At 44.6% G+C, this 245,164-nt stretch overlaps 16 protein-coding genes and 2 non-coding genes across 32 annotated transcripts; 4 read left to right on the forward strand and 14 right to left on the reverse strand.

Annotated features, from left to right (window-relative positions):
* Window positions 1-14,807: 14,807 nt before the first annotated feature.
* LOC143000759 (GTPase IMAP family member 7) lies at window positions 14,808-17,249 on the forward strand. Its single transcript, XM_076150187.1, has 3 exons — window positions 14,808-14,908; window positions 15,468-15,610; window positions 16,042-17,249. The coding sequence occupies exons 1-3, from the start codon at window positions 14,884-14,886 to the stop codon at window positions 16,918-16,920; spliced, it is 1,047 nt and encodes a 348-aa protein (XP_076006302.1). The 5' UTR covers window positions 14,808-14,883; the 3' UTR covers window positions 16,921-17,249.
* An 18,442-nt stretch (window positions 17,250-35,691) lies between these two features.
* On the reverse strand, window positions 35,692-36,729 carry foxd7 (forkhead box D7). The gene has a single exon (XM_076150176.1). It carries the CDS (start codon window positions 36,727-36,729, stop codon window positions 35,692-35,694), a length of 1,038 nt encoding a protein of 345 aa, XP_076006291.1.
* A 31,715-nt stretch (window positions 36,730-68,444) lies between these two features.
* On the forward strand, window positions 68,445-71,565 carry s1pr5a (sphingosine-1-phosphate receptor 5a). Of its 2 annotated transcripts, none has more exons than XM_076150170.1 (2): window positions 68,445-68,742; window positions 69,333-71,565. In XM_076150170.1, exon 2 carries the CDS (start codon window positions 69,592-69,594, stop codon window positions 70,795-70,797), a length of 1,206 nt encoding a protein of 401 aa, XP_076006285.1. In that variant the 5' UTR covers window positions 68,445-68,742; window positions 69,333-69,591; the 3' UTR covers window positions 70,798-71,565. The 2 variants fall into 2 exon arrangements, with proteins under 2 accessions (XP_076006285.1, XP_076006284.1); XM_076150169.1 differs by having other exon boundaries at window positions 69,337-71,565.
* Window positions 71,566-73,569: 2,004 nt separating this feature from the next.
* On the reverse strand, window positions 73,570-75,651 carry spc24 (SPC24 component of NDC80 kinetochore complex). The gene is made up of 6 exons (XM_076150142.1): window positions 75,584-75,651; window positions 74,991-75,173; window positions 74,598-74,742; window positions 74,348-74,452; window positions 74,132-74,208; window positions 73,570-74,029 (listed from the first exon to the last, which is right to left on the reverse strand). Exons 2-6 carry the CDS (start codon window positions 75,154-75,156, stop codon window positions 73,923-73,925), a joined length of 600 nt encoding a protein of 199 aa, XP_076006257.1. The 5' UTR covers window positions 75,157-75,173; window positions 75,584-75,651; the 3' UTR covers window positions 73,570-73,922.
* Window positions 75,652-75,900: 249 nt separating this feature from the next.
* kri1 (KRI1 homolog) lies at window positions 75,901-82,575 on the reverse strand. Of its 2 annotated transcripts, none has more exons than XM_076150155.1 (18): window positions 82,183-82,575; window positions 80,881-80,954; window positions 80,678-80,780; window positions 80,476-80,572; window positions 80,248-80,305; window positions 80,093-80,142; window positions 79,889-79,985; window positions 79,695-79,772; window positions 79,458-79,570; window positions 79,062-79,290; window positions 78,756-78,926; window positions 78,472-78,544; window positions 78,258-78,391; window positions 78,011-78,170; window positions 77,791-77,921; window positions 77,417-77,481; window positions 77,234-77,329; window positions 75,901-77,151 (listed from the first exon to the last, which is right to left on the reverse strand). In XM_076150155.1, exons 1-18 carry the CDS (start codon window positions 82,235-82,237, stop codon window positions 76,644-76,646), a joined length of 2,292 nt encoding a protein of 763 aa, XP_076006270.1. In that variant the 5' UTR covers window positions 82,238-82,575; the 3' UTR covers window positions 75,901-76,643. The 2 variants fall into 2 exon arrangements, with proteins under 2 accessions (XP_076006270.1, XP_076006269.1); XM_076150154.1 differs by lacking the exon at window positions 82,183-82,575 and adding an exon at window positions 81,100-81,310 and having other exon boundaries at window positions 75,902-77,151.
* LOC143000760 (Z30 small nucleolar RNA) lies at window positions 77,601-77,684 on the reverse strand. The gene has a single exon (XR_012963649.1). It is a non-coding gene; the product is annotated as a Z30 small nucleolar RNA (small nucleolar RNA).
* A 1,034-nt stretch (window positions 82,576-83,609) lies between the features above and the next one.
* ldlra (low density lipoprotein receptor a) lies at window positions 83,610-93,080 on the reverse strand. Its single transcript, XM_076150129.1, has 18 exons — window positions 92,816-93,080; window positions 90,312-90,437; window positions 90,086-90,208; window positions 89,613-89,993; window positions 89,334-89,456; window positions 89,082-89,204; window positions 88,842-88,961; window positions 88,062-88,187; window positions 87,755-87,926; window positions 87,433-87,660; window positions 87,199-87,317; window positions 86,954-87,093; window positions 86,663-86,804; window positions 86,170-86,313; window positions 85,740-86,045; window positions 85,336-85,416; window positions 85,063-85,226; window positions 83,610-84,972 (listed from the first exon to the last, which is right to left on the reverse strand). Exons 1-18 carry the CDS (start codon window positions 92,871-92,873, stop codon window positions 84,916-84,918), a joined length of 2,733 nt encoding a protein of 910 aa, XP_076006244.1. The 5' UTR covers window positions 92,874-93,080; the 3' UTR covers window positions 83,610-84,915.
* Window positions 93,081-97,126: 4,046 nt separating this feature from the next.
* smarca4a (SWI/SNF related BAF chromatin remodeling complex subunit ATPase 4a) lies at window positions 97,127-110,772 on the reverse strand. 4 transcript variants are annotated; one of them, XM_076150128.1, is made up of 34 exons: window positions 110,658-110,772; window positions 108,707-108,972; window positions 108,202-108,334; window positions 106,914-107,366; window positions 106,578-106,676; window positions 106,245-106,500; window positions 106,006-106,132; window positions 105,693-105,866; window positions 105,302-105,475; window positions 104,963-105,133; window positions 104,825-104,869; window positions 104,596-104,726; window positions 104,407-104,467; window positions 104,202-104,314; window positions 103,690-103,837; window positions 103,429-103,592; window positions 103,078-103,144; window positions 102,877-102,987; window positions 102,529-102,771; window positions 102,248-102,361; window positions 102,004-102,111; window positions 101,823-101,909; window positions 101,646-101,692; window positions 101,368-101,534; window positions 100,629-100,792; window positions 100,205-100,432; window positions 99,654-99,731; window positions 99,336-99,554; window positions 98,940-99,202; window positions 98,718-98,823; window positions 98,456-98,557; window positions 98,227-98,359; window positions 97,975-98,114; window positions 97,127-97,795 (listed from the first exon to the last, which is right to left on the reverse strand). In XM_076150128.1, the coding sequence occupies exons 2-34, from the start codon at window positions 108,926-108,928 to the stop codon at window positions 97,763-97,765; spliced, it is 4,881 nt and encodes a 1,626-aa protein (XP_076006243.1). In that variant the 5' UTR covers window positions 108,929-108,972; window positions 110,658-110,772; the 3' UTR covers window positions 97,127-97,762. The 4 variants fall into 4 exon arrangements, with proteins under 4 accessions (XP_076006243.1, XP_076006242.1, XP_076006241.1 ...); XM_076150127.1 differs by having other exon boundaries at window positions 98,718-98,826; XM_076150126.1 differs by having other exon boundaries at window positions 100,166-100,432.
* An 873-nt stretch (window positions 110,773-111,645) lies between these two features.
* On the reverse strand, window positions 111,646-116,927 carry LOC143000753 (cysteine protease atg4da-like). The gene is made up of 11 exons (XM_076150180.1): window positions 116,767-116,927; window positions 115,518-115,769; window positions 115,319-115,402; window positions 114,957-115,130; window positions 114,480-114,783; window positions 114,313-114,377; window positions 113,660-113,808; window positions 113,285-113,363; window positions 113,109-113,185; window positions 112,762-112,881; window positions 111,646-112,590 (listed from the first exon to the last, which is right to left on the reverse strand). Exons 2-11 carry the CDS (start codon window positions 115,762-115,764, stop codon window positions 112,417-112,419), a joined length of 1,473 nt encoding a protein of 490 aa, XP_076006295.1. The 5' UTR covers window positions 115,765-115,769; window positions 116,767-116,927; the 3' UTR covers window positions 111,646-112,416.
* Window positions 116,179-116,251, forward strand: trnar-acg (transfer RNA arginine (anticodon ACG)). Its single transcript has one exon. It is a non-coding gene; the product is annotated as a tRNA-Arg (tRNA).
* Window positions 116,928-117,082: 155 nt separating the features above from the next.
* Window positions 117,083-148,597, reverse strand: LOC143000739 (microtubule-associated serine/threonine-protein kinase 1-like). 3 transcript variants are annotated; one of them, XM_076150158.1, is made up of 27 exons: window positions 148,402-148,597; window positions 142,930-142,958; window positions 135,137-135,231; window positions 134,521-134,596; window positions 133,085-133,157; window positions 131,412-131,572; window positions 131,091-131,166; window positions 130,287-130,496; window positions 129,583-129,684; window positions 128,369-128,501; window positions 128,211-128,278; window positions 127,570-127,646; window positions 127,265-127,473; window positions 125,910-126,048; window positions 125,651-125,783; window positions 124,468-124,633; window positions 124,279-124,380; window positions 123,798-123,920; window positions 123,437-123,546; window positions 123,182-123,342; window positions 122,545-122,804; window positions 122,310-122,453; window positions 121,902-122,131; window positions 121,627-121,749; window positions 121,380-121,513; window positions 121,050-121,237; window positions 117,083-120,740 (listed from the first exon to the last, which is right to left on the reverse strand). In XM_076150158.1, the coding sequence occupies exons 1-27, from the start codon at window positions 148,438-148,440 to the stop codon at window positions 119,080-119,082; spliced, it is 5,022 nt and encodes a 1,673-aa protein (XP_076006273.1). In that variant the 5' UTR covers window positions 148,441-148,597; the 3' UTR covers window positions 117,083-119,079. The 3 variants fall into 3 exon arrangements, with proteins under 3 accessions (XP_076006273.1, XP_076006272.1, XP_076006274.1); XM_076150157.1 differs by having other exon boundaries at window positions 122,229-122,453; XM_076150159.1 differs by lacking the exons at window positions 134,521-134,596; window positions 135,137-135,231; window positions 142,930-142,958; window positions 148,402-148,597 and adding an exon at window positions 133,435-133,492 and having other exon boundaries at window positions 122,229-122,453.
* A 4,158-nt stretch (window positions 148,598-152,755) lies between these two features.
* On the reverse strand, window positions 152,756-157,141 carry mcm5 (minichromosome maintenance complex component 5). The gene is made up of 16 exons (XM_076150109.1): window positions 156,853-157,141; window positions 156,358-156,484; window positions 156,126-156,254; window positions 155,848-156,020; window positions 155,588-155,743; window positions 155,248-155,417; window positions 154,981-155,152; window positions 154,775-154,886; window positions 154,537-154,680; window positions 154,385-154,450; window positions 154,116-154,292; window positions 153,913-154,025; window positions 153,659-153,787; window positions 153,425-153,567; window positions 153,193-153,320; window positions 152,756-153,102 (listed from the first exon to the last, which is right to left on the reverse strand). Exons 1-16 carry the CDS (start codon window positions 157,029-157,031, stop codon window positions 153,001-153,003), a joined length of 2,220 nt encoding a protein of 739 aa, XP_076006224.1. The 5' UTR covers window positions 157,032-157,141; the 3' UTR covers window positions 152,756-153,000.
* Window positions 157,142-157,789: 648 nt separating this feature from the next.
* gcat (glycine C-acetyltransferase) lies at window positions 157,790-162,004 on the reverse strand. The gene is made up of 9 exons (XM_076150163.1): window positions 161,730-162,004; window positions 160,896-161,026; window positions 160,702-160,803; window positions 160,334-160,480; window positions 160,094-160,248; window positions 159,922-160,004; window positions 159,625-159,796; window positions 158,423-158,544; window positions 157,790-158,292 (listed from the first exon to the last, which is right to left on the reverse strand). Exons 1-9 carry the CDS (start codon window positions 161,956-161,958, stop codon window positions 158,141-158,143), a joined length of 1,293 nt encoding a protein of 430 aa, XP_076006278.1. The 5' UTR covers window positions 161,959-162,004; the 3' UTR covers window positions 157,790-158,140.
* A 769-nt stretch (window positions 162,005-162,773) lies between these two features.
* Window positions 162,774-168,285, reverse strand: tom1 (target of myb1 membrane trafficking protein). Of its 4 annotated transcripts, none has more exons than XM_076150173.1 (16): window positions 168,121-168,285; window positions 167,456-167,540; window positions 167,251-167,329; window positions 166,960-167,109; window positions 166,717-166,851; window positions 166,473-166,592; window positions 166,149-166,265; window positions 165,723-165,853; window positions 165,592-165,634; window positions 165,374-165,512; window positions 165,057-165,111; window positions 164,864-164,915; window positions 164,436-164,501; window positions 164,016-164,078; window positions 163,711-163,750; window positions 162,774-163,482 (listed from the first exon to the last, which is right to left on the reverse strand). In XM_076150173.1, exons 1-16 carry the CDS (start codon window positions 168,170-168,172, stop codon window positions 163,391-163,393), a joined length of 1,419 nt encoding a protein of 472 aa, XP_076006288.1. In that variant the 5' UTR covers window positions 168,173-168,285; the 3' UTR covers window positions 162,774-163,390. The 4 variants fall into 4 exon arrangements, with proteins under 4 accessions (XP_076006288.1, XP_076006287.1, XP_076006290.1 ...); XM_076150172.1 differs by having other exon boundaries at window positions 165,723-165,856; XM_076150175.1 differs by lacking the exon at window positions 166,473-166,592 and having other exon boundaries at window positions 165,723-165,856.
* Window positions 168,286-172,698: 4,413 nt separating this feature from the next.
* Window positions 172,699-176,309, reverse strand: LOC143000755 (bMERB domain-containing protein 1). Its single transcript, XM_076150182.1, has 6 exons — window positions 176,246-176,309; window positions 174,864-174,984; window positions 173,949-174,022; window positions 173,374-173,488; window positions 173,032-173,102; window positions 172,699-172,802 (listed from the first exon to the last, which is right to left on the reverse strand). The coding sequence occupies exons 1-6, from the start codon at window positions 176,307-176,309 to the stop codon at window positions 172,699-172,701; spliced, it is 549 nt and encodes a 182-aa protein (XP_076006297.1).
* A 329-nt stretch (window positions 176,310-176,638) lies between these two features.
* On the reverse strand, window positions 176,639-180,649 carry mfsd6l (major facilitator superfamily domain containing 6-like). 2 transcript variants are annotated; one of them, XM_076150150.1, is made up of 2 exons: window positions 180,258-180,649; window positions 176,639-179,708 (listed from the first exon to the last, which is right to left on the reverse strand). In XM_076150150.1, exon 2 carries the CDS (start codon window positions 179,660-179,662, stop codon window positions 177,887-177,889), a length of 1,776 nt encoding a protein of 591 aa, XP_076006265.1. In that variant the 5' UTR covers window positions 179,663-179,708; window positions 180,258-180,649; the 3' UTR covers window positions 176,639-177,886. The 2 variants fall into 2 exon arrangements, with proteins under 2 accessions (XP_076006265.1, XP_076006264.1); XM_076150149.1 differs by having other exon boundaries at window positions 176,639-179,752.
* Window positions 180,650-180,769: 120 nt separating this feature from the next.
* LOC143000731 (phosphoinositide 3-kinase regulatory subunit 5-like) lies at window positions 180,770-187,579 on the reverse strand. Of its 2 annotated transcripts, XM_076150148.1 has the most exons (18): window positions 187,519-187,579; window positions 187,256-187,370; window positions 186,449-186,549; window positions 186,285-186,353; window positions 185,856-185,994; window positions 185,583-185,655; window positions 185,238-185,415; window positions 184,957-185,128; window positions 184,436-184,504; window positions 183,484-184,349; window positions 183,254-183,379; window positions 182,820-182,951; window positions 182,394-182,487; window positions 182,232-182,308; window positions 182,051-182,144; window positions 181,870-181,952; window positions 181,629-181,747; window positions 180,770-181,535 (listed from the first exon to the last, which is right to left on the reverse strand). In XM_076150148.1, the coding sequence occupies exons 2-18, from the start codon at window positions 187,365-187,367 to the stop codon at window positions 181,394-181,396; spliced, it is 2,646 nt and encodes an 881-aa protein (XP_076006263.1). In that variant the 5' UTR covers window positions 187,368-187,370; window positions 187,519-187,579; the 3' UTR covers window positions 180,770-181,393. The 2 variants fall into 2 exon arrangements, with proteins under 2 accessions (XP_076006263.1, XP_076006262.1); XM_076150147.1 differs by having other exon boundaries at window positions 187,256-187,570.
* A 1,342-nt stretch (window positions 187,580-188,921) lies between these two features.
* On the forward strand, window positions 188,922-225,171 carry ntn1b (netrin 1b). 3 transcript variants are annotated; one of them, XM_076150185.1, is made up of 7 exons: window positions 188,922-189,640; window positions 189,749-190,786; window positions 209,972-210,160; window positions 213,603-213,752; window positions 215,037-215,090; window positions 217,624-217,698; window positions 222,895-225,171. In XM_076150185.1, the coding sequence occupies exons 2-7, from the start codon at window positions 189,772-189,774 to the stop codon at window positions 223,212-223,214; spliced, it is 1,803 nt and encodes a 600-aa protein (XP_076006300.1). In that variant the 5' UTR covers window positions 188,922-189,640; window positions 189,749-189,771; the 3' UTR covers window positions 223,215-225,171. The 3 variants fall into 3 exon arrangements, with proteins under 3 accessions (XP_076006300.1, XP_076006299.1, XP_076006298.1); XM_076150184.1 differs by having other exon boundaries at window positions 188,922-189,576; XM_076150183.1 differs by having other exon boundaries at window positions 188,922-190,786.
* Window positions 225,172-245,164: the final 19,993 nt, after the last annotated feature.

Consider the following 245,164-nt stretch of genomic DNA (forward strand, 5'->3'; position numbering starts at 1 on the left):
ACAAAAAAGCAATTACCACAAAGTGTCCGTATTCCTTCAACCAAAACCGATTGAACACACAGCTGCAGCGTATGAGTTTAGAAGTCAGCGATTTGATGCAGCGTGTGTGAAGACGCGGTGCGACAATAAACCACAAAAACATCCAGGTGAGGGAAAAGTAGAGATCATCAAGGCGATTTCAAATATACCCAAAGAGATATCATTGATTGAGGAGATTGAGGTTGATTAAGTAAGCTTATTCTGACACTAAGCACATTCACAGGAACTAAATCAGTCAGATGTGGCAAAGACTGCGGAGGGGAGCACCTTGTTATCTGAGCCTATGCTAATGCTGCCAGTCATGCTTCTTGGCTCTTTCATTCATGCATTTTCCTGCTTCTGTCTATTATCTATTTGGAATTAAAGAGCTAACGACTTCACATGGTTCACTTCATCTAATCATGTAAGCCCCAAAGCTTCCACTTTTCTCACTTACCCGCACAGGAGGCAATCACAAATTATCTTCTTTATCAAGCCAATTAGCAGTACCTGTAGCATGCCGTCTGCTAAATCCGCCTTTCTTTGGCATTTCCTTAGACAATTTGCAACATGAGCACTGGTGTCTTATTCTCCCCCCATGTCAATTGACTTAACAAGCTGATGCAACATGGAAATTATAAAAAAAAAAACGTTGCAGATTGAGTAGCTGTCCTAGCGAGAAAGCTTGCATCAGAATTTCATGGGAAAAACAACAGATGACCTGGTGCTTGTCATGGGTTCCCTTCCTCAACAGGCCAAAGTCAAATGGACAATCTACAACTTTTCTTCCCTCCCCCACAGGAGCCGACTGTATCAGTTGCGGTATACTACAGTGGTCGGTTCCAAACGGATCCATGATTTTGGTGTGTTGTGATCTAACGTAGCACTGCCTCAAGAATTGTACCTCTGACCCCATCTGGCAGAAATCACTGGATCCTTTGTTTTTAGGGAAAAGCCCATTGATTTTAGGTGGGTTGTCAAGTGCCACTCAGTGAGTAGGGTGCTGTATGCGATAATGAAATAATGTTCAGCGGATGTTTCACCTCATCAGACCTGTGCTGTTTTGACAGTTTTTCTCTAGAGCCTTTTAAGAGTTTCTGGTTTAGCACCAGTTGGCAGGAAAGCAACACACTTGGCAGACCACTATCTGTTAACAAAATTCGCAAATGAATATACCGAAATACTTTGTGACTGCTGGGCAAAACACCAGGACGGTGGTGGTGCTTGTACGTCTGTGGAGAGGAGCTGACAACAGGGATTGGGGACAGGTACGAGAACAGAATAATGATGAGAATACAAGATGTCTGAAGCCAGCCGAAAAATAAAAGCATGAACCAACCTTTTAAGGATGCATCAAAGACTCTCATTTAATGCACATTAGCCTATTAATCCAAAAGGTCAGGAATGAACTTAGAACAGTGGAATAATTGCCTACATTTAAGGCTAGAGAAATCATGAAATATTAATTAATGCCTGTCAGGGAGCAAAGCACTCAACTGGATGTAAGCCAACGCCCTCCCCAAAAAAATGTTCAGAGTACCCATTGAAGTGGCTTTATACAGAGTACTGATCCAAGCGCACACAGCCTGTGCTGCACAAGAGGAAATGCAACAAGAAACAAGATAAAGCATAGAGTGAACTACAGCAACACCTTCAAATAAAGCCAAGTCCTTATGCAGACTTTAAAACAGATGTATAACACATTTCTTGACACTCTGCTATACAGGACTTTTCCCTTATAACAGAGGAAGTACCCAAAGCCGTCCTTGAACATGTCTATTGTGGCATTCCACAGTGCCTGTGATACACATCTCACATCGCTGTACACTCAACATGTTGAAATGAGCACTGTGTAAAGAACACCATTCTTAGTTAGTCAGTGCCAAGTAAAGAGAAGAGAATGAGAGAAAGATTGATGTGAAAAGATTATGAACTCTAAATTAATTGAGCCAAGGAGTCGTGCTCTGTGAAGATTATTAATTTCAGCTCAACTAATATAGCTTGGGGATAGGGAAGACAAATACAGTGGGCTGTAGGGAGCTATAGAACATCTGATGGTGTTAGCAGAGGTCATCAGAATGGATGTTAAATCGTGTCAAAACAAACATTATGAGCAAAAATACAAAGGTCTCTGTAGTAAAAAGCAAACCGTTTGTGTTGACACATAATCAGTACACATTACACTTGGGAAGCGTGTGTGCCACTGGGTCAAGGTATTCATCCTCAACACGCTAAGCCACTGCAACTATCACCTCCCCCAAGACACACACTTACGCACAAATGTACAAAATGCATGTTGCGGGGGAAAGAGATCAGTCAGGGACTCCCCCGAGCATGTCTGTGTTGTAATGAATGCAATGCGACAGGGAACCTGACTCACCACAGCACCGAAGGGGGCTCAGCCTCGGCAGCAAACCCGAGCGGCCGACCCCCTTGCAGCACCGAACCTCCTCTCAGAAGGGAGCCAACTCCCAATGCACATTCATCCTCTCACTGTCATCATCAACTAAAAGAGACTTCTTCAAATGACGCTCCTGCTTCAGTTCATCCAGCTATAATGAAGCTGAATTGTCATCATTTACGGTGTCTGGGGAAAATGCAACACAATCTGGCATAAGACGAAGCTACACGTTTGATTGATGAGACCAATTTGAAATCATTAGTTTTATTTGAGTAAGATCTACAAATTGTCAAATCGTCCCCCAGGCTGCACGCTGGCACCCCCACCTGTCAACTTGAAAAAAGACTTGACTGTCCCTGAAGCAGGGTCCTTAGGACAATGGGGGACATGAGAAGGTACCATCAGGGTATTGGTTCAGTGGCGTCTTCCCTGGTCTAACTGTTTTGCTTCACACCCATCTGTGCAGTCATCCAATTCAACACTTAGCCCGAAACTATCAGAGACGATGATGATGCGGTTTGTATTACATCTGTAATAAAAGTGTCTCTTGAATACGAGATGATATAGTGAACAAAATGAGCTCTCATATATGCAGTGATTGAACAGGTGCTCTCCTTAATGTCATAACATTTTCATTTTGTAGATTTCTACCATATTTCAGTGGATATCACAAAACAGATGTAATAAAAACCTATTGCAACACCTTTAGAATGCAAAGCAAAAGGTGAGTTGACCCTGAGGCTCTGAAATGAGGCCCACTCACACTAACTCATCTGGACCGTCTTCCTTTACAGTCTTTCCCTAATCCAATTTTTAAGGCTTTACTTCCCTTTGCATCTACACTTTATCCTCACCTCTCCAGTTCCACAGGCCAATGGAGAACAGGATTCAGATCCTTAATTGCTCCCCAGAGGAGCTTCCTCTTCTTCTTCCCTCTTATAATTCTGTTTGGTTTTGTTCTTCATCCCTGCTCTCTCCCCCAACTCAGGATGCTCCCATGTGCACACTTACACATATATTCAACTGGTTCAATCTCTCTCACTCTTTAGATAGAGAGAGAGAGTGTGTGTGTGTGTGTGTGTGTGTGTGTGTGTGTGTGTGTGTGTGTGTGTGTGTGTGTGTGTGTGTGTGTGTGTGTGTGTGTGTGTGTGTGTGTGTGTGTGTGTGTGTGTGTGTGTGTGTGTGTGTGTGTGTGTGTGTGTGTGTGTGTGTGTGTGTGTGTGTGTGTGTGTGTGTTCCTCTGCAGCTTCTGCTCTCTGCTCAGTCTTGATCAGCTTATTCTGCATCACCTCACTCTGTCCATCCCTTCCTTCCTCGTTTGTCATCAAGCTCTTCTTTTTAATCCATGTCCTCTTCTTCAAGCAGCATACAGACATTACAGTTAGTGTTTTCTAAACAAAAGAACACGTCTGCTTCTAGCTTTGTAAAAATCTATACACAGATTTAACAAATGAAAAATGCCTTTTTCTGATCGTGACAAGACAAGACAGCTTCTATCACAAATAAAGGATTCAATCACTTTAACAAAAGTGTCCTATTTCTAAAAAGGCAGTGAAAATGGAGAAAGATCCTCATTGGAAATTCTACTTCCTCCCTTCCACAGGGAGGTCAGAGGTCATACTAAGTTCAATTACACTTAGTAAGAGCAGATGCTGGCTGTGATGGGCAGTTGAACTGAAATGTGCTCCAATTTACTCAAGTGGACCTGCTCAATGGGGTCTGCAAGTAGATGAGCTGTTTAAAAGACTTCAAGCAAGTTCAGCAGCTCAAAACATGGTCACTCTAAGTGACCCTCATGGATACATCACCTTGAATACAGATACTTTACAACTTAGAAGGTTATATCTTTCTAAAATAAAACTCTGAGCATCTTGAACCAGTCGTCAAGCTGTGGACATTGAAGCAGTAAACAGTTAACAATGTGATGTGACACAAACACTACTCAGCAGCTGTACTTTTGGCACTTCTTTTCAATTTGATGGCAGGAGTCATCAATTATGCCAAGCTTACAAGTCATGTGTTTTTATTCATATTATTCATCAGCAATGTCTTTAGCTCTCTTTTCTCCCCAGGAACATCAATGTCAGGGTAACAGCATGAGTGGAGTGTGGATCTGATAATTGGGGACCACTGAGAATTGGGATTTTTTATTTCAATTTAATACTGTGTCAACTGTTGGCATCTTGTTCCATTCTAACACTTCTGTTGTGAGGCCGATGATTTTAATGACATTATTCTCATGTCAGTAAAACAATCTCATGTGATATGAGATGCTGGTGCTGTCCCAACTCTCTTCACACACCAGACAATCTAATCAATTAAGCCATCTAACCACTCAGACATCAAAACCTTGACCTCAAAATGACCAGCACCATACAAAAAACAACTTGCTCAACGACACTTCGACTGGAATCAAACCAGGAACTTTTCAATCCCTCGGCAACTACATCCTGAGCCATGCTGCCCGTCATATCAGTCTCCTCCCACTCATGCTCTCCCCAAGTAAAATCGACAGACGGCCAAAAGTGTCTAAAGAAATGTTTTTCAGGGAAAAAAGAAGCAAAACAAGCGAAGGGATATAAATAAGAACACTTAACTTTGCCACTGAGGTGAAAGAGGCCTCAAAATGAAAAAGAAAATTGTCCTCTTCTGGGAGGAAGAGGTCCTTATAAGTATGCACAACATGAGCAAGGAGGCCTTTGCCAGTCAGCTCAATATGGAGGTCCAGAAAAACGTGGCCCTTCTAGCAGAGCTCCACTTCAAAAAGGAGAATAAGGTGGTCCTTCAGGGAGAACTGGAAATGAGGAAGCTTGCGGAGTAGAGTCACCACAAGGCCACAGAGCTGCAGGCAGAGACGGGCGATCTGCAGAAGAATGTAGGAGACAGACAAAAGGGAAGATGCTGAGGAGGAGGAAGAGGCCGCCTCGGCTCTCCTGGACGTCAAGACAATGCTGTGGGCTGGATGTGATACCAACATAGACGAGAACAAAAGGAGACTCTCTAGTGATGGATGGAGCACACACACAACCACACAGTTCTGAGCCTACACATTACCGTGTCTGTGACAGCGCATGTATCTAAGCTTTCTGATGACCTGTATAGGTTTTATAAGTCCACATGCTTCCCAGGCTACCAGCGGGCGATAGCAACGCAAATGAGCAAGCTGCCGGCCAACTGAAATTGAGTTTTGCCCCTGCTGGCCCACAAGCTGGTTTTTACTCAGGCGCCAATCAGTTCTAGGTGCAGCAGTTTGACTGTGTGTCGTGGTTGGAGCAAAATCCCTCACGTGGACTCTCAGAATATTCATACTTTTTTAATTATTCCTCAATCTAGCTACATTCATAACAGCAGTGGAAGTTTATGTAAATTACTTTTCCTCCATATCTATTCAGTTCAGAATGTTCAGAAAACGGAAAAAAACAACCTGTATTCAGACACAAAACAATATCTTTACTACAACAGCACACTTGATCTATTTAAAAAAAGAGAAATCCCAGATCTAAACCCCGGCAAGCTCAGAGAATTGCTGGACTGGGAATGAAATGCGGCATTATTCATATCCATGTCTTGCTGCTTCAGCACTTCTATTGAAAGTGAAGCCAGCCATCAGCTTGTATAGCGGCTCTTATCATCTGCCATTTAATGGACAGAGAGACTAGCTGATATTTCATTACTTCATAGCCTGTCGTCATAGCCTCTCGCTTGCTGATGACTCATGCGGAAAAATATTTGCCAGGGTTATAGAAGGCTGTGTGTATGTGTGGGCGAGTCAGCAGGAACATATGTGTATGTGTCTGCATGATACATGTATGAGTATGTATGTGTTTCCTACAATTTATGGTGTGTTTCAACAACCAGCGTGGCTATGCTTAAGGATGGCATGTGTGTGTGGATGTGTGTGTGTGTGTGTGTCCTATTTCTCCATTCAGGTTCTTCATGCATCGAGGAGGGGAGGCAGTGAAGCGTGGCATTGCACAACCCAGCTTGTTATCAGGTGGAGAGGAGCAGGACAGAAGGAGGGCACACAGGGGTAGAGGGGGGGGGAGAGGTGAACAGAGGGATGAGCAGTGATTGAGAAAAATGAGGGAGAAGGACACGGATGAGCGGAGAGACAATAAAGAGAAACAGGCATTGACAAATGATTGCGAGAAGGAAAGGCGGAGGCAGGAAGAATGACACCTGAGTCTGTGCCGAGAGCGGGAACGTCAACGGCGAAGATGGAGAGGATTGAAGGGAAGAAGGGGGCACAAAGCAAGATAAGATTCAGGAGCTCTTCAAGTGAGTGAGAACAGTGACAGCAGTGTTATTAGCTTCCTGAAATATTGGCAACACCTCACCCACGTTCGGAAACACTGGGAGAAACCATACAAATACAACCGTTACTGAGGCTCCATGTCCTCAAGTCCACTAGATCTATTTACTGCAAACACAGAAACAATGTTTGCAAAATTTCATTATTGGAACCTCAACACTGCATAAAGTAGCAACAATATTGTGAGTTATGAACTACTGTGGTTGATATAAAAATGCATACTTCAAAGACAGAATCAAGGAAAGAAGTCGGATGTTAATAAAAGTGCCTTTGACTGAACTAAATCACTAGACAGGCATTCATCAGAGCACACTACTTTACAAAGGCCGAACAAGCACAAACCAAAATCATTTATATTGCTCCTATTCAAATTGTGGAAAGAGACTAATTGTACTAAAAATACCTGTCGAGTCTGAGCGGGTTATTGTCACATACAGAGAGAAAACACGAAACTGTGCAGCAACCTTGTGACTTTGAACGTCTGACTCCCTGAGCTTAAGGCTTGGAGGAGGTGAAAGGAGGATCTTAAATATTTCATCAGCGTCAGGTAGCACAGGCTGCATGCAGAAGTATGTTCTGGCTGCTAGGAAAAGGCCTTTACTGACCTATTTTACCAGTGAAACCTCTGCCAAGCTATAAATCTGTATTTATGAGTGGCCTTTTTGAGTGTCACGACCGCAAAACAAAGGGAATTTCCGTTTTAATATGAAAAAAAATAAGTGTGTGCCTCACATCTCTTCTATGTAGTTTTTTTTCTCTTCCACTGTTTTATAGAAGTCCTTTACTTATCTTTATCTGCTTCACTTAAACTTTATCTTTACTTATAAACATTTAAGTTCAGTGAACGTCTACTTACTACTCACACACCTTTACGCACATGAACTTGCAAGTTACCATTTACTTCAAACGAATACAGTAAACACACAACATATCCATTATCCCCAGTACGAACAAAGTTACAATTACCTTGCTGGAGTCATTTCTTGAAAAGTCTTTTGGAGCCTTTTGCTGAAGGTAGTAGTCCGTGTAGTCGTGGCTAACTAGCGAGCTAAAGGTGTCTTATCGCAGGTATGCTAACATGCGTACGTACACATTTGACGCAAGTGTCGTTGACGTAAATGTGCGCTTTTGATTCCGCGCATGCGTACATGCGTCTAAGAAACCCCAAATACGCGTCACAGAGTCTCTCATTCAACTGGACCGGAAGCAATATTGCTCGCGGCACCTCTAATGCAGAATTTAAATAAGACTGCTAGCTGTATGTTGTGTTTGTCCATGAGATAAAAAATGAGTTATTAATGTTAACGTTTCAACAAATTTGTGAATCATTTTTTTTGGAACACCCTTCAGGAAAATCCTCCCGTCATCACAGAAATAAAAGACTTAATTTGCAATTATCAATCACCGCATCATGACATTGATTTTATGCAGGTGTGATTTATCAAAGATGAAGATGAATATGCAGTGATTCCAATTTGGAAGGCACCTGTGCATGGTTGGAAATCCTCTCATACATAAAGTGGATAACGGTGTGCATTTGTGTGTAGTTTGGCGTTGGAGAACACGATTGAAGACATTCTTTCTACCCACAGATGGAGTGATTGGAATCTTGGAGGCCTTCGTGGTTGCTCATTTGGTTCAAACAGCCACTGGATGTGTTTGCTGGAAACACACAATCTGACACACACACGCAAACACACACACACATTCGTAAATCTTTAAAATTATACTCATCATCCCCCGAGCCACACGTGAGAGTGCCTCCATGTTCGTATCTTTTATACATCATAGACATTTTCCTTCTCTGTTCAAATATACAAAACCCTAACACCAATTATTGGATTTCTGATTCTGAATCAAAAATTTGAAAACTACAAACAAGGCCTGATTCATTCGATTTCATCAACCAAATTGAATCCTGTGTGTTTTCTCCTTTTTGAGTATTTTTATTTAGCTTGTCCAATTGAATTAGTACAAAACGCGGAATCTGTACTCCTTTAAAATATTTTTTCAAAAGGTTAACCAACGTGTCACATTGGGACATAGAAATCCAAGGCATATTTGTACAAACCTCATTCTGTGTCTTTCCCAGTGGGCAATTTTCCAAAACAGGTTGGGCATATTAATTTTAAAATTTTTGGGCAGGTTGGAGCAGGGGTCCAGCATTTATCCGGAACACGTTGAAAGAAAGTAAACAACACCGTTTCTATCACTGGACGTGTATCAGGGCCACAGAGACCCCATTCATCCCTGTTATCAGTGATTACTATTGCTGAGTGCTCTCTGCCCATGATCATTATCTGGTTAAGTGCTAGCGGGCCACGAAATCTCTATCATTCCCACTGCTTGATGTATGAACATTCAGACCAGGTGTGACAATCTATCAGTGTTCATTATTTACCTCCAACAAGGACGTCAGGGGTTCAACCATGTTTCATGTCAGAGTGTGAGAGAGCCCTGGTCCATTCTATGCAGAGGATGACTCTCCCAACAGATGAATGTTGATCAACCAAAGACAATTTTTGACGAAGAGTGCCAGCGGTGTTATAGTGATTCCTTTATAGGCCAAATATGGAAAACAGAGGTGGGGAGTAATATGAAGGGAGATTGACAAGTGAAAAATGATCATTATACATAATGTCCACATGGGACACTAAGCAAAGAACCCATCTATTACTTTTTTATAGGCCATCAGCAGCACTGACATAAGAGCATCTGTTGTTTATAGCTGCACACACAGACACACACACATCGGCACAAAGATAAGCATTTAGTAATTCAACTCGTCACAACTTTATTGACTAATGGCTATTCTCCAGGCTTTTCGTAATCTTTCTGCCTTTTACCCATCAGGCCTTTGTATCATGCTCTCTTTACAAAGTGAATGCATGATTATAACCATTATTGTCACCGTGTAAGGATTCTTTGCGCATCCATTATTATTAATCAGTCAGCAAACGGATCAAGGGCATGCTGTTCTTTTATCCTCTTAGCCAGCACTTAGTGGCAGATCCACAAACACACACACACACACACACACACACACACACACACACACACACACACACACACACACACAGAAGATGTTACAGATGTAGAGATATACAGGAAGTCATAACTTCTACAAGTCTCCTCTATTGCTTTAATCTTCAGCTCCCATCTTTCATTCTTCAACAAGGCATAAGCTGAGAGAATTAAAGATGAGCAGACAATGGAGGCTATCTTAATCCACCAGTAACAAAATTAGATTTGATTTTTTTCTGTGAACAGCTGGAAGTGCAGAGGCATCTTAAAAGTCAGCTGTGTTTCTCAAACTATAAGCAATGGGAGTATTGAATGATCCTCGTTGGTTTCTGAGCCAATTGAAACCGAAACTAAGAGTAGCTCCTCGTCCAACAGCTGTCTTCACCACACAACAGACATGTTTAGTCCCTAAAGATAACTGCTTGTTCAGTTTCATTGCTACTACGGTCACTATAATTCTAATTCAAAATTGATTGGAACTGAATATATAATAATTCTAGGTCACAGTCTTCACGATAATCTATTCCCCTTTCACATTGAAATTCTGTGCCTCAGATGCATCCAATTCTAACTTATTAATGTCCCTTGGCTGAGTTTGATCACCTGACTACCTCCCCTCCCCTCTGACCTCTGTGTGTGTGTGTTTTATTTTCTGAATGTCAGGCTCAGCTTTTCTAATTTTCCTTCCTGCTTGGTCTCTGGTGGTAAACCTGTCTCGCTGACCACTGCCTTTATGGGTCTTACCATTGGAAACAGCAGCTCTCACACCAACAGGCTGAGAGGCATGCATGCTAATCTGCTGCTTTACGGTAGATTACAATCCATGACGGTTCTGCTCGGTTCTGTCAACCGTGAATGAATCTCAACAGGCAGACACACACATGGACGCACAGCAGAGCAAGAGGTGAGAGGTTAACAGGCATTACCCACACAGCCATAAATATAAGATGGGAGGAGGAGGTTGGGATTTATGTACTGTAGCAACAACATCCATTCAACTGTGCCTATGACTGAGGCAAGGCAAATACAGTATCTGCAGCTGTTTGAATGAATGAATGAATGAGCATAATCAAGAATTCACTTATTTACTACTGTGATAATAGTATCTGATATACTTCTGTTGCTATGGCGTTGCAGTTGGATTTCACCAGGTGTCCCCTGCTTCTTTGGGAGTTGCATCATAATAAAACTACAGAGGTTTTTGTCGCAGCAGTGCATTAGTAAAGGTTTTATATGCTGCGGCGAAAGCTAAATCTACAACTTGCCTCTGCGTCTTTACTGATTACTGCCTCTCTACTTTAAATGTCACTTTATAAAACTACCTCCTCGTGCTTTCCTCTCCTTTATTCCACCATTAACTCTGCTGGAGCCTCTCGACCTTTGTGTCCATCATGCACATCTCTTTAACATCACTTCAATCTGCCATGTATGTATTTGTATGTGTGTGAATGTGTGTGTGTGTGTGTTTGTCTGTCTATGCTTACGGTAGCACAGTCCCATTTTCCGAATGGCTTGTCCGCTGTAAGTAAGAAAACAAGCTCACACAGGTAAAGCTGAGCCTGTCAGTGTATCAAAGATGCCATTATACCAACAAGACTTATCTTATCTTATCTTTTCTCCTTCACTCCTCCTGTCCTCCTTTCCCTCCCATGACCCATTTGACAAGAACCATTTTTCATTTCTGTTGTATCATTATCTCTCTATCCCCATGTAGGTCAAATAATTGTCCAAAGGGTTACACACACACACAAACACATTTCCCCCACCCCCGTATCACCTCACATAAATCTCGAGACAAGATCACCAGCTCCCACCCAAATACCCCAAGAGAGATCAATTGCTGCTCTACCTCATAGCTTTACAGCCCTTGCCCTTTCCATTCCCTGAGATGAGAGGAACAGCTGTGTGAAAGCCCCCTTCTCCAGCCCAAGAGACCCAATCTGACCTTATACGCAAAAGTTATGTAAATTAACCTAAATGTAGATATGACACCATGCGGGTTACGTAAAGCTGAGCACTCTTATGCTCTGTGCATACCTGATGACAGCATCGGCATGTGGTGAGAGCTCAACGGGGGCTCAGTGGTTTCAAGATGGATGAAGTTGTTGCTGTGGCAGAGACAACATGACAATGTGGACATGTGGAGCGGCTCAGCGGACCGTATGATTTTACTGTCCTTCCTAGATAAAGATGCACATGCTCACATACACACATGCATGCTTTACTCGCATGGATGCAGGAGCACGACCTCATGCCCATATGCATCTGTGCATGCAAAGACACACAGGAGGACACATACATGAACATCAAATGTGACCCACATAAACAATAAATTGTGTTATCTGATGTAACAGCGCTATCTTCTGTCCTGAAGAAACACTGCATGACTGCAGCAAATTGATTCAGCAACAGCCTTGTTTCTGTCTCTCTCTCTCTCTATCTCTCCCTTCCCTTCCTCTCTTCCTCTCTCTCTCTTTCTCTATCTCTCCCTTCCCATCCTTTCCAGTCTCATCTCCCTCCACTTCTTTTTGTCTCTCTCTTACGTCAACAGCTCAACAAGCTGCTGGCAAGGTTGTCTTTGGGAGGGGTACAGTGGCAGCATGTGTAATAATATGACTCACTGTGGCACGGTGCAGTGGACTGAGCGGGAGCATGCGATGGAAGAGGGTAACAAATATATGAGATGGCGCCCTAATGGTGTCGGGGGGCAGAGGCAGACCAAGAGCCAGATTGTATGAAGAGATATGTAGGGTCAGGGAAAATTTAAAATGGTGGCAAAAGAAGATAATATGGAAGAGGAAAAGATAGAGTGGAAGCATTAATTAGGAGTGGGGTATAATGTAATAGATTAAGATGGAGCTAGACGGGGTGATTAGCACTCTAAAAGATTGGCTGCTGAGTCAGGAGGCTAAGGGCAGCATACATTTTCAGGCACACACACACACACACACAGAGGGACAGAGAGTGAAAGTGAAAGAGAGAGAGAGAAAGAAGAGATACTCACATGACCTCTTTTCAGGAAGAAGTAAAATTAAAGTTCCTCACGGTGCAAATTTCTCCCCACTGAAATGAGAGCTGTTGCTTGTCTCACATTCATCTATAAAGGGTTAAAGAACAGCTGATCATTTGGTGTCTCTGCTCATTTAGGCTGAGATGACAAAGGATAGTTTGTTTTTCTATCACAGTGTGTGCGTGTATGCTCAATGGTTGAGCTGCAAAATACAGTATTTACTCAAGTGAAGAAGCCTCTGCTCTGCAAGATTCAATGCATTAGCGACATCATGTGGAACAAAAGTGTAATGCACCGTGTTGACATCAAAGAATGAATGAATATTAGTCATCAACCTCATCTTTTATTCAACTTTGCTTGATCTCAGTTCTATTGCTCTCAGCAATGCGGTTTAGAAGCAACATTGTTTCCATGGTTTGTTGATATGGATTGTTGGTCCATTCTCACACAAATGATCACAAATCTATGCAGACATTAAATTTAATGAGCTACGCATTTCATATTTTCCAATCACAGGCACAGTCGACCTTTGCCCTTGTAGAAAAATCTAATCTGTTGTGCCTCCTGTGTAGAGAGGAGTGGAGTGGAAAATAGTGGACAATCAGCAGTGCCAGGGGGAATATTGTGCTTTTACAACGCCTGTAGGTAGTTTGTGCTCAATACTTATCACAAAATGACGTGAAAATGTAAATACAGTGAGATAGAGACTGTTTCATCAGAGAAGCATGAGTCATTATTTGGAAAAATAAGCACAAGATCCCTGAAGCCAACATCAGCTGATCATGTCATCTGACTCTCATGGAGACAGTCACACAGTCACACTGTTTAAGTTGGATTAAAATAATGTGGCAGAGATAATAAACAGACACGCTGTCACACTCACTCATAGTAGAACAGTAGAGCAGAAACATGTTAACACATTCTACCGATGGTACAGTCGGGCAGTTTCACATCTTTGTCACAGCGCGTCGTAACTGTCGCCACCTTGCACCCTGAGATGTTTTATGACACGCCAGCTTTGGATGGACACACCTTTTATACCCTGAAGGTTAGAGCTGTATCCTTATGAAACTGGCTTCATACTATATCTCCCAGCAGCAGTTCACACAGATTTGTGATGGCATCTTTAACACTGGTCCCTGTTGGAGCTGAAAGCAGAAATTACAAAAGATAAGGGGGGGGAGAAGGATTATATGTGAATGTGCAGCATTTTATTTACTATTATTTGCATCAGGGTTGGATTTATTCCACTCCTGTCTGAAAGAGCCCCTACCTTCTGCTTTAAAGCACCAATATGAATCAGAGTTAGAGGGCAGAGAGCATCGGGAGTGTAATATACATCTATATTTTTACTGTTAGAGAGGCCACCCGTCTGCCTTCACTGCAGGCTTGTGTGAATTTAGTGTCCATACATACGGTACAGTGCAGCCCCTGACTGCTTCAGCTCAAACTGCATCCCAGAGGAGAGGAGAAGCCACATGTCCTCATTTACGGCCTGATCCAGCCAGAGGCGGGACCTCCTGCTGTGTGTCCCTGAACTGGGTCATACGTATCCACAGTGACAGCCGACCTGTCTGAACGGTATCACACATTTGAGTGAGAGGTGTGTGTGTGTGTGTGTGTGTGTGTGTGTGTGTGTGTGTTTGTGTTTATTATGTATTCCTGGTGGATATGCAGTACATTTTTGTTCACACACTCCCAATTGTGGGTTTGAACAGGATTAAAAGGTTGTCATGAAGGGTTACAGTTTGTTAACCATGTGGTTTACAAGGTTATAAAATGGCTGTTAAAGGTGTTAAAGAGGTATTAAATTGTTATAAGTTGTTATAAAGGCCTGCAAAATGTGACATTGCAATGGATTCTAAAGGGCTTTAAAAGGTTAAAATTGATACAAAATGTTAATGTTAAAGTTGTTTTTTAAGGAATTCTTCCGAAGTTACTAAAAGTATTGTCGACCAACCAAACCTCCACATCAGCTCTGCCCACAGATGGAGCTGTGGCCTCATCTCACCAGACAGGACGGGCTGAGTCAGGCTGCAGGAACTAGGAAGTGTGTGTCTATGTGGGTGTGTGTGACTGCGCACCGCATACGGCATCAGGCAGCGGCAAAGAGACGCCATGGCATCTGCTGATTCACACTCAGGTATGTTGGCGGAGTTATAAGAGTTGGATGTGCGGGGAGATGTACGGCAGAAGCGGCTCTAAGGTGCGGCGCTAGGTGCGGCGCAGGGCGGCTTCTCTCGCTGCCTCCCCCGGCAGCGGCGTGAGGCGGCGGAAAGGGCGCTGCCACCGCTCCGAAGTGTCCGATCGCAAAGCAACAGTAGCGTTCTCTGTAATCCATGTTGTATAAGTGGGCGTGATGTGAGACAGAACCGCTACGCACCAAAACAACAACAACAACAACAGCTGTTAACGTTAGCAGGAGGAGAAGAGACATACAAATACATGCAAAGAGCTTCAACTGTCTCCATTTCTGCCTGTGACTGTCTGTCTCTCTGCCTGTCTGTTTATCCGTCTGTCTGACTGTCTCTGTCTGTTTATCCGTCTGTCTCTCGCTCTGCCTGTCTGTCCGACTGTCTCTGTCTGCCTGTCTGCCTGTCTGTCTCTTTGCGTGTCTGTCTGCCTGTCTCTGTCTCTGCCTGTCTGTCTCTCTGTCTGCCTGTCTGTCTCCCGTCTCCCCGTCTGTCTGTCTGTCTGAGCAGACCTGAGACTGGTGGTCCTGGGTCGCACAGGGGCAGGAAAGAGCTCAGCAGTGGGCACCATCCTGGGCCTGCAGACCCTCCAGGCCCAGCAGGACTCACAGCAGCAGAGCCAGAAGAGCAGAGGAGAGGCTGCAGGCAGACAGGTACGCCACACGGGAACCCAGGGGCCAGTCTCTGGTCATAAAGAGAGGATTACATTAGGTTGTACAATGATATGGGATCTAGAGTGTAATAGAGAGTCTAAATCAGCCTGGAGCAACAACCATCAACAGGGACCACTTATTGGCTTTAAACTGCATTAATTCTTATTTCAGAGTTGATCGCTCAGAAGTCAACAGGAGGACTTACAATACAATAACTCAGTTCACTTTTAAAGATTTACAGTCATCTCATGTAATCTCACAAGGTTATCACATATATTTACTTTCAAATAGAGAATAAATGTGGTCTCACAGTAAAAGTGTGTTTCAGACCCATTCAAGTCAAGAATAACTAACAACAAAACGATGATGATGTTGAGTGATTGTTGTCAGACCTGGTGTGTATTCTGCACGCTTCTGCCCTCTGTTGGTAGGTGGTGGTAGTCTCCAGTCCCGACTGGTTCAGCTCAAGCTGCATCCCCGAGGAGAGGAGATGCCTCATTTCCTCCTTCGTGGCCTTATCCAGCCCAGGGCCGCATGCCTTCCTGCTGTGTGTCCCTGTCAACCAGCCATCTGACGGGGAGACCAAGGCACTGGATGCACTGGAGAGCCTCTTTGGCCCCTCTGCAGTCAGCACACACACCGTCGTGCTTTTTACACACACGGATGAGTTAGAGGAGGATGAGTCACTGGAGGAATACCTCCTCACGTGGCGCAAGGACCTCCTGGAGCTGGTGGAGCGATGCGGGGACCGTTACCACACCCTGGAACCCAGGAACACAGAAGCAGAGGAGGGGAAAGCTGTGGAGGAGCTGCTGGAAAAGGTTGAGCAGGCCATGAAGGAGAGCGACACACAGCACTTGAGCTGCAGTCTGTATCAGGAGGCTGAGGAAAGGGTGAGAGAGAGACAGGCAGAGATCGTGAGGCTGGACAGAGAGAGATCTGCAGGGGAGGAGATCGGTGAGGAGGCGCCTCCCTCAGACTCCCAGCCAGAGGGAACTGTGACAGAAGAGGAGATGGAGAGAGTGAGAGAGGAGGCAGAGAGGAGCGTGGGTGACCTGGATGTAGATGTAGATGATATTTTCCCCTGTGCCAGTGTCTCTCAGTCCTCCCGTCCTACCAATTTTCTGTGGGGCTTGTGGGAGAAGCTAAAGAGCTGGATAAGATGTTTGCCCAAACTTGTACGCAGGGAGGCCCTACTGGGAGCTCTGGTTGGCATGTTTGTGGGGGGGCCCGTTGGAGGTATGGTGGGTGCTTCTGTGGGGTCAGTGGCTACTGAAGTGGGAAGGAGAAAAACACAGAAAAATAAATGAAGTCATTAGAAAATTAAAGGATCTAATCTCCAATGATGTCGTACGTGTAAAGCTGCACCTTGAAGTCATTTCACTGCCTTGAACAAAACAATGTATTACTGAGCTTCTAGCTTTCCTGCTGGCACCTGATCAAGTATTTGTATGTGTTTGACTACTTACCAACACTATCTGTTTGCTATGTTTGCCACAGCACAAAATGACTCCTGAAGATGCAATACTAAGAAATGTCCACATGGGGGAGACATTGAGCTTTTTATTAAAAAGTTTCACGTTTGAGGGGAAATATAGTACAACAGCTTCAACAAATAAAAGCAAACAATTCAAAAAGTCACTCTTGTGGATCCTGTATGCTTCGATGTATCTCTTTTTGTGATTTGTTGATTTTGATGAGTTGAAACTGAACAAATTTCATATATCTTGAATTTCCAGCATACGTGAAAAGGAAACCTAAATCATTAATGCATAGAAGTAAGCAACATGAAATCAAATGAGTGGCTATAGATAGATAGCTGCGGTGGGCTGTGCAGGGAATAAGAACTCAGGATTGTGTGTTTAGGTTGTTGCATAAACTTGCAAGTGAGCAGTGGAGCAGCGCTGTCTCTCCCAGACTGTCCTCCTTACACAATGGCAGGTTAGGGTTTTGACATTGATGTAATTGATACTCTGCTAAAACCGTCAGTCATAACCCATCCTTACTGCTCTCTCTCCCTCCCTCCCTCCCTCTCACTCCTCTCCCTCTCTCTCTCTCTGCCGGAGGCGCTGCCTTAGGAACAGCTAGGCGTTTCCGAATGTGGGTGGTCCGGCTGAGGTGGGAGGGAGAGAGAGAGAATTAGCCCAGCTCTCATGTTTCCCAAAAAGAGAGGGAGGAAAGACACGAGAAAGAGAGAGTGGGGAGAGAGTGAGAGGCAGCAAATGTAAGGGAGAGGAGAGAGAGAGAGAGAGAGAGAGAGAGAGAGAGAGAGTCAAAGGCAGAGAACAAGCTTAGGGACTACATCTGTCCTCCAGATGTGGCCTCCACAGTTGTCTGAAACAGGAAAAAAGAAGGTTTTAAAAGTAATGGAAAATTGGTGCTAAACAGTTTTTTATTGTTAGGGATTACACATACAGTAAAGACTACAGTATACAGTACCGGCTTAAGAGTCTGCCAGCCAAGATATGTTGCCTTTTCTCCTTGAAACTGCAATGAAATTACACACTGGACCCCTTGAAGTTAATGTATATATAAAGAACACCTGTCCAAATATTATTCAGTCTCAGTGGATACACACTGAGGGTAAGACAGAGAGAGAAATAATATAGTCTGTATGATAGAGGACAATTATTTGGGAGAATTTTTGGAACACCATTGTACTTCTTCAGTAACTGAAGACTGTGCAACACAAATGTAAAAGCTGCACACAGAGAGAGACTCAGGAATCTGTGACAGAGCCTGAGGGTGCAGGAGGTGGTGGGCAAGATGAGACTCCAGCAGGACAGAGGGAGAGAAAAGGGGGGGATGGAGAGTTGATTTGTGCCTGTGTGCATAAGCAAAAGCAAAATCTGAACAAACATTTCTGGGATTCACCAGTGAGCCATCAGTAACACAGGCTGAAACGTCTGCTCCTCTCCCTCACAGCACATATGTTGTTGTAAGGACCTTGCGGTCCCTCAGTGAAGTGAGGGCAGTCCGCTGTGAGACACGTACGCCGCAATATTTTTTTGTTATCATCTAACCCTTTGGGCTGGAAAAGACAGCAAACCAAAGGAAAATAAACAAGATGACACACTTTTTCCTAAACCGCGTCAGGCCTTTCTCTCACTGCTGGTTTACACACAATTCACACTTTAGATACACACATTTGGTTTCCTTGGGTTGTTTTTGTACACATTAGACCAAGATTGCAAATGAGAAAGTGTTTCAACCTCAAATTGATTTATGTTTAAGTCTCAGCTTCATAAATCTGAATATTCGCCATTTGAATTTGACTCATTTGAGAAAACACATCAATAACTAATATGAATCACAGCTGAAAACTCAGGACAAGGAGACGGCAAGAGCAAATCAAACGTGCAATTTTAGCATTGTGGATGGTTTGTAAATTGCATGGTGCAGTACAGTATTTAAGGTTTTTGAATTAAAGAGAGATATATGCTTGAAACAAAACAAAAACTCAAATATAGAGTCAGTAACAGATAAAATCAGAGAACGTGACAGAATTTAACTGAGGTAAGAGATGTTAAACAAACAGAAATATCATAGATCATGAGCGAGACCTCACAGAGCAATGTTTCTATGTGTGTGTGTGTGTGTGTGTGTGTGTGTGTGTGTGTCTCTGGGTGTGCTCACTGTGAGCCTTCTCATCTTTTTCCCATTAGTGCTGTTTTCATGTTCCTTCCTAGCGAGAGCGTGTGTGGCTGCAATTGTTTATGAAGCAATACTTTCCCCATCCGACTGTATGTGTGTTTTCCAGCGTGTGTTTGCGCATGTCTACGTGCAGATTTATGTTTTATGTATGTATACACACACACTCAGTGATGTGTCATTGAGTGTGAGTGTGTGTGTGTGTGTGTGGATTTACCAGCGTAATAAATCCCCCCCCAAAAATATTCATATAAATCAACAAATTGCACAGAATTTAATTGAAAACAAATTGTAGTTATGATGCGTGATTGTATTAATCCTTCAAATAGTTCACGATGAATTTGCACAAAATGGAACTACTATGTGTGTGTATTTACTCATGTCAGTACAATTATGAAGTACATTTACTTTACTTCAAGATTTACATTTACATTTACAGCCTCCTTCTTTTATCTGACAGCTGTGGTTACGTGTTCATTTACAAATTAAACCTTTAAATAAAGAATGTTGTCAGTGCATTGGTTAGAGTTTCTTTTTGTCAGTGCTTTCAAGAATTACAGGTTTGAAGTTTGGTTCTCAACCTGTAAGAGTAGCACTGATACTGTGACACAAACACAACAAAGATCAAATAGTAACACTGCAAACAAATAGAAGAGAGAAAACCTCCAAAACTGCTCCCTAAACTCAACATTAGGCTGAATTTGTGTGGAATCGCCCTTAAAATAACAGATTATTTGTCAAGTATGAGGTGAAAATTCTCTCAGTAAATTGAAGGCAGACATAACGCAGCACACATTAATAATGTGAGCAGAACGTGTCTCCAGCACATAAAACAAGGTGTCAGCACAGACAGAAAATGAGACTACAGGAAAGAAGCCCTCAGATGACATGAATACACAATCACACACAGCTGTTGAGGTTAGAGGAGCGAGCACGTTCCGGTGGACAGGCACCCGTAGACGCACATGTGCCAGCAGCTGGACCGCCATGTGCGCACAGCGGAGGCACGACTTAAATGGAAGCGCGGCGGCCAGAGGAGAGAGTCACCTTTCATTCATCCCCTGGTGCCGGGTCGCCCCGACCTGAGCAGGGTACAGATGTGAAAGAGGAAGACCTTCTCGTGGACGGGGGACAAAGAGGAGGAGGAGGAGAAGGAGAAGGAGAAGGAGGAGTGGAAGGAAAAGAGACAAGGGCTCTAGATGATGTTTGTGTGGTCTGGTTCAGGTTTGCACGCTCGTCATTTGTCTGTCAGAGGAGGAATTCTAAATATGGTCACCACATTTGTGTCATTTGTGTTCACCCTCCCAACCTTAACATGAGTTCTGTCACTTGAATCCCAAAAAAGGCATTCGGCCTTAACTAATACCCCATGGCAACATCTCGGAATCAGATGTCATCAAATGAGTTCCAGTTCAACTCGTCAAAGGCGAAAACCGCCTCGACGATTGTTCGCCCGCCAAAGGGACAGCTAGACAGCGAGTAGGAGGGTAAGGTCATGGACTTGTGTGTGTGTCTTACGGGGGCCTGTTTTAGCCCACTGTGGGACGTTTCCTGTGGTTCTAAAGCGCGGGACGGGGATGAGTGTAGGGGTGTGGACGGACGAGGACGGCAATTTGATGATGAAGGGGAAGAAGTGAGCTGTTCGTTCAGCTTCAAGGCACAAAACGGGCCAGAAGTTACAGACAGGCCCAGGGAGGAAGGGGGCCGGGGGGGGCTTTCTGTGTTATCTGTGTTTGTGGTGAACGTCTGCGAAGGAACCACAAGAGTTGGAGCCCTGTGTGTATGTGTGTGCCTGTGTGTGTGTGTGACAGTTCTCAGGAGTTAAGAGGTCTTACACCGCACTTCCTTCAGTCGAGGGGCTTTGAGCGCTCTAGGGGGGCCGCCAGTCAGAACAGAGGACGGACGACTCCCCCCTGCTCGTTGGAGCTGTGCGGGTGCTGCGCGGCCCCCTGAGCTCACCATAATTGATGAATAGTGTGGTCCACATTAAGTGACATGCGCCGTTGGCTGTAAGTGGGTGCGATGATTGGGGGGCCTTTTGAAGCTGGGGCCATGGGCTGCGTTTGAACCGTTGGTGGAGGGCCCTCGTCCCTCGTCTCTCTGTAAAGGACACCAGCCTGCGGTTCGGTCGCAGGAATCGGCACAGGACAAGCTAGGGATACACACACGGACACGCACGCAGACTCACAAACATACAGACGTGTGCGACCGCTCAAAAGCGCACATACACACCAGTTTACCCTCCAGTTGCATTATAGGGCTTTGGGGGAGGTGATTGTATTATTCCTGCTGCAACACTGACTTAATTCAAGGCAGATCTGACCCAAGCTAGTTCCCCTCCACTTCTTGCTCTATTGGATCAAGTCTTAATCCTACCCTCACCACATGAATGGGAGACACAAAGAGGAGCTGCACTCACTCCTGCCACATACATCAAATGTCACTCAGGTCCATATGCTGTCACGCAGCTTATGATGGGTATCGCCGTGTCATATGAAAGCGAGGGAGCTTAAACGGAGGCCTAGAAAGAGCCGAGCTGGAGACAGACGAGCGGGAAGATTGGAGCCACGTCTCACACAGATATGCGTCGTCAACCTGGAATTAATCTTCTGTTTGCCTGTTGTTTTCACAGATCTACACACAATCCCACACATCCTCTGTTAGGAAAGCCAGAGGAGCTGACCCGTGACACCACTTTAGTGTCATAAATGCACAATAATGTCTCTAAATAGGAGCATGTTGTGAGACAGGAGCCTGTTGTGAGACACGTTATGACTAATAACCCCAAAGCAACAACACTGGGAATCATCCAACTGGCCGAACAAGCTCCTGCTCTCAGCCAAACACATAATAAGTCCTGTTCAAGGGCCCTATCTTGTCATAATTTTTCAAAGGACGCCAAAACCCAAAACACACACTCACACACGACCTTGAGCTAACAAGGGATGCAGGCGAGGCTTTCGGGGGCTTTTCCAGTGACTGCGCGTACCAGACAGCGCATTGCGGTGGGGCCTGACGTTTGGTGTGTGTCACAGTCCAGCTCCCAAGCGGTGGAAACACAGGGGGCACCGGGGGGGGGGGGGGGGGGGGGGGGTTGCTACCGAGGCCCCTGAGCCGGACACGCCCTTCAATCTCCATCTGAAATGAGAGACAGGCCATTGGTGCGCAGGGATGGGCCTCTGATTTGTTCTGTGGTCCCTTTGAAACCGTGCATCCTGCAAAACAGAGGAGAGAGGAAAACACGGAGTAAACGTGATAGGCAGGATGGAGGAGAAATGAGATGAAGATGTGCAGCTGCAGTGGCTTTACTTTGGCCCAGAGAGGGCAGTGGAATCAATGTGGGAATGATAAGGTGATGTCCAAAAGCCTTGATTTCTTTACATGCAAAGTCTGGAGCTATCTCATCTTAGATTCCCTTTTTTTTAGATAAAATTAATCTGTCAGTGGCAAAAAGCTAAACATGTTCATATCAAGGAGCGCAATGCCAAAAAAGAATCTCTAATGTTTTTTTATGATATTTCTCTGCACTATTTGGGTCTGGATCTGCAGCCGGATGATCAATGATCAAAGCACATGTTGAATCCCTCCTGAAGCGTATTCTTACACAAATGTGTTTTAGTTTGTGCATGGTTTGTGCATAAGCGTGGGCTGAAGAGAGGGAAGGAGTGTGTGAGAGACAAATCGTGAGAGAAACAGACAGATTGTGGTGGCTTTGATGTGCGCTCGGAGCTTAGCGCTTAGAATAGATACTAGGTGGAAAAAAAGCAATATCAGAGGACAAATGTCTCTGTGCAAACCACTACAGTAGAATAGTGTGTGAGTTTGCAGGGCTGTGTGTGCGTTTGTGTGTTGTGCCATAATTCGTAAATGACTTGCACACACTCATTCATGTGTGTAGACTATCGAGATGTCAATCACGGGAGTGATGAAGTCGAAAAAAAGGGCTTTTCTCTCAAATATGCTGAAGCGGGACAGACAACCGACACGCCTTTAAAAGGAAACAAAACAGCCACTACCACATCTAAATCTCGCCGTATTCTCGTGGAAAAAGCGCTCGTGTGATCAGAATCCTGCCACCAAATATGCTCCCCATATGTCTACGTCCAGCGTTTGTCTTTCAACTCCAGTCATGTTTTTGTTTTTAAGGAATTTGGGCTTTTCTGCACATCCCATATTTATTTATCTGATCCTCACTCCATACATCCAGTGTATTAAGGCCCCGGCTGTCTTTGCTTCAATGCTGACAGCCCATCACTTAGCATTGACGTGATGGTTTGCTTTATCAACGGCACGCACACCGGTACGAGGAAAATGGGCCTAAACGGTCCTAGACACTAAGTCTGACGGCTTAGCTGTGCAAACACAACCCGTCTCACTGCAGATATCCAGCACGTCCAGCAACATCAGTGTTTTTTCAATGTAGATTCTGAGATTACCTCATTATTTTAGCAATATGCCAGACTCCAGTCAAAAGCCCAACATGTGAAATCACCATCAGTCACTGAAATATCACAGACATGTAATAATTAACGAATGCTATGAGTCAGGGTGGTAATTATCTGAGGAGGCCGTAGTATTTATTTAACTAGAGAGCTAAAACCGCTGATGTCCCGCCAATGTCATTACATTGTTAGATTATGTCAGGACTGAGGCCGTGACACGTTGGGTCCAATTGTCTCCTGGCCTGTGTGTGTGGAGGCAGGGTGGTCCTCCGGCCCGCCCGTGTGGGACAGTCACAACAACTTGACCCCCAGAAAATGTCTAACACACAGAGCGGGACATTGAGACACCAGAGCCTCGCATGTCCGTGTAAACATAAGCACGCGCGCACATCTGCAAGGGTTAGAGAGTAACACTCCCCGAAATAACAAGGCCGCCATTGACACTGACCCTAACCTCCTTCCTCCATCCCTCCTTCCATCTCTCCATCCCCCCCCCCCCCCCCCCCCCCCCCCCGGCCCTCATCACCCTCCCACGTCGCCCGCAGTGCCGTCCGCAGGGCCGCGAATGTGCTTCAGGTGCAGGACTCTGCTGTTTCCAATTACTGGGGTATATATTAACATCGCTCTCTGCTGTCCTCTCTCCAAACATTGCTGTCTCTTCATCCTTGTCGACCCCTCCACACTTCACTCCGGCTTTGACCTCCCGCCTCTATCGCTCCGACACATAAATTTACCCCCTTTATGGCTCTTGTCAGCAACCTCTGCACTCCCCTAACTCATTCTCAGTGCTGTTGATGTGCAGTGCATTTGGTATAAAATCCTCCATTCTCAGTCAATGGGAGAATCTATCCAAGGCCGTTTATATCTGGCTTTGAAAGGAATATAGCTTCTGGTTTCGCTGTAAAGTCTGGTTACTGTAACTGAGATATTTCGCGGAGGACAAGGACAGAATATGACACACACACTTCAAATTGATGTGGAGTGTAAGTACGGTTTTCAACTTCAGCTTGGAGGTGCTTGGATTTTATCGGAGTATTTACATTTTGGGAGACTTTCCACATTTCTTTTTACATTTACACGATTTAGTTACAAGTTGCTTTACTTTGCAGTTTTCAGTGTTTTACTTTCAACATTAAAAAATATCCCTAATATTGATATTAAAATCAATTCTTCTTTTTCTTCGCTGCTCCTTCTTTCCCTTCATTCCTTGCTTGCTTCCTTTGACTGTGTGTTTACTCTTTTTCTTAAACGCTTGAGTACATTTTACTGCTTGTAGACTAAAGTTGTAGAAACCCATTTTTGTAATTGTGCTTTTCACGTTGTCACTTACACCTTTTCTTTTTATTACCTTCTTTTGATTTCAACAATATTGTCTAGCATGAGGTTAAAGAAAAATGTAACCTTCATAAACAAATTATTATTATTTTATAATATAAATATTTGTTATAATATAAATATTTTTTTAAATATAAATTATGATTTATTTATTTATCTTAGAATTTATTGTTATTTATTATTATTTATTAAGTTATCTTATGGCTTCCCCTCATAGATTAATATTTATAGATCAATATTTTTTTTATAAATCAATAAAATGTTGTATGTTTGGCAGAAAGGCTTTATAAAGGACAGATCAGCTTTCTGGGTAAAATAGTTTTAAAAAATCATGACGAATGCAGGACTTGCTGCACTAATACTGATTGAATGACTTCTTTCATAGTGACAGTAAGCCTGGTGTTGATAAAGATAAATGTGTGTGTGTGAGGAAATGTAACCTTCTCCTTAGGCTTATTACACACTGCATTTGCAGGCTCTTTTCCACAGGTCAGTCTGTTAAACTGTGTGTTATTTTTCCAGGGCGTAGAGATCAGCCACAGTGTAGCCAAGTAGGACCTGAGGTCACCCTGGCACTGAGAGTTCACATCTGTTCAAATAAATCCTCCACTGTGCCATCAGCAGTAAAAACACACACACATGTGTAATACCCCAATCCACACACACACATGCACACACACATGCACAGTTGAAAAGGGAGGGAAGTAGCAGTGTGATAATATTTCATCATTCATTTTTTTCACATTCCAGACTTTGGCACCTGTCATGTGTGAGCTTTTTCTTTTTTCTTTCCCTTTTACAAGCACAGGCTGCCGTTACAACAGAACACAGCACACGGGAGGGAAATTTACTGAGCGTGTCCTCCCCAGGCCGTGCAGCCTTCACAGGGATCAAATGCTCCCTAGGTGTAGTGTGTGTGTATAACTCTATGTTCCTCTGCACTGCTTCCAACACCAGAGCTGCTGCCACAGCCTTTTACTGAGGCTGAAACCTCAGCGTGCCCTCGCAGCTCTGGCTTTATGAGCTCCAGCTCATCCCCTGACTTGCAGAGAAAACAAGACCAGCACGGCTTTTATAGGACTCCTGGGGAAAACACAAAGAAGGAGGCAGGAAAAAATAGAGCAGAGTTTTGAGTAGTCGGTTTTTGGCTTCTGCTGTCTAAACATTTAGAAGAAATGAGGATGACTTAGAAAAGCAGACAGATGACAACAAAGTGAAGAGGACTAATGGAAAAGGTCAAGTGACCAGCATGAGCATCTGCCCTGGATTTGAGTGAAAGCCCAGTAAATGTAGTAAAGCCACAGTGTAGAAATAATATATTATCATGTAAGTGATGTTTTACAAAATTTCACTCAAGTATTGACAATTTCAAAAATTACTCAATGTAAAAAGAAAGTAGGAGAGAAGCCATAAATGTAAATGTAAAAATGTAAAAGTTGGAAGGACAACTAAAAGAAAAGAAAAGAAAGAAAGAAAGAAAGAAAGAAAGAAAGAAAGAAAGAAAGAAAGAAAGAAAGAAAGAAAGAAAGACAGCTTATCTTGGGCTCATCTAAATCTGTAATAATAACTTGTACCTGCCATCAGATTAATGCAGTGGAATAAAAGTCTCATATTTCCTTCTGTGAGGCATCAGTGTGAAGATGAAGAGTTTGCCAATTTTCCAAAGTGGAATTAATCCTATTAAATACAAAGAGTCAGAAATGAAATGGAGAAAGCTGAAGATGGAGAGAAATGGAGCACAGACGCGGGGAGGGTGTGAACTTTCCCCCATCGACACAGGCTCACTTATGTGGGCTCCCTCCTCCACAGGAGTCCCGTGCCTCGTAAGATAAACACGGCTTGTTCCTTTAACATCTCTCACCCCTCGCCTGACCTCCATTCATCCCTCGCTCCCTCCTTTCCTTCCCCTGTCCACGCATCTCTCTCAAGAACTTTCCCTCTCAAGCACTTTCCCTCTTCTGTGCTATGCAAGCCTCATCTCTCTCTATCTCCCTCCCTCTCTCTCTCTCTCTCTCTCTCTCTCTCTCTCTCTCTCTCTCTCGCCCTCTCTCTCCAGATGTTTGGCCCGGCAGCAGCAGCAGACAGAGTGAGAGAAGACCCCAGGCTAAGCAGCGGGGATCTCCAGCGTGGACTGGAATGCTGACCCTCTATCCATCTCCATCAGCGGGGACGCATTTGTTTGACTTGAGATGTGATGGTGTTTTCTCTTCCCCACACCTGCAGCTTCCTCTGAAGACACACACACACATGTGCACACACACACACACACACACACTTTGGATCCTGTCTGAACTCACACTAATCAATTGTTTCAACTTGGATAAATACTGATCCAGCTGCTACTGCTATTTCTCATGTTTTATACTCTCCGCTGGTGGTTCTGTTGGGCCGACAGAGCACAGGGAACACTCAAATCTGTGTGTGCGTGTGTGTGTGTGTGTGTGTTTTGATCTTTTAAAATCACATACAATCTCTCAAAAGGCTTTACAGGCCCACACAACAAACCCAGCCCAGTGGAAAAACTCCTTAAAAACCATTTGAGGTAAAAAAATGGAAGAAGATTTGGGAGAATCCATTCAGAGAGATGATGGGGGACAACAACATCATAATAAATGTTAGTATTGTTGTTTTTATCTACAAAGCAAGATCAGATGAATGACATGTACACTGATACAACACGCAAAGTAACAAGTAATGATAAACAGATAAATCAAAAAGAGTAAAAGTGATATTTGTCTGTAAGAAGTCTCAAACTAGAATCGTGTCTCTCAACAAACTGTGGTTTTCCCAGCGGATCAAGCGCTCCTCTTACTTTCACATTTACCAACATGCCCTCCCTCATTAGTCCATAGCACTCGGCAACTTGTAGCATCTAATTCTGTGCGGGCTGCCCCAACTTATCGCCCTGGGTTCCAGCATGGTGGGCCGCCTGACGCTCAAACCTCCTCTCAAGCCGTTCCAGACATCTGACAACAGTCACATTTATTTATTGACTTCATTTTACTCTCAGGACCGCCTCCTTCTACGGCTCCCCGGAGTGATACGGCGTTAACGTAGGACTGTACATTGCTCGTGAGTGTTTTTTTTTCGCTCCTCCAGCACCTCCTCGCCCTCCCGTTAAACTGATCTTAAGTGTTTAAACACTTGGGGTAATGATGTGCTGTTGTGGAAGTGAAAAACCATGTGGGATACGAAAGGGGGGGGGAGAAAAAACATCTATGTGGGCTTTCCCTCCCCCCGGGGGGAGAGTGAGCCACCGAGGATGGGATGAGAGTGAGGAAGGCCCTGTTAATCAAAATGAATGAGCGCCTCTCAGGGCCCGTGAGGACGAGGCCGCAGAGGAGCGCTCAAGAGTCACAGCCCCCCATTTTGCTCTGGGAACATCCAGTCACCCACCCTCCTCCAACCCCCATATTCCATCATTTACTTCCTGTTTCCTCATCATGTCGACAGCGGGTCACAATAACTTCCAGTGTCTCAAACCGTTGGGTGGCTTTTATGAATATTGGTCTGTTTTCTCTTAGGTTTTTTTAAGCCCTCAAGTCAAACTAAACACACATGAAATATGAGTTGTGCCAACAGAACACGAGCGTTTGCAGAAATCTCATTAACATGGAATGGAAGGACACACATTAACGCCATCATTTCATTAAAAGGGCCATAATTACGGCTGGATATGGTTTTATAGTGTAATTACATTACTGTCTTCTGAGGCTCATCACATTGTTGTTTTTCTTTTCCTTGTGCTGCATCCAGCTGATTGAATTTCTCTCTTTCTCTCTCTCTCTCTCTCTCGCTCGCTCTCTCTCCCTCTCTCTTTTTCTCCTTCCTACGCTTCGCAGAATGCCTTCAACTCCGCAGCTTTTTCAAATTTGGGGCTTGCGACACTCAGCCAAAAGCCGCAAATTACCCCCCTCTAGCAGCAGCGAATTAGGAACAATTTTGTGTTAGCTATAAAAAAAAAAAGAGGGAGAGGGAGAGAAGTGAGAGGAAAATATAGCTTACACCAGGGACCACCAACAGAGGCAACTCGTCCGCCCCCCACACCCCCACCGACAGTTTGGGTGACAGGGCGGTGCTAGAACGCAGCCCGAGTGATCTTCACAGCAATCAGCGGCATCATATCGCGTCTTCATCGTGCAGCACAACATCCATTACCCAACGCAAAGGCCTGAATTAGTGGATTTATGTTGGATGTCTGCAGGCCTGTGAAACGACTTCACAGTTCTTTCCAGAGACCTGCAGCATCGATAAAAAGGAAGCCGGTCCTCTGACACTGACAGCATTACAGCATTATTCGCTCTGGTGACACTGAGGGCAAACGGCGAGCCAACGATATGAGGTGACAATTCACCGCCTGGAATTTTCATTCTCTCTTTCAAAGAGGGTGGGATTCTTGATTTCCCCCACGCACACTATGCGGTTGGTCCTCAAATCCGAGCATTAATGTTAAAAAGACTATTTTTCTTGTTTCTTACAAAGCGTGAGGTTTGGCATGCCCACTTAATCTGCTCCGATCGAGCCAATCCATGTTTTTCCCATTCTGGCACCGCTTGCTATTCCCTTTTAAAACCCATTTCCAAGTTGTAATGTGCCACTGCAGACGTTATTGAAGGGCTGAAAACCAAATGTAATGGTGGGGAGAAGTGGAGAGAGAGAGTGCAGACAGAGAGAGAGAGAGTGATAGAGAGAGAACGGGAGGACGGAGAGAGAGAGAGAGTGAAGGGAGGTTTCCAGCGTTTAACTGCCTTCTTTCCAGACTCCTCTGTTCTTCGGGGCGATGCCTAATCTGGAAGGCAGACCACTTAGTCTTCCTCGGAGTTCAGTCAGACTGGGCGGGACACTGCCAGGTTGAGGTTACAGACTCTCATTAAGCCCAACACAGCCCGACCTCGGACTCTACAACTGTAATAAGAGCCCTGGCTGTTATGGCTTGACCCCTCACTGACACATCTTGGCCCGCATGTTAGTTGTACTTCCTGCTCCAATTTTGATTAAATGACGTCGCGTTTTTGAAAGTCTTTGTTTGTGTGGTTAATGGGTCTCATTTAGTGCAATAAGTGTTTCTTTTTTGGGGGGGGCGGGGGGCTGCATTGGGTGACATCAGGCTTCCACCGCCTTTGATTGCAAGTTTGAGAGTTTGAACTCGTTGGAACTGGCTGGACGCTGTGTACCTGCAGCGCCAACCGCACCCACCACACCATCACTCGGCCACATGCTGCTACGCTAAGAGCCAGAGAGGGAAGAGTCATCAGTCACCCATCCGCTAACCACAAAGGGACTCAATAGGATGTTATTTCTCACCTGCCAAGTCAGAAAAACAGGAAGTCCGTACATTTTTTACACTTCATTGATCCCCTTCCACTGCTTTGATCCTAACTTCCAACAAAGAACCCATATTTTCCCTCAAGATGCAACCTTGGCGAGCTAATAGCCTGCCAGCTGTTAGCTTACCTCAGAGAACACAAGTAGGCTTTCAGGGTTAAATCTCTCTGAAAGAAGACACAAAAAGAAGACGGTTGATAGTTTCCTCCCTGCTCATATCACGTTTCGCAAAATTGTTGCGGGCGTTTACTCTGAAATACCAATTACGCTCTGTGTGTCACCAGTGAGCTAACTTTAGAGCCGAGCGAATCACAGCTAAGAGTTTGCTTTTGAAGTTTGACTGTGATAATTTGGAAGAAACGGTGAAACCTGTTGCCTGGGAGACGATCACATGAGAAATGTTTGAATTGATTAGGATTCTTTTTATTGTTGTTGTTTGTATGTCAGAAACAGGAAACAGCGCCACCTACCAGAGATTCTCTGCAGCTACACCCGTCCACCAATCTGGGCTTTCAGGGTGAGAGCATGAGGTCGCCAGCTGAGGAACACGAGGGCATCCGAAGGGAAGAAGAACCAAGGGGGGAAACACGGCGGAGAAGGCCTAACAGGGAGCGTCTCTCCGCTGTAAGTGAGTCGCGTGTTTCCTCGGCAACTTGGCTCGCTGGAGTTAGAAGGAAGAAGTTTGAGGTTAAGAGAAAAATATCTTAAAGGTTTGACATACTTTAGTGCATCCAGCCGTTATTGAAACACAATGTTGAACCTTAACTTGCACTCTAAAATATTTAAAGATGTCACAGACGCATTTTTTATTCACTTCACCCTGTCAGTGATTCCTGCTGATATTAGTCAGGCGGGTGTTTTTACTTACTCTCTCTTCTTCATTCAACCTTTTCTTTTTCTCCATCTTTGCTTCTTTTCATCTTGATTTTATTGTCCCCTCCACCCCCCAGCTGCAGACCCCCCTCCTGGTCTCCCTCTCTCTCTCTCTCGCTCTCTCTCTCTCTCTCTCTACCTCTCTCTCTCTCTTTTCTCCGGCTCCCTCTGAGCGCGTGGCTGAGGTGTGAGATCATTCTCCTTCTGGGTGGCTTTCCTGCTATATGTCACTGTCATCTGTTGGCACCGAGGCTCGAGGGGGGGTCCCTTTTCCAAAAACACACCACACTCCGCTTCATCACCCCGAGCATAATAAATTCTTGGGCACGAGACTGGAGAGGGGGCGCACCGCCGTGTTTTACTAGACTTGGCAGGGTAACACATAGGCCGGTGAGAGAGGGAAAGCAGAGGGGGGGGGTGTGAGGGGGGTGAAGGGGGGCTTGCAGCAGGGAAGGGTGGAAGATTTATAATTGAATAACTCCCCAGAAAGCAGGGCAGCGGGGATTGGGCCTGCCAGGAAAAGCAAACGCCAAAGGAGCAAGCGAGGCCCGTGGAAGTCAGCCATTAAAGTGAGAGCAGAGAAAACCTCAACCGTGATCTGCCTGAGCAGAAAGGTGCTAGATTTACAAATGATAACTGAAAAACCGCAACACCTACACTGAGCGATCATTCATACCCAACCCCACGCCACTTTCCAGGTAACGGCACAAATTCCAAAACGCTAAATGTCTCTCTGGCTCTCATCTGGTTGAGCTGCTCGCGTCACAACTCGCATGCAAAACATACAAGGCGGCTATAGGGCAGGAAAAATATTTGAGGTGAATTTAGTCCAAATTATGCATCACAGACCCTCTGGAAAACACAGCAGCATTGTTTTTCCCTGTCCTGACTGAACTCGCAGGGGTTATCCCAGCATGCACCACCCGCTCCCAGCTTGGGATTCTGCATCCTGGCCTGTGGAAACATGAGGAGCTGCACCGATGAGTTTATCTTGCCTGTTTGACTTGGCGTGTTGAAGTGGGGAATGGAAGCGTGGTACAGCGGCTCTGTTCGGCATGAATGGAGCGCCGAGTGAATTAAGTCGCTTTTCCCCAAGACAGATATGATAACTCATAACTGATCATCCACATGGAACTGAGCAGAGCAGCGACACGGCTCGCACCATTGACAGGCCATCACATGAGCGCACATTCAAGACATCCATCAGGAATCAACCTAATGCGACATGATGAGAGTTGTCTGTGGTGACGTAGACGTTTGAATACACAACATCCTTATTTCCGAGGTATCAGCGATCTTGAGACTGCATGGTGAAGATGGCCAGAAGGAAATGGAAAGTTGACGGTCAAAAACAGGAAAAATAAGAAAAATCTTATATAAAAAAAGCCTTTTCTCTTTTAAATGAACATTTAATGAGCTGTGTCACTCTCAATGACGCACAAAGGAAAAAGGAGAGTAAAAACACTTTAGGAGGAGTATTGGCAACTTTTACCTCCGTCACCATGGAAAACTGATGTGCAATCATTTGCAAATAACACACACACACGCACACACACACACACACACACACACACACACACACACACACACACACACTTATATATATATATAAGCCTGGGGTGTATGCGACTTGCTTATTTGATCAGGTGCAGGGGCATTTCTCTCTCTCCCCCCCCTCCTCTCCCCTCCTCCCCTCTCCCCTCCCCTGGCTGCCAATCAGTTTCAGTGACAGTGTTTGTCTGCTTCAGTGTTTCTTCATCTCTCTTCTTCAGATCAGCCATGTTACGGCAGGACAACCAGCTCCTCTGCAGACGAGTCCTTTCAAGTCTCATTGATGTCAGTGCAGCGGTTTGTGCCTAACTCATACCTGACCAGAGCAGATGAGGCTCAACCATGGAGCTAACCCTACCAAACTTAAACATCCTGTGTGTGTGTGTGTGTGTGTGTGTGTGTATGTGTGTGTGTGTGGTGTGTGTGTGTGTGTGTGTGTGTGTGTGTGTGTGTGTGTGTGTGTGTGTGTGTGTGTGTGTGTGTGTGTGTGTATGTGTGTGTGTGTGTATGTGTGTGTGTGTGTGGTGTGTGTGTGTGTGTGTGTGTGTGTGTGTGTGTGATGCACCCTCATGCGTTAACAATGCAAGACTGTAACAGTAAAACATGTGCCTTAGTTTTTCTGTGCTACAACTTCATTTTTTTTTCCATTTTGACAGGCAAAATCTCTATGAATATTGAATTTAAATGGGGATAAATGTGTTCAATTATAAACATTCTTATAGCAGAACTGCGGCACTGTATGATATGAATCTTGCGGCGGATCAAATTTAACCACACTTTTTTTATAAATTAGCAGTAAAACTATTAGACGTTTGGTTATGACAGGGAAAAAAACAGCAACCTCATAAATGGTTTGAATTGAATACAGGCAACAAAATGGTTGAATTGAGCAAAGAGGAGGAGGAGGAGGAGGAGGAGGGGAAAGAGATGGAGCAGAAGTGAATGTGCTCTTCTTTCAGGAGTGGGCGACCTAACAGCTCGCCATCAGGTAACAATCTTTTTATTTGTTTCAGTCCTTTGCTGGGCGCCAAAGTCTGCGAGGGACCAGAGCTCCAGTGTGCAGTATGATCCATCAGCCCGTCCAAAAGCTTCAGCGTGGTAATCCATCTAAACCAGACTTAGAATAGAATTAAATAAATACTTCCATGCCCCGAAACCTAGAATTATTTTAGTGCTGTCATGCTCGCTGCAGAACAGTGCCGCATTGATGTAAATGAGGAAGAAAGGAAAAATAAATCTCATCATCCAAATTAGCAACATAGAAATTGGTTGTATAGATTTGTTTGGTGCTTAACATTCCCAATCGCACACGCACACACACACACACACACATTTACAGGAGGTCATGCGTGGCCTCAAACAAAATCAAACAATGGTAAAAAGATGGATTACTGCAGTAAGTTGAACATGTAAAGCTTGATTAAATCCTCAATGTGTAAACACGAGCGGAAAATTGGGAGAAAAGAAGAAGAAGAAATTTTTACTGCTTTGATTTTCATGATCAATACAACATTTTTAAAGGAACCAGCAATTATTGGAAAATTCCTAACAATTTAAAAACATTTGAGCCTTTATAAGACCGAATTATTGCCTCAATTCTTTTTGTCGTAAATTTGATGGCCCTCTATGTCATCATTTATAATCATTGGTAAAAAGTTAGAATGATCTCTAACTCATAAATCAGCGGGCAGCGTTTCTTTGAGGGGCCTGTAGATTTCTATTACACATGCACGTCCACCAAAAAGGCGTAATTAGAACAAACTGTCAGATCCTTTTGGTTTAAGTTTATGTTTCTTAAATAATAAAAACTTTCTTAGCTCAGTTATCCTGAAAAAAAACTCAACAACTCCTTTGAGGGAAAGATTTGGGGGGTGAACGACTCAAACCCCAAAGTGGCTTCATGATCATGCAGCACATAAGCCTGCATGAAGAGATGAAAACATGAAATGACAAGAAATGTGTTGGACAGATTTCCCCCATGTGTGTGTGTGTGTGGGTGTGTGTGTGTGGCCCTACATGCAGGCTAACAAGGCAATTACAGACATCTATATGTTCATCTATACGTGTGATGGACAGAAACAGACCATCAACAGGACACACACACGCGGACACACACACGCACACACACACACACTCAGTTATATGTCCAGCAGCTTGTGAAGGGTTTTGATCATGCAACCTTTCATTACCTGGGACCTTTTGCCCGCTGGGGTCAATCACCAAAAAGTTAAACGCTGCTTTGTTGCTTTGTTCCTTATAATAAAATCTATAATGAATACGTATATAGATATATTATTAAAACCTGTCTGGATTTAAACTTTATACTCCAGTGTTCTCCGTTGTTCTCTTGAATTAAATCCAAATCTGATTTTTACAGCAGTGGGGATATTTGGACGTTTTGATGTTTTCTTGTTTTTCCTCTTTGCTTGTTTGACTCAAATTGTCTTATAAATGTGAAGTATTTGAATAAATGTGACTTCTGGGCCGAGACTAACAAGCAAAGACAGACTCAAACCACAGAGTGAAGGAAAAAAAGGTCCAAAACAAAATAAGTTTCCAACTTATAAAAACAAAGGGATTCCACAATTACACACACTCATAAGATTGTATAGAGATGAATCTGAAAATGGTAAATCTACAAAAAATAAAATAAAAAAACAACTGAACGCATATTTTAAATATTCAGTTTTATTTATTTCCAAGTAAAGGAAAAAAGGAAACTCGTCAATTAAATATATAAACAAGAGATGATAGATATGATCAAATAAAACAAAATGCGCCTATTTAAAAGTTTTGCCGTGAAAGTTTGAAGGTGGGATGTTGTTGAAACGTATCTACATTCTTGAAACAGATCTGTCCTTTTCCTGTCATACCTGAGATCATGGAAACCGTCAATTCAGTTGATTAGTCAGTATTTACACCGTTCATGTGTTTGCTCAGATCAACGGTGCATCTCTGCTGAGTCTGTAGTTTCCGATACTCCTGGTGAAACGCGAGGAGATGCGGAGACGCAGTTGGGTGGAAAAGCGCAGGAGGAGAGGCGTAAACTGCGCCGGAGGTCAGAGGGGCCGAGTAAGCAGTACATTGTGCCGGGGAGAAGGCGTCGATCCCGGGCTGCGCCTGGAGGAAAGCTTTGGCCGTGAGAGCGCTGCGGGAGAAGAAGCTGGAGAGCGCCGGCAGGATGCTGCTGACAGGTGGGATGGCGGCGGCGGCGGCGCAGGGTGAGTGCGCATGGTGGTGGTGGATGTACGGGTAGAGCTCCAGGCTGGGCAGCTGCAACGCCGCTGCTGCCGCCGCCGCCGCCGCTGCAGCCGCGCCGAGCCCGTACGCGCCGTGCGGGAAGCCGTGCAACCCGCTGGGCTCCAGGTGTTGCTCCTTCAGCGGGTCGAAGCGGAAATGCTGCCGTTTGAAACGCTTCCTCCGACGCAGGAAACTTCCGTTCTCAAACATGTCCGAGGAGTTGGGATCCAGCGTCCAGTAGTTGCCTTTCCCGGGGTTTCCGGGTTCCCTGGGCATCTTTACGAAACAGTCATTGAGCGACAGGTTGTGTCTGATGGAGTTCTGCCAGGCGGGGAATTTCTCACGGTAATAAACGAAGCGGTGGCTGATGAAGTCGCAGATCTCGCTGAGTGTGAGTCGCTTCTTCGGGCTCTGAAGGATCGCCATGGTTATCAGCGCGATGTAGGAGTATGGAGGCTTCACCGACGCGGGACCTTTAGCTTTACCAGGAGCGGGACACGCCGGTGCTGGGCTGTAAGTGTCCCGGTCTCTCCTCTGACCGCCGGGGGACACCGTCAAAGTGTCCTCGTCCTCCTCCTCCTCCTCCTCTTCATCGTCCCGCGCCTCATCCAAAGGTAAGAGCTGCTCCTCTCCGCAATCTTTCACTCCTTCTCCTACAACGTCGATATCAATATCCTCCATGATCTCCAAGTCCAATGTCATAGTAGATGTCCGAGGGTCAAGCCAGAACAACCTGCCAACAGGTGTGTGTGGGGGGGACGGGGACGGGGGTGGGGGGGCTGCTCTCGTTCCAAAACGCGAGAGATAAAGGATTTGTTTTTACGCACGGTTCATCTCCATTCACAAAGAAGAAGAAGAAGAAGACGCGAAGAATCTCCAGCCTTCCTCTCCACTCTTCAGGATAACAAAAGCAAACTTCAGCAAGTTCTCGCGAGTCACCCGCGCCGATATTCTGCCCGTTAACGCGCGAGAAACAGAAGTCAACAGAGGGATGAACTTCGTGTGCGTAAAAGCGCAAAAAACGCGTGCGTCCTCGGAGGTGTCCAGCATCATCTGTGATCTCCGCCGCCTTCCTCGAGGCTCGGCTGGATGTGATGTCACGTCGAGGCACGAGGAACACGATCCTGACCAATGAGAGAGGAGCAAAGGGTGGCAGGAAGGCCGCCGGCAGCCAGCGGTTCATTCTCATCACCAGCGGCCCATCAGTGCCAAAGCCAGCGCGGACATCACAGGGCTGCGATAGAAAACATGTCAATATGCTCACGTTTCCACCCCCCTAGAGAGCAATCATTCATTTTACGTCACGTCATTGATCTAAATGATGACCATATACGAATAATGAGACACGAGCAGATTCAAATGGGAATAAGATGTGAAATTCATTATTTTTCTTACCCGCTTTTCATTGAAGTTGTTGTGTTTGAACCTCGAAACTATTCCAAATAAAATTACTCATTTGCAGATTTTTCTTCGCCCCGTGAAAGCAGTTGTACCGAAAATTGACGATAAACTTAATTTCACGTTTTGAGAAATCCAAACAACTTAATAAAAATAGTAATATTGATTTAAAAAATGTTTTAAAATAAATAAAAGGGGAAACTTGTGTGAAGTAACGATTCAAGTCCTATGACCATAATTTTCTTTTTCTTTTTTTAAATTTTAATTGAAGCTCATAGACACTTTGGTGACATCACATCTTTATCCTGAATTACATTTAAAGTCAGACGCCCCCATCACACACACACACACACACACACACACACACACACACACACACACACACACACACACACACACACTCCTCTACGTGCTGCGGGGTCTTAAAGCTTAATCTCTCTCCGAGGCTTCCGCCAGTGATACGCACACTTAACGCACAATTACATGTTTTGCGCACACCTAGCGGGGGGATAACGCTGGAATCTGGTGGTTTTGTGGTGCTGCAAAAATAATAATTTATTCCCTCAGGACTTCTTTGAATAAACTAAAGTAGACTTTGCCTTTATTGCCCTCAAAGACTCACAGTTTGTTTGGGTAAAGAGATCCCACACTCTCTGTTCTCCATTTAAACGTAAACCTATCAAAGTCCACCATCACCCCGTCAGATTATCTGCTTTAATAATGTCCAACCGAGAGCAGAATGGTAATATTGGGATGAAAGTAATAGATTTTCACTTGCCCAGACATAAAAGAGGAGTGAGGAGCGCAGGGCGCGTTTGGTATTGTTAGGAGGCCTCTGGTTGTTTGTGTTTAATGACGGAGCCCTTTGTTGGGGATTCCCACATTTCCTGCCTGTAATCGCATTGATACCTCGGGGGCAGTAGGGGGGAGAGGGGGGGACCGGGCTCCGGACCGGGTGGGCTGCACGGTACCAACCAAAGCTGCACATGATTTAGTCAAATTCATCACGCATGTCCCCGGATTGGAAACAGGCCCGAGTGCGCGCTGTGTGGTTCCAATAAGCGGGAGCGTCAAAGCGCCGAAGGTGGAAGAGAAGAAGAAGAAGAAGGCGACGGCGGCGGCATGAGTCTGACATCTGACACGGAACCAGAACAAAAGCTTGCTTGTCATTTATGGATCTTCTTACCAAAACTGTCCTGTAAAGTAACATTCAAGACGACTTCCATAAATGTTCCTAAAGCGGATGTCATTTTAACCTTCATGAATACGACACAACTGTGATTTAACTACAACCTTTATTGTTTCCTTCTTTATTCTTATTTTTCAGGTAGGTGGATTGTGGAAACGATCAAATTAAGCCATTTCTTCCCTTTTTTTTCTACTCGTTTTTCTAACAAACAAGCCCATTGTGATGATGGTATTTGTTTTGTATCGTATGAGAACACGTGGGAGAGTGAACGCTCACATCAGGCCTGTGGGAGCTCACTGGGTTAGTCCGGATAAATGGACTCTTGGACGGGCTTCTTCACTTGTAACCGTTTCTTATCTCGGGCGAAAACTCAGCTGATTGAGAGAAATGTGCTGATTTAGAAAGAAATAAGAGCTGAATGTGTTTTTCATTGAAGAAGGTTGAGAGGGCTTCAAAGAGCTGAGGTCGTTTTTAGCGTTTAATGCCCGAGCTCCTCATCTTGATCCCCTTAAAATCCTGGCAGAGGGCAATAACATAATATAACGTGTAATTGAAGGTATCATAACTGTGTGTGTGTGTGTCACAAGCTAAACCGGATACATAAAGTATCCAATTTATGTTCTAACATTAAACAACCTGCTGTGATCTGACTGCGTCCTCATCAGCAGCGTGATTCCCTGACACGGTAATGCAATGAGACACAACGACTATATGGCGCCCTCTTGTGGTTGGAAAGAGGAATGACACTTAAAATTACAAAATGTCGTCAAAACATTGTTGGAAGTTGAAATACTTTTGTTTGCGTTTCTGTTTGTCTCTCTCTCACACACACACACTCAAAGACACACATACGTTATAGTAGTAAGATTTAGAATGCACTCAAGCCAAAGATGAACTAGATTTAGTGATGTCAAAGTTGTTAATGTTACTTTGAGCAAAGCTTGGGTTAAAATGAAAAGATAAAACAACATTCAACAGAGTGGGGGAGAATATCACACAGAACTTTATGAGTGGAGAGACTTCAGTGAAACACAAGGACACAGTTGAGTAAATGATGAGCAGGAAATGTCACTAAACTGAACCAAAGGAACCCATCTGACCTCTGACCTTTGGTTACTTTTTTGATTTTAGCTATTTGTTGGCAAGTCTTTCTTATTTTCTTCAACAAAGATGTCTCTTCTTGGGTGAGCCTGCACGCCTCCCCTCCTCCTCTTCCTCGTCCTCCTCCTAGTCTCCATCAGCAGCGGCAGCAGCAGGTGGGGCTTGAGCTTCGCTCTTCATGATGGCCTGGTGGCGCTGGTAGTACCTGAAGATGGGGTTGAGGTCGCACAAGGGGTCGTCCATCACGCACTTAGTGATCCAGTCCCGAACAAAGCAGTTGAGCAAGGTGAGCTGCAGGTTGTACTCGTTACTGCTTGCGCTGCTGGAGGAGCCGGTGTTGCCAGTGGAGGTTGGGGCCAAGGCGGCGGGGAGTTTGCCGTATTGACCCGTGGGCGTGGGCGATGGAGTGATACTTCCAAAGGTCAAAGGTTGGATATTACAACCTGAGGATCCTGCTGTGGTTGCTCCTCCATTGGTGTGTGTGGGAGTGGTAGATAAAGCACAGTGTCTAAAGGGCCCACTGTAATAACTCTCTCCATTGTATCTTCTCTTGTGCCTCATTATCACACTTGGGACTTGAAATATTCCTTTCTCCTCTCCTATGTCTACCTCAATGTAGTTTCTCTCCATTAGTTCTTCGTCAGCCATCCTTTTGGCCATCACGATGGCTGCTTTCCTCGGGGGAATACTTCCACTTTGGCGTCGCAGGACGGTAATGACATCAGTTTGAACCTTTTAAGTACTGACAACGTGATGTCAACCAAACTAACAGTTACAACAATGATGTCATATCTATACATTACCAAATATGGTTCATCTTTGGCTCTTTATGTTTTGCTGTTATCTTATGAATATGGGATTACTAAATATACTGCAGAGTAACAAAGGCACGACACAACTTTAACATATTATAATACAAATATTATTTTTCAGGGAGGTGGATTGTGGAAACGGTCAAATTTTTTCTACCCTTTTTCTACTCGTATTTCTAACAAACAAGCCCATTGTGATGATGGTATTTGTTTTGTATCGTATGAGAACACGTGGGAGAGTGAACGCTCACATCAGGCCTGTGGGAGCTCACTGGGTTAGTCCGGATAAATGGACTCTTGGACGGGCTTCTTCACTTGTAACCGAAAACTCAGCTGATTTAGAGAAATATGAGGAGTTAGAAAGAAATAAGAGCTGAATGTGTTTTTCATTGAAGAAGGTTGAGAGGGCTTCAAAGAGCTGAGGTCGTTTTTAGCATTCATCTTCATTTTGATCCCCCAGTGCTGACGAGGACCAAAACTGTCATAACTGTGTGTGAGTGTGTGTTTGTGTGTCACAAGCTAAACCGGATACACAAAATATCCAATTTAAGTTCTAGCCTGCTGTGATCTGACTGCATCCTCATCTGCAGCGTGTGATTCCACTGACACGGTAAAGCAATGCGACACACCGAGTAGAATGGCGCCATCTTGTGGAAGGACACTATTACAGCTTCATACAGAGGAAGAGGAGCTTTACAAAATGTCGTCTAAATTAGAACATGGTTGGAAGTTGAAATCTTTTTGTAAAATCAAATCCAGTTATACTAGTTACAATAACAAGAAGTCCAATTCATTAATATCTTACTACTATAACACACAAACACACACACACTAGTGGGATTGTTTGTTGTACTCGGGCCAAAGATGAACTGGATTTAGTGATGTAGAAGTTGTAACTGTTGGTTTGAGCAAAGCTTGGGTTAAAATAAAATAGAAATTACTTCAGAATGCACAAATAAACCGAATTTAAGAATAACATACAACCGAGTGGGGGAGAATATCACACAGATCTTCAGACTTCAGGACACAGCTGAGTAAATGATGAGCAGGAAATGTCACTAAACTGAACCAAAGGAAACCATCTGACCTCTGACCTTTGGTTACAGTTTGACACAATTTTAGCTTTGTGTAGTGGCACTTCTTGCTTCTTCTTCAACATAAGACTTCTTGGGTGAGCCTGCACGTCTCTCCTCCTCCTCCTCTTCCTCGTCCTCCTCCTAGTCTCCACCAGCAGCAGCAGTAACAGCAGAAGCAGCAGCAGCAGGTGGGGCTTCAGCGTCGCTCTTCATGATGGCCTGGTGGCGCTGGTAGTACCTGAAGATGGGGTTGAGGTCGCACAAGGGGTCGTCCATCACGTACTTGGTGATCCAGTCCCGCGCAAAGCAGTTGAGCAAGGTGAGCTGCAGGTTGTACTCCTTACTGCTGGCGCTCATGGTGGAGCCCTGAGCGCCGTTGGTCTGCCTGCCGGTGTTGCCAGCGGAGGTTTGGGCCAAGGAGGCGAGGACGTTGGAGGATAGACTCGGTAAGGCCGTGGGCGTAGTCAATGGATTGATACTTCCAAAGGTCAAAGGTTGGATTTTAAAACCTGAGGATCCTGCTGTGGTTGCTCCTCCATTGGTGTGTGTGGGAGTGGTAGATAGAGCACAGTGTCTAAAGGGCCCACTGTAATAACTCTCTCCAACATATCTCTTGGCCATCCTTATCACCCTTGGGACTGGGAATATTCCTTCCTCCTCTCCATCATCTTCCTCATTGTAGCTTCTGTCCATCAGCTCTTCTTCAGCCATCCTTTTGGCCATCACGGCTGCTCTTCTAGGGGAAAACTAAATGATAATCCACTTTGGCGTCGCAGGACAGTACTTAAAAGGTTCAAACTGATGTCATCCAATGACATCCAAGGGACAAAGTGATGTCAACCAAACTAACAGAGACAACAATGACTTCAGAATAAGAATCAGAAAAAAGCTGTTATTGCCAAGTAAGGATTTTTTTCTGATTGTTGGCGCAATCAATATATAAAAAAAACAAAACATATAAAACAAACAACTGTGCAAAAAAATAAAATAAAAATAAAACACACGAAATTCAATAAATTAACTAAATTAAATTAAATGAAACGTGCAAGTTGCTGTGGAAATGAAGTGGTCAGTAGAAGACCCGGGCCTTGTTGATGAGGCTCACTGCAGAAAGGAAGAAGCTGGATTTGTGGCGTGGGGTTTTGGTCCTGAGGGTCAATTCAGGAATTCCTTAACACGTCCAGTAGAGGGCGCTGTTACTCCAACCAGGAGTGACAGATTGCGTGACCTCCAGAGCCGCATGTGAACCTTTCTCTTGTCACTGTATCTGTGTGTGTGTACCAGTTTGTTTTGTTCTGCTATCTCTCTCTCTCTCTCTGGTGTCACCTTCCTGTGAAAAGGAGGCATTTAAGACAAACTAACACCTGCGCTTTGGTCGCTGGTGTCAGAATGGTGTCGGTGCTCTTCTGACCTCAGTGTGCATTTTTCTCCGCATTGACACAGAACAACACCGTGCCAGGGCCGAATGCCTGTGGAAGCTACGGGTGAAATTTCCAAGGGTATTTTCAATTGGGACTGACGGCGGCGGTTTGTTTGCAGTGTGGTGTTTTCCCCCCTGAGTGGCTGTGGGAGCTCAGATGAGGATGGAAGGAATGCAGAGTTTGTGCCTTTACAGCCCAACATATAGGATTCTGCCCAAGAGAAGAAGACATTAGATCTGAATTTGGTAGACATTGCAAAAGAGAGAGATATTTTTTGTCAATGTCATTTAACCCATGATATCCCACAACTATCAACAGGTGCAGTTTTTCTGGATCTAGATATAATTTTAAATTTCATATAATAAGTCAAAAGCAATCAAACCCTTTTCCTCTATTCTTTGTCTCTCTTTTAGACAGGTTACCTTATCAGCAAGAAGGTTTCAAACAGAAGAAGAATTTCACCATATAAGTGTATAAGTGTGGGATAATAAAAAGCATTTTTGCCAAAACCTTTGTCTAGGCTTGTTCAGTATTTGGTTGGAGGTGATAGTGAACGTGGAGAGAGATAAGTGAACACATTGTACATCTACTGCTTCTATCTACTGTATCAGCCAATCAGAGCTCAGTTCGCCTCCTGTCAGCCTCAGATGGGGATCCTAATCTTTTATCCGTCGGGATACTAACTCAACCGGTTTTGACCGCAAGTTGCAGCTTGTCCCAAACTACTCAGAAAAGCATTTTGTGGGGATAACTCATCTGGTGTGACAAGGAATTGTTTAGACTAGGAAACGGTGAGACAAAAGGCCAGATCTCAAACGCGGTGTTCAGTGCTGTCAAGGGAGTGTGGGGGCGGTGCTACTTATGATTCCCGGGAATACACGCACTCAGCAGGTCTGCAGGATGGAAGCCGCACACTTTCTTTCATGAAGCTTTCCAAAGTTTGGATTTGTAGAAACCTCAGAGGTCAGTGGGGACGGACCACCTGGTTTTGCTAATCCCCAAAAAACACAACTGTGAGACGCTTTGCTTAGACTGGAGCTTTGCACCGCCAAATTTCTCCACTTACTCACTGGACACAATTTTCCCTAACAGCTGCAAGAGCACAGAAAGCAGCAGATCCACGTGCATGCTCTCAAAGTAGAGTGAAACATTACGTGTGCTTGTATTCATGAGGATTTAATTGAGATATAAAATTCATACACAGTGTCTCCCTCCTAATGGAAGTACAGCATATGTACATTTGTACATTTGTGCGTGTTGTGAGAGCTGTCACATTAAAGGGGCTGCAGTAAATTAGCATCTGACACCGGCAGCAAGTGGTTGGGTCACATGTTCTGACCCCCCCTGACCCACCCTCGTGTGAGGAGAGAGCACCCACACAGCAACTGGTCTCTGCACCCTGGGGTCAGGAGCTCAGGGTGCCCTGGTCTGTATTTAGAGGTCAGGGTGTCGTCTCCCACTACGGACCCTTTTAAAATCCATCACTTCCCCCTCATAGATGTGTGTGTGCATGGGTGCAGAGATACACAAATGATTTGATTTTATATATTCTTTTTGTTGTTGTGCTGATTGCCAAAATACCAGTTAGTGTGATTAATTGTAATATAAAATTGTTAAGTTGTTTGTTTTTTTGGGCTTTATAGGACTTTTAGTATTTGATCAGACAATTAACCCTATTATGCCTCCACACAGACTGTGAGTGAATTTTTTTCACACACACACACACACACACACACACACACACACACACACACACACAAAGCGAACACCTCTGCCAACTGATCTCTGCCCTCAGCTGTGACACTAAACACATTCCAGAGGCGATTCCCACTGGACAAGTGTACGGCTGACAGACACATTCCTCTGCTGCCAACCCATCAGCAAAGCCACCTGGGGCTCTCTTTCTCCTTCCCTCTAGGCTTTTTGGGCCCCTGCTGCTGCAGCGCCGCTGTTCTGTCCTCTGTCCTCTGTCCTCTGTCCTCTGTCCGTCCCTTGTGGCCTCCCTGACAGCCTCACACACAGCAGCAGCACAGACCAGTGAGTGTGAACTTAAATGCAGCTTACATGTGGACTGAAGTTTTGTGTGCAGCTGAAATGCTTTTGTCCGACTGGGCGACCCCCCCGCTTTTCCACAGTAATGGCTTGAACATGTATTTTTGTTGGAGTGAAATTGTTTACTCAGCGAATATGAAGCCAGTGCAGGATGACAGATGATAGTTTGTCATTCTCTCTCTCTCTCTCTCTCTCTCTCTCTCTCTCTCTCTCTCTCTCTCTCCCTCCCTCCCTCCCTCCCTCCCTCTCTCTCTTTCTGTCTCATTGACACTGCCCGGCAAATTCATTTATGCAGACTCAGCTGTATTGCACCAAAGCATCTTCCATGGCAGAGGTTGCACATTAACATGGGCCATAGAGTCTTGTTGAAAGACTGATGGAACTGGAAAGTGTTTGTACTGAGGTGAAAAAAGTATCTCTCTTTCTTTCTTCCTTTCTTGCTCTCTCTCTTTCTTTGATGTATGAGCCCCACGTCTTATTTTGAAAGGGATATTGGAGAGGTTTGTGGATTTTGAAGCCAATAACCAATGTTCCCTCTAAGCTGCGCGCGTGCGCAATTGCGCACTACTCGCACATTGTCAGCGCACAAGAAAATCTATGCTGCGCATAAAATAAAATTCAACATAAACTGTAAATGAATTAGACCAATAACCTATTTTTCTGTACCATTTTGCAATGTAACTCAGTGAGTGACAGGTGTCACATACGCTACGCGACAATCGCGGACAGCAAGCTAAAAATTCAACTTTATAAGCGCACATGACGAACAAAACTAATCTTCTTGTGAACATGTTTAAGGACTTAGTTACACAATGCTTCTTGTTGTCATAGTATCACTCCCTTATTGCACAATCCCACTCTGGTCCATTACACCTGATGTATTAAACGGACCATAAAGCGGTTGGTCTACATCTCAGCAACCTGTTTCAATGAACTCTGAACAAACATGGAGCTCTAATGGAAAAAGTGTTGAGATACATTCATGTTAGAAGGTTTGGGCCACCTGACTGACACAACATGTATCTTCTCTCCCTTACTGACAAACTACAAAGTTACACTTTCAGCACATATGAGGTCATCAGGTCATCTAACTTTCCATGCCATTGTTTTCATTCTGCTGTTACGTGAATTCCAGAAAATCTGAAGTCTACAAATAGCACATGGGTCCTTATCACAGGTGCCAGCAGCAGCAGTGAGATTTCCAACAAATCGTGTGTGTGTGTGTGTGTGTGTGTGTGTGTGTGTGTGTGTGTGTGTGGAGTGGTAACAGTGTCACCATACAGCAGCTTTCCTAATGTCCTTCCTGGGGATGAGTGTCCTATGATGGGAAATCCAGGTCACCTGCTCACTCAGCCCCCCACGCAGAAGTATACGTGAGCACCTAAACACTCACGTAGGGCGGGCGGGTGGGCGGTGACACACACACGCGCACACACACACACACACACATATGCGCTCCTGCTTCAATTGTTAGTTAATAAATCTAATTGATGGATTCATGCCAGTGTGTGCACCCACAGGCTGAGTGTTGCGATTCTCCCACTAAGCGTCCCCACCCACTATTATTACAGTATAATCTCAATAAGTAAATGTGACAAAACAAGTTTGGACAAGCCTAATACGCTGACACAATCACTTCACATTGTTTACAGGAAAGCGCAGGAACATTTCCAACTGTCATGACGAATTATGACAGCTCACGGTTTGTAGATTTTGGCATTGTAAAAGCTTTTTGGCGTGGGAAAATCTGCTGATCCGAGCCGTGCAAATGTACAAAGATGTGCCGATTCTGACAGCATTCGTCCTAAAATCTTGTGGGCCTTTGATGAGCCAACCAAAGTTGGAAAGAAACTCAACAACTCTCATTATTTGTGTCAAACCATCTGGCCGAAACACAAAATGCAGAATGTGATGAAGGTCCAAGACCAAGTTCAAATCCAGATCAAGATCCTGCGGAAAGGCGACAGCACCAGCAAAACTACTATAAATGCTATTTTATAGATCTGTGGTTGGATGGAACTGAATAGATGTAAACAAATAACATCATCATCCAAACTGGAGCAGCGATGTGTTTTCTTTCCTCTATAACAATGTTCTAATAATTTCAAAAAGAGACTTTGTTTGAGACATATTTATGAAAGAATTTACTATCAATAGTATAATAGGTCCAGATGCTGAGAAATAAATAAATAAAAAGATTAGTATTTAGATTTTAGGTTAGTTTCATTTGTTTCCAGATACAAATGAAATGTAAACCACATTGCATTGAAATTCAGTTCACACTGTTTCAGCTTAACACACCTCAGACAAAATTCCTTTTTTAGTGGTGTGTGATGATGTCACTCAGTCATGTGTTCAGTCTGGAATTATGATTTCTGTCTTTCTTCACTTCTTTATCCGTCTATGTTGCGGACATTTCTGTCACCACAACTGAGACACAACTTTACTATTCAAAAGTTAACAAATCTGTGTGAGTGATTCTTGATGCAGCGTTTGTATCTGCGTGCAAGTGTGTATGTGTGTGTGTGTGTGTGTGTATGTTAGTCTACTTTGCCCTTCATAATCCTTTTCAAAAGGGGGATTGAGTAATGGCCCACATACCTTCTTTACCCAACACTACACCACACGTGTTCACTGCACAATGAAGACATTGAGCGGAGCGATCGTCCCCCTGCACCCCTGGCACCCATAAATCTCCCTTGGTTCAGGCCAGAATTCCTGCAGACATTCTGGACCTCAGTCTGGTCCGCTTTAATCCGTGTTACACTGACACAAAAACACACACACACACACAGAGACAGACACCAACACTTTCTGTCATTTTTACCGCTGACCTCATGATTATATCTGTGGATGTTTCATCCCTGTAGGGTGAAAAATGAAAGTGGTGACATTAACAGCTGGACCAAATGTTGAGGTTGGAGACGTCAGAAAGGACCAATGGCAACATAAATCATCTGGAAGGAGATGCTGATGCGTACAATGTGTTACACATGAAGCTGTCAGACCTGCTCAAGAGATCACAGCCCAGAGTGTATTTGTACTCCGCTGGCGGTGGAGTAGATCTCACAACAATCTGTGATCAACTGGCTCGGTTCCAATCCTCCATCCCGATCTACAATGTTCCTATGCAGTCACACACACACACACACTGAGGTCAGTTTGCTTTAATCCTCCTGCTCCTTCTCCACTTAGCAGGCAAAGCCTCAATCCCTCTCATGCTGCACCACCTATGAAGCCTCCACATCACTCGCACTGAACTCTTTCTTTCTGTTTTTATGCCTTTTTAAGCTTCTGACTTGATGGCAGAGGTCACGTGAAAGCGAAATAAAACAGGCTACCAGTTCAAATAAACCCAATGTGTTTGAAGTCCGGTTGGCTATAAATCACCTATGTCAATGGGAAATATGTTCTCTGTGTTTGGACCACACAACAGTGGCACATGTGGGTGATGTTTCAATCACAACGACCTATTTAAAAATCTGAGCCTCGTCTTTCCTCTGTCGTGAAGGACGTGATGCTAAAAATGGCATCAATTCAACCCATGAGGTTTGCGGGATTGTGTGTATATGTGTGTGTGCACGTGTATCTGTGTGTGTGTGTATCTGTGTGTGTGTGTGTGTGTGTGTGTGTGTGTGTGTGTGTGTGTGTGTGTGTGTGTGTGTGTTAATTTGTGGTGCAACAGTCTATGTTGCACCACAAACTCCCTCCTTGTCTCTATTGAAGGTGTTTACTACACAAGCCTTTATCAGCATGTGCTGGGCTGTACAGCTGGTGTGTGTGCGTGTGTGTGCGTGTGTCTTTGTATGACCATACAGTACGTGAGTCCATATGTGAGTGAGGTGGCGGTGATTAGAGGGTGCAACTGCTGTGTTCCCCCCTAGGCCAGCTCGCCCTGTTATTTACCCCATGGGCTCGTGCTCTGAATGAGGGAGGGTGGGTCCGTGACCTCCCTCCCACACACAACCACAGGAGAGGGAGGTGCCCAGTTCTCACAGACCGGTCTTAAGTGTCCGTGGAGGAGCTGCCGAGTTCAGAGGCCCCCCCAGGCGTCCGTGTCCTGCAGGGGAACTCCATATGTCTCATAAAACACAGCTTATCAAAGGCCTGGGCCTCCTCTCTAAAGGCTCCACACTCTGGGACACAGCTGACATTTGTCCTCCATGTCTTCTAGAGAGTTAACGTCCTCTCTGATCTGCATCCTGCACTCCATCTCCACCACAAAAAAGCACAAGAGTGATCTAGTAACGCACAAGGACTGAGCAAACTTAGGGTTAGGGTTCATTAAACTATGAATAAGATATGAGAAATGTCTGTTAAATAGGCTCATTATTTGTAAGCACCTGCAGGAGGCTTTCTGATTGGACGGCCCTCCAATCTGCCATCACATTTTGTATCAAGTGTAAATGCAATGCAGGCAGAACGAAAGCAAGTCAAGTCCAATCATTCCCCAAAGAGTCGAATACTTCAGGACATGGAAGTCGTCAAAGGCGATGACGCTAATGGATTGGATGGTTTTGCCTCAGTTAGCACGATGGTGAAACATACAGCATAATTATCTAGAAACCTTTTTTTTGTGTGTGTGTGTGTGTGTGTGTGTGTGTGTGTGTGTGTGTGTGGCGGGGGGCTGTCCTCATCCCTCCTGTTCTGTTTTTCCTCTCTCTGTCTTCCTCTCTCTGCTGCTCTCTTGTTCCCACTCTTTTTCTCTCTCCGTCTCCCAACCACAACATTCATAAGAGACTGAAAGGAAGGCACCGCCGCAAAACAAACAGCCCAGGGCCTTGTTTAGCCGGAGCTCCTAGTGAGAAGAAAAGCAACCCCAGTGAGTCCATCAGAGGGAGAAGAAAAAATAACAATCATAAAAATCACCGCTCAGGCGCACACAGTGGATTCTGTTGTGCTGAAAGCTTGAGGTTGGCGATGGTTGAGCTTTAAAGAGAGTTTAAACAACAGCAGATGAGAGCAAATACCGAACTCGCTAACGGCACAACGACTGGAAAACAACTCTGTGGTACTTCAGTCTGCAGATCTTTCCAATACACGGACCTTACTCCCAACAATTCCTGGTTTTTGGAGTCACATGAAGTTTTTAGGCCGCACAATGAGGGTTCCGGTAGGCAGGAACTGGCAACCGCACAGTGCAGAATGACTGAGGACGAAACTAAACAATGCGTCTGGTAGTGAATGTTGGATAGAGCTGAATGTGCTGAGGAGGACTACTGTGCTTTCGATGAAGCAGCACTTCCTGTTCTGATACAGAGAAACTTCACTTCATCATTTGAGAGCATAATAAAGGAAGTCAAATTACCTTATGTGTCTTTACTTAATGGAGCAGATACAGTAAATAGATTTAGTATTTATGGCGTCAAACCCCCACGTGAGGACACACACGTTAAGAGGTCGCCAAGGAGGATTGTCTGAATTTACATAAATGTCAAATAAAAATCTAATTACCGTCTTTGTAAAATAACTGTCACTTACTTTGTTAATGACAGGAAGTGTTAACGTGCATGTAAAGGTACAAAGCGGTGTGAGGCCGACCTGTAGTCTGCAGCTTTTAGCCTAGAGGAACTGGTTGACCCCTCGCTGTCTGATTACATTAGCATGCTGGATGTGGACAGTTTGGCCTGTAGGCACGACGGGGTCACCACAGGACACAAACTCATCTTCATCTTACCGGAACAATGCTCCTAAATGAGGACGCTGCTTCCAGCCGTATGAACGCCACGGTGCAGCACCTCTTTGCTGCCTCATCCAACTGGTTTGACACTGATTCTCATCGACTGTAAACATCTGTGAAAGCGCCTGCAGGTTTTCAATCCAGCCACACACACACACACACACACACAACGCTAGCTGATGTCACCATGTCACCGTCATTGCCGTAAGGTGACGAACCTTAGCTACTATGACTACCCTAGGTGGCATCATGACTCAGACAGATCCAGTGACTGAACCCCTCACACGTGGAAAAGGAGGCGATGCAAGATCAGCGGAAAACTGAAGAAACTGAAACTCTGACTTGTGATTACAATGATTACCAACTGCAAATCGTCTTTGACACGGTGGCAACAAAAGTCTGAAAAAGCTCAGACTAATTGCAGAGCTGTCAGATTGCATTTGTTTGAACATGCATTTTGCACATTTCCAAAATGAGATACTGCAGGTGCAGGACGGCGACGACGATGTCAACAAATGGGGGGGAAACCGCATGAGAAAAAAAGAATTGTGCGACCGTTTTGCCACCACTGGGCAGAAACCAAAATGGCACGCTTTCTGCCTTCTGTCTAGGCGTGTGTGTGTGTGTCTGATGCTGAAGCAGTAATCTGGGTCAAACCTCAGGCTGCTACAAGACAAACTCAAATGCTACAGGCAATCAAGAGATGTTCTCATGTTGTTTTCACTAGTTTGCTCGCTCTCAATCACTCTATCCCCTCTGACCGCACATGTTATGATGCCGAGGCGCTTTCAGTGGCATTTCTGGGGGCAAGTTGGGCCTGTAAACATACCAGAGCTGATGGGAATCCAAAGCGAGTGAGGGGAGGTGTTACATTAAACCACAGCCATAAATTACAGCCATTAAACCTGCAGGGGAGCAGCATGAACACAAACCTTCATGCAACTTTGGAGCGGATAAACGCTCTGTTATTCATTTCTTTCACGCAGACATGTCACTGTTATCCCCGCAGACAGACCGACTGGCTAATCTCCGAAGCTTTAACTGAGCGACGGCATTAATCAATCTTCAGAATGTAATCCTCATATTTACCAAAACAAGAGCAGGAGCCAGTTTCTCCCGTCATGTTACACACCCTGTGATTCACTATGACAAAAGGCAGAGAGAGAGATAGCGAGGAGGCAGAGGTTCTGTTTCTAAGCACGATGTCAGAGTTGTTTACAGACAAGCTAACTAATCTAATCAGGAATCACACTGCCTGTTTTCTATCACCAGCAAGATGCCGAGAAGTCCTACATGATGGTAGCGGTCAGATTTTATGTCATCTTGTGTTTCTTTGTAAATGTATAAAACGCGTACTGTCTAACATGAAGTGAGTGTGAGGGAATTATTCAACTATGCCAACATGTTGACTGTTAGGAATTATAAACTAAATCTAGTAGTGGTTGAAGTATGTAGAAGGAATTTGCCTGTGGGTGCTTTGTGTTGTTACAGGAAATGCTTAATTTAAGTAAAGTAACTAAGAAAAGAAAAGAAAAAGGAATAGGAATATTAATTAGTTATCTTCATCAGCTATTTTGATAGAATGTTCCTTTTTGTCTATCCACCTATCCATTGTATCCATAGATTATACTCTGATAACACCATTAAATTGACTTTCATGTATCACCTTTAAATTGAAACCAGCACAAATAATTAGAGTAAGCCAGTTTACATTCATTGCATTGTTTACTCCGATAACAACGATTTATGAATTCCAATCCACAGAATCCAATGAACTCGACTCATATATGAGTTTTATATGTGCCGGTTAAGACAGAAACTCTATAGCATTCACAACATGAGTTATTGATTCCGGGTAATCAGCTGTTCAAAGGAAGTGGTGTGTCAGTGGTTTCTAGTTGCACCAGACTGTGCGGGAAGTGTTCACACCACTACAGCCTATGGTGACCCGTGGCTGTCTGGTCAGCTGCATGGAAGCGGCTGTGGTCACTTGCCACTACAGCTGCATGACTGTGTGTGTGTGTGTGTGTGTGTGGGTGTGGGTGGGTAGGTACACACTCCTTCCTTCACACTCAGCTGTGCGGTATGCGAATGACAGCCACAGTGACATCGTAAAATCCAATCAATCCACATATTTTCATGCGCTGCTCCATGACGTCTGAGCCGTCCTCATTATGTAACACAGAATTTGAGATAATTCAAGGTTATCTTGTGTTTTTTTGTGTTTTTATTACGGTGTCTTCATATCTCAAAAAATAATAAACTCTGCTCACGAACACGGTGATTGATGATGACACGTTTTTGGCCGGTTCACCCTTTGGACGATAACGTCTGGTCAATAAGAGCGGCGATGAGAGATTCCCCCCGGGATCAGACTCTAGAGGTGAATAAGGACTTTGTTTACTCCCATTAAACAATAATCTAAAAGTGCAGCCTGGGAAAAGCGAGTGAGGAGATGGAAGGGAGAAGAAGAAGAAGAAGATAGACAAAGAAATCTCAGCCCTCTCTTGTTTCCATCTCTACAGAGACCAAGAGTATTTTCTGCGTCCCTGGCCCTGTGCCTATACAAACACCCCCGTCTGTGACTTCACCGACCCTGCAAACCTTCCGCTGGCACACACACACACACACACACACACACACACACAAGCGTGTACACACACACTCCCCAAACCCCAGACGTCAGAGAAGGCCACAGCTGCATCCCAAATCTGAGGAAAAGGCCGTGCAAAGGCTAGAGGTTGGGCGGGGAGGTTGCACAATGAGGGCGCATATTCCATTTTAAATAGGAGATAGTTCAGTTGTAAAGTGAGCGACGGGATGAGTTTTGCTTCGGAGTAAAAAAGCGTGGAGGGAGGAGGGGAACACGAGGGCTGGATCGGAGTTTATAGCTACAGCTGGGAGGTCAGCTTTCCTCTGGGACAATGTGAGGATATGAATGTTTGATGACAAGTTGTGATAAGGGACTATGTGTGTGTGTGTGTGTGTGTGTGTGTGTGTGGGAGGCACAGGGTAATGGGTAAAGGGCAGCCAGTTTTGGGTTTGTTGTGCTCTCCCCTTTTCTAAAATGTTGCCAGATCCTACAGAATAACCATAAAGATCAATCATTTAGTTTTTTTGATAATGTGCAGACAAGGATGTAACACTTCAAGTCCCACCAGTAGCACATGCACCACAGATTGAGAACCCCTGCCTTGTACAATGACACAATCGCAGCACAGACTGTGTGTTCTCAATGTCCTTCACAGACGTTCACTCCTTTATTTTTGTGAAACCTGAAGCAGAGTGTATCACTGAACATGACATGAGATTGATTACTTTACTCCCTATAACTGCAGTTTTCAGGTAATGACTCCATTCTTTTGCATTTTCTATTTTGCCATCGGTTCCTTTGATTTGTGTTGTTTCAGTTCAAAGAGTGAAATTAGAGAAACAAGTTTGTTTACACAACATTTTAAATATTTTATGTTTGTAGAACTTTGAAGGTGTGATTTGTACATGACTTGTTTCTGTAAGAATGCTTTAAAGTGGCATTTTAAAGAGAAATAAGAAGAATACAGCTCATATTTTTGCCATTAACCCTTCTGACACTCTGACAGCTAACAAATCCACTTTCTTGCAGGTAGACGACAGAATGTGTTTTGTACCCTAATCTCTTTATATATAGTTTTCTCAAGCCGGTCTGGTCGCCTGGTTGATCAGCTGTCACTGCGGGAACAGGTTGGAGTGTTTTTGAGGAAGTCCAGCAGTGACGAAAATAACCCAAGACTCACAGCTGAAGGTGAAGGAATAAACGGCTTCCTCTTTTCTCTCACACCCGTTTCTGTGCCTTACAACCCAGCCTGTCAGACGTGACCTTGTAAACCGCACTTCTCAGCACTGATCTACGCCATAAACTGTACAAATAACCGGTCAAAGCCGCGCTTCCGGTCGCACCGTAATCTGTTGTTTGCCCATAAACTGAAAATAAACTTATATACTGCTTAGTTATGAGTCTTTTCTCTTTGCTCTTTACTCTCTTTGCTCCTGGGTCGCCCTCAAGCCATAGATTTACAAACTGTTTACACTAACAAGCTATGTGGCTTCTAAGAGCGTAACCAAACTCAGCGGGTCACGGGACAGAATACTTCTCACGGCCTGGAAATTCTATGCATTTTCTCCCACAGCTGTAAATCATCACATTTCTTTTAAAGAGACGGCCGGCGGTGAAGAGTATGTACCTGCTCCGTTTCCTTCCAATCAGAGGAAATAATGAGTGCTCGGCAGTGACGGCCATGTGTTTCCTGAACGGGGTTTCGCGATGAGCAAACACACATCCGTCTGTTTGGTATTTTATCTGCCAACTGAGCCCGGATCAAGGCCTCGACCTGTCCCGCGAACAATGAGCTGAGGAATCCCTCTCTGTGCTCGACAAGAAATCGCAGAGTAATTTAGATAACTGTATCTCTCCCGTCTAGACCAACCAAGCCAGTCAATGCTATCACTTGTTGGAACAATGCGGTGTTAATTACTAGCCGAGGGTCTGAGGGCAAAACAACAAACACAGGGCAGACGGGGGAATTTTAACATTGTTTAAAGGGATTTGGAAGGTTGAAGCGTTTGCTCTCTACGCCGAGTGAGATCTGAGAAAAGTTGTGTAAGCTGCGTAAACTGTGTTCAACCCCAGACAGAATACAAGAGGGGGGAGAGCGACACAAACCAGAGTCCATCATGGTGAGGGGGATTTTGGGGATCAATGTGTATCAACAGTGAAATCTAAAAGGGCCAACAGCCTGATACTACCGCCACGCCAACACACCCACGCCATTCCAGCTCCCAGCAGGCAGGGCTAAATGAGTCGATAATGACTTCCTGTGATAAATGCATTGCAAAGAAGTGTTACCATTTCCTTTCATTTCCTTTCTTATCTTTCACCCAGACTTGCGAGACACCCAGTGAAGTATGTTTGAAAAGGCTTATCGAACGTATTCTTTTTTCAGTAATAGCTGCTTAAACTCTTTGCGCTTGTGTAAACAGCAGAAGCAGACGAGAGTGAGTAGCGAGCAGGAAACGGTGGAGTAGGGAGGAGAAGGTTAAAACCGGACCTTCTGTGGACGACGGTTATTTCTGACTCCCGTTCTGCAGGGTCTGTAATTCTAGGGTCCGCTGTTGCTATAATCTTTAGTAAAGTAAAGAATGAGAGAGTGTGGTCAACCAATCTTGAGCGTGTAGTGCTGTTTCCGACAGAATCGGGGGATCACGATCACAATAGTGCTAATTTGAGATTTGAGCCTTAAACTGAGGAACGAGTGGTGAGTGATACACAAAGGCTAACGCAAACCAACGTCAATGCTTAGTTATAGCCTAGTTCCTCACGTGCAAGAATAGAAAGGTGCAAACTGAGTGAAAACAAAGCAACAGCAGCTCAGACTATAAACGCTTCCCCCCTGGGTAGTAGGAACCTCATTTATGCTTCATGCTTGTTGCTCCAACTTCATATGTGGAAGCTGCAGATGTGTCAAAGATCAGAATTGAGCTACTATTGTTAATCATAAAGTGTGACCCTTGCCGACTTTGTCCACCTCAGGATGATAAACCAGGGATCGCTGCTTCACACAAACAAGCTGCAGCAGGAAACATTAACATAACACACACCTCAGTCAACCAAAGCCTTTAGTGTAGATGTGACTCTAGTTTAGTGGATTGTCGTAGCACATAATCCGTCCATGAACACCCATCGATCATCTGTGTGCTATATTTAGGCATCAGCATTAGAGTCCAGCCAAATATCTCTTTCGTGATGCAACATGTCGTCCAGATGTGCATAGAACCCTTCAAAACCGTACGGCAGCCATCGGACAAGCAGTGAGGTCATGGGAAAAAAAGCAGACACACCCACACACACACACGCTCAGCGAAGGCTACAGCCATGCTATTAGCGTCTCCGTGTCCGCAGGAGCCAGGAAAACATCAGTCACCTCAGTGGAAAGGCTCCTACAGAATGAAAACACGGCAGACATGGAGGCTCCTGCAAAGCAAGTGTTCTGCCTGAAACAACAACAAGTCAAAGAATAAGACTGAAGTGAGGTTGGTAGTTGAAATATCAGCAGGAGAGGTAGCTACAGTAGAATACAGCTAGGGTGCTCGCATTTGGATTTATTGTGTTTAAAGCAAATTACAGATGAGGTATTGCACTCTAACCTGCATGTTATTGGACTATTGGTTGAAGAGCTACACAGGCGTGAGGAGAATCCACACATAAAGGCCGGGTTTGATTTTAAAACGCTCAGTTGTCAATCGCATTTGGTGTCATCATAGCGGTGGTGTCATCAAAATGAGTCAAATCCAAATAAGGGAAATTGTATTTGAAAGGAAATTCTGCTTGTTTGGTTGATGTTTATCTGAGTTTAAGGCCACGGTAAGGTTAAAGATTAATACTTATGTCATCTGAAATGGGGTGAGACAAATCAGAAATCCAGCTGTTGTGTCTGTGGGTGAAAAGTCCTGTTATTGAAATTGAATAATAATGTGATTATCTCCAACATAGAAACCATTACACCGCCACTAGAGTGTGTGTTTTGGGGTTTTTTTTGAGACAGAAACAGGCTGGCTGTAATGTTGCTTCTCTGGGCAGGAAATGGCCTTTCATGTGAAGAAGCCCAAACATGACGGGCACAAAGGAAACGCATCATATGGGAGAAATAACAGGAACTTTAGACTTGATAAGGCCGAAGAAGGGATTTCTGTCCTTTTGCTCTGATTCTATGCTGATATCATCTTATCTGCTGCAGCACACAGATTCAGAGATCCCATTGGAAAAAAGGTGTTTGATTTTCGGGGGAAGGTCCCATTCCCTTTTAAAAGGGTTCGAAGTCCCTTTAAGGTTCCTCTCTGAGAGGTCACATGCACAGATTAGTTAACACACAGAGGGAGTGAAGGCAGAAGTTGCTGGGTTACTGTGAGCAAACGCTGAGTCGTCTGCATACAGAGAAGGCACATGAAGGAGTCCATGTTTAAAGAAATGACAATGTTTACAACAAATCAAAATGTTTCTCTCGATCGAAACCTCCGACTCGGAAACTGCGATAACGCAAAAATGTCCCCTTTCTTTTTTGGTAAAGGTGCTAAGTGGCTGCAAGCAAATGGCATTCACACTTCTTTTTTTTTCCGCATACAAGCACAAGTGAGAACACAAGCGCAGGCCCCAGTGCACTTTAAAATGTGTAAGATCACACCTGCTCCACCCAGATACACACACACACACACACACACACACACACACACACGCACACACACACACACACACACACACACACACACACACACACACACACATACACACACACACACACAGAGGATCTGTCACATGAAGTCATTGCTGAGCTGAAGGACTCGAGAACTTAAATGTAGCTATTTCGGAAAAACCAGGAACCATTGTCCCCATAAATGCTTTAGTACTGATCTGTAGAACTTTAAGATGAATTAACAATGATTGTATATATCTTGAGTATATCCCTCCCCTCCCCTCTGCACTCCAGTCCTGCCTCCCACCCAGGAACATGAGACATGATTGACAGTTGAGGTAGCGATGCCCTAAAGAGTGGAATTTAGCTGAATTCATTTTCATTTTCTCTCTTCGTATTGAGGTTTTCCTGCTTCGTCAACAATTGACTTCACTTTCAATGCGTCAGGGACAGACTGTGTGATCTAAAGACTGTTCCTGTCTGCATTCCTGTAGGTCACACGCTGCAGCTTTAGCCCTGCTGGTCACCACAGTGCAGCAGGGTCGACTACAGCTGCTGCCCAGTCTAACTATTGCACCCTTCATCAAAATGCATGCCCCTTTTCTTTCCTAGCACAAAGACAAGCAAGGGGACTCTTTAAACAAATCCAATCTTTGTCCTCTTGTCAGTATCCCCGCTCACACTGACCCCGTTCTGCCTCTTCTTTTCACAGGTGTGTCAGCCACAACACGTTTAATTCTCAGAATTTGTGTCACCGGGCTATTGTTTGAGCACGACGCACCGGGAGTGACACAACTTTGTGACTCACAGGCAATTACTGAGTCTGGGACTGAAAGGCATGCAAGTGCGTGCAAGTGTGTGTGTGTGTTTGTTTGTTTCATGTGTGTGTGTGTGTGTGTGTGTGTGAAATGGGGGGGGCAATCATTAAAGTTCCAGAGAGTGAGTGAGTCAGTCCCTTTGGTCTTCTTCTCTCTTTGTTGTCTTAGCTACGGAGTGTGAGGAGCAGCGATCATATCTGACCTGGCGAGGATGATGTATGTGTGAAGACACTTCTGTATTCTCTCGGGGTGAAGTTTCATATGAAGGGGTTAAATGTGCGTAGATGACTAACGCTCCTGTGTTGAAGCAGCCTCTGCACGTTTCCTTCCATTCGCTGCCGTGCATACAGGAAAAGTCAAACCACAAGTAACAAAGCGTGGCCACCCTCAGACTCTCGCCGCTGCAGCTTCCTGAGGAAACACCCCGGTCACAGCTTGGACGTCTTCCAAAAATATGTGCACAGGTCTGAGACCCTGAGGTTGCTAAAGGGTTCATGGCTTTCTACTGCTGAACAGGAAGGGTTTTGCTCCAAGAGAGTCAGTTAAATGTTAAATGTTCCTATGTGAGTGTCCAACAACTACATTTCCAAAGCCTCACACAGCCATACATCACAATATACAAGTCAAAAACAGTAAGCTCAAGAAACTCGTATATTCAGCTGAAGCTTTTGTGACTTCCTTCTCTCTCCATAGTCGGTCCAACATGAGGGAGATGATGGGCAAACTGAAAATACATTCCTCCTTGACTGTGTTTGACTCACTGGTTGTCCCTGAGCTCCTCTTCTTCACTTCCTCAGCTTATCTATTATTTGTTCTATTGTGCAAATCAAGCACAGTCTGTCCTGAGTAAACGGGGGGAACCCGCACAGTCCTGAGACCAAAGAGCTCTTAAGAGTCAAGGTGGCGAGACGCAGCAGCATCTTTGAATGTTAACAGGCTGAGCTGGTAGGTTTCTGGCGGCAGGGCTGATTCAATGCTTCAATGCTTATTTCCAGACTTGATTCTCTGAGTGAAACCGGGCCTGATGTGATGAACTCTGGCACATAGAAGCTGGAGTATCACAGCTCAGAACAGATGGAACGTTGTGTCTGTAGAACGCTGGCTTTTTCTTGGCCGGTAATCGGGTGCGTTGTTCTAAAAATACAGAAAACCGGGCTGATATCCACAATAGAAGGAGAGGAGCTGCTTTTTAAACGGGCTTTCCTATTGGTCAAAAATGCATACCTTAATGTCATACATCATTAATTTATGTTACAAGGAAATATGTAATGTAAGTGTGTCAATGGAGAGAAGAGCCTTATTGAGGTTATTGTACTCTTCTATTAATGTGCTTGGAATAAAAAAGTCACAGTAAATTTTGCAATCCAAAATAAAGAGATCAATTACACAGGATTCCACCAGAAGAAGCCACATATGCTGTCCAGACGCCACCGTCCTTCTCCATCTCCGCTAACAACACACACATGGCAGCAGGGATACGGCCCGGGCATCTCAATCAAAACCCGCCGGTATCCAAATCGCTCCTCGTCCTTCCTGCTGCGCTCAATCATCTCCCTCATAAGCCGTCCAATAAAACCCTGCGTTTAAACAAAACCCCTCCCGTCTTAATCTTTAAACATCATTGGACTCGAACGCAGCGGCGATGTGTTTATAGTGATTAGGGAGACTAAAGCGGCGAGTGAATCATGCATAAACATGTGAGTCACAGGAAGAGAGAGAGAGGACAGCGCGGGGTAAAGAAGGATAATTGGCTCGAATTGATACACCGGAGCCGTTTCCAAAAAAGATCAGGCCGAAGAATTTTGCGATCTCAAAGTGTAATCATGATAATAGTAACAGCAACCATGTGTTTAAATAAATACTCTCCAACAATGACACAGCGCTCAGCCCACTGGAGACAGCTCATCAAAACAAACAGGCTGCAGGCTGAGAGCCGAGAGCTGAGAGCTGAGAGCTGAGAGCCGAGAGCTGAGACTCCACAGAAAAACTTTTTTCCCAGAAAGTGTAACAAAATATGATTGCCCCTCCGAGCTGTGAAACCTCTCTGGCGAAAGTGTCGAGATGAGGTCGGGTTTTTTGGCGAGTTTCGGCACTGTGGGAAGGGAACGCTTTGGTTCCATCCCTCTCTGGGGCTAAGGTGCGTGCGTAGCTGCCATGGGTTCTCAGGCGAGGCCATACAGTGACTGAGCCCTCAGGGGCAGACAGGAGTCTGGTAAGAATATACTCCTTGTCTCCTGCTCGGGGCTTTTTTTTTTTTACAGTGGAATGCCTCGCATAACTTCACAGCTCACGGTTACAGGGCAGCAGGGTGTCGCCATGTGTCAGGGCCCCCGTCACCCTCACACTCACCAGAGTCACAAAAGACCAAAACTGGCGACAACTGGGGTCCCGCAGACCTTGACACATGTTTCTACACGTGATGTATGAATGAGAGGAGGCAGAGAGACAGAGCAGCCTGACTACTTTAGTCAAGAAGGAACTTTTCGCTTGGTACTTAAAAATGTATCCTTTTATTCTCCTCAGCCTGTTCCCATAGCCTGTGTCAACACTCTAGCCATGGCTCATTTGACCCAACGATAAGATGGTTTAACAACTTAAATTAGGTCAGAAACTATTTGTTGTTGCATTTGATGTTGTTCCGTAACTTTGATCATTTTGTAAAAGTACTACAAATTTGATGTGATTAACTGATTAATTTGAGCTCAATCTTAACTTAGTTTTAATGTAATTTAACATAAGTTCTCTATAATAGTTGAACTAATTAAAATCATATGAATTCATAATTTACACTGTATACATGTGTGTCATGCATACCACACCACAAATTTATGTTACAAATGACCTGACCGTGTGTGTGTGTGTGTGTGTGTGTGTGTGTGTGTGTGTGTGTGTGTGTGTGTGTGTGTGTGCGTGTGTGATTCACGCCTGCTGCTACATCTAAATCAGACTGGAGTATGAACTATGTGTGCAGCTCAATAATTCAGCTTTTACACTGTAACACATTGTAAAGTACGTCTGTTTTGGTGTGTAGGTACACAGTACGCGTGTGTGTGTGTGTGTGTGTGTGTGTGTGTGTGTGTGTGTCGGCCGAGCTTTAATAGTTTCCAGAGGGTAGACATATGTCAGCCAATAAAAACACACAAACCTACAAAACGTTGAGCAATTCACATCCTGTAGCTCGGGGATTATGGACACCGTGAGCCTCAGGGGCAGATGACTTATTCTGCCGGACCAACGTGCCAAGCTGTTGTATAGCAATTAGACTTTCACACACATTTCTCACTCCGGCCACAGGAAATGACATCAGAGGGCGAGTTAGTGTGACGGATAAAAGGATCCAAACTCCTGCCACCAGAGAGAGAGCGGCACAGCTACTCTCCATCCATTCATTACGCAAACCCTCCTGGTGTACTCCTCACTACACACGACTGAACAGATGTAACACTTTACAGGCTTCAAAGTCAAGCACTGAGGCACGAGGAATCTTGACAAGCCACCAAGTGCTTTTCCACTGGAGCGCTCCCTTCCCTTCTCTTCCCTTTATGATAGACATTTGTGAAACCAGAGAGGGAATAACAATACTTTTGGTTTCAGTTAAGTACAGGATCAGTGGAACACGGCCCCATCTTGGCCTCTGTGATGGTCTGCGTGAGCCAAGCAGTTTGTTGGTCCCCCCCTACCCCCACCCCCCTCTCCCCCCTTTGCACAGGGGCCACACCACACTCTCAGAGCCGCGCTCATAATAACGGGTTTAAGCTCAGCCTCTATGGAACAATGTACAGATTATGTTACTCCATAAAGTGTGCTTCGGTTTTAAGCGAATGAGGGGGAAGCAAGACGGAGTTTGTCCTGGGCCCATGTGACTTCATACCAATATAGTAATTCGTTCTCATTACTTAAGCTTCAGAGGAGGTTATGTTTAAAAGTCAGAATTGGCTGTCGTATTCTCGTATGTCTGCATTCATTTGGTTCGGATGGCTGAATGGATTTGTCTCAGTATGTTTATATTCTCTCAGCTACTTTATGTTATGAGGCCAAATCTCCCGAGCTGCCAACTGATGTGAGAAAGCATCAAGAAGCTCCTACAGGACGCCAATCCATGACTACATACCAGACATATCAGGGTCAAATGTCATTAGATAACACTGTCTGACGGAACGGTGAACATATTTGTGTCTAATTAAACATCTAACTTCATCTAGAGCAGCTTGTAGAGACTTTCCCCCTGGTTTAGAAGTGTGTACAGGCTTCTCATTGTGCTCGTTTGTGTTCTGTGGCTCCTTCATACAGACTACAGCCTGGGAAGTGAACGCCAAATATCTCCAAAATGCTCCAACATACACAAAACAAAGTCAGTCACCTAGTTTGGATATGAGTTTCCTGAAGATAATTATATTTGGTAAAATTGCCGGCGTATCGCTTTATCGTACAGGTAAACGTTCTGAGTGGGGAAGGACGTGGAAATTTGTGACTGCATGCAGAACAAACTGTGGTCAGAAGCCGTAGTGAGTGTGTGTGTTTGTGTGTGTGTGAGAGATTGGTTTCTACAGGCTACCCAATATGGCCGTGCCTCTCCACCTAATCAGCCTCCTCACATTTCGGAGCATTTTCACGGAACGGCCTCGATGGTAGGAAGACGCCCTCTCCACTTTGGCTCAGGCACAACTCCCTTCTTTTCATTGGAAGTGAAACGGCGATACAAGGCTTGGCTGAGATCTGCGTGGCGATTGGCCGGGAGGGGGTTGAATGTTGAAAGGTGCAGCTATTGAATAGAGACAATGGAGTGCTGTAAGGAGGTATTTTTAACCGTCATGCTAAGTACCCTGAAGGGACTTTTGGATGGTTTGCTATGCGAGTGTTAGTCTCTGTTTATGATCCTTGTCTTCCTGGAATCATACCCGGCCTATCCTGCTCCCACCTGTCTGCTGCTCGGCCTCCTTCATACTGAACCGTACCGGCTTTCATTCACTCCGACATTCATCATCCTCTCTGACGTGTCACCATGAGGACGCTTTAAAATCCAACACACGAGTTGCTGCCTGCGTCACGCGGCCGATAAGCCCGAGTTTGGCATTTAAGAGCTTTTGTCAAGGGAAAACTGAGAAAATTAGACAAAAACTGGAGAGAGACGTTGCATTTCCCCCAACTAAAGATGTCTTTATTGTGGATTCCTCTGCCTACGCTCTCTGAGGGGAAGCGGGGGGACCTCTTCCGAGAATCTGACCCCCAGCAACAGAGAGCGCCAGGCGGGGGCTGTTGGTGCGTGTCAGTAATTGAAGACATTTGAATAAATCTCACTGAGGGCCGCTTACTAATTCTCATGACTCACCCCCACCAGTTCCGTCACCCCCGTCGCACCCCCGCCCTTCTCCCCCACCCCCGCCCCGTCTCCAAATGTGGGAACCGCTCTTTTCGCTCTTTCTTCCATTCTGTCCTCCAAGATGAACTCATCCCAAACGACTGCGCTATGAACAAAACAAGCTTTCATAAAAGTGCCCACTCACATCCCCCCACCCCCCCAAAAGGCTGATCTGGAAAAAAATACAAATGTATAATAGCGAGACCCAACCCGTCAGTGACCAATGCACGGCAGCCAATGAACTGTAAATGACTGCCATCATTGTCAGACTCTCCCTGTGCCGCCTGTCACTCAAACTGGGATGGTTTACGCTTAAAGTTTGATCCACCGAGTTTGAGAAGAGTTTCGAGAGAGGACCATGTAATCCCTTTGATGCCGGTTAAAACAGATGGAGGACAGATACTGGATGAGCTTTGGGGCTAATCTCATCAGAGAAACACTATTAGGAAAGAATGCTTCTCTATCGCGGCCCGACCTCCCGTCTCGGGGCCTCTATCAAAGAAAGTGAGAGGGGAAAGGTTGGAGGGTAAATGGGAAAATGTCAGAACGTTGACGCTGAGAGAGAAAAATGTGTCGAGAATGGACGGCAATGTGACGCGAAACAAAGCCTGCATAGTGAGCGGGGAAAAGGGGAAAGTTTGCGAGGATGAAGTTTTTTATTTCTTTCGCAGCTTTGCATGATGAAACAAAGAAGCACTGCAAAATCATGCAGCTAAGATGAACGGCCGACGTTAAGATCTCACCAAAGATGTGTCGCTGTGTCACATTCATGAATGTAATTGGATGTTCTAATCATAAAAGATACATAATAACCAGTTTGTATGTAAAATGAATCGGCATCGTTTCCGCTACGCATTTCCGGGATTAACAGAAATACTGAATAAAGCCTTAAGGTGTTAAGAACTGAATCTGCAGCTACATGTAATATAATCTTCCCTGTGACGTTTAATCTGAAGTTACACGAGTTTCTGTATATCTTTAATAATATAAGGATTTATCTTGGAATTGCTGATTGAAAATTGAAGGATATGAAGGGCAGAAGTTTCCGTGTTGAGAGCGAGTGTTTGTGGAGGTTTACATAGGAAATGAGGATGTTTGTGTTTGCCTATAGACCAAACTGACATTCACATATGCAGGGTTTATGTGTAATTAGGGAAGGATCCAGAATGGCAGCTTCTTCCTGTGTTTATTTGCGGCACCAAATCCCCTCTGACTTTCACAACTCAAAACAACAAACGTCTCTCTGCCTCCTGTCTGCTCCGGAGTGAGATTAAAGAAATAACTTTTGTTTGAATCGGGGAAAATAAATACACACACACACACTCTACTCTGATTTCCATTTCACAGTGCAGAGCCTGGCTATAAATCCTGCCTGGCGTGAAGTCAAATGGAAAACTTCAAGCGTGTTCTCCTTGTAAAAACATGAGGAGTGGATCAGAGAACAACACTTTTACACAGTAAGCCCTAGTGAAAGGATTTACGCATTCCAAAGACCCGGGTACAGAAAACACACACACACACACACACACACACTCTATGTAAATGTCACTTTTTCAACAGCTGGAGGCCATTTTGGTAAGATTTGCATCTGTTTGCATGATAGAGAAAAGCCGCAAGAATGAGACGCAGAAGACGAGGTCAAGCAGACAGTGCTGCGCTGGTGTTTGGGTGTGTGTGTGTGTGTGTGTGTGTGTGTGTGTGTGTGGTGTGTGTGGCAGGGGGTAGAGAGGGCTCCATGCATTCTGATCTGAATTCAAAGGCTTTGAGTGTGGGTAATTAAACCCCATTAAGGGTAAAGCGGTTAAGAAAAAAAGAGGCGGCAAGCAGCAGCAGCCCAGCTGGAGAGAGAGAGACAGGTAGACACACACACAGCGCCCTGACCCGAGCACAACACACTCAATGGAAGGAACCAAAGGGAATGAAATCCAACGATTGCACGTGTTCTTCCCATTTACCCTTATTAGGAGCTCAGAATGAGGTCAGCGCCCAGCACAGCTTCACAGGAAGCACTGCGGCAAAAAGCTGGAGTTTGACAAAAGTAGCTATTTCCAGGATTCCCATAAATCTCTGGAGTTACAGTAGAGTGGAGGATTATATTTAAGGTTGTGTGTGTTCCCCTTTTAACAGGGAACGGCTTTTAGCTTTTCTCATTCAGTGGCAACACACACACACACAGACAAACACACACAGAGGCGGAGCAGAAAATTCATGACCTTAATTTACCCATTAACATCACACGACATCTAACGCCACTCTTACTGAATGAAAACAGACTCAGATCTTATCCAGCGATGGTTTTAATAAAAAAAAATGGAAATGAATCAACTAAATTAACAGCTCAAAGATCCAAAAAGTAGTAACAACAGACCGAATGCTTTCCACTGAGCTCGTGAGAAGACAGCCAATATGTGAGACAGCCAGCTAAGAAGCAATTTAAGCAAACATCACTCACTGTCAACAGAGTGACAACAAGGCTATCACCACCAGAACAGGGCCAACTGACTTCCTCTCTGCAAGTGCATTAACGTCACAGGAATAAATCACCCCCACAAACACACACACTGCCGGACAGCACACACTGAATGCTAAAGGCCCCCTGGCGGTGAGATGAGCGGGTGTGTCCAAACAGGTCACTCTGTGCTCAAGTGTGTGCTTGTGGCCCGGGGGGGAAGAGAACAGTGACGGAGCAGATCCCCACTGTGGGAGGGAAAAAAGGCAGAGCAGAGGGTCCTGCTGTCATCTGTTTGTGTGTTAACTAATCAGTGGCCGCCCCGCTGAGGCCTTGTTACAGTGTCACTGCAGGGGGGGATGGGGGGGGGGCGGTTAACTGCCACTTGGCTGACGGGGCTCGTGAGCCAGGCAGTCTCTTGGGTGGGCCCTCAGGGGACCACAGGAGAGGCAGGATAAAATGAGTCAGAACGTTGGTAACACAGAGAGAGAAGCAGGTGTGCTGAGAGGAACTGTGCCAGCTCACCAGCTTAAGATGAATTATGTACAATTGTGTCGATGTGGGGAGATAGAAAGTGTGTGTTTCTAGAGAACGTTTGGACCTGCAGGCCACAGAGGCAGATACAACTAATCTTAATAGCCGGGTGTGGAAATGAGTGTGTGGTGTCGTCTGAGTCTCCCACGTCATGTTGAAGTCACGTTTCCCCCCTGCCCGCATGTCAATTCCGACCAATGACTTCATCTGTGTTTCTCAAGGATATCCCTCTCCTTTCTAGGGACAATGAGGCAGCTTCCTGTTTAGAGAAGGTCCAGTTCAGCCTCGTAGTACTCCACACCCATGCTTTACATAATTTTGTACGTCAGTGGGTTTAGACGAGCTCCGTGTTCGTTACCTTAAAGGGTGAAGGGACCTGTGGACATTTTCAACTGGATCCTGTGGACTGACCGTCTGTCCAAGACTTCCCTATTCCTTACTTAGAGACTGACTGAGCAGTAGAAAATGTGACCTTGAGTCTTTATCTCTCTCTACTCATAGCATCACACATATTAACATATTTACACATATTAAATCCTTAAATATAATAGAATAAAGGACTATAAGCAAGGGAAATCTAAGCAAAGTATCATAATACAACTTAAGGTTTGGGTGGGAGCCTGCCAGTATTGAGAAAACGCAAAAACCAATAAGTTAAACGGCACGTCAGGCACAAGTAACAGAAACAAGTGTGTAAACATGACTTTTACTGGGTGAGGATAATGCAGTTTAAGCCTTTAAGCTCCTCTAGCAGGTTAGAGTCTATAGGGGCCCTGTTTGTGTTTGATGTGGACTCTATAACGGCCAGATGAGGGTCAGACGGTGTGTGACTACAGTGAGCCACAGACCCAAACGCAAGACAGCAGCTTAACCTTTCCCTAACTGGAGATATAATTGGTGTGCAAGTTTGTACAACATCTCTGATCTACATGGGAATTTCAGCAAAAGGAAAGATTATTTTACATCCGTGTATATATTTGTGGGTTGCTCTTTACTGGGGAACTCCATGCAGATGCTTATCTTTAAAGTTCACTCCTCAGCTGTGGTTTCAGTTTTGTCACACATAATAAGGGAGGGAGGGAGAGACAGGCATGAGAGCTGCTTGCTGTAATGCTCCACTGACACACTTCCATCACTAAACATTACTTACAGACGATCTGACAGAACAGACTCGGCAGACTTGACACAGCCGCTTAATTATCTACCTCCAGGCCAAACTGATCAGACTCGTCTCCCTCTCTGCTATTGTTCTAGTATACACACACACACACACATAAAACTGTCATGCAGCTCCACATCACATCACATGAAGTCTGGTTGCAGGTCAGCAGCAGCAGCAGAGGGAGCAGCAGAAAGGCGGGGAGGAGATAAATGGTTGAAGGGTAAAACATGATAGACCAGCCCACTGCGTGTTGAGTCCTGCCCTGCTCTGCTCTGATTCCCACATCACACTCATGTCACTTTGGTGAGCGGTGATCCACAGAGCGTGTGTGTTAGTGTGTGTGAGTGTGTGTGTGTATGTGTGTCCTCTCCTGCTCCAGCCGCGGGACAACTACTACTGCTGCTCACAACTTCCACTGGATACACTTCCAAGCTTTCTCAGGTGCGTGTTACAGTTATACTAGAAAAGGAAAGAAAATAATGTATACTTTTGAATGTCGATACTTAATCTGCCGTATTTTTGAATCTATACGTCTTCGAAATGACTAACGTATTTCTCTGCGTCAAAACCTTTAATTCACGGAGATTGGTGGATAAAAGTTTGAATAATATAAAGAAATTGAAGAAACTACAAACGATTAGCGGAAATTACCTACGCTACCAATTATATTATCGATTAGATTAAACGGTGAATTAGCGGAGAGCTCTGGATCTGTGTACTTCCTAATGTCCGAGTCTTCTCCAGTAATACGATTTGTTCATCACATAAAGAAAACGATACTTTGAAGAATTTAGTTAGAGCTTTTTCTCTTATGAACAAACGATTAAAAAATAAAGAAATTCTAAATTATTCTTTGCAAGTAGTATTTTTTCTGTAATTTGTCTCACATGTATTAAAGTCAAAGTTGCCAGTGTGTATCGGAGAGGTTCAGATGTTAATGTATTTATCATTCTGGTACTGGAATATAATAATAACAATAGAGTTTTTTGTATTTTTTGTCATCTCTAACTTTTCTCTCTAATTCCATGCAGACAGACTCTCGTTGCCCCCTAGTGCTCGGGCATTGAACAAACCTAATTTTTAAGGATCCATCTGAAACCACAGGAAATCCTTTGCGAGAATCAAACACTTCCCCACCAACACTTCTGTCTCTTTAGTTTTACTTTCTAACTAAAGCAGACATGATGTAATGCCAGAGGACTATATGACAGATTTTCAGTGGACTGAAATTCAAAAAGCAGAGAAGGTGAAGAGAAGACAGCGTCTGGTTCGGACAAAGACACAACGATAATGGCGACAGAGGCTTCCCATGCTGCCTACGCTGCTGTGGCCCCTTCTGTAGTCTCCATATCCTCCCCGCCAGGCAACCTGCTCAGGATGTTCCGCGAGTACCAGAACAACGCGGTCATCATGGAGCACTACAACTTCACGGGCAAACTGAAGGAGGACAAGTACAAAGACGGCATCAAACCAGAGGCCATAGCTTTCCTGCTGGTCTGCCTGCTCATAATCCTGGAGAACTTAGTTGTGCTGCTGGCAATATGGAAAAATAAGAAGTTCCATCTGCCCATGTACTATTTATTGGGCAACTTGACCCTGTCTGACCTTCTGGCAGGTTTCACCTACATGGTGAACATAATAACATCAGGGTCCAACACCATGAAAATGACCCCAGTGCTCTGGTTCCTCAGGGAGGGTTGTGTCTTCATCATGCTGGCTGCTTCCGTCATCAGCTTGCTGGCCATCGCAATCGAGCGTCACGTTACTATGGTGAGGATGAAGCCGTACCAGGGAGACAAACAAGGCCGGATGTTTGCGCTGATTGGAGCGAGCTGGGTGCTGTCAGTGTTTTTGGGTGTCCTTCCTGTCCTTGGCTGGAACTGTATGGGACGGCTGGACCAGTGCTCCACTGTCCTCCCGCTCTACGCCAAGAGTTACATCCTCTTCTGCATCAGCGTCTTCAGTGCCATCCTCATGTCAATCGTGGTGCTCTATGTTCGCATCTTCCGTCTTGTCAAGTCCAACACCCAGCGTCTCGGTCCGGGCGCGCTACGCAAAGGCCTCAGCCGTAAATCCCAGAAGTACATGGCCCTGCTGAGAACAGTGACCATAGTCCTGGTAGTCTTCATTGCATGTTGGCTTCCCCTCTTCATGCTCCTGCTGCACGACTTCTGCTGTCCGGCTCAAAGCTGCCAAGTGCTCTTAAAGGCTGACTATTTCCTGGGGATTGCTATGTTTAATTCCCTTCTCAACCCCATCATCTACACCTTGACCAGCAAGGACATGAGGAGGGCCATTATCAGGCTACTCTGCAGACACTGCCTCTTAACTAAAGACGGGCAGGTGAAGAAGATCGGGATGGCCTTCCTGGAATGCAGCACAAGCAAGACTGACGCCACCTCTCACAGACTGGAGGGCCTGGAGAATACGGTTTCTACTGGAAACCTCACACCCTCTACTATCAAAGCCATCTACCCGAAGATGTCGAAAACATGACGAGGTGGCTCCCTTTGAGAGCGTGGGCTTGGATTAAGATTTGGAACAGTCATACTGCCAGGTTGCATCTCTGTAGAACAGAGCAGAAACATGCTGCAGAGGACGTGAGTGCATGTCATGTACGCAAGGATGGGGCGTTGCACTCTGCCCTGGGTTTGGTCTCATGAACAGATACGCTTTGTGTATGTCAGGGGCCCAAAATTGTGAGAAAGACTTTTTTTTAAATCGATCGTCATCAGTTTTCAGTTCTGTACATGTTTTCTATTTCATTGTAGAAACTGTTCATATTTCAGTAGCAGCCAGTCTTTGTTATTGTGAAAGAGTCACCCTTCATTTGTCTCAGCAGACCCTGAAAAAATGTGCACTTGGTGATTTTGCCTCTGCTAGGCCAGTATTTATCAGATGACCTTCTTTCTGGAAACCTGCCATCATTTCATCAGCAATCGGTTTTATACAAAAATGAAATCAAAAATCCAACTGTGCTGCCAACTACTCTGTACATCTGAGGACCTCTTCCTCTGTAGCCCCTATAATTACATGTTGTTACAAACAGGGAGCATCCACACCCAAAATGGTTCTGCCAGAGCCGTCTAATTTGTGTCATCTGAGTTTGGTCGGCAGGAATTCTGGGTAGAGGTCTCCTCAACCAACATCAGAGGCTCGGCGGCGGTGGAGACGCATAGAGGACGTCATATGGAAGCTTGCACTGGTTGGTTTGCGCAACTCTGGAGGTCTTTCTGGCATATGTAGCAACAGATGATGAATGATGGTGAGCAGTTAAAACCTACAGTGGAGGTTTGTTGCCTTCCTGACTGAATGGAGCCAGAGTACAGCAGTCATATGCTAAAGCTTACAGATTAAAAACAAGAGCCGTGTGAGCTTTTGTTCGGGGAAAGTTCAGCTCAGTGCTGTGAAGTGCTTGCTCCCCACAAGACTAAAGTGTGAAAACCCAGACCACAGAATGTGTGAGCTTCAAAATAGTAATACTTCTCATTGTGGTGACAGTGAAGACGAATGGACACTTTTGGATCGTCTTGTTGTACATGAATGTTTCTTATACTGCCTTTTAAGTATGCAATGTAAATAAGTAACCTTTCTCTGGGCTTATCAGAGCTACATGTTGTATAGTTTAAACCTCACTTAAGTTATAATACAGTTTTTATATGTGCACTCGTAAAATAAACATGTGAACGTTGAATGAGTCCACTTTCTGTTGTCTTTCAGTTTCAGGTCTCGTTTAGAATCAGCAGCTATTCTACATATTGAGACAAAGCGTTACATATTGGTGTCGATTACTCCAAAGAGACGGGCGCTGAATCAAGAGTGAAACCTTTTAACAGGGTTACTAATATGGAACAAAACTGATGATTATCAAGAAAAACATAATTCTGCCCAAAATCTTCCAGTTTGATCATGTAGATACAGTAAGTATGTAGTATGTCTAAATATAGGTTCGTACTATATTGACCCTGATCTTAGCATTAACCATCTAGCGTTAGGGTTAGAGTTAGATTTACTTATAATAATAATAATCTAATCAGTTGAATTTCACAGCTGAGCTTGCCAATTATTTACATTATATAAATGATTACTCTTGATTTTAAGATTAAACTTTATTGTCAATGAGCAAGTACAGGTACAAGCCAATGAAATCACTATTCAATTCAAATGAAACCAATTTGACATTGACACACACATTGATTTTAAGCCCATTACTGTGTCACGATTCCACTTAACTGCACCGAGTGTGTTGGATAAGATGATAACTGGAGGAAAAAAGTAGTTGAACTTTAAAAGGTTTGGCATTAAAGGCATATAGAAAACTACCAAGCCCATTGTCATATTTGTGATTTCATACAAGAGCGATGGAAGGAAAAATGAGGAGAATAGGGGCTCAACATGAGTTAAATTCACAAAACCCCACATCTGTTAAGACCCCCCCTCCCTACACACACACACACACACACACACACACCCACCCCCCATATGCCTGTAGGCCAGGTACCCACAGAGCTGCAGCAATGAGCCACAGTTTAGTTGACGCTCTGCTTACCGTAAGGAAACCACATACTGATGAGCGGTTCTTGCGAGTTTGGAAGCATGCAAGCGTGTCATCCTACCCACTCAAACCACACAGCACTCTGCAGTGGCGCATGATCGTGGCAGAGGCTTTTCAAAGGAGGAAGTTTCAGTTCTCAGCAGACGGCACAAGAGCGAAAGCTTAGATGGGGCAAATATGAATCCATTATATGAGATCATGCAGAGCACTCGAATGTCAGCACGTATTCATTTATCTGTTTTACCTTGTCAGAAAAAAGGTGATTCGTGTTCCCAAGGTCGAGATGAATGAATCACTTCTTAATGGAAGATTCATCTCCAGAGCAGATTGTGTGTAATAACATAATTGAAGTTAATTGACATGTACATCACACACCCTTGCTCTCTTTACAGTTAAAGTTCTATTCTTTTTGTTTTGTTTTTTTCTTCCCTTGTGTCCATGTCGGATCATCTCTAAAATTGTCCCGTAACTCAAACAAACTCATTGTAAAGCCAAATGCCTTCTTCAATAAAAAGTATTCAGCAAAATAATAACGTTATACCTTATATGCACCAGTCTAAAGTGTTATTGTATACTGCACCTTAACAATAAACCCTCTAACTCGACTGCTGTGGGGCTACATGTAATCCCCCCTGTTATGGCTGCATGCCGCATCATATGCTCTTAGCTGTTGGTTTTGAAAGGAAATGCGCTTACGATTTCTTGTGACCTGAAGTTCTTTTAACTACCTTTGTTGAACGCACTTATTGGAAGTCGCTTTGGATAAAAGCGTCTGCTAAATGACCGTAATGTAATGTAATGTAATGTAATGTAATCATATAAATGGCTTAACAGCGACACCTAGTGACATAAATTGCATATAGCTCAGTCTATCAGGAAAAGCTAATAAAGCAGTCCATGCTGAATACATTTATACAAATAGAATTATAACAGAACCACTAAACCAGTGTTAAGATATTTATTGATTATACAAAACATTATGAACACAGTATAGAACACATAACAGAAACACACAAAAAAAAGTACAGGCAAACAAAACTAAATAATAACACACAAACATCTTCTTCTACCAGTCGGTGCTGATCAAGTCCCACAGTTTGTTGCTTACGTCCCTCTTAGTTTGTGTAGAGGTGTCGATGTTGATGGGAGAGGCCAGCTCCTTACCATAGTGCACTGCAAGAGAAGAAACTAACAGATGAACTCTGGAATCTCAATCTGTCTGAACATTTTACATACAGGACATACAGTGTGTTTACAGACAGGCAGTGTTAGTACCTCCTTTCAAAATGTGAGGCTCTGTATCGTACTCCCATTTGATCTTGGTTATCAGGTGGTACATCCGGGCGATATAACTGTTGGGGGGAAAAAGATTCAGAAAGACATTTTAAAAAATGTATTTCTTATAACCTGTATTTCTAAAAAACCCTAAATGCAAAGCGTGCGATTCTCCACAGACACAACGACAATAACAGGGTGATATTTGGGACTCACACTCCTATAGGGAGGACCACTGTGGTGTCTTCTTCCATCTCCTTCCGGAGATCCTCCAGCTCATGTTTAGCCTCTCTCAGACTGTCCAGCTCTTTCTCCAGCAGCCTGGACGGTGGTTAAGGATGCTAATAAAGGGTTGATTCAACCGACCTGCCTGGATCATCAGAAGGTTGGTTTTGTTTGGTGTCTACATTAACCATATAACCAGAGGTGAAGCACACAGTAAATGCATCAGTTGTATAAAGGATACTGTACTTCCGAGTCAGTCTGCTGGCGTTTGGCTTTGCGCTGCCTCAACTCCACCTCTAGGCTCTCCAGGTCCTTCTCTTTTTGCTTTCTTTCCTCCTCCATGTCCAGCAGTCTCTGGCTTACACGCTCCTCATTCAGAGCCACATCTGCAGGCATATGTGTGTGTGGGGGGGAGTGTGAGTGAGAAAGAGAGAGACAGAGAGAGTGTGTGAGAGAGAGAATGGGTTGTTTTCCAAGTACCAGTCACTTTGCAAGACCACTCAAAACTGTTAGACTACAGTCAAGTCTCTTAATAATAATATTTATAATATAATAAGAAATGATAATCCATAATCCATCACAGGAGAGAAATGAGAGAATGCCAAAATCACATGAAACAAATTTGTCTGCTTGCCTTTTAAAATCAGTGTCACAATCCTCTTTGTTTCCAGGTGTTGGTCAAAGAGGGATTTGTGTTCTGCTTTGACTTGTCTCAGCTTCTCAGGCTGGCTGCTTTTGATGAGGGCCACCAGCGCCTCGCCAGTCTCCTCCAAGTCCTGGAATTTAAGACTTTGAGCCATCGTGCTGTCAGTGGCAACTGGGCAGAAAAAAGACATTATTATAAATACAAGTTAGAGTACAATGTTTGCAGTGGATTTTTAAGGCATGATAACCACAACAACAGTTTAAAAGGAAGAATTCAGAAATCGTATTAACTGAAATATGTGCCACTATACAAAACTCTACACTACAAAACGGTGTGTAATTACAGTATTTTACGTTCGACCCCTTTTTAAATGCTTTAACTTGACAATAGAACCAAAACATGCGTGACATTAGCTTTCTGACGCTAAACGTCGTGCCGAGTTTGGTTTATCTCGTGCGCGTCAAATGAAGCTTGAAAAGCAGAGCTGCCTTTCTGTTGTACGTAATATTTTAGACATTTTATCGAGTAACTGCCGCGTTCATATCAGAAATAATCTTCTTTTGGACTGAAATGAAACATACCAGAGTGGAGAGAAGCGAGAACACGTGACGCCCTGTCCCGCGATTCAAAACAGACCGCCGCTTTTTCTTCTTCTACATATGGTGAGTGGTGAACAGCTTTCTATGTTGCATACCGCCACCTAGTGGACAGGAGTGTAACTTCTAATGAGTTCTCTGAACCAAATCTAATTTTGCTGAGTAAAAATAAAATATTTATACATGCATTGTTGACTATTCTGTATATTTTTGTATACATTTATTATTAAATAGAGTAATTTCCTCAATTTGTGTTGTGCAATTTGCATCCATTGTTGTCAAATGTTTTTGTTTTTACATTGAACTTCACATTTCCAAGGCACAAAAATGTAAAGAACAGTTGTAATCTTGTAATCTTAGTACATGATTTTGATAAATTTAAGATGCTGAATTACCCAACACATTTCATCACTTCAGGTCTCCAAGGTATTTCTTTGAACTCCCTGCCGTGCTGTACTTGTAGATGTTGGTTAGAAGAAACTGATCGATTGGTGCCAGTGATTTGAAGATATTAAAAAGCCAAAATCATCAAGCTTGAGCCATGTTTACTTTTACAAGAGGCAAACATACTCACTCTACTCCATGTAGTGTCTCTGTAGTCCTCTGCTGCTCTTTGGTGCCTCAGCCACACCATGAAAATAAGATGTTTTCATCTCCAAACCAAAGATTGACATTAAATTCATGTTTATTTGTTTTGTGAAAGATAAATGTGCGCAATAATGCTGCACAAACACAAAACTTACAACCCAATGGCCCCGTGTGTGTGTGGCCCCTGGTGATGGTGTTCATAGCATATATAGCATTATACTGAAAGAAAATCATTACAAATTCACAGGTTTGTAATTACACTGCTGTTTAAAAACCTGATTAAAATCTACATGATTTCAAAAGTACAATGTGATCCAACACAACCATCGCAACTAAATGTCAGCATCTTATTTGACGCAGAGATTAATTAAAATAATTCTCTTGTACTGTGGAGAGTTAGTCATTTGCCAGATACGCTGTATGTGGACTTGATGGAAGGAATGATGAAGCCTCCATGTCATTCTTTTTTCTTCTGCTTCTCCATCTTCTCCTGTGCTTTTCTCTTCTGTCTGCCCAGCTGTCTGAAGTAGAGTCTCTTGGGGTTCAGACCGTAGGCCTTTAGTCTCTGTCTGCTGAACTCTTGGCCGCCTATCCTGACCCCTGAACCAGCTGAGAGGAGACGGCCACCTGTGCGCTTGTGCTTGTTGTTCTTGGGCCATTTTGGCTTTTCGGTCCTGGTCTTGACCTTTTTGGCTCCGCCTGCTGTTTCCTCTGCGGCAACCTGCGTCTGGCCTTCCCCTTCTGCCTCCATCACCTTTTTCTTGGGTACAAGGAATGTTTCTTCCTCTTCCTCGCCGCCACCTGCTTCGTCTCTGAGGGCTTGGCCTAGCGTCTGTTCTGGCGAGTCCTTGGCGGGGCCTTGGTTGTCGTCCTCCGCTCCTCTGCCTTGCTTCTCGGCCTCCTTCACACGATCTCTCCTCTTCTTTCCCATCTTGTTCTTGGCCTCTCCCGCCTCTGTATCTTGCCTGCAGGTAAACATGTGATGCAGCGTGAATAGAAGGCACAATCTTTGGTCTGATCAGTGTTTGTGCTTTGTGCAGTACTCACTCAGAATAAACAGAGCTTAGAATGTCTCTCTTCTTATTTTCATTCCGTGCTTTGATCTTATAATTCTGCAGATCGCTCATCTCCTCTTTATCGGACCTGAAAAAAGGGGAGAGAGTGTTGAATGTGCCTGTAAAAGACAACATAAAGACGATATTGACTCTTATACGAGAGTAAAGTGACTACCTGAACATGCAGGTCTTCTTCAGAGAGCACCATCGGTTCAGCTCCTTGTCATCAGATTGTAAGATCTTTGGAGAGAAGCAGAGTCGATCACAAACAAAGTCACAGCTCTACGATTGACTTGAGTCTAACCCTAACCCTTTACCTAACACAAACAGCAGATTCGGCGACACAATTGCGTCGACGTCTGCTCAGAGAGAAGATTAAGGTGAGATCATTTCCTGGTCAGAGCTTTCGCAATACCAGGTCAGTACGAGGCTCATCATCGCAGCATTATCATGCAACTGTCGCGTCAGCCTACATGTAGCTCGCAAGCTGCTTCTGTCTTTAGATTGGAGATATGAAAGTGGGCGTGGCGGGAGTGCCGGTGCGCTCACCTCGTCGGTGCTCAGGCCGAAGTCGTTGGCCAGGACCGGCCTGTAGCGGAACCTGCAGGGGAGGTCGTCGATGATGTCCTCGTAGTCCAGCTTGTAGTACTCGTCTAAGTACTTCTCAAAGCTTTTCTCCTCTGTAACACAAGAAGCCTTCAGTTAGGTAAAGACGACATCACCATCAGAGCTCGAGGCCGCACGCTTGGCAAGGCGAGCCGACACTTACGGGGATCAAACACGGGCTTCTCTTTGGTGATGACCTCCGCAAAGTGAGACTTCTTCCTCTTTTTCCCCATTTGAGGCATGTCGTCCTTCGTCAGCTTCTTCCTGTCCTTCCTCTTCTTCTTGGAGGAGGTATGCTGGGTGGGATCGTAGTCGGCGTCCATCTGTGTCAACAGAAACGACCGGATCAGAAAAAAAGCCAGCCGATCGCTGCACGGCGTGCGTGCGTACATCCACCTGAATCCACTCACAATGAAGCCTGCGTCTTCACAATGAGGCCCACGGGACTCGGGCTCCTCTCCGCTGTATTCTTCCTCTTCCCCGCAGTCTTCGTCTCCTCCTCCTCCTCCTCCTTCTCCAGTCCACGTGTCCCAGTTCCAGTGCTCTGTGAAAACATACAATTACCTATTAGAGCCAAGTATAAACTCAACATTACAGTTGTATACAAAGCAAACAGAAGCTCACCCTCTAGTTCATCATCATCAAACTGAGGCTTCCCCTCTTCTTCCTCACCATAGTATCCATCACCAAATACTTTCTGCAAATACAGACCAAAATAAGACAATCGTGCAGAGAATACACACTATTTGTCCTTGTTGGATGCACAGTTTGTGTGTGTGTGTGTGTGTGTGTGTGTGTGTGTGTGTGTGTGTGTGTGTGTGTGTGTGTGTGTGTGTGTGTGTGTGTGTGTGTGTGTGTGTGTGTGTGTGTGTGTGTGTGTGTGCGTGCACGTGTGTGTGTGTGACCACCTGCATGAGCTGGTCGTGGTGCTGTGGATCAAAGTCTCCGTCCAGGTCTGCCGGGCTGAAGGCGAGCTGCTCGTTGCCGGTCAGCTCCTGCAGCCTCTTCAGCTTCTCCATGATCTCGCCGCGCTTCAGGTTCTTCAGCTGCTTCAGTTGCTCCTGCTTCTGCTCTTTCTCCTGAAGTGACAGAAGTGTGTGTGTGTGTGTGCGTGTTAGCTACTGGAGCTTTGACAGAGAGAAGCAGACGGTGTAACGGTTCTTTCAGCTTGTTATTGCGCATGGGAAGGTGAAAACAAAGAGGGATGCACCGACCTTCTTCTTCCTGTCCTTCACCTCCTCCCTCTTGCGTTTGCGGCTGTCGTCTTTGGAGCGCACCGAGGTGGCGATGGTGCGGGGATATGTCTTGATCTGCTGGGCGTCCGGCTCTTCAAAGCGGAAGTTGTAGCTCCTCTCAAAGTCGGCCTGGCGCTCCAAGAACGACTCCCCTTCCTCTTCAGAATCCTCCACGTCATCCTGAACGACCTCGTCATAGGTGGGGATTCTAAAAACGTCGGGGACATTAAATGGATCCAGGCGGGAACGTGACTTTTGTTACTTAAGACAGTACGAGGGTTAACTTATAAGTTCTGAGCCCGACGAGCCCGAGGAAAGTGAAAATAGAGTTTTGTTCATCATTGAGCCAACAGGGAACATTTGGCAGCAACATACCGATCGTCTTCATGGTCTTCTTCTTCCAGGTAGCCCTTGTTTAAGACATAGTCCCTGAGGAAACACTCCTTCTCATCCAACTGGGGGTCGTTCCAGTAATCCCTGAGGCATCTCTGTCTCAACACAAGGCTTCAAAATAAACCCTCCTCACACCAAAAACACAACTTCCCTCCTGCTGTCTTATCATCTTCATCTTCCTCTCCATGTTATTTGCGATGTGGAGCCATAAACACTCACCATGTCCTGCACCTCCTCTGGCCCCTCCCCGTCAGCCTGGCCCTTCAGCCACTCCACATAATCCTCCTCTTCTTTATCCTACACAGATACAAAAGCAATCAGCATCGTCTTCATCAATCGTCTGCAGTCTGGCTTCATCTCCGTGTCAGGGTGGATCACGTTGTGGCTCTGAGGTGTTTCCTGCTCATTCTCACCTTCTCGTCCTGGGTTTTCGTCCTCCTGGTCAGCAGGCGGGACTCTGGTTCGGCCTCAGCGTCTTCGTCCCCGCTGTCTTGGATAAACTGACGGAAGCTGGAGAGAAATCAAGAGGAGGCGTTTTGAAACGTCTACAACCACAGTCTGGCCGTTTCGGAACTAGAGTTGGAGATAGTGAAGCGTGAATTGGGATTCCTCTTCACCTTTCTTTGAGCTCCCTCTGCTCCTGGATGTAACTGGGAGACGCAGCTCTCTGAAAAACAAAGAAGAACGGTAAATAAAAAGTAAAAAAGCTGGCGTGGACACAATCTCACATCTCCATGTTTGTAGGGGGACGTCACTTCCTATAGAAGCTCACCTCTCTCTTCCTGGCTTCCTCTTCGTAATCGCTTTCGTCCTCATCATCTTCATATTTACTATTGACATATTAAAGAAGAAGCAGGAACACAATTAAGAGAAAGTAAGAAATGAAGGTAAAAATTACAAGATGATACATTTGCAGTACAGATTTGATGATGAAGATGTTGCCATGAAGCCATTATTAACCCTTTAGAGGGTCCGCTGGTGCCTACAGCGGCTCACTCACCCTTCCTTCTCCAGAATAACTTTCCGCTCGTAGTCTTTCAGGTACATGGGCTTCACCGCTCTCTTTGAGGAGGAAGGCTTGGCGTCGCTGGTGGATGCTGCAGAAAGCAAAAGATTTGTTTGTTTACACATTTATGTTTCCTTAAGGTGAGAGTCACTGATCGGTCGGTGTGTGTGTGTGTGTGTGTGTGTGTGGTAAGAACCTTCAGAGTAGAACTGAGCATCTGTCTGATAGATCTTGGGGTCTTTCTTCTTCAGCAGGGACAGTGTTCTGTAAAAGTCCCTCTCAACTTCCGGGTCCAGCTCCTGTAAACACAAATATGAGTCAGACAGTCGAACAGAACCGCTCAGAGTCATTATCTAAAGTGTAACGAGAGCTAGAGAAGACAAATATGGAGTTACAAACCACTTCACTGTCATCAGAGCTGGACTCGGAGGAGCCAGATTCACTATCAGCCCGGTCTCCATATCGGTCTTTCACTGAACAATACACACATAAAGTTGTTACTTCACACACGTCACATGCTGGCGTCGTAAACACGTAAACAACAACTTAAAGCACATCTCCACGTTGGACTCCTAGCATGGTAGTTTAGCCAAAGTTAGCTAGCATGGACACACTTACGTCTCTGCAACTCTTCTTTCTGCCGATATTTGTCATATCTCTGCGCAAACTGAGAGTTTATCTTAAGTTCCGACCTGTCAGACATTGTTTCACCGAGACACTACGCGTTTAGTACAAATACTTCTCGGTCTAATATGGAGAAGTTAATCCAGGTGCCATTGATTTAGCCTGCTGGCTAAACGTGTGTGAAGAGATAGACCACGTGGTTTCCGGTGTTCAGTTCAAACGTTTCCAGAAGTGACCAGTAGGCGGAACTCTAATACAATTTGTCAACAACATGGTTTTGATTCGTCCCCATTTCATATTGTGGTACTCACAAAATGAATAGCTGTCATATATCCCTTGATATAATAATAATAATAATAATAATAATAATAATAATACCATTCATATTCATATTCATAATCGTAATCATATTCATGTTAATATTCACAATCATAACAATAATCATCATCATCATCCTCATTATCATCATTATCATAATCATTTGGAATTACGTTGATTGAGATTTAACCAAATATGTATCAAATATAACAAGTTTAAAATCTTCTAACCGGCAGTACAAGTTTATGTTCTCCAATAAACAATGATTTCTGCCTGTTGTTTTGTTTATTTCAATAAATCCTGGCATATGTTGAAACATCCTTAACCTCAAATGCTTGCGTCAGTCTAATATTGACACAGAGCATTTTATCAGTGGTTATCCGTCTGCTACAGGAAGTATGTACATAATATAATGTATCACACAAAGCAAATAATATTGCTGACGAGTAAAGTGAATGTTTTTCTGAATCACTATCACTAATAACCCTTCACCAGATAATCCCGCAGTGTTTACTCACTGTGGGGAGACCTGAGGGGCGAGGCCATGTAACGTATGGAGCAGTGGTCAAAATGCCAACTTGTCAACAGTAATCATGCAACCGTCATTATTATTTGTGTATTTGTTGTATTAGTCATAATTTGCTCTATACCTGATTAAATGCTGGAACAATAATTGATGCAGTCAATTTACAAAAATCAGGCTTTCATCAGTGCTGAACACAAAGTGAAAACGAGTGCATTGAGAAGAAAAACACTCACTATTTTCATGGCAGTGACTGGAATGACCCGGCTGCACGCAAACCTTTGTTGTCATTTAGATTAATGATGTCAAGGGATTCTGATAAAGACGTTCTATGAAATCAGGGATTTCTGCTGTCTCATGCCAACAAAACCAAATCTGGTCTTTATGCTTTTCTGTGTGTACCTACATTTACGTCTATAGACATGTCACTGTGGCTTTTCCTAACTTGCGTTATCAGCTTCACACTTCAGCCCGTCCTCAGCCTTGAACTTTACCCGCCGTCAGAGAGAGGATTTGACCACAGATCTGCAGGGGTCACAGAGCTGTTTGTTCCCCTCTCTGTCTCGCTGTGGTTCACTCTTCCAGCTCTCAACTTTCCTGGTAACACACAGCCGCTGCCAGGAAAACTGTAAGCGGTCCATTTGGGTTATTTACAACAATAAAAGGGTTTTCCAGGTGACGAGTAACACAGATGTACAGTACTGTACAAAGACAAAATGGCTCATAATCATAAAAATACTTTACACAACATATTTTGTTCACCAATTCCGTTCCGGTTCTGATTACTTCTTACGAAATCCTGTAGTATGGAACAGTGCTCATTCGTCATTTCTCAGAAGCCGCTGCAAACAGGCCAGTACATTGTGCAAACCTACATCTCATTGGTTTAGAAAAAGCCTGACCCATCAATATCAATAAGAGTAAGTAAGTAACAGTAAGTAACAGTATTAAGACTTCCTGAGTTCTTTATCTGAGCTCTACCACAGCCAAGCTGGGTGAAGATTTGTAGCATGGAGCTCCCTGAATGGTCATCGCCTGTTGCTGTGACGTCTCTTGTGTTTGGGTCTTTCTCAGAAAAAGGTTGGGGTTTCCACAGAAGAACTACAGAAGCACGTGCTTGCCCAACACCCCCACCCCCCAAAAAAAGGAAAAGAAAACACTCTCCCCCTGCGGGTCGGCCACGTCTGCATACCAGAGCTGTTGAATAGTGGAATACACTGCTGTACATTTCTCATCTGTTTAAACCAGAGGAGAGCAGCGATGCAGAGTTTTGATCTGAAATATGGAGAAGAAGCCTGAAAACTGAAACCTATTTTAGTTAAATAACTAAACTCCTGTCTTCTTTATTTGCCCTTTCTGTATCTAGTGACTATTGTGTTGCTTTACTGGCCCAGTTTACACACGGAAATGACTCCAGTTGTATTTTATGAAGTAATCCAATCCATCCATTCATTGATCATCCCATCTATCTATTCTCTATATCCCACTTATCCAGTGCAGGGTCACCAGAGAATGATAAGAGCTCATTTAGCATTTAGTACATCATGAAATAAGCAGTCAAAAGGAAGAAATTACTGTAGTTTTGCATGTCTCCAAAGCTTATATCCATGTTTCTTTAAAGAATTAAGAAGAAACTTGAGAAAAACTTAAACCACACAAGTGATTCTAGGATAAATAAAAGCATTTATTTATGTACAGCAAATATTTCAATGTGTACAACAAACTCTACAAATTAACACCATGACTAAAAGGTAAAGACCCAATATTTACATTTATGAACATTATATTTACATACGCTTGATCTGCACTGTTAGTTTGTGAATGTAAAATGAAAAGAATTTCACACTACCGCTTGTGAATCTCACTCTTCTGCATGTAACATCGATATTTCCCTTTAACATTTCACTGTAAACGGGCAGGCACATTGATTTTATACACAAAACTTGGAGTTCAATGGCACCAATGTGAATAAAACTCATCATTAGAAAGGCACAAGGTTGTCATCAGTATATTGTAAACTAAGATGGAACAGCTAACTGGGAACCATCTAGGATTCTGTTTTGAAACACTGGTATAAGGCAAGTAATACTGCAAGTCTTAAGACAGGATGTAAATATCACACAGACACAGACACGGGTTCCTAAGTCACATGTTGCCATCAAAGCTTTGCTGTCATTGAGGAATGCATTGGTTGTAATATACAGTTCTCCAGGGAGGGGCATGTTGATGGGAAACTCAACTGAAAAACATCAGAGGCTCCTGGAGAACATTACGACCATGAGCGAGCTACTGCCGCATTGTCTAGGCACAAACACGTGCGGCGTGTTGATAGCAGCTACGCCGACTTTGGGTCCCTTTGGATGATGGTTCTGCTCTGTGACTGACGCAGATGATGATGAGATGATGAGATGGATTAAGGCCATCATGGTGGATACAGTGACACAGTTAGTCACAATAACTTATATTCATCTACTCAACTCTAGTGTGCTTGTCTTGGTTCAGATTCTGTTTCCCAAGAACAAAAAGACATTTAAAATGACACACAAAGTGCACACCATGATTAATTTCCACTGTCTGTCAGAAGAGAACAATTAACTGTGATTTCTTGTGACACAAATTGTGAATGGCGTGTAACAATAGTGAGTTAAATTGAAGCACGAGAAGCAAAAAGTGATGTGACTTAAAACAACAACATAGTTCTCCACACAATAACAAGTTGCTTAAATTGTAGAATCCTCCTAACAGAAGATTTTGGATGATTTGTTGACCGTCAAAAACACAAACAAATCCAGAAATATGCAGTGAAGACAAATCCCTTTTCATGCTGCTTCTCCACTGATCACGTGTGTTTGTTTCTGGGATACTCAAGCTGGGATGATGCTCTGACTGGCTTCCTCTTCCATCTCTGTGTGCGGTGCAGTAAAAAAGATGGTAGCTTATCTTCAAGACTCCTCTCTCACACTTTTAAATCAGTTTTCTGTAAAGGCCGGATTGTCCGCCTCTTCATTCAAGTCCACAATTTGTCTCTAATAAGAAAGGAATAAAGAGGAGGTCAAACCATTGCTCATCATCTTCATTTTTTTACAGATATTCTCAGAAATAGGACCCAGTCTTACCTTTGGGTAGGTGTAACCATCATAGTCGTGGCTCCTGCAAATGTGCACTTGATCCTCAGTGGTTTTCTGGTAGACGGGATTGTCAAAATGAATGGTGTTGGTGTTCTTCAGCCTGTAGTTCCTCCATAGCAGCATGGCACCAACAGCCACAATACAAAGAATCACTAAAAGAGGCAGAGACAGGGAGAGATGAGGATTTGATGGTCAGAGATGTTGTTATTTTATCAAATCTGATGAAGATGGAGGCTTTGCTGCAGCTGCCAAAAAACTCACCCAGAGGTACGATTACAAGCAGAACTGTCGGGGTGCTGGAAACCGCCTGAGGTACAGCATTGGCAAATCCATTATGGACAACTGGAGAAAACACAAATAAGAATTTGTCATACTGCATCCTTGTGCATCCCTACATAATAGACGTTAACACCTTGAATACACCAAAAACGTCCTGACTACTTTACTTTAACAAAGTACACAGTGATAAATTAACCATTTCATGCCAATTTATTTATGGTATCGGTCTTATATAGCTCCAAATCATAACAACATTACCTGCAGAGCATTTAAGGAAACTCAATATTCCCCCATGATGCAAGGAAGAACTCCCCTTTAACGGGAAGAAACCTAAGGCAGAACCGGACTCTAATCGGGTGGCCACCTGTCTTGACCGGGCAGTCTACCTTGAGAGGTGATTGGAGCCTCCGTGGTGGTCTGAGGTGCCTTGGGAATCCCTGGCTGGGTTGAAGAGGGCCTTGGTGCCAGTGTGGTGGTCCTAACTGGTGACTTGGTGCTGCGTGGTACTGGCTTGGCTGTAGTGCTGGTGATTATGATGGGGGCGGTGCTGGTGCGGAGCTGGGGTCTGGCGGTGGTTCTTTCTGGCACTGGTGGAGGACGAGGGGCGTCAGTGGCTGGAAGCTGAGGCTGAATGGGAGCTGCAGGCGTTGGCACAGCTGCAGGTGTTGGCACAGCTGCAGGTGTTGGCACAGCTGTTTGTGAAAAATTAGATGAAGAGATGTTCAGTATGAGAGATAATATTCTGGTTAAGAGACAAATTCCTCACATTGTGATGTCATTTCATCTTTTATATTTATATACAAATTATTTACGTACCAGGTACACATCTCCTCATGTCCCTGGCGAGCATCATGTTATCGGGACAGGCACAGGTATATTTGGGGGCGTGTCTGCCGACTTGAGGAGCTGCCAGGCACAAGAATTCACAGCCACCATTGGCCACTGTGCACCAGTCTCTGCCTGAAAGGTGGAAGAGTAGAATTCAACTTCAGAATCTTTGCAGAGTGCAGTATCAATATTTTTCATGCATTGTTAAGTATTCTTGCCAATGCTATTGTTCCAGAAACACCATAAATGAAACATAACGTTACGAAATGTAAAAAGAAATGTAAAACACTTGATATAGGGACATCCACCATATCTTTAAGCAAATAAGCGTGCTTAAAAGTTTTTTCAAATAATACATTTCTCTGCCTTAATATGCGCAGATATTGAGCCTAAACTAACCCTAAGACAATGATACTACCACTAAATCTAATCTATAGCTCTCTGCACAGTGTGGCAGTAAGAGGTGTGACATCCCACATACCAGCAGGCTGTTTGAGGTTATGGTATAGAATAATGTCTTCAGGAGATGACAGATGCTCTGCCACGGGTGTGATGTCACTGCCCGTCAACCTGTTGGCACTCAGGATGGCATTATTACTGACGTCTGTCCAAAACACTCTTTCCTGTGAGAAGAGAAGAGAGAAGTTACTGTTTGTTCCTTGTGGTAGAAAGGAGCAAAACCACTGTTTGGAAGTGCAAGTGAGGTATCTATGGCATGTTGTGTTTGTCAGGCCCTATGTGTAACAGAGTTCATGAGCTTTAAAACATCTACCTCAAACACTGTGAGTCCCAGTGGGTGGGCCAGTCTGTGTTCGTCAATGATGAGGGTGCGTCGACCGCCTCCCTGCACGTCGATACTGGAGAGCGTGTGCAACTTAGAGTCCACCCAGTACAGCCGCTGGTTCAGCAGGTCTGGGGAGCAGGCAGGGGAGGGGGGGAGTGGGCAGGGGGGTCAGACCACATAGACTACTGGCATTCATACACAAGAGCAGCTTGCAGACAGACAAGAGTGCTTACCTATTGTTATGCCATTAGGCCACACAATATTATCAGTGACTAGAGCAGTGCGATCTCCTCCATTGAGACCTGCTTTCTCTATCTTGGCTGGAGTGCCCCAGTCGGTCCAGTAAATGAAGCTGGAGTGGCACAGATACGATAAACATATTATAAAAACCTGATTGTGACAGGTGACACAAAAGCAAATAGACCACATTTAATGCTTGAAAAATATTGCACATTTATCAAGCTTACTTGCTGTGAGGGTCGACCACAATAGCACGAGGTCTTGATAAGCCTTGCTGGAAGAGTGTTTTCCTGCGGCTTCCATCCGAAGATACAACAGAGACAGTTCTACGGATGCTGTCGGTCCAGTACAGGTTGCCGTGGATCCAGTCAAAGGCAATGCCCTCGGGAGCATCAATGTCATTGCCAATCAAAATGTTATGATGAGAGGCATCTTCAGCCGAGTCCATCTGGGCTCTGGATTAAAGGTAAAGAGCGGAGTGTGAAACCGAAGTAATGAAAATATAGGAGATATATAGAGAGATCTTTGTTATCTTGTAGACTTGCTCACCTGTAAATCTTCTTTTGAGAGATGTCTGACCAGTAGATGTCTTTGCTGGCCATGTTCATGTCCAGAGCCACAACATTCTTTAGACGGGGGATTACCCGTGTGTACTCGCTTTTGTCCAAGGTCATCTTTCTAACTTCATGACGGTTGGTGAAGAAAAGATACGCTATAGTACCTACAAAACAAGACAAGTGTTTATTTAGTATGAAAGGTTTGTTTATTTAGTCTGACATTCAAGGCGACTGTCATTCGATACTCAAAGGATGTGTTACATAATAATCCAATAAAGATTCAGACAGCTAACATTTACCAATGGCCTTGCAGGCTTTGGTTGCCGGGTCAACCTGGTACCCTTCCTCACACTGGCATTTGTAACTTCCAATCTGGTTGATGCAGATCTGGCTGCAGGTGTCTGGGTTGGCACACTCGTCAATATCTGCGTGAATCAAGAGGACAAATCGTCACTGTGTGTTACAGTCGAGTCAAACACGTGACCAAAAAAAGGACATGTGATTGTAACAAGCAAAGCTGAGTCACTGAGTTCAAAGCGGCTGAGCGAGCGTTCGTGCCAGTGTCAACAGTTGGCATGCAGGAACACTGGCTTTGGCATATGACATATTCAAATATTGAGCAATGCATTTGGGTGGTGTGACTATTCTGTTTCTCAATGTGAGATTTGCTGAAGACTTCCAGCGCAGGTTTGACAAAAACCCAAGGTAACACACCAAACTAGCATGCTAGCCAACCGACTCGATGTACCAAAAATGGCAGGATGAGTTAGGACAAAAATGGATTGAAAAATACACAATTATAGAAATATCTTACATTTTAAAGATTACTTCACACTCATTTCTGTCTCTTTTCTTCATTAATCACACTCGATTTGATTAAATGAAAAGTAGCAGCTACAATCGTCAGGCCAAGTTCAGTAGTAGTAGTAGTAGTAGTAGTAGTAGTTCAAGTAGTGAAGTAATTCCCTCGGTAATTTTAAAGGAGAAGAAGACAAAAATACTAGATAGCGTTCTAAATTTTCCGTAACTGTTCTTTCTTTCCATCTCTGAATGTTGTATAAATGTCTGGGTTGTTGTACCTTCACAGCGTTTCGTGTCAGTAAGGAAGAACCCAGCAGGACACAGGCACTCGTAGCCGATCTTCAGGTCTTTGCAAATATGAGAGCAGCCACCGTTGTTATACAGACACTCATTGGATCCTGCAGTAGAAGAACAAAAGCTTTACAAAAACAGCTTTTTGTGTTTTTTTTGCCAACATGACCATTGTATCATTCTAAAGCAGCACCAGTTGACCAGGTAGTATGGGTCTCTGTACTTACCACATTGCCTGATAGGCTCATCAGACCAGTCCCTGCAGTCACGCTGATGGTTGCAGACGCTCTCCATGCTAATACACTCCCCACTGCGGCACTTAAACCTGGTCGGGCCCTCACACTGGGTCACTGTGCATGATGAACAAGTACATAAAACACTTCGTCAGAAACCGAATTCATCTTGAGGCGTATGCAGACAATAAAGGCGAGTCAGCATAGAATTTTGATCAACACAAACAGTGAGGTAGAGTGTCTTACCATTGACGCAGCCAATTTCATCAGTCATGTCGCTGCAGTCGTATCGTTGGTTACACTGGAGGCTGCCATGGATGCAGGCTCCGTCACCACACTGAAATTCATCAGGCCGACAGGTGGTACGAGCTGGAGGGTTGCAAAGTGCACAAACGTGAGTCCCAAAGGAGGGAAATCGATGGGGAAAAGGGTAGGATACCTTTTTCTACAGTACTACAGTACTTACACAGTGCAAGAGAATGAATGAATAAATAGATAGATGCATGGATGTGGGGATGAACTTACCACAGTTAGCCTCATCTGAACGATCCAGACAGTCAGCATCCCGGTCACACTTCCAGTTGCCATGGATGCACTCTCCGCTGCCACAGTGGAACTCCTTGGCTGAGCAGCGATGAGTGGCAGCGGCAGCAGGTTTCATCGTCCCGCAGTTCTGGGGCCACTCGTCCGAGCCATCTGCGCAGTCCGTGTCTCCGTCACAGGTCCAAAGGCGTGGGACACAAACTGAGTTGTTGCACTGGAAGGACGTGCCGCTGCAGGTGATGGGCGGGCAGGAGAGCTCATCGCTGCCATCATCACAGTCTGCCTCGTCATCGCACACAAAGGAGGCTGATACACACTGGCCGCTCCTGCAGCTGAACTCGCTCTTTGTGCACTTCTTGGGAGCTAAGGGAGTGAAAACATGTCAGGCTGTAGGACCAGGAAAACAACAGTGAGGATGTAAGATTGTAAGATACATGTGTCGGCCTCCAACTCACCACAACTCTCCTCATCGGCTCCGTTGTCACAATCAGCTTTTCCATCACATCGCCATGTTTTAGGGACACACATATTAAGGCGATCACCACAGCTGAACTCGCCTGGTCTGCATGTTTTGGCCACTGGAAGCAAAATACAGCATAAACAGTAGATAAGTTTATACTCATGCCGCAATGAGGTATGGAAGGGGCCACACGTGTGCATACATAATGACAAGATACTCACAGCAGTTACCAGGTAGTTCATCTGTGCCATCTCCACAGTCATCCGTGCTATCACAGACCCATCTAACTGTGATGCATTTCCCATTGCCACACTGGAACTGGTTGGTTCCACATGTTGTTAATGCATCTATGACAGAAAGATATAAACACACTCTTCAGCTAAAAGGTCCACTGTTTTATTTATCGTCTATCAAGGACCCTTGTGGTAAGAATCCACATAAACACAGATATGGCTGCAAATCAAAGGCAGTAAACCCTATTCAAGATGATTGAGCTACATTTGTGCTTTTACTGAATGAGACCATAGCGTTCAATGTAAATGAGTGTCTTCCCTCCCAACAGTGGCAGAGACAGTAATAGCATGCTGCCAGAGGAGCGGCGGGGTTAGGAGGTAAATACTATGGTTGTGACCCTGTGATGAGCCTCTTAAGCATACAAACACATGCACAGACACATCGTGCATGTTGGTACCTGTTAAACAGGGCATTAAACTGTTCAACTACACCTTGGTAAATGAAGGGACTTGCCAATGCCAGAAAAGAGTCAAACCTGTATCCTGAGTGGGTACGTTTATGAGATAATGTTATTACAGAATATGGTCCCTTATGGCAAAGACACTGCTCATTTGAAATGAGGTTCAAAGGGACCGTCCCAGCCCCCACCGTCCCAGCCCCCATCTCTTATGAACCCGATGAAGCCACTGAACCGAAACAACCAATTAAGATACTGTACATCAGGAAGAGAGAGGGCACTTTATGAAGAGGTTAAGGGGCCATGAGAGAGACCTCCTACTGGCTCTCAAGGCTTAAAACCCTCGAATGGCCACCTGTTTCTGACAGGGACCAGAGGGAGGAGTTCTGCAATCACCCGACCAGCAAACAGGCATCTAGAATCCTCGTGACTTTGTGCTACAGTAAGAACACATTATTCATTAAAAATGTAAAACCATTTCTGCAAGGCTGCATCAAAAAATGTTAATGCATACATAATGTAACAATATACATTTTCTAACATTAAATTATAATAGCTTATGGGTGAAGTCAATTTTCTGGTGCCCTTAACTGTAATTATTCATCAAGAACATGTTTGAATTCTTTCTTTACACGTCTTTGTGGAATTCAGATTGATCAGGCATCAGTTTCATGTTGACCAAAACACAAAATAAATCATCAATTAAACTTGATATTCCTTGCCTTGAAAGCTTCAAAAAACAAAAACAAGCATGAGGAAAATAACTTCAAGCAAATATCTGAATACCCAGATAGTAGAAATGGTCACTGTTTAAATTAGGTCTCCTTCCCGGTCACAGATGACTTGATACCCAAATCCACGTTTACATCGAATATTTACTTAATGGGCTTAAAGTTCAGGGCTTGGAAGATAAACTGAACAAAATAGCACTGTTATTGATTGAGTACAAATCAGTGGAAATGCGGCACGCGTGTTTGTTGCTCTGACTCGAACGTCTGGCCCAATCAATTGATTTGTTATCAGGTGAGGACACTGGTTGTTTGTCCCATACCAATAGTTTACAGAAGCATCATGTTCCTCCTTAAATTGAACCCAGTAAGGTTATGCGGGTAATGGAGTGGGTTTTGGCCTCATTTCCTTCAAACACAAATACAAGTCTACATGGGTGGCTGCTGGGAAATGAGGCTGACGCACTACCAGTTTCAACATGTTCCAGCACACACTTTCCTAGAATGAACAATGACAGACAGTTGAATGAATTCTGAGAAATCCACTTACAAGGCTGTGTTCGTATTTTTTTGATTAAGGATTCCATTCATTTCTACAGTTAAGTGTTGAAACACAGGCGGGGAAATTAATGCCTTGTTATTGCATCATGGGGGGATCGCACTGTGGCACATCTGATGAAGAATGTCTACAATAAATGTAATTCCAGCTGTTTCAATGGCAAAATCTCAATTTCCATTCTCTAAACAATTACAATATAAATAGCCTCCTCCAATGGCTATTCATGAACCTTGACAGCATTCACACTCCTGAAAGTTCATTGGCCCCTGGGCTGAGCACCAGCAAATGAAAAATTCATGTGGCTTCATTCAAATATTGACTGGAAATTTATATTCTTAAAAGAAAATCTAGGGCTGAGGCTTCAACCAGATAAAAAAAACACAAGAGGGTGATCCTCAAGTTATGGGGCAATATATTACATGAATGGAGGTGTTTCTTTCAGAGATGGGGGAAAGAAACGGAGAATGGGAGAGAAAAAAAATATTTGACCTACATTCTGCAGATAGCTGCGCCCTCCCCCATCACCTTGCATCCGGCGCTGTCAGAGGAGTGGGTAATTTAAACCCTCCACTAAATACTAGGCCAAAATGATGTTTACATGAAGGGTGGGTGCACATGGCTATATAGTTAAAAGCAAAAACCAATTTACTCCTTGTTTAAAGCACATGTCAAGCCAAAAAGAGGTGCATAATACAATAACAACAATAACATAACTGATCACATTGAACTCTAGGAAATTTGACTTACTTGTCTGAACAAGGGAGCAGAGGAGAAGCACCAATGATGTGTAGCACGGCCGCTCCATAGTTCTCAGCCGCACTGGAAAAAGGATCTATTGTAATAACGGCCTCCTCTCTGATTGGACTTATAACACTGATTTGTAATATGGCTGCAGATTGACACTCTCCAGTTTCTGGGGTGTTTTTTTTCAGGCACTACAGCCTCTTGTTGTTGCCTCCTTGCGTTCAGGTCTGAGATGCTCCTGCTTGAAGACTGAGCAGAGATGCTCCTCACACTGTAATGTTTGGCAACAACATCAGACCCATTTCAATGTGGTCCATCAGGGGGAGGAGCCAGGAGGGGCCAGAGAGGGAGAAGGCGGGATCTGGAGTGGTGTGATTTCTGGGGCAAACATCCTCAACAATTGGGAGGCGGAGCATTATGGAGATGGATTCTTACTACGAGTTTAACCCTTTCTGACAGAAAGCCTCCGTAGTTTCATTCCCTGGAGGCATGCCCTGATCTTACCCTTGACCAAAGCAGGCCTAACTGGAGTGGGTGTTGCCAGGAATTTGGTTCCTTGAGAAAAAAAAAGATCTGTGTCTGGCCCTCTGGCCATAAAACGATCATACTGGAATTTTTGTGGGGCCCCTCCAGCTGTGAGTACACAGAATTATTTCCATTTTCTAGGGAACAGCATTGATACTTGAACCCTAACACTTAACCCAACCTACGGATCTTAAGGCTGGTCCTCGTGAGCCACAACATCGCATGTTTTCCTTTTCTCCCTGCTACACACACACGTGATAACCCAAATCAGGTGTGTTTACATGATGAAGAGCGCTTGCCCCCAGATCCTTATTGGCTGTGAGAACCACTGCCTCAAACTGACCCACGAGGAGGTAGACACTTTAGCTTCAGCTTCAGTTGGGAAGCCAACTTTGTCCTAGATTAGCTCAAGTCAACTGGTGTAAAGTCCTACATTTGTCCTCAGATGCAGCATGTAGACCACACAAACATCCGCAGGGAGAGGGAGCGATGGAAAGAGAGAGAGAGCAAGAGAGCAGATATCATAAACACAAGTAGTCTGGATGTATGCCATGTTTATCGATGTTAAACACACAAAAAAAACTTATGTTTTATGTTTGGTTCTGTTATGACAGCATATACTGTATAGTTCTGAGATTGAATGGAGTAAATGAGATTCTGGCATTTTTCACAAAGCTATATGTGATCTTTATTTTACTTTAATGGACAAAAACCTGGTTGAAAGTACACTGTAATCCCAATCACTACGTAGGCCTGTATGAGAGTCGATTGGGAAGTTGCGAGCCTATCAACTATCTTAGCATATGCTGTATGTATATTTCAGTATCTATCTGTTTTGTAAACATAAGATTCATCTGAGTAGACACACCTCTGCCAATGATACTGGAGGGATTTTAACAGAGTCACTGAATATGTCATCATCAAGTGGGTTACAGCTGAAAGCCTCTTTCATGTTATGGAAAGAGGTGAAAGTCTGTGGGGGTTGAGTTCAGGGGAGTATAGGGAGGTGCAAAGCCACAAAACAAGTGCAAAGCCACAATCATGGCTGGCTGCCAGCAAGTACAAAGCCACTGTGTGGTTATTTTATACGATTCACAAAACCGTTGATTACCACCTGAATGCACAACCACTCAGAGAGATAAACAGAGGGAATGATGATCTACCAAAATAAAGAACTGCTCAGTCAGCTTTCGTACAATCAATCCAGTACTGTAGTAGTAGCAGTAGTAGTAGAAGTAGTGGCAGTGTGGGTGTGGGTGTGGAATTTAATAGCATCACAATTATCATCAACACTTACTATAGAGGTGAATCATTCAGTTGTTCCTAGTAAACTGCTGACACTGTAAATACAACAAACTAAAGAGCGGATGAGTAAAACGTGCCAATAAAATGCTAATACACAGACCATAAAGTCATTAACTAGTCCACTATCTTTACATCCACAATTTCCTGAATTCTGACCTCAGCACGTGGCTTCATGTTCAAAGGCGCAAACTCTCACAAAGCCATAAGAAAGAGATAAAAAATGAAGATAGAGATCAAACGACAGCCTTGAACCAAGCAAAACAGTGCCATATAGTGTCAGAGAAGTATTACGTGACAAGGTAATGAAATGCATTATTATTAACTTTACAAACCCAGTGAAGAAAATATGAATGGGTTGTAGTGATAAGCAAACACAACAACGCCCTGTTACTGTCATAGTAAAGGTGATATGCTCAGATAAGACAGTGCCTTCCCACATGGCCTCTGTTTCCCTACAGTTTGTTTATCATGCATGGCCTTCAGCGTAATTCCACCACTGATAAACACGCACAAACAGTAGAGATTTCACAGAAACATACGGCACGCATAGGTGACCTAAAAACAAAACAAATCAAAGCCACGTAGTATGTTTTCCTCATGCCGACCTTTTGAGAAACGATTGCTGTCAAAACACTGGAGCGCTGCCAATTTTCTTATAGGTTTACCACGTTGACTTACGGTCACATGACTCAGCCCCTTTTTCTTTGAATCAAAGCTGCAGGTCTGCAACACATGAGAGTTGGAATTACAGGCTAGAAGCCAAGAATGTCAAATTGTTGGCAGCAATGTCATATTCTTTCTACAGTTGCTATGACGCTTGTACATATACCATGATGAAGCAGCACGATGTAGGACGTGATACAGAGATAGTGATCATTAAACTCCTTATAAACCCTGTCAGTGCATTTTTAGCAGTTTTAAATTGGGTACAAGTTGTTTGATTGGTCAGCAGATTGATAATCCGATTAGGAAATGTGATGATGTCAATTATCCAGCAAATCCCACTTTAAAATGTCCATAGATAGGATTTGTTATTGTATTTAAAGGGGGATGCGGGGGGCCTGGAAGGAGGTGTGGAATGGTTTTCTGACTGTAAACAAAATCTGTACATTGGGATTAGGTTAGTCAAGCATCCACCTCTCTCTGTTACACACACACACACACACACACACAGACACAGTTGTACACAGTTGGCCACAATGCAGAGAAGCATACATTCCTGATACATCTGCTGACAGACAAAAAACTGCCTGAGGCTGAAACAAATAGGGCATGTAAGGTAAAACGTTTTGATTCAGCAGACAAACCGGAGTTACACCCCCACACTGACACTGTTTCATCATTACGCATGATCGCCTACTCCCCCTCCTCAACTGCCATTATAAACATTCAGTTTGTGGTTTTTCCAGTATTCTTGCATGTTGAGGCCTTTTCACATTTGATTCCCTCTGCTGATCAACTTTCACTCACAACTTTCAGTTCATTGGCTGAAAGGAATTCTCTCTTTCTCTCTTTTCAAGGTCAATTCCGGATCTTCCAGATGCAGTGAAGCACGTTTCTTGGCTCGTGCTGCTCACATTCAAGCCAAGCAGGGGAGACTTTCTCTCTGGTGTGGGTTAACGTCTCCCCTCTGCAGCAGCATGGGGGGATGGATTCCTGATCTATACAACATTCTTTTAAGATATGGCTTTGTGTGTGTGTAGTGTCGCTGTCTTCTGTAGAAAATATGACGTGTCAACGCAGGGATATAATTACAGAATATGGAGCTGTCATTTAGCTCAACCCTACGGTAAATACACAGTCCCTTGCAAAGATTTGGTGTCATTACCTTGACCCTGAAAGAACAAGCAAGAGTGAAAAAATGGAGATTGTACAGTAAGAAGCTAAATATGTGGCTACATCGTGAAAACAATAAAACATCTCGTCTTTGTTGAGAAGGACAAACTAGAGGAGACATCTATTCAGAACAAACAGACAAATCACAAATGCATACAAAGAAGTAGTCACTCAAAAACGCATTCATAATGAGCCTGAATCTGTGCTGAAGTGTGATTTGCTCACACAGCAATTTCATAAAAAATACACAACTGTTTGTTCAGGTGTCACAGTCTGGGCCACGTGACGAGGACGTATCAGGGTCAATGACCGACCTCTAAGGAAGTGTGATACCATGTTAGTCTTTAAAGATCAGCGGCAACAACGCCTGGTGGGAACATCACAACAGGATTTAAAGCCAAAACATACAAACACAGCAATAAAAGTGAAAATAACTCATGACTTTCTGTTGTGTCACATAATATCCCAATCACTGAAATGGAAAGCAATTACAAAAATGTCTACAACCTCTCTAATCAGGCCTCACTAAGGTAACCCCACAGTTAACACACTACGGTGAGAAGGCCATCTAGTGTTCATACCTGAGAGTTACAGTTTGATTCAACAAATCCGTGTATTTTGCACAAAAACAAGCGGGTGACAAGCAGATGAATTATATGAGATGCCTTTATTGTACATTTTGGAATCCAGTGACACCGACACGAGAGCTGGTCCCATCCCTCTCTCCCCTCTTTGACATACACGGGGCTGAGAGGGAGAGGCTGCAGAGTGGGACGTACCGCGGTCTCGCTTGTAGTCTTAAATTAAACACAGAGATAATAGCGAACGACACATCCAGGTGCATTTTCACAGACACACACAACATGCATTCAAAAAGGAAGGCCGGGGGGACGCTGTGACTCCCGGATCACATGGATGCTTTGTGTCATAGAAAGAAAGTCGACAAAATACCACTGAAAAAAAAGTCAGTTAGCTGTCCTCGTGGCCCGTCATCAGTCTGTGTTTCAGGCGCTGTCAATTTTTCCACTTACAAGAGAAAAGAAAAAATGGCAAAAGACACACACTACTATTCATAATGGGAAAGTCGGCTTAAATATGAAGGTGGATGATTTTTTTAATTACTTGTATAGTTTAATGAGAATACAATAGTCTCACTAAAAATCAGCTCATCTAGGTAAAACTAGGCCTTTCCCCACTGGCTGCCTCCCCCCCGCTGTGGTATCTACGTAAAATATATAAAGTCCAGTCAAGGGGCTCAGTGGGCCGACGGTCTGGTGGTTTGTCTCAGTCCTCCTCGCTCCCGCTGGCTGAACGCTCCTGAAATGATCACACAGAAGGAGAGCGAGATTTACTGCTGCTGTCTGACACACATTATGACACACATGAGACAACAACAACAACAACAAGCTACAGCCAACAGACACACACAAGAGGTCGCCTGACCGCGTGAAAGATCAAGAAGTGTTGACATGTCGTGTTGCGTGACTCTTTCTCACCTCTTCCTGTTCCTCTTCACTGTCGTCGTCGCTCACCACAGGTTTGGCCCGGGAGCCGCGACCCCGGCGCCGTTGGCCTTTTCCTCCTCGCTCGCCCTTTTCTTTCCGGCTGAGCTTGATCTTCACCTTCACCGAGCGAGCTGTGGGATCAAACGCCGGGAAAGCGTTGGTCTTTCTGCTGCTTCCCCGTGAGGGTCGGCCAGATGCAGCCAATGATGGCAAAGATGAAATCACATGTATTCCCATACTCACATTCAGACTCGGATCCTTCGTCTACCTCTTCCTCCTCTTCCTCGCTTTCCTCACCCTCGCTTTCATCGTCCTTCTCGATCTTCTGTCTCACACTGGTGAAGACGGACTGAAGCACGATGGAGTCCTCATAGATCTAAAGGTTTCAGGGTGAGAACTCATCAATCAAATCTCTTCAGGAAATAAGCGACGGTCTCTTTGTAATGATTAAAAAAAATAAAATAAGACGTACCAGAGAGCCTTCCAGATTGAAAGTCTGAGCGTTTTGACACAGCAGCATCACATCCTTCTCCAGGTCATTCAGGCTGCGGTATTTATGGCTGCGGATTCGTTCCTGAAAACAGCAACCAGAGAAGGATGAGCACATCATCAGTCAGCAAGCAGGACTTCAAAACAAGTAAGCAAGCCCACTGCTAAGATGTCGCTGAGGTGAAACAAGCATCCTTAGTTAAACTTCTCTGGGTTGTGGTCGTGAGTCTTTGAGATCTTCTTACCTTGATCTTCCTGAAGTCCACTGGTTTGCGGATAAGTTCATAGTACTCAGGCAGCTCCTTGCGTGAGGGCAGCTGGATGAAGACCTCGCTCAGCTGCCGTCCATTACTGCTAAAACAAGATAACATTCATCTTCAGCATCGGCCCATGTCTCTTCTGACACTTCTGACAAGGTTCTGGTTTTAACAAAGAGTTCTCCAGTGTACAGAAGGAAACTTTCTCACCCATCCTTGTACTTGATGACGGCGTCGACAATCTTCTTCATCTTCTTAGTAAGAGACGGAGGGTTTGGAGAGAGCTTCTCAGCAGGCGGACGTCCACGCTTCTTGGCTTTCTTCACCTCGTCGTCCTTGTCCCGCCCGCGGCCGCTGCTGGAGCTGGGCGTGGCCGGGCCGCCGTCGTGGTCGCGGTCGCGCTTGCGTTTTCTGGTGGTCTTTTTGTGACGCACTTCCTCTTCGATGTCCTCCAGGTTACCCTCCTCTATAGCCTGTAGTGCCCAGGAGCAAGGGGTTGTGTAACTTTAATGAAGCCGTCATTGGTCAATAACAGTTCAGACACTGTTTCCTCCCAAGATTTTTGTCATCGCATATTCATAATGGTTAAACTTGACCACGTCTCACCTTGAGCCACTGTTTCTCAGTGAGTGAGTCGCTGTAGTCCACCTCTTTACGTTGGCGGGATCCTCTGCCAAACATCTTCTCCTCCTCCTCTTCACAAGTCAGCCTCTCGACCTCAGCGTCATCCTTTAAGATCCAGCTTGGCAGATCGTCCTCCTCCATCAGACGGGGTTTCCTCTTTGGGTTGCGTGCCTCCTCGCGGCGTCTGTCCAGATCCATGCGCTGAAGCGGCATCGGAGCGAGAGCACAGCGGTTGTTTGTGTGGTCAAATCACAAAAGTCCTAACTTCTGTGTGAATGAATGAAAAATTTCAGGACTCACCATGAACTGTTCAAACTCCTCTTCACTTCTTGCAATCATCTGGTTGACGGTCTCATCATCAGGAACCTCGTCCTCCTCCTGTGGGTGAGCGAGACAGTGCATGTGAGTAGAGGACGACGGAAGATTTATGTGGCACCACAGAGCCTCAAAGTCTCTGACCTAATGTACGTGTTTCAGTCTTCTAATGTCAAAAATGTATATATAAATAAAGCTTATGTGTGTTTTACACTGACTATATATGAATATGAGAAGAATCTAAGCATTTGGAGGGGGAACAGCAGGAAAAAAAGGGGGGAAAGCGCTAAAAAAGACTAATGGAAAGAACGATGCCTAATTTTAAAGATAGTTGTGTACAGATAAACTAGAGTGAGGGAGAAATGTGGGTTAATGGAAGCAGCTAAATTCTGAAAAAGGTAGGAAGAGACAGAGGGGGGGAGGGGGAGAGACTGAAAAGATGGGGTAGCGCACAGGCAGATGTGGGTGGGCGAGGAAAAGATTGAAATCACACCCACCCACGCCCCCCTAGCGCGCGGCCCTTCCCGAACCGTGACCTCGTCCTGCTCCTCGTGCTCCAGAATGGCCTGTAAGAAGGCCCGGCGTTCAAAGCCTGATGACTTCTGGTCAAACATGCCAGCTTGGATGACTTTCTGGTCCACGTTCAACTTATACTTGGCTGCTGCCAGGATCTTTTCCTCCACACTGTTTACAGTGCAGAGGCGGAGCACGCGCACTTCGTTCTGCTGGCCGATACGATGGGCTCTGTCCTGAGCCTGCAAGTCCTGTGGACAGACAAACATATGTGTTGATGACATGTCTAAGTAGGATGGTTGTGTTTGATCGTAACTGGGAAAAAAGCTGCCAGAAACCAACATGCCATGTTTCTTGGACAATAGGATTAATCAGGCACAGGACGCTACAACCACTCTACAGAGTTGTGCTGTGTATTGCTGCTTGTGTATTGGAAGTTCTTAGTACCTGATGTGGGTTCCAATCACTGTCAAATATGATGACTGTGTCAGCAGACTGCAGGTTGAGGCCCAGGCCTCCTGCTCTGGTGCTGAGCAGAAAGACAAAGTACTCTGACGCCGGGTCATTGAAGGTCTTCAGCAGCATGCCGCGGTCCTCTGCCTTTGTGGTTCCTACGATCAATAAAAACAAACTCCTGTTAGCAATGCAAACCCTAAATGATCAAGCAGGTACCATGCCTGCCCCCTTGTGGAGAGTTCTGATCATGTCAGCTGCAACACATGATCTCAACACTTCCTCATCCTCATCTCTACATGACTTCCTTTTTCATACTATGCACAACTGACAGAGCAGGACCTCAAAATATTCAGAAATCCATTATCTTTACTGGTCAAGGTATTCTACAATTCTTAAACCAAATAATTGGGCAACAGCAGTGTTGATGAGGATTAAACATGAACACCAAATTCATGATGTCATGGACCCTAAACTCTCACAACCATTTGGATGGGACAAACACAAAAAGAAAAAAATTCCTCTACAAGAATGGAAAGAATAATCTCATTATCACAGTCACTTTATTGATGATGTGGCAGACGCAGGCAATCCCTCGTCGACTGCACAAGTCACACTTGGGGATTACCAACTTCCTCTGCCAAATCATCAATTTACTATAATAATATAACTACTAACATGACAGAAGTGGGGGGTGTAATAAGAGCCAAATAGTCTAAAAGAGGCATCTCACCATCCAGGCGAAGGTATTTGAAGCTGCGGTAGGCAAAGTAGTCCTCCATGATGGTCATGAGTGAGGTCATTTGACAGAAGAGCAACACTTTGTGGTCGGTGGCCCTCAGTTTGGGCAGGATACGGTCCAGCAGCTCAAACTTTCCAGAGGAGCGGTACAGGTCAGGGCTAGACGGACAGAGCAGAGTTTGCGGAGGGATGAGCAGCTGTGCATGCGCAGCCTAGCAACACCACAAATGAACATGTTAACAGTTCAAAACAACAAAAAGGTAAACGTACCCACTCACTATTCCACCTGAATAACCCAGATGCTCAGAGAAAGACTCCTGGAAAAAGACAAAAGCCACAAGATTCTTTTAGTTCTTATGTACGTGTTGCGGTCGTATACAAATGTTATCAATCATGCAGTGGGAGCTGGACAGACAGCTTGATTAAGGTGGAGCTTGTGTTCGGTACCTCAATGTGCTGGAACATGTAAGGGTGGTTGCAAATCTTCCTCAGCTGCATGATCGTGTTCATGAGAGTCTTCGTGCCACCTTTGCCCTGGAAGGTTTAGATGAAGACAAGTGCAATGTTTAGTTTTTACTCATCTAACAATGTTACCCAAGACATTTAAAGCCATTTGTGCTCATCTTACCTTCTTGTCTTTTTCAGACCCATCAGTGAGCAGGACTCCTTTGGCCTGCATGTGTCTGTACAGAACTCTCTGTAAGGCCGACATGTCACACTTGATCACGTACTCCACCTGGAATTAAACGGGAAAGATATCAGGAAAGTTGGCAGATTGCTTTGTGTTCATTATTCAATCTCAAGCATCTTCACAGGATATTATCTAATAATTTCCTGAGTGTCATATTAAACAAAGACAGCTGAAGCCGTACCTTCTCAGGCAGTTGGGCCTCCACCTCCTTCTTGAGTCGCCGCAGCAAGAAGGGTCTGAGCACTTTGTGCAAACGGCGAATGATCAGGATGGTTTCTTCTTCGTTGAGGTCAACCTGAGGGGAAAGGGAAGAGAGTGGTACATGAATACTTTTACAGCACCTCATTTTTTTGTGAAGATGCATTTAAGCATGATTGTCTGAATAGCCGAAATTATCAAGGCTCTCAGCTGCAATGTAAACTCATCCCCACAACACACACACACGCGCGGCCCAAAGCTCACCTTCTCCCCCGTCATGGCAAAGGGGGCGTTGAACCACTGCTCGAAGGTGCTGCAGCTTTTGAAAATGGTCGGCAGGAGGAAGTTGAGCAGGGCCCAGAGCTCGGGCAGTTTATTCTGCAGCGGAGTTCCTGTGAGCAGCACACGCCGTGGGGCCAGGTAGTGTGTGTTCAAGACCTGGGTCAGCTTACAGTGGTGGTTCTTCATACGATGGCCCTCATCCACAATCATGTACTTCCAGCGAAGCTTAAATGAAATACACAGCAGGGTAGCGTTAGAATATGATCTAGGACATTTAACATTACTAACTAACATATGAGATGATCACATCAGATCTGGATGGTTGATTACCTTTGCCAGCACTTGTTTATCCTTGATAATATACTCATAAGTGGTGAGTAGCACATTGAACTTTCCACTGCGCAGGATGGGGACAAATGCACGACGAGCAGCTGGTGACCCCTGAAAATGAACACATTGACAATAGGAACGCATTCATACTTGAACGAGCGGTCTCAGGTCCTGACAAACATCCAAGTAGGAGCCACTGACCTTGTAGGAGATCTTCACAACTGACGGTGCCCACTTATCAAACTCATAGACCCAGTTAGATAGAGTTCTGAAAACACAAAATAGACAGAGTTAAGAACAGAACACAGCCCAGGTCACAGGGGCCTCTGAAGAAGGAACAGAACATGATGCTTAATCAACAAAACTAGTCCAATTTGAATAAGAGAAACACATTAAACTTGAACTTTGAACTTGGTGGTAATGGAAAAGTGCTTCACGATTCTAAAAGGGCGTCGACAAGTGCATTCTCTCTAACACAGATCTTCATTTAACTGCACTGTTTAAGGAGGAGAAATGATTCAAGTCACTAAGGACAGAAGAGTATGAACTCACGAGAGCGGTACGATGATGAGGAAAGGTCCGTTGAGGCGCTTTAACTCCATGAGGTAAGTGATGAGGGCGATAGTCTGGATGGTTTTTCCCAAACCCATTTCATCAGCCAGGATGCCATTGAGATTGTTGTTATACAGAGACACCAGCCATTCCAGACCTGAGACCTGAGCAGAAAGGGTCCAGAGTTAATCCTGTCATACACAACAATGTTCTCTTTACCTTAAGTGTCGGCATTATTCTCTTTGCTTCCCGCTTGTGTACCTGGTATTGCTTGAGCTGCCCGTTGATGAGCAGTGAGGACTGCTTGTCCACCTTCTCAGTGACGGCGTGAGCCACAGCGTAGTAGGACTGCAGACCTCGGTTGAAACTTGCTTCACTGTACTCATCGTCGACATCCTGCTTCGCGTGTCTAGGGGGAAGCGAGGAAGACAAAACAGTGAGACATGGCTGGACGGATGACTGTTAAAAAAAGAGCAGTAAATAAAAAAAGCCTGAAGCTCTATTCCGAGTAAAGTAATTATGCTGGGACATTAATTTGTTTATATTGTCATTTGAATAAACAATGTCTGTTTTCTCCCACGGCTCTGGAGAAAATCCCGGGCCATGATTTGCTATAAACATCTTTATATTAACATTTATTGAGTGAAATCTTGTTATAATCAGCTGTTCACATCTTCTCTTTCATGTACAATAATATGAAAAGAAGGATTGTGTGTGCGTGTCTTTTTTCAAAGGATGGAGCAAGCAGCAATATCTCAGTGACTCAGCCTTACTCGATGATATGCTGGACATCCACTTCAGACACGTCTTCAGTGTCTGGGTCAGGAATCTTCCTCTTCTCCTCTGAATGGGCTGAAGAGTGCTGCGGCTGCTCCTCGTCGTCGCCCTGACGGGAAAAGCAAGGGGTAGTGAGAACAATGCTCCATGACATCACAAGTGACCGTTATGCTTTGATGTGGAGTCGACTGTGCAGCGTACCTCGTCATATTCCTCTTCTGAACCGCTGTCTTCGCTGTCTGAACGCGGTGCTACTTCGTATCTGCAGAGGAAGGAAACGTCAATGACCAGGTAAGAGCATGTGACTGATGTAATGAGTTGGGCGGGGTTGGGGAAAGTATGCCTTCCGTTGCGATGTAACGCATTAAACAGTAGAACAGATGGACTGACCCAGGGTTCATTTCGAGCCAGGCCTCCAGCAGGCCAGCCTTGGGCGCTTCAACGCCGGTCAGGATCTTTCCACTGTCCACATGTATGACCTTTACTGGCAGGTCACTCATCTGACTAGTCTCATCCAATGGCTGGGAGAGGAGATGAGAAGAAAAACTATAGCTTGCCATCTTTTTCAAGCAGCAGGTGAATCTTAAATGATATTCCGTTTCTCATCATCCGTACTCACCTCGCCATCAGGCCCAAGACCAGCAGCAGCCTCGTTATCTGGCTTCTGAAAGCATACAAAATAGGCAATGGGTTAAAAAAAATAAATGAACTCTATACTTATACATGATACACGGCCAAATATATTATTAGTAATCACCTTCTTTTTCTTCTTCTTCTTCTTCTTCTCTTTGAGCGCTTGGGCAGCTTTGTGCGCCCGCACCAGCTCAGTGAGGTTAGCCACATACTCGTCTGTCTGCTGTAGCAGGTAAGCCAATCGCTTGTCTTTTTTTTGGTCAATGAGTTTACGATAACCTTCTTCATCTTCAGCCTGGGGAAAGACACAGAGCATTCAAGAGGTAAGTTAAGTAAACCTGCGACGTAGCCAGAGTGGGGACGCTGCCACTGCCAGCAAAACACATGACCACAGGCATATGCACATGTACACTTTTCATTTTCACATGTTTTGCGTGTGTGTGTGTCTTGGATTACCACTCACCATCAGCCTCCGCATTCTCTCCTTTTCAATGCGCTCATTCTCCTTCTTCTGCTCACGCTCGGTGTTGGCATGATAGGTGGCGACAGCTTTGGTAGCTTTCTGGATCTTCGCTGTGATTGAACGATGGTACTCTTTAAAGTCCTTGGCATGCTGCAGGATGCTGTTGAGGTATTCCTACAAACAACGACAAACAGACGCATCAGTGTCAGTAGATACTAATGCCAAGTGAAGGGGAGTCTACGGTCTCAGCGATTTCAACATTCTTCATCACCTACTATGAAAAAGTACTGCTGCTTTCAGTCTCTAATATGCGTTACTAATGTGCAGACAACAAAATGGAGCCGATCAGCTACACGGGCGGGTTGCATAACAGTCCGTTTCCATCGTTTACCTGGTGTTTCTGGCGACGTTTCCTTTCTTGTTCAATCTTCTGCTGCTTCTCCAGTTTCTCAGTGATACGAGCCTCACGGAGGGACTGGCGCTTGCTACGCTTGTATGCCTTTGCGTTAAGCGCCGTTTCCAAGGCTGTGTCACGCCGCATACAGACCACCACCTCCTGGCGCAGCTGGAGGCACACAAAGGAAGACACATTGTGTTATGTTATACTGAGACACATCAACATGTATTGCTCTGTGGTTGGGCACAGAGCAATAAACCTCTATAATTATTTGTCAGCTATCCATTTCTCATTGGTGGACGCCTACCTGTCTCTGGAAGTTCAGCAGCCTAAGAGCCTTAAGCTCAATGGTGGCCTTGGTGCGCAGGTCTCCAGCAAGGGAGCCAGGCAGGTTCTCCAACTCCTGGATGCGGTGAGCAATACGAGCCTGTAGCCTGAAGAATATAAAAATTCCAGAGGTTTAGAACCTGTGTGAGTGCCAATATGTAGTATTAAGGAGAAAATATCAAACCATTGTATGATCACACTTGGTCTATTCAGTCTCACCTGTACTCTCTCTCCTGGAGGATTTCCACTGGATCCAGCCCGCGAGGTTTTTGAATGGGGGTGATGCGACTCTGCTTCTGGTGCAGCATCATGGGAGGGGGCTGGGCAGGCTGTCCTGGAGACTGCGTCTGAGGGGGCATAACTGGAGAGGCAGCAGGGGGCACAGATGGTGGAGCGGGAGAGGGTCTGCCGGTGGGCTGAGGGGGAATCAACTTCTGAGGAGCACTGGATGGGGCGGCAGCGTTCACCATTGGTCCTACAAACAGATCAGTCAGAGGAGAATCAGCTTTGAACCATAATAAGACACACAACGATGCACAAAGTGATGCTTACCTTCAGGCCATGACTTGGGGGGTCCGTTGGTGGGCTGGCCCTGCATCCCTGGTGGAACGCCTGCAGGCCCTGGAGGGGGCATATTGGGACCTACCATGCCTGAAAACAAAATGTCATGCTTATAAAGACAAGGCGAGTATAACTGTTTATGACAACAAATAAATGGAACAAATAAAATAACAGTAACATTTTCCGCCACCAGGGGTCTCTGTTCATTTGAAAACATTACACAGTATTTTTACATATACTGTACTTTGTTGTTGGAATGTTAACTACCACTATCTATTATAAATACTATTGTAAGTATTACCTTCAGAAAAGCCATTTCTCACTCACCATGTGGTCTATTGTAGTTGGCTTGAGCTGGTCCAGGCCCAGGCCCCCCTCCTGGCCCAGTAGTAGGTGGCATACTAGGCATTGGCTGCTGCTGCATCCCTGGCATGGGCCGCTTCCCCTGCACAGCCATCTGAAGGTGTTCTGGTAAGGGTTGACTGCGCGCCAGCATCTTGTAGGCCATGATCTGGGCCCTGAGCTGGTGCAACTGGTTCTGGTTGAAAGGAGTTGGTCCACCTGCGCCACCCGGTCCACCTACTGCACCACCGGGTCCACCGGGGCCCTGGGGAACCCCGCGGTTCGGCTGACCCATTCCTTGGCTAGGGTCTCCACTGCCCTCCATAGGGCCAGACCCTGGGCCAGAAGGACCTCCAGGAATCATAGGACCAGATGGAGGGCCATTGGCTGGAACAGGGCTAGGAGCGTGCTCAGAGCCTCCTAATGGAGATGGGTAACCTGAAGAACAAACAAAACATGTGTAAGTATAGTGTCAGCTGAGCTATTGTTCTTGGATTAGAACCTGACCTGTGTTGGATTTCAATATTAACAACAATAATGAGGGTAATAATGACTTTAATAACTACGACTATAACTTATTTTTAATCCCCTGATGCAGACTTGAGGTAACAGACCAAAAGTGCAATAGTGGAATGAAAGTGAGGAGTTGAGAACTTAGTAGAAATCTCATCGCTCAAGCAGTGCAGTGAATATGGCACCTTTCCATCTCATGCTAGGACACGAGGTGTGTGTATTATTATTCGACTTTACTCATATGTAGGTTCTTCTTTGGCCCATCCCCTCACTTAATGTGTGGTTTTGCTGTTGCAGCTGATCTTGCTGTTGCCTGAAAGGGGAAGCCCCTTGCCCCGCCTACTGCTGCCTGCTGCCAAATCAGCAGTAAGGCAAGAGAAACTGGTTGGATGAGTTAACACACAGTGAACTCATATTGCATGCCTGCAAAAGTACATTATGTGTTCTTCCTGCAGAGCTTTTAGGTGGAAAGGGGGAGATTTAGGTTTAAAAGTCACATACACTGTAACATATGCATTGTCTAGAGCTGCACAGGGACAAACACATTGACGATAGCAGGAGGAAAGGAGGTATTTTACTTTCAATTCCAATGGCTATCAATTTTGCAGTGATTAGAGAACTGAAACGTGTGACATACCGGGCCGCATGGCCACTACAGACAATAATTCACTCAATGTTATGTGAACATTTCCAGTGCTCGCAACAACTTCCTTGTGATTCAAACGCTGATTAATTGAAAGTGTGTGGATTGTGGTGTTACCTTGGGAATGTTGGTCCATGGGACTTGGAGGGGGTCCCATCCCACTGTGTCCCCCTGGTCTTATGCCCATACCCTTCATCTGGCTGTAGCGTGGGTCATCAGGCATTCCTTTCTCATGCATGGCTTCCATGGGCTGCAGAAGAAACATAGAGTTATGATACTGAATTTTGTTGAAAGATATATTAAACAAACCTTTTATAAATGAGTTCTCATAAGATGAAATGTGGAAGAATGCTTTCCACAAGAGTAAATGACCTACGACCATAATTGGAATATTGTGGGTATTCTGCATTGGTCAACATGCAACACCATGAGCCAAAAAAGTCAATATATTTTAGCTCTAAAAAAATTTGTGATGTGTAATTTTACTGGTCTCTGTGTCATTTGTAGTAAGTGTTGGTGAGGCAGGCATAAGTACACCGTCAATATGTACAGCTTTAAGATGTATTGTTGTGTATGTATAGAGCATAATCTTTGAAGGAAAAAAAGCAAATTGTTCTTGTACTTTATGCATCTGGTGCATGTTGTCCTGAGGATATCCTGAGGGTCCTTGGGGAGGGTGAGGATGGCCAGATCCAGGGGGCCCTGGGCTGGGTCCCATCATACTATGGGCCGAGCCCGGAGATGGACCAGGACTCGGGCCCATCATAGCTCCCGGAGATGGGCCTGGGCCTGGGGAGGGGCCAGGCCGAGGCGTCCCTCCCATGGGGGGGTCCGGGGTGGACATCTCTCAGCAGAGACCAGGAATGTATGGCAGCAGCAAGAAACCCTCTGAGGACAAGTAACAGAAGAAAGATATTAACTAAGCATTTACTTGTCAGCTTTACTCACATGTATGTATGATTGTGTTGTGAGTGTCTATTGTCATTTTGTTTTCATTTGAACAATGCTAGTTTAAAAAATCCATCTACTTTTAGCTCAGAATCTTTGGTTTTGTCCCTTACTTGAGCTAAGGAGCAGTTAACTCAAAACAACAACAAAGCAATGTTCTGCATTTACTTATGAGCAAATTCAACAGACTAATTATGTGTTTTGCTTAGGCAATTTTGTAGTGTAACTAGTTGGCATTAGAGGTGCCACTGCCAAGTACCAAAACTTTATTTGTGAAAAAATGAAACATCTGCATTTTCTTTTCGCCAATCAGAATGTAATTACATCATACATGCTTAGTTATTAGTTTCCAGCATTTGAACAAAAGCAGTTGTTGAGGGCTGCATCGTTAAGTCCATTTTGACTTATTAAATCACTATTTATGGAGAATCTGGTGAATTATTGTGCTTAGAGACCACAAACAAAATACCAGAGTGAACTGTTAAAGGGTGTGACAATAGCTGACAATTCCAAATAAAAAACAGACCACAGCAAAACTATCCATATGTACAAAAATCGGAATATATAGCAAAAATACTTGACTTGGTGTTTTGGGGTGAAAGGTCCCTATGAACATGACCTGAACCACAACACAAATATAACAGAGAAGAGAAACAAACTCCTCTGAACACTTATACACAACAAACCAGTCAGCTGACTAAATAAATCCTCAGTTAAACGATCTCTGTTAGAACTTTCAAGTCAAACAATTACGTTGTATCGGCGGCAACAAAGATGAGAAGTTTTGAAACTATTTATCGCCAAGGATGTCTACAATTTCACTTCATGGGTCCAAAGCCCATCAGTACATAAGGTTCCACTCTGCGAGATTAAACACCGCCTGGATATACAACGCTTATTAGCACTGATATAAGCGAGGCCATACGGATATATGTAGTTTAAAAAGTTAAACGCAATTCAGCCCACATAATTGTTTACATTTACGAGACATGCAATTCGGTTAGCCTTCATTAGCGCTCAGCCTAGCTTTGCTAGCGTTAGCAGGCCTAGCCGGGTCTTACGGGTACCTGAACTCTTTTCGCTTAAATGCCGAGCGCCGAATTGTAATTAAGTATTCCTCGTTATACCAAACGATCATAAGAACATTAAGCGAACAACAACCAACGGAAGCGATAGTAACACCAAACAAGAGCACAAACAAAGAGTCAAACTCGGCTGTTATGATGACAACAACATTAGCTGGTCGGTGATGTGGCTAGCATGCTAGGAGCCTGTTAGCTTAGCCGGCCATGCTCTCCTGGGCCAATTGGGCAGGAAAAGCCGTTATTCAGCGTCGTATTTTGCAAAAGCGGCGACATGTGAAAGGTTAAAGCATCCCTCTGCCTAAAGCTGATTGATCCAACGCGCCTCCCGTACCCTTGGCTCGGTGCTCCGCTCTAAGTACACTTCTAAAAAATTTCATTCATTTCACACTGTCGCGCCACGGCAGCGACACTGAAATGTCGGTCTACACTTTTTCATTTCTCCCAACAAAAACACCCAGCAAAGCCGCATCCAGCCTACAAATACACCGCAAACTGCAGCGAAACTAAAGCAAATCAACAAGAAAACTTGGTTCGACTTACGCAAGTGGTGAAATGTGAAGTTTAAAACCTCGCCGGTTCTAACGTCTCTCGGTTTTCCTCCAAACCAGAAACAAAGACCGACCTACCCAGTTGGTTTTTTTCCTTCACCCCCCTCTCTCGGCAGATTGTATCGCAGGAACGGCCTGTGCGACTCTGTAGCGCCCCCTATCCACAGACATGCGCTCTCCGCGGGCCTGCTTGGCTGGCTGCTGCCTCTGCGTTGCAGGGAGGGAAAGCAAAGCAGCAAAGCCGGCGTGGGGGATGGGAGTGCAAGTTAAACACGGGAGAGGGGAGGGGAAATGCATGCACATCTATCTGCACGTTTTTTTCAACGTAGATGTATTAAAATACAACAATAAATGCAAGAAAACAGACCTAGATAAACCGCGGCACGACGGAGGGATAAAGAATAAGTAGAGCAGCTGTTTTCGCCATTATATCGCACATTGGAGAACAAAATGTATCTCCGCTTTGGCCATAAAAAAACATTACAGACTGCGACAGTAAATGCACCACAAGAGATAATGACGAAACTACTGTGTTGTCATTCATGTTGGGTTATATTTTGTGATTTAATTTTAACGTTACTTTAGATGTATTCAACTGAATGTTCCTCCAGCAGCGTAACCCCCACCCCCACTCTCACACACACACACCCCTCCTCCTCCTCACACGCACGCACGCACGCACGCACACAAACACACCACCGCTACAAACATTTTATTACAATTACATCTTGTGAAACGTACCTTCCTTTTGAGGAGGATTGGAAAGCACTTTGAGGACCTAGTAAGGCCCTGCAGTCACAGAATACAAGAGAACCTAAGGCAGGAGCAGTGTGTGATTAGTGCTGCCTGAATTTCAGTGTCACTCCCATATGTATTTACAGCAGTATGGGGTCTATAAAAACGTAAAAGCTAAGAATTCAACCTTAACAGTTTTAGTTATTTACACAAACAACCCAATAAACAAGCACATGCACAGTGTATGTTTTGCATTGCAGATTGTTTTAATTCAGTTTCAGTTTATCTGACGGATACATCTCAATTTATTTGTCAAGGATTGCACAATTAAGTTAGACTTATTTCTATTTAGGCCCTTCATATTAAAAATAATAAGAAAAAACCTAGAATTACAGACATACAGAAAAACTGACCACCAAACAATCCAGCTAATGAGGTTGAAGATTTTCTCTGTAATGCATCACACAGGCTATATAAGCAATGTGGATAAGTTATAGTCTTTCAGTGTTGTTCATATGCAGGTCACATTTACAGGAGACTGATTTTCTTTCATGTCCCATACATGATTTCTGTCCATGCTTGTCTCAGTACACTTGTTCAACTGGTTGTCTCTGATAATGCCACCATTGATTTAAACACAAACAAAAAAATTTGTTGTGAATTTCCAGTTATGCTTTTATACAGTGATCAACACAAGAATTGTGAATAGTAGAAAATGTACAAAAGAACCATAAACAAATTGACATTTGAATCCTTCAAGAAGATCTTCACATTCATTAAAAGATACTCTTAAAACAACAAATAAAAAACACTAATTGACACACAAGAGCAATGCAGTTCAGCGTAGTGTCACTGGCCTAGACAACATCATTTCATAAAAGTCCCTTGACAATATAGCTTTAAGAATATAATTTGTTCTTTGGGGACATTAAAGAAACTACAGATATACTATACTATATTTTAACAAGTATGGGAGATCAATGGACACTTTATGCTCCACAGGGGAGACTTCCTGCTCACAATAACACAAACTCATCCATGCTGTTGTTCGCATCTGTTCTTCTCAGCCTGTCCTTCCTTTGGATGTGGACGATATTATTTGTGGGTGAACAGCTGACCACCGCATCCTCCCGACCACTTCTGTCTGTGAATATAAACATAGGGTATGTTTCTCCACATGCAGCGAGAACCTGGAGAGAAAGGTGATAAAAAAAAAAATAGGTCAACCAGTCGACTACTTCCTGCCATAAATGCACTAAATATCATTTTATATATCAGATTCAAACCACATGTATTAATCAATGCAAATCCAAACCATACACAGCGGTATCATAACAATCCCACATGTCCCAACCACATACCCCATCAACTACTGAGCGCAGAGATTCAAAGTCCTTCTGGCCTTCGGCAAAGAAACCTATGGTGCAACTGGGGTCCATTCGAGAAAAGGGCATTTTCCTGGGATATTTACAGTGAAATGACTGCAGTGGGTGTGAATAGAAAAGAAAAGAAGTTATAATCAAAAAAGGCTTTCATTAGATTGAGCAGATTACTTTGGAGGCAAAACTTTAGATTCCATTCCTGTACATTCTTATCTGTGCATCACTGATTCAGCATCCACACAGTTCCGTTGTTATAGTATGCATGACAACTGCTACAAAACAAAATAGAAAGCAAAAAAGGGGAAGGCCACAGCACTTCCTCATACCTCCAAGGGAAAGTTCTTCTGTCTTACATCCACTGTTGGCTGACAGTAGTGAGGGTCCAAGTACAACACATTGTCTCCTGTGGCACAGCAGGTCCAGAGCAAAAAGAGGTGAGAGGGCAGACTTCAAAACAGCCCAGCAGAATAGAGAGGCCATCAGTGCACAATGTTGTACTTACCTTGAAAGCCGATGAAAAATAAAGAATGCTTTGGTTTGCCGCCAATGATTCCAATACAGCACTGCAACGTCAAAAGTTTCTATGGAAAAGAATGATGAATGGGTTATTCTTTGTGCTTAGAAAACACAACTCTTCTATTCAGACCTGAGTTATTTCTGTTTTCTTGCCACAGACCCCTATTTGATATCTGGCAGAGGAAAACCCACAAGGGGAAAACTGTTGTGGCATTGTACTGATTTAGCATTGTACTGTAGTTGGACTCATTGTTAGTTGGAAACGTTCCTCATGAACTGTTTGCTTTACAGTGGCGGTGTACAACCGTGAACACATGTTATGAGTTGGAAAGAATTGTGTTTGTGCGTGCATATCAAATACTTTGACACAGGGGATGTAGGCCCGATTGAGGTCTTGCCCTCCAAGTCTCACAGGAACCAGGATGATGACAGACTTCCAGGACTGATTGGTCGCCGATGAAGAGCCAGAGAGAGGGCGCTCACACAACTTCCTCACATCCTCCGTGTAGACTGAAGAAAGAAAGAGATTTAAACACAAATGTGTGAATAGTGCAAGTGCCAGAGACATCTCCATATTGTTAAATGCATCTGCTGAAGACTTTTTCAGCCAAACAAAGTACCAACAGACCAAGGTGTGAGTTAGCACCAAACGTTTCATCTCAGCCTTCTCAAGGCCAAAATGTTACAGCGAGCACTTCTTTGGCAGACGAGTAGAGGGGCTAACATGGAGGCTCCACAAAGCTCAATGGAGAACGGGCCAGCATGGAAATGGGTTGATAATGATAGTTTTCATCTTGTTATTTCAAGCTCAAGAACTTGTAATTACTACAGACCGAAATGAAATAAATCTGAAGTGAATTTCATGAAACACTGTGATGCAGCTGGATTCGTGTTTCACTTTGTAAAAGGTCAACAAATGTTAATAAATGTCTGATTCCACAGGTGTTTCTTAATGCAGTTTTGGTAAACCCTGAAAAAGGAAGAGAAAATACACTCATTCAATAAATGACTCACTGGTGCAATCCTGTGCAACATACACGGCCAGATCGCTAACATCCTTTGAGGCGGCCACAGCTTTCCTGAAACAAAATGACAATCCAAGATCACCAAAGTAGGATTGTGTATCTTGCATGCACACACTATTAATGACAGTTCTGATATTTCATCATGACTATCCTCACCGTAGGATATGTGCCACGATGGCAGGGCCGTACCAGTCCCCAGCCTTCTTTCCTGAGCTTTTACCAAATTCCACCAGCTGATGTATACCAAAAGGAGCCGTGGGATGGTCTGCGAACAACGACACCACCCATCTGTGTTTAGACTCCGTGCGACTGTCCCGGAAAGAACCCAGGCTCAGCTTTCTGCCCTTCTTCTGTTGCCCCTCCACAAAACTCTGCCTACTGTCTGCAAAGGCAGTCGGGCGAACCTCTGGTAGATCCATGTCGTCTTTGACCGAATGGTGGCTCGAAGGCCAAGTCCAGCCTTAAAGTTATAGAATGAATAAGAACAAAGTAATATTGTTGTATGATTGTTGTATTCCGTTTGTTTAATTAGTATTTTTCAGCTTTGACAGCACAATGAATGTATTTTTCCTCATCATGTACTCAAAGATGATGTTTAAGATACTGTGGTGTAGTCCGCGTGTGTGTTGTCACCTGGTGGCATCATGTGCAGGAGCAGGCCTTGTGCTAGTAACATTTGTCCTGAACGTAGAATACAACCCCAACCGCCGTCAGTGGTTAGAGAGCAGCCTGCTAGCTTTGGGAAACCTCGTCTATAAGTCATCCACAGAAGAGACGTGAAGGAGCGACGGAAATGCCCTCTTTCCACTGAAAAAAACATGCAAAAGCAAGTTAGAGGCTAAAATGTCTCATTCTGAAAGACACCAACCAAACGTCTTGGTAATTGGTAATTCTAAATTCTGTGCACCAGAAAACAGGGGGTCTGCACATTTATCTCCACTGACCATTTACAATCAAATAGACAAATAGACAAAGTTGTAGCCTTGGGACTATACCTTGATCTATGAGCAGATAAGAATGTCCAAACAGAATCACTGGAGAGTTCTTGCTGAAGTGGGATTTTTGTTTCAAGGTCCAGCCTGATACAGAGAAGAGAAAGTATAATAATAAAATAAAAAAAATAGAGAACAAACAGATCTGTTGTTGCTGTAAAACTAGTTGTTAAAATGTTGAAGTTTAAAAAAGGAGTCAGACCATATTTGACATTGTTCCATGCTGAGACCAACTTGGATTTGAGTTTGCTTCTATCTTCTGTCTCCTGGTCTTTCTGGATCATTTCAGGGCTCTGTGGTCGCTCACAGTCAGAGGGAACAAAGAGCCAGTCCTCCATATGGTCATCCACAGTGGACTGACTCACAGATCCAGCTGAGGAGGTGCTGGGATCCATAACAACTGTGGCCGACCGAAAAAACCAGTGTGGTAGACTGCTGCTTATTGCCATATCATCTTATGGAGACAGAACAGAGAGAGAAACATGAAGCTGCACATTCAGATTTTCTTTCTTTAAATGCAGTTTTGTTTACCAAATCTGAACCCTGGAACGGATCACTTGAACCACAGCAAAGGCAATAACTCGCCATGACAGTGAAAGCAGATAAAAAAAAAACCTGCATGTGACTGCACCGTGTGACTTGAGGAATTTGAGATATGCCAATTTAGCCGAAGCTTCTTTTTTTTCCAAAAAAAAGAAAACCCCAAACAAATTTAGCTTAAAATCGTATTTTTTAATGTCTTTATGCCCGTGTAAAGCACAAAATTACCTTTGTGTCTTAATTGTGCGATTACATTACCTCAGCTATCACGGTTTCACCGGTGTAAAGTTTAAATGTGATCGGAATATTACACTTCTTTAACCGGGCTAGTGGCGCAATGGATAACGCGTCTGACTACGGATCAGAAGATTCTAGGTTCGACTCCTGGCTAGCTCGAATTTTTCGTTTTCCTGCGGAGGCATAAATCCTTGTTTTGGATCATATTGACATTCTTTGAGGTGCTGATAACAGTGTTTATTTATCCGATAGATAGAACAAAGAAAGTCAATCGTAATTCTCATTCCTCATGAACAAATAATCTTTTAGCAGGCACGATAGGACTTTGTGATCGATATTTTCACGGTTTAACAACATACATTTTATACATTATGAAACTAAACTCCCTGATATATTTAGAATATTGAGTATATATATATATATATATATATATCAACAAACACGATAAATGTTCCTTTCTTGAAGAACTAATGCTTTGTATATGATCATTTATGACCATTGTACTGGATATAACACAAACATACCCGTTGCAGACACGGTACGGTACTAACAAATCCTTTAGTGTTGTGAAATCAATATGAATTATATTGTGTCCTATCTAAATAACTCGCGTTTTCTCGCAGCTAATCACAGGAGAGCTACGGAATTATCAGTACGTGACCTCGTTCTTTTACCTTCATTCTGCCATTGCCTTTCCGTATCCTTTACTTAGCTCGAATGTAACAACAACAACATTTGAAGAGTGTCATAGAAGACGCTGTCTGTCTGCTAAATAAAGTATTTCAACAGAGCAAGGTAACGATGAATTTCAGATAACTTTTCCCCTTCCTGTTTATAATCGTCACACGGTGTAACAATAACGTGATTGGCCTGCAGAGGACCAATCACAGACAGCACACGCGTCACCATTTGATAACCCAACCACGACTGTGTAATCATTCAATGTCACCCATTTAAAATCGATTAAAAGATAGAGAAGTCAGACAGACAAGAGGTTTCTCTGCATTTTATTACATCTCCGCACTATAGGCTTTTTTTTGCATTGGTGTTTCACAACAGTGGCTAGTTAATATGTTGAATTGACTACAGCAGGGACAATCTCTGGTGTACAAAAGTCAAACATTTGGACAGAAATCCCCTTTACAACAATTTGACCACCTCAGACTCCTGGAATGACAGGGCTATAACTGCACAAACTGGGATAGCCACACACATTTTGGTCAATTTCTAATTTATGATATGAATGTCATAAGTTAAACACCAACTAATTTCAGTATCAAAGCAGAAATGTGCAACCTAAAACCTTTTTGAATAAAAAAAGTGTAATAAATACAACAAATAAAAAAGATTCAATAAATAAGTAAAACATATTTGACACAAACTAAAGTGCAACTCCCTCACATCACACACAAAACCACAAGTATTTCATAACAACATGTAGGATGTGTGATTGCTTTAACAATGACAGCATCATAAATAAAATGAGCACATACAGTATCTAATGGTTTATAAGACAAGACTGTCAATGGAATTGAAACTCATAATTTAAATGGTTTAATCAATGAAAGAAATATACCTCAGTTGTATAATGTACTAAATAAGATATACAGGAAGAAGACATGAGACTACTTATGAAATGTAATAACGTGACTTCAAGAGCTCTCAAGTTCTTGTGTCATGTCGTCAATAAGGTGGCAGTTTATATGTCTGATGGTGCCTTAAAATGATCAAGAACAAGAACAACAATGATCTCATCACTCAGATGCTCCGAACAAACCCAGTCCTGGCTGTGTGTGTGTGTAGCCAACTTCTGTATCATTGACAAGAATGCTCACTCCTACCGGGCACTGTGGGATTGCATATTATCATACATTTCACTGTAAACAAAAATCACATTATTCATAAATGAAAACACTGGCACTTTCCTTCTCACGTAACATTACACAATACTACTTTTGCATAAATAGAAGAGTGAACAAAGGAGAATTTGTAGCCTATTTTCTATAAGTCCTAGTCTCCTCACCATGAATACAAAGCCTCCTGAACATATCGACACATTAATCACTTTATAGTTTAGACTGCATGTTTGAATTGCACATTTGACAAAGATCTGTGAAGACAACTTTGAAAACAAAACACGTTGGCTTGGCTTATTGCAACCCTTTCCCAACTTGTCTAACCTCTAGATGTGAGCACAATGTAAACTTAGTAAGCGGGGACACCAAAAGTGGCATTATTAGCACATTGCATAATGTCCCTGTGCAGGTTCATCTAATTTATCCCAATCACAATGGAATTCAGCCCTTAAACACATCAGAATCAAAACTCATTTAGCTACTAATTCCTTCACTGCAAACATTTTGGTATATCGATCCAAATTTCAGTTAAGTTTGCTTTTCTTTACCTGTATTTGTCTCTTAGTGATCTCTGTGCCTATACACCCTTTTAGCAATTGAAATTTAAAGGAACGATGTCTTGCACTTGCTATTTCAGCTCAACTAAAGGATGGCACTGGCATCGATCTGAATGGTGACTGACATGGTTGAGTAATGCCCGTTTATAACACAATCCTGTAATGTTTGCTGAAAAGTTGCTCACAGTGTTCACTACCTTTAGGTCGTCTTTATATTTTTTCATCTTTTCTTTAAATATTCTTTCTTTTTTTTTCCCATTTTACAGTGTCAAACATGCATGAAGACTTACACCTTTTCTATATACAAACATGTTATGATGAACAGTAGATACACAGGCCTACATTATGACACCATGTGCACACATTTCAAACAGTAGTTGATGCATTTCCACTCACATAAGTTTTTGTCTACATGTCATGTGTCATCTATTTGGTGTTTTTTCCCTTCAGGCATTAATGTTTGCCCTTCATTCAAGGGGTCTTTTTAATTGTTGATATGTCAGCATGATGCTACAGTATTCCTTCAAACATAAAAGGCATTGTATGGGAGAGTCTGAATCTTTCCAGTAATCCCCTAGTGATGCTTAGAGCTCCGATTGTTTCCTTTATCAGACTGAACCGTGCCAGCGCTTCCTGAAGATGGTGTCTGGGGCCCCCGACGACTTCCTGCAGACGAAGCCTCAGGTTTTCCTGCAGCGTTGACACGCTTCTCCTCACTTGCTTTAGAGGCGTCTTTTCCTTTGGCCGCCTCTTGTGATGCCCCTTTCATAGGCCCCAGCACAGTTTTGGCCACACTTGTGAGCTGGGTGACAAAGCTGGCTTTATCCCCTGGAGACATAGGGCGTGATTTGCCTGAGGAAGGTGAGGCTGCATTGGAGGACGGGGACATGGGGTTCTCTTCCAGGACCTCCAGACGGGCCCTCTCTTCTTTTGGACCGCCGTAGCTGCTTGATACCTTCTCCACTTTAGCTCTGGTCACGGCAGGCACAGCTGCAGATACTGTTGCAGTTTGGGCATGTACCTGTTTTGGAATTGGAGGTGCGGTACCTTTGACCTTAGATGTCTCAGTTGCTTTCTCACTGACAGTCACAACTCCTTTCACAAGGCCTTCTCCTGCTCCTTTACACACCTTGGCCTGTTCTGTGGATGCTGCCTTCTGTACAGTACTTTTGTCTGCACCTGCTGGACCTTTACCTTTCTCCTCAGTCTTCTCCTGAGTTTTTGCTGCAAGACCACTGTCTGTCTGTGTACCCTGTTGCTTACTGTCTTGTGGCTGGAGGCCCTTTGCTGTGGGTGCAGTTGAGGTTTTCTCGCTGGGTTTACTCTTGGTGACTGGCTCAGAGCTTGGAGTGCTTGCATGTGGAGGTTTGACTTCAGGGCTTGGCTTGGTGTCTGCAGTTGAAGGGGCCAGTGCAGGACGAGACTTGATTTCAGTTGGACTTACTTTACTCTTTGCAACCTTAGCTCCAGATAATGCTTTACTTGTATCGACAGCACTGGACTCAGCTTTAGGTGCTATGCTCTCAGTTTGGGATCCACTGAGCTCCGATATTTTAGTTTGGGTATCTTTCTCTTTTCCTGTCAGCAGTGTGTCACGGCTGAGTGGTGACTCCTGCCTTCCCAACCTTCTTGCAGGCTTCAGGCCTCCAATCTCCCCACCCATGGGTGGAGAGGGAGAGGAGGAAGACGAAGGAGAGGGTGGAGCAGGTCCATTTTCTCCTTCTATCTCCAGCAGGCTTTGAAGACTGTGCTCACAGTGGAAGGAATCTCTCCTGTAGTCCCCATGTGTCACTTCCAGACTATGCTTGCGCATCGAAACCCCACCTGTGAGGGGTGAGGGCGATGATGATGACGAAGAGGACGAAGGCAGGAGGGGGGCTCCTAGCTTCTCGGCTGACTGCACTCGCTGAAGTAGGGGGGATCTTGGTGGCTCAGCACTTTTGGGCCGAGGACGGGCAACAGGAGGCGAGGAGTGAAGTTTTGCAGGGAATATCTGCGTGGTGTTGGAGCTCCCTACTGTGTGGCCAGTGAGAGGCGGTGGAGAGGAGGTTGTTGGGGAGGGGGTGTGAGCCAGAGGAGACAGGGGAATGTTGCCAGCTGATTTGCAACGTGCTGATCGATATTGACGGTGGAGTTTGGGAGAGAGGCCATGGAGCGAGCTGGGTCTCATGTGGTGAGAGGTTGCTGGGGAGTTGGGAGTGCTGGAGGCTGGAGAGCTGCCCTGTGAGGAGGTGCCTGAGGGGAGGACAGAAAATACATCACATTTCTTAATCAATAACTAAACTTAACTTATATATATACAGTATGAACAGTGTATTAATTTGCAGTCATAAAAGCAGTTCTAGCTTTTAATTATTTAAATACAGCCTTACTAGATACTACAAATGAAGATAATACAGAGAAAGAAAGTAAGTGAGAGAGCTAAAAGGGGACATAAGACAACATGTAATATGCACAGGGAATGAGTCAAAGCTTTTAATACATTAAAACCAGATAATACCACACGTGGAACAGAAACATGCATCTGGGGTTGTCTATACTGACCCAGGTAAGGGGACTCCATTGTGGAGCGGTAAGTCTGAGTGGGCGAGCGGGCAGACAGGCTGTGTGTGGGGGAGCCAGGGAGACTGTCTCCAGAAGACAGAGAGCGATTTAGAGACGAGAGGCTCCGACTGGTGTGGAGCAGGTTAGACTGCTTGGTGATTTTCCTGAACAAGGAGCTGCGCTTCTTACTGGAAAGGACAAAAACAACAACACAGATATTAGGGCGTTTCATGATGAGGAAGATGCTGAAGAACAGGCACGATACATAAAGCTGAAGATGGAGACTGAAAGCCAGAAAAGTAGTATATAGTCTTGTAATTAGATACTCACTCTTGTCCCTCCTTGGCTCCTGTCTTCTTGCTTCGCCGCGCCATCTTGGATTTGTAGCTGGACTTGCGGGCAGGACCCAGTTTTATAGAAGTGTTCTCAAAGGGTGTCGTGGTAACTGTCACCTTGTTTCCACTCTGATAGGAAAATATATGAGTCATGTTATCAGAGAAGTAATTTAATAAAAACTAGCCTTTGATTTTCCACGCACATTGACAGAAGAATGAATGGTGTCCCCAGTCCTTCTCACCTTCAGAATGAGCTCCACCACCTCTGTGTGCACCAGACCATGGACTGACTCGCCGTTCACATGAGTGATGAGGTCACCAGCACTTAGTCCAGCATCCTGGGCTGGGCCTCCTTCCTCCACGTGCTGTGAAATAAATGCCATAATCAAACATAATTGACACAAACCAAGAAATATCCTCTTCAAGAACAAGAAAAACAGAATGGATCATGAAAATTGTAAACACTACTTTTATCAGCGTTCTCAGTGGAACCATTAGGTTCTATTTCATGGCTTACCCAGACCATGTGATGTACGCTGTAGACATCACTGTCTCCCATGTAGACCCTGATTGCTCGGAGGGTGAAGCCGTATTTCTTCCCAGAGCGGTGGATGGTGATAGGAGAGCGCAGCACATTGACTGTAGGGGAATAGTCCCTGCTGGGAGAGGAGTCCCGAGAGGAAGGGTTTGATGAGAGGGAGCGAGGAGACATGGGGCTGGCCAGAGGGGAGGCAACATGCTGCTCCACTGTGAAGAGAGAGACAGACATTAGGTCACATTAGAAAGAAGACTTGATGAAAATGCTTTGACTATTTCTTGTGTTTGCAGTGTAACACTTGATTACCTGCAGGAATGATGACAGACAAAGCAGTAGCAGATGCAGATTTAATAACTTTTGTTCCGGGCCGTGAGCTGTGCTTCTCACCCTCGACTGAGAGCTGCTGGTGACGGACTCTGCGTAGCACCAAGTCACTAGTGGCGCCTCGGGGTCCCTGTGAATCTGGAGCCCCCAGAACAGCAGCGCCGCTTTGTTGAGGCAATGATGACTCAGCAGGTTTCAAAAGCTTGTCTGTGAAACGAATGAGACACGAAGGCGTACGGGTAAGAAACAAACAAATCACGTGGATCAATAATGTCAGCACTGTTTCATCACTTCACACCTCCTGTTACGACTCCGTTGCTTTCCTTAGGTAATGTTTTCGGATCACCTTGAGTGGAGATGGTGGCCATGGCTCCCTCTAATGAAGCCCCCCTGGCCTTCACCTGAGGCTGCCTGCTGGGGACAGACAGCTCGTTGTCGACCTCAAGAGGTGAAGCCAAGCGGTGTGTGTCCATGAGGGCGGAGAAGCGCCTTCGGGCTCCAGACGGTGGGCTGGAGTCGCTTTCAATGAAGGACGACTCGGAGCAGGACAAACGTTTCCTGAAGAACAAAACAAATAATAACTATTTTTCTGACGTTTGGTTACAACCTTTTCTAATAACTCATATATAATAAATCATTTGCAAGTTGTAAGTAACAACTTAATTAATAATTTATAAATTATTTTATGTGCTTATGTATGTTTATTTGATTACATGTACATAAATTTGACCATAACTATATTAGGTTGCCAGGTTGTGAAAATCAATTCAAAAGTAAGGAATTAATTATTTACTTATTGCAAATACTTGGATATTCTTAAAACTTCCTCTTATTAATGACTGTCATTTTCTATTTATTCTCTCAGAGAGATAAGCAGTTGGTGATGGGGAAAGTCCCATTTTAGTGTGGTGTTGGTTCTGTCTAACTGTACTCACATCTCAGGGGACCCAGTCCTCCAGCTCTTGTCCCTGAGGGTGAGGCTTCCCAGGCTTTCTCTCTTGGCCAGCCGCTCCTCCCTGGGGACCTTGTGCTCCCTCAGAGTCACGGTTGGGGGTTTATGCTCCAGTTGGGATAAATGCTCCATACTGCTGTATACCTGCAGATCCACAAGGGGGCAGTATGGGATTAGTCATTCAAATAAATATTTTATGTTGTCATGTCTTTCTTTTCATCGATCTTTCTATCTTTACCTTGCTGAAGCGAGGGGAGCAGGATGAGAAGCGACGGATCTCCACAGGCTCATCATCATTGGTATCATCTTCATCATATGACTGCACATGGTGGTAGCGCTCTGAGCGGGCTGATGAGGGGTGACACGGTGACTTAGCTTACTCATCACATACATAAGTAGGAACTGACATTAACCTATATTCCATGAGATAAGAGAAGCCACTCTAATCGAACAATAATAGTGCCTTTCTTTGTTGTTACAAAGGTAAAATGGAATTCTTAAAAGTCACAGAGAAAAGATGGTAACACTCTGAGTTATGTAAATCCATAAGGTTTTCCACGGGTGAAAGCATACAGTGGCAGTGTTCTCTGCAGACTTACTGTCAAAATAACTTGTGTCTTCCTCTGACTCCAGGTGAGGAATGAACTCTGCCTTCTGTCTCAGCAGGCTGTTCCAGTCCACCTCTGTGAAGAAGGAGTGTTGCTTCACTTCAAATGCACCACCTAGAGCGCAGAATGAGAAGAGAGAGGGAGGGTGAGGAGGTCAGACAGAAGAAGTAGAGCAAATCAAGGAGAACAGCAGGATGTAGATGATAATTACACAAATTACAATCTTGTTATTAATTATTGCGCTATACGTTTTTTTTCTCTGCAGCATTTGTCTGTTGTTTTGGCCCACAGTGGTTGTGTGGATGTTGCTATTCTTGGCATATCTACCAAGTACACACATTCATGTTAACCTACATGGACAGGCTCAGAAGCACTTTGACCCTGACAGAAAGAGACAAATACGAAGTAGCAGAGCATCCTGGACCTCTGACCCCCTTCTGCCCTCTGTCACATGCGGGCCCAGATCACTGACCTGTACCAAGTCGAACCAGTGGATTGGTCTGCAGGAGAGAGGAGATCATGTGTTGGGCGTCTATAGGAAGGGCTTCTTCCCCTTCTGGCCACACTATATCATCTAAAAGACACAGAGGAAGAGGAGGAGGAAGACCCATATTCATCACAAAGACATTCAGGCATCCAACTCTGACCTTTGACCCCTTACCTGTAATGACCTGTCCAAACAGCTCCTCTGTGGTGTCTCCAAAAAAAGGGACACAGCCAACCAGGAACTCGTATAAGATGATACCCATAGCCCACCAGTCCACCGGCTTCCCATAACCTTGTCGAAGGATGACCTCAGGGGCAATGTACTCTGGAGTACCACACACCTGCCAGACAGACAGCAGCACTTTAGCTGATCAGACAATTAAAGGAATTATATTCATTTGTATATATATTTGTTAGGTTCAGTGTCCCTCTGTCATTGTTTTGTTAGGTGTTGTGTTCCTACAGAGTTCACTTGATTAGCTCCGTCAAGGAAGTGATGTCATCACTCCATGGTTGGCTTGTTGGCAAGTTTACTTGACAAACTTATGAACCAATTATGCCGATCCAGATAAAGTTAAAATAGATCAAACTGTGAATGAATTAAGCAATTAATTCCTGTTATAATCATTATTGTTTTGCTTTTCTTTCTCCTATATTATTGGAAATGTTTTTGTTGTTGTCTGGGCTTGTTCAGCCTTGGCAGTTGTATGAATGTCCCTACAGGTTCAGAATGATATTATTCTAAACCAGGCAGTTTGTTTTGAGTTTTGAATTTGTTCCAACTCATATGCATACTGGCACAATGGAATTTAACACTGATTTAATTCAACTTTAATTGTGCTTTATCACCAAAGTTAACACTGTTTATTTTACTGATACTGAACACTTGGTAATAGGAAGCGTTTTGACACTAAGTGGAGCTCACATGTGCAGACAGAAGCCTCACCAAGTCCACCACGGCAGAGATGTCATAACAAGATGAAAGCTAGTTTTCATGTGCAAATGAGGATGCAGTGAATGCTGACAGATTTCTCCTCCATAATATCTACCCAAGTCTGTCTGCTACACAATGACAAATGTCATTTCATGTTTAAATTTTGCTTGGATGACAGTAAAGCACTGAGTAAAATGCTAATAACATACCTGACATGACACATTAATGAATAACGTAGATGTTGCATAATTGTTGATTTCAATGTGGGCCTGCACTATTGATCAAATCATAAAGGAAGTGTGTATATTTTATGTACTTATATTATGTTGAGGACAAATAGCCCTTGATAAATGATCTATGATGGGGAATGTAAATGTATTCACACATGAGGTTATAATAGATCCTCTCTCTGTTATCTTCACACCTGTTTATCCAAGAACTCTCGAGTGTCCTTCTCTATGTGTCCTTCGTACAGGTTGGTGGTCAGACTCATCAGACCCATCTTAGACAGGCCGAAGTCTGTCAGCTTGATGTGGCCCATGGAGGTGATCAGGAGGCTGAGGAAAGAGAAGCAATTGTCAGGCTTCAATCAGGGCAAAATCATTCATTTAAATTAACACATTTAGCAGCAATGTATGTCAGCTTTATAATCACCAACTCTCTAACTCTATGCTAAGTCTTACTTGTCAGGCTTTAGGTCACGGTGGACGATTCCATAGTTGTGTAAGTATTCCAGTGCCAGGACGGTCTCTGCAAAGTACATGCGTGCCATTTCCACAGGCAGCGCCCCGATGTTCTTCAGCAGCGTGGCACAGTCGCCGCCTGCCAACAGAATGAATCATTGGATTAGCGGAGCTGCTAAAAGCACTTAGGACAACAGACATCTTGATCTTCATCTGCACACGTGGTTGTAACGTTTTGAACCTCGTGTGTGTTTTACTGTAGTTCTCTGGTGGATGATAGACACAACTAAGGACCGCATTTCCAAATAAATATTTTAATTGTTTTGATTCTGTGATTCTCATCTGGCATTCCACGAAAAATGCGAGTACTACTGTAGTATCGGTTGTATACATGCCTCAGTTTTAATATTTTCTCATGGTTGTTCAGTAACTTGTTTTTGTAACTTGCCAGTTTATCCAATACCCCCCCTCCCCCTAAGTGAGAGGTGATTGAAGTCCTGTGACATCCTGGTAAGCTGAGCAGTTGCGTGACTCTGCTGTCCTGTGGCCTCTGACCTTCGGGCTATCATCAGACAACTCAAGGAGCCCAACTCTGTGTCATGTGTGCTGTTATTTGAATGGTGTCAGGGTATGTGTGTGTGTGATCTGTGTGTGTGTGTCTGATCGGGGGAGGAGGGGGGTCTGATTGTGTCTTATTGGCTGCTAAAGTTACCTCACATATCTCTGTAAACTGGCTGATATGACTGCGGTGCGACCTCAGATAAGCCCTGTCTAAACTTAGAAGAAATCAAGAGTGTGTCTTTGATGCCAAATGAGTAAAGTCTCATTTCCCAGTACAACTAATGGAATCTGGATTATCACCATTTAACCCCTCAATCTCTGGAGTCATGTATCTAAGCCTTCAGATATGGTCCTGGATTCCGTCACTGGGCCATTAGCGATCCATACTCCTATTATACTTTCAATTTAGGCTTAGACTAATAGAGAACTCCATGTTTAAATACAATACAACCTCACTATTAAATTCTGCAAACTGATCCTGCATAGTTTATTCTAGGATATGTGATACTGTATGTGTGTGGGTTACAGTGAGCACTTTGAGAGGGAGTATGTTGAGCTATCTGGCTAATGAGCCTCAGAATATGAAAATGTAAAAACAGTATGAAATAAAATCATGCAGTAAGCAGTTCAATGTGTGTTCAATGTGTCTTATTGCTGTTAGTACTTCATATTTCACAGTTAAAGTAATGGCACAAGGAAAGGAAACAGTGTGTCTGGAAGTCTAGATAACATCCAGAATGGTCACAACTTGCTTGTGTACAACCGCAGTGGCTCCAAAGACCACAAAGTCTCACCTTCCACATACTCCATCACCATGCAGAGGTGTCGACGCGTCTCGAAGGAGCAGAACATGGAGACGACAAAGGGATTCTCTGCAAAGGTGAGGATGTCTCTCTCCACAAAGGCCTGCTCGATCTGGTTCCTCAGGATCAGGTTTTGCTTGTTGATCTTCTTCATCGCAAAGCGTTGGCGTGTGTCGAGATGCCGGACCAGGTACACAGCACTGATACACAGGAACAACAACAACAACAACAGATCACTTCCGTGTTCCAACATCCATGTTTGCAGAACGAGAATGACCTCTACGCCCTTGACTCACCCGTACGCTCCATTACTGATCAGCTTGATGGTCTGAAAATCAGCCTCTCCTGGTGGTTTCATTGCTGTGGTTTTACCCTATGGAAAAGACATGTACAATGCAATTAACCCTTAATTCCCCTCACATGGCTGTCTCCCATTGCTTTTTCAGATGATCACAATTGACATGACAGCAGGAATTGGCACAATCTGGCTTTGGTTCCTTTTTTCACTCGGGTTTTGCTGATCTACATTTAACCAGGGAGGGCGTGTGTAGATCCAAATCATTGTAGACGGACACAGTAAAGTTGCTGCACTTCCATTTTTTGCACCGCACTCTCCTAAATCCTTAATGTCTGCTTCGCTTCATTTTGACATTTGGAGAGAGGCCTAATTGTAGACAGATGGTCCGGAGCTTTCAAAAGAGGGAGATCCTGTGTTTTTTTCCTACTTAAACAAAATGAGCCAAACTAATGGATGAAAGTATGTGTGCCAAGTCATTAGTAGATGAAGCAATCAGTTTTTAGAAATATAAACGCGACCTCGGCAGTCACGACTCCATGCACAGTGAAGGGAGGAAGAAGAGTGGACGGCTGCGACATGGAGATGGAGGACAATGTGTTGCAGAACTGAACAGATGGGAGGTATTTCTCTCTATCTCACCTCTGTTGAGTCATCGGTTTCAGGTGTTAGTGGTCCCTCGCTGTCATAACTCTCCAGGTTTACCATTTCTGATGACAAACACAAGTCAGTTTCATTTAGCTAGGAGGATAGAGTATCAAGATTTCAGATCAATCAATATTTGCTGCACAAACTCTCACCTTCAATAGGGTCTCTGGTCAGTCCCAGCTGGCTAATGATGTAACGTGGAATGTCTGTCTTCATTAAATGTCCCTCCTTTGCGTGATCCTCGGCTGCCTCCAGCAGATGATAAAACTCCTCCGGATTAAACTCCTGAAAAGACAACAATGCTGATATCAGTCAAGGGGAAACGTTTGCAATTTCACATTCCACAACAATACAGAATATATGTTATGCACAGACACATGTACAAGACTGAATATATATTTAGCTTTTGGCGCACTAAAGATGAATTATTTACCAAATACGATTGAACTCTAGCATTTCTACGAAGACAAAGTTCCTTTCTGTTCCAACTGACACCCTGATTCACAAGCAAAAAGCACTAAATTGAATCTAGTCTAGCTTATTTGTCTGTTAAATTTACAGTGAGTGGTAACGGTCAGACGCTCAATTCAAATTGGGTGCGGCGAAGCTCAGCAACAGATCACAGCAGCAACATATAGTGACGTCCCTGTTTATCACCTCGGTGGTCTCACACTGAATCCTCAAGAAGAAGGAAGTGTTCTAGCTCTCGACCACTGTACATCACCAAAGACATTATATTCTACCAAGAAAATTAAACCAGAAGTCTCATGACGCAGCGTAATCCATATCTGATGGAATGAGGAGAAATGAGAGTGCAGGGTATGAATCAAAAACAAATCAATTCTCCATGTCAGTGTGTCAGACGTCAATCATACTGACAAATCCCATCAGTGCATCCTGACTCAGCGTGAAATCAGGAATCCAAGTAAGTTAAAATGACACCCTGGTCACAGCCTGTGTGAGTCAGACTGTGGCTGGCCGGCCGCAGCAGCAGGGGGTCTCTGCCTGGCATTAGTCCTACGGCAGCGCGGCAAATGGAATTTTAATCTAAATGCAAATGTGTTTTCCAGACAGACAGCGTGGACGTGGTGTTTTACTCCGGTGCTCAGCGGCCAGCTTGTTTTTGCTTTTCTGCCCCTGCTGTGTCATAAATCAATGTGTTTAAATGCGGGAAGACCAATGAGTATCTGTGCTCCTGTTTATTTAAAGGGATCAATTTGTCACGTCGGGATGAACTGTGATGTAGAGAACGGATACAAGGATTGAGATTAATGCGGTAAGGAATTAAAAGGAAATGAAAGTGATGTATATTATTATTATTCAGCGTTTTTAGTGAAGCAAATGAGGGGAGTGTGTGTTATCTCACCAAACACTCCAGAAGCCTGGCGGGACGGGAAATGATGATAAGAAGTTTTTTCACCAACTCTGTGACGAAGGCGACCTCCGAGCTTTCCGATCGCTCATAAGCCTGGAAGAAAGAGAGACAGAGAGATAATAAAGTATAAATCCATAACACAAGGCTGACACGGCCGAACACCCCGTCACAATGACATCAGCGGGACAAGTGAGGTTGGAATCTGAGATGCTGCGGACGTCCTATAACAAGTACGACAAATCCAATCAACTCCCAGTCTACTCTGACCAATCACAGTGATCTAATCAAAGCATCAAAAACCGTCTGCTGTTGAAAATGATTGATACCCGTTATCAGCTCTGACAGATCATAAGCACAATTAGCCTCCAGTTACTGCAGACGTTCCATTCTTATCTCTCACTATGGGATGAAATTAGAAGATCGGATCTGAACCGACAGCGAATCAATGACCTTCCGCAGCTTCACATTAGCGAAAACCGCGACGATAAGTGTTGTTTTTCACTTCTTTGGCACCGACTGGATAAAGCCCTGTGATTGGCCAAGACGGCATCCCGCCCTCGTCAACATATGGATCCTGGGATTCGGTCATTAATGAGGATCTGACGGTGTTTGTGGCTTGACGTGCGCCAAGAAAAAAGACTTATGGATCTTAATAAAGAATAAAAGAACCACACCATGATGTCTTCCTAACTCACGTCGTTAAGCAGCTTGTCTAGATTCTCCTGCAGCTCAAAAAAGTAGACGGAGGTGATGAGGCCCTCGCGCGCTTTTGCCAGGCAGTCTCTGGACAGCTCAGCTATCTGGTGGTGGATGAAGCTGAGGACGCCGTCAGCCAGGGGCAGGACGCTTTCAGGAGAGAAAGCCTGGATGAACTCAGCCAGCCGCTCCTCCATCTGCGCTGTGGCCTGTAGGAGAGGAGTTCAGGGTGTGAAGGCCATGATGGCACAAGAGAAAACGTATGTGACATGACGTTTGGAAACTACACTGGCTTCCATAATTGTTTTTCCAGCCTTTACCTCAGATGAACTCTTTTTTCACTCTCTCTCTCTCTCTGTGTTCTATCAGCCTCAGCTTTCCAAGAGAGTGAAAGTGAAGCTAAAAGATTCCTCGCTGTGGGCGGTTGTGGCTACAGTGAAAAATTTTAATATTCTGGCTTAAAGTGTAAACCTATCAGGTTTTGGCAGGGATCCATGATCTTGTTTACTCCGATTTATCAGCCTCCATAATTCTTTCTAACTTTTCCTCACTTTGGCTGATATCAAACACATAAAATCTCTGGATCCCTTCAAAATAAAATGCTCTATTTGCTGGGTAATGTTTATGTTCTGACTTTATGGGATTAAGTACTTTATGCAAGATTGAGGGTTTCTTCACTTGTGCATTTTTGTATTTATCATGAAAACTTTAAAGGGGACATGTTGTGCTTTTCTTGCTCATTGAAGCATTGCAAAGGCTTCAAAATAAACACCTAAAAATAAAGAACCTCTTTGTATTCTCACCTTTGGAAAACGATCCTTGTACACATGGTTCATCATGACAATCTCATTGTCGTAGCAGGAGGAGGAGCGTCCCGGGCTGGAAGAAAAATATATGGGAATTTATTGCAAAAAATAATTAAAAATAAAAATAAATAAAAATAAAAATAAAAGCTGAAATAGAATTGATCTGGGGTTTACTGACAAAAGGGCAACTCCGCTGTTTATCATATGATTGCCACTTCAAATAAGCCAGTCATGCAATAAATGGTGACGGCCAGCCGGATCGTGACTCTGGAGCGGGCAAAGCTTCTGTTTACTCTCACAGTAGATGTTGCTGCTGACCTGAGACTGCGGGAGCGTGGGCGCATGTGTGGAGAGCAGCGGCCTCCGTCATCGTCCGTGATGCTCTCTGTGCTGCCAAAGTGCTTGGATAGAAAATGCAGCTCGTCCATGCTGGGCTGGTAGGGCAACTGGTGCAGCCGCTCCTGAGACGAGCTGGAGGACTGGCGGACGGGAGAGATAGAAGAGGAAGTGTTAGAGAGGAAGAGCAAAAGGACGAGGAGGAAAAGAGGAAGAGGAGGACGTCAAAAGATGTGAAAGGGAAATGACAAGGAGAAGTTGGAAGCACAACAAAGCACAAAGGTCTTGACTTTTTATGTAATGCTTGACTGTTTATGGCACAAACAGCTTCAATCAATCTGCCTCTAACTGTGCCATCACAAGCTTTAAGACCCATGAACCCGTCTCACAGCCCCATTTACTTTCATCACAGTAAATAGACTGGCTAACCACAAGATCAATCATTGATCAGTCGCAGGCGACAGACGTATGGAAACCAGTGAGACTTAAAAGGGGGGAGTTACTCAAATGGTCTTTGTCTGTCTTGTGTCAGTCAAAGTTGTGCGGTGATCGTTCCTATTCATCTCTCTTACTTCTTGTTTTCGCCTTTGGTAGGAAGTGAAAGAGTTAATCATCTACATCATTCATCATTTACGGAATGTGGCAACATATTTACTTCATTGAATGGAGGCTAAGGGGTGCAAGGCTAAACATTAATTTGCATAATTTCCTAGATCTCTCCAATAAACACACAACAAACAAAAATGTTTCCCAAAATCCATCCTGCTTGGATCGACTCCCAGAGTTTTTATTTATCTAAATTGCATAATTACATGTTTTGGACGCTGGCAGCAGAGAAATCCTGTGGTTGGCATGAACGCATTAAAACATTTTGTCAAATTCTTCAGAAGTAAAACCGATCTCAACTGAAAAACAGCTGGCATTACATTTAAAAAAAATACTTTTGCGTGATCCATTTAAAGCAATTAAGTCCTGTTTTAATCAGAACTCGGGCTAAGGGTATGAAAGTGTACGAGAGTGGTCTTCACTTATCACTGGATAGGCCGACCCAAGCCCGATTGCACTCATTGATAACCAACAGCAAAACAAAATAAGGTTTCATTCGTGTGAATAAGTCGTCATTAGTGTGGAAGTTGGGCGTTGGGTGCCACAGCTCAGTCTGATTCATGAGGTGGACAAATGTGTGAGATGGAACATTTTGTTGAAATATCTTTTGGTTTCGCGTGAAAGCATCTGGCTATATTTAGCTCACGGAAAAATGACTGGGAACAGAGTGTTATGCCAACCCCTCCACCCCCCATCCCCCCATCCCCCCATCCCATGGTTCTCATGTGACAATGACTCTCATCCCGCTAGCCTGGCACTCATCCCCTCCTGTTTGCCCCCCACCATCCAGAGCCAGATGGACAGTAGGAACCAGGCTTCTAACCAGGCATGCTCGAGACAGATAAGCAGGGTTTGTGCTTGCTGTGTGTGTGTATGTGTGTGTGTGTGTGTGTGAGTGAGAGAGTCACAAGCAAAATACACTGGAGACTGAAGCGTGATAAAACAAGAGAAGCTTGCAAATTCAGGCATGTTGAGTCCGGGTCAAAGTATGTAAAGCATGCAGACTATGTTTAGAGTTCAGATTACATCCTATCCAGGGTAGTATTTACCGTTGAACTGGGAGTGTTGGTGCCATATCCCGATGAGGGTAAAGACGCCAAGGACCATCTTCGCCCATCAGCTCTGTAGAAGAAGAAAACGCTCAATTACTTCAAAGCAAAAAAGTGACAGAATTTGCTGTAAGAAAACAAATAATGATTTACATCTACAGAGGAAGCTAAGTTTTCACCCATTTCTGTTGGTTTGTTTAAATTTCCTCATTTATATATATATATAAATCTATATATAAATATTTGAAACACATTTGCTTTATCCAGAGAAGCATTAAATTAAATGTTAAACTAATCACTGCCCAGTATTTGTGCCTGTGAAATAGTGACAATAATGACAAAACACTGACCAACACGCCACCTGGATCTCCATTTCAGTATCTTTGTGAGAATGTTCTTACTGAGCAGACCAATGCAACGAGACAACACAACTGTTTGAGTCCCCTGGCGCCTTCCTCAGAGGCTCCTCCTGCTCAGTGTGACTGCATGCCTCCAGCCACACACTGACGGCTGGGCAGACGGATTTGATAAATGAGGACAGAGGATTTACAGGAGGACAAAGCTCCCCGCGCGGTCACAGAGGTGACGTGGAGGTAAATAACAGTCTAATTGTAGACATACATCGGATTTATGGATAAATGGCAGTGACGCCTCCCTTATTACTGCAGGACTGTTGCTGTACTACTGCAGTCACATCCTTAAATAGACAAGACACATGACTGATTATTTATTCATGCTCACAGAAGATTTTTGTTAAATAAAAGCTTCAAATAATGAATTTGCTTGAGTCACAATACATTAAAGTATCATTGTCTGATGGTTGTTGAAGGTTTTTCACATCAAATTAAAGTTCCTTTTAGTCTTTGGGAGAACTATTACTGCTAGAAGAAAACAAATAGTAATGTTATTCATGATGGGGAATTGCTTGAGCAGTTACATTCAATCGTTTGTGACGTCTGTGTGTCTGTGACATCATTCAAGATATCATTACCAAATGTGATATCATTCGTTATGTCATTAAAGGGATGCTAGGGTGGTTCATAACTCATCGTTCATAACTCATCGTTCATAACTCATTGTTCATAACTCCATAGCTGGTAGAGTGACTTTGTTCAAGTTCTGACTCTACAAATGTCTCAGTGTTACAGATTTCTATAACCATATGAACACGTTTTCAAAAATACAGAAATATGTGGGGGGAAAAAAGGTAATCATTGGAAGACTCTCATTTAAGTAGTGATCTGAAATCTCCAATTGCCCTCATCCACTCTCCTTCCCTCCCTCTGTCCCACATGGACTTGACTTCTGTCCGTCTCGCTCCCTCTTACTGTCACTCTCACGTCTCACATCCCCAATCTAACACAAACACAAGCAAAAGTAGGGCGTGCGTGATCACACTTGGTTAAACTGTATGTGGTGCGTTATAGAGGAGAGACCTTCTGGAGGAGGCGAAGGAGAAGTGTGCCGGGTTGCTGGGAGAGAAGTTCCTCGGGCTGTCCAGGGGGCTGTGTCCTGGTGGAGCGATGAGAGACAAGAGGGTGAGACACAACAGAGGGAGGGGGGGAGACAGTAAATTGGGTGTAATATTGATGTCTATCTCTCTATGATGAGAGCGCCGCTGCTCTCATGGTCAAGACAAAAAGGTTGGAGACCCCTGTTCTAGAATATAAATAAATAAGGTCATTAATGTAAAAAAGAAAAGAAAAAAAGCAGCTTAAACACTTTGATAATCAGAGATGTAGATGCTTTAATGGGTTGAATAATACCCAGGTTGTTGAGAACTCAATTAATTCAATTTTAAATCCTTTAAAGTGGTGCGGTGGAAAAAAAAGCACCAATAATGGGCCGGCATCAGAAGATAGGAGTTTAACTGCTTTAGTTGCTGAGAGAGGTTTTTCAAAATATAAGTGCGCATATGAAAATCGTTCTCTGTGTGGACTTGAGTGAGTTTTGCAGTAAGTCGTTAAGGTTAATTGCTGTGATCGCATTCGCATTTGAACAACCCCAGCTCGTAAAAAAGACCGAAAGATGGGCCGGAGTGTGTGTGCGTACCGAGGTGTCCAGGGAGGGGCAGAGGGGAGTGCGGGCGAGGCAGCGTGGGGGAGGTGCTGGTCAGGATCAGACTTTTCCGGTTGCTTGTACGGCAACTGTAAAGAGAGAGAGAGAGAGAGAGAGAGAGAGAGAGGGAGAGAGAAAGGGTTAGAGCAGCAATGTAAACAATGGACCTTGTGAGGGGATATATTGTATCCTCCACGTCCAATTTACCATCACCTGTGTGTGCGCTGTGTGTGTGTGTGTGTGTGTGTGTGTGTGTGTGTGTGTGTGTGTGTGTGTGTGTGTGTGTGTGTGTGTGTGTGTGTGTGTGTGGTGTGTGTGTGTGTGTGTGTGTGTGTGTGTGTGTGTGTGTGTGTGCGTGTGCTCGCTGCCCTCCTATACGTAACTATATGTACATAGGAGCCCAGGCACGGAAAAACACAGAGAAGCAGAGGAAGCGAACGCATGCAGGCGCACAACCAGCACCACGGTGACAAAGGGGCTCAATTTCCTCCGTCATCCATCCCCGTCTGTCTCCTTTCAGCCGAGATGAGAGATGAGGGGACGCTGAGGAAGAGGGGGAGAGCCAAAGACGGCTACATGGGGAGAGGAATGCAGATAATGGGTGGTGTCGGTCCCTCTCTCTCTTCCCTGCCCCAACTCGCCACTGTCACGTGGGTTCACATGTGAGCTGGATGCACTAACGCTACACACACACACAGACATTCATTGAGACGTGAGACCTGCGCTGAATGAGATGGGATCAGCACAGGCAGAAAAGGAACGCAGGGAGTTAAATGTTTTATAGTGTGTGTCACGTGTCACACAAGGAGCTGGTTCAATAAATGAATGAAGGAATGAATGAATGAATGCCACCTCACAGCCTATTCAACCAATCTATTACAGTACATTGACCATTATGATCCATACTACTGAACTGATATCCCACTTTTATTTCCTTCATTTACAAAATCAGGATAGGCCACAAAACTCCACCTCATCTTTGTGCCAGTCTCCGTTTTCTTAATTGCTCACAGAAAAACTCCAGATCAATCATATCTATACCCCGGCCTTATGGATATCGATCACATTTGCCAATAGCATGTGTTTGATGTTCAAATCCAATAACGGCCGTCGCAACATTTCACACTTTCTAACACCGGATCAATTTGACACTGCCACCGTTCTATAACCTCATAACCTGTAAACCTTTTTGTGCCGTCGAAGCTGCAGTTGGCTCACTATAACACACAGCCTGCTGATCCCAATGATACCAAACAACTGAATGGTGTTCTCTGTGTGTGTGTGTGTGTGTGTGTGTGTTTGTGTGTTTCCAAATGTGTACGTGTGTGTGTCTTTGTGTGTTTGGCTCAACAGAGCAGTCTCTCATCGCTTCAGTAATTGCTTCTTCAGAGTAAAGAGAAAAAGAGAGAGGGGGAGAGACGGGGAGATAGAGATGTGTAATGATAGGTAGAGAGATAGAGAGGGAGAGAGAGAGAGAGAGAGAGAGAGAGAGAGAGAGAGAGAGAGAGAGAGAAACTGAGCAGGCAGATGTTATTTCTCCTATTCTTGGTTAATGCATTCTCAATGCCACAGGAAATCAATGGAGGCTAGTTGTAAACACACACACATGCACACATGCTTGGCCTTGAATTTCCTCTGTGCGAATATAAAAATATGTGTATTTTATATGAGAGAGAGAGGGGGGGGGGGGGTAGTCTGTTTGGCAAATTGTGAAGTTTACAGTTTGAGCTTGAAATGTTAATGAAAGCCGTATATAACAGCTATAAAATGTTTATTTCTCAATTAGAGGCAAAGAAATCCTTGAATATCCAATAAATTTCAGTTGTTTTGATTAAAAATCGTTCATCGTCGTCTGACACCAAAGGAGGGAAAGTCAAGTACCGGCTTAAGGGGGAAATAGAGGGGGGGGGGAGGGGGGGGGGGGGGGGCAAAGAGGTAGAAGATGACTGGAAAATGAAAGTAGAAGAAACCAAAACGAGACGACAGTAAGAAACACACGGGTGGGCTGAAAGTGCTCCCAGCTGTACTCATCACCCACTTACCAACACAGGCTTAAGGCAAACATGACCCAGATTTTCACGTTTATACACACACACACACACACGCACGCGTTAATATTCCACACTGTGTGTTTACACGCCAGCAGATGACAGAGGGAGAAAAAGCGTATAGGCAAAGACAGACAAATAAGAGCCTTCATCCTCTGCATGCTCACACTCTTCTTTTCCATTCTCCGTTACAGGACATGGACCACTGCTATTGATCCAAACACGCCGCCCGGTTCAGAAGCTCATACCGACGCGGAGGTGAGGCGAAGTCACGCAGCGACGAGGATAATCAGATCAGAAGCGTGAAAGAGGGGCGGCAAGGAAAAGATGGAAATGAGATGAGAGCAAAGGAGCACAAAAGGCGACAGCGCTTCAAAGAGAAGGAAAAAAAGGGAGGCGGCGGGGGAGCTGGAGGAGGAGGAGGAGGAGGGGGAGGAGGGAGGGGGAGAAGACGTGGAGGTGAGGAAGAGATGAGGAAGACTGGTTTGTTTGCTTCCGCAGCATGAAGAGAGAAGTGGGCAAAACAGAGCGACTTGAAGTGGAAATTAGGCGGGTGAACAATGCACAACATGAACACGGGATACGGAGGAGGAGGAGGAGGAGAGGAGGAGAGGAGTAAGCAGATTACAGAGATGTGTAAACCGCAAAATCCAATATTGATTTCATTTGCTTTGTGAAAATCTAAACTCACGGAACAAATGCGTAGGTGGGTACCTACAGCGGAATACATGTCTGTCGTAAAAAAAAAAGAAGAAGGAGGAAATTAAGTTAAGAGTGTATAACCCTCGAGGGAGCGGAGGGAGGGAAGACGAGCCGCGAGTCACGTGACGGCTCGTTGCTACGCAGCGGGCGGCAGGGAGGCTCTGATCACGCCGACCAGGGACGGAGGAGAGAGAGAGTGAGAGAGAGAGAGAGAGAGAGAGAGAGGAGGGACGCTCATTATAGGAGTCATTCAAGTACACGTTCAAAGGGAGAGAGAGAGAGAGAGAGAGAGAGAGAGAGAGAGAGAGAGAGAGAGAGAGAGAGAGAGAGAGAGAGAGAGAGAGAGAACCTCACATTGTCCTCTTTGAAGTTTGTCCTCCTCAATGAAGACAAATTTCAGTCTCTCAACTCCTCGCCCCTCTCCACTGCATCATTTCTCCTTCGACCCATTTTTGGCAGCGCTTGTTTACGGATTCATCACGGCGACTCAGAGACCGGACAGACCCCAGAGCAGAAAAAAACAACAACCAAAAAGTAGAACGGATGAGGACAAATAGGACGAAATGTCTCTAAATGTCTCTCCAGGTCCTAGAAGGACAAACCCAGGTGGTCTGTCAGCACTTAATAGTCATCAAAGAGTGTGAGAGCTGATGGAAGAGAAGTGACATCATGACTGTAGGTAAAGAAAAAAAAAAAGGGATTGATCCGTTTTATAGAGCGGCTGAAGAAGAGGAAGAGAGGCTGAAGTCAGCACCTAAGCTCCTGCCGCCGGCTTGTTGAGGGAGAAGCTGAAGCCCTTAGGAGAAGCTTTATGGTCTCACTCAGGTGCTCTGGCCTCAGGTTGACCCCCCTCCGTTCTGCACGTAATTGGTTAAGTGAAGTGTAATCTGTGTGTGTGTGTGTGTGTGTGTGTTTGTGTGTGTGTGTGTGTGTGTGTGTGTGTGTTGTCGTCTTTTGTCTGCTGTCTGGCCTGTGACACAGTGCTCCTGAGCAGCAGCACCTGAGGGGAATATACACACACACACACACACACACACACACACACAAACACACAAACACACAAACACACAAACACACAAACATACACACACGCTCTCTTTCCCCTTTATCATCAATACTGGTATATCATTGTGCAATTTTTCTTCTCTCTCGTTTTATGCTCCAATTACAGGACACTCTCACACACACACACGCACGCACAAACTAGATAGCTTAACTATGCAAGTCTGGAGAAGGCAAAAAGAGAAGGACGTAACACTGAGGTAAGAAGGAGAGGCGGAGAGGAAGAGGCGGTGGTGACAAACACGCACACGTCGCCTTAGGGAGCCGGTCCCTAATGGAACAAGGGAGAGCGACGTCACCCCAGGGCCATGCGCGCTCACTCTCACTCTCACTCTCACTCCACCCTCTCTCACGTCTCTTTCACCTCTTCTTTCTTCGTGATCCCTCTGTCATTGCCGGTTGCATCACTTGCCGAGGAATTTGAAGAACTATGACTATATAGGTCACGCGTCTTCGTCGGCAGAAAGCAAAAATAGCTGCTATAGAAAATCCACTTTCCAAGGCACAATTAAAATGAATTTTAAAAGCATAGGGGTCGGAAAAACAACACTTTTAAAAGCGGATCAAGCCGATTTAGCAAGATTTTCAATGCAATTTTCACTGGGGATGGAGTGCGACCGTAGGAAGGGGTTGAAAATAAGCACTCTCTTCTCTCGCTGTGGTGTTAGTTCCATCTGTGTGGGCTCAGGTGTGCTGTGGCAGAGTGACGCTGCTGTAATAGAAGCTCAGCGGAGTCCGTTTAATCCCTGATCAGCAGGGGGGCAAATGAAGTCACACGGGAACGCTCAGGGCCACATCCACTACTGCCTGAGAGGAGGAACCCCCCCCCCCCCTCTCGGGTGCTCGAATGTCAGCTCAAAATTCTCAGGATGTTGACATCAATGCGTTTGAAATATCGCTTGGAATCTAAAAAAATAACAAGGAAAAATCTGAAAACGCAGAAACTTGGTATGTTATTGATCCCTGCTGGAGTTTTTCTCCTCCTGGTTTTCAGTTGCCGAAGTCTTAGCGATCGGAAATACGGCTGAAATCGTAGTCCACCTCTGACTCATATGTGTCTCATCTTATCTTTGAATGATCTCCTGGGCTTCAGAGGATGAATCAGATGACCGGTGCGTTGACTGAAAATGTCAAACCATGAGTCAGACATGCATCTAAGCAGTAACACTCACAGTATGTTATTTTTTCATTTCCTGTGCTAATTAACAACCATTCATAAGCTGTAATGACCGGTTAACTGAATGACTCTTGACATGAATCACGATGAAACCTGAGACGTTTCTGGGGGAAGAAATGAACCAAACCTGACCAAACATCTCAGGAAGCTTATCCTTGAAATTCACAAGCAAAACCAATATGTGAAATGAATCTGTAATCAATGACTGCATGAGATGTCGGACGCATCAAAAGATGTCAGATGCACTTTTGCCATTGTTGCAACTGTCAATCATGATATAATGTGTTATCAATCTCTTCCCCCTCGTTCTAAGGTATGTAATTGGTCCCATATACGACTAAAAAAACGGAACAAGCAGGAATGCATAACAGAAACCTTTAAGGCGTAACAATTCTGTTAAAAAATGATCATTCATCCTCAACCAGCACTTTGTAAGCTGCCACTGGATCGTTCTGAATATCAGCATTTGGCATTTCGACACAGACGGGGAAAATGTAGACTCAGCAGATCAGAGCAGAAACCTAAAACTGAGTTAGACACACACACCCACATATAGACGCATATATGCACCAATACTGCCTGGGTTACACATTGACAATGCAAAGCTTCCTTGTAACGCATCCAAGGGGGTGAAGGAGTGAGCACCCGGCTGACTAAGGGAGATGTAAGGGGGAAGGAACACAAGCAAGAAAAGCATCCCTACCACACCCCGTATCACATACCCGATCTTTACCAACGTCGGTGCTGATCTTAATGTACCTTTTAGTGCGTCGGAACATGTTGTTTGTGTCGTATCTAGGCGGAGGTCTGAGCAACGGCGGCGGCAGCAACAGCTGAGTGGTGAGAGCAGTCAGAGCAGAGCAGCAGGTCTCTGCGAAAATAACATCGCAATGCACCGCATGGCTCGCACAGCCCCTTAGATGAGTGTGAGTGTGTGTGTGTGTGTGTGTGTCTGGGCAAATCTGGCACAAGCACCAAAGGAAACAGAGAGAGAGAGTGAGAGAGAGAGAAAGAGAAAGAGAGAGAAAGAGAAAGAGAGAGACAGAGCCAGGGAGAGAGAGAGAGAGAGAGAGAGAGACAGGGAGAGAGAGAGAGAGAGAGAGAGAGAGAGAGAGAGAGAGAGAGTGATGCAGGGATGGTGCGAGGTAGGGTGGGTCTGTTTTAGAGAGGAATAACAAAAGGCAGCAGGGAATTGTGGGTCATTTTCTCAAGGGTAAGGTGTCACGACACAGACGGTAATTTTGTGTTTCTCTCTGTTTTCTTCCTCTCTCACTCTGACTGGGAGTTAAAAGCTTTTACTGCAGGCTACAGAGGCCATGAATGACTGAGGAGAAAGTGAAAGCAGAGAACAAAGATGCGACCGAAGGGACGGTGTCGCGTGTGGCTGATCCATGTTGCGTAACTACACACAGACAGCGAGCGAGGAGCCAAATGTGTGCCACAACAGCGTGCTGGCTGAATGGGAGAGCTGTGTTTACCCACGAGCGAATGACAGCAGGTGGATCGCATGCGAATCCAACTCCACCAGGTTCATCCATAATGGATAATGGGCCGATAAAGTGTCCGACGCAGAGACGGGACATTATAGGGAAGGAGATGAAGGAGACCGGGGAGGAAATCCAAACGGAATCACGCAGTGTCACGAGAGAGTGCCCAATGATGGAAGGGGGTGGGGGGTGAATGGGAATGGAAAACGGAAAGACAACAGCAGGATGAATAGGAGGACACACCCCATGTACACACAGAGCCCTCTCATGGCTTCATTTCATGTTTGATTAGCCATGATGACTGTAGGGATGAGGAGGCAGGGCAGAGAAGATGGATAGAGGAGAGAGGAAGACGATGAGGACAAGTGAGGAGATAGAGGTAGTGAGCTGTGACAACACACACACACACACACACACACCATAATAATGAGGCATCTGAAGAGCCTCACTACGATGATCCTGATCCGCAGTAATGTGCTCTTATAACTTCATCAAATTATGCAGCAGATATGCAGGTAAACAATGGCTGCTATTGAAACCTACACACCAAACATCTCTACTATCGCTTAGTAGGGTCTGAATGTCATGTCCAGAGACCTTTTTTGTCAATTTGTTATCAATTTGAACCGATCCAGGCAAAATTAAGAGAGACAGACAGTCTGTTGGTGTAAGTGGGCGTGGTCTCCATGGGATTTTTTCAGTTTAAGAAGCTACTGACAAAATTTCAATGTCACTGTTAAAAAATGTGGTTACAATACAGTAGACTGATTAGTTCATGAGATATAGCGCTTGTTTTAGCCACGCCCACTCAGATTTTGGAAGCAAATATGTAGCAATAAGTGAGTAAGATCAAATTGGTTATAATTGCGCCACCATCAGTCTAAATGGAACAAAACAAAACAATAGCAAAAGGTCCAAACCCTGTGACAGGCAGACAGACAGGCAGACACAGAGGCAGACAGGGATTAAGACTCAACCGCTTGGCAATGTGTCATACCAAAATGTATCACCATCAAAACATGATGAGTAGAAGTAAAACTGAGCAAAACCAGGAGGCATTCAGCACCATGGACAGCATCCAATGCTGCCTGCTGCCCAAATTCACCCACAGCAGGACAGACAGACAAATAGAGACAGACAGGCAGACCGACAGACACCAACGGATGTGGAAATGCAAATCACGCTGATCTTGACAGCCTGCCAGTGTGTGTTAATGAATGACCACACACACTGCAGCTTGTTTGCTCTGTGAAAAGTGCACAGTCAGTCAGAGGGGGAAAGATGGAGGATGCCGGCTGGTGTTGGACTCACCTGCTGTTCTTGCGGGGCAACGGCAAATCCTTCTGGAAGAAAAACAAAGAGACAAAAAACAAAAGAGAGATCAGGTACGAATACGCAGACATGTTAACTGATTCGAAACAAGCTTGCTGCGTGTGTGTGTGCGCGTGTGTCTATGCCGGCCGGATGAAACCGCAGGGCAAAGCAATGTGTGATGTCACTAATGAAGTCAAACAGAGGTTAACAGACACACGCCGAATCTGACAGTTATTGTGGTAAATTGCAGTGCATCAGCGTTTGAGTGGTGCAGACGTGATGCTGCTGTACCATTCGATCACCTGCTTCACACCTCCTCCTGTAACACACACACGCACACACACACACACACGCCGGCCCTGTTAAGGTGCTGTTAGCTTTGCATCGACCGCTTGGTAACGGACACAGTCGATGCAATTATTAGGTTAACCTTCAGATATGGATTGTGTGGGTGTGTGGGTGTGTGTGTGTGTGTGTGTGTGTGTGTGTGTGTGTGTGTGTGTGTGTGTGTGTGTGTGTGTGTGGACTTGCTGCTACTGAGTTCCTCTTCATCACAATTTCTTTTAACGCACCAAATGTGTATCGGGTGGTGTGTGTGTGTGCCTGAAAGCTTTTGTACTACGAGGACAAACCAGCACAGCACAGAGTACTTTTGAACATTATGTAGTCAGTTACTGTTCACAAGGACGATGCAACACCGACTTACTCACACAGAAGAAAGAGTCAAATGTATAATAATAATAACAATAATAATAATGATCTCATTGATATTTTCAGGATCACACAGACACAAAGCTCATGTCTGCATGTCCCTTGAGTTTACATGTTAGCAGACAAATCCGCATTTACAAGGACGTCTGAATATTCAACCCATTGATCCCTTTTCACTTTGCCCTTCATCGATCAGACTAATTGACCCTGAGCCTTCAGAGGCGGAAAGAAGATTAAAGGACAGGAGGCGTAAAAAGGAAGCCTGTCTCACTCATGTGGGGGCGGGGGGGGGGGGGGGGGGGGGGGGAGAGGGGGGTACAGGTCCTGACAGTCGATACCATGACACAGCACAGGCCAGAACGACCAGTCAAGAGAACCTGAAATGTATTTGTATTATGTCATACAGGTAGGAAGTGACATCATTGCGTGAGCATTCAGCCGAAGCGTTGCAGAAAAAAAAGAAAAGAAGCACAGTGGACTCGGCTCGTCTGTCTGATGTCCCTCGTTAATATTCAGGCACGTCTAGACAGCAAATGCCTGAAACAAAGTGCAGCCATCGTCTTCCCTGTGTTCCCCTCATTTGAGTTTCCACAATGCAAACATGGAGTTAATCCTACACGTAGTGATACAAAGAGTAGATATCGCGTTCAAAAATGATATTCAAAGTAAAAGTCACCTGAACAAGACAAGTGAAATTTAATATTGAAATTAAAGGTGGAATTTAGATTCTGTGATAACAAAATCTGTATTCTCAGACAAAAATCAAAGCATGCATGCATGCTCATCTTTCCACTTAGATGACACACTCTGTCCTTTACTTAGAAGATGAGCTCTTCAGAACAAACCAATTATTAAAGGAACTGAAACTGAGGAGGCCGTTTAGAATTCCTCAAGTAGCATGAGATTTATTATCCCGGTCTAAAATTCCATTTAGGTAAAAGTCTGCACTCACTGACATTTCTTATCTCACAGTAATCATTGATAGACGGTTTCTGCCTGGCTTTGCTTAACAATCCTCCTTTTCTGCACCTTGGTTTGTGAAAAGGTCAGAGAGAGAAACTCGTCACAAATTCAATCCTGACTTTATCATGCAATCTGTTTCAAAATCTATCTGTGACTCACGTTCCCCACCAATACCTAAGCGTGATATCGAGGTCAGACACGGGGAGAAGAAGAAGCCGACACCGCATCGTTAAAGAAATAGGACTCTGTGTCCAGGTGATGTGACATATTCCTGAAGCCTGAGCTCTCTGTAACGTAATTCCCCTGTGGGACGATTAGTGAGTCAGATTAAGTCTATTGCTCATCGCATGGCTGCAATTCCCATGTCAGAATACGTAAAAAGGTTTTTATAAAAACATCGCTGTGCTGTTGTGAAGCAGGATGTAGAGCTAAACGCTTTCTGAGTCGCATTAATTAAGTCTGGAGGTGGTGATGGTTGACTGGCAGCAGATGGGAGGCCCTGTCGTAAACATGACGAGCTCATCCATCAGAGTGAGGAGCAGAAAAACAATCTTATCTACTTAACTTGTTCTATTATCCAGCAGGAATGGCTGCTCTTTCTTCCAAATATGACTTTATCCAGATGTCTGAGCTTAGATCCTGATTGTAACAGGAACAGGTGTTTAGACGCGTGTGTGTGTGTGTGTGTGTGTGTGTGTGTGTGTGTGTGTGTGCGTGTGTGTGTAAGAAATGGAGAGTTGAGTGTATGAATCAGTGGGGGTTGATAATGTCACAGTCTTGTTAGGGCAGCGATGTGTGTGTGTGTGAACATTTTGCACATACAGATGAATGTTAGGTTCTACAGCGTCTAACCTGCTAATGGCCTAATCCTGTCAAAGCAAGTTTAATTTTCACAACACTGCAACACTCTTTCACGTTTGAACTCCTGAACTCATGTGTGTGTGTGTGTGTGTGTGTGTGTGTGTGTATGGGCTTTTTTTTTTAAACGCCTTTTATGAGTCACTGTCATGCTTGATGCAATGTCGTTGGTTCAAAATCAGTCAGGTTTGGGCAAAAATGTGCAGAGAGCCGAGGCATTTCACCTTAAAAAAAGCTGCCGCATCATTTTGTTTTGTTTTCAGTTTCAAAATATTGGTAATTTTCACAAATCCTGATGAATACAGTATAATTATAATGCAAACTATCTACTTCAACCTTGTGAAAAAACATTATTCTTGCATTCAAGGGCAAAATTTCAGGCACTTATCAGAGCACATACCACCACCAAGGCCAAACTATTTATAAAGGAAAAAGACATATTGTCCTTATAATGTTTTTTAAATTGATTGCACACATTTCTGACCCATTCTTACAACCAGGATAGAGAGAAATGTGATGCAAAGTGGATCAAGGAATTGAACCAGGGACCTTCAGTGTTTAGTGATTGATTGCACCACCATGCATTTAAAAGACAAGAAGGGGAAAAGGACAAAGATAATAGGACTAAAGAGTAGCTTTTAAAATGTATCCAGGTCTGAGACAAATTACACCAAATCTATTGTTGGTCATATAAATATACAGAATATATTTGATGTATATGTAGAGACAGATTGGTGTATTACCTTCTTATATTACTACCTTAGTATTATACAAAAATGTCTAGATCCTATCCTCTAAATCCTATAATGTGGCCGAATCTACAAAGTTTCATCAAAACACGGTCAGAATTTTAGAGTAAAGCAAAACTAATCAACTGAACAATGGAGAATCAGTGAAAACGAATATTTAAAAAATCCTTCCTGCCTTTCATAGTGTGACTATGAAGTGATTTCAATCATCCATCCATTCAAAGAGCCAGACTCGTTCTGAGGCATGGCGGGAGTAAACATTAACCAAGACGTGAGAGACCCATTGAATCTGTCTCCTGCCAAGCATTTCCTCCATAAAAAAGTCACTTACCTTTGTGTACTTCAAGCCAACCTGTCTGCACTAAAGGAATACAAACACCCTCGTAGGAATGAAATGGTACCAGCCTGGCCGCATGCCTGTGTCAAAAAAATGTATCGCTGCAACAAAACAAAAAAACGGTACCATGGTACTTGTCTGGGGGTTCAATCAAGAAGTGTCATGTTGGCTACATTCTCACACACACACACATGATCTAAAGCTGCTGCTGCTATTTCATGTACAAACAATACAATATCATTATTTAAAATCAAATACTACATCATGAAAACCTTCCATATGCCAACGTCAGTGCGGCATATAATTAATTCCCCTTCCATATGTTTTGTGATTACATGTTTTATTAATACAAAGTGTGAATATATGTGTTAGAAAGGCAGCAGGCACAGAGAGGCATGATGGCGGTACTGGATTGTTGAAGCGACACAGCAGGGGTGTGACCTCTGACCCCGACCACGGAGCGGGGTGTGACCATATGGCGCCGAGAGAGACGGTGAGCGTATGTACGTGTATGTGTGTTGATTTGTGATTGGTTATTTGTTGGCCTATTTAACTACCTTGTCTCTCTCCCCTGGGTGCTATCGCCCAAACTCTCCCCCTCTCTCTCTTTCCCTCTCTGTCTATCTTCCTTTCTTTCTCGCCCTCTTTTACACACACACACAGAAAGAGAGAGAGAGAGACAGAGAGAGACGGAGGATAAATCACTCTGCTGCCCTGCCTTTTCCAATAAAATGCTTGCGACTTTGTGTGTGTGACTCTACGTGATGATTAATTCTCTCCGGGCTCCTGTCATACATCACTGCGGCGCCGAGCTGACCACTGAGGATGATGAGACCTGAAACCATCCACACACCTCAGAATTAATCCCACCTTGAATCCTTTATCCCCTTGTTTTCTCTCTTCCTTTCTCCCTCTGTCACTGTCTTTGCTCTCTCTCTCTCTTGCTCTATCTCTGCCATATTAACGATCAATTAGCCAGTAAGAGACTTCAGATGAAATTTAGAGCCCACAATGGAAATCCCTCTTTTTAAAGGGCTATAAAGCAAATAGCAAACTGAATCCATAAATGAATATAAAAGTACATATAGAGAGACGCACACACACACACACGCACACACACGAGCCAAGACGAGACACCCCGCCCGGCCTGCAGGCCTTCATCACTGGGCTCAATCGCATACAGCAAGATGGAGGGGGTTGGGGGTTTGGGGTGGGGGTGGGGGTGGGGGAGGGGGAGGGGGAGGAGGAGGAGGAGGGGAGTTGGTTAAGCAGACTGCTTCATAATGGATGAACACAGTAATTTGAACATGTTGGTACGCATGAGTGACGATTCATTACAAACCAGTATTTGGTGGAATAGACTGCAGAGTATATGAATCCTTTAGAAAGCACACTGAGCCTGTACTGTTAAAAAAAAGTACAAGATAAAGTGACATGTCACCATCAGAGATATTCCAGTGAGAAAAACTATTAAAAAATGTCATGATGATGATGATGATGATGATATGGATATGAGAACAGCTATTTCATTACTGTATCATCAGGTATAATATGTGAAGGTTAAATGAACGTGTCAGTCTCTAACTTGATTTGTTATAAGTTTGATATTATTGTAGGTTTTAGGTTTGTATTGCTACTGCACATCATCAATAACACAAATCACAACTTAAAATGATTTCTGCTGTTATCGTGAAGTCACAACCTGACTGAACTCATCCCCCCGGGGCTCCTAAAGTCACTTAGAAAGGAAAAAAAATCATAATTTAGCCTATAGCTTCATAGTATACAGACTGTAAATTAAGAATATGGACTCAAAAGAGGGAATGAAACGTCACACCGCGTCCAGCTCACCTGCAGCCTCCGGCGCCGTATTATCCCCGAGTCATCCATGGCGGCGGGGTTCCAGCCAGGGGGGGTCTCCCCTCCCCAAAAACGCTCCCGGTTCGCAGTGGGTTCGCTTCCCGGCTGGTGCTGCGGCAGCCACCGGCGCTCCGGTTCACACCCCGGACTGCAAAGCGGCGCCCCGGAGAGCCACGCAGACACACAGACACACAGACAGCGACCCGGTGTCACGTCGAAGAGCCGCTTGGAAGCAGACAAACGGCAACCGGGTCCATCCTGTCCGAGTCAACCACCGACTAAAGAGGTCAGAGTCACGTTATGTCCCGTGTCCTCTGTCCTCAGGCATGCTGCCGTTTCTGCTGCTGTCTCTGCGGGTTGGACATCCTTGACATCTCGCCAAAAAAAAAAGGTTTGTGCGCTTTGATGATGTTCAACCGAGCGACCGGAGGCCTCCTACAACGGTCACCTCACTTTGTATTCTCCGCTCGGGGATCAACCGGCGCTGCAAACCTGCGTTGCTTTCAGCGTCTCATGTCAGTCTGCAGAGGTTAAAGGGCGTCTCGGCTTCCAGAGGACAAAGTGTGTGATGAGACAAACCGGCCGAGCTCACACACTATTGTACGCTTAGTGGAGAGGGAGACGCGCTTCATCCTTGAGCTCCGGCTCGGTCGTGGTGACATTGTTTCGCCGGCGCGGGGCCTCTCCGGTCCGGGGAGAATGATGACATTCTTCACCTCTTTAAGAGAAAACGTTCCGTTAGAACTCTTATTATAATAATCGTTTCATTCATACATCCACGGCTCCTCCGTGATTACTTCCCCCCCGACGAGGAGACTGGAACAGCGACAGCAGCAACGCGATATTTGTAAGCCCTTCCTGGGATTCCCTCTTGCTCCTCCTCCTCTTCCTCCTCCTCCTCTTCCTCCTCCTCCTCCTCCTCATGCGATGAATGGGAGGGACGTTGCCACCCGTGTCATGATACAGTACAACCAAATAACCAGTTTTAAATGGATTTGCATGAGTTCCAAACACACACACACACACACACACACACACACACAAAAGCACACACACACTCCTTCACATTTGGGACATTCCATGTTTCAATGTATTCAGCACCAGGGACAGCGACATCCCCATTATTATTGTTATCATTATTATTATCATTATAATGATATTATTATTTATTGGTTCCATTATTATTGTATTATTATTATTATTATTATTATTATTATTGTTATTATCTTCCACCATTCAACCAAAATACTACAAATATCTTCCCCAAAAGAAAACCTGACAAATTTGGTATGGTATACAGCTTCATGTCAGCATTTGGAAAGTTTAGAATGGATGTTTAATATCATTTTGCTAATTGTTCAGGATAGGCAGGACTCCACCATACCTCCACCAAGGTTGAGTAGTCATCCAAGCACACCTCTCTCTCTAAAAATGATTGACTAGACCGTGACCTTTTGCCCGCCTCGGTCCAGACGTTTATGGACATCTGTGACAATTGACCCAAAAGTATAGGAGGAGATTAAACAGAAAGAATAATCAATAATTCCAATCTAGTTAGTCCCATAATGGATGCAGCACATATGCACACAAAATCAAGGAATCCAGTAAAAAGAGAGAGAGAGAGAGAGAGCAGGAGGGAGAGAATTTTGATGCGGTGACTTCCAGTTCAAAGGCCAAAATGCAAGTAGTAACGACAGCGCCACCATCAGGCCAACTAGTACCACAATCCAATGACAAACCGACTTTCATGAAGTTCAATCTGCCCAACCAAGTTACACTGAAAGAGGTTAATACATTTTTGAGATAAACAGCTGAAATCCCGACCTCTTTAACAGAGGAAATGACCCCCGACACAGATTAGCTCATGTAAGCTCAAGAAACCTCTACAGGCAGAGAGACGGGCAGAGAGACGGGCAGGTTGTTTAGACGGGACGTGGTTTCCATTAGTGATATTATTTCCGCGGTTGACAACCCTTTGGCAAAGTCATTACGTAATGCCGCAGCGGGGATTAGGACTTTAACACACTTTTTATGTAACATATGGTCCAAGCTGCCCACATTGCCACATAACCTCATCAGTGCCAGACACAGCACACACACACACACACACACACAGCCTCCAAATTCAGCCCACAACAAGCAATCAGACAGGAAGTGGTGATAGCGGGTTAGAAAAACAAGCATTACATCAAGCGTGTAAAGAAAATGCTTCATGTAAACAAATGACATCATCTGACTCTGTTTGGCGTATTCATTTGGAAGAAACGGACCAAAAATGGTCCTGTCCTATTTTACACTTGACCCTAAATGTAACATCTTCTTTTCTGAGTAACCATGCCAACCAACGACATGCATATAGTTGAAATTCTCTGCAAAAGTATTGATTTGGGATTAATCCAACATCAGAGCAGCAAATCAATGGGACAAGCTGAGAGCTGATGCAGACCAGAATGACAATGTGGTTTGGAGGCTTCACAGACAGACAGACAGACAAGATAGAAATTTCACCACATTTCTCCTTTGCTTTGCCAGAAAAGTGTTCTGCGATGCACAAATCTGGTAAGAGAAGAAGAAGAGCTCCGGTAAGCAGCCTGTTGTTGGTTTGATTAAATGGAGCTGTCGGGAGCGTCTGGCTCGCGGTCAGTAAGAGCCGGCCAGCCTCAGTGCTGATGGTGGTGCTTTGTTGTGCAGTGTAAAACCCCTGCCTCACACACACACAAGTGTTGTCAACCTTTCACACACACGCACACAAAGCCCTGCCGGCCCTCTGCTCCTCTTCAGTGCTGCGGTGGAGCGGGTGGACACACAGCAGACGGGGGAGGAGTATTGATTCTCTGCTCCGATCACTGTCAGAACGGAGCTGGAGCTTAGGTGGACGTCTGACACACTCACCTCACTTTCATAACACGGTTTCTAAAGCGGCTGCAGAATGAACTTCCTACTCAGCACAGACTGGAGTGTGTTGCTTTCACAGTCTCTTGCATAATGATTCTGTAATGCCTTTGAGTTTGGAGAGTTAACAGCTGCCGCGTTTTGGGTCTGGAACAATAGTTGATGTTATTCTCTTCATCCCAAACTAAACAATTAGTCGCTCAGTGAGTTGTGTGAGAAAGAAAAGCTTGTGGGTTTTGGCTTTCAAAAGGCCTACAGAGAAGAGCGGAGCCATTATTATGAGAGCAGAGTGGTTCTTCAACAACGTCACTCCAACATGTAAAGATCTGTGTTCTGGCCCACATGGACTCGCATTCATATCCCATTACACAACTGAAACACTCATCCACTCAGTTTACACACCGTCAGTCCTACTTGTCTTATGTAGGACAGAAGACTGGACAATGACCTCGCTGTCCATCTATTAGTGAAAACGTCAATGATGTCAGTCGAACTGCAGCTTTGGTGTTTTCCCACATTTTAGTGTTTTTGTGCGATTTCCTGAGTGACAACATTTCGCAACATCTGGGCTGATAAACAACCTCCTTCTGCTTTGCATGATGGGACAAGTTGATCATTAAAAGAGATACTATTCCAACACACACCCACACACACACACACACGCTATAGGCAAGCACAGATGGCAGCGATGCTTTTTCCAGATCGCAGTGTTTGTTCTCATCCAACCACAGCCTCAGTGGGGAGAAACAGCTGCACAGCTGCCAGCCCACAGTGAAGTGAGCTTCAGCACCAAACATGAAGCTTTACGATGCTTGACAACATGCAAGAATTAAATAACATTTCAGGTTGTCATCGCAGGAACGTCAGCACATCGTTGGGAGAATTATGCGTAAGAAACAGACTCGCTACTTTTAGATAGACGCTCATCTCCTTCCTCTCATCCTTGGCACAGCAGCCATACACACATTCCTGCTTCTCCTGTGCAGGTTTCAATTGCAGGAACTCTTACATGTTTACAGCTGCAGGAACACGCCGATGAAAAACTACTTTGTGGGGGGAAATCACAGAGGATTTGGCTGAGGACATATTGAACAGTAAACAATGGAACGCCATATTTTTATAGTTTAAAATTGTAAAATGACTTGGATCTAGTCAACCAATAAAGCAAGTTTCCCACCCGCATATTCCAGTAACTGTAGCCAAGGCAACAGTGGATCTCACATCAGTGTTGCAGTGTATTACATGCTGAGAAATGAGCTTCACTGCCCTCTAGCGGGGACAACGCTGAACTACATCCAAGCACGATTTAACCCTCAATCTGCTCAAAAGCCTTGCAGATTGAGAATTAGAATGTATAAAGCATGACAGCGCCACCATCAGGCCGACTGTCATGGAGGTCATGGATGCTTAAGTTTGTATTAAATTTGAATGAATCAAAGTGTGAGAGAGCCAGACGGTTTAATCTGAAATCTTACATTTTATTCTTTACATCACACACACAGTTTATTGGTTCATAGTGACATCACCAACACCTTCATCTCTTTAGAATAAGTGCTGAATCTGACAGCTAAGCTTATTTTATACAGATGAACTCCGTCAAACGCAAGAATGAAATCGAGTTTTAACGATGAAGGTGGAGTTGGACAGAGTAGCATTAATGGAAGTATTTACATGAATATAGATGTGTGTTGAGCCGCTCTACTTGACTCTGTAGAGGACTTTCCTCTGCATGCGGTGCTGCATCTCGCCCCTCCTCAACATCAGGTGGAGGACTTTGACGATGGCGTGTTCTGGATATTTCTGTAAGAGCCGAATGGAGGACGATCAATCACCAAAGTCCAGCTATAATCAATAATTTAGGGAGAGGGGGCTGTACTTCCTCACACTGACCTGCTTGGTGAAGTCTTGGATGATGCTGTGCTCCGACACCTGGGAGCCGATGGCAAAGCGTCGCTTCAGCTGCTTCTCGATGCGTGAGACCATCTCCTGGTCCTCCTGGGTGGTGAAGCCTTCCACTCCTGGATGGGGAAACGGAGAAGGATGTTAAAAACTAAAGCGAGAAAGAGGGGGTGGGGGAAGAGATGATGGCTCTCCGGGCGCAAATACAAGCCCGTGCGCTCACCTGAAAGGCTGCCAGAAAGCGCCGCATCCAGCGTGGAGACCTGGAAGAGCCTGAGGGCCTCGTCCACCTCTTCCTCTCCGGCCACGGCCTGCAGCTTCATCTTGGCCAGGGACTCGGCGATTCGCACCACAGCCTCCAACTGCCTGAAAACGCAGCAGACCAGAGTCCGAAAAGGTTAATATGCGCCTGCAGGTGGAGGGAAGGAGGAGGAGGAGACAGGAAGGGAGGACGTACCGGACTGTGATGGGGATGGACGGCCTTTTGTCCGATTCCCGTTCGTGTTCTCTTGCTCCGCTCCTCATCACCACGTATCTGTTCTTCAGTTTCTCTGCAGCCGCTGCAGACAGGCGAGGTCCACACTTACTGCAGGGGAAACATTTGGGTTAGGATGATTATAAAGCATAAGATGGGCGAGGAATTTAAAATCCAATCATGTTGAATTTTGCATGGCCGTCGTGCAAAGCAAATATGGTTTCAAGGAGACTCACGTTCGGGCGTAGGCGATGTATTTCTTGAACGTTGCGAGCGGGATCTCGCCCTCCACGCCCTCCGTCTGCGTCTGAGCACTCAGGTGGACGTTCATCACGTGGCGAGCCAGAGTCTACACACACACACACACACCAAAGAGACTGGGTCAGGTCACACTCAAGCAGGACGACATTCCCTCTCAAACTCGACGCCCGAGTCTCACCATGTCCCTCTGCTGGTCATGATGGTCTTTGATGATGAAGATCATGTCGAATCGGGACAAGATGGTGGGCATGAAGTCGATGTTGTCCTCTCCCTTGGTGTCGTCCCAGCGGCCGTACACGGAGTTGGCCGCCGCCAGCACGGAGCAGCGGGAGTTCAAGGTGGTGGTAATGCCGGCCTGGAAAGGGTCAAAGGTCAGATTGTTAGACGAGAGGAAACAACAACAAGAGTCTCTTTTTAGTCTTTCTGCATCTATAAAGAGAGCGGCACCTTGGCGATAGAGATGGTCTGCTGCTCCATGGCCTCATGGATGGCGACGCGGTCATCCTCCCTCATCTGTGACACAAATCAGAGTCGTGTCTTTCCTCCTCTAACATCAGACATTAAAACTTACAGATCCTGCAATTCCAAACTCCTCTCACCTTGTCGAACTCGTCTATGCACACAACTCCTCCGTCGGCCAGCACCATGGCTCCTCCCTCCATGATGAAGCCACGCGTGTGAGGATCTCTCAACACGGAGGCGGTCAGACCGGCAGCACTGCTTCCTTTCCCCGACGTGTAAACCTGACCAGATAGAAGACGGAGGCGTAACTTCACAGAGTTCTGCTGGATCATCCTGAAGAAAGCTCAAAGCAGGACGGAGGAAATGGGATCTTACCCCAATAGGAGAGCATCTCTCCACAAACTTCAGCAGCTGGGACTTGGCCGTTCCCGGGTCTCCCAGCATCAGCAGGTTGATGTCTCCTCTGCGAGTGAGGCCGTCTGGGAGCCTGAAGGGACAAAGACGAGACGGGATGTTCCCTCAAGCGGCGTGGCAACAAGCGGACGGATCGTTTCCCCCCTGAACGTCAAAGGGTTCCTCACCTCTTCCTCGAGCCGCCGAACAGCAGCGAGGTGATGGCCCTCTTCAGGTCATCGCTGCCGTAGATGGAGGGAGCGACGGAGCGAGCCAGGGAGCCGTACACGTTGGGAGAAGACGCCAGCGCTCGCAGCTCTTCCTCTTCCTGCGGAGACACTGATCCCGTGGCGCCGCGACCTGCGACAAATTAGACAAGACAATTGATGAGACCAGAGATCGGAGTACTACGCTTAAGCAGAATGAGACGTTTCAGGGGTCAAAGCGGCTCTCACCCACTCCCTCCGTGTCCACCTGGATGCCGACCACTCGCAGGTAGGAAGCACGGATTCCCACGCCGGCGCTCTTCTCTCTGCCTTTGGTTTTAGCGGCAGCCATCTTCTTGATGGAGTAGATGCCCATGATGGTCACTCTGTTCCCCGGGACCACGCGGTCACACAGATACCTGATGGGAGGACAGGGAGACAGTTTGAGGTCCACACTTAGCAAAGGATGTTATGTGTCGAGTGCCTCTTCCTCATATGTTTTACCTATAATCTCAGTACAGCTATTAAACTGGTGCATCATGGGGATTGATCTTTTCTACACACAAATGTCTCAAACATGGTTGCTGACCTGTCGCAGTAGAGCTGCAGGTGTCGGGGCATCTCTCCGTGCGGCACAGCGTCCGGAGACTCCTGCAGGCGGAGAGTTTGGAAGTCGACACAAACGCAGCGGTCTGGGATGATGAAGTACGGATCGATGGGACACTTCATCCTGCCGGTGTTCTCACTGAGGAAACAGAAGGAGGAGGTGATTTTGGGGGTGTAAAAGCCAAAAATATGTTTGATACAAGTGTGTGTTTTCACGATGGCGCACGTGACGGTCACACTCACGAGTTGCACTTGCGTGGCAGAGGGTAGCCCTGCAGGCCCGGCGGCAGGGGGATGTTGCTGATGATTGTGCGACAGCCACGACACTGCAGACACACACGGGTGGCTTTGGCTCGCACCGCCGTGGCCGAGATGATGATGCCGTGCACCTTCACCATACGAGACACCTGCTCCGACTGCAGAGGAGGAAGAGGAGAGGCGAGGAATGAAACGGACAAGTTATTCATCTGAGACGCAAACTGAAATCTAACTAAAGAGAGAATTCAGTCGCTGTGTTTTACCTTCAGGTTGCGGATGGAAGCCTGATGAGCGTCACTCTTCATCATCACCTGGATGTCCTGCACCGTCTCCTCGCCTACGGGCCGGGGACGGGTCACCTCGTCGGCTACCTCCTTCGCCGCTTCCTCCAGCTGTTAAGCAGGACATCAAGGGATAAAGATGAGTAAACGAGATGATATCCAGACATTTAGATCTGGACGATTTCATCATCATCATCCTCCAGCCAAATCTCACCAGAGGCAGGTTCTCGCTGGGCAGCTTGTAAAGGCAGTCGGACAGATCTTCATCAAAGCTGGACAGGTCCTCCATCTCCACCTCCACCCAGTACTCCCCCAGGGTGTAGCGTCTCTTCAGCTCATCTCTGAGGGAGAAAGGCACAGCTGAAGATCTGGACTACTGCTTAAAGTGGGAATCTTTGCAGAAACTGTGTGTGTGTGTGTGTGTGTGTGTGTGTGTGTGTTGCTCAGGTGGCCAAGGTGAGCCACTGTAGGCCTTCAAATGTATAATTTTATTCATTCATTGTACATTTTTGAGTGTATAAATCAAGATGAAGGGAGTTTGATAGAAAAGGTCACATTCATTTAGCAAATCTGCACATCTAGATTTTGATCTGGAGCTTCTCTGCATCGCGTGGCTCCTGCTCCTCACACACACACACACTCTGGCCCATGCACAGTGCTTTAAAGCCTCTTATAGTCTCTGTAGTACCTCGCGTCTTTGTGCTATTACCTGTATTTGTACGTGAACCCGGTGCGGTCGGTTCCCACTCTGAACTGTCGGAGAAATTCTCGGAACCGTTTCTTGATCTGGCTCCGCTTCTGTCCGCCTTCATCGCTGCCGCGTCCCTCGAAATCTCCTCCTCCCAAGCTGTCGCTGTAGTAAACTCCAGGGTCGTCGAAGCCAGACATGTTGAATCCGGGCGGCGAGTTAAACCGTGAAGCAAAGGGGAAGCTGGTTGAGAAGCTGCGACACACAAGGACTTACCACGATCACAGTTTCGCGGCAAAAACTGAGCTCCTTCCTGTCTGTTTCCCGCGAGCAACTTTCAGCAACACCCCCATTCTGTTCTCCCATTGGCTGAAAGCAAAGACCTTCCTTTCTATTGGTCGCTGGTCTGTAGGGAAGGCGCGGTTTCAACGCGAGGGCGAGGCCTGTCAGTGGTGATGGCGGGAAAAGGGACAAAACACAAGGAAGGAGACTGACAAAGAAAGAAAGACGTTTCAAAATACAGATGGGTGACGAATTAAAGGAAAACAATAAATAGTTTACATTATCAAGAGACAATGCACAATAAAGAGTTACTGCAAAGATGAATGTAAAGATACTACCACCACCTTCATCCTAAAATGAAACCTGTCTGTCATGATGTGAATGGCAATGCTCCTATCCATTGAAGGGCTTAAGCCCAGTTGAACAGAAATAGGAGATCTTGACACCTCACATAGCCTCTCTCGAAATGTACGTCACCCTTACTATGTACTTTTCTTTTATGCTCAAAATGTACAAGCATGTGTTAGGTCTCTTTCATAGTGATACAAGTTTCACTATGAAAGAGTACTCAGTTTCTTTCCAAACTTGAGGACAATTATGATTGAAATGCATTTTTCAGAAAGGTAAGACATTCTTCACTTTGTCACATTTGTGGAGTAATCATAGAACAAACATGTTCTCAAAAAGGCTTTATTGAGCTAAGCAAACACAAAAATAAACAACGACAGGCTAACAAATGTAACAACTACAGTGCTGTGAACAACTATAGTACATTTCCATATCAGACAAAGATTACCCGAGTAAATAAAACCTCTTCACATAAGGCCAGGTTGCTTTGGACAGCTTTTTTAAAAAACTGCTTTTTCAAATGTATTCAGGTTCTTATCTATATCATTATACTTTTTCACAGCACTGTATTATCAGCAACTCTACTCTCGAGTAACAGTCAGCATGGTCAGCAAGGCAACCGGTTCCAGGTATTAATCGTACTCCTACATTCTTCTAACTTTCTTATTCTTCTTCTGATTCAAGACACAACTCCATGTTTTCTGCCCGTCTGGATAAAAGCATCAACGCAGCGGTCGATGTCTTCTTCCGAGTGGGCTGCTGAGATCTGAACGCGGATCCTGGCTTTGCCCTTCGGAACGACTGGGAAGGAGAATCCAATCACGTACACCCCTGTGGAGGGACCAGATGTGGTATTAGATCTTGAATCAGTCTATATGTTCAGGTCTAAACTTCACGCGGGAGGTGAAATTATTACAGGTGTTTACAGTTCCGTAGATCAGTTTCTCCCATTTTGTCTCACCCAGTTTCAGCATATCATCAGACATCAGAGAGGCCAGACGTGCATCCCCGAGCATCACGGGGCAGATGGGGTGAGCTGTCCCGGAGATGGTGAAGCCAGCCTCTGTCATTCTGTCCCTGAACCTGACAAAAACAACAATAAGAAGAGTTATTGCACAAATGTAATCTACAGGACACACCTCTGGCCCAATAAGACCTTTTACCTTTCTGTATATGGCTGTCAATACTATCAATCATCATTATTTCGGGATGGGTTTTCCAATTTTATTATAAATGTTTTCCCCCCTTTTCTTTTTATTAATTTTCCTTTGTTCGGTTCCTTTTCTTTTCTGTTCTTGCATGCTCAATCTGACTTTGTTTTCGATGGATATACTGTTGAATTCAATATGTCGATGTCTAACAATCAACAGTGATGTCATCTAAACAAGTGATGTCACCAGTTCCGGCAAATGTTTTTCTTCTATTTTGTCTTCATTCTCTTCTTCTTTAGGTGCTCTAACAAACATTGTGAAGTTATTCCCCCGATTACATCAATCGTGACAGGTTTGGTCTGAGAGCAAAACTGAGTTGAGACTGTGTCACTGTGATCTGGATCAAATGATAAGTTTCTGGGAGCATCACTGTTGTTGCTGTCAGACAGCAAGTTACGTCTTTGTTTTTGGTCACAAGTGAAAACTGTGACAATACACGAGTACACGGTGTTTGTGAAATATCCCTTATAGCTAATTAAAAACCAACCGCAGCCATCTGTTTGACATATTCCCTAAGCATTTTGGGTGTAACGATGTTTGATGTTTTCATATTTACAGTGTTATCTGTCCTGCGAGCGAGCTCACAGTTGCATAATGTGCCTGAAGGAAGCAGTGGGCGTTGACAGCTGATCAGTAGGAGTACAAGGTCAAAAACAGGATAAATGACCAAATGATCCCTCCTACACTCTAACAGCAGCACTGAACCAAACACACATACAACACTAACATGTCTATAGTCTTTATGTCCAGTTGCTTGCATTTATAATAATATTTAAAGCAAACATTATGTGAGAAAGTCAAAAGGTTAAATTATTTTTTACTTGTTTTTAAATGTTTCAGCTTTTGATGAGGTTTGAATAAACACACCGACACTCATTTGAGAGAATGTCACTTCAAGTTAAAGTCAAAGCTTGAACCCTTTCTCTCGCAGCCCCCCCTTGTGCAAACACACCTCATGGTTTTGGCCGTCATGCTCTGCGCAATCTCACTGGAGGCGAGCAGCAGCTCCACAGCTCGGGTGGCACAGCCCACAACGGCGGGGGGGAGGGAGTTGGAGAACAAATACGGCCGTGAGCGCTGCCTCAGCAGGTCAATGAGAGGTTTGGGGCCCACTGTGTAGCCACCTGACACACACACACACAATGCATGGACAATAAACAAAACAGATTTGAATCACAACACATACAGAGCTTCAATAATTCCATATATTCTAATGGAATCTGATCAGAGTCACGGCCTGGAGACGCACCAGCTGCTCCTCCCAATGCTTTTCCCAAAGTGGAGTTTACGATCTGAACTCTGTCCATTACTCCCAGCAGCTCATCTGTTCCTCTGCAAGCAGTAAGAAGAAGCCCAGTGAGTGAGTTATGACTCTAACATCTTGTGAGAGAATTAGCTAGGCGGTCTTATTTTGGTCTCACCTGCCTCTGGAGCCCAGGAAGCCGGTGGCGTGGCACTCATCTATAAACACCATGGCTCCGTACTGTTCGGCCAGGTCACAGATCCCCGTTAAAGGAGCCACATCTCCATCCATAGAGAAGACGCCATCTGTCACGACCAGGCGCATTCGGGACGACTGACAGGGGAAATAAAGTAAGAAAGCGACCATGCAGATTTGTAAACTGCTGATACGTTTGAGTGATGGATTATCGTTAGTTTACCTGAGACTCTTTAAGTTTTGCCTCAAGATCGCTGAGGTCCATGTGTTTGTAGCGCAGCCTCTTGGCCCGACACAGGCGGATCCCGTCGATGATGGAGGCATGGTTGAGCTCATCAGACAGCACCGCGTCATCCGGGCCCAGTAGAACCTGGGGGGAGAAGAATTGTATGCTTTATTGATCATTACATGGAGATTCTCTCCGTGCTTGTTCCAGGTGCTCACCCTTCTGGGAACGCTTGAGTTTGAGCTGTACAGGTGCAGCCCCACATCCCCAAGGTGAGGGGGAACTGCAAAGAACTCTACAGAAGAATTCCTTATGATTCACATTATTTGTGTGACATCGCAGGTACACAGGAAAGAACAACGTACCTCAAACAGCCCAGCATTGGCATCGAAACAGCTGGCGTAGAGGATGCAGTCTTCCCTCTCGTGGAACTCTGCCAGCTTCTTCTCCAGATGTTTGTGTATATCCTATAGGCCCCATGTTACACGTTACTCTCAGTGTCAGTTACTGTTCGTACGTAGATTCCTCGTTAGATGAATGTGTCGATGCTACACCAAACCTGTGTGCCACAGATGAATCTGACAGAACTCAGTCCAGCTCCGTATGTCTGAAGAGTATCGACCCCCGCCCGCACCACCTCAGGGTGACTGGACAGTCCAAGGTAGTTGTTGGCACAGAAATTCAATATACCTAGGAGAGAGGGGGAGAGATGTAATTAAACACTACCTAAGGTCATCACATGAACACACACTGGCCAAATCAAATGATAGGATGACACCAGCTGTGCCCTTGTTTGCAGCCATTAGATGACAACAATTGGAAACCTCTAGAATTTATCTCTGTACTTTGGCTGGAATGGAGACCTGGCAAGAACATAACAATAAATCCAAACAGCAAGACAAGAGATTTGCATTGCACTGGAGGGGTCATGACCTCGAGTCAATAGGCCATTATAAGCAGTAGTGGTTGACTGCATCAGTGGAGGTTAGATTAAAACACATAGATTATCAGATCTAGAGGGAGGAGATGGCAAAATGTACTGTCAACACATTATCATGATATAGTTTATTATGAATGAATGAATTTGTTTTCCATCTCTCATTCATTACTTGCCAGCCTAAATCTCCAGGCGAATCTCGACTAAACTGTGAATTTAGTTTTAAAAATGAGTTTTAATGACTCAAGACACACTTAATAATGACTCGATCGTTCCTCTTTTCATTCGGAGAAACAACGTGAATTTCAATGGAACTGAAGCAACAAGCAGTGACAAATTCAGTGATTCCTCGTGATGGTGCGTTTACGGACCACACATACCACCATCTGGCAAACACAGTGAGTTCTATTCCAATGGCAGAATTTATGTACACACAGCGCCACCACCGCTACGTACTGCCACGACTGCCGTCCACGTTGATGTGAGATCCCTGCTTGGAGGTGATTATCCGTTCGGCTTTCCACGTCCCCGCAGCTCGGATCGCGTCGAGCTCGTTCTCCAGCACCGCTCGGGCTTCGGTGACGGCGGCGCCGGCAGCATAGCTCCGGTTCAGGACGGAGACGGAGGGCCGCAGGATCCCCCAGACCGGTTTCACCAAAGTCCGAGCAGCTGATCGAAGAGACATGGTGGTGTGTATGTGAGGTATGGCACTATTTCATCACACACACACATGCACGCACGTCGCGTACGTAAGCCTTACGCACAAACAAGGCGGGGCTAACGTCACGTGAGAAGAGTGGGTGTCATGCAGAGGACCTATCAGATGCAGGGGCCTGTTTGTCAAACCACATCAGATTGAACTTCTCCCTCAGGGGCTTACAGACCAAATAGATCACTGTTGTTTCGTTCTATTTATATTTCGAGTAAAATTGGGCACAACATAAGGTCAGATAGTGGTGCAAATAGGATAAATACGACCCATTGGGTTTGTAATATTACCATGACTCTCATTGTTGTGTAAATGGGAACTCATTTCCTCACATGAGCCTCAACGGCTTCATAAACCTGCACTGCTCTGGGCTGTATGTCCGTTTGTGTGGCGTTGGATTTAGATTTTTCTGCTCCCCGTACACCAAAGTGATTATAGTAGCTTTGACATAAAACTGAAAAGTTAATCTTGCCTTTTATGTGCTTTTCTGTTTTGTTGCTTCTGTATATGACATGTGTATTCAGCATAAAACTATAATATTTCTTAAATACATAAACAGCTTGTCAAACTACTACAACTTGTAAATCGTCGTGACCATATTCCAGTATTTCAACCAAATGGAAAAGTACATATAATCACTATTAAGCAAGTATTGTGTGGTTTATAGAAAAAAGTATTATTGCTATATCTAAAGTATATATGTTCCAGATGAATATTATTCAGGAGTTTATAATGTGAAATAAGCCCCTAGGACACTGCTCACCTCAGGTAAGAATGAGAACAGGTAGATCCACAGTTGACAGCTTTAGTTTATTATGACAGTGCATAAGTCACAACTGCCTGTAAGATCTGTTAAACTTCAAGTAAAGCGCCTTCACAGGGGAATGTTGGACGTAAAAAAACAAGAAAAAGAAAATTAATTTAGCTTTCCAGACTTTTCTTTGACATCCTACATAAGCAAAGACGATAACAGGCATCAATCTGCTCCACGCTGTGAAAGCTGAGCCTCTATCACATACAGCTTTACTTACAGCATCTGCTACTTTGACAGCCATGTGACGCATCATAATATTTACCATTTCATAATTGACATTAATATACACATCAGCATAGTATAATACATAATCTATGTTGTAAAAGTGTTTCGCCCCACTTGTGACAATTTTCTCGTTCAACAGCAGGAATGTAAGCATATAAAATGTGCAAATGTTTGCATTCCAAACATAGGTCAACCTTCATAATAACGCCAAGTAAAAAAACAAGCTTGGTTTCTTCCTCCTGTATGGGTTGCCAGTCCCATGATTCTACGTGTTATGTGCCATTTGTCAGCAAACTACTCCTTTTCTCTGTCTATGAAGAGGATCTTCATTAGTATTCCATAAGTACTTTTGGCCAGTTTCCCTGTATCTTAAGACTCGGAGTGGTTGGCTTCCCGTGTTGCCTTCAATGACGGCAGGCGATCAGCTGCTTTTGCTCTTTCTGCCAAAAACCGGTCAAATTCTACAGAGAAGGAGAAAAGGGATTAGTGGAGAAGAAACTTGATCAGTCCCTTTCAATACTGAAAGATGCTGCAGTGAGAATAAATGGACATATAAAGAAATACAAAATAACACAAGCAGTTGTGCGTTGTGAGGGACAGCTTTTCAGTATGTGTGCTGCCCATAGTGCCACCTAGAGACCAGATAAAGAGCCTCCACCCTGAAGGAATTCCATTTAAAGGACTCTCACCTTCACTGGTCACACCGTCTGTGTCGTCAAAGTCATCATTCTGTAGCAAAAGAACATTTAGTTTTACATGTGTTATAAATGCAGATACATTCTAGTTACGTTAATGCTCAATCTCATATTTCTTTGTTTTTGCCATCAAGATGACCAACAAACTAAAACATTAACTACACTAACACTAAAACAGTGAGTGATCAGATTGGATACATGTCAGTAAAACTAGAATATACAAAATAAGTAATGAACTTGACCAGACTGAACATTTAGTAAACTAAACAACACAGAAGTGAAGTCATCCAGCCACTCACCTCATCCTCCATTTCCAGCCATTTCTCAATATCATCCATTATATTGGACTGGTCAATCGGAATCTATGAAAGAAAGAAAACGTATGTTAGAGATTGTTAGAAGAACAGCTGGTAAAAACCCACAAAGTCAAAAATGAGGAGCTGTGTCAGGAAATCTAAACAAAAAGGCGACATGGAAACAAATGAGGACAATTGCGCAACAATCCACCAAACCACACAGTGTCATGCTCTGGAGTGAGAGAGAAAATGAGATTCTACTTAATATACTGAAAACAACATGCAGACCATCTGACCAAATGAAGAACCACCCAAACCACAACAAAAACAAAACTGGTGATAGAACCAAGGGACAGAAGGTGAATCGGTGTGAAACTAGGACACATATGGGGACGGGGACAGGGACGGTTACTGCAGACCCACCATTCCCCTTTTAATCATCCAATCTAACTTTGGCGAGGAGCTGCGGTCGGAGGCTGGGCTGTCATCCTTCGTGTACACACAGAGAGTTATGTCAAGGTGGAGAACAGTAAAGTTAAGGTCATATACACACACACACACACACGCACACACACACACACACACACACAATTACTCAACCAAGGGCCAGCTATTGTGAATGTCTGGACTTTAAGGGTACTGCATGTCCGGATGTCGTTCTCAGTGTGAAACACACTTTTTGTGCGTTAAACTGAAAAATTGAATCGATACATGTTTGTGTTTGGCTGTAAGGAATCATCATTTTCTGAATACACTGTACAGTCAGTCTTTTAGATTCATACACCTGAAAGGTTTCCTTAAACAGATAAGTCATTTCCATCCATTTCAAACTACGCAGTGTCTTTACTTACAGCACTTTGTAGTCTGCAGTCCTGAGCTTGAGCAAAGCCGTCGCCCTGCTCTCTGAAACACAAATGTCTTCCTTCGTTAACTGACACATAAACTACACTCTGAGTATTACACACACACACACACACGTTAGGACTTCACTAAGGGGAAAACTATCAATGGGATAATTAAATGGTACGATTATGGCGCCTGTACCTGTTTGTTAGGATGCTTCTTTTTTGTGGCAATGTCTCATCAGATTCACTCGTACCTGCCAAAGACAAACATCAACTCAGTGAATCCTCAGGCGTGGACAGATTAACAGTTGATACAGGCTCACTGAACAGTTAGTGAGCCTTAATCACTCATCAAATGTGGTCTGATCTTCATCTCAATCATACTTAAGGGACAAATACATTCTGTCAAACTTCCCAGTATGGTGTTTTCCTCCATTTTCGCATTCCACAAACCAAATTGTTTTGTGATGAAGTATACACAATATAAGTATATAGAGTATACGACTGAGTACTTACTGAGTCTGGCCATCTGACTGGACACAGTGTCAGCGGGTGAGGGGCTGAGACAGCTGTTGGAGGTACTTGATATGACCCCTGATTGGTCGCCAGGCTCATTAGTGAGCTTGAGGTCTGTTACATTGACGTACGTGTGACTCTGAAAGAAAGAAAGTCCATCATACAAAGATTTCATTGCGTCGAGATAACAAATGTGTTCACTGTGAAGTCATTTGTACCTTCTGTGTGGCGTCTTGGCCGTTTGTCATTCGGCTTTCAAACCTTTAAACAAAAGAAAGAAATCAAACCAAATGAAGAACAGCTGAAATGTTTATCTAACTCTGGTTTAACTAATAATTCGTCCACACACCTCTGGTAGCGAGTGAAGGCCGTGTTCATCTCGTCGTTGGCTGCCAGCAACTCTTCGATCAGCTTTTCCTCGCTGAGTCTCGGTACAATTTTCACTATCCTCTCTTGCATTTCCTTACACATTGTGTACAACTGCTAAAGACAGAATCAGAAAGAGAAAGGGGGGGTTGCATGCAACACAGACAGCGTGCAGTACGAGATCAGAGACTGGAGACTGCAGTGTTGCTCAACATGTAGCTTTAGAAATGTACTGACTATGTCGTAATGGTTTTCATGCAGGGTGTCAACAATCTAACCTAGGACTACGGGATGATGCTAATGCTGATGTGGTTTTGTTGTTTGATGGAAATGGGATGAAGAGCAGAATGTGGCATCTCTGCTTCTACACACGAGTCTCTACATGAGGGAATCCTGAGTCCTCTTATACCTCTAGCAGCTCCACGTCGGCTTTTTTGGCTGTGACGGGATCCAGCTGACTCATCATGTCTGACATCACAGTCAGGTTGCTTCTCACCACTCCCAGCTCTGCCTTCAGCTTCTTCACCTAGAATATCAATGGTATTCATTCATTGAACGTGGCGGTCATACTTGTCGCAAAAGCAAATATTGATCTCAAAAGTGTTGGAGAGACGCGAGAAACAGAAGAAGAGGAGTGTTAATACAGATAATCAGCCTCCGGCACGGAGAGAGTGAATAAAAATGCGTCGGCACATCAAATCTGAAAAATCTCCAGTGCAGAAAGTCCCGTCACCTGGGAAGGAGTGAAGACATTGCTTCCTTGTTGGTTCTGTTTTGGCTCATGGGCCTGCAGGAAGATGGGGGGAGGTTTGAGAGCAAGGTGTGCAGCAGACAGAGTGACAACAGGCCCATTCTGGTAAGCAAGGCAGAGACAACCAGCAGAAGGGGAAAGTTAAGAAAAGTGAAATTCAGGACATAAACAGTCAAGGCAGTTAGAGGAGCAACCAGTTTAGCAGGTGCGCCGGTCACTGGTGTACCTTTTTGGGAGGTTGTGTGGGCGAGTTGCCATCCACTTCAGCAACGGGGAACTCCAGCCCTTTCCTTCGCAAGTCCTCATACACAGACACCACACCCGTCAGGTCGGGTGAGCTGCGGAATGCGTCGGCCCACGCCTTAACAACAAACAAACACAGCTCGAGGTGAGACCGTGAAGCAAGGAACAATAAGGCTCAGAGTGTCAATACACAGATGATTGTGACATGATCGGTATTCCATGTCACCTGTACGATGCTGAGCACTCTGTCATGCAGGATCGCAGGAGGATTGTTTCTGGGTATGATGGATCGGACCAGAACCCCCTCTACAAACTCCCGTGTGGTCACCAGGATGTGAAACCTGTAGCCACAGTTCTTCACACAGGTCTCTAGTACCTGGGCAGGAGTGAAGAGTGTAAACATGAACACTTGCAAACGTTCGCAACAAGATTTTATGCGAAGACAGGTCATCTATATTGACCCGATACAGAGAAATAAGAGTCACGAGGGAGGGGAACGAGGAATGCTGGGACTTACGGTCAGTGCCAGCATAACCTCCTTAAAGTTCTTGTTTCCCATAATCCTTTTCTTCATAGCTCTGACTGCATCTCGCGGTCTGTAATTAAAGAATTTCCAACAATCAGGGAGATGAGGCCACAGAGGATAAGCTGTACCAATGATAAGAGAGACACACACACACACACCCACCCACCCACCCACACACACACACACACACACACACCCTTCCTCAGAGCTGTTGACCACATCACATATTTCCACGTTGAGCTCCCAGTCTTCAGATGGGAGGCTTGAGCTGGTTGCTCGCTCTGTGAGACAAAAGGTGGAGAGAAATGAGGAAGAATCCAATGAAGAAATGTTGCAGTGACCACAACCAACAATTCTAACTTGTAACTAATGGTTACGCATGGCGCACAGTCAGGTGACACATAGCATAGATTGTCTGGGGAACTCTACATGGGGGGATGGAACATCATTCACCGTGAACCATATTCTGCACTAATTCATTTATCCGTATTAATTCGATTTGGTGTCTAAATGTGGGTCAGGAGGATGTGCACCGGCCCAGATGATGGCAGGATAAACAGACAAGATAACAGCCAATGAAAAGGACGGACGCCGCCTCTGTGCCCCGCCCTTTCTTATTTGATTGGATTCCGGCCGCGTCAATCAAAGCTTAAACCGCCGTTCCCTTGTCAGCTTTGATGAATATAACTCAGATTCCTGCAAAACTGCCACAGCTCACACAGCACATCACGTTTACAGAACACACACACTGACAGCGGCACACGTGTGTTTAGACGCCCTGACTCGCAAAATGACAACGAACTGACTGAACCATTTGGGAATTACAATGTACCGACAAACAGTTAATCGTTTATTACTCACCGATTCGCTGTCCCACCGGTGTGCTGAACGGGTTTCCAAGTAAAAACTCCATCCTGTGCGGTATCAGGTTCGGCTCAGCCGCATCGACGGTCCCGGTCCACCGTGAGCAACAACGGGCCGCGATCCCTCCTCCAGGCGCGCTGCACAACGAAGTGGGACACTAGTTGAACCGCATTGCGTCATCCCTTAAAGGGAAAGTGTCCTTTTTCTTTATCGCCAGACAGGAGGGATTTATGTCTATTATGACACGTTCAGACAATATTATTTCAAACTGTCTTCCATTACTGAAAACTACTAGATAATATATCTTCAATTATTTAAAAGCAACATTATTGTTATTATTATTATCAATAATAATAATAATAATAATAATAACCTATAACGGTGTTTAGTTGTTGTTTTTGATTTCTTTCACTTACTGCATATAATTAAATACACAATTAAGACAATAGAACCCAAACTTTGTAGGCCATCTGGTAACTTCAGTTCCAGTAACATGATATCCCCTCTGCTGTGGGCTCCTCTTTCACAGCAGCACCTGTCTGAGCAGCTAAAGCTCCTTCTGCCTCTGAGGGAGTTGTTTTGGTGCACTTTATTTAGTCTGGATGCTGAAAGCTTCCAAAACTCAGTGGAATTATCCTTGGTATTAAGTAATCACATTACTTTATTAGTTATTTATTTATTCAAAATCCTCTCTTTCCTCCACTGGGGGAGTTGTGGGCACATCGGTGGTGAGAATTTATACGTAGACCCTGAGGTAAAAAAGGCAATATGACGTACAAGTAGATTGAAATTGAAACAGCAGGAAGCCACGGCCTCTGGAGGTTGTGGGAACATGGCACAGTAGTGTGGACACAGAGTTCAGGATGGCATCAGTGATGTTGATGCAATGATCTCATAGGGTAAATACAGTTTTTACAGGATGATGTCAAACAGCAATGTAGGCTAGTACAAATTGCATCATAGGCTGTGGTAAAGAGGAGAGAAGAGAGAAACAGTCACACAACCCCTGAGCCCCAGTTGTGTGTTGTGTTACAAATGTAAGTGGGGCCCAAGAAGCATTTCAAATCTGTGTGATTGTATGTGACTGCATGTGATTGCATGGAATTGACAAATAAAAGGTATCGTATCGTATCTAGATTTCTCATGTCTCCAGGACAGGAATTGACCCGGCAACCCTTCAGGGATCGAACCACCAACCCTTCAGCTTGCATCTCTAAACTTTGAGAAATCTGTGATTGGTCATTTTACAAAATTAAACTGGATTAGCAAGACAAAGTGTGAATCAAATGTCTTGCTTCCTGTTGGTTACTTTGTGTGTGACTTTCTGCCACAAGGGGGCACTGTTTGATTTCAAATGAGGCTTTATGCCTGCAGCTCACATAACATTTGTTTGGGTGTTTATGTTTCTTATATACTGCACTTGTTTAGGATTTTGCTATTGACACATTTCAATTCTGCTGTGTAAAAAGAACAATGCATAGCCATCATGTAAACGGTAAGTGTACTATTGCAGCCCCTATTTTTGTTATATTGCTTGTTTTTGCATGACATTTTCAGTTGTTCTATCATCTACATTATTTTCACAGCATCCCATTGTACAGATATTTCTGCTGTACAGTGTAGTCTTTATTATTTCTGTTTTATATATGCAGTCTGATCTACAGCACAACCTGAGAGTTCACTGATCCGTTGTGTCCTTGCAGTGCAGGTACGACAGGGAAACATATGAACCTGAGCTTGGGAATTTCCAAGAAATGGAAGCAAGAACTAATGTCTGTCTTTGAGTGTGTCCATAATGTGACTTGGTCTCACTGAGTCACTGCCCAGTAAGAAGCCCAGAGTACGATTGTTATCATCACTCCCCCGTGGGCCCCAGTGGACATGATGCAGTTGTACCCACCGTGCTCAACAGGTACCCCAGTGGTTGCTATGCTACTGCATGGAGGCAGAAATCATAGTGTTATTTTTATGTTTTTCTCTATAGTGAACTTCCTTTGCTTCCATCTAGCAGTGCTGCAGTTTGTGCGCTCGTCAGTCTCCTCTCAGCTCTGTCACCTCAATCCTGACGTGCCGCACAAGAGGAAATACAAATGCCGTCGGGTAATTGCCTGAAATGTCACAGACGCTGATTCATCGCTGTCAATCTGATAAACGTCAATGAGGGGCCACCAGAGGAACCAAAGTCATAGGGACCAAGCTGCTTCCACGCAACCAAAGCCAGGATAAGACTTTTAATTTGACTCTTTCTTCCCTCAATCCTGTTAGAGAACTCATTTTTCTAACATGTCAGACAACAAAGGCGCCCAGTGTGAAAGTTGCCAGTTCAATAAGTGATTAAGATCTAGATGTGAACGGGCTAAGATATCCTCTGCTTTGAATGGACGTCTGGCTGTTTCCTCCCCATGCCACCTGTCCCTCCCATCTCTCTCTCCACCCTTCACTCCACGCTTCTTCATGCCCACTGACAAAGATCCAGATCTCCCCTGAATTACATGGATCAAATGCCAGGGGGGGCAGAACATAAACATGCACAGATCTTTCTGCTGCTAGTCTTCTGGGTTGGGATCAGAGTCAGAACTGTATGAAAGAAAGCAAAAATATCAACTAAAAAGTCTATAATTGGTGAGGGATGTAGTTGGCTTTCCAGGGGCTGTTTAATGTTTCCACCAACGCCGCCTTCTTTCCACCACCAGCTTCCAATTAGAGTGGCTTCTTGTCTGTATTCACAGTATGTAGTCCACTGATTAGGCTCCTCAGCCTGCAAATTAAATACGGCGAAGAGCCTCGTTTGTCAGTGTGCACGACTTCGGCTTTTTTATCAGCTGTCATGAGAACGGTGCAACAGAAAGGACCTCTGCAGCAAACATAGTTCAGGAAATGAAAAGGAATATCTCCTCTGCATCTGACTCCTATTTTCATTTATGCCGGTGCAATTTCTGCAAAAAACAAATAGAATAAGATATTTGTAGTGTGTTTCAGGTGATGATTTGTGTGTGTGTGTGTGTGTGAATGTTGATGCAAAGGAAGACTACTAAGGTGAGTAGTGGAATTTGCAGCCAGATGGTTTTCTCTTCATATGGTGAACAGAAACAACAACCCCCCCCCCCAAGCTGCATCCTCATTTTCTGTTGTCATGGCAATTACACACACAGATGTGACAGGATGCCGTTTAGAATAAAGGTCAGGGATTTAAGTTCTGCCTCCTGCAGTGTGTATAATGACGATTTGAGATTTTGAGATGTGAAACACTGATTCAGGAGTCAAAAAGTGTTTGCAGAATTCAGAATGTGTTACAGTGGTGGTGATTCATTAGAATCTGGAAGAAAAGATGCATAAAGGGAAGTTTGCTGGAGGAGGCCTGATGATGAGGATGTTCACCACACCAGTGCAACAGAAATAAAGGCGTTAGTGGCAAACAGTTCTCCTCTACCAGCTGAGAGATGGTTGTTGAGCCACAGGTAGATGTGATGACTGGATCCACAAGTTAGAGCTGCAGTGATGATGAGGAAGATGAAGGTGAGTGTCTTGCTGTGGGAATTGAAGGAAGGCAGCTGTGCATTATAAGGAGTGGAACTGAATCCTCTCCGTTGTCATGGCAGTTACATGTTTATGGTGTCAGTTTGTCAGTTTGTCAGAGCTCAGGGAACTATGCTGTGTGTTAGGGAGTGTGTGTGTGTGTGTGTGTGTGAGTGTGCGGTTGTCAGAGGGCAAAAGAAGAGGAGGGAATGTTCTCAACTGCATCTGTTTATTTGTTACCAGTTTTGACTGGACCTGTTTTTTCAAACATTCAGCAGCGGTGGTTTTAGTTTGGTTTCTTTAACGGTTACAGAAATAAATCAAGAAACATATTATGCATATATCATACTAATTGTGTCTTTCTCTTTACAGCAGGATTACGTGACATATTATGCAATAATGTTGCAAAAATGAATTGAATTTAATGGACAAAATGGCTACAACCCACAATTTGACTTTACACGTGATTCTACAAAGCCTGAGGGCAGAAGAGAAAAGAGAGAGAGAGAGAGAGAGAGAGAGAGAGAGAGAGAGAGACTTTATTTGAACAGAACTCTCAAGATGATACAAACATAATAGAATTTAAAATAGTAGCCACAGTTGCCCATTTTTTATTTGTTTTATTATAATTCTGGGTTCCATTTGTCCAGCTGTGTGTAATACATCTCATATCTGACAAAATATCACACACGCACAGTTTTTATAAAAGGGGACACCACTGATTTCACATGTCAGAGTGAGTTTATCTGGTTCTCCACTTTGCTTTTCTTCAACACCCTGTAGGGTCTAGGGTACCTAATTCTGTTAGGTACAACAGAATTAGATGAATAAAATGAGTGGAGGCTCCCTTTAAAACACCTTCACTGCATATATTCTGCATAACAACAACAGCAGCATTTGTAACATCCAGCCAGTTACAACCACTGACACACTCTCATACATCACAAATAAATATATTACACACTCGATAATATCTAATTACCTTCACTGTAAGGGAGAGACCACCACAATTGCAAATGTAACTCCATATTGTATGAATCTAGCCACACACACACACATTTACATGATGGAGCAGGTGAAGCCGCAGCAGTCCTTCAGCAGCGTGAGTCCAGTTTTAGTGAGGAACGGGTTTGTGGTCTCCTCTGATTTGGAGGTCACAGCACCTTGATTGGAACATTGAGACATGAAACCTAATGTCATCCATCTTTACACCAATACCCAACACACACAAAATTACAAACTCAAATGCTTCATGTGTTGCTGACAACAGTGTCAGACTCTACAACTACTTCAATAGACAATAGTGGTGTCTTCAAATAAGCAAAGTTACAACAATAGATACTGTATATACTTACACTTTACTTCAATCTAGTTCAACTTTTATACACTCACCTTTTATATTCAATCTCTTGGTAAATTTGGATTGTAAGAACGCCGCCATTTCCCTGTCTTCCTCTCTCTCCCTTCAGAGCAGATGTTGTGATCAAAGTCATGTGGCAGTAACTTGGCACCATTATCAATCAATAACAATAATACTGTAATAATGTAAAGTCAGCTGACTGTACTTGTAACCTATTGTGTATTTTGCTTATGTTCACACATGCAGGATGAGACTTAAATGAATTAAATGCCTTTATAAAGAGTTTGTTAGTCCGTATAAGGGCTGAATGATCTCTTTAGAATGAGGAGGGAAATATCTTTGCTCTCTTTTCTGTCTGGATGCTGTGACTTCACCTCAGCCTCTCAAACTCCACGTCGTCCACCAGGAAGTCTCTGGTCTCCACCAGCTTGTGGATCTGCTGCAGTAACGTCCCCTCTCTCTCTCTGTCCTCCTTTGACTTTTCAATGTCTGTCGCACAAGAGTCACACAAAGTAAAGCTGATACATGTGAGCGCTTTGGTGCAGTTATAATATTTCTTTTGGAATCATGACTCTGCAGAGCAGTAAGTCCCCGGTTCAGAACGGTCACGAGCATAATGAATTGAAATGAATTGACATTTCTTGTGGAATTTCAAGCTAAAAGACTTCTGTAGAACCTCAGCGACAAAAGCGTTTGAGCTGCCATAGCAACCAGCTTCTATTTTAGAGCTGTAATCTGAATTTAATTAATAGAAGAATGTCTGAAATTTCTCATTTAGAGAACACAGAATGCAGTTCAGTGTGGAGCAGCTGAGATATTCCAAACCACTTGTGAAGTTAACAGCGTCCTAATGATGCTGTGGTGCTCATCATGGTAAACATACAGCCAACAAAAACATGTGGGCGCCATCCGGAGCAAGACCTTATTTAACGACGGCTTCATGATTTACCAGGAGTTGAGACGAGCGTCTGAAGCTCCGTCTTCAGTCTTGTGATATCTTTGCACAGCTGAATATCGTCCATCCTGTGAAGAGGAACAGGGACCAAATACATGCAGGTTTAGACAAAATGGAAACACTACATTGCCAATCTGTGTATGTGTTTCTGCGTGTGCGTGTGTGTGTGTGCATGTAAGTACTCCTGCTATTCCCCTTGATCGAGACATTAAGCTGTCGACCTTGAGTCTGTCCAAGTAATAATAAGAGAAAGCAAGCTAGTCCGATTGCTCTGCATCAATAGTAAGTTTTTTAAAGTAAGCATTGAATCTTTCCTTTTTCTCCATTCATCCTATTTGTCTCTTACAGGCTCAGTGTGAAACTGCATGCAACACAAAACATTGGAGGAGCGACATTATTGAATTCATTCTTCACTGCTGTTTGAATCCAATTTCATTCCATCCTCTGCCTCTGATGGAACATTTCAAAACATCACAGATCTCACATACACACATACAATATGCTTCATAGTGTGATGCTGCTATGGTAGTATGGGCAAGGAAGGATAATGACACTGGCAGGAGAATGAATACTGTTGTGTTCCAATTCCCCACACTTAAACTGGGACCCAGGACAGAAATCATTCAAAACAAGGATAAAAGAGAAGAAAACAGAGCGAAAGGTGTCCAAAGGTGAGGTAGTAATGATCTAATAATGTCATCACGGAGTTAATATATATCATTTGTCACACATTTTCTTCAATTATGACAAAATTACCCCAAAATAGGCCAGTTACTGCCCGTATCTATGGTGTTCACATCACAGAAACCTTTAAGTCCTACAATTGGTGTTGTTTGCACTGATTAAAGGCGTGTTTGATGTGTATAATATGTAAAATAAGTAGGAGTACTTTTAAAAAGCAGATCTTACATGTATCTCAGCTCTGATTCCCTCCTCACCAGGATGTCGCGTATCCGCTCGATTTTGAACAACTCGCCTTCGATGTCCTCGATTGTAATAGAGGAGTCGGCCATTGAGATGACATCATCATCTGCTGAAAGGGAGGATGTGACCAAAATGGGTTTTAGAGCAAACATTTAATCGGTCTGGAATATAGATCATAACAACAACAGTCGACCTTTCTATTCCTCCAAATAAAGACCAACATTTACCCATAAGCCTCAGCTGTCGCCCCCTAATCATCATGGCTGCTCAGTTCCTCTTTGATTTGCCACTGAAACGTGCATCCTGTGTCCTCACACACACCCACACACAGGTGATTACCTACTCAGGTTTGGTCTGTCTGACATAGATCAGGTCTAACCTGTGTGGGTTTGAACAGCCTTTAAAAAATGCTAAACTAGTAAGAAGATGATTAATTATGACAGATGTTTAATTAAGACAAAAATGACTTGTTAATTTGGCAAACATGGAACCTTGGGGCAGCTTTCGGGCAGCGCTCCCACTCTGCAAACTCCCACTCCTCACTAAGACCGATGAGTCACCCAGCAGAGCTCAGATAGGCTTTTGATTACGTCACCTGCCAATCACACACATGGATCACAACACAACTGACATGTAAACCAATGCCCCCTAACACTTGTGCGTGTGTGTGCGTGTACGTGTGTGTTTGCAGCAGCTCCAATGCAACCTGGGCAGCAAGTGAGCACTGACCAATTGACAGAGAGGAAACAGGAGCTCAGAGGAGCTTAAGGGGAGGAATTTGATGAAAGGCAGGAGCAGAAGAAGAAGCTTGATGCAACAAGACAAGACCTTATACCTTAGAAACAATCAATCACTGGCATCCAATCCTCACCTCCACACTGCCCATCATTGGTTCTTACATTTACATGATCTATACTGCTAAAACGAACATTTAATGAAAAAGATATTTTCACATTGGCATCTATCTATCTATCCATCCATCCATCCATCCATCCATCCATCTTTCAATCTATCCATCTATCTATAGAGTAACAGGCTGTAAATGTAAACATTAATCTAGAAATAACTTCAACTCCAGTGGCACAGATCTTATTTGTGGATTACATTTAGGACAAAGCGGCGCATTTAGGCTCAATTTTACGGAGAATATGTAAATTATGGGTAAAACGTTTAAAAAAAACAAAAAACCAATTAATAGTTTAGGTAACTTTATGCCTATCAGAAAGTTGTCTCTCTCTGCACTGCACACATCTATTCCTTTCTGTTATCAATCGCTTCATTTAGAATCATCAGGATCAGTAGTCAAACTTTGAAAGCATTCCGGTTAAATGTCGCGCAAAAATCACAACATTTGAGTTCAAACTCGCCTGATTTCTCCGCCGCTCCGTCCAAAGATCCGTACCGCTTACAGGATTTCATCTCTTTCTCCATGTCTTCACTTTATTTGAGGTTGAAAGTGTTGAAATAAACGCGTGTGTTTCGTGAGAGCAGATTAGTAAGCATCACCATCACACACAGCTGCTGAACCGAACTGATGAGCTCAGGATCCAGCCCCGAAGCGCCATCTAGCGGCCAACACAGAGAAAAACAGCCTGGAAGGGTCAAAACAAGCCTTCAAATAACCGATATAACGTAAATAAACCAGCTAATATCTGAATGTTTATGCCAGCAGAAAGTTTCAAACTAAAGACATCTGCCCATCTAATGTCTCGCTACACTCCCCCGCCAAATTATCCACAGGAGAACGTTGCCTTCAGTGTTCCATTATGGTCTTTTTATTTATTAATCACACTTGATTGAGTTCATCTGTTAACGACATATAAGGTGTGGCTTGATTTCATGCGTCAAGGTCCTTCAAGACCGCAACCAGATGTTCAGGGTGTTCACTCCAATCAGTCAATCATTCCCTCAGTGTGTGGATCCATACAGCCATTAAATCAAAGTTGTTGTTATCTCTCTCTTCTTTGGGGAAAATTTACCAAATTCCTCTCATCAGGGTGAAAAGTTCCAGTTAAAGATATTCAGGGAATTGATGTGTTGCAAAGTCACCAGGGTGTTAAATTAAAAAGATTTAAATAATAGATATTTACAGTTTTAAGATCTGTAAACAAATTAAAAACATCACAGATCAACCTTCACACTTCCACTCATAAATGAACATTGCATCAATATTAATTTAATATCACTGCACTTATGTGAACGTTATGTACTTCATTATCTTCAAGCGCTTTAGGTTAGACAATCATTTTCAAACACAGATGCACTCTGATGCTTTGCAAATACAGCTGCAACACACACACACACACACACACACACACACACACACACACACACACACACACACACACACACACACACACACACACACACACACACACACACACACACACACACACACACACACACACACACACCTCGTGCAAACATTTGAGCAGCTCAGCCACAAGTTGTTTTTTTAGTGCCCAAACCCTGTTGTCAATGTTACAGTCAGTTGGAGCGGCAGTGCTCAGTCCAGAGGAACCAACAGGATAACAAGGAGCTCTGCCTCACCTTCTGCACACAAAGGCTTTCTATCGTCTGTCCGCGATGTGCAAGTTGTTTTCTGCTGCTCAGCCTGAATCCTGCTACCTCGTTTGCTGCGTATGCAAATAGAGTCAATTTCTTAAGACAGGGACGGCTCAAGAGTCCAATCATCAAACCCGTCACGACCCTGACACCTCTGAGTCCCAGCACACATTCAGAGAGAAGAGGAGAAGAGGAGGAGAGAACGATAATTCATTTAGACGGAAATAGTTGCAGAAACTAAAACGTTCAAGCATATAAACGATCCTGCTGTGGGCTGAGTCACATGATGAAAAGTGATGTGTGTGTGTGTATGGAGCTGAGTGATTGAGTGAGTGAGTGAGTGAGTGAGTGAGTGAGTGAGTGAGTGAGTAAGTGACACCAAATGAATTCATTACATATTCCCTAAACAATACTTGATTGTATCCTTTCACATTCTTATTGTTTCAGTGGTTCATCCTCTGTCCATAGTTGTTGTTGCTTCTGTCATCCTTCATCGCTTTAGCCAGCCAGTCTCTCTCCTGCTCAGAATCAGAGTCACTGGCCTCGCTGGCCTCAGCTGCCAACAGGCGAGAGTAGTTAATCCTCCTCTGGCGGGGGGCCTTCCACTGCAGCAGAGGGAGGCACACACACCACACCATGAGACCCAGAGCCACTCCTCTGAACAGCCAGTCCAGTCCAAACTGCTGCACCGCAAACCCCCCGCCGAAGCTCCCCAGGCTCCTCCCGAGCTCCAGAGAGAGAGCGCTGTAGATCCTCCTCACGCTCTTCTCAGCTCCTGGCGTGGCCACGTCCTCACAATGCACCTTCACCGCCCACCAGAGGGCTCCACTGCTGAAGCAGCTCAACAGCTGCACAGGCACAACAGCCCAGGCTCCCCAAAGGAAAGAGTAATAGAAGCACTGCACCCCAAACACAGCAGCACCCACTGTGAGCACCCTGCCAGGGCTGAGGACTTTGGATACTCGGCCAGCAAACAGAGGGAAGGCCGTCTGTGAGAGCAGTCCGACAGCTACAGACAATCCCATGTGGAGCTCACTGCTCCCGTGATCCTGCATCTGCCAAAGCAGGAAGTTATCCACCGCAGAGACCGCTGTTCCAACGAGGAAGACGGTGACGGCACACAGCAGGGCCCTGGGGTGATGACGCACCAGCTGGGCGGCCTTGAGGAGCCCGTTGGCCTTGTCCGGCTTCTTGTTGAGGTAGAGAGGCAGGTAAGAGGCCACAGGCAGGGTCAGCAACGCGAGGGCGGCGTAGCAGTAGAAATGCACGGCGCTCCTGTGGGTGCCGCCCATAATGACGCAGCTTAGTTGGCTCACCAGCAAACCGGCTCCTCCCACGCCGCACCCCGCCCCGACCAATCCCCACACCCCCGCGCTGGCATGGCGGTCCGAGGCGTCCACGGAATCCAGATATTCGTAGAGGCCGTCGTCTGCTGTCCACTCCAGAGGGGCGGACACAAACTCCCATATCGACACGAAGATGAGTATGAGGAAGAATAGCTGGTGTTGCACGTTCATCTCCTTCAGGTTGCCCAGGAAGTCCTGGCCTGACTCCTCGTCCTCTTGCAGGTCTTCTGGCCCTGATCTGATCCAGGACCTCTTTAGTCTCCCTGCAGTGGGCTGATGGGTGGTATGATTTTTAACATGTATGTCGGTCTTTGCCATCACATTCACCATCACAGATGTATTCAACTGTGACAGCTGAGGGGATGGAGATGTGACATTTGTTGAGTGGTTGCTTGCTAAGACAGCGGCAGACTCGGTGTAGGTGATCCTCGCCCCGGACACAGCAGCTGTATGGACAGTAGGACCAGGCGTAGTGGACGACACCGTAGGTCCACCCGTACTGTGCGGGTAACCGACCGGACTTTGAGTTGGACTCAGATAAGACATGTTACAGCTGCTCTGTATGTGATCTTTCGCAGGTGGGAATAGAACCAGAATCAGAGCGATCGCTGCCGAACAAACAAGAGAGGCATTTATCAGCACTCGTCTCTTATTGTAGTGCTTGGACAGCAGGCTGGACACGGGACTCCACACCGGCACGATGAGGTGCTTGGTCCCCATGATGACGCCGGTCATCGCAGGAGTCAAGCCCAGCTGTCTGAAGTACAGCGTGAGGAAGGGGAGGACGCAGCCTTTGGCACAGCAGCTCAGGAAGTTAAAAGTGCTGGCCAGAGCGATGGAGCTCCTGATGTTGACCTGCTCGTTCCTCTTCATGGCGTCCAGTGTGGGCAGCTCGACAAAACGGTTTCACATGAAGTTACTGGTATGGGATATCAACAGAAAGACAGACAGGGGATAGAGACACTGAGACACGCAGACAGACAGACACACAGACAGAGAGAGAGGGACATAATTGAGTAATAACAACAAGGATAGACAGCTTGACAACAAAGTAATACATTCTTTATTTACTTTTATGCTCTTTCACTATCACTACAAAAAAGAGTTTACACTTTGACAGATTTGCAGGATTGTTGCAAAACTTGTTTATACCTCGTAATATTTCAACGGAATAGAAGTTATTTGTCAAAGTCTCTGTCTTTAACTTATTTATTGGTATAAATTAAAGAAGTAAACGTTCTGGACGGCGCTTGCATCACATTTAACTCATCTAACTTTACAATGATCATCATAATTTACAATCCTATACGGATATTTCTGCTCCTAAGTATCATTTATTAAGTCCGTGTAAATAAATGACCGTCCCATTCACCAACATCTGTTAGGTTTGCTTGCAGCTTCTGGTGTGTTAGTCCACGTCACATAAAGTTGCTTAGATAAGTTAAAAAACGTGAAGTTAAACATTTACCTCGTTATTCTTGCAGCACAAAAACCTTTAGATTCATTTCCCGGCAGGAATCATCCGCATTTACATCCGCGTTCGGGCCGCTTGTTTGTCGAGTACACCTGTCACCGTCACTGCGCCGCTACACCTGGAACAGCCTTTATGTGCGTACAGCGCCCCCACTGGACTGGATGCCTACTACATGTACAACCATCATCATCATAAACCAGCAGTATAATAATCATACGGGGACTTTTGACCTTAAATAATAAACAACAACAACAACAACAACAATGACATTATGCAATATATATTTTCTTAAATAGTACCAATCAATACATGTCTTTAAACAAACAAATATGTATAATATTACATATTTTTTAAAGATTTAGCTTTAATTGTCATTGATCGGTTCCATGTTCCACAAATTCTCTTAAAGTGGAATTCTATAAAAAAAAGAAAAGAAAAGAAAATAAAATAAAATAAAATAAAAAAATAAAATAAAATAAAGTACACACCCGACCTTCATCCAAAGATTAAATTCAAAACATTTTTTAAGATGGGCTCAACAACAACAACAACAACAACAACAACAACAACATAGTAGAAAAGAACAGAATGTTAATCCACTTAACTGATGGTGAGCCTAGGTGGTGCTGCTACAGAGCATATGAAGTATAAAATAATTGCACCTTCACACAATCATTCTTGCACACTGAAGAAGACACAATGCAAAGTACATTTGTTTTGGAAATGCTTATAAATGATCCCTTCACCCGAATAAATAGCTTATTTATTAGACATCCTGTATAAAGGCAAATACCCAATCATGGATGAAACCACATCAATGCGTACACAGTGTAGCCATCAAGCAAGCAGTTTTGTGTTGTTTCCATAGTGACAGCACGTAATTGTTGAGTGACTCACTCATCTTCGTGCAGTGACCATTTATTAATTTTTAAATGATGAAATCAAGCAAGAAGACATTTTCTTTTTATTCTTCCACAACATTTTCTGTGAGGATCGGAGTACCTGAAGCACCACAGAGCTTTTGCATCTCTCCCTCCTCTACTCATTACGAGCTGGACTGAGAAACACTGCTCTCAAAACCCAGCGTAGTACAGTTTGGGTTCAGTGCCGTAGTAGAAAGTGCGTCAGAGTTATGAGGGAGAGAATGAGGTGATGGGGAGGCAGAGTAGAGCGCGGTAAGAAGGGTGCAGAGGCTGGATCTGGCCCGGTAACGGTTTGTAGGACCTCCAGTCTGAACCGCTTCCCGGTTTACAGCACAGAGACACCTCACATCTGCAAACAAGGCACAGCATGTATGCATGTAATGTGGCTTTCTAGAGAGAAGTTTACATTCAATCCCATCTTAAAAGAGCGACTCTGCTGTACCTGGTGACACTCTGGATGATCTTCTTCTCATCCTGATCCAGACACACAGCAAAGGTCGTCCCATCACCTATAGTGCCTATACAGACTGTGTCAACCTTCACCTCTGATACTGAAATGTGCTGCCGGAGGGAAAATGGAGCGGAAAGCGGAATAATATTTTATTAAATCATATTTAATATTAATAGGAGTAAGTGCAGGAGATTTTGCTTTGAGAGAGCAGATGCTCATTCTCCAGCCTCACCTGGTTGTAGCACTTTTTAGACTTAGAGGACTGTCTCTTTAGAACCTCTGCCATCATCAGCTTCAAAACCTCTGTTGTTGAATCTAAGACAGACACGATGAAATCATCCACGAGTCAAAGAGAATCGACACTTCCATACACTAAGAAGAATACATGAAATCATTCTTTGAGAGCCACACACCTGGCTGGTCGGGTATCCTGCAGGCTTTGTAAAGGTTTACTGACGTGCAGACCATCTCTGCCTGGCTCCACTGGCTCCTCCCACTCACAGCGACCTGATGACGCAAGGTTAAAAACAGCCCAGGTGTAAAATACATGCAGTGTTATCGCGTTGCATGAAATGTGCAGTACAGGAACAACACCTTGTTGTAGGCAACACTTAGTGTCAGAGGGACCGCCTCCCGCTCCCCATCAATGCCAAACCTTTTACTGGCAGCACCTAGAAGAACAGTTCAATACATATGAGATTGATGTGTGTGGGTGTGTGTGTGTGTGCTGCTCTTATCTGTCAGAGTGTGACTCACCCATGGCCTTCACAGCTCTCGTTCCAGCAGTGTGTCCGAGCTCCAGGGAATGAATAAACACTTCCCGTCTCCTTTCTCCTCCAACCAGGGTCATCTGTGTTAAAGAGACATGATAATAATGATTCACCATGTCTGTGTGAGTGAGTGCATGCGTGCGTGCGTGCGTGCGTGCGTGCGTGCGTGCGTGCGTGCGTGCGTGCGTGCGTGCGTGCGTGCGTGAGTGAGTATGTGTGTGTGTGTGTGTGTGTGTGTGTGTGTGTGTGTGTGTGTGTGTGCGCGTGTGTGTGTTTTAGTGAGTGTGTGAGTGAGTGAGTGAGTGTGTTTGAGTGAGTGAGTGAGAATGCATGTGTGCGTGTGTCTGAGCGAGTGAGCGAGTGAGTTAGTGAGTGAGTGAGTGAGTCTGTGAGTGAGTGAGTGACCTCTGACCTCAGCCTGGTACAGCTGGACCAGAACAGGCTGGTTAGCATGTCTGCAATAGTAGAGCACCAGGTCAGCCAGTAGGGGGAGACGCTCTGTGCTGCCTTTGCTGTCTGAGTCACCGTCCTCCTTACAAGCGTTCTGAAAAAGACAATGATGAAACCATATAATCATCAAATACAAATGTTTCCAAAGGAAGCTTGTTAATGTACATACAGTTACATGAAGCCACAACAAGCAGCAGCCTTTTAAATATGTGTGATCTACTATGCATGTGACACCTCCACCCACTTGTGACTTGTGCCCTCGATTGCTTACTTCCTCCTTTAACTTCTCTCATTTGCAGTATGTTATATATTATCAAATAATATTTCATAGTCTCAGTCACGTTATTGTGCTATCTTTGATATGAAGTCAGTCAGTGTGTGAGGTGGATGAGGTACCTGACAGAGAACATCAGAGGAAAGGCTGAGCAGACTGAGCACATTCCGCTCGTACCAGGGATCAACCACACCCACCATCTGAGCCACAGCAGCCGTGTTGTCCTCCACCGTTATGCCATCAGCCTCCTGTCAGAAGGACAAAGAAGAAAGATGTCAGGCAACCATGATTACAGTGCAATTGAAATATTTCAGTTTAAATCCAGTTGCCATTGGTGAAAGATGTTGTTTACCTCATAGGCTGTCGCTTTCGATGAACTTCCTGTCTGCCCCTCTGTCAGGGTGTTTCCTCCTCCTGGACTTCCTGTAAGTCTCCTTTTGAAGGGGACAAAGTAGAACTGCAGTTTGCACGTTTTGGTGAGCCGAGGACATTTGCTCTCTTTCTGCTGCAGGTCACTGTAAGCTCTGGCCAGCCTGCCCGCCTCTTTATCTCCTCCAAACACCACCACTCTGACCAGAGTAACCGCCTCCGCCACATCGCCCTCACTGCAGCTCAGGATGGGCCTCCGGCGGACGCACATGTGCTTCTGGGGGGAACATGGATCCACGGTTATTAGAACAGGGTACGAGCTGGACGTATGCGGCGGTCCAACCTGTCTATGCAGGGTCTTAGAGCGATTAAACCGCGCCCCAGGCCTCGGGACATCTTTGCAGAGATCATCACGGTACTCCATGCTCTGAACACGACGACACAAGGACGAGCTGCTGGGAGACTTGAACAGCAAGGAGAAGCGCTCCACCCCTAGGAGTGACTTGGACTTCTTCTTGGGTTTCTTCCTCAGCTTTGGTTGGCTGTCTTGTCCTTCCACTGTGTCCTTGTGTATTAAGTACTCGCTGAAGTCACTCTCCACACCCGAGGAACAAGACTGTGTTAACGACGGGACAGACCGGCTGGAGGACAGGGATTGACTGGAGAAGACGGAGTCCCTGGAGGATGAGGAGGCGGAGGAGAAGCGGTGGTCCTCTTTTAGTCCCTCAGCCTCTCCTTCCTCGTCCAGGTTGATCTCAGAATTATCGTCCTCGTTCATTTCTGGTTTGAGGAAACAGCCTGGAGGCGAATCCTGGTCGAAGTCACATGCAATAATGTCACTCAGGATATCTGTGGATGAATTTAAAGAGATAAATTAGATGGTGTGATGAGATATAACATAAAAGAAAAAGTAACGTGTTTAGGGATGTGATTACCAAAGCTGTCGTTTTCCCAGGAGCAGACGTGACATTTTGGAAATGGAAGCATGATCGTCTCAACAGCCCCTGATAAGAGGAAATAACACTGACATAAATTAGATCATTATCTTATATCGCCCATTTAGAAGGGGAAGTATCATATGCACGCATTGTAACAGTGATGTAATGAACAGGAGGGTATTAAAGGCTCTTAAAACAGAACTCCACTCATATTTACAGTATTCTCACACCACTAACGTCCTCCAGTATGTACATATTCTATACTGCATATATATATACATAATCTTAGCGTGTCTTACTGCAATTAAATTCACAAGATTTTGATTTGCAAGCAGTTGTTATGGAGACAGCTTCAATTAGATCTTTTTACATGGCATCATTGTTATGTTGCTCTCATTAATAACATCATATAAGAACCTGGAATTTGGGGGATATGAATTCATCACCTAATACCCAAACATCTGAATTGTCTCCATGCAGTCAGTGGACTTGAGGTTGAACTGTATTGTCTCTCTCACCAGCTCCTGAGCAGCCATCCCCCTGATCAGTGACTGCCAGGCTCTCTGCCAGGCTCTCCATGCTGTCTATTAAATCTCCCCTGGCAGTGCTGAGATCAGCTGTGGACGCTGCTGCTTCCATGTTGTCAGTTACTGCTGCCAGGAGCTGCTCCAACTCCTCAGGCTGTTTACTCTGGAGGAACAAAAGAAAGTCGACATCTAATATCATCATTTTAATTGAAACCATGTTTTTTTTTAACTGGCTTAAGTAAAAAAAAAAAAATGTTATTAGTCGACTATACCTGCAGGATGGAGCGAAGAGTCTGCAGGCTGTGTTTGGCACCCAGAGCAGCCTGAAAGCCGTGCAGGATCAGACTGATCGTCGTGTCTCTGTGGGAGCGCTGGTTGCTGATCAACTGCTCGGAGACATACTGGATCTCTGGAGGGACGTCATCATCTGGACCTACTAGGAACACCGTCCTTCAACAGACATCCAGTCATACATATGTAGGATGACAACGATGTGAGGATGAATGAATGAATTTAGACCAATTTTGTATGAAACTGTAAAATATAAATGTGTAAATGTGTGATGCTTTTGCTGGTTTGATGCTTTTAATCATTAAAAATGATTATAATGAACTTACATGGTTTTAGAGCTGTGAATCTCAGGGTTAGTAGAACCCTGCTCTGTCCTCACCAGTCTCTGAAATGAAATACCTGGAAGACAAAGTTGAGGAAACATTAGGAAGAATACTCAGGTAAACAGCGCCCTCAAGTGGTATCAGTAATGACAACAAGCAATTTCCTTCACATTTCAGTCTGCAAAGGAAGCAGTTAGGATGCAATGGGGTGTTAAATATCCTACAAAGACCTCAGGCTGACTGGAGCACCATGTTCAACAAGAGATTCTGCATTACCAGGTGCTCTGAGTTCCTGCTGGATGATGTTCAGGAGGTGTTTGCTGGCAGAACAACAAGGTTCAGGCCAGGACAGGAAACTGTGGAACAACAGGTAAGCCTGCCGCAGCACGTCACAGTCTGAGGGCACGAAGGGAGTCTGGAGAGGAGAGGAGAGGACAGGAGAATAGAGGAGAGGAGAGGAGAGGAGAGGAGAGGAGAGGAGAGTCAAACCAACCAACCAACCAACCAAGCTGAAAGTAACCGCTGCACAACATAAGTCTCTAGCCTTAATATAACAATGTCCTCAAATGGGTTCTCAGTTTTGTTCCTACCCATTGTGATTGCTGTGTTCAGTGCTGCCTAAACAAATCACACACACACACCCTAAACCACACCAGCGTGAGAGTAACAAAGGCTTGTTCCTCTAATAAGACATTACACACTCACGTTCAAGAGAGTTGAAGAAAGCAGCAGCGTCAGAGGCACAACTAGTTCATACTGACACTGCAGCAAAACCTGTCAAAACAGGAAACATCACATTCACATTAGCAGCCTTCATATCACTCTGAATTATAAACGATACTACATTTTTTTTACAATCTGATCTCTACCTCATTTGTTTTCCTGAGTATTTGTTGTAGAAGCATGAGGAAGTTGCGTGGATCTCTCTTCACCAGTTCCTCCAAACACCAGCGGTTTATGCAGCGACCAGCTAGATAGACAGACGCAACAAACAGTCAACGCTCATTTCTCCTTTTAGGTTTCATTCTGAAGACAGGAAGAAAAATGTGATGTTTCAAAGATATAAACATTACAAATATCCAATAATTCCGAAGAAGGGAATGGAAGCAAAACGGATACAGAATAAAGCTTACTTAAGTGTTTCATAGGTAAAAGTTTTTAAATACACAATCAACACGATAACCTCCATCAACTTCTATGCCCTTCATTAACACTTTCAGTTCCTATTTGTCATAAGACACAATTGATGACACAGACGCATCGCAAATGGTAACATAATTGAGACGACTTTGAATGAACAAAACAACATAACATTCATATAGAGCTTCTATCACAGCTGATCATTGGCTTGAGTTCAGAGTCTCATCCATCAGGTTATCTGGTGCTTTGAAGCAGAGGGTGAACAACTAAAACAGATAGAAACTGAAAATCTATTGTCACATGTCTCTCCAAAGTGAAGTTCTTTTATAATTTTCATTCCCAAACCTGATCAAACCCCTGATATGATCCAACTGATCCTGACTTCTTCTCTGAATGTTCCAAGCAAGTGAGGTCCCAGCTTGAACTATCCAAAGTTCACATTCAGAGCTTCAATTTTGAATAGTGTTACCATTACAACCCCGGCATACAGATGATTTAGTTCCAGTAGGATATCTTCTCTTATTGTTTGAACATACCGTTCCAGAGCTTCTTGTCAGGAGAGTCCAGACCCAGATTACAGAGGCATTGCTCAAGGGCGTGCTGGATCCGATCCTCTGTGCAGGTGCTCTGCTCCGTCTTCTGCATCATCGTCTGTGGAGGCATCACAACATCCTCATAATGTACAGAAATTGTAGCGAGCAATACACTGTGATACTATCTGTGAAGTTCCTCCTGACGCTGCTCTTCAAATCATTATCAGTTGTTCCTTTCCTTTCAGAAACAATAAAATAGAACACACAATTAAAGCCTCACTCAGAGATGCAAACACAAATGTCCACAGTCGGAGTGCCGAGGGAGTAAATGCAGTCTGCTACTTCCTGTTTAAACAGTGAGTCACTGAGTGTACAGACCGGACATGAGTTGGTTAACAAGAGCCACAACTTCCACTTTTTCATTCTTAAAATCCTGACACGGAGGATTTGATCTGAGTCAGACCTGGGATGGGATGGAAAGTCTGCATGTAACATCTCCAACCTGATCTTTAGGTGAGGCCAATCTCTGTAAAGGCAACAACAAAGTCATGGACAAAAGTCTCTGTCGGCATTTTTCAATAAACAATAATGAACAAAAGAGGGACTTATAGTTTCAGCTACATGACAACAAAGCTTTGCCCGAAAGTTGGGCAACCACATGCCTACCTTTTGTTCCACACTATACTGAGATTAATTCCAAGAGATTATGCATAACACAGCTCATAAAACTGCACATAAAACTCCCTCTGGATGACAATGTGCAGTAACAAACGCTTCCCCCGGGACTCTGTGATATATTTGGCCTCCGGGATTTGTTTCGTGTACGTACGGAAGCTGTAATTGTGTTCAGCTGCGGCCGCCAGGCAGATGTGCCAGCGAGGCCGCCGGTGAATAATGTGTTTTGTGACACAACTGGGAAACTGGGGGGTCACCTGTGCTTCGACAAAACAGGAAGAGGACTTCCCGGAAACACAAAACGCAACATAAATTAGAAGGCATAGTTATTTCTTCATTTAGAGAAAAGAATGATGATGATGATCTTCCTCTTCTTTTCCCCTCTGGTGGTGATTTTATGCTGTGTCCTTTAATGTCTCATATTAATGCTGCAACTGAAACACAGCGGTGAGGAAATAATACAGGGACCATATCCTCCTCCTCCTCCTCCTCCTCTGTTGGTGCTTTACAAAAAATATCCAAAGAACATGTGCAGCAAAACAGGAACTGAAGGAGCTCTATATTGAGGTGGACATGATGTGGTCTGGGGTGACAAACCTTATCTGACAGAGGACAGCAAGGCTCTGTTTCCCTAAATCAGCTTTAAATTTTGAGTTCCACTTGCAACTTCATACCTCAAATCCAACCCATTTCAGAGTGAGACCCTGTAGTTGTATCTCCATTAGGTTCCAGGGTTTGGCCCCCGACCACATCTCTGACCTGCTCACATACCTCTCAGATCATCAGGCACTGGTCTCCTTACTGAACCCAGAATCAAGCCAAAAACTGCTGAAGGTGCAATTTGTCACTATGATCCGACTCTCTGGAACAGTGTATGTGTGTGTATGGTATAAAACTATGTACTATCAACATAACTATTTATTTTAATTGGCTTTATGTGAAGAATATCGGTATACAAATACAATTTACATGTATTTAAGGAAACACGGCACATTGACACCACACATAAATCCCATTTTACAAATAAAAGAAGACAATCTGATCTAAATACTATAATAGTAAATACAACATTAAAATGCCTTTTCAAGTGAATGCATACAAATTCAACAAATGTACGTTTGGAATCCAGGATTAGCTACAATTAATGGAGACGGAGACCAATAAAGTACAATCGAAATAGAAAAAAAATAATAACATAACATTCAACACATATAACAATTCAATTCCACTTAAATCAGATTTTTGTACCACTAAAGGGGTTTTTGAACCTGTAGTACCTAGAATTCACCGACAGATGTCACTGCTCCCCTCTCTCTCTCGCTCTCGCTCTCTTTCTCGAGGGGCTCCAGTGAATAAGTGGACCCTCTGTCTCTATTGTATCACAGAGGGAATGGGACAGAGGGAGAGATAGAGGTGGGCAGAGGTGTGACTGAGTGGACACACACACACAGAGGCACACGCACTCAGAGCCAGCTGGGAATTTGCCATGAACGATTCATGTTTAGTAATTCCAAAAGCTCAACTATAGCAGTGGATTTTGGTGCGCAAACGGGTTCGGTTGCTCTGCAGATTCTTAGGAGTTTGTTCTTCCACTTTGAGACTGAGAAGTTTATTTTGAGGTGGTGTCCTGGGTGGAGTTTCTTTACCTCGTAAGAATATTTCATACACATTTTGTATGTTTCGTGCCTCACTAGTGCGTGCATAGGTGTTTTTGTAAGTGTGTTATTGATTTTTGCTTCAATTGTCTGTGGTGTTGTAATTCATCTTTAACGTGAGTGTTGTCAATTCTGATTAATCAACAGTTTCTCTCTCACGTTTCAGCGCCAGAATCGCTGCGGATTACAATGCAGAGGGTTTTGGAGGTCTGGGTCACCATGGTGGCGGTCTGTGTGCTGACCCAGAGGGTCTGCGGGGGCTACGGGCTGAGCATGTTCGCCGCTCAGTCTTCCCCTCCGGACCCGTGTTACGACGAGAACGGGAACCCGCGGAGGTGCATCCCGGACTTCGTCAACTCCGCGTTCGGGAAGGACGTGCGCGTCTCCAGCACCTGCGGGAACCCCGTGGCCAGGTACTGCGTGGTGGCCGAGAAGGGCGAGGAGAGGACGCGGGACTGCCACACCTGCGACGCAGGGGATCCCAAGAAGTCCCATCCACCTGCGTACTTGACGGATCTGAACAACCCGCACAACCTGACGTGCTGGCAGTCCGAGAACTACATGCAGTACCCGCAGAACGTCACCCTCACCTTGTCCCTGGGTAAAAAGTTCGAGGTCACCTATGTGAGCCTGCAGTTTTGCTCACCGAGACCTGAATCCATGGCGATCTACAAGTCCATGGACTACGGGAAGTCTTGGGTTCCGTTTCAGTACTATTCCACCCAGTGTAAGAAGATGTACAACCGGCAGAATAAGGCGACGATCACCAAGCAGAACGAGCAAGAAGCCATTTGCACGGACTCCCACACGGACATGCACCCTCTGACGGGCGGCCTCATCGCCTTCAGCACGCTGGACGGCCGTCCGTCCGCGCACGACTTTGACAACTCCCCGGTGCTGCAGGACTGGGTGACGGCCACCGACATCAAGGTAATCTTCAGCCGGCTCCACACGTTCGGGGACGAGAACGAGGACGACTCGGAGCTGGCGCGGGACTCGTACTTCTACGCCGTGTCCGACTTGCAGGTCGGCGGGCGGTGCAAGTGCAACGGCCACGCGTCCAAGTGCGTAAAGGACCGGGAGGGGAACCTGGTGTGCGAGTGTAAGCACAACACGGCGGGGCCCGAGTGCGACAGGTGCAAGCCGTTCCACTACGACCGGCCCTGGCAGCGCGCCACGGCCAGAGAGGCGAACGAGTGTGTCGGTAAGACGTCGATCCTCTTATTCACCTCCTCCGCTCCACAACTACACGTGTTTCCTGTTTTTATTCATACACCACACTATTCCAATAATATTTGATGTGTTTGTATTTATCGATTATTTTATTTAGTCCCTCGGTTAGATCTGGAATTTCGCACAGAAATTACGCATGAGCCACTTTTCTTTATATTTACACACTGCACTGGAATGACACAGTGAAGCAGTTATGTTGTTTGGCAATTTGCTTGTAAATATATTGCCGCGTTACATTTCAGCTATTTATATTTGTTTGTTACCGTCGAGAATAATACATGTTTAATTTGGATGTTAATTTAGTTTGGGAGGAAAAAGGCCGAAGAAGGCCTCTAACTGTCTTGACTTCCGATCTTGATCAACAACAACAACAACAAAAGGAAAAGTTCGACAGGAATGTTTGAGCCGAAGAGATTGTTTAAATAATCGTGATAGATAATCGATTAAAGCAAACGCTCGCAATAAATCGTCGATTAATGATTTGAGTTGTAAACTTCACGCAGGATTTATGTTAATGTTTGAAGAATTTTTATTGTGGAAACACATTCAATTATTTTTCAAATTTTAGAAGATAGATACATGAAACTAAATACAGATATTTACGCCTTGTGAGAGACATTAAGGTTATTATAGTGCAAAATTGCCTGTTTAACATGAAGAAAAAATACAATTTCTATTTCACTTATTTTAGTTTAAGTTTTTCTCAGTAAGAATAATACAAAAGATTTAATTGAGCCATGAATTTTAAATGTGCTAGAAACCGGTTTGAAAAGAAAGAACAGGAAGTCATTTCCCAAAAACAACAACTGCTTTTTTCCGATTGGCGTTTTTGTGACCAGTGTGTGTTGGAGACAGACTGCAGGGCCGTGCTGTGTTTCCATAAGCAGGTGCCATTATCAGATCAGATAGGAGGCTGAGGCCATTTTATTGACATTTTTGGCACGTCTAGAGAATAAACGGGCCCTTTGGAGCCAGTGAGCTTTCTCACACAGGACAAAGCTGCGGCATCACTTAAAGTCAGATCTTAGTTTTTCTTGTAGGCAGCGGCAGAGTTTATTTGCTGTGATGCTTATTTGGTGCAGAGCTGGAGTGGGGGTGGGGGTTGGGGGGGCTTATATCAACAGCTGAAGCCCCTGAGCTACAGCAAAGCAAACCTGGAAAAGTAACAAGTTCCGACAGTGCCACGGTTTGCTCAACTAAACGGAACAAGTGAACAAGTTGTTCCCCTTGGCCTCCGCCTTTTGCCTCCGCAAAGCCAGCATGTGAGTGTATTTTACTGAAACAAAAGCTTGTCACTTGCGGGCATCCATCTCGCTGTCGGTGGGAGGCCCCTTTCGCCATCGCGCTTTTTGTGCGAGCGGTGTCATCGGATAAAAACAAAGTTCCCAAAAAGCCAGACGGAGCATGTCTCTTCCAAAAGAGGAAATAATAAAGGGTGGGCTGACACCTTAGGGTGAAAGAAGAACCATGGGGAGGGGCTGTTTCCATTCAGAGGGGGGGTCCGTGCTTAAGCAGTGAGGAGACTAAGTGGTTGGTGCTAATGATCATAGGCAGACTTGAACATTAATCAAGATGGGCGACTGCCTGGGGAGCTAAGAGGGCCCCTAATACTTATACATACTATATGATGTTTAAGATAGATAGAAAATGCTGCTTTTAGTCTAAATTTAACTCAACAGTACTTACAAAATATAATTATGAGGCTGTGAGGTAAACTAATCCAGTATCAGAAGGCCTTCAGCACAGGACCCTTACCTGCGTTGGCCCCTGATTCGCTAAGTCCGCCCCTGTGAGAGACGCTGAGTGGGGGGAGGGGGGGCGAGGTTATGGTCACACTGACTGGATCCTGGAATCAAGGAAGTGAGACGCAGTCAATTTCCCATGACTGTGCACACGGGGTTGTCCTCGTTTATGTTGGCACCGGCAACCTTGGCATTCCTATGGTGACATGCCAATGTTTCCGTCCGACACGCAGACGAGACGCGCCGCGCTTTTATAAATCTGCATGATAGTGTTTGACCTGCTGTAACCACAATCTGTGAGCATTTATTTAACTGAGTGAATGCGGGTGTGAAACATTTGCGCACTACACGCAGACACACACACACACTCACACACACTCAGGGTGACACATCAGACTCTCCTGTCCCGGGCAGCTGCTTCATATTCTCCCCGTGTTCGGCGTGGCGCTGACCCCTGACAGTCAGGCCCCCTTTTTCCTCTCTGGCCTGACTGATGGGCTGTGAAGGGAACTGTGGGAAACACTCACTTGCCAAGTGGGTTTTGAAGCAAGTTGAAAATGGTAGCTTTAGTCACTCATACGTGTAATTTCGCACTTGTTCAATCTCAACTTTGTTTTTGTTGTCACCCGGCCATGCGAGGTTCTGTTCCATAACGGCGAAAGAGAGTCAAAAGCAGCATAAATCCGTCTTGCTGCGTTCACTTTTGATGTTGTTTCACACTCGGCCCCTCCACATGTCTGCCCTTAGGGTTGGCAGGGCTTTATCTCACTTTAGGTGCGCTTGATATGGAGTGATTCGCTTATTAGGTTTGCAATTTCAGCAACGTTTATTAGGTCAAAAGCAATCTGTGCCTCTCTTGTCACCTTTCATCTCTGAATGCTAAGTGTGTTTTCTGCTGGTGGGTATTTATGACACCTAAACACAAGCCGTGAATGGATCAACTGTTGCCACCCACAAGGGTAGCTGAATGAGGATGTGATTGTATCAGTTAGCTGCTGGCTCACCTCCCGGTCTGTGCGGCCTCCACTGGCTCTCTCTGCAACGCCTCGTAAAGTCTGTTCACACTCACCACAATCTACAACGTGTAGGTTTGACCTTCATTAATTGCAATAAGGTGTAAAGAGATGAGTTAGCAAACACAACAAGTAGCCAGAGTCCATGCTTTAGCCCACGCTGAGACGTCTAATGAGATACATCAGATAAGACCAAACAGTTTTTTAGAAAACAGCATATTTCCCCTTTGAACTGCAGCCGCTTGCATGACAGGAGACAGTGAGAGGAAACGCTGGGACAAGCCTGGAGAAACCAGAGTCGTACAGCATAAGGACACCGCATTTACCGCGGCCTGTTTTACAGAAACACTCCAGATCTAAGATCAGCCCGGTTTTACAATTGATCCATGATGATTTTGAACGCGGCGATGCTGTTGAGGGGGGGTGCAGAGCCCTGGTAGCTGTTGAGTTGACAGTGTCTCACGGTCTTTGTCCGTGTGGTTAACTGGGACCGTTGGCACAGTTTCTGCTGACTGTGGTTACGTTGCCCGCCTCCCCTGGGTTGCCAGGTTTGGGCCAAGCCAGGCCTGTTCACCATCTGGGTCTCATTTGGGCTCCACGGCAGCGGGCCCATGTGACGGGAGAGAAGAATTTCTGTAAAGCATGATGTCATTGATATTCTTGTAATAGAAGTTGTACTGTCTCTTATGTTCAAAAGTGCTGCGCTTCTCTCATTCCCTTCATCTCTCCTTCTCACCGATCATCTCTTCTTCTTCTCCTGGCTCTGCTATCTCTGACATTCCTTGGACCGGGGGACAGAGTCCATCATTTCCATGTCATTTGTAAGATGATGATACATTCAGGGGTTCTGTTTTTTTGTATATAACTGTAGTCAACAATAACCAGAGGCTGGATGTTTTGTTTACTTGCATTTCGTTTCTTGCGTTTGAATGTACGACCTTTTCATACTTTATAATGCAGAAATGAAAACATGGCGGCTGAATAACCACAATGGGTGTTTAACCAAATAGCTGGAATAATTTGAAATGTGAGGATGGAAGCCGTTTCCTCGGGTTAAATCCCTTTGACGGCCAGTGTCTATCCTGCTGAGGTGTCCGATAGCAAGGCACCAAATGCTCTAAAAAGCTCAGCAGATGCTAATAAAACGCTCCAAAAATCAGCAGAGACTTTGTCCACACAAGAGGTAAAAATTCAGTCCATCTCTGAGAGGAACAGTTTACCAGCTGAGACCAAAGTAGCCAATGAGAGAAAACACAAAAATGAAAACAAATATATGTGGTTGTAAGAATCCTGCTCTTGTTGTGGTCTGTTTGTTTGGATCCCCATTAGTGATTACAAGGGTTACAGTCATCATCCCTGGGGTTCGCAAAACTCTTAACAACTTTACAACCTTCAGATGTGCAGAACAAATAGAATAAACAAGACCAAGACCTGAACACAACACTGCAAATTGCATTTCATAAAGACGACATAAAAAAAGAAATTAGAGTAATGAGAAGAAAATAAGAACAAAACAAGTGAAAGAAAACAGGTTTGAAGAAAGAAAGAAAAAAAAGCTGTTGTGGTTAATAGGAAACAGGTTTGTTGCAGGTTTGGATTAGGAAACATTCAGGGACACTTCTGGCAGTGCAACATAATGGAAAGTCAGACACCAAAGCCCATCAGGAGCAGAATGCCAGTTAGATGGACTGAGGAGTCTCAGTCATCTAGAACATGGAGACGCATGAGTACAGCTCAGGGGCACTGGGGTGGAAAATGCAAAATGCTCTGACCGGTGGGGGTTAAGAGAAAATAATTGTGGGCGGTGGTGATTCCCCCTAAGGCCACAAATATATTAAACCAATCAGTGGAAGTACAATCGAATGTAAACCAGACTCACATGTGCTTTTCCTCTAAACATGAAAAGATCGATTTAAGCTTTATCAGCACGACCAAACTCTCTGAAACCATCAGCGTCAAGATTCTCTGACAGCTTCCTCTTGAGACAAGCGGACACCAAACCGGCAACAAGCACAAACTACAGAGCAAGTTTGTGGAAACTGTGACAGACGATGTCTCCACGTCAGTCACAGAGGAACCGCTCAGCGTCTCAGCCCGTCTGTGACATCTTAAGGCGCATTCTTCTTCCCCTGCTACTGCTGTTTGTGTCCTTTAGCGAAGATTGACTGGAATCTATGCATGTTATCTTAACGTACCATGCAGGTAACGCTTTCTCAACAATGAACCACAAGTCTGGTATATTGTACGTCAGAGTGGAGTATTTTCAAAAGCTTCCAAAAAGCAGTTTTCAGAATTAGGCAAGAACTAGTTGCCGCTTCTGTTGTGACATCATCTCTGCTGCTTCACCAAAAAAATCACATTCACACGCTTGAAATTTCACATGTTAAAACTTGAACTGTACTGTTATTAAGACGAGACATACAGACGCACAAATATAGACACTATATTTTTATGCACACCTTAATGTAACTGCAGTCAGCACAAATCACATCACGCTCAGTAACAAGCTGACAGGATGTGATTGGAAATGAATTTATTCAGGCTTGTAAACATCTTTGTCCCGCTGCGATTATGCAATACATCATGTACACTCCGATACTGTGAGTTTGTGTCTTAGATTTTAAATTTAAATTTCTAGTGAATATTTTGTAACACATAAGCCCAGTGGTGCAATCATTGTGTCATAGCTCTGCTCCCAGCTGTGTGTGTGTGTGTGTGTGTGTGTGTGTGTGTGTGTGTGTGTGTTGTGTTTGCCGCTGCACGCTCCTTCTTCACTCAGGTCGACTAAAAAGCTCCCATACTTAAATACTTTTAAGGTACCCAGCGTCCACACTTTGGTCAGAGTGCAAAGCCAAACTACGGCAAAACTAGACGTGACAGCGATTCAGTTTTTTTCATAATAACACTTAATCAGAGTGGATGCTGACACAGGAAGGGGGAGCAGGCGAGTCCCGTACCCAGAGGACCATCAGCCCAGTATCAATTCCCAGATTTCCCCCCTTAAATTTGCCTTTTCACACATGGATCAGCCCATCCTTCTCAGACATTTCCTCAAACTTTAACTCCGTTTCTATCACAAATGGAAAGTATAAGGATTCTTCTAACTCCCCGTCGCCTCCGGTCTGTCTTGCAACATAAGCCTATGTGACTTTGGTAAGAGGTTTCTCTGTATACAACTAAACCATAAAACAAAGAGATGTATTTTGGGGATCTCAAAAATCCATGCTCTGCTACAATCCAGTGTCCTCTGGGTAAAGGCTGCATGTTTTAAGGATTTTGTTTTGCTGAGCTCATAATTTAAGACAGGCACGATGGTCGAGCCAGAAAGGTTTCACTCAGGGCTTTTAAAGCGCACAACTGAAAAATCTAAGCTGTGGACGGCGGTTTTGGAGGGGTGACTCCATGTTTTCAGAGGGGTACGTTAACTTGTGGAGGGTGACTTGACCCGTATGGACCGTAGGCACAACAAAGCTGGAGAAACACGGAGATTTCACATGTTGGCTGTGAGTGTGTGTGTGTGTTTGATATTTGAATAGGAGCTGGTTTGAATCACACTTCCTCCCTTGCTGATGGCCTTGTTGTGTCATAATGACTCACGCAGAGAACAGTAGCACTGAGGTACAGTGTGTTGTTGTGTGCAGTCACTCAGTTTCTACATTCAAGTGTGAACACGCATCAGATTTGGTCGATTGTGATTAAGGGGAAATGTGAAATGAGACAAATCTTGTAGGATCAAATCTATACATAGACCCAGACTAGGTGATTGACAGGTTGTTTATAATTTATATAACCACAGAACCTTCAAAAAGCTTCTCTATTTTTACTTTAGATGCATTTTTTAGATTGTAATTTGTCACATAGAAAGTTTTTCTATGTACGACTGCATTTACTATCCTATAGTAACTTTCTGGAGCTTTCACGCATCAGTTTGTTGTTGGAGCCAGTTGAAAACCCTTCGGTGCCTTTGTTGTATGCAACTTCACACAGCAGGGGGCCGGGGATAAGGAGGGGATACAGACACTGTACACGCAGAGAAAAACAGCACCCAGAGAAAATTGATTTAGTTCTGTTTTGTAATCCACACGATACACTTTGCTGCTTTGAGCGATGTGTGTGTAACTTGTTGACGAAATAATCGAATCGGTTCTAATCAGAGTACAATCACAGTTTGAACATGCATGGAAACATACTGAGTGAATTATGAGGGAGTCTCAACAGAAATGTGTTGTTACTTTGAGGCGTTGCTTCTGTTTGTCTATGCAGACACTTGTGAGGAGCAGACAGTGTTGTAGGATGCAGTCACTGGAGGAAGAGTGTGTCCTGAATGGCTGGGAGAGTTCAAATTGTTTCCTTTGTTGCTTGTTTATTTGTGTTTGTTCGCGGGTGGATCTTATTGTAGGGTTTGCCAAGATCAAAACGTGCGGCTCCTCAACCCCTTTGTGTGTCCACCGTCTGGATACATGGGACAGGGTCTGACCGGGGGCTTCCAGGGTGGCGTCGGGACCACCTAGTGCGAGTGTGAACGCATCGAGGCCCTTTTGAGGGAGCGGAGCGGTGCAGGCTGGGAATGATTAATGGGCCAGCAGAGAGACACGCTCCGCAGCTCAGCTTCAGACCCCCAGCCAGCTCCCCTGCTGTGCTGCCACCCGACACAGCCAGCTCGGTGACAGTACAGTTTGTACGCCCACGCATTAACACAACGCACTTCCTCGCTTTCACTTAGACGACTTAACCCCGGTGCCACTCACCCCCACGTCCCCCCGGAGCTTTGAGGAGCTGAGCGGAGGCCAAGCTGAGCTCCTCTGGCTGGTGCCGTCCTCCCCGCTGTGCTGTCCACACCGGGGGCTTTTCACTGAAAGACAAAGACCACAAATGACAACTGGATCAATTATAGCTGAAAACAATATAATTGAATAGCATCAGAATGGTTGAAAGACTTAATTCCATTTAACCCACAATGTTTTTCTCTGCATGAAACTTTTAAACAAAGTGTGGGCACAATAAGCAAGACTTGATATGAAAAATCAGTCTTTGGTTCTCTTTCATATTTATTTTTCCATGTAACTCTTGGTGCATGGGCCTCAGCCAGGGTCTCTGTTGCTCTGTAATGGGTTTCTACATCCCTGCGTGCTCTGCCTCCTTCTCTCACATGCCCCAGTGACCAATTGTTCTCAGAGAGAGAGAGCGAGGAACCACTTATTGGATTTGAGGGGATCTCCAGGAGGATAGATAGAGGAGAAAAGAATACACCGGCTACCAGACCCCCAGTCCCTGCACGGCTATAAATATCCCAGGGTCCCACATCTGCTACAAGGAGGAAAAACCTGGGGATTCATCAATTGCAATCCTCCCCCCTTGCACTGTGCGTGTGTGTGATTTAGGCAAATCTCTTGCTCAGACAAAGAGTAGAGAGTCGTCCACAGCCAGAGGATTAAGTTGCCTTCCAGTCTTCCATAATTCTTCCAGACTGAGTGGGAATGTAGACGCAGCAGACTGCCTCTTCCCATCCTCTTCTCCTCTTCCTGTCCATATTACCACAGCTACTGTGGAGCAGATGCCTCACAACTCTTCACACCAAACAATAAAAAGTGACTTCCTTCCTCAAAGCCCTGAGCGGGCGAATCAAACTATTTCCTCCCTTCTCCGCTTGTAGGAAAACCTCCGGCATGGAAAGTGAGACCTCGAGCCACAGCTCTGAGTGTGTGTGTCTGTGTGTGTGTGTGTGTGTGTGTGTGTGTGTGTGTGGGTTTGTGATTCTGCCGCACAGCTTTGCTCGTCATCTCGTTTGGTTTATTTGCAGAGATAGCGAGGCTGAATGTCTGTGGATTGCGAGACAGAGGTAACATAGTATCTGGTTCCCACTCATGCAGGCAGCTGGGAAAGTAAGTGAGCTCAGAGGGCCGAGTCCCTGGAACAATAACCAAATCCCATGTTAGATTACACAGCGCAGTGTACGCTGAGGTGTCTGTGTTCTTGCTGCAGCATGTTTTAACATTATGGAGAAAGAGGAACAGAGACTGTAGAAACAATGGAGCTGTAACACCGGAGCAGAGGACAGTCGGAGGTTGGGCACTAATTGCTTTTTGAAAGGGGGATTCCCATGATTACACATTAAATTCAAATCACTTTCCACCATGAAACAACAATTATCTATAAACGTTTTTGTGAAATGAGCTCATATTAAATCATATTTCTATCACAGCTCAGTCAGCTGGAGGAGACATTTGTTTGACTCATTAACGCTGCTGTTGTTGGTTTCGGGTTGCCAGACGTTGTCGTGCCTCAGGAAGAACCAAGCCTTTTCCTCCTGGACTCAGTGCCATCCTGAAAAGCTACACAGCAAGGAGCAATATAAGAAAACGCTGTTTCCATGAAAACAATCGCAGCTACCCAGCGTTTTCCTTCCTCGGCACAAAATGCAACCCCAGTGTTTAGTCTGTACTCTTTTTCCTGAAGATTATATTAACTAAGTCACTTTATAAGCCGACAACCTGCTTTGATTGCTGTAGAAGGCACACCAGTACTGCACAATGCTTTACAAAACGTCATCTTTAATCACTTGACTCATACACGGACACACGAGTGGTTTTGATCCAATCTGAAAATACACTTGAGAGATGATTCTGACACGGGGATGTGGCTGATTATAAATTGTTCCTGGGAGAAAAGGGGAGAAAAGCACAATAAACATGCCAGAAGAAGGATGGATTGTCACCTCGGGCTGGTGATTTACAACCTAGTGGCTTCCTGCCTTCTCCCTCTGCTTATTCCCCCTCGCTCTGGGTAACGCAGTGGAGGGCGCGCGTGCCGGCGTGTTAAAACAACGTCCCTGCACTGTGGGGAAGATTTGGATGTGGGGCCCCAACGCCGGACAACAAAGTCCCACGGCAACCTGGCCCCATTTAAATGTTTAGTGCAGGTTGAGCAGTTTTATGTCCTCTGGTCTGGAGTGCATCCCTGCAGGTCGCACTCTTGATTACGCTGCGTTCACGCTATGTCCGATTTTTGTAATAAATATGAGCTGCCAAGTGCCAACTGGCAACAACTCACAGCGAGCTTCCCAGTGGTAATTAGGTGAGGATAAGTACGATTACTTTCCTCCTTATCTTTCACTTTGTGTCTTGAATAAACACAAAATCAACTCAAATCCTCATTTGATCCGCAACTTTGCCGGTGAGGAATGCCTGCTGTCGACGAAGGTGCTTTTTTAAAAAATCCAGCTTCATCAGCAGGGTGACTTTTACAACGGAATGTAGAAGATGAAATAAGACAGCAACAGGAACAACTGGGACCCGGACACAGTGTGGAGACATCTATAGTATATGTAGAAGTAATTTCCTTAGGGACTCGTGGAAAGAATTCACTCTCAAAAACAATATAAGAAGCTGTAAAGATTGTACAGCTGCGTGCCAGTGACTCAACTTATTACAGTATGTAGTGAATTCTCCCTGTGATTGATACTGTAATCCAGCAGTACATCTAGAACTGAAATTGCATTTGGTGTGACTGCGGCGCTGCGGGGGAAATAGCAGCGGCGCCCGCTGTCGATAACCCAGCTCGTTGGATCAAACTCAAAAACCAAAAGAAAAATAAGTAAAAACCCAAAGTTTGATTGGTGGCAGGCGGAGATGCATCAGGGACTCTGTGTGAAATTTGTGATGTTTTGCAAGCCGGCCTGTTCTTACTGCGGTAATCAAAGCCTAATGTGGTTTGTGGTCGCAGAACCCACCTGTGCAGATGAAAGGGTTCGCGACTCTGCAGAGATTTGGTAAATTGTTCTGCTTTTACGAGCCGCACATTGTGCTGTTGAGCTGTTTTCCTTATAAAAGTTGTTTAAAGTCAAATGTTGACGAGCTGCAGAAGAACGTTGCTTGGCCGAACGCTTTCCTCTTTTCAACCGGAGCTTCATTTCTCTCTCAAGCTCTGTAGGGAGAAGAGAAGAGAGACTGAAAGTGTGAGCTGTTATCCCGTTTTATATTCCCATTCAAAACCATGTGGAGGGAACAACAACAACACAAAAGGAACAGAAAGTAAAAGTTTGTGCCCTGCTGATATCGTACAAAAAGGAACGGTTGAACTGGTTTGTCATGTTCAGTTGTCTAAAGAAATCTCCCAGTAAGGAACTTCTGCATCCCAGTTAAACAGCATGAAGCTTGTTAACATCCAGCTTGACTGAGTGACTGATTGTTTTGAAGAGACACCTGGCAACTCAGCAATGTTTCTCAGAGGACAGGTTTCTAAATATAAATGTGGGTTAACCTGTTTTTGCACGCCCCCTGCTGGTTGTACCTTCGACTAGCCCGTTACAACCGACAGGGAAAGCCGTTGCCAGTAAAAGGGAGATAATGCCACGTTTTCTTTTCACATATTTGTTAAGTTGCCATATGTGGTAATCTCTAAATTACTGAGAAGTTGTGAATCAAGTTATTTCCCAATGTGTCCCAGTTGCCCCTCTGTAATCGAAGGCTTCATCCATGTCTCTCTGCCTTCTACATCTAAAGTTACGAGGCTTTGAATCCTAAATTTGCGTCAAAGGGGTTAAACACACGCAGGATCAGATTTCTGTAGAAACAAAAGCGTGAACAGATCTTAACGACTTTAATGAGTGCGAACCATTTCATCGCCTTGCCCATAAATGCGAGGAAATCGACTCAAGGAAGGAAGGAAAGGAGCAGCTCTCATGTGAGCCCTTCCTAAACATACACAGGCGGAGCGCCCGGGCTCAACAATGAAAATACACACAGGCTTAAAACAAAACTTCATCTTTATATCATTAAAGTATAAACAGTTACGTACAACATGTGTGCATGAAGAGGAAATACTACCCAGGCTACACCCCGGCTCCTACCGACCAGCAGGTCAATCCACCGCCGCTCCATCAAGTTTATGTTTTAATTAGACATTTTATAGTCCAGTGTTGTTTTCGCGCTGCGGTTGCCTGAGACGCAAACTACACATCTGATTCATTCGCTCAATTCCTGACACTAAATGTTAAGTGTTTAAACACATGGCCTGACCTCATGGAGAGTGTAAATAAGTGTGTGTGTGTGTGTGTGTGTGTGTGTGTGTGTGTGTGTGTGTGTGAGGAGGACACTGGGATGTTTCAGTTTGGATCACAGGAGGAAAGACAAACACATGCACACCCCTGGCTCCCGTTTCTTCACCTCTGACCCCCTTCCGTCCTCTTTGCTGCTGTTTTGTGTCAATTTTTAGACAATCTACAATCAGACAAACGGGGCGAGAGGATCGTTACACTAACACGGTGCTTGTCGGAGCAAACGGAACCACCCGTTCGCCCCCTCTCTCCCTCCTCCTCTGAATTGCTCCCAAACAAAAGGATAAATGTGTGCAGATGATGCGTTATTATTCATAAGAGGGGGTGTGTTATTATTGGCACGGGTCTTGCATGGGCTGTTTAGAAAAGGGAGTGAATAAGTGGCCATTACTGATTGCGCAATTACAAAACGTTGCCTCTGCAGAATGTCAGGCCATTTTTCCCTCCATGTAAAATCATTTGTTTTTCACATCAGTCCAGTAAAGATAGGAGGTGTTTCCCTGAACTCGTACACACACACACATGCAACACATTCCTATAGTAGAATAGGACAAATTCTGCCAACATGACACACACACGACATTATTATCAGTGAGTCATATATTCCACTGATGTGTGAGCTTATGTCACGCTGCATCACCTGATGACACACACGTAAACACACACACACACACACAGTGCTGAGGGAGAGCCTGGAGGCGCCACTTTCTCTAGGCTGACTTGGGTGGCTGTTTATGTTGAGGCTGTTGCATTCCATGATCGCCAGGCAACCAAGCTTTTTTTTCTTCTTGTGTGTGTGTGTGGGGGGGGGGAGTTAACGAGCAGTTACTCACACAAAAGCGAGGGGAGGGGCTGATTGCTCAACTAATTGATCTCTGCCAGAGATCACAGCCGCTGCACTTGTAAAGAAGGGAAACGCCTCCCGTGACATCACCACGTGCTGCGCGGCAAGAGGCGGCGCGCGAGTCAGAGGGAGGCGAATTCCCGCGCTGAGCGAGGTGGACCACAGAGAGAGGAGAGACAAAGTGTCACATGGAAATTACCCACACACACACATGCACACACATACACACACACACACCCACACACACTTAATGAATAGTAAGGAGACAGGAATTGGTTCCCTTGAGGCATGGTTTGTTGCCGCATGACGGCATAATGGAGAGTATTACATCTCAGCAAACAGTACAGTGCAACCACAATGTTGATTTTTTTAACACCCATTCCCACCCAAAATTCCCCTTCTTTTTCCCACTTCCATACAGTTCAGAGGTCAAGCTTCCTTGTGTCAAGCTTCCTTGTGTCAAGCTTCCTGACACAAGACTCCCTTCCAGTCGACAGGGATTCAGTGCCTTTACCCAAGAACTCATGATCAGAGGCGAAGCTACACAAATGAAAAGCACCTCATGAAACACAAATCTCATTTCATCTGCATGTTTAAATGTCGAAAAGAGTCGTATCTCTGAGCGATATGTGGGAGATTGAAATGGATTTAAACATCCCTTCATCATAAAATAACCCATAAACTCATTTTATACCTTTAAATCTCTTCTATCTCCTATCAGGGGAACACAAAGTGCTGTGTTGTGCCGTTTGGCAGCTCCTCTGAGGTGAAAGGTGAGCTGAGTGATGGGTCATTATCTCCGTGTGCTGTTGTGACAGCAGAGCAGACACACAACTCCCCACAGGGAATAAAGGTGTTTGCAGCCAAATTGGCCATGATGGCATCATTAGTATGAAAGCATCTGTCCCAATATGCTGCCTGACTGCTCCATTAACCCCTGACCTCCAGTCCAGCTAAACTAAGTAGGACACTGCTCATCGTTTGTCAAGTCTGTGTTAAACTCAACGACCAATCAGAACAACTAAAAAAACATTTAGAGCATTTAGAACATTTCAGAGTAGTGACCTTGACTTGTATAAGGTCATAAGGAAAAAGGCAGAAGGTTGGCGGAAGGTTGGTCCGGCATGGAGTCGCCCAATTGGAAGCTGAGTCAATTCGAGAAGAATATATAAATAAATACAAATCTAAAGTATACTGTGTTTCCACTTGGGGCGGATGTCTTGATCGCCCATGTGTATGGCGGAGAGAGAAAGAACACAAAGTGGAGAGGGAAGGTCGGTATTCCGTCTCCTTTAAACGTGCGTCTCGTTAATGTCTACATCAGGTCCTCGTGACTCAGACTCAGCCATGCCATCGCTACGGTGATGTGATCAAACAAGAATGCCTTATTTAAAAATCTGATACCGGAGCTGTTTTGAAGTTCTGTTTTCGCTATTGATGAAGCAGAGTCGTGACACAAACCAGCAGCCGCTCTGTATAAGATAGAAATCTCCCTGTAACAGCTCCGGTAGTCGTCTCTCCCCCCCCCCCCCCCCACCCTGTCATTGTTTATATTTTTTTTGCCTCGGGTGAAATCATGAAAAGCATTCCGGAAACTTGTAAAAGGATCCATCATCCGGATAGCTCGTAGATGAAACTCTTTGTTGTCGTCGTCTCTCGCTCATCAAACTCACAGCTGCTGCAGTGATGCGTGATCAAAATATTTATTGTTGGAAATGTGGCGCCTGGTGTAAAAAAAAAAAAAAGGCCCCCGGATCTTTTAAAGGTGACGCATCTGAAGAAAGTGATTCACAGTCATCGCTCGGCGGCTTTGTGTTTGTGTTCTGAGTCAACTCCAGCGATTGCAAAGCTGCGTGACAAAAAGACTGTTAAGGGTGCGAACACATAATCAGTGGTGAATTTTGCACAACTTTGAGCAGCCCACACACTCTCTCTCCACTTTGACTTTCACCCGACTGCTGCCACCTTTCCCGACTCGTAACCAGTGAGAGAATATGTGACATAAATAGAAGTGACAGAGAGGCTGAAGAAAAGCTAGCTTGACACGCAGTTTAGAAGAACTGGAACTCAAATCATTTATCAGTTATTTCAAATGGTTATGGACACATTTCAATGAAACTTGGTGGGCAGGTTGGACCTTATCCAGGGCAGAACCCAATACGTTTTGGTCCTGGTCGGCCTGATGGTGGCGCTGTAATAACCTTTTTTTTCCGTTTTGGGTTTGAGTTCCTTGCGTCTATCATCATCCATCCATTACAGGACACAAATAACAAGGTTTACCTAAATTTAGATTTTCATGGTCTGGTTATTAACCTGAGTCATAATTGGATGGACTGCTCAGCCTTGGAGGAGGGTTGTGCTCCCTGAGTGCCTTCCGGTAATTGAACAGTGTTTGTTTGGTATCTGCTGTAGCGTGTAGGCGAGGTGAAGGACACTCCTGCGTACAGATTCATCTCTTAAACTCAATGTTCCAGGCTTCCAAATATATTTCCAATTTTCCAATTTAATGACAGCAATGCATTCAAACTTTACAAGAGAAATCCTGTATTATTCCCAGCCTGTAATTCAACATGAACCGGTTTGTGATGAGTGATTGTGACGTCTCCTACTTCCAGAGAATGAAGGATTTTTCTCTTTTACTGCCTCATTAAGATGGTTTTTAGTATTCTTAGTTTCGAGCAAAAACTGTATTATTCCTGAAAGATGAAAGTAGAATGACCTCACCCATCGATGCTTCAGTGCAGTTCTGATTTTTATAGCTAAATAAAAAAGTGCACAGGCGCTTCATGGATGTTAATGAGCACTTGTGGGTTTCATCTGAAGCATCACCCACGTATACTACACAGGTGTTATGCAAGGGTTGTGTAATCGCTATAAGTTTTGCAGTGGGAAGTGCGTTTGAGCAGCCTATATGGGCGAGTGAGAGAGAGAGAGAGAGAGAGAGAGAGAGAGAGAGAGAGAGAGAGAGAGAGAGAGTGAGAGAGAGAGAGAGAGAGAGAGAGAGAGAGGCCAGATGTGTTGCCGCACATTAAAAACAAACTCCGGCGCTCGTTAGACAAACATGTGATACTGCAGATGTCTAGCACATATTTTCTGCTTTGAATCAGGGAAACGTACAGAAAGTTAGTGTGTGTGTGTGTGTGTGTATTTAAATATGTATCTATATGCATTTGCTCAGAAATACCTAAACCAACTGCTGTCATGAAAATGCGGCACAGTAATCCACTGAGTGCACTATTGTTGTTTCTCGCTGCGATCGGCGGCGGTGACGTGACGTGAGCCCCTGTTTGATTTGGCACAAGACGTCCGCCCGTGACACCGGCGACTGTGTCATTACAGGATCTCACTCACTGAGAGAATAATTGCTTTTACACAAACAATAATTGCCCTGAAACTCCATCTTTTTTCCATTTTTGAAGAAACGCTGCATTCTTTTCAATGCAGCTCACACAGAATCCCGCCTATCTAACACACCCACACACCTCCACACACACTTAGACAGAGATCAGAGAGACACCTGTTGACAGGGTAAGTAAGTTTCTGTTGCTATGGGCGCTGAGCTCTTTAAATCAGCCATAACCCAAATTCGATTAGAGATCACAAACAGATGTGTGATTGTTTCTGGAGTGCGCTCTTCTTCTGCAGACGAAAGGGCGAAACAACCCGCCTCCACTGAGCTGTGGGATGTGTAATTTCCATCCAATATGCACACCCACAGCCAGCGCTTCCTTCACTAAGCCTGATAGATGGCACTTGAACATAAATAGATTGGAATAGCACACCTCGATGTCGGCCCTTAAACAGCAAATGAGAGCCGAACCAGAGGAGAGAGAGAGAGAGAGGGAGAGAAGCTGTTCTTACAAGAATACAAATGTGAAGTTGGAAGTGTGTGGAATTCTGCACACTTCAATCAAACAGCCTTGTGAGCACTGTCACATACTTTACCCTGATTTTCTGTAGGTACCAATCTCTGTCCGGCTCTCTATTTATTACAAAAGCTGCGATTGCTGCAGCCAGAAATGTGAAACACGTCATTTCCAGCGGTCCAGATGATTTTTACCTTTCTGACACTGAGCGGAACAAACATCAAAGAAACTGTAAAAGCTTTCGTGCAAAGATGGAATAGCTATTGTGTTACAACATCAACTGGAGAAAAACAAAGCAACTTTTTATGAAAATGTCACACATAATTATATTTTAGTAACGTTGTAAGTTTTACTGGTATAAACCCATTCTGGGAAATCTCTTCAAAGAGCTGTGGACCATGTGCTGAAACACATTGGCTGAAGAAAGGGCAGCTTCTTCCAGTAAGTCCGCTTAGGCCACAGTGAGCTTCTTCTGAAACCTTCTAGAAGCGTTTTAGTTTCCACAGCGGAGAAGCCGGCAGTCACACAATCAGCCAGATTAGGTAGAGGTAGAGGTAGGAAGGTAGGTAGTTAGGTAGGTAGGGAGGGAGGTAGGTAGGTAGGTAGGTAGGGAGGGAGGTAGGGAGGGAGGTAGGTAGGTAGGGAGGGAGGTAGGTAGGTAGGAAGGAAGGAAGGTAGGAAGGTAGAGTAGTAGGTAGTAGGTAGAGCTGGAATTTCTCCCTGAATCTCTCAGAAGATTCAAGAAGCTTCATCGTCTGTCTCAAGTGAAAGCGTGTGCAGTTATCCCCAATCATGACCCGCCTCAAGCCAACATGACACACAGACGAGCAAATCCCAACTTGTTCGATGTGGTTAATGAGTGATCTGCGTGGGTTCTACAGATTGCGGCGAGAGGCGTTTGTGCGGCCGCAGCCCTAAACGCGGCTTATCGGCGCTCGAGTGTTGCGAGTGCCGGACAACCACCGTGGTGACAGTGTGAGCAGAGCGCGGATGTGTGGATGAGATAGTGCAGCGCTCATTAGAAGAGGTTGAAGACAGCTGGTGGAGATAGCGTTTATCAATCTCACGACGCTTGCACACACACACACAACACACACAGAAACACACTGATTGACGTTTTTTTGCCGTCTTTGAAGTGGCCGCTGCAGTGTTAACGCCTCCGACTCTCGATGTCGCAGAAGATGAAAGTTCAGCACCAGCATCCTCTGCGGCTTTCTTCAGCTCTGAAAACTAAGAGCATTCCATTTCCCCTGCATTTTTCCTCACACTTCCCTTAAGTGGAGATAACATCTGGGGATAAGAAGGCAGTAAAGAGCAAGAGAGGGGAGGGGGGGTGGGTGTGGAGGCTGTGTGTGTGTGTGTGTGTGTGTGTGTGTGTGTGTGTGTGTGTGTGTGTGTGTGTGTGTGTGTGTGTGTGTGCGTGTGTGTGTGTATGTGTGTGTGTGTGTTCTTCAAAGCTTGGTGTGGTTGGCTGTGAATGTGGTGGATCAACCCTGGGGTGGGAAGTGTGGGAGATAAGCCTGTGACAGCTGCCAAACACCTCTGTGTGTGTGCCTGCATGTGTTTGTGTGTGTGTGTGTGTGTGTGTGTGTGTGTGTGTGTGTGTGTGTGTGTGTGTGTGTGTGTGTGTGTGTGTGTGTGTGTGTGTGTGTGTTTGCACGCCACCCAAATCAGAAGGAGTGTTTCCGAATCTCAACCACCTGCCAGCTCTGGTCCCTTATGGCAGGTGTGTGTTGGTTTGGTGCGTGATTCAGACTGCTGATGACTGTGGAGCACATGTGACAGTCTTATCGCTCACATCTCACTATAATAACACTGAGACAGGCACGCTGATGGCCAGATTACCCAAACGTGACCAACTGTGAGCCTCCCCCCTATGTGTCGCCCCCTGATTCATGTAAATGGAAGGAAAAAAGACGAAGAACGAACCAAAAAGCCCTGCTGAGAGAGAAATATGAACCTCAGTCGATATTAAACGGTGCAAACAGCGACGGCGATAAATCACAGAGTACATTGGGGTTCCTACGGCAACTTCTCAGATGTGTGGGAGAGCGGAAGAGGGGACTTCCTGCCTCGCGTCGCCAGAGTTGAGAGGTCAGATTGGCGAGCAGGTGGCCGAGGTGAAAGGAGAGGGGAGGTGAAGCAGGACGTTTCTTTTGGAGGCTCCATTAGTTTCAGGTCGAGCCACAAGCCATCTGTTTTAAAATGACAGGCAGAAGAAGCCAAGTTGCAATCACAAATGGAAGAACTTCTTTGAGATCATATGTTGCATTTTTTAAAACCTCCTATTTCCAAATCTTCAGCATTTCAGGGTTTTAAAAAAGCAGCGCTGTTTTCAGTCCGACGTCGCCGCATTTGGTTTTGAAATGCTTTGCTTTGAGTTTGGATAGATTTGAGCCCGCAAGAGACATTATAATGATGGATGTGGAGTCAAAACATGACGCCACAATTGGATTTATAAGGTTTTCACATGACAGCAGAGCCGCAGAGGATTGTTCACCAAATTGGACAGTGAATTCGTAGTTTCAGTACATATTACAGTTTGAGTAGTCGGATTGCAAAATGTCACAGGCAGTCACTGATGCCAAACTCTCTCTCTCTCTCTCGCTCTCTCTCTCTCTCTGCTTCTCTCCCAGCATGCCACTGTAACTTGCACGCCCGCCGCTGCCGTTTCAACATGGAGCTGTACAAGCTGTCGGGCCGGAGGAGCGGCGGGGTGTGCCTCAACTGTCGCCACAACACAGCCGGCCGCCACTGCCACTACTGCAAGGAGGGCTACTACAGAGACATGACCAAGTCCATCTCCCACCGCAGAGCGTGTAAAGGTAACGGGACGTGATAACATGACTCTGTGTGCAGTCACAAGCATCGTCTCCATGCACGTTCCTTAGACACACACACACTGCCTTCCGTGCCCTGTTTCACACCTGAGGCACTGAGGGAATTCTTTCAAAAGCTTTCCCCCCCTCCCCTGTTTTGGTGTCAGTGAAGTGACCCGTGCAGCTACACAGGCTCCTCTGTGGATAAACATAACAAACACAACAGAGGCGCGAACTGATCTACTGAACACAGCAGTGGAAACAAATCACAAATCGTCCCTATTCATACTCGTGCACACACACACACACGAGCACAGGACACACACAAACACACACACACACACACAGAGTGGCACAGGTGTGAGCACATAAGGCAGGTATGAGTCCCCGGATTAGTGTGCGGGGAGACACAAAGCTGAGCCCCGTCTGTCTCGCAGCACCTTGGGGATGTGAGGCGGCTCCACGTCGCCGAGCAAACAAACTCCTTTCGCTCAGTCTGAACGCTCGCACGGCGGTGAGAGAAGCACTCACGTCTCCTATGTAAACGTATTTAACACGCCAGTGGAAAAAAGACTCCATTACAGGTGAGATGTTGCTGTATTCAAGTAACCAAAGCAGAAAAATAAGTTTTTAAAAGAGAATCATCTTTGTAGAATGAAATTATAAATACACTATCATTTATCTCACACATAACTAAATACATACAATAAATTAATTATCAATTTCATTAATAACGCACACAAGTATTTCTGAATTAATTAAAAAATAAAATATGAAATTGTCTTCTATCTTTATATAATATGTGCTGCTGTATTTGGTGTCGTATTCAGGAGTCAGGATCTCTGCTCAAAGACGTCGCAGCATCCATAGAGCTCTTTTACAAACAGTTAGGATACGTAACCTGAATACCCCCCTCCAAGCCCCCTTGCCTTCTTCCTCTACCCCCCCTTAGGTTTCATGCTCTGGGATCAAACCCAAACAGCCTGATTGCTCCGCTCTCCTCATGTGACAAAACCACGGCGGTGTGACATCAGTTAGGACCCGCTATATTTATTGTTCAAATCAGCCAACCATCCCGCTTTGCTGTTGTTGGACAGGAAATACAGCGCTGGGCCAACACAGCCAGGAGGAAGTCTGCTTTCATTCTCCGGGTCTTTAACCCCCTCCGCCCCCTAACACCAGAGCAAAACGTCAACTCCACCATTTGCTTAATAGTTGGGAGGTTTAGTGAAGGAAAAAAAAAGAGAGAACGCCTGCGTCTCTAGTGGCAGCGTGGAATGCCTCATGCTTTATTTCCCAGATTAACAACTTCACCCCTCATCAAGCGCAGTGTAAACATGGCTCTTGGAGAACCACAGTGCCCCCCCATCTACCCCCCATCACAACCCCCCCTCCTGCCCCCTAACGGTTTGTTTCATTCCCGGTCCCCTCGTACATTTGACAGCCTTGAGCCTTTAACTAGACCCGGCGAGCCCACGGAGATGAAGCTGGTCCATGGTCTGCTGCACTGCACCCTCGGCCCCAAACCCCCCACAGCAGGAGCAGCAGCAGCAGCAGCAGCAGCAGGAGCAGCAGGAGCTCCGTCAGCTCCACGGGCCCCCGGTGTGCGCTGAAATTCATTAATGGGCGCCGGGTGTAAAAAGAGCGAGGCTGTGGTTTTGTCGGCCCAGACAGTAAGAATGACAAGCAACCAGTCTGACATTTAATGACCTTATAAAGCTTATTCATCCCATTACATTTTAAAATCTCAGAGTTAGACAGCCACATGCACTTTACTCTCAATCAATAACATTCCAGAGTTCACCAAATGGATGCAGTTCATTGCATAATCAAAGCGGACTTAAATCTGATTAATGCATTTACATAAGATTTGATAAAAATCCAATTATTAAAGTTTGAACCAGTTTGAATCACTCTGACTGTTTACAGTTTGAAACCACACAAACCACATAAAATATCTTTTAAGCAGTGAAACAAGCATTTTCTTATTTCCCAGTTACATTCCAAACTATCTGCGCTGCTCTTTCATAACGTTTCCATGCTGCAATCCGTAAGCACCCTTCAGATCAACGTGTGAGTAATTAATTCTTTTAACCAGCCGTTACTAAAACTACATTTGTCTGGCATGGTCACCACGACTCAAGCCACCATCAATACTCAACACTGAACATCAGATAAATCAGTCATCGTGGCGGGAACACAGGATCCCACCACGATTCATCGCAAACTGTAATGACCGATTTCCTAAGATGGTCCGAGTATTTTCCCCTCTCCGGTTCCAGTTTGAGTAGTCAGGATTACGATTATTATTGCAAAATTTCCATGATCAAAACGTTCAGGGTATTTCATCATAATAGATATTATAGAGGCCAAAACTTAATCTTACAGGAAATTGCAACAATAAGGCTTTGATTCATGGCATTGTTTGTGATCTTAAGAGGAATCTGCTCTGTCACTTTAACGTGAAGAAGGTAATTGTAGGAAACAGAGGCTAAATCCCTAAATAATTCTGTGTGTGTGACCGCAACAAATAAACTTAGCAAATGCTCTTATAAATCAAATCAAATACAATCTAATAAGCAACCTGTTCATGAAAAGCAGCTCCGACTTCTAAGCAAATCTCAAAATGACTCTGCCGGTGCATGAAGCACATGGAGGCCTAATAGGAAGGCTGGGCTTCCACTTCAAACACTGGCTTTATGGTAAATGTTTGGCAAGGCAAATGCACAGAACGCAAATCTCGCATTTAACACACAATCCTCCCATCTAACAGCTTAAACAGACTTTGAAGTGTGTTCCACTCCTCCATTAATGGGAAACATTATTCAGGCGGTATTTGCAGGGGGAGCTCTCTTTGCCAAAAAGCTTCACGTTGGAAACTCAGTCTGAAGAGCACACAGGCCTGTCCGTGGTGGACGTCAGCAGTGCCCTGAGCACAAAGTAAAGACATTTACACACACACACACACACGGAAACCACACAAGATCCTCACACACTGTACAGATCAGGGCAGCGCCGCGCCGCGAGAGTAAAGTTCTACCATTAATCAAGTTATTTACTCATACGCGTGCCTTCCAGAGGAGACTTAATGAAGAAGCCCATGGTCATTATGGGTGGAGGGAAAGCGGTGTAATTTGTTTGAGGTTTGTACGCTGGGGCAAGGCCCAGTTCCCCATCTGTGAGGGCCTGGAAGGAAAACACAGCCTCAACCTAAAGTGAAGGATTTCTCACCAGGTTGCCCGTGCTAAGATTACTTTTTATGATATGGAATGTGTAAGAGTCAGCAGAGGACATGCCAGGGACGTAGCAATTTGAAAACTGAATATTTGTTTTTTAATGTTTCCTGTCTCGTGCTTTCACTTCATTTCAAATCAGGAGATATTTACTTGAGTGTGATAGATGTTGATGGCTCTTTTGCATTTTTCCCTCCCTCTCTCTCTCTCTCTAGCGTGCGATTGCCATCCGGTTGGAGCCGCGGGGAAGACGTGCAACCAGACGACAGGGCAGTGTCCCTGCAAGGATGGAGTGACAGGCATCACCTGTAACCGCTGTGCCAAAGGCTACCAGCAGAGCCGCTCTCCCATCGCCCCCTGCATCAGTAAGGCCCACGTCTAGCAACCTCTGCACAAAACAGACAAATACCAATCAACGCCAGCTCATATTAACGGCGTAAATGTACACAGATAATGAAATGAACGATGAAAAGTCATTCTGAATGCTCGTCACGTCCCCCAGACCGCACGCAGTCTGTTAGCGAGTAGAGCCGAAGCCCAGAGCGTAAGCTTTGATACCTCAGCTCCATCAGCGGCGGCGTAGCCTGATAAGTACCTCAGGAGAAGACCTGAAAAGGGCAGAACATGCTTGTTATGCAGAAATCCATGGATGTGCTCATCTCGTGTTATTTTTATACCCCTGTTCCATTATTTTGGATGGATATTTGGCTGTTTAAAGGATTGCTTGGATAAACAGAGCATTACAGCTCGCCTAACATGGCCCTGTGTGCCTTCAAGACCGTTAACAGTCCATCTCACTATAAATCCCCCAGCACAAGTCCAGGGAAATGATGGCTGATATGTTTGTTGGCTATATCTGCTGCCTGCAGATTCCAGGCCCTTGGCAATAAACCCTGAACGCCTCACAGCGACAGAGACGCGTAGCTGTTAGCTGCTTTAGCAACAAGCATCAAGTAACTGGCTGGCATGAGGAGATAAGATAACAGTGAGGACTCTAGCGCACTAGGTTACAGCGTTTTACTGGCGGTGACATTTGTGATAAAGTTGTTTGTGGTAATTGGACATCGTCTGTATCGACCAAGAATAACAGCGATAAGTTCTGCCAGAATCCACCGCCGTAAATTAAACCTGCAAACCTGTTGGAAAAGGAAATGGGTATCTTGAAGTTTGGGACATTAGATTTGGTTTCTCCTATATATTTTAAGATAGCGGCTTTGGTTTTAATAATGCGATATTACGTTTTCTCTGATTTCTAACTCTGTGCCAGCTCCGGCTTTAACAAGGCCGACAGCTTTGGCTCTGCACACCTGCAACATCCCGTAAACAGGAGGGAGGAGAACACTCGTAGGAAACTCGTATTCTCACGACACATATTTCACCATATGTCCGTGTGTCAAAAATCAGCTGTCATTAAAAAGACATCCCGTTAAAGCCGTCCCTCAGTGTGTTTCATGTGCGCTCTGCGGTTTCCCCACATGCGCTCAGAGGTCCGGCTCTGCCCACAGGAGGATAGCCAGGAAATTGAGCTCCATATATTTCCCCATTGATGTAATCTCATAGATGTAAATCCCCATTTTTTATTCCATGTGTACTGCAGTGTGATGGAAATGTGAAATGTGAAATCTTTATTCTCTCCCGTTCTGTCACAGAGATCCCAGTTGCGTCTCCCACGGCAACTTACAACACCTATGAGGAGCCCTCGGGTGAGTGATGTCAACTGAGATCCTACTGGGCCTACAACAGATTTTGAAACTATGAAACATCTTAATTCTCTTGGTTTATGATCCATTTTATTTGAAGACTACCTGCACAATCAGTTCACTCAATACTTGTCCTTATTGTGATGAAGCTATATGAAAATGTCTGTCACATTAAGGCATATACATGTTTAGAAAAGTTGATTTATTGATCAAAGTTTAAAACTGCATGTAAGCATTAGTTCTTTTTCTTATGCGTCACATTTGAACTAATCCAAACTAAACTAAATTCCATACCTGCACTGCCCCTGAATACATGAAACCACAGCGTGTATACATGCAGGCTGTTTCCATCCATACACACTTCACACAGCCTCTCTCAGTCAGCTGAACACGTTTTTCACTCAGTGCTTGAGTTGATGCAAACTCCAGATATTGTGTCAGGGCTCCCCGTGGCCTCATTGCCTGTATATTCCCAGCCGGCCCAGCAGCCTCCAGAGAGCACCGGCCATAATCTGATTACATGCTTCATTTGCACCAGTTTGTATTTCAATCAAGGCGAGCTGTGCTGGCAGCAGAGTCCTGCCCCGGCTCACTAAACTCAAGATTATTCACACCCCATTGTTCATGTTCTCTGACAAGGGTCTCCATGTTGGACCGCTGACATGAGATGACATGTCAGAGGAGAGTTTACCTGAATTTCTTTATTTGTCCTTCAGTGTTCGAGCCTTCCTTCAATGGCCGCTCGTCACCATTAACTGTTCCTCTCTCAAAGTGTTGCCTTAGCTGCTGCTGGTTTATTTTAGCTTGAGTATCGGATTCAGTGGTGATGCAGGTTGGGGTAAACACAGGCATCATCACGTTAATCATCAATCATTAATCAGAGCGGCGTATCGTTGCTCTCTGCTCAACAAACTTACACAGTTGCACCAGTGACTTCACTACGCTCTGTTGTGCACATCACTTTCTCTGCAGTTAGTGCTTACGCTTTGCCGATGTGTCAGAAAACTCCACACACACACACACACACACACACAGACAGACACACACACACACCCTCCAAATTAGGGGCAGTGTGATCCTCTTGGATCCCGCAGAAAGAAGGTGGCACTGCTGGAGAGGACACATAAAGGGGGCGTTTGTCCTCGCAGCAGGAGATTGGACCTTAATGAGAGCTGTGGGTGTAATGGCCCAGTGTGGGCACTGCACTATGGGGCTAATGGGCAACGTCAGCTATCAAAGAGAAGTATGACGAAGGCCCCCAGGGGCCAGCGGGAGACAAAGACGCCCTCCGCCCTCACCACCTCATTTACATGGGAATCAGGCGTGGTCGATATGGACTCGACAAATTCATTTACTTTGGGATTTCCCCTTTTCTTATTTCTCCCCCCACCCAAAAAAAAAGTGTTGAGGCATTTCACCAGCAATGCTTTCCCCACATACATGAATTCCATCCCCATTTCACGTCCCACACCGCTCTTTTTTTTTTAGAGGGGGGGGAGGAAAGGGGCGTTTTTTTCTTCCTCCATCATTACCCAGGCAACCTCATTCACACAGAGTATAATGGGGGGATAAAGGGGGAGACTGGACAGAGGGCTGGAAGAAATAATGAAGTTTGTCCATATTCAGGCAAACTGAAAGGTCCCCTCTCTCAAATGCCCCCTCCTTTCTCTTCAGACTGCCCAACCCAGCTTTCCCACCCCCCCCCCACCCCACCCGCCCAGAAAAGGCTTATTGCTCTGGGATAAGGGGGGAGGTGGGGTGGGGTGGGGGGGCAACACTAGGAGGTGATCTGGTTCCAATTTGTGTCAGTCAGTGGAAAGAGGAGGGAACAAATGATTTCAATTTTCAGTTTGGCCTCCGCTCCCACCACCGGCTCTCTCATTACAAAAGGTACCTGGCACGGTGACAGCGCGGCAGCAGTGGCCATCGATAAAGCCCTCTGGCACGTCCACCGGCCCAGGTCAACACGCGCTGGGTGTCGAAGGGACACCGCTTCCCCCCGCGAAGCCATTAATCATAAAATCTGTGAGCTGTTTCTTCTGCTCGCTCCACTCCTCTGCTTTACTCGCGGCGGTGGGGGCTCAGAATGTAACGTGTTCACTTTCTTGGCTCATGCGGCGTTGATGCTGCTTATTTTTGGTGGGTCATTAGCGAATTTCTTCCCCCGTGACCTTCTTCTGTGCCCGGGTGACCTCTGCAGCCGTCAGAGCTGACACCCTACATGCAGAGGGGGGGGGGGGACAGACTGGAGGGGAACATTTGGGAGGAGCACGGTAGGAGTGTTTTGATGGATGCGGGAGGGTGTGTGTAAGCCTTAACCCGCTCCACAACTGCACTTTAGAGGAGGAACGGATCTGCAAGAAACACAATAACGTGACGCAGTACGGCTACAAGTTAAGCCAAAGCAGCACGAGCCTGCCCCCGGTGGTTCACAGTGTTATGTGCAAGGTTTACAGCAAATTACAGGGCACTGTGTGATAGGAAACATATACTTTACTTAACGTTTACTCTCTCTTTCTCACCTCTGCTCCCCCAGATTGCGACTCTCACTGTAAGGCTTCCAAGGGAAAGATGAAGATCACCATGAAGAAGTACTGTAAAAAAGACTATGGTGAGTGAGTCAAGTCTGTACTGTAGGTGTGTGTGCTGCCAGATGTCAGACAGCATTCAAGAGGTCAGATGTCTCAATTAATCAGATCCCACGCTGGGCTGGTGCTCACACCCTGGTGCTGCTCTCAATCTTACTGAAGCTGCGGTGATCACTTGTGTGCTCAAATGAAACCACTCCTGCATTAATTTAACATATTTTCTCGCTCTTTTGGATCCCACATCCACACTAAACTGAAGTCTACGCGTTGAAAACTGGGAGTTTTGAGAGTTTCGGACTCATGAATGTCAGCCCTCAGGTTATGTACCTCCGTGTTAGAAGCAACATAAGAGCCAACTATCTGTCTCCTCCAGTTTTCTTTGTAATTACATCAGTGTCAGCGCTCACACAGCACAGGTGTTGTCAGTGACATATTGTATCATTCCCTTTCTGTGGTCGGAGGACTGCACGTGTGCATGACAGCAAATTAATCAGGGGGCTGTCGAAGAAATGCGATTAGCTTTACTCATTGCTCAGGAAGCGTTTATGGCCCTCAATCAAATCTCATCGTACATTAGCCTAAGAACAGAAAATGAAAAATACGGCCATGAGAATGTCTGAATTGAGATCGGCTTTACGGAAATGTTTACATGCACATTGGGCCAAACCTTGTTTTTTGATAGTCTTCATCATTTTGCACCAATATGCTGCCAAACTTTTTTTTCTACACATAGTGCTGGATCTTGTGAATAAATCCGTCTATTCACATCAAATTTATTTAAAATCACTCAACCTGATGGCGGCCCTCTAACAACAGTGATTTTGCCTCCCCCCATAATAAACTAGCAAAAGTTTGTTGCGCAATCAGTCCATTCCTAGCTCTACCACATATGTCTTACGCTGCTTTTGCCTTAATTGCCGTACTGACAGAATTTAGAACACATACACGTATATTGACTGAAACCCTCCGGGGCCCCGTCTAGCCTGTTAGAAGAGCGTTGTAATGTGGTCTGAAGTTGTGGTAAACGTATGGTAGACATGCACCCCTGCAGCCTCCTGCATCTGGTGCCATACATACTGTATTTCTGTTAGTGTTGGATCGCGTCCCACTAGGACTCGGCCTCTTTTGTCTCCTCTCCGCTCTGTGGCTCTCTCTCGCTCGCTCGCTCTGCGTTTTACAGTGTAGAAAGAGGAACAGACAGCACAGGAACCGTGGATAAGAACACCGTGTCCAGTCAGCCTGAGGCATTTGGCAACGCGTTTAGAGCAAATCCCAAACTTAAAAGAGAAGCCAAAACACACTGCGATCGCTTCAACCAATCCCCAGTAAAACAAAAAAAAAAAGGGGGGGGTGCAGCACAAACTCATGCTCATGATATGTAGTGCCAGGTAGAGAAACGACATTTGAAATGACATGGGAACATTCTGACTCTAAGTAGTTTCTCTTTAATGAAATGTGATGATTGATATTAGATTGTTATTCCTCTTGAACCACAAACTGCAACAGTGAATATGATCGTACTCGGCAGTAGAATGAAGAAATGTTACAACGCATCAGGACCAGAGTTTCTGCTTCATTCATCTCCCTGATATCAACTCTTAATACAAACCAAACCTTCATCTCAGTGGCCGGTGTCTGTAAATAAGTTTGGGCTCATTCGGTCAAGAATTTATCACCATGGGGCGCTGCTGGAAGACATCAAGCTCCACTCAATGTTCCCTCACTGAAAGTTGTCCTTCGTCGGCCATCATCATCCAGACGATCACAAACGCAGCTTCGTACACTTTAAACTGCATCCAACTGAAACGCCGCCAAATATATTTTCATTCCCCTCTTACCACTTAGCAGGCAATAATTCAGTCCATTTGTTTCATTTCGCTCAAAAGCCAAATTCAGCCCTTTTTTATTCCCGTTTCCATTGATTTAAATCTTAATCATGGCAGCTGAGATAGATAGGCCCTGCATCTATACATCACTCCAGTAAAGCAGGCGGTTCCTGTTGGTTTTTCCTCTGAAGTCGCCCCGAAAAAAAGGCAGCCTGGAAGCAGATGATTGTGTCTGAGCCGTGCCGAGGCTGCATGGCAGACATCATCGCTTAGCATGCATTCCCTTTTGCCTCAGTCTAATTCATTTCTCAGGCCTGTCGCTTTGCCTTTGTGGGTCTTCGGAGTCTCTGTGTTCTTGGGGGCCGCAACCCCCATGTGTGAGTGGTGGTGCGGGCCCCACGGGGGTCACGGGAAGGGGCCCTCTGTTTAAACACAGTTGTGCACTCTGCCAGAACTGAGCATTCCACAGGGCACAAACAGGTGGTAAATTAGGCAGACGGTGACGGATTGCCACCGCCGAGAGAAAGAAATATGTTGTGTTTATTCAATTTTTGTTTTTCATCACTGCCGTAGCTAAGGAGACGCTGGACACAAAGGGATTATATTCTCCCCTGACACCCTCCTCTGCACACACGTACCCTCCCTCACTCTGCCACCAGGAGAACAATGAATCAAAGTGCTGCATGTTTACTGACGCTCCGGGATAGCGCTCAAAGGAAAGGCCTCCTAGACCGGTCGCCCCCCCAGCCTCCGGGGCCACCCCTCTGTGCTCATCAGAGGGTAACAGGTCCCTGATCATTCACTGTGCTGATAACCAGGGGGGACAGGGGCCTCAGTGTGCTAATTAAGCAAGCTCTAATTTCATTAGCTCTTACGTATTTGTTGGTGGCATCCAGTGTCAAGCCGCAGCACACTGCCCAAAGAAGATAAACCCAGTGGGAGGTTTGGCAGCGAGGGCCAGAAGATTTCCCCTCCTTGTCTGCCTATTTGCTCCCTCATCAGACGAGAGGGGAAACAGCAGATGATTTGATCCTTCTGTCATTGGAGCACTGGCGTATATTTAACTTAAACACAATGTGTGCATGTGAACTTGACTGTGCCTGGATGTAGTGGCAGAGTTTCTGTCGTGGAGTTGAGCGCAGTGGCTGGTTAGCCGGTCAGTGAGAGCAGCCCAGAGAAAAGCGCTCTGCTATCTCCGCTCTGGATTCTCACGCTGCGAAGTTGGATGGGACTATGGGAGCAAAACCCGGATAGCTCATGAGGTCGGAACACATCTCGATTCCCCTGGAACTTTTTCTGTGGCTGGGAAGACAAATAGTGCCCCCTCCTTTCCTCTCACACACCCTTTATGTGTCTGGATGAAGGAGCGGGCTGCAGCCCAGAGACCCATTGTTAATGAATGGCAGGGCTGTGAGAGCTCGTTCTACTCATCCCAACAAACCTTCTTTCTTCTGAAAACTGGGTGCAATTTGCTCACTGCAGGCATCAGTACACACACACACACACACACACACACACACACACACACAAAGCTGCCATTCCTGCATTTCTCTTCTTTCTCAGCATGAATCGGGGACAACTGAGAAACACAGATAGAGATCATGTTCAGTCAGAGAGAAAATGAAAGAAAAGGACGTTGTTTCACATTAGGATCAAAGTCTATAAAAAAAAGAATTGATCACAATCTTCAGGTTGGGAGGAAATAAACTGTGTGTGCGTGCATCTGTGTGTGTGTGTGTGTGTATGTTTGAGAAAATTTTCATTTTAGTTTAGTTATTTTACAATAACTAGTAAAATAAAAGTTTTAGATTTCAATTTAAACTCAAGTTACGAAGCAAAGAATGTCTTATTGTAAAATAGTTGAGTCAGAGTTGTGAAATGACAAAATCTATATATACATATATAGAGACAACCAACTCTTTAATATCTATGGGTTGCTTCTGATTTGTTTGTCATGCATGTGCCAAGTCTCATGACCAATACACAATATGGAAGATGTAAATAAGAGTATAAAAACTAGGTAAAGAAAAAATCTCTAACATTAGAATAAAACTACATCACTACATTCATACTTACAACACTAATAAATACAATTTCTCAAAAGAATATCCTGCAATAATCTAATCTAATCACCAAAAACAAGAAATACTAAAATACTAGCAGTAAGGAATTATATATATTAAATACTAAGTCAAGTTAAAAGAGTATAGAATCAATGTGTGATGTATTAGAGTAGTGACTTAAGCAAACTAACAGTAGATTGGATATTTAAAGTATATAAAGTCTCTCAGTTCTCCTCAATGACAGTGCTGACTAAGTAAGTTCAATATCCTGAGGAGCTGCATACACACGTACGTTTACCCATGGATCAGGTATTCATATCCAGCTTGAGTTCATTGTTAAACGCTGCACCTAAATATTTGTAAGAGCCAATAATTTGTGCACTTTCACCGTGTATGGTACTCCTACATGTTTCAAGTCGACTTAGCTGTCCCACCACTCTTCTTCAGATTTATTTCATTAAGACTCCTCCTACCAAACACAGCCACACACACACCCACACCCACACACATTAGTATAGTGTTAATAGCACATTCCTTGCTAAAGCCACAGCCACTTCACTTCAAGCACAGATTAGCTCCAGCACTGTTGAGCTCCTTGTTGCAGTCAGAGCGATGAAGTAACGGGTTTCTTCTTCTTACAAAGAATCTATACAGGGGGAGCGTCAGTCAAATGATCCATACGCTTAAACAACTGGGGCAAGCTCCAATAACAATCTGTCTGCTGGATTTTTCCCAATATTGTCAGACTCCGGTTGAACACCTGATAGGGCGACGAGAAGGGATAGGATGTCTTAAGAGTTTTAAAGATAAAGATATATTACTAAAAGGCCCAGTCCTTAACTTGTTGAATCTATTTAGATTACTGGCACACTGAGTATAACCATGTGTAACAGACTGGACTTTGTATTGATATTGTGAAATTAGCTTAATTGTTTGTAGAAATGTCACTTTTGGCCATTTTCTGGAACCTTCTTTCTTTCGCTCTCAACCCGGCCTTGCCAGCTGAAGGAAATGTGCTTCTCGGGACAAAGCCCAGGGAAGTGTGCTTTCAGATCTCCTCTGTGGGAAGCAATTGTCTTTGCAAAAGGGAACACTATGGCAACTGTTTCTGTAATAGGGAGCATGCTAAGCAGTACAATATAGAAAGGTCATAGGTCAGGGATGAGAGGAGGAAGTCAGACATTTCTGTATTGGAGTTAAAGCGTTGTGGCGCTTTCTGTATAATGTTGTACTGCTGCTCGTCCATGTTAAGAATTAAAGAGGGGGGCGTTATCAGATTCTGTAACAAAAGTTTTCTAACATCTGCCTCTTTTCTTCTGTCGTCCACCAGCTGTCCAAGTGCATGTCCTCAAAGGAGACAAAGCGGGAGAGTGGTGGAAGTTCACTGTCAACATTATCTCGGTCTACAAGCAAGGTGAGCACCGCATTCGCCGCGGGGACCAGCTGCTGTGGGTGCGTGCCAAGGACGTGGCCTGCAAATGCCCCAAGATCAAGCCCGGGAGGAAGTACCTGCTGCTGGGCACGGACGACGACTCCCCGGGACAGAGCGGCGTGGTGGCGGACAAAGGAAGCCTGCTCATCCCCTGGAAGGACCTGTGGGGTCGCAGGCTGAGGAAGTTCCAACAGCGCGACAAGAGGGGGAAGTGCTAAAATAAGGCCGGAGAGGAGGGAGATGGCAGTGTGGGAAGGGGTGGAGGTCCGCTGTGGTGAATGCGAGGAAGAGGAGAGGATGAATGGAAAAAAAAAACTGGAAAATAAAAGCTAGAGAGACACAGATGAAAAGTAGGAGAGAGATTTGGGGGGGAAATGACTGAGTGCTGCTGCTCTGAGTTGGAGCGAAGAGATTAGTAGGGTTTTTTTTTTTTTTTTAGGAACTTTTTGTGAAGGAGCTCATTCTACACTCGTTTCTGTTTCTGTTCGTCTATCAAGGTTTGTTTTTATTGTGGAATTGCAGAGTTTGCACCTAATGTTACAGATATGTTTGCTTCCCGTCTATTTTACCCTTGATTCAGTCGTTTTATGTCCAGAAAAGCAATGCATCTACTGTATCTCCTTTTTTGTATTTTCAGAGGATCTTGTGTAAAAGCGTTGCCTGCTCGTAAAGTGAAGAGAGACACCACAGGTCATTGAGGGATTTCACTCATGACGATGATGTTGCTCTCCAAAACGTGCCAAACTTTGACGTGATAAACATTTTCAACGGAGGAAAGTGAATTCGTCAAACTCGTCACTGCCGTGCGTGGGAGTGTGAAAGAGAAATACGACAGGTGGCATTTTACCTGAGAGCTACCTGACAGCATTACCTCAGTGATACCACTCAAAATGCCATAACGATCCTCTCCTCATTCTGTGTCGAATAAAAACATCTTCATGTTTCTTTAACAAGCTCAGCGCTTATTGATACATCGGCAGTATGTTGTGGTTGTGACCTCTGCAATGTAAAGTAACCATACATACCTAGACCTTATTTTTTTGTAGACGATGCCGTAGCATCGATTAGATTTAGAGTAGACGTGTCAACCATGCACTTATTTTTACTAGTCAAAAGAGTCAGAGCATATGAGATATGTTCACGTTTAGAGTGGCATTCAAAACAAGTCCCATACTTCAAATTCTGCTCGCCATGACAACTGATCCGTTCACTCTTAGCCGTCACATTCATATTTCTCATAACAGACTCAAACAGGTCAGAACTGAGGATTTCCTCTAAAAGAGAAAACTTTTTTTTGGGAAGTCTGGGTTCTAAATGAGGAAATGAGAGAACCAACAACGATAAGAGAAAGACCTGTCAAGTTGTTTTCACTCCACTCATATATAACGCATGCTCACTTTTGACAGTAGCCGACTGATCGCTAACTATGATAGTGAATGATGTAAGCATTGAATTGTCATACAGTGGTCACTGTTAAGGGGAAAGATAACCTGTGGAGTGATCAAACAACACAAACCGTGTCAAACCTTCTTTTTGAGGCCTGGATTCCAGAATGATCAAGATCAACACTTGGTACTCGACAAAAAAATAAAATAAAATGCATGATCAGTTGTCTACATGTTATATAGCTGTATAGTATTACTTATTTTTTTGTTAAACTTTTAAGTAGATTTACCTCCATGTGAACTTAACCAGTTTGAAATACTTAGAGGCGTAACAAATGGAAAGACAAATAAATGAATGTGAGACAAATTCCTCCTATATATATACGTATATATATATATATATGCATCCAGAGACTCTATGAGTTTACACATGTTCACACGCACACACACACACACACACGCACACACACGCACGCACGCACACACACACACACACACACACACAGACCGACATGCGTCCGTGTGGATGATCTCTCACTTCCTGCCGTCCACACTAATACACCTCAGTACTCTGCATCACGCTGTGCGACTGGAACTCATCTGGCCGTCCTGTACATGTATTATTTCTGCAGACATTGGGAGAAAGGTACTCACTTCTGCCCCTGCGTAAATATAATATCTGAATATCTGAGTAATTATATGCTTGTGTGCATACTTTGGCTTGTAAATGTTGTTTAGCAGTGTCCATTGCAAATGGTTGTGTAATGTCTTGTAATGCATACTAATATATTATGTTTATCAAAAATGAATATATTTAATGACACATGCAATAATGTGGCTTTTGTGGTTTTTATTTTTGATCTTTTGTTACTTTGGTTACTTTTGTTGGATTTGTAGATGGCTGTAATGAAAAGTGAAGAATGTTGTTATTAAACAGCCTGCTAGAATTGAAAATTAATTCATCTGAAATAAAGCTGTGTAAAAAAACCAACCTTTTCTTTCTTTTTTTCATCCATAGTCCTTTTTCCCATAAACTCTTGGGCAAGGCACTTCGATCGCGTGTGTTCTGATGACACTGTTCAGAGTTGCGCAACGGAGACAAAAGTGCTTTAATTGGAGTAGAATCAAGTTTATCTGAGTAAAGCTTTCTGGATTAAAGCACTAAAACAATCTGAATAAATAAAGTTTGACATAAATGAAGTTTTAACGCTCCAAATATGCAGAATTGCACTCAGAAGACGCTCTACTGAAGCATAACTCCATGTAAATATATGCAAAGTTCTCATAGAATATTACACATCGCTTAAGTTGAAATCCAAGCGTTAGATGAAGTGATTTTAAACATTTGTTCCGGTGAAAGAGTCGCAACCGAGCCTTGCGACACAGCGAGCTGCTCATCATTTGTTTTGGAAGTCGTCCCTTTGCAAACTTCGCAGACAATAAGCGGCTAGTTGTCAGATTGCTATAACGCAGGCACGTTGCTAAACAACATCTCAAACCCAGAAGCGCAGATGTTGCCGTTGTAGCTTGTAGGATGTTTTTGGCACCAGTGGACACACTTAACATATTCCGATGGGAACCACTTGATTCTGTAGCATCCATCTGTCTTGGCTGGTGGACAGATTATTGATATACAACTCCCGCCATGCCCAGTGCAAAAACACTCCAAAGGGGCCAACCAATTATACACCCACTGCTGCACGTTTGAGCTGTGTTCTCCATTAACACAAAGAAGGATTAGGAGTCATGAAAGCCTTCTGACTAGCAGCCTTGGTAGATGGAGCACACACTCGTGATGAGTTTTGAGTGTGTGCAAGAGTTTGTATGTATCTGTATGTTTTCTAGTTGCAGGTACGGTTCATCAGGTTCCCTGGCTTGCAAAACATGGACATGATTGTGCCGACACCACATCGTGGCTATGGAACTATGATTTCTCTGTGTTCCATGATCTGGGTGTGTGTGTGTGAACTTCCCTCTCAGTGTGCGCGCACAGAGGAACCTGGAACAACAAACACTTGATATGACGACGGCACTGTCGTGGCCCAGCTAAGACCCGAGTGGAACTTTCCGAGCGAGATGAAGCCCCCGGCCGCACCGGTGCCATTGTCTCCCTGTTAACGGCGAGTTTAACTCCTCGGAAAACAGAAGCTGTCCTCCGGTCGGGACAGGGCGGTGCGGATGATGCGGCGTGCTGAGGTTGAGTGGCAGGGTGGCCTTCTGCCCTCCCCCCCCAGCTGTATGCGGTGTTGACAGCTGCCAGGAAAGGGAAACAGCAAGTGGTTGAGTGAAAAGGCATAACTCCCATGGCATATATACGTCTCCTGATTGGCTGTTTTACTACATGACGACTGGATGGAAACGACCCTGACGTCTTTGTCAGATTGAGCCTTTAAAAACATTTGGGGCACTTGAATTTATGGCTTTTTCCTTATTGTTCCTTGCCCCCTAGTTTTTCTCTGAAAGGTAAGCACTAAGTGTTATTAGACCTCTGCGACTCTCGGCAATGTTGACACAGTGTCACATTAGGGATTATGTGGTTGTCAAGCATTTGGGCCAAATGTTTTATAAGTCTGCGGGGACACAAATTCTCCAAGGCTGTTGGACTCAAGTGGACTCGAACCAATGAACTAACTTACTTAACACATGCTACCTTTCTGTAAGTAACTAACACACTCTTTAATCAGCTAGATCTATCTCCTGTCCCATTAAATGATTCTTATTTTATTCTGAAAGTCAAATAGTGGCCATGTCTCAAAACAACAGACAGATGGGTGGTCTGCACTGCAAGAGCAAACAAGCCAAATCTATCCGAATGTTCATTTCCACAGCACGTGTGTACATTAGCAGCCGTTTCCAATCAACATTCAAGTAATGTGAATGAAACTCAACACTTCGCGCAGACGTTTCACAATAAAGGTCTCCTATAGGGAATGGACCCGGAGTCAGATTGATGCTGAATGAATTAATCAGTGGATAAAAACTGTATTTCTGTTCGAATGGAAACTCTGAGCAAGCGCATAGTGTGTAGGCCGTTATTATGTTGGAGTCTGAATGATATAAGTAGCGGCCAAAAACAGCATTTCTGTTAGAGATAGAAATTCGGAGCACAAGGATTTTAATTTAAATATATACATGCATTGATCTGTATTTGAGATTTTACTGTGACTGTTTTAGAGCTGTAACTAATGTGATAGAGGAGGAAGAATTAGAGGTTGAGACCCTTTGCATGCCCTCGTAAACAAGTCCAATAGAGCTTTCAACAGTAAAACCAGAACCAAGGAGGCAACACAGGGCATTCACACTGTCCCATCACAAAGTACTTAGCGTGTCATTGCAGTGTAATGACAAGTTACTCCTTAACTTCAGTGCAAATGAATAATGTTTTAGTGGATGTTTTATAACACGAGGAGGGGAGAAAACTAATTATTGAGATCAGGCCCCCAAACTCATTTAGGCAGAGAGAGCTGGGAGGCCTGTGATCCTTAAGTGGATTAGCTGTTTGGGACGAAGGAGCGACGGCGGACGGGATCACAGAGACCGATTTTCATTACTGGCTAATCTGACACCAGCAAAAGTCCACTTTATTCACAAACAAACTCGCCTCGCAGCTCCGAAGGGGGGCGGGGAGGGGAGTGACAGTCAAACAGGGGGCTTCGGTTCACTTCCATTGAAGCCCGGCACCGCTCGTTTCCTCATTTCCGTCAGAGTCGGCGTAATTGTTTCCCGATCGAGCTCCGGCAGATTTAGGCGTCCCATTTTTTTTTACGTGTGAGATCTCCACCACGCATTGGAAAACTATACTCAGCCGTGGCCTTTTGTTTTCCTCAAACCCACTTGGCCTCCTGCTCCTTCTTCTTAACCCTCTGTGAAAACTGGAGCTGCACCACAGATGCTGTTTTGTTTGCTCCTAAGCACCCAAACTAAACAGAGAACAATATCAGACTGTGTTTTCTCAGCTGACTAAACGAATTTCCAAGCCTTGTTTACTTTGGTTCGTGTGAGGATGGGGAAACCAATCATACAATTTGCGATTCAAAGAGTGAATTTCACTTTGCAATCAAGCGAGCGTGCACGAGGATTGCCAACACATACTGAATACCGTAAAATTAAATCTCAGAAATCTGGCTTGAGGCGTCTTTTTTTGGGATAATGTGAGATGCTCCTGACGACACACTTTCCTCCCTGTTTAATGCTTTTCACTTGTCACCTGTCTTATTGCCGTCTATTTACACAAGCAGGTGGTGAGCAGCGTTTTCCAGGAATGGACGTCCGCTCGTTTGCTTCCCAGCCTCCCTGCACGCAGAGGCGTTAGCATGGGAGAGAGGCTCCGCGAAACAAAACAACCCAAGCACCTTTGGAGATGGAAGGAGGACTTAAAGAGGTGCTTGGTATCAGGCCACTGTGTGACCGCGATACGCACACACACACACACAAACGCAGTCTAACAAACACGCATGTGCACAAACGCACACACATACACACACCACTCAGGTTCCAAATACATTACACCCTCAGCATTTGACACTAACACCGTTAAAGCCATCCCAGCCCCCACCCTTTCACCCACTCATTCACTCCAACTCAATCTCCCTCTCTATTTCTTTCTTTCTTTCAACACATATAGTTCAAAAGCTGTATTTCTGGCTTACGAGATTGGAACACAAAGCTCTCTTCTTATGCATCCTGGAGAAGCCCCACTAGAGAGGCCTAGATCCCATCCTGGATAGACCAGCGCACACAGAGAGGGTTAGTCCTCTTTTTTTCTCATTACCATTTCCATACAGGATTAAGCCACTTGGCTTTTGGATGCCGGTGTTCTATATTTTTCATCCATCGCAAACCCCCTTCCTGCATTCTCAAGGTCTGAGTTAAATGATCGGCAAGACAATCGCCTCATAAACCGGCTCTTTTAATGTCTATTCACACTCGCTGCTCGGTCCGAAATATGCCAAAGTGGACGGATCTCAGTGGAGTCTGTGGCCTGAGTGGAGTCCTTTAGGTGCCTCAGAGTAGCACCCTGCTTTCAGCCCCCAGGCTTCAACATGACAAGAGGGAACCAAGCGGTTTGGATGATTTGATGCAAAGTTAAAAAGGCAAATGCCATTATGAGTGAAATGATAAAGAGCATGAACACGATTGCTTTATTTAGATGTCAGCTTCAATAATGACAGACTCATTTGGCTAAATAGGGAAAAAGACAGACAGAGAGATGTGTGGATATCTTGGAATTCTCCTCCTCGATTCTTGCCCAGATCCCCCTTTTCCTTTCTCCATGCCGCCCTCCCTCCCTTCCTTCATCCCAATGCGTTCATATCTGAAAGTGTTGGCTGGGACCAAAAATACTCATGGACTGAACAAAGTGCAGAGTGACTCCGGGGTCTGGGATCTTCAAATAAACCCTGCCTGGGTGTCATGGGGACCAGGAAGTGGAATTAACTGCTATATTAGCTGACCTTCATCTTGTTGTTTGTCCCAACCTGCCTGGCTGGGCCCCGGGCTGGCCCGTAACCACGGTCTCCAGGCCCAACAATGTGGGCATTTCCCTCAGCGAGAACACAGGCCGTTGGGGGTTTACTGAGCAAACAAGACGAGCTCTGCCAAACACTCCTCTCTCCCACATTTCACAATCGCTTTTTTAATCGCCATTTTTCTCTCTTTGCTCTTGCACATCCATGGAGCTCTGAGAAGCCACCGGAGCCGCTTGTGGATTAAAGGTGAGACAGAAAATGTAGGGGAAAACAGCTACGACCGCTCCGATTTCTAAGTTGAAGGGAAATCGCTCACGTCGGCGAGGTGGATCTACAGCTCAGGATGTCTTACTTCAGTTTCCAGAGTTTACAACTTTTTCACATGTATGGTCTCTAAAGCTTTCCCTTTTTACAGCTTGGTGTTAAACAGTTTATATTTGATTCACTGGTTAAGATGTTGGGAAATTCTGATAAAAAGCTGCATAAATTTCCTGCCACATCCACAGTAAAAACCCTTGATGTGATAAATTGCATTCATTGAAAATGTATAAATGTACTCTATATGTGGAAAAGGCGTAATTTAATTTCAACAAGGTGGATGTTTGAGCGGTTTCAGGTCTGCTTTCGCCATCAGCCTCTGTGTTGTTCCACGCTTCAGAACGTGACATAAAAGCTGAGTAACAGCAAAGTGGTCCTGGGTTGCTAGTAAATCAGGGCCCTCGCACGCTGGATTAATACAGGAAGACATCAAACAGCCAGGAAACAGAAGTGTTGTTTGCAAACCGGTGGAGGACTACAGGCGAGAATTGCTCTTTTTACTGCAAGGCCGTTGCTCGTTCCGCGATTCCAGTAAGTGAAGGAGCTCGGGGTATTGTGCCGATTACTCTCAGAGGAGGGCAAATCTGTGTCAACAGGAATAAAACACGCAGGGGATTGGAGGGAGAGAGATTAAAATACAGGTTGTTTGTTGAGGGTTGCAGTCAGAAATGGTTCCTTGTGGACGATTAGATTGTGACTGGAGACTGTCAGAGCTCAAGATCAGAGATGGAAGAGAGGAATAATGTCTGCTGTTTGGACGTTAGGCTTGATAGATGTATTTGGTCAACTGTATGTGCTGGTGTGTGTGTGTGTGTGTGTCCACCTGCATGCATGTGTGTTCCCCAGTGGGTGGTTGGATTCAATCGGGCGCCGGCTTCAAAGTGGGCTGGCCATCAAAGACGCAGCATCAACGAGAGATCAAACACGTCTCACTCACAGCAATCATCCACGGGGTCACGGAGGAGGACAGGGGTCAGACATCCAGCCAGGACAAAATACCTTTACAGACATGGGGTGTGTACAAAGGGTGAGACGCACAGACACACACTCACTTTCAGTACGTTCTATGATCTATACGAAGATTATTTGATTGTTTCCATAGAGGTTTCAGGTCAGTACACATCGCCCTGATTGAGTATCTTAATGACCTATGGTGTGTCATTTCCTGCTGATGTTTGTCTGTTCATGTATGTAACATAGCAGACTTGTTCTCAGGTGATATGTAGTATAGTGTAGTAGCTTAGTTTTAGGTTGATTTTGAGAGCCATGCATTAACGATTAGAATGCAAGTAAACGTTACAACAAATGTAGAGAGATGCATTTGCTGATCTAACATTAAGTATAAACCCATTAATGCTCTTGGAATCTTTTAACAGACGTGTACAAAACTCATCCAGGGAAAAATGACGGTGATCACCACTGCGACTGAACAGAAAGAGCAAACGGTCCAGACTTTATGTCACACTCTCTGCTCATCAAATCATATTTAAGATTCCTGAGGGAAGCACAGGGGATTCTTCTTCCCATCTGGACACACGCTCCCATTCTCCCATGATGAAAGAACCTGCTAGGGAAATGCATTTCTTTGTCACCCAGAAGACACCAGGACTCCACTGTGAAATTACACGGCTGAGGGCTGCGTGCAAGATTTACCACGCAAGCGGGAACCTGCATAACTCGCCGCGTCTGTAAATCAGCAGCCCCCCAAATTTGTTTAGCCTGAGAGAAAACAAGCACGCGGTGTTCAGACCAATTTATCAGCTAAACCATCCTCATGTGGGCGAGGGAAATGTTGATAAACGGCGCACTTCTAATGACACGATCCCATCACAGAGTGTGTCACTGCATCTTAATGCATGTATGTATCTGCACATCTCGCAGGGTTAGTCGGCAATCTTTTAGCACTTCACTAACCACTGTCTAGACACACGTGTCATCCAGTCAATTACCCCACTTGATGACACAACACTCTATAATTGAAAGAAATACATTTGATCACACCAACCTGGCTCTAAAAGCAGCGGAACAGTGTGTAAGTGGATCACTTAGTGCAAAATTATAAGGCAGATATTATGAACATGTTTCTACTAAACTGCTGTTTTAAAGTTTTTGTTTAGTTCTGTCCACACCTGCAGTTAAAGGTAATTGTTCCTCTTTTCAACATGTACAGCCACATTCATCAAACACGTATTTAAGAGTGTTCCAGTGCTATTTAAATTCATTTGGTTTGTATTGGAAACAACGGATCAGGATCCAGCCTGATTTTACGTTACGTTACTGAGCAATAATAATTACTGAGGGCTTTATTCCTGTTTGTTTTGTTCTTATAACACTCCAGGGTTTACTGAGGATGTGTGTGATACGTCTCCGCTTTGATCCAGGGAGAACTCTCGGATGTCATACACAAGCTGGGAAAAGGGCGGCGTCGTATAATCTGTGTCCTCCGGACTCTCCCGTCTTCCGGTTTGGGCTGGAGGGACACGGCAGGGATTGGTGACACGTTCCACTTCAAAAAACACGCGTCGGTTTCAAATGACGTATTCTCACAACATCAGCTCAAAGGACTGCCGAGGGTCAATCAGGGTGATAGACGACCATCAAAGGAAGAAGCTCTAAAAACCACATCGATCGTGCATTTCTAACACTTGACAAAATCAGTTCTTGGAGTTATGATGAAGGGGATTTACAAAGTGGTGATAAAACCTTTTAAATCTCTTGAAAGAAAATCATTAAGAAAGGAAAGGAGTTCCCTCTATTCCTCCTCTGATCCTGGTCTCAGATTTGAAAAACAAAACTTCACACATCAGTAACTTATGACCATACTGTTTCCATTTCCAACTGCAGATCTGAGGTCAAAACAATGTCCAGTCGTCAACGTTTACACGAACAATCCTTTCCGATGAGGCGGGGGCCGGCTGAAGCGCATCGAAAGGTGGTAATCGTTAACCACTTTGAATAAGACGTCAGAGCGGAGAGGTCAGGACTGCATCAGTAACACTGCAGCCATAGACACCGCAGCCTGTGCGTGACTTTCACTAGAGAGGGCAGATCATATGGAAGAGATAGACGTCAGCCTCAAATCCCATTTATTTGACTGTTTCACCTTGCGTGCTGCATCAATGAGCGGCAGAGTGGAAACAGTCTTCATGTAGACTCAACAAACTGAAGGTATCTCTGTGAGTGTGAAAGCATGTGTTTATGGGTGAGACACAGAGAGAGAGAGAGAGTGAAAGCATTCCTGCCTGTACAATACCAAATGAATAAGGTATGCGTATCTGTATACACTGATTCAATGTCCAGCGTGCGTGTGAAGCTTGACCGAGTTCCCCTCTCTTCTCTCCAGGGGAGATGTTGTGAAAAACTCGGACGGACGTCTTTCTCTCCCTCGTGCTCTCTCTCTCTCTCCACCCAGCATCTGGCTCTTAGAAGTGTCTACGAACACATGGGCCCATTAGTTCCACCTCCGGGTGGACTCCCGCCTGATCCGTGCCGATGTGATCTCACAGGGGCCGGGGCCAGCCTTCCCCGGGGAGCCATAACCACCCAGGCACCAGAACAAATAGCTCGGCACTTACGCATTACTTCTTTATGACAGGTGATTCCTTGCCCTCTTTGCAGAACGCGCTGAAACTTCAAAGCCTCGCACTGCAGACCACTGCGCTCACCCTTTGTTCCTTGTGCCATGGAGTGGATTCTTGGCGCAAACCAAAGGTGTGGAACATAGCAGGTGAGGTCAGTGAGGTGGGTGGGAAGGTGTCCTTTGAAGCTGAGGGAGGTCTTCAACGATGGCTTTGATAGATATAAGGGCATAACTAATGCAAAAGCAAGAAAGAACAACTGCCTCAAAAATTCGGCTTTGGTTAGTTGAAAGTGAGATTTCCTGTTCCCGTCTGTCCGATGCCAGCTTTGATCTGATTTGAGCTCAAAGCGAAGAAGGATCCAGTGTGTAACAGTCTCTGGTGTTGACTATCTGTTCAAGTGCTGAAAGATAGGACAGAAGGAGGCAGAGGAGAGGAAATGGATGGCAGAGGGAGAGATGCGTGAGGCAGCGGAGGTTTTCCACCAGCTGAGGAAACACGCTGCGGCTGGCAGGTCCACCATTCTCTGTGGTGAAAATTCAGCTCTGGGGCCAATCAAAATGTTTGCATAGAAAAGAGTTTATAACATCCACACAGGATACAAGATGACTGGTTGGTTGACAGGAAACCTACATCCTCTTTTACACACACACACACACAGGGATTGGAGATCACAATGGCAAAGTTTGTCATTGAAATCTTTACGCACTGGAATGGAATTGCACAATAAAGGTGTCTATTTTCATGCCAATTCAAATCTGACTATGGGGTTTATATTGTGTTTGAAAAATATTCAGTTGTTGCCTTAACTGGAGAGGAATTGAAGTTTTATTGGGATTAAATGAAAAGTTACCTGTAATTGAAGTAAGTACCTCTGAGAAGAACACAAGTCTGTCTTTTCTACCTCTGATACCTACAACCAATTGGACCAAATATCACATGATTGGTTTTGGGCCATGTGAGGGGCCAACTGGGCAGAGCTCAACATTTGGACCAATTACCATCAGGGACGGGGATCTGAAGTAGACCAAAGTCTGAATCAACATGTGTATCGTGAGCCTTGCAAGTGTTGAGTTGATCAGGAGATGGCGTCTCACAGAGGAGAGCAGGGAGAGATGAGGAGTATGAAGCACTGAGGTCCCCAAAGACTGGACAGTGAACCACTGGCAAAATTCGCTCTTCCATTCCCTGATCAGCCGTATCTTTGAAGCTGCCATCATTACCAGAGGAGGCAAGAAGAAGCCAGTAACTACATCAGTCAAGGCCAGCATACATGTCAGGATGACCAACAAGTCAATATGATCCTGAAGCTATGGACAAAGTGAAGCGGCATTACTGCTGATGGAATTAGAGAGACATGTAAGGGAGAAGTCTAAAGTTTCTTTTTTTAGATCTTACATCAGACCATATAGGCCAGAACTGAGCACCAACCAAGGGGGAATGTGTCCCAGGGTAGAAGCCACACCAAATTCACTTGTGTTCAACCTTCACATATAATGGAAGTGAAACAAACAGAAACTGTGAACCTGGAGATGACATCACCATCCAAAGTACTGGTGCCAGACACTCACAGTGCGGGGAAGATCTTTTTCCAAAGCTTGGCGCAGGAAACCTGTGCACTCCAATTCCCTTTTATTGCTGTTTACCTCTTTGCCAAACTTTGTCGAAAGCAAATAGTTTCAGAAGATGAATGTGAAACGGAGAAAACCCCTACAGCACAATCTCTACAATCACCCAGGTTTGAACCCTGCGTCTTGTCTGTACGCTTCCAGCTCTCCTGATCCGGAGCGTCTTTGTGTTGATTCTTCCCACCTATAAATGTTTCCTCAGTGGGACGAGCGCGGTGCTTTAATGTTGTATCTCATTAAGCAGCCTGGAGAGATACTGCAGCATCACAACAGATCGCTCGAGCGGTCTGACCCACAGCCAAGCAGCACTCAACCACCCCACACTTTTCTAAATATGTACACAAGTGCGCAGGAGAGGGCCAGCGAGCCCAGAGGAGATTGTGCTGGTGCTCGCTGCTGCAAGTCCCGGATCATAAATCCACCGTCAGACAGCCGGGCTGAGCCGGAACGTTTAGACACCGTGGGCCAGGTGATTTATGGATCGATGTAACCTCTGGTGTTTAAAAATAACAAGAGCAAATCTCGCCTGGGATGGAACACAACGGCGCTGCACTGATACTGTGAAACCACTTTAAAAGACATTTCATCCACTCAACAGGAGAGTGTTAGGAAATCAAAGGAGTTATGTGATAAAGTATATACGGGATATAAAAGAATATATCTGATAAAAAGATCCACAGCCCTTATATTTGAATTAAATGCTGAAATGGTGTGTGTGAGATACAAGGAGCTTATAGTGTCTTTTAGCAGCAGCAGAGAGAGAGCAGATGCTATTCATGGAAATATTATTGCAGCACTCTGTTAACAGCTTCTTTCCTCACCGGTCAGGCCTGAAAGATGTCCCACTGCCTCTTTTATACACGCTGCTTAGATCTACCACCAACATCACTCATGCCTTACCGGGGCGTCCTCCAAGGACCTCCTTCATCCCCCCGGCTCTCCTCCACAAGCAGCACCTGCGGGGACCGAGGGGAGGAACACACACTGGTTCAGATCCCAATCTGCAGGCCTTCAGATTGAGGATTTATTCTGATGGCAGAACCTACCACTTCCTCTCTGGGCCTCATGCTTAATGGGGTGCAAAGTTCCCTTTAATATTTCTACAGGTGTCAGGAACAGGGATACTGTGCTGGATTTGAATGGAATCTAAATCCTTCTGCTACTGTTTAAACACATGAAGGATGAACTACTGGACCAAGTAACTTTCTGAGCTCCTATAATTGAATTAAAGTAGTGCAAATAAAGCACAATTATTAGGAAAAGTATGCATCTTTATCATTATTACTATTTTACATGACAATTAAGTTTAGAAGTCTAGAGTCCAAATGTTTCATCTGCAAGAAGACAGAAGGTCTCAGTTTAGCCTCACATATTCTTCTTTGTCTGAGAAGTATACGGTGATTTAAATGACTATGTCGAGCAATATACAGAGGAAGTTAAAAAATTACACAACGCCACATGACAAACCTGTGTTCAGAGTCTGAGATCTTGTTCTTAGTTTAGACTGATATCCTTGAAACATCCTGCCTGAAAGTTGTGTGTCGCGTGGCCCAGATATCCTCCTCTCACACCCATGTCATCAGTCAGGGCACAACACAATTTGTCTCCATTTGCTACAGAGAATTATGCACTCTTTGATACCGAAGACCACAAATCCAACTAAATAACGAGGCAATGCAGACAGATTGCCGTTATTAAACCCGCAAACGCTCATTCCTTGTGCCTCACACAAGAAGAAGCATTCACTGCGGTAGGTGTTGTTGTGTTTAAAGGCACCGAGGAACAATCTGGCGCTGTTTCCCCAGCCGCATACAGCTGTCATCGTCTCCATTCACAACGCCTAGATGGGCAGGAAAACACTAATCATGTCATCACCGCTCTGCACAGAAGCAAGAGCCCTATTTAGGGAGATAGCAGCGTGTAATTACGCTGTCCTGCAGGGCTGCGGCATGGCGGTGGGCCTGGCCAATGCCAAGGAGAGCAGTGGAAGAGCTGATTAACTTGGACTCGCATCTCGCGTTCTTTTACGACGCACTACTGCACCTAGATGCCGGCAATAATGACAAGTTTATGCTCCTGAAATAGTATCTCAAAGGCGTCCTCACAGGGCAGAAACACAAATGCGACGGTGGCGCGACACATCAAGGGCTCCGACGTGCACGGAGTCGTTCTTGGATGTTGGCTCTCGCTTCTTCACGCTTTTCAAAAACAGGTTTCTCCACCATTTGGTCCACCTGACACAAACAATTCAATATGCAGATAAGGTCACAGCCACACCGTCTCCAATTTCAGGGAGGAAGAGGAGAAGTCGCCCCCCCTGTAGTGGACCACCGTGCCAACAAGCTTCTAGTGATGAAAAACAGCGACAGTCAAACCATCTAAATAAAGGTACAGGAACACATTTAGGGTTTAGCTTACACAGGTGTGCAGCATGTAAGCGCTCCGTCTCCCCTTTGCCCTTGAGCAACGCTTGACAACATTACTCACGGGCTGCACCATCAAGATAGCTGTGGGTTTGACACACTGCCAAACTAACATTTTGGAGGCGCGCATACCAGACAACAACCAGGCCATCACCACGGCGATCTAGTCTTATAATATTTGGAAAGACATATACAGTGTTTACTGCCGACATTGGTCTCAGGGTTTGCTCTGTCTGCCATTTAACTCTTGGAAACCGTTTTGGACTGGAGTAAAAGGGACTTTAGTGTTTACTGCAGCTTTGCACAATGGCACCTCCAGCTTATCAGGTTTATGGAAGGTGTGGAATTGGAAGATACGACCATTTAACCCAGCGCACTCCTGGCTGCTTGTGCGACATGCCGAGGGCGAGCGTACGTATCCTAACATATACTTAGCAATATAAGGAAAGATATATACATTGTGTGTGAACTGAAAAACACATTTCCAAGCTTGACTGATGGAATAGTTGGTGAGTCAGCGTGTGAAGGATGCAATAATAAGAACGTTTGTGAGAAAATACAGGCGCAATCGCAGTTATGGATCACGGTGTTTTATGTTCAGGGCTTTTCCCTGCGTAAACATCTCTGTGTTTCGTCAGCGATTGCCGCTGAACGTTCGGCTACGAGCCGCGTTCAACCGGTGAAGTCGAGTGAGGAAGAGCTCTATTTTGAGGGTCTTGCAAAAACATAGCCGTGTGCAGCCACTATATCATGTGAAATTCTTTGTAAACTGAGGTGGTCCCTGTGCATACCAGAGTTTTCAACACGTATCTGCTTTATGTCCTGCCACAATAAAGCCAAGGACCTTAATCCAATAGTAACAAAAAAGTATTCCAGTCAGCTTTTCCCAAAACGTTTTGATCTCACGTAAATTAAATCCACCGCCTGTCTGCTGGTGTTTGTCCGTCAGTGTGTCTACATGCACATTTAAAATGTTCACACCAATTGAGGCAATAACATCAATCAAACGTCAGACCATATCAGCATAAATCGATCTGGGCATGCTGCGAGTGAAAGACCTAGATTGAGTGATTTTAAGTCTATTTCTGTAAACACTCCATCCAAAGACTTACAGAAGCAGAAAGAATTCCAACTACTACTTCAGCATTGACAAAAACTACAGTGTGGACTACAGTACAGTGTGCATGTAAACACACTGAGCCCTACGTCAGAGGGAGTCGCTCCAGATGTTTACACTTATTTCATTGCATCCTTTATTGCAATTCTTCACCTTCTAGCAGTGTAGCTCTGGTGTGAAGATTAGAAGCTGATCCAATTAGCCCTGTGCTAAGACGGGCTAAGCCAGTCAGGCACATCTAAAAAGGGCACGGCCACACTGAAGTGCCGCCGGGCCGCCACACATCAGTAGAGTCACAGAGGAAAGTGTGGGGGCCTAAACACTGGGACGACAGTGCGTTACAATGGGGTGCCCTCTGTTTTTTTGACACGCTAATCTTCAAGGAACACGCTGTTTCTCAAATGGGTCTTGAACGGCGGTATCAGAGCGGGGGGGGGAGCTTAGATAATTCAAGCGTGAATAATATTGCCATTGCCCAGAGAGACCCCACACTGTGCCTTTAAGCCGCCCCCATGGCCCTCAGACAGACTGTCGGGTCACTGGGTGCCATTTCGGGTGCCGTTTTCGCTTCCATACAAATACTACCAATGTGTCACGAACATAAAGAAATATTACGGGGATTTGACTACTTTTTAATTTCTTGAACTGTCTGATGATGTCATGTCTTCACTCAAATCTCAGGATAAGCAGGATCAGGCTTGGTTGTCATTAAACTAGCATGCAGTTCCAGGCAAACCACTGTGCCGGACTGACTGATGTGCCATTCACACAAATGACATCAATTTGCCCGATGTCGATCTAAATTACAGGATCAGCTGCGTCAAAGAGCGTGATATAATGATTCTGGGCCTTCTCTGCGGTTTCACTCTAAATCCCCAAAAACATTTCCAAAAGAGAGTTCCAGGACGGAGACATTCACCCGTCTTTCCCTTCCAAGCACTGCCCTCTGCAGGACGCGGACGGTATGGATTTAAGGTTGGGAACAAAGCATCTTTTTGCGGTAACACACATGAAGGGAGACAGTGTTGTGTCGGTCATGCTCGAGCTTCCTACTCACAGCAGATTAATGTTAAAAACGAGGCAGATCTAAAAGGCGAATGAATTACGGCTGTGTGCCTTTCATGTTGTTTCCATATTTCACCCTGCAGACAAGTCGCCCCGGAGGTCAGCGAGGTCTTGCAGATTTTTGACTGGAAACTCTCTTTCAGCAAAGGTGCCACAGGCCGTTAATGTCTCAAATAGAATTATTGCTATTTTTTCATCATTTGTCATCATCGGGAAAGCTTCGGCGACGTCGTCATGAATATGTGTCCGGCCGCACAGGGTGGTCCGTCGGGGCTGGACGTGACCCCATAAAGACCTTTGTGCTGACCTCGTCTGAACTGTGGCTGCTCCGGCACCAACCCCACTTTTGTTGCAGTGTCACAGGGCTCTGATTTACAACACATCCCCCCAGAACACCAAGCGACAAATAGAACGTCTGTTTGCTATTGAGATGTGTCGCAGGGGGGATTGGCTTACATACATCCTGTCAAATTAGGTCTTTCTTGTGAAAATACATAAAGAATAGAGATACAAGTCAAAGCTGAATGTGGAATGAGTTCATGTTAAAGAAGACATCCAAGTTTCCAATCCAAAAGAATCCTACTTTTTTATCTAACTGCAGTAAGAACAACATGTCATGAATATGCAGCCAATTGTCATTTTGCAAATCTAGTTTAATAGTATTAAACATAGCATAATTCATCTTCCCAGACTACCCATTCTCCAGATGCCCTCCAGCTTTCACCCCACAGTTTTCCTACATCAATCTGATCCACTTATCTTCAACCAATCCCTTCATGAGCCTCTCAATATACTTTACAAATCAGCCATATCAGCCTCAAATATTTATCTCATTTCTCTGGCTTACTTTGTATTTCAGGAGGATTACTGCAAATATTGTTGTTTGCACAGATTTTCACAAAACTTGATGGAATTTTTGAGGATGACCCATGGAAAAAAACATTAGATTTTGCTGCCAATCCGCGCAGGAACGTTTTTAATAGTTTTTCTTTGAATTCTGTGGTGTAGTTTTCCATCATTTTAAAGTTAAAAAGTTACAGACAAACCACAAACAACAAAATGGGGGGGGGTTAGCTTACACAAACACGATACATGACTCATCTTCAAGTCCCAAGAAAAATACAAAAGGACACAGAAATACAGGAGTAGAAACTCAGGCTCAGGGAAAACAAGGAAAACTAAAGCCAACTCACGGAACAGCAGAACGGAAGGAGGAGCATCCGGGACGTCACGCGCAGGGACAAGAGCAGGACACAACTAGGGGACTGGGAAGGACCAACCAGAGGAGAGGGAATGACGCAGACTAAATTGCCACAGTGTTGATGACGGGGAACAGGTGAGGACAATCACGCAGGTGGAAACAATCAGGTAATGAGACAGGAAACACAAGGGCAGGAAGTAAAGTAAGAGGAAACATAATGGGAGACGATTACAAAATAAAACAGGAAATGAATACAGCTGACAAACACTGGATCATGACACAGGCGTACTAAAGACATGATCTAGTTACAGCTGTTTTAAATGTGACTTAATGAAGGCGAAAGTAAAAAAAGATATACATATACAGATGTAAAGAAAACAATATACAGACACAAGCCTGTAAATAATGATTTATTTATTTATTTTGTGAACAATCTATGCAAAAAGTACTATAAGCTAAAGAAAAGTTTATCTCATACTCTGTAGGATAGAGACCATCATGTACATGCTTCTTCCTTCCCAGTTAACACAATCAATACACACAGGAAACACACAGCTGCTTCCTTGCTCCTTCAGTGCCAGATGGAAAATGCTAAACCTTCATTGTGACACATCTTGCTTGGCTGTAATCAGAGCTGCAACATTATTCTACCATGTGTTATTAAAATATGCAGCGTTTGTGGAAATTAAATGTCCCTTTAGGTGCAGCGGGAATTTAAATGCTTTAAATCCCGTCTTGCCTTATCCTGAGGCCAAACATAGTGTTACTTGGGAAAATGCAGAATAATGCTGTTTCCAAATTGCGTTTGAACACTGATTGTACTGTGCCTCTGTTGTTAAAGCCAGCTGCAGGAATGAGTGTAGGGTGAGGACACCAGGTGGTGTGTGGGTAGAGGTGCTGATTCAGCACAAACGCTCCATTTCACCTGCACTGCTTCAAACAAGAGTTGATCCCGTGGCGCCGGTGCAGAGCTGTGAATTAATGTGACCTTTTACGTGACTGATTCCGTGGTGGCTTGTTGTCGGTTTGATCGTTATTCTTTCCAACACCTATCAAATTATCCTTAGCTGTTTTGTCCCAGTTGGTTCTCCTCTCTAAAATGCAAATAGCTGCATTTTCAAACTTAAGACAGAAGATGGAGCCATAACACAATTCAAGAAGTTGCAGTTTAAGTGCGCAACTTTTGACAACTTTTATAAGTATTCTTGCACAGAAAAGCTCATTTATAGGATACAAGCAAGAAATGTAAATATTGATATGTCGTCTTAATGTTGTGTTTTACAGCGATATCATTTTGAGTTACAATCAAACAAATTACACTCAAACTGACAGATTTCATGTGTAATGTTCACGATTAGACTTCTGGCCAAAGGAATTGAACAGGTTTCTTCTGTGGTGGAGAAATGTGCACAGCGTTGGATTCTGGCTGTGTGTGTGCCTGTATCTAGTTTCTGGCTGTAACAGATATCAATTCAGATACAGTGAAAATAGGCCTGCTGGTGGATGAAATAGGCCATGAATAGAAATAGAACAGTCTCAGGAGGGAGTGCTGTGTCAGTTGCTTCGTGTTTGCTGTTGAGCCCGATGGCTTGTCTGTTCTCTGTCCAGGTGAGCGTGTGTGTGAGAGAGAGAGAGAGAGAGAGAGAGAGAGAGAGAGAGAGAGAGAGAGAGAGAGAGAGAGAGAGAGAGAGAGAGAGAGAGAGAGAGAGAGAGAGAGAGTGAGAGAGAGAGAGATAGAGAGGGGGGGGAGAGAGAGAGAGAGAGAGAGAGAGAGAGAGAGAGAGAGAGAGAGAGAGAGGGAGAGACCACATAGTTGCACATAGATCACAATCCACCAAAAAGCTCAAGGCCTCCGCCAACTGCATTTAGATTAAAGCACTGACAAGGAGTGTGTTACAGCCAGCTCAGCCCACTCAAAACCTTCTCTTTCCTCTCCGCTCAAGCTAATTCACATCACAAAAACCAGCAAAATCATTTTGTTCCTGATAACAAAACACAATAGCTTAACTTTTTGTAGGAATGTATTTGTGTCTGGGTGTAAAAATACATGAAGCTGTATTGATTTCCTCCTGCGGCAGGCTGTTTCCTCGACCTGTCTGTGTAGGCATTTTGCGAGGGATCAAATGTACCTGAATAACCCTACACAGCACTGTGGCCACTATACCTCCCAGATGAGTCATAAAAAAAAGCATCTTCAGTGAAAGAAGTGCTTGAAACTCACAGCTCATCACACACACAAGCAGTAAAAAAACAACAACAACTTTCTGGTTCTTATCCATCCCAGACTGTGTTGGAACTAGGAATAAAAAGTTATGGTTTGCGTTTGGAACAGTGTGGTGGCAGCAGTGCATTGTTTGTTTCTGCAGCTTGTGGCTTATATGACTCACACCCACAGCGCAAGAGCAGCACAAGAGTAGGAACAATGCAGGGGCAGGGACACTGATCCAAATGTGGCTGCTGCTGCACTGCTCTCACACAGATGCACGTCTATCTATAGGTGAAGTCTCACAGGATCGAGCTTCTCGCCTCATTATCGCTGCCCCTTTTTCAGAGAGCTTAGAACTAAGGTAGTATATGTGTGTCTTTACTATGTCTGAAGCCATCTTTGCGAAGGAAAATGCAAGGATTGACGCGCTAAAAATAACATCAAATAACAAACAGTGCCAAGGAGAAGCTACACGGCTGCTGCCAAACATGGGAGACTGATTATTGCTTATCCGCAAACTCTCAAGCGCGCACAGCATGATCAGCAGCATCAGAGGTGCGCTGGGGTCTTTAAAGAGGAGAAACTCCAGCGTCAAAAAGACTTTTCTAGGCGCCTCATTGCTGATGACCTGTGTAGTATTTCCCAACAATGTGCATTTGTGCATTTACTGTGTGCGATGCCTTCATGCCACACAAGCAAATGCCTTTTCATCTTTTTGTTACAGCTGATTTAAGCAGATTTTCTTCACTGTGACTGCCAACTAAGTATCTAAACTCTGTCTAGGATCTATTTGCTTCTTTCAGAGAGTTCAGATTTGCCCGTTACGTAGGATGGCCGTTAGAAGTGGACGTGGAAGTAAACATGAGTGGATTTGCTGCAGTATAACAGCTTGTACCTCTATCTTTACAGCCACTTCCAAAGGACACACTGACACAAATGAGATCCGTGTCAGCTGCATGAAAGTTGTCTAATCCACGTCTTAAGTCTATTGAGAATGCACATACACACACACACGCACACCTTGGAGACTTGCTGAGTGGCTTTGAGACCCAGCTGTTAGTCTGAGATATGGGGTGAGTCTGCAGCATTTTCCACAAAATGCATGAAATTGTTGGCCTGCAGCGGTCTCGCAACATTTTTAATAGCATGCTGTCATTAATGTTTTCAACTACCATCAATGACTATAGGAGCAAAAATGAGGTCAGTGTTTATGGCCGCGTGTCAGGGGAGGAGCTGCTTCATGTTCCACACGTCTAAGAGGAATGTTTAACTTTGTCTAAGCTCATGAATGTGTCATGTCTTAATGCCCGTACATGCTTCATGTGGTTGCATACAGATCTTCAATACGAATTCGGAGGCCCGGTCCCAGTCCAGACACGATCAGTCTATAGATCATGTCAATAGGATTCCCTGAATTGGCACTCACGTAGTCAAAAGTCTATTAATGTTACTTTAGGTTGCATCAGAGAGTCGGCCATTAGGCTTTGACTCACCGCTCCAATAAATCTGTACTTTTTAGTGTTGGTAAGACAGTCTAGTGTGATTAAATAATATCTATGTGGAGAGCAGAGGAGATAAGTGGTGCTGCTGTGCGATGCTTCATGGAGTAGGAATGATAGTAACAAGCCAGGACACTGTAACCTATGATAAATGCCTCAGCTAATGAATTTTCACTGTTGGCTGCTGGAGTCTTAAACAAACACACACACACACACACACACACACACACACACACAGAGAGAGAAAGAGAGTGCGATTCTAACTTCATCTTTCTCTAGA

This window comes from Genypterus blacodes, unplaced genomic scaffold, assembly GCF_046128005.1.
Source record: "Genypterus blacodes isolate CSIRO-AG114 ecotype Tasmania unplaced genomic scaffold, CSIRO-AGI_Gbla_v1 ptg000051l_1, whole genome shotgun sequence".
In the NCBI taxonomy this organism is placed as follows: domain Eukaryota; kingdom Metazoa; phylum Chordata; class Actinopteri; order Ophidiiformes; family Ophidiidae; genus Genypterus; species Genypterus blacodes.

Bases quoted from the DNA above. Each gene is read 5' to 3' on its own strand.
- ntn1b (XM_076150183.1), top strand. From the start codon at position 189,772: ATGCAGAGGGTTTTGGAGGTCTGGGTCACCATGGTGGCGGTCTGTGTG. The intron at 190,787-209,971 runs GTAAGACGTCGA...CTTCTCTCCCAG, and splicing joins AGAGGCGAACGAGTGTGTCG to CATGCCACTGTAACTTGCAC. The intron at 210,161-213,602 runs GTAACGGGACGT...CTCTCTCTCTAG, and splicing joins CCACCGCAGAGCGTGTAAAG to CGTGCGATTGCCATCCGGTT.
- kri1 (XM_076150154.1), bottom strand. From the start codon at position 81,184: ATGTCTGACAGGTCGGAACTTAAGATAAACTCTCAGTTTGCGCAGAGA. The intron at 79,291-79,457 runs GTATGTTGCTGC...CGACGTTTTTAG, and splicing joins GAAGACCATGAAGACGATCG to AATCCCCACCTATGACGAGG. The intron at 77,482-77,790 runs GTGAGCGCACCG...TTCTCTCCAAAG, and splicing joins TCGGCCTGAGCACCGACGAG to ATCTTACAATCTGATGACAA.
- gcat (XM_076150163.1), bottom strand. From the start codon at position 161,958: ATGTCTCTTCGATCAGCTGCTCGGACTTTGGTGAAACCGGTCTGGGGG. The intron at 160,005-160,093 runs GTGAGACCAAAA...TACTGCTTGCAG, and splicing joins TTCCTGGGCTCCAGAGGCAG to AGGAACAGATGAGCTGCTGG. The intron at 158,545-159,624 runs GTGTGTTTGCAC...TGTTTTTGTCAG, and splicing joins ATGACGGCCAAAACCATGAG to GTTCAGGGACAGAATGACAG.
- s1pr5a (XM_076150170.1), top strand. From the start codon at position 69,592: ATGGCGACAGAGGCTTCCCATGCTGCCTACGCTGCTGTGGCCCCTTCT.
- LOC143000739 (XM_076150157.1), bottom strand. From the start codon at position 148,440: ATGGATGACTCGGGGATAATACGGCGCCGGAGGCTGCAG. The intron at 133,158-134,520 runs GTCTCTCCTCTA...CTTCTTCTACAG, and splicing joins TCCTTCGCCTCCTCCAGAAG to AGCTGATGGGCGAAGATGGT. The intron at 123,343-123,436 runs GTAAAGATAGAA...GTGGATCTGCAG, and splicing joins GCTCCCCTCGCTTCAGCAAG to GTATACAGCAGTATGGAGCA.
- foxd7 (XM_076150176.1), bottom strand. From the start codon at position 36,729: ATGACATTGGACTTGGAGATCATGGAGGATATTGATATCGACGTTGTA.
- LOC143000755 (XM_076150182.1), bottom strand. From the start codon at position 176,309: ATGGAGAAAGAGATGAAATCCTGTAAGCGGTACGGATCTTTGGACGGA. The intron at 174,985-176,245 runs GCGAGTTTGAAC...CCCTTTCAGCAG, and splicing joins CGGAGCGGCGGAGAAATCAG to ATGATGATGTCATCTCAATG. The intron at 174,023-174,863 runs GTAAGATCTGCT...TCCTCTTCACAG, and splicing joins GAATCAGAGCTGAGATACAT to GATGGACGATATTCAGCTGT.
- mfsd6l (XM_076150150.1), bottom strand. From the start codon at position 179,662: ATGAAGAGGAACGAGCAGGTCAACATCAGGAGCTCCATCGCTCTGGCC.
- smarca4a (XM_076150125.1), bottom strand. From the start codon at position 108,928: ATGTCCACCCCGGACCCCCCCATGGGAGGGACGCCTCGGCCTGGCCCC. The intron at 98,360-98,455 runs GTACGTCTTATT...TGAAACCTTTAG, and splicing joins TCAATCTGGAAGGCTCTCTG to ATCTATGAGGACTCCATCGT. The intron at 98,115-98,226 runs GTGAGTATGGGA...TTGATCCCACAG, and splicing joins CGAAGGATCCGAGTCTGAAT to CTCGCTCGGTGAAGGTGAAG.
- mcm5 (XM_076150109.1), bottom strand. From the start codon at position 157,031: ATGTCTGGCTTCGACGACCCTGGAGTTTACTACAGCGACAGCTTGGGA. The intron at 155,418-155,587 runs GTCAGCAACCAT...TCCTCCCATCAG, and splicing joins CTGCAGCTCTACTGCGACAG to GTATCTGTGTGACCGCGTGG. The intron at 153,568-153,658 runs GTACGTCCTCCC...CTGCGTTTTCAG, and splicing joins TCCATCCCCATCACAGTCCG to GCAGTTGGAGGCTGTGGTGC.
- LOC143000731 (XM_076150147.1), bottom strand. From the start codon at position 187,382: ATGCCTCCACAGACGATGATGCAGAAGACGGAGCAGAGCACCTGCACA. The intron at 185,656-185,855 runs GTAATGCAGAAT...TTTGTCTTCCAG, and splicing joins GCAGGAACTCAGAGCACCTG to GTATTTCATTTCAGAGACTG. The intron at 182,145-182,231 runs GTGTTGTTCCTG...TTGCGTCATCAG, and splicing joins TAAGTGTTGCCTACAACAAG to GTCGCTGTGAGTGGGAGGAG.
- LOC143000759 (XM_076150187.1), top strand. From the start codon at position 14,884: ATGGCATCTGCTGATTCACACTCAG. The intron at 14,909-15,467 runs GTATGTTGGCGG...CTGTCTGAGCAG, and splicing joins ATCTGCTGATTCACACTCAG to ACCTGAGACTGGTGGTCCTG. The intron at 15,611-16,041 runs GTACGCCACACG...CTCTGTTGGTAG, and splicing joins GAGAGGCTGCAGGCAGACAG to GTGGTGGTAGTCTCCAGTCC.
- ldlra (XM_076150129.1), bottom strand. From the start codon at position 92,873: ATGGAGCGGCCGTGCTACACATCATTGGTGCTTCTCCTCTGCTCCCTT. The intron at 89,205-89,333 runs GTAAGACACTCT...CATCATGCACAG, and splicing joins TGAAATTGGCTGCGTCAATG to TGACCCAGTGTGAGGGCCCG. The intron at 88,962-89,081 runs GTAAGTACAGAG...CTTCTACTGCAG, and splicing joins TGAGCCTATCAGGCAATGTG to GATCCAATGAGTGTCTGTAT.
- spc24 (XM_076150142.1), bottom strand. From the start codon at position 75,156: ATGGCTCAAAGTCTTAAATTCCAGGACTTGGAGGAGACTGGCGAGGCG. The intron at 74,743-74,990 runs GCAAGCAGACAA...ATATGCCTGCAG, and splicing joins TGTGACACTGATTTTAAAAG to ATGTGGCTCTGAATGAGGAG. The intron at 74,453-74,597 runs GTATCCTTTATA...ACCACCGTCCAG, and splicing joins CAGACTGACTCGGAAGTACA to GCTGCTGGAGAAAGAGCTGG.
- tom1 (XM_076150172.1), bottom strand. From the start codon at position 168,172: ATGGAGTTTTTACTTGGAAACCCGTTCAGCACACCGGTGGGACAGCGA. The intron at 167,541-168,120 runs GTGAGTAATAAA...TTTGTCTCACAG, and splicing joins ACCGGTGGGACAGCGAATCG to AGCGAGCAACCAGCTCAAGC. The intron at 166,852-166,959 runs GTGACATGGAAT...TTTGTTGTTAAG, and splicing joins GAGTGCTCAGCATCGTACAG to GCGTGGGCCGACGCATTCCG.
- LOC143000753 (XM_076150180.1), bottom strand. From the start codon at position 115,764: ATGGCAATAAGCAGCAGTCTACCACACTGGTTTTTTCGGTCGGCCACA. The intron at 114,784-114,956 runs GTGACAACACAC...TATAACTTTAAG, and splicing joins CCTGCACATGATGCCACCAG to GCTGGACTTGGCCTTCGAGC. The intron at 113,809-114,312 runs GTGAGTCATTTA...TTCTTTCTTCAG, and splicing joins TGTTGCACAGGATTGCACCA to TCTACACGGAGGATGTGAGG.